Raw genomic sequence first — 246714 nt, 5'->3', positions numbered from 1 at the left:
CATCGCCCTTTTATATATCTATCCTTAAGGCAATGTTATTTAAAAAAAAGATTTGTAGTATGTTAATTGCATAACACAATGTTGCACACTAATTATATATGGGCCAAATCCTCTCCACTCCAGCGCTGTCCTACCAGACAGTCTCGTCCCTTCACCTGATGAAGGCCGCTTGTGTTGTGGCCGAAACGTCGTGAGAATATTATTGCGTTATTTTATTTTATCAATTTATTATTTTATTCTCATTCTACGTGGTGACTTTACCGAAAGAACCAAAGAAGGGCCAAATCCTGTTTATAGGGACTACCAAGCAAGTGAAAACCTTCATAAAATAAACAATTTAAGAAATAGCACAAACAAAAGCAACAAAGTTATCACAACACAGAAGGTATAATGTCAAGAAGTGCATGCTCCGACCACCTGTTTGTCAGAAAGTGCACGCAAGCGCGTGCACTTTCTGACATCCCCGCGCTTGATCGTTCGACGAGTCGGACTTGTACGCGTGCGTGGTGCGTGTGTGTGTGGTGTGTGTGTGTGTGGTGTGTGTGTGGTGCATGTGTGTGTGGTGTGTGTGTGGTGCGTGTGTGTGGTGCGTAGTGCGTGTGTGTGGTGCGTGTGTGTGAGGTGCGTGTGTGTGTGGTGCGTGTGTGTGTGTGATTAAAAAGCAGAAATTCTCTTCCCAGAAATGAGAGAGGCTCTCCTCCCACATGCGAGCGGGCGAGCCGACGTTTGTTTTCACGGCTTTCTTGGGAAAACATCTCCCACGCCCTGTCTACTACAACCCAGACACACACACATGCACCACACACAAAGCACCACACACGCACCACATACGCGTACAAGTCCGACACTGCCAACTCGGACTTGTCGAACGATCAAGCGCGGGGATAATGTCAAGAAGTGCACACGCGCTTGCGTGTGCACTTCTTGACACAGCGTGCACTTGCTGACACAGCGTGCACTTCTTGACACAGCGTGCACTTCTTGACACAGCGTGCACTTGCTGACAAACAGGTGGTCGGAGCGTGCACTTCTTGACATTATCCCCAACACAGAAAGTAGTCTCCTAAGTCTCAACATCCAAGACCAGTCCAAACTTTGCACTCAAGCCAAGAAACTCATTAAAGTGATAATTTCCATTTCGTTTTGTTTCTGTAGCGTTTGAATGTATGTACTGTGTGGAACTTCTTTCGCTCCGTACGTAGCCAACCGTGCTATTCGGAGGTGCGGGGATGATTCGTAAAAAACAATGGGGAGGAAGACCACATCGGAAGTGGAAAGGTGATGAGCATGGACGAACCAGGGTGGAGATCTGAGAGGCAGTGCGAGAGGTGTTTCCAACTGGTGAAGGGCTGATGCGGCGATGATGTCCCAGAACGGGAGCGGAGGAAGAGAACCAGAGAGGCAGAAGACCCCCACGAGTGGAGGAAGTTGCCAGAGGTCAGGCGCCCTGTGGTTTCACAGCATTGACGTCACAAGTAATATAAAACAAAACTTTTTTTTAAACACGCTTTTATGAAATGTACTAGTAATGGAAGAACTCCACGACTCCAGGAAGTGGCCCCGAAGCTTGCCATAACGTAAGGGGACCGTGGTGATTTACAGCCAACGTGAGTTTAGCGTGGACAATTAGACCCAAGCCGAAACATAACATATAAAAAATGATGTTTTAAAATATGTATTTTTTTATGATAGAATATAGTATTGCCATCAGTATACCAAGTTTGCAGTCGATACCACATTGGGAAGTGGGTACAAATTTAGTTACAAGATTTGAGGATACGACAACAGACAGTAAGTTAAATGAAAGCGTGAAATAAAAAGAGCACCAATAGAGGCACAAAGCAACAATCGCACGGGCACTTCCTACTCAACGATGCGAGATGGAATATTAGCCCCTGGTTTCCCAGCCGAGGTGTGGGATAATGAGCTTGTAGTGTATGCCGATGCACTCTGAGGGGGAGGAGGAGTACCCCTTAGGAAGGCTGCTCTTGAGGCGAGTGCGGCTCGGGGCCACCACTCCGCTCGCAGCCTCCCCCCACGCTTCGCTCCGGGAGTCGGCCGTGGAGTCGGCCGTGGAGTCGGCCGAGCTCTCTGGTGCAGAGAGGCAGCTCGAGGAAGGTCCGAGAGGGGGGTCTACCCCCCGTGTGGGGCGGGGAGCTGCTGCCAGTCAGCCTCCGGTAGTAACCGGGATAGCAGCCCCTGCGCGCTCGGGGGAAGCGTTGTCCTCCCATGCAGGGGAGACAGGACACCGGGGGAGAGAGCAAGACTTGCCGGGTTGAGCCGGCGGGCCGGCCCAGTCGAGCCGGCGGGCCGGCCCAGTCGAGCCGGCGGGCCGGCCCAGTCGAGCCGGCGGGCCGGCCCAGTCGAGCCGGCGGGCCGGCCCAGTCGAGCCGGCGGGCCGGCCCAGTCGAGCCGGCGGGCCGGCCCAGTCGAGCCGGCGGCATGGTAGAGGACCGCGCGACACGAATCCCAGAGGAGTTGCCCGCTGAGACTCGCGGTGATGGTGCACGAGGGCCTGGCAGTGGCGTGGGCTTCTCTAAATCCCCCACCCTGCTCGTGTAGACTTCACGTTGTGACAAAAGTTTGGCGAGATAACATGTACGCACACACAGCGAGATGGCGGGACAAATCTCTGAGGGTATTCAACCGCGTTATTGTATCATTCCACGTACTGTATCACTACAGCTCAGCCATACAGATCAAGAAAGTAGTTCGTCATCGACGGCTTAGAAACTGCGTTATAATGGTGCACGTTCCAAATTATAACGTGCGCATTCCGCGTAACGAGGTGTGTTCTGCATTATAATGGTGCATGTTCCACATTGTGCGGAATGGTCCCAAATGGAAAAAACACGTTATAGCGAAAATGTGTGGTGCGAACACGCGTTAAGCGAGGACTTGCTGTAATTAGCTTTGCTTTCTAATTAGATCAGCCTGTCTTCACTAGAGTTGCATTTTAACGGGTAAGGTGACATTACTGACAATCTGGAACTTAGTCCATTGGAAGTAATTTTCATTTCTAATTTCTCTGTTTGGACTCCTCCATCTCTATTTTGCAAACTAGTATTTTGAAGCAGGTGCTCAACTCTGCTGGTGACAACCCGCGAATATATTCTCCCTCGTTCAAATACCGAACCTACCCTCTCGTCTTTGTACCATTTACCCACCCTTCACATTGCAGTCGCCGGTGATGATTGTTGTAACGCTGGTTTATGTAGGAAAGCCTCGCAGAGTCTCAAGACTTTTTCAGGGGGGTCCTGGCAATTTTTTCGCAGTAGTGGGCAATGCTGCTATTTGTGACTCATTTGCATGCAGCTTTCACCATTGGGGATGTTTTTGCCATATACCAGTTACATTGTATGGGGGTTTATTTTAGCTATGGGAGGGAACTGGGGAACCTGGTGGAAACCCATGCAGAACAGGGGGAGAACATACAACCTCTACATTGAAAGGTGCCCGAGTCATGAATCGAACTCAGCGCCTTATGCCCTTATTGCTGTGTAACGTGTCAACACTGCGCCACCATGCATGATGATGGTGCACGGTGTTTTTCCCTAACAAATTCAATAATGTCATACATTATGTCTATGTCTGTATTGCATAGTCCTTATAATAAAAAAAACATGAATGATAACACAACACTTACATTACCTTATTCTGTTAAAATTAATGCTACTGGAATTGTTACATTTAGTAGGGATGTTGACAAAGACGATGAGATGTTCTACAAGATATTGTAATGAGAACATTCTGGCAGCTGTGCTGGAATAAAAATATATCTATATTTTTAGATAATTTTCTGGTGTTCTCCATTTGTATTTCCTCATGCATGAAACGTTCCGTAATTGGTGTTTATCCACAGCTGTGAATTTAATATTTATGTCAATAACACAAAACACTCAGTTCAAAACTACAGGTAACAATCTATAAAAATATGTATTGTTTACTAGGACTGTAAAACCACTTCCTTAATGTTAGCTTTAGAGAGCGACAAAATATATGGGCGCTTGCTTGTCCGGGTGTGTTTTTTTAAAGACCCTCTTTATTACAGTGCAGAGCACTAAATTGAAGGTGACAAGGTGAATCGACACAACAAAGCGTGGAGCGCTGGTACACTGAACTCGGCCATCTGAGTTAAATTCCCAACTGCGGCTAACATCAGTGGAGTTGAGTAATATCAGAACCCTTCAGTGAACCCGCACTGACCAACGTGGTGAAGTACGGGGAAAAAAACCCCCATGGGCCACGTGTCGTGGGGAGGCCTTGGACTATTGGTGCGCTGAGAATGGCTCCAATACTAACGCGAGAAACAGACGCAAAATGCACTTCACGAGAAACGAGCGCGCAATCCAAGTCTGTGCTGACCGTTCCCACTGCTTGCGTTGTGTATCCTCATGTGACATACGAGGGCAGCCATGCCACACATTGCCTTGGCTTTGTGGGGTTGGGGTCACATTAGTGACGTGCGGTGAGGCCAATGGCTGGGGAGGCACTGGCTAGTGTCAGAGCCAGATTCACACACTAAGGGGGGCGTGGCCTCACTCATTAAGGCAGATGTGATAGCTGCCTCCCCTGGTGCCTTTTCATTGCAGTTTCATGACGAGACCAGCGAGCCTAAATATCTTAATACACATACGTGAAATAAGTTACCTGGAGTATGGAAGGCGAGGACATGAAATGAAGGGGTCTACAAACATTACATTGGTGACATACTGAGATAGTAACAGGCACGCGCTTATTGCCCGCTCTCCATCGAGTTTCTGAGGGGTTGCGCAATCAAAGGGGAGGCTGAGCTCGTCGCTGCCTTACCTCTCGTCTCTTCCTGTATTTGCAGCGGAGCTCCACAAATTTGGCGATTTTGACTATAAAAATGATTCGAATCGTACAGAAATGACATTTATAATACAGATCAGTGGAAAAATCTTAATATTTATTTGATTTGATTATATTTTTTCTTTTCGTAACAGCTATTTTCATTGGAGTATGACAGGTGAGGCTCTGCCTCCCCTGCCTCCCCTGACCGCACGTCCCTGGGTCACATGAGGCTGTGTAGTTACCCAATGACAACAACACATGAATGGAATTGTTCGCCCGATTGCAGTAAACGCCAGAGAAAATATCTGGACTCATCGAGGCTTTCCTGGTTAAATAATGGCCATTGTCATTTTGATGATGACATGTTTGGTTCTGAGTGAATATGTCCGCAGTTGCAGTACAAGTCCTCTAGCATACCTACAGTGGTAAACAGTGAACATTTGAGGTATTCTGATTTTATAATAAAATAAATTAGCAGATGATATGCCTTCTTTATCATATTTGTCTCTACACATGAAAACTTATACAAAAATGACAAATCCCAATAGCTTCTGGGAATAAATTTGTATGAGTTATCTGATAAACTGAATTTAACTTCTGTATTTTCAGAAAAAGTTTTACAATTAAATAGATATGCGGTACTTTAACCATTAACAATAATGGTAATAGTTCACTTCTTCCTGTTAACTACAACTGCGGCAATATTGTGATATTGCAGTGCCAAGATCTACTGTTCTGGCCTCGATCCATGTGAATTGAGTGGACCTATCCTGACTGTGAACACAGATGCGTCCATCACAGGGTAAAACTACAACATCTAAAAATCATGACTCCACACATCTGGAAACCAGAGGTGGGAATCGATCCCATGGCAGGTGGCGGTTGTGGGTACGCTGCTGCATATGGCTGCTAACCCAGCACTGTGGAGCCAGCAGCGAGGGTTGGTGGATCATGCACAGATGTTGATAAACTCCCTTCCCATGGACGTCGAGAAGGTGCCATAATTTGGCTTGCCAGAATGTGGACTAATCTCCATCTGTCATCTAGTGTTGCCCCCTCACATGCGTGAGTTTTCTCCGAGTGCTCCGGTTTCCTTCCACACGTGTAAACATTCATTAATTGACTGAAAACATCTCGATATATATACACCTCCGTGTATTTGTGGAATGTGCCGTTTGCATGAATGATGCTGTATGTACACCATTATTATTATTATTACGACACCAACTATACAGTACGATGAACCCAAGCCCTGATTGCTGTGAAGAGACACGCGTTACCACCGCTGACCTTGTGACCGACAGCTGCACCCACCACAACTGACCCCCGGCGATGCCGTTGCAGCAGCCGGCGCCCGTGATAATCACCTTGGAGATGGCGACAGTCGTTCGGTGCTATTGGCAGAACTGTGTTCTGTTTGTGTTTCCACGTCACGTTTATGACAGAAGTATAAAAAGTGGCCTGGCGTTGTGGGAGGCCACAAGCAGCTCGTCCTGTTCTGGACGCTCGCAGCGACCGCGGCAGTTTAAGAGGGGGAATCGGTTGCCTTGGGCCTCATCGGGGGGCAAGGGAGCCACTCTGCCACTGCCACCTGAGCCTCAACCGAACCGTCGCCCTCCTTACATCCCCACGCTGCGGAGGTGAGCAGAACTCGAGCTGCCGTCCCCCTCGGGTCCGACCAAGGGGTCAGCGGTCAGCGTGCGTGAGTCGAGGCCCGGGTGGTGAGATGTGCGGGCGATGTGCAGGTTAACCGGATTGCACACAGACTCGGACGCATTCATCGACAACACGGTGTGTGGACTCAAGAGGTGACGATTTTGAAAATGGCCCTTCTTCAAAGAACAACCATTGCCCGCAACGTTACCCTAATGTAAATGCTTTGTTTTACCTTTTAAAGCCAAAGTGTTGTTGTTGTCATTGACAAATACGGTGAGGGTTTTGTGTTGTTATTTGTGCTTGTGCACCACTGCCAACGCAGTGGCGTCTTATTTTATATTTTTAGAGCACCTTAGCTAAAGGCGCTTTAAAGAGTTTAAAATCGGTAATAAAACCAGAGCGATTTAGATAGCAAGGGCAGTGCAAGGGCTGAGGAATGAGTGACCATAACAGAGGGCACGTGAGGTCATGAAAGGGCTATAGGGGAGGGACGGGACAGGGTGGTGGAGTGAGGGAAGATTAAGAGAATGGGCGATGGACAAGTGGTGGAGTATTAAGATATTAAGAGTGGAATATAAAGGGGTTAAGAAGGGGGATTGCTTAATGTACAGGGACAGTGTTGATTCCATGGTGTGGTATAGAGTCTATGGGCAGTGTTGGGTCTCTGGTCAGTGTTAGTCTATGGGCAGTGTTGAGTCTATGGGCAGTTTTAGTCTATGGGCAGTGATGAATAATGTACAGGGGAAGTTTATTCCAGTGGTGGGATGCCAGGAAAGATTTGAATCAAAAAGGGGATTGGGCACAGGGAGGAGGGCAAACAGAGAGACAGAGAGAAGATTGTGAATGAAGAGAAGGAGGGGGACATAAAGAGAGGTGAGAGAAGTGATGAAAGGCAATCACAGAGAAGTTGGAGAAACCTGGCTACGTTTTCTGAAATCGTGAAGGCAGGCCCAGTGAAAGCAACGTGGCCTTAACTGGCATGAGCTGGCAAAACTGGTGCTCGGTTTGGGTGATGTGCTACAGCAACCAGAGCTCAATGATAAAAACATAAGACTAGACTTTTACCCTTTCTGGCAATAAAACAGGTGTTAAGATGTGCAAACACAAAATAGATACCTATAGCAATCCATCAAGTCTGCATTAATCACACATACTTGTGTCAAAACTTGCAAACAAACATGCTCTTATATATGCATTAATTCTAGATTTGAAGCTTTCGTGACTGCAATATATGCGTTGTCTTTTGACACTGATTGGCCTACACCAGAGACAACTTTCTTTCTGGCCTTGACTCACCACCAGTGTTAGACCAGAGAACAACACAAAAAGGCAAACCGTACAAAAAGGCCATGCGGGAAACCCCGTGACGTCATCACTTGTAACGAGTGGGGAACACGCAGGGTTGCGGATCACCGGGTTAAAGGATTCAAATACAGCACTGCTCTAATTAAATATTCGTATATTTCTTTACAAACTTAAATAAATCAAGTGCGGTATCAAAAAAGGGAAACGGTAAAACGTATTTTATCGTTGCAATACATTTGGGACAGCGATATAGAAGATAGCAGTGCTTTAATAACCCAGAGATTTCATCACATCTAGCAAGGCGGTATCGTGAAGTCGTGGGTAGCTTAGCCGTCTCTGAAGCAGTGAGTTTTGCACAATTTCCACGTCGCGTGGAAACTGTGCGTGAGTCCGCAAAGGTCGTCGGTTGATTTCGTGGCACGTGAACGAATAAACAACACGCGACAAGCGCCGAGCGAGGGACACACGTGGAACGTTGAGGAACGTGAATATCCATGGTGGAGGAAACCAACCTCATTGAGAAACGAGGCAAAGATAGATGACACCTCATATTCCCCCTGAATAAATAATTTAAATCAAGTTTGTCAATATTTAAGTTGTTGCCGCGAGTTGTTGGACATCAAAGTCGGGGCTAAATCCAGCAATAGCGATGGAAAAGTGCGACGAAAACGCTAAAATGATAGCATCAAGCCTACGTAAATTGTCTTTTTTAAGTAAATGTTAAGGTGGCGCGCTTGCCACCTTCAAACTCCTTTTTACATTGTATACTGCATGAACTAGAACCAGGATAATGAGACAATAAGCCTCATTCACATTTATGTCCCTTCGCGCAAAAATATATTTAAAAAAATTACATCCCATCAGCCACACACAACCTTCAGTGCAGCAAACTCCGAGTCGGTTTCGACATTCAGTGGCTCATCAGTAGCCAGGTTTGCTTGAACCAATGCTGGTGAATAGCCAGATGTTTATACTGTAGGCTAGGACCCTCTCTTTAAGACATGGGTCCTAGTTTAATTCAAACCTATATAAACCATAACACAATAATCATGTGCGTCCGGCCAGAGTTAATGTGACCCTTGTAGGTCCAATAAGTCCAGAGTGGGATCACGGTACAATACGATGTGGCCAACACAGGACTATAAAAATAATATTCTCAACAGCCCTTTGTCAATCCACTGCTGGATGAAGGTCTCAACTTGGCATGTTGGTCATGGATGTTGTTTGGACACACTTCATCGTGCTGGCCAGTACAAGTTTATGATGTGCACGCCCTACACTAAATCAGATATTACTCACCACTGCCGTTATCTCTGACCAGGAATTGAACTTAGGTTCCTGGGGTCATAGTGCAACGTGCTAACCACGACTCACTCCTTTTTTAGTACAGCACTATACAAAACTTAGACCACAACTAAAATTGGCTAAACACCACATTGCATTTTAACATCACATTTAGTGTAAATTATCGATGTGAAAGTAATGTTGGAAGCTCAGTAAAGTAGTTATACACTATATTTTTTAAAATGCTCGTTTGAGTGATTGCCGAAAGTCTAGACAGTAATACCTTGCCAACTGCAGGGATTGGTAAATTCGCTGTTGGTAAAGTACATGGGCCTATGGGAAATAGTGGGTTAGGGTCAGACTTAACGAAGTTTACTGTTTATTAACTAAACACCGAATAAAATACAGTACATTGCACAACAACACAATAAACCATTAATATACATTAACTTTACATACCTTTAATATTAACTATGATGATGATGACGAGATGATGGGTAAAGGGCTGGCTAAGAGGACGGGCTCAGCCCGACCCTCCTCTTCCACCGGGCCACAGACGCAACATTCACCTTCACAACTCTCTGCGAGCATTGGGTCCATGATAAAGGGCAAAATTAACATGTACCGTATAGTATTGTACAACAAAACAGACGGGCAGCTGATCAGCTAAGCAGCACCACGGACCTGCGAAATTTGTAACAATGATGCCACGCAATACAATGAAGTCATGCAATAATGCAACGTCATACTAACAGCGTCATTTGATTTCCTTAACACCGTGCTTTGCTCGTGGATACTGACATTTCCAGGCCGCGTTTGGTGAATTTAAATACTGTACAATTATTTCGTGAGACGGAGCGTGAATCTGACCCATCGTTGAGGTAGCAATGTGGAGAAGGAAGGAAGAGGATTGGGTAGCGACAGACCCAGAGGTGCCTCGCGTCTCACCTGAGTCAGCGAGACAACATGGCGGATGCGATTGTGTTTACTTGTAGTGGAGTAAAAGATACGCATGGGTATATTGGCCATATACAGTACATACAGACATACAAACAGTGTGGGTCACATAAGGTCGAGCAGGTGGTGAAGTCACGGGTGGCGTAAACAAACCAAAGTAATTAAGGGAGTCATGGCACGAGGGCTGTGATTGGTCGAGAGGCTGTTAGCGTTAAGTGGCGGCGTCACGAAGTCTGGACCGTTGGACAGGTGCGAGCTGGCGGAAAAATGCCAGCGAGACACGTGGCAATTAATTAAGGCTGATTGGAAAGGGGATAAAACGCGAGGCGATTTGGACGGGGAGTTGAGTTGTTGTTGGGGAGTTGTTGGCGAGAGGTGGGGAGAGCAGCGAGAGATGCGAAGAGGAGAGCCGGCAAATGTTAGGGAAGAATAGATTGAGAGCCGAACCCAAAGGACAGTAAATAGCGATAGGGAGAGTTAGCGTTAGCAGAGTGGTAATTACGGGAGAGATAGGTACAGGGAGAGTTAGAGATGGACAAGTCGCTGTGTGTGAAGAGATAGACGAGTCACTGTGTGTGTGGAGATAGATAAGTCACTGCGTGTGAGGAGATAGACGAGTCACTGTGTGTGAGGAGATAGAGAGAGAACCACTGTGTGTGGGGGGAGTGAAGAAGGGACTGTGTGGGAAGACAAGGAGTATGAGCGGACGGTGCTGAGGGGAATTCGAGTGTTCGAGTTGGCGGAGCGCGGAGAGGAGAAATTATAGTGTGTGCGGAACGATGGAAATAAAAGTGACAGTGGAAGAAAGGCGGTTGTCGTCCGAGTGAATTCACGGCACTACAAACTCAAACCAAGATGCTCGTGGTTGGTAAACAGATATACAGAAGTAAATCTGGGTATACTCAAATCTCGAAATTGGTAAATTCGTTGTTGGCAAGGGATTACTGTATTGCCTACTGACAAAAAAGGTGAATTTGCTAATGGTGTTATATTTTATCTTGCAGATGGCTTTTAAAGTCAAGCTTGCCAGAAGAATGTTGATGTGCACTCCTGTGATCCTCTGTTTAATGGGTTTTATAAAAGCCTCATTGAGAGAGATGAACGATCCTGCTTCACACTGCCACATCAAAGACGAGGGTCGAACTGCAGACTGTTCACATCGTGGGCTGACACACGTGCCTCGGGGTCTCTCAGCTGATATCACTCGTCTCGACTTGTCCTACAACAACATAAAGGCTCTTGAAGTCGGGGATTTCTCCAGTACCCCAAACCTGCAAGTACTCACCTTGGCCTTTAACCACATTCAGAAGATACATCCCCAAGCAATGGCCACCCTCAAACGTTTATATTACCTGGATCTCTGCCAGAACAATCTCTCAGAGAAGCCTGGAGAGGCTCTTGGTAGCCTCCCAAACCTGCAAGTTCTCAATATCTCCATGAACAACTACACCTCATTTGCTTTGGGAGTGGACTTCTCCAGAATGTCGAACTTACGAGACCTCACCATCGGAACGTCAAAAACCACAACACTAAATGCGTCTGACTTCCAAGCACTGGAAAGCGTCCCCCTAAAATACTTGAACTTGAACACTGGTTCACCTCTTTGGGTTTACGAGACTGGGGCTCTTACCCACTTGCGATCTCTGGAAAAACTTAACACGAACGTCTCTGTTGACAAGGACCCACTCGTTTTATCAAAAATGTTGACAGACCTGAATAATACAAACATTTCTGAGCTTGAAATATTTAGAATTTTGAACAATCCTCTCAAAAACGCATCTATTGATTTCTTCAAAGGGCTTGGATCAAGTAATTTACTAAAAAATATGACGCTAATTGAAGCAAACTTTACTGATAAAGAAGTAAGTAACTTGCTCAAAAATATATATTTATCAGAGTTGACAATGCTTGTATTTAAAAATTCTTCTTACACTGACCACTATCCTGTAATATTTAACGGTGTAAAAAATGTAACAAAAAGGTCATCTCTCAAGAAAATAGTGATAGATTCAATATTTCATCTAAATATGACGTACCCTATTTTTATAGTAAATATGACACTCTTTCCAAATATATCGCAACTAAAGATATCCAACACGGGCATGAACAAAGTAGACTGCTTTTTCATGAAGATGAAAGCCATTAAGCAGCTAGATTTCTCCAGAAATCTTCTCAATGAGGGTGGCCTCTGGTGGGACTCCTGTAATTACACGGTGATCCTTCCTGAAGCCACTGAACTGATCATAAGTCACAACTATTTCAAAGACCTCAAGAAAATATCAGAAATGGTGTCCCTCATGCCTCGCATTAATTCACTGGACGTGAGTTACAATGGCATTAATTACATCGAAGAGTGTAGGTGGCCATCCTCTCTCGAGAGGTTGATCCTTCGTAACAATGAAATCAGTAAAGAGTCTGTAATCTGCACTTCTGCCAACCTCAAGTTTTTAGACCTCTCCTACACAAGATTGGAGAGCTTTCCCAATTACATCTTGACCAATGCAACATCTCTGCAGGAGCTCCATCTCACTGGGAATCTCATAAAATATATTTCTTCTGATGTAAAATCTCAATCTCTTCAGGTACTATATGTGGACTATAATGCTGTGGGCATCATTGGTCAAGGCACATTCCAGCACCTCCAGAAAATCAAGTCAATTACCCTTGGAAACAATCCGTTTTACTGCATGTGTGACCTTTACTGGTTCCGGCAACGTTTTAATAAGACACTTCTAAATGGCTGGCCAAACGATTACACATGCAGCTACCCAGAATATTTGTCTGGTAAGGAAATGGATTACTTCAACCCTAATATCTTAAACTGCGACAGAATAATTGCAATTTCTGTCAGTGTTGTTGTTACAGTGGTCGTCATAGCCCTTGTCATCGGCATTGGACATTATTTTGATGCCATATGGTACATACGCATGGGTTTTATTTGGGTGTCTGCAAAGAGAAGGAGATACAAAATAATTTCAGGAGAAGAGGATCTCCCTTTCCAGTATCACGCGTTCATCTCTTACAGCCACCTGGATTCCGAGTGGGTACAGAACACGTTGGTCCCGACACTTGAGCATTCGAACCCTGACCTGCGGCTGTGCATCCACGAGCGAGACTTCACACCTGGACATTGGATCGTAGACAACATCATTCAGTGCATCGAGAAGTCGTCCAAGACCCTGTTCGTCCTCTCCAGGAACTTTGTTAACAGCGAGTGGTGCCACTACGAACTATACTTTGCACAGCACCGCATGGTGGAGGAGAACCAAGACTCGCTCGTTCTGCTGCTGCTCGAGCCACTGCCCAAGGGCTCGCTGCCAAGCAAGTTTTGCAAACTCCGCCGCCTCCTGAGCAACAAGACCTATCTGGAGTGGCCGACGGAGGAGAGAAAACGCGCCGTCTTCTGGACCAGCCTCAACGCTGTGCTGCAGTCGAGACCACCACCACATTCCGATTTAGGCTCCTAGAAAAAGGGGGGTGGCTATATTGCTCCGATGTCACTTGAATGGGTATGATTTCCCCCAGTATATTCTCTATTTAGTTTGTAATTATATGTATACAACCAACTATTGCATAGCTTTTTAAAATTAATATTCATATATTTGTAATGATTCATAACATTTTCCATGTAAATATCTCAATATTTCTGCCATGAGGTCGGTCTGAATTTTGATACAGGCAGACCTCCCCAAACGCGGGGGTTAAATTCCTGGAAAATTGAATGTTGGGTATTATTGCGTTTATAGACCTTTTGGGGAAAATAGGGTTGCGTCTGAAATTGTTTAACTACTTCGACAAGATTACCATCCATTTTATTGTACTAAATGATGATGATTAGCTCTCCATTTCTTGTCTATGTGTGTGTAAACTTTATTTTTCAATTTCACCTCAACACAAACCGCCCATCTCCATTTATCTTTCCGTACCGCGGCACTAATGACACTGAATTGTCAGCCAAAATGCTCGCCTTTAACACTATCTCTGCCTGGTGCTTTTTCTGGTCTCAGACTCTGGATCACCTTCCGTACTTCCTAAACAAATGGCACTTCAGCCAGCCAATCACAGGGGGTGACTACTTCTTCCAATATTTGAGGCACCGCAGCCTCAGGAGGGTCATCCCACTTTGCCACATGATGTTTTCCCGGCTGAGGGATTCCCCCTCTCTCAAGATCTCACAAAAATGCTCAGCAAATCTGCAAACTTGTTCTTTGGGTTGGAGATTTGATCACCTTTCTTTTTCCTAATGATGGTGATAGTTTTAGCACTGCAAGTTACTTTTTGATGGAGTTAAAGAGTGATGTGTTATCGCGGGCTACTTAGGCAGATTCCATCTCATTAGCGACCCGCGACCACCACCCATCCTTGTAACGTTGCACGGCTCTCTGAACCTCCCGAGTATAGGCTGCTGTAAGCCTCATTCTCTGACGTGGGATGCTGTAGATTGTGAGAGTGGTCCTGTCGCTTTTTCTCAGCCAGCTGGAACACCTCCTCTGTCAGCCAGGGTCTCTGGGGAGGTTTGGACCATGCACCCAAATCAGTCATTGCAGCTGCATGAGCCACGGTCCTAAACCTCACCTTTTTTCCTCGGCATCAGGAGGAGTGGGGGAGGATGCAAACCCCAGCTGCAAGTGATGATAAAATTCTCACAACTTTCATCAGCTAGCTGAGACCAGGCCACTGTGGGTTTGAATGGCAAGCACATCTTACAGATGACAAGCCGATGGTCAGTGGGCAGATCAGCTCCATAGTAGGTCCTGGTGTCAAGGATATGGGCCCGCATCCACTATTCCATCACTATACAGTGAGGGAAAAAAGTATTTGATCCCCTGCTGATTTTGTACGTTTGCCCACTGACAAAGAAATCATCAGTCTATAATTTTAATGGTAGGTTTATTTGAACAGTGAGAGACAGAATAACAACAAAATCCAGAAAAACGCATGTCAAAAATGTTATAAATTGATTTGCATTTTAATGAGGGAAATAAGTATTTGACTCCTCTGCAAAACATGATTTATTACTTGGCAAATCCCTTGTTGGCAATCACAGAGGTCAGACGTTTCTTGTAGTTGGCCACCAGGTTTGCACACATCTCAGGAGGGATTTTGTCCCACTCCTCTTTGCAGATCTTCTCCAAGTCATTAAGGTTTCGAGGCTGACGTTTGGCAACTCGAACCTTCAGCTCCCTCCACAGATTTTCTATGGGATTAAGGTCTGGAGACTGGCTAGGCCACTCCAGGACCATAATGTGCGCCTTCTTGAGCCACTCCTTTGTTGCCTTGGCCGTGTGTTTTGGGTCATTATCATGCTGGAATACCCATCCACGACCCATTTTCAATGCCCTGGCTGAGGGAAGGAGGTTCTCACCCAAGATTTGACGGTACATGGCCCCGTCCATCGTCCCTTTGATGCGGTGAAGTTGTCCTGTCCCCTTAGCAGAAAAACACCCCCAAAGCATGTTTCCACCTCCATGTTTGACGGTGGGGATGGTGTTCTTGGTGTCATAGGCAGCATTCTTCCTCCTCCAAACACGGCGAGTTGAGTTGATGCCAAAGAGCTTCATTTTGGTCTCATCTGACCACAACACTTTCACCCAGTTGTCCTCTGAATCATTCAGATGTTCATTGGGAAACTTCAGACGGGCATGTATATGTGCTTTCTTGAGCAGGGGGACCTTGCGGGCGCTGCAGGATTTCAGTCCTTCACGGCGTAGTGTGTTACCAATTGTTTTCTTGGTGACTATGGTCCCAGCTGCCTTGAGATCATTGACAAGATCCTCCCGTGCAGTTCTGGGCTGATTCCTCACCGTTCTCATGATCATTGCAACTCCATGAGGTGAGATCTTGCATGGAGCCCCAGGCCGAGGGAGATTGAGAGTTCTTTTGTGTTTCTTCCATTTGCGAATAATCGCACCAACTGTTGTCACCTTCTCACCAAGCTGCTTGGCAATGGTCTTATAGCCCATTCCAGCCTTGTGTAGGTCTACAATCTTGTTCCTAACATCCTTGGAGAGCTCTTTGGTCTTTGCCATGGTGGAGAGTTTGGAATCTGATTGATTGATTGCTTCTGTGGACAGGTGTCTTTTATACAGGTAACAAGCTGAGATTAGGAGCACTCCCTTTAAGAGTGTGCTCCTAATCTCAGCTCGTTACCTGTCTAAAAGATACCTGGGAGCCAGAAATCTTTCTGATTGAGAGGGGGTCAAATACTTATTTCCCTAATTAAAGTGCAAATCAATTTATAACATTCTTGACATGCGTTTTTCTGATTTTTTGTTGTTGTTATTCTGTCTCTCACTGTTCAATTAAACCTACCATTAAAATTATAGACTTATCATTTCTTTGTCAGTGAGCAAACGTACAAAATCAGCAGAGGATCAAATACTTTTTTCCCTCACTGTATAGTCCAGCAGATGTTTTTGCTTGGACCCGGCCTGCGTCCATGATGTTGGTGGATGCGCCGATGCTGGAAAAGCATGTTGGAAATTACCAAGTCCATGGGCTGTACAAAAGTCTAGCAGCCTCATGCCGTTGTTATTGAGCTGATCTGGCCCATGCCTTCCAATCACTCCAAATCATGGTGCCAGCATCTTGACCCACCCGGGCATTGAAGTCACCCAACAAGATGACTCTATCCCGAGGGGCCACTGTAGCTAGCACCTGTGACAGGAGGTCATAGAAGGCATCTGACTTATTGGCCTTGCCTGCATCCCTCCATGGATGTTCTTCTTCGGTGGGGGCATAAGTAACCACGACCACCACTCCTCGCCTCTGGTTGATGGGAAGGCGAGCCAAAAGTAGCCTGGGACTTACAGCTTCCCACATCTCACCGCCATGCTCCCACACCCCCTTCATTCTTTTGTTCAGAAGACGAGCCACTCTCTGTTGTTTGGCAGTCTCCTACCCCAAGTAGAGGACTGTCCACCCCTCATGGCGGCAGGAGCCAGAGCCTGTCCATCAGACCTCCTGAATACCACAGAGATCCAGGCAGTACCGGTCCAACTCCCGACAGAGGAGTGGCAGCCTCTCCTCCGCTTTGAGCGTTCGAACATTCCACATAGCCACCCTTAGTGGTTTTTTTCTGTTTCTGGAGGAACCCCGAGGGTAAGGATTCAGTCTCCTGGCTCTGCCAGGAGACGCCTGCCCCCCTGGGGCCTATGGCACAAGTTTAGTTAGATTTTTAACACGTGTTTTAGTGGCAGTTAGTTTGAAGGCAGAGGTGTCACCAACCCCTCGCACTCATCCAGAGCCCCCATTGGCCGCTGTGGTGGCTACAAGCACCATGAGGGGAAAAGTCAAATGAAATTGGCCGTTCCCCCCATGGAATTGCTCGCGTCCACCACAGCGTTACTGTCCAGCACCACCGAAGAGGTAGGGGGTTCTTTTTGCTGGATGGTGCAAGCCCACCACACCACATACATCTCCTTTGGTGGCTCCCTTGACAGCGACGATGCATGGTCGTTCCCCACGAATTTCACAAACGAAGATTGTTACACATGGTAGCGTCAACTACATTAAATACTATGCGCTTACGATATTTTTGGTGGGGAATGACTGCTGTGGCTCAGCGGGTTGCACAATGTGAAGACTGTGCAAACCGTAAAGCGTCTCTTTGTCCAATACAATATCCACTGCAGTCAATACCAGTGTCACGTATTAATGAACTCTTTGTGCTGGGTATTATTGGATCCCTACCAAAAACACACATCGGGCAATCTCTACCTGTTGGTTGGCATGGAGTATTTTTCATGTTGGCCCATAGCTTGTCCCATGCCTGACCAGAAGGCAGAAACAATTGCAGATACATTCGTTACCGGTTATGCTTGGATAAGGGGGCACCAGAAAAATAACTCATAGACCAAGTACAACATTTTTCTTCCTTCCTCTTTGGTTCTTTCGGTAAAGTCACGTAGTTAGAAATAAAATCAAATAAAAGCAAATCGCCACGTTTCGATTGCAACACAAGCAATCATCTTTAGGTGGAAAAACCACAGCAATATATTTGTTTGCTGAAGTGGGAGAGAGATGCCGTGGTAAGAGGTTATATAGATAAGAGAGGGGCAAGGGGGGAGAGAGAAGGGGGGGGGGGCGTTGCGTGGACGCTCGGAGAGGGACGTGAAGCTGGATGGGGGGAAGTGGGCGGGGCTGCAAGTGGGAGGCCGAGAGAGCTGGGGATGCGGGGGGGACGTTAACTCGGAAACACGGGCGGTGCACGAGTGCCAATTAACTAACAATGCCAATGCACCAACAATGCCAATGCAGCAACCACGCCAATGCAGCAACAATGCCAATGAAGCAACGATGCCAATGCAGCAGCAATGCCAAACGCTGGGGATGCGGGGGGGGGGAATTAAATCGAAAAAATAGACTACTACCCAGCATCTTCTTGGTTCTTTCGGTACAGTCACCACGTAGAATGAGAATACAATAATAAAATAAAATAAGACAATAAAATTCTCACGACGTTTCGGCCACAACACAAGTGGCCTTCTTCAGGTGAAGAGACAGGTCTGTACGGAAGACAGAGCTCGAATGGGCGCCGTCATGTATGGACCGCGTCTATTAAGCTGTGTGGGCGGAGTTAAAACATGAGCCTGCACGTTACCAGCATCACCTCCGGAGAGGAGGAGGGACGGGGGCTGGAAACACAAGCAGAGAGGAATGCAAGGAACGCATCTATCAAGTTGTGTGGGCGGAGTCAGAACAGGAGCCCGAATGTCATCAGCTCCGGAGAGGAGGAGGGAGGGGGGGGGGCTGGGAACACAGACAGAGAGGGATAAAATGGGCAAGTACAACAGCCAAGGTGCGCTGTTGTGTCCTGAGCAGCTTCATGACTATGCTATAAACTGGACTACTATACACTACAATATTATATCTTCCAATCTAAACTACATGGTATAACATCATATCATAGACAAATTCCACCGTGAATTATACAATGCGTTGCTTTACACTACCCTATACTTTAGATTATAAACTATTTGACTTGTGATATTACATATTGAAGAAGGCCACTTGTGTTGTGGCCGAAACGTCGTGAGAATTTTATTGTCTTATTTTATTTTATTATTTTATTCTCATTCTACGTGGTGACTTTACCGAAAGAACCAAGAAGATGAATCCCTGCAGTCACGAAAGCTTTAAAAGCGAAATTTAGTACCCAGCAGATACGATGGAACAACCATAAACATTTTGCTTTGTTCACGTGTATATGGGGACAAAAGTTTGATTGTCTTACACTTTATGACTATACAAATTATGGGGATATGGTGTAAAGGGGAATATGTTCACGTTTTCATGATTCATGGGTTACGCGTGGGCGGGTTTTATTTTTGTAGGGGGGGGGGGTGTTGCGATCTGTGAAGATTACTGGGATCTGGATACTTTGTGTGAAATCCTGGGGGGGGATTAAATGATATATTTCATAAAATACATGTTAAATGTATTTTTCAGATCGAGTAATTTCAATAAACTGACAGTACTTGTTTAAGTAAAAATGAGTTTATATGATCTGTTTCGGTTTTATTTGGCTTAACCAGGTAAGAACTCAACAGACCAGAATGATAGTCTGAGGTAGTCTGAGGTCAAGTAGTCTGAGGTCAATGAAGTCTCTGTCCTATTTCCACGATGCAGACACGTTACTAAACATAACGGCATCTTGTGTTTAGTTGTGTCGTGTGGGAAAGACCAGCTCATGCACAGTAGCTGCACCTTGTGCTGAATGACAGCTGCGTATGTATTACTGCATGTCCAAAACCAAATTAAACAATCTGTATTCGCTCTCCAAAATCGCCAGGCCAGATATCTAGATTGCAGCTGTAAGCAAAACTGAATGACCAAGACAGGCGGAAGACATGATACATCCGCTACAGGGCCACGCTGTGGCTGTAAGCCGCCTGAAAATTTGAAAAAGCTTCCTCGCTGCATTCTATGTGTAGTGTGGGTTTTTACGAGAGTGGAGACGAACGGTTGGAGGCAACACGTTTATTAACAATGGCTACGATACAGCACGTAGCGAACCCTTAACACTTGAAGAGGTTACGGCCCCTTCACCCGCTGCCTAAGGAGGCACCGCCTCCGGACTGACGTGCCCTACTCCTGGGGCTACGGTCTCTGGGTCCTCCGGCTAGGGGTGACCTAGAGGAGGCTGTTCTGACCTGAACCAGCCAAGGTACAGGTCCCGACCACTGGCCCGCTCGGTCCTGGCCCTTACAAGGACGTCGGGCCCCGAGTGTTCTAGGGTCGCACCACTGGCGCCCACTCAGACCCGGCCCTTGCAAGGACGGCGGGTCAGGTGAGTCCCAGGGTCCTAGCTAGCTGGTCTTCAGTCTTCGACTGGCTCCCGAGCCGCCCAGAGGTCCGGCGTTTATACATGTAGCCCTATTTACAGCGCTACGTATGCACACTATTCTGCTCACTGAGCAAGGACGTTAAAAACACATCAATTTTGACAAACATCTCAGTGCAGACACAAACAAAACGACTGGTCGACCTGGAGGTGTTTAAAACGTCTTTAAATGGGAGACGGCAGATTAAAGGTCAACACGTGGAAGTGGGGATACTCTCCGGTGAAACATAGACCGTGCAACACTGATCTCTTTGCAGGTTCCTAAGAGTATGCATTCTGGAGAACTTCGTCAGGGTAACGTACCAGGCGACATCATGAGCCATGTATTCACCGTTCGAAGCGGGGAAAAACCACATGGCTGTTGGCAGGACACGATAAACATTAATATTAATTCTGGTTCTTGGAAATGCAGACTTCCTCATTTCTAACAAAGTGGTGGCAGATAAAATGTTGGGAGCAGCAGCTGCTTCTAGGAGACAGTAACATCAAGGCTGTCTTCTGAGCCTATTTTAATTGTTTCTGCCCATCACAGGCTTCCACAACATAAAGGTAATTTACTTTATGCATCGTATAATTACGGGATGAATATAGCAAACGTATGGTGTACTGTAAGTACATTTAATCTATCCCAATTGCCCGTTCCACAGCTTATAGAAAGAGTTGATGTCGTTCGCTGCTAGGAGGCTGTAATCACAGGAGCTGGATTAATGTCGACTCAAGTGCATTTCCATGAGTTATGTTGACTTGACTGCTTCGTGAAAATGTTCCATCACCATTGCATGTCAAATTAAGCTTCTTCCCCTGAGACGTGGAGATTGTGTTTGTGAAGTCAAGTCAAATTAAAAAAGCACATATGATGATGATTTCCTTTGTCTAAGTGAATTTAACATTTTATTGCTTTGTCTGAGAGTTGGTGAATTTCAGATATACCTGTACTGCCTTCAAATTTATATTTGGGGAAGTGCAAAGTTACTTGCTCCATAGGGGCCGTCCATGAATGACGTCACGCGATTTTGGACAATTTTTGAACCCACCCCCATCGTCACACGGCGTCACAAAAAGTCAGACCCCCCCTCTAATATGACGTCACAAAGCTCTGCGCCCCCCCCCCCCCCAAAACAATATGAAACATATTTTTAGCTCTTTCGGTAAAGTCACGTTGAAGGGAAACAATAAAATAATAAAATATACATAAAACAATAAACATTCTCACGACGTTTCGACCATAACACAAACGGTCGTCATCAGAGGCACCTAGTACAAATCAAACAGGATAATTTAGCATTGAAATAACTGAGGGATGAGCTTGTGAATGGTCATAGAAATAGCTATATTAAAGTCAAAAGCCTATACATCCACAGAGGCACCTAGTACAAATCAAACAGGAGAATTTAGCATTGAAATAGCTGAGTGATTAGCTTGTGAGTGGTCACAGAAATGGCTATGTTAAAGTCAAAGCCTACACATCCACAGAGGCACCTAGTACAAACCAAACAGGAGAATTTAGCATTGAAATAACTGAGGGATTAGCTTGTGACTGGTCATAGAAATAGCTATGTTAAAGTCAAAGCCTATACATCCACAGAGGCACCTAGTACAAATCAAACAGGAGAATTTAGCATTGAAATAGCTGAGTGATTAGCTTGTGACTGGTCACAGAAATGGATATGTTAAAGTCAAAGCCTACACATCCACAGAGGCACCTAGTATAAATCAAACAGGATAATTTAGCATTGAAATAACTAAGGGATTAGCTTGTGACTGGTCATAGAAATAGTTATGTTAAAGTCAAAGCCTACACATCTACAGAGGCACATAGTACATGGACGCCAAAGGGGCTGCAACAACTCGAATATCATATAGTAAACCGATGTGAAAAAACCTGTCTAAATTACATCAATATAATAAATGTACTCAATATATTCTTCAATAAGCTGAGCTATTAACAGTAACTGGGTATACACTACACTATATAATGAATACCATATAGTAAACCAATAAAACTAAAATATAAACTACCTCAATGTTATCAATAAACTCTATATATTCTCCAATCAGCTAAGCTACCAACAATAAGTCGTTATATATCACAATGCTATGTGGCGAAAAAGATGGGTGGATTCTTACCCTCAACTTCAGCACCACGGATAACTACGAGCCCCGTTCAGACGGACGCGTTCATCCATGGTCGGAACGGAGGAGGGGGAGAGAGCCAGCTGCGAGGCGCTGTTATACTCCATGTTGTAAACGATACCATTAACCGTGGTGTGAGAGGTATTCAGAGTCAATGCCAGTGAAAGAGCTGCGGTCTGAAGGTCATCGTAAAATAAGAATCGAAATGGTTTAAAACATCTTTCCAATGGTTACTAAGCCAGAATCCATCTTCTCGGTTGAAATTGTCTCTGTGCTTGTATATGTGAATGGCCTCATGAACGAATCTCTCATGGTAGCCGGTTGGTTTGCAAAGAACCTCCGTCTTGGAGAAGTCAATGTCATGTGAGCCCACTGAATTATAACAGTGATCTGCCACGGCAGAGGAGTTCGTTCTACCGTGTTTCAAGTCTGCTTTATGTTCGCGGATGCGGTCCGAGATATGTCGTTTGGTTTCTCCAATGTAGCTACTACCACAGAGGCACTTTAGTTTGTAAAGGCCCGGGTACTGTATGTCTGGAACAGCATCTTTTTAAGATGGAACCAGATCACGGATTTTATGTACTGTGTTGAATCGGACCTGGATCTTGTGTTTATTCAGGATTTTGGAGATATTTTTAGTGACCCCTGCAATGTAGGGTAAGGTGATGGTTTTGAGTGGCTCCACAAGAGGATCCTTCTTCATGACTGGAGTGATGGCTTTGCGGATTGTGTAGTCGGAGTAACCATTAGCCCTGAGAGCCTGGTGTACGTGCTTGAGTTCACTGGTAATGTGTTCCTGGTCGGAAATGCATTGGGCTCTATGGTATAGAGTCTTGATGAGGGAGTTCTTCTGAGATGGATGGTGGTGGGAATCCGGTTTAAAGTAAGCATCTGTATGGGTAGCTTTCCTGTAGATAGAGTGGCTCATTGAACCATCATGTCTCTTTTTAATTAAGACATCCAAAAGGGTAGTTTGCCATCTTTTTCGACCTCCATGGTAAATCTGATGGCTGGGTGTATGGAATTGATGTGGTCGCGGAATTGGTTTAGAGCAGGCTGGCCATGTGGCCAGATGACAAAAGTGTCATCCACGTACCTCTTCCATAAGGTCGGGCATAGATTGGCAGTCTGCATGGCGTCAGTTTCAAATTTTTCCATGAATACGTTGGCTACAACCGGAGATAGGGGGGAGCCCATTGGGGTGCCCTCAGTTTGTTTGTAGAAAGTTCTATTCCAGGTGAAGTATGTGTTGGTTAAGCAATGTCTCACCAGGGGGGGTACATCAGTATGCAGTCCTTGATGAACCAGGTCTTCAATGATAGCGATGATGTCAGGTACCGGGACTTTGGTGAACAAGGTCACCACATCAAAACTGACAAGCAGGTCGTCTGGGGACAGGGAAATGCCTTTGATTATCGATACCAGGTGAGTAAAATTTAGTACCGCAGAGGTGGTTTTCCAATGAAAGGTCGCAGTATATCAGCAAGAAAACGTACCAGTTTATAAGTGGGGGAGTTGATAGTAGAGACGATCTTAATCCGACTTACACGCACCGAACTCGATCAGTTAGACAAGACACTCTACAAATCACACTTAACACGGACAGCAATAATGTCTACATCGGATTGGGAACATATAGACAATATGATTACCTCTTCGGCTGCGACTATGTCGACCCAAAGTAGGGACAATTTGATTTCCAAATTCAATCACCTCTCCAACAAAAAATCGAATCCACACACCGAAAAGATAGACGTCAACAAAGTCGTAATTAATCGCAGTAACAGTTCCATTTCTGATAGTCTGAAATCCGTTTTAGCTAAAGGTCTAAACTTTGCTGTCACACCGACACACATACCGGTTAATGATATCATTGCCCATGTCGACGTTGCACTCAAGGGTTTGAGTCACATCTCTGCAGACGTAGCAAGATCTGAAATCGCTGCAACCCTCAAAAAACGCTAAGTTGCCACCCAGCAACATCAGCAAAGACGAACTTTTTGAATTATCTCAATTAAAAAAGAGGGATGATATTGTCGTCCTCTCAGCCGACAAGGGCAATGCCACTGTCATCATGGACAAAACAGAATATAACAACAAAATTCAAGAACTACTCATCGATGGCAGCTATACAAAAATAAAAAGAGATCCACCAGCCTGGTTACCAAAACGAACAAAATCATCTCTGATTCAACAGCATTAATTGATGAGATCAAACAGTTCTCGTTGAAACCCTCTGCTACCAGACCACCAAGATTATATTGCCTTCCAAAGATACACAAAGAAGATACACCTCAATTCTAGATTTGAAGCTTTCGTGACTGCAAGGATCCATACTCGTTGGTTCTATTCGGTAAAGTCACGTAGGTAAAAATAAAATAACAAAAAAAAACAAAGAGTATGGATCCTGGCAGTCACGAAAGCTTCAAATCTAGAATTGATAACCTCTACGGGGAGGGCTTTCACCTATCTGTTAGAGCTTTCAACAGACAACGGGACAAGAAATCAAAGCTCATCGAGACGCTGATCTTCCTCAAAAGATGCCGCGATAACAAGCTTAAAGGACGCGACCTGGGCTTGGCTATCTTCACTCCAACGCTGTCCTCTGGACAGTACGGACCCTTCACCTGATGAAGGCCACTTGTGTTGTGGCCGAAACGTCGTGATTTTTTTGTTATTTTATTTTCACCTACGTGACTTTACCGAATAGAACCAAAGAGTAAAGATACACCCCTTCGTCCCATTGTCTCTACTATCAACTCCCCCACTTATAAACTGGCACGTTTTCTTGCTGATATACTGCGACCTTTCATTGGAAAACCACCTCTGCGGTACTAAATTTTACTCACCTGGTATCGATAATCAAAGGCATTTCCCTGTCCCCAGACGACCTGCTTGTCAGTTTTGATGTGGTGACCTTGTTCACCAAAGTCCCGGTACCTGACATCATCGCTATCATTGAAGACCTGGTTCATCAAGGACTGCATACTGATGTACCCCCCCTGGTGAGACATTGCTTAACCAACACAAACTTCACCTGGAATAGAACTTTCTACAAACAAACTGAGGGCACCCCAATGGGCTCCCCCCTATCTCCGGATGTAGCCAACGTATTCATGGAAAAATTTGAAACTGACGCCATCCAGACTGCCACTCTATGACCGACCTTATGGAAGAGGTACGTGGATGACACTTTTGTCATCTGGCCACATGGCTAGCCTGCTCTAGACCAATTCCGCGACCACATCAATTCCATACACCCAGTCATCAGATTTACCATGGAGGTCGAAAAAGATGGCAAACTACCCTTTTGGATGTCTTAATTAAAAGGAGACATGATGGTGCAATGAGCCACTCTATCTACAGGAAAGCTACCCATACAGATGCTTACTTTAAACCGGATTCCCACCACCATCCATCCCAGAAGAACTCCCTCATCAAGACGCTATACCATAGAGCCCAATGCATTTCCGACCAGGAACACATTACCAGTGAACTCAAGCACGTACACCAGGCTCTCAGGGCTAATGGTTACTCTGACTACACAATCCGCAAAGCCATCACTCCAGTCATGAAGAAGGATCCTCTTGTGGAGCCACTCAAAACCATCACCTTACACTACATTGCAGGGGTCGCTAAAAAGATCTCAAAAATCCTGAATAAACACAAGATCCAGGTCCGATTCAACACAGTACATAAAATCCGTGATCTGGTTCCATCTATAAAAGATGCTATTGCTAAATATAGTTTACAAACTAAAGTGCCTCTGTGGTAGTAGCTACATTGGAGAAACCAAACGACATATCTCGGACCGCATCTGCGAACATAAAGTAGACTTGAAACACGGTAGAATGAACTCCTCTGCCGTGGCAGATCACTGTTATAATTCAGTGGGCTCACATGGCATTGACTTCTCCAAGACGGAGGTTCTTTGCAAACCAACCGGCTACCATGAGAGATTCGTTCATGAGGCCATTCACATATACAAGCACAGAGACAATTTCAACCGAGAAGATGGATTCTGGCTTAGTAACCATTGGAAAGATGTTTTAAACCATTTCGATTCTTAATTAATTGTATTTTACGATGACCTTCAGACCGCAGCTCTTTCATGGGCATTGACTCTTAATACCTCTCACACCACGGTTAATGGCATGGTTTACAACATGGAGTATAACAGCGCCTAGCAGCTGTCTCTCTCCCCCTCCTCCGTTCCGACCATGGATGAACTCGTCTGTCTGAACGGGGCTCGTAGCTATCCGTGGTGCTGAAGTTGAGGGTAAAAATCCACCCATCTTTTTCGCCATATAGCATTGTGATATATAACGACTTATTGTTGGTAGTTTAGCTGATTGGAGAATATAGAGTTTATTGATAACATTGAGGTAGTTTATATTTTAGTTTTTATTGGTTTACTATATGGTATTCATTATATAGTGTAGTGTATACCCAGTTACTGTTAATAGCTCAGCTTATTGAAGAATATATTGAGGACATTTATTATATTGATGTAATTTAGACAGGTTTTTTCACATCGGTTTACTATATGATAGTCGAGTTGTTGCAGCTCCTTTGGCGTCCATGTACTAGGTGCCTCTGTAGATGTGTAGGCTTTGACTTTAACATTCCTATGACTAGTCACAAGCTAATCCCTCAGTTATTTCAATGCTAAATTCTCCTTTTGATTTATACTAGGTGCCTCTGTGGATGTGTAGGCTTTGACTTTAACATAGCCATTTCTGTGACCAGTCACAAGCTAATCACTCAGCTATTTCAATGCTAAATTCTCCTGTTTGATTTGTACTAGGTGCCTCTGTGGATGTTGACTTTAACATAGCTATTTCTATGACCAGTCACAAGCTAATCACTCAGCTATTTCAATGCTAAATTCTCCTGTTTGATATGTAAACCCCTTTGTCAAGGTGCCTCACTTCTCTAAACCAGCTTAAAAGACACTACGAATCTTGACAACGTTCATTGAAGCTCTGTCGTCCCGACAGGTCTGTTCCTTTCACCTGAAGGCCACTTGTGTTGTGGCCGAAACGTCGTGAGAATTTTATTGTTATTTTATTAACTTATTATTTTATTCTCATTCTACGTGACTTTACCGAAAGAACCAAAGATGAATCATCCCCATAAGTCATTGAAAAAGAATCGCTCCATGCTGGAATCTGGAAAGTGATTAACTCACAAAAAAACTGGCAAATTTGTTATCCTACAGCCAACTTTCACTCCCCTTTCAAGAGCTTCATCATCAGGCAAATATGAGAATGCTTCATCAGTTTTCCTTCATCCATCACTGAATAAGAATACTCATTGTGACTTGTAGGTGACATGTTTCTTGCTTTATTAAGACCTGACAGTGTTGTGCATAATGATGTCGCATACAGTATAACGTTACAAGCACAAATAATAATAAAAAAAGGCGAATTACAAGACTGGTAACCAACGACATGAATTCAAATGTAAAAACAGCACATTTAAGACACATTATAGGGGGTATTTTTTTTTAATACCCATCGACATGCAAGCGAGCATTGCTGTGTTGGCAAAAAGCACTTAGGATACCCAATTAAGGCACTCAGTTGTCGGCGTGAACTTGCATTGCCATTTGCATGTCACATCTGCATGTCATTGTATGTGCCACTTGCCCGAACGTGAGTGGAGCAATGGCAGTAATCCAGCACCGTGGGTGCGGTGAGGGCCAGTGGATCTAAATCGTGAAACCTCAAACCTGCTGGGCTGCGAGTTCGCCATCTGCTGGCTTGCCAGGGTGTGATTGCAGCAGGATAATCTCCATCTGTATGCCATATGTATGGGGATTGGGTGATACCCCCCCACCACCACTCGCACGTGTGGGTTTTCTCCAGGTACTCCAGTCACCTCTCACGTGTATAAACAATCATGAATGGAGTTGGCTCAATATAGGACAGCAGACGTTGGGCAATTGTTGGCGCTGATTTTGGCTGCCTTCCATATTGTCTGTGGCTTTCCAATGCCTCTGAAACCAACGAAAACTGTGCAGCGTGTTACAAGTTTGCGCATTTATGTTCATCTATTTAAAAAACCCAGTGCCTTTCAATGTGAGCCTGTCATCAGTAATGATTCCCTCCCTCCTTAAAAAAATCTTTAGAAATAATAAAAACATCGTAGGGCAGCGAAGGCTACTCTTGCTTCAGTGCCTCGCGCATCTCACTCAGCAGCAGCGACAGGGAGCGCGAATGCTTCTTCACGCTTGGCTCCTCGCTCGTGAAGGGAGGCGTGTTCCTCTCGAGCTGCAGGAAGCTGTCGAGGTGCGATCGGAGGTGAGGGCTGTCGCCCATCCCAAGCCAGGACTCGCGCACACACAGGGAGATCAGGTACCACGCCGCCTCTGAAGCAGAACGCGGAACCAATTAGCAAAATGTGACGCCCAAGATTAATTTCAAACATGTTCAGGCATTCCCCCTCACAACCGCCATTCACATCTTCGCTCAAAATGCAGCGATTATTTTCAGTTACATATAAAGTGATAAAAAACACTGTAAACATAACGTGACTCTCACCCACTCGCATGCACACGTGTCATCGCTTGTGGAGGTGCCAGATTTGCCATGGGCCGGTAGTGAGATGGCCCAGGCCGGCGGTGCATTTACCACTTGTTGCGGAAGTTTCCTAATCGAATCCGGCAGGCCGCCCAGGTTAATATTTTCGGCGAATGAACCACAAATAGGCACCTGTCTGCTTCATAGTGGACGTTAAAGATCCCTTAATGCCATCGAAATTGAGTTGGCCATAGTGTGTGCTGGCGTCGTGATCAACATTTAAAAAATAACTTGCAAATCACTCATTTAAACTATTAACTAAACAAAGTTTTCTTTTACCAGGTAAGGCTCATTGAGCTATCTAGCTCTTTTTCAGAAGCGACCTGGCCACAAATGAAAGCTCAACGAAGTGGCTTATCATGTGGAACAGTTAAAGCAGCTAAATACTCTAAATACTCAATTGGGAGATGCATATAAATGATCGCCACAACCATCCCCCCCACTCCTACTGCGAAAAACTTGTCAGGTTCCTCCTAAAAAAGGAGTCCTGAGACTTGGTGAGGCTTGCCCGAGTGAACAAGCAGAAGAAACCAAATCTAATCGATTGATCTATGAAGGGTTCTTATCTCCCCAAACCTTCCCCTCAGTGAAGCAGAACAATGTTTAGCCAGAGAGAAGTACCAGCAGCAGCGAGCTCTTCAGGAGTTGAACCGATGGAAAGGGTTGGACGGCTTACCTTTGTCCGCCACAGCGTTGGCAAGCTTGGGCAGTGAGCGGGTGCACAGCGACGGAATGCTGCCCGCAGGGGATGGAGGCTTCTCTCTGCCAGTCTGCCAAGACAGTTATGAACTGAAATCAGCTGTGAATAATGAATGCAAGAGTATACATGAGGGACTGTGTGATGCCTTGCTGTGGTCCGGGATTGTTGTTGTTGTTTAGCTGAATTGCCCCAGGATTGCATTTTGTTTTTACAAATCGGCAGGGATTTCTGTACTTGTGCAATTTGTAGAAATAAACTAGCATCTGCTTACCTTTTCTCTATTTTGCACTCCTATCGTTTATTTTAATTTTTTGTTGATGTAACTCGCTGGACATCTGTGAAAAAGAGCTTCATAGCTCATCAGATTCCTCCTCCAGCCTAAAAAACAATTATTCTGATTCTGCAAGAATTCAAATCGAAGTAGGCATTCCATTTTACCTCAACAGACCGATCCAAGAAGCTCAAGAACAGCTCCGCGAACGCTTGCATGGTTTGCAGGCGACTTCCGCACATCTCTTGACAAAAGTGACCCTCAGCCAGACCGTGGTAGAGCTGCAACAATCTACGCAAAACCAAACTCTCCGACAACACGGCGTCGAGCAATGTCACTTGGGACGTGACGCCTCCTGTCAGCCATTTCAAGATGCAGAGCGCCGACCCCGGCTTTTCGGAGATCATTGCGGACAGAAAGGTTTCGTCGGAAAACAGCCAGTGCAGCGTGAGGCTCAGAGTCTCCGCGGTGCCGCCCGGGGGTTTGCGCTCCAAGCCGAGGGGAGGCGACCCGGGACGTTCGGGCACAGGGCTCCAGAACGTGATGCAGCGCGCCAGGGCCAGGCGGCTTGTCGACAACAGCGCTGCGCAGGCGGCGCTGTCTCGGCCTCCACCCTCTGCCCCCTCTACCCCCTCCTCCTCCTCCTCCCGCTGGAGCTGCTGCTCTGCTCCACGCAAGGCAGACTTTGGTGCTCGCTTCCTCATCCCCATTTCGAGGCCAATGTCTGTGGAGATAAAAACAGGTTACAGTTTTAAAATAGGCAACAACAACAACCAACAGGTGTCCATTTGGTGTTTAAACTTCTTAACACCTCTTGTATTAGTGCCTGAAAGAGTTCAATTTTTTAAATCTTGATATCGACAAAAAGGGTCCCACCGATATAATTGCTCAACATGAGCTATCAATGCTTTGATATTTGCATTGCCTTTGTGCTGTTCCTCGTTGTTCCTTGGTCCAACACCAGTGAGACAAGGCCATAATTACAACGATGATAATGGATCAAATGAACGCTACAATATCCATTTTTGTGCACATTTAAACGTTCATGTTCTTTGTTTTATTCAGAGAGTCCCACCAATTACTTATGTACCCAGGAAAGCCACACCGAGTCAAAATACTATTATTCAGGAGGGCCCTGCATCGGGATGTTTGGCCAATACACTACTTATCGTGTGCTTTTCTCACTCTAATATTTTTTAATGTTTATTGTTGTAACTCCTGCTGGACATCTGTGAAAAAGAGCTTCATAGCTCATCAGATTCCTCCGAGAGTCTAAATAAAGATTCTGTTTCTGGAACAACAGTTAACAACACACAAAGGTGTGCAGAACTGCACGTACAAAAGCTTTCAGTCTTATCCAGACCACCAGCTTAAAACAGCAGAATTTATGGACATTTTATCGTTTAGAACTACCAATTCATCCAGTTCTTTGAGCTGCTACATTCCTACAAGTGTACATTTTTAGCTATGGGAGGAAACAGGAGAACCCAGAGGAAACCCATGCAGAACAGGGGGAGAGAATACAAACTCCACGCGGAAAGACACCCGAGTCAGAAATCGAAGCCAGGCGCCTCTCGCTGCAAGGTGCAAGCGTCACCACTGCTTCAACAGTGGTAGGAGACCACAACTGACCCCTGGCTGCCGCTTGCTCGAAGGCGAAGGTGGGCAGGTGATGTGGAAGTTTTGCGCTGCTTGAAACTCGCGCCCACGCGAATAGCAGCAGCTGGATGTCATGCGAGGTCAAGGGTGAAGGGTCGTGGGTGAAGCGAGACCTGGCGACCAGCAGCGACTCCAGCGTGCACACGCAACGGGAGAACGCGAGGCAGTGGAGGTGCGAGCTGGCAGGGAGACACCAGAGGAGGACTCACACTCAATATCGTGTTCTTTCATTATCAAGACAAAAACTACAAGGAAAATGTAAATAATTATTCATGGATGAACAATAATATAATTAATTCCTTCTCGTTAATCGGCGCGTACTCCACGCTTTGACACGCGCTTCACAAACACCGTAGTAATTAAACAAAATACAGTCATACTTCGGTATAAGACCGCTTTGGAATATGTCGAATTGAGTATACGTCGTGTTTTGACCAGTCACCGTGTACCCGCGTATACCCCGTTCACGACTGAAACAAAGCGCCGCTCCTCAGTCTGCCTGTACAGTAGATCTCGTTAAGTGCACAACCCCTGCTATAACTGTGAATTTTCACGTGTTTTTGTCATTTTAATGTATATATGCATTTTAGTAATAAGTAGTGTCTACATTATGCCATATAAAATATAATTTCTTCTACTCTGGAATAGATTATTTCCATTCCCTTTATTTCTTATGGGAAAAATTCGTTTGGTATATACGCCATTTTCGGTATAAGTCCTACCTTCTGGTACGAATTAACGACGTATACCGAGGTACCACGGTATATGGAAAAAAAGTGAACAGTGTGCAAAGAAGAATGGGGAGAATTACATTGAGACACACTCAAAGACAGAAGGAGGAACACATGGTTTAGAGAACACGCATGCAGGTTGATGACATCAGCCAAACTATTGAGAGAAGTGAGTGGACAAGGGTAGTACGCGTCGTAGTTAGAAGTGATCGATGGGCGATGGTCAACAATAAGAACAGAGCGGCAGCAACGGAATGGAAGGTCACCAAGAGGGAGATGTAGCGATGTGAGATCAGTTCATGTGCCAGTGCTGGGTGGATCGTCGCATTACAGGACTGTGAGAGGTGGTGGCTGGTGGGGAGTGAGACCTTTATCCAGCAGTGGATTGATCAATGCTGACGACGTTGATGTTGAAATGAGAATTGGTTCAAATATAGGGGCACAAATGACAAGAATTGCTCCGCTCTACGGCGAGTCCTCGCTTTGCATGTAGCGTTCACACAACGTGTTTTCACTATAACGTGGCTCTTCCATGAGGGAACCATTTCACACAACGCGAAACTCACCATTATAACGCAGAACGTGCACCATTATAACGTGGAATGCGCACTGTTATAATGTGGACGCACACCGTTATATCGCGGTTTCTGAGCGGTCGACGACGAACTATTTTCTTGAGCTGCGCAGCTGAGTGGTACAGTGATACAGTACGTAGAATGATACATTAACGTGGTGGTGTACCCTCAGTTATTTGTCCCGCCATCTCAGTGGTGTGTGTAGTGCATCGTATCTTACCAAACTTCATCATTACATCATTTTTTTGTTTTTGCTTAAAGCAGCACTTTTAAGGATACGCGTCAACCAACGCCACATGAAACGAGGACTCACTAACTATTAAACACAGTGCCGCCTCTCCAGCTGTACCTGTTGTGTTGCAAAAGCGTGAGCAGGACGTGCAAGAACTCGTCGATGATTTCCAGCGAGATGGCGTGTTTGGTTTTGCCGGCGCCGCTTCGTCCCCCAGTCTCACTGCCGCCACCCTGCTGCTCCTCCTCTGCTGCTGCTCCGACGCTGAGCCACAGGCGGTGCAGCAGCTCCACCAGGGAACCCAACGCCCGGCTGCTCACGGCGCTGCCACGCCAGCAAGAAGGCGTCGTTAGATACCGCTGGCATTCGACAATCAACTACCGAAACCCTGTCGGGCTGCGAGGCGAGGTGGCCAGGTGGCAGCAAGTGGGTTCGTGAACCCATTTGTGCGGAGTTATATCCCCCCCCCTCGTTTGTGTGGGGATTCTTTTCTCTTCGGGCATTTGGTTTCATCCAACACTGAACGTAAAATTCACTGATAAGGATGAGCCAAATATCCCCAATGCAGGAGCCTTGGAAATTTTTTTTAAGATTCTGCGATGCTTTCCGAGGTAAATAAAATGCATTGTCACTGTTTTTTACATTTACCCATGAAAACCTCACTGAGTCTCAAGACTTTTTTTCAGGAGGGTCCTGCCAGGTTTTCGCAGTCGGGATAAATTTTGCTGCTGCTACGTGTGATCCCTTTTGAGTAAATTTCAGGTAATTTTTCTACACCGGAATGTTTGGCCAATGCCAGTGACATTGTAAGGGAGGAAACCGGAGAACCCAGAGCAAACCCGCATAGAACAGGGGGGAAAAACATACAAACACCACTCAAAAAGGGGCCTGAGGGAGAGGATGGTAGAGGCTGTGCGGTGGAGAGGAGGAGGTGCTGGGGGGTGAGACTCACGGGCGCGACACAAGGACAGCGAGCCATGCCAGCAGGCCGCCCTCGTGGACGAGGCTGGACGCCGCTCGCGGGACAGCAGCCGCCCGGGACAGCACTCTCACCACGTGCTCCTGGGGTTGACACACAGAGCGTGTACAAAACACAGTGCGGTCACAACTCACCCGTGAACACAACACACGCACAGCATGTACAAAACACACATCATGTTCACAACACACACACGCGGCACACACAACACACATACGCATTCACTACACATACGCAATACTACGCATTCACAACAGGCACACGCGTTGACAACCCATACGCGCATACACAACACATACATATTCACAACACACACGCAATACTACGCATTCACAACACGTATACGCGTTCACAACACACACGCGGGCGTTCATAACACACACGCGCGTTCATAACACACACGCGCGTTCATAACACGCGCGCGTTCATAACACGCGCGCGTTCATAACACACACGCGCGTTCATAACACACACGCGCGTTCATAACACGCGCGCGTTCATAACACGCACGCGTTCATAACACACACGCGCGTTCATAACACACACGCGCGTTCATAACACGCGCGCGTTCATAACACGCGCGCGTTCATAACACACACGCGCGCATTCATAACACACACGCGCGCGTTCATAACACACACGCGCGCGTTCATAACACACACGCGCGCGTTCATAACACACACGCGCGCGTTCATAACACACACACGCGCGTTCATAACATACACACGGACGCGCTCATATCATGCACACGCGTTCACAACACACACACACGCGCGTTCATAACACACATGCGTTTACAACACACACGCAATACTACGCATTCAAACCACACACAAGCGTTCACAATGCACACACAATACTATGCATTCACAACATACACTGTGGGAGAGCAACTGGGAAGTGGGTGAGTACCTGGGTGGCGAGGGAGCTCAGGGGGCTGGTGTGATGAGCCATAAGAATGCTGAGTACTCGCTGCTGGGCACAGACCATGAGGCTGGCCCGGTCACGCAGCCCTTTGGCGAGCAGGCCCAATGACCATTCGCGCTCCTGTGGGTTAAGCGGCAACACAGGACACAACACTTTGGGAGGAAAACGGAGAACCCGGAGGCAACCCATGCAGAACAGGGGGAGAACGTACAGACTCGACACAGAAAGGCACCTGAGTTGGGAGTTGAATCCAGGCCGTGCTTGCTGCTGTGAGGAGCGAGCGTCACTACCTCCCCCACTTGAGCGAAGGCGCCGCGCGTTTGTGTAAACAACGGATGATGGGTATCAAGCGGCAGCAGCGACTGCGTTTTGGGGGGTTGCGATCCCACCCTGCAAAATCTCCCGAGACAAGGCAACGCGGTGGTGGCGGCGGTGGTGTGCTGCAGGCCTGGCGGTCGTGTGCGTTTACCCACCTCCACATCTTGGCTGAAGAAGAACTTGTAAAACGCTGGAATCTTCTTCGAGTCCAGATATTGATGCGAGAGCAAGAAAATGTTGATTCGCGAGTACATGTGGTGTTCTGGAAAAACGAGAGCCGATATGGCGTCAGTCCTCGCTCACGTAACATCGACTCATGGCCAACAGCACGCACGGCCGCACGGTGGCCGCGCGGTGACCGCGCTTAATGCGGGGGTTTTGCGTTCCTGAGGACTGCCGCGTGAAGTGATTCACGTTAAGCGAGGAGAGTGATTTTCCCGTAAGGAATAATGGTAAAGGTTCGGGTGTCGTTCCAGTATGTTGTTTTATTATACTACAGTACTGGTACTACAGTGCCAGAGCACCTGCTCCTAGCATCACCTCACAGTGCTGCCAACAACCCACAGCTCTCAGAAGAGTCATCCGTCATGTGCTAGACTGGTGTTATAGTGAGTAGTCCATCATGTGCTAGACTCGCGTTATAGCGAGTAGTCCGTCAAGCGCTAGACTCACGTTATAGCGAGTAATCCGTCAAGCACTAGACTCACGTTATAGCGAGTAGTCCGTCATGCGCTTGACTCACAATATAGCGTGTAGTCCGTTAAGCGTTAGACTCACGTTATAGTGAGTAGTCCGTCAAGCGCTAGACTCACCTTATAGTGAGTAGTGCGTCAAGCGCTAGACTCACGTTATAGCGAGTAGTCCATCATGCGCTTGACTCACAATATAGCGTGTAGTCCGTCAAGCGCTAGACTCACGTTATAGTGAGTAGTCCGTCAAGCGCTAGACTCACGTTGTAGCGAGTAGTCCGTCATGTGCTAAACTCACGTTATAGTGAGTAGTCTGTCAAGCGCTAGACTCACGTTATAGCGAGTAGTCCGTCAAGCGCTAGACTCACGTTATAGCGAGTAGTCCGTCATGCGCTTGACTCACGTTATCGTGAGTAGTCCGTCAAGCGCTAGACTCACGTTATAGCGAGTAGTCTGTCATGCGCTTGACTCACGTTATAGTGAGTAGTCCGTCAAGCGCTAGACTCACGTTATAGTGAGTAGTCTGTCATGTGCTTGACTCACGTTATCGTGAGTAGTCCGTCAAGCGCTAGACTCACGTTATAGCGAGTAGTCTGTCATGCGCTTGACTCACGTTATAGTGAGTAGTCCGTCAAGCGCTAGACTCACGTTATAGTGAGTAGTCTGTCATGTGCTTGACTCACGTTATCGTGAGTAGTCCGTCAAGCGCTAGACTCACGTTATAGCGAGTAGTCCATCACGCGCTTGACTCACGTTGTAGCGAGTAGTCCGTCAAGCGCTAGACTCACGTTATAGTGAGTAGTCTGTCATGTGCTTGACTCACGTTATCGTGAGTAGTCCGTCAAGCGCTAGACTCACGTTATAGCGAGTAGTCCGTCAAGCGCTTGACTCACGTTATAGTGAGTAGTGCGTCAAGCGCTAGACTCACGTTGTAGCCAGTAGTCCGTCAAGCGCTAGACTCACGTTATAGCGAGTAGTCTGTCAAGCGCTAGACTCACGTTATAGCGAGTAGTCCGTCAAGCGCTAGACTCACATTATAGTGAGTAGTCTGTCAAGCGCTTGACTCACGTTGTAGCGAGTAGTCCATCACGCGCTTGACTCACGTTATCGTGAGTAGTCTGTCAAGCGCTAGACTCAAATTATAGCGAGTAGTCCGTCACGCGCTGCCACTGCTGTACATACAATCCGGATAAGGTTGAGCCACGTGCACAGGAGCGGCCTCCGCTCTTGGATTTCACCAAACGTGGAGGAGATTTTACTGTTCACATTTTCTCCCCCCACATGTCCGAGATATGTTTACTATCATGCTTCTTTACACCATTGAAAGTTTAACAGAATCCCAAGATTATTTTAATGGAGGGTCCTGCCAAGTTATCACGGGAGGGGGTCATGTTGCTGCTGCTGTGTAATCCCAATTGCATAACGTGTAGTCTAACGTCTCAATATTGGGTTGTTTGGCCAATGCCAGTGACGGTGTGTGTGTTTTTTTTAGCTATGGCAGAAAACTAGAGAACCTGGAGGAAACCCACGCATAACAGGGGGAAAGCTTACAGGCTACTGCACCAAGGCTGTTGAGCTTAGAAACAAGCACATAGGGCATTCTAAACAATAACACCAAAAGCGCTTTCAAAACGCAAACCCAAACCAGTTCGATCATCCATCTCCCGACTCCAAACGAATGAGAACCACCGTGCCGTGCGCGCTGTACCTGGCTTAAGCAACAGAGCTGCCGTGTCGGCCAGGAATGTAGTCGCGATGCAGCTCAGCCGCATGTTAGGCTGCGTCACGCCGTTCCGCACAAACTCAAGCAGATAGAGGAGCTGTGGGGACAGAAAAGGGGCAGAGAGGGGACACACTCACGGCTCACTCACGTCCGCGTGGCTCACTCATCTGTGGCTCACTCGCACTCACGCACTATCCTCCACTCCAGGGCCCTTGACACGTTCAACACGAAACACGTGGAGCCCACGCCACGAGCCGAGGGTGCGATGCCAATGCGACTCGGTGATGCGGGATTGCGGGTGGAGTGACGCAAATCGTGTTAGACGCTGAACGTAACGCTTACCACTCTGTTATTATAATCATCAGCATTGTGCTTGTTAACCCACGAAAGTCTAAAGACTCATTATGAGGAAGGTCCCGTCAAGTTTTCGCGGCAGAGGGGATGTCGCTGCTGTATGTGATCCCAACTGAGTGATTTGCAATATAATTTTTCAGCATTGGGATGTAATGGCTAATACTAGTACCAGTGTGTGTTTTAGTTTTGGGAAGAAACTAGAGACCCCGGAGCAAATCCATGCAGAACAGGTAGAGAACATACAGACTCCACACAGAACTGCACCTGAGTCGGGAATCGAACCCAGAAATTTGTTGCTGTGAGGCGTGAGCATCACCAATGTGCCACCGCCCTACTGCCCCGACAACTAGTTCCTTAAATTGTGTAAAGTTAACAAAAATTTAATAACGATTTTGGTACCTCTGCTAACAAAATGGATTACACGTGAAGTTACAGGTGGCACTGGGGCTACAGAGCAAATACCTGGCAAAAAACAAGTTACGAAGCCTCGTGATTTCAGAGCGAGTCCGATCACTCAACTTGAAAAGGGGAAGAGGAACCGAGGACAGAGGGAGAAGGTCAGGCATGGGGCAATGGCGCACAGAGGGTTCGGGAACCGTGCGCTCCTGTGTGCCAGTGAGTTAGCTACAAATAAGGACTTCCGCACGGGTAAAATGTGTGTATGTATGTCTGTTGAACTTCTTTTGCACCGTACGCAGCCATCCATGCTAATCGGAGGAGAGGGGGTTGGGCAACAAAATAAATGCAAAAAGCAATACGAAAGAAATTAGTTGCCCAAGTAGATTATTTAAAAGTGCATAGCTCCAGTGGCTTCCTACCATCGGAAGTGCATTCCAGACGGCCGAATAAGCGCAGATGAAAGCACGCAATGCGGTGGCCGTTGTTGTTCGATGGCAAGCCAAAAGCCACTGCGAGGATGACCGAAGTTTCCGTGATGGTTTATGCTCCTTGTTCGAGAGCAACAAGGTATTGTGGTTCATAAACGGTCACAGGACCTAAATCTAGCTATATGTGCGTTGACCCACCAAACATCACTGCTTCCCCCAGTACTGGATTGCAGGCATGTGCAGAGCCACCACACCACCCAAACCGGACTTGCCCCAAGGTTACACGAGGGGATGCAGACGCGTGCACGTGTCTCGTGCTCACGTGCCGCATTTCTCTACCAGCAAATGCATGCATGTGCGCTGCTCACAACACGTAACACACGTGACCTCTGCAAAGTTAAATTCAAGAATTTGGAGTCGACCAAAATTTGAGTTTGCATTCGAATCATTCAATAAAATGTTGACAATACAGTAAGTCCTCCTTTAACGCGGTAACTGCGTTAAACAATTTCACCATAAATGAGGCAACAACGTTTGCGAGATACGATAAACTGCTCTGTGTACGCCGCTGTTGTTACTATATCATTCCGCGCACTGTATCACTATACCTCTATTCTTTGGTTCTTTCAGTAAAGTCACGTAGAAATAAATTAAATTAAATAATATAATACGATGTTTCGATTGCAACACAAGCAACCATCATCAGGTACAAATGAATGAGAAAACAAACATAGTAAACTTGGAAATATAATGCAATACAACACAGAGTCGGCTAACAAAACAGACAACACGTTCTTCCAAAGATTGCTAAATTTGAGAGAGAGAGACAAAACATAGACACGGAGACACACAGACAGACACAGAAGCAGAGAGAGACTCACACAGAGACAAACAGAGAGACACACACACATAGGCACACAGAAAGACAACGTCTTTGTGTCGAGGCCTAAATAGATAGAGAGGGGGGGGGTTGGGGCAGTGGGGGAGTTGTGTGGAATTCCTGCCCATAGAGGCCGGAGGAGAGAATGGACCCATAAACAAGCACGGTAGAAAACAAATTTAGTAAAATTAGGAAGTGTAATGCAATGCAACATAGAGAGTCGGTTAGCACACAGTTAAATTTAAGGCCTCGACACAGAGACGTTGTCTTTCTGTGTGCCTTTGTGTGTGTGTCTCTGTATCTGTGTGAGTCTCTCTGCTTGTGTGTCTGTCTGTGTGTCTCCGTGTCTATGTTTTGTCTCTCTCTAAAATTTAGCAATCTTTGAAATAACGTAATCAACCTGACCTTGCGCTAATTGTGTTTTGACCGACCGTCTGTGTTGCGTTATATGGTTTCCAAATCTTGCTAAAACCTGTTTGATTTAGTGTGCTCCCACATTTCTTTCGCTCTGTATCCCCTGTTGTATCTGTGTCTGTATATATATCTGCTGTTATGTGTCTCCTCTCTCTCGTAAACTTAGCTCTTCAGTACCTGATGATGATTGCTTGTGTTGCAATCGAAACGTCGTACACTATTATGTTATTTTATTATTTCTACGTGACTTTACCGAAAAAAAACAAAGAATAATTCCTGCAGTCACGAAAGCTCCAAATTCAAGTTTGAAATTTATAGTAGCCAAATACTTAAAAAATGTGGAGGATGGAAGAAATCGGCGGACGCTAAGAAAAATGCATTTGACCACGCTGAGAGAAACATGCAAACTTCAAACGTGCAGCAGGCGTCAGGGTCGGGATTGAACCTGCAACTTCCTGCATACCAGGCGAGGGAGTTAACATCTCGACACCGCTGGCGACCCATTCTCACCTGAGGCTTCTCAGGGAAGTGGGAGCCCTCCAGCTGGCTGTGGAAGAGTGCGAGGACGTGGTAGCAGGCGCCGCGCAGGGCGGGGTGCAGGCTCGCCAGCCCTGCAAACACAAGGCCGAGCCCGTGCACCTCCACGAAGCGCCGACAGTCGACGGCGCACTCTGTGGGGGAGTGCGCGCACACAAACGCATGCAGCGTGGACTTTGCAGGTCGGCTCGTTGCGGTGCAACGGTAAAGCTGGTGCGTTTAATCCGAAAGTGGAAATTACGCTCGAAAAATTCCATCGTGACAGCAAAGTTAATGCAGCTGGAAACAAATAACTTGCTTACTCGTCCCTACTGGAAAAAGAGCTTCATAGCTCATTGTATTGCTCCAGTCTAAATATAGATTATGATTCTGGAATAAGAGCTAACACACACAGGTGTGCAGCACTGCACATACAAAAGCTTTCAGCCTTACCTAGACTACCAGCTCAAAAAAGATAAATGTGTGGGTATTTTATCATTTAGAACCAACAATTCATTCAGTTATTTTGAGCTGCCGCACACTTGCATGCCTTGTTAAATCTACACAGCTAGGAACACCTACGTGTGACAGCGTGTCAGGCTACCCAGCCAGGAACAACTGCGCGGGACGGCGTGAGAGTGAGGCTGTACCGGGAACCAGGATGGCACTGAAGAGAGGCAGCAGGAACGCGGGGTCGTACAAGTGGCTGCCTCCTGCTACGCAGAACTCCTCTTCCTCTTGTAGGGTCTACGACGGCACGCAGCGTCTCTCATTCACCCACCCGACCATATCCGTCCAGCACTCGCCGAGCTGCATTGGCTTATAAGGTCGCACTCATTGCACACAAGATACCTGCCACAAATGAACCACAATATCTTACTGATCTCAAGGATCATAATTCATCACGCGAACTCCGGTCATGCTCACAGGAGCGACTTTTGGCGAGTGATCGAACAAAGGCGGTCACCCGCATCGTGCACATTCAGATGCGCTTTTGCGGCCTTCTGGAACGCTACTTCCTTCTGAAATTAAGAAGCCACTAGAGCTTTGCACTTTTAAATCTAGATTTGAAAACTAATTTCTTGAGAAATGCTCTCTGCGTTTATTTTTTTTTATCCTTCCCCGCACCTCCGAATAGCACGGTTAACCATGTACGGGGCGAAAGAAGTTCAACATGGACAAATACATACACCCACCCAGCGGGGATGGACGATCTCGAAATTGTCAACATCGCCATCAACACCTCTGAACCACCGCTCGACCAACCGCGAGGTGGCGTTATGGCCCAGCGGTAGCAACAAGCGAGTCGATAAGGGAGGTCACGTGCGGTGGGGTAAATTTAGTATGGCACTCCCACCTATTTCAACAATGTTTGCCCAGCATGGAGGAGGAGGCCAAATACTCTATATAAGGGCTCTCCAGAGCTCCCTCTCATGGAGTGCCCTCTACCAGAAATGGCAGCGTGATCAAGAAATTTGAAAGGCTGCAACTTTACCTTTCCAAACTGCAATGTTACACAACCGTTAAGCCACATCACAGTTGGATTACCCAGCAGTGATTGCCCCCGACTGGCAGACTAATGCCCATGGGGGCAGGCCAGGTCATGGGTCACCTCTCGCCTACAGGGATAGCTGCCAATAGGGGTGCCACTTTTCAAATGTGTTGAGATGAGATGTGATGGAAGTAAAGGAGGGCGGCTCTCTTATCAAAAACAAATAATTATTGTAATGAAACTAGAGCCTGCATGCAGTGCGGATGCACTATTGGCCACGGGAGGTAATGACAGGGGTATTAGTTGTGAGTGCGAAGGGACGGGTGGCTACGGGAATGATCGAGAAGGGAGCGTGGTCAGGAAATGATCGAGAAGGGAGCGTGGTCAGGTGATGGAAGAGGACGGTAGAGTCTGCCGGTGGAGCGTCCAGAGTCAGCGAGAATGATCGAGAAAGGGGGCATGGCCTCGGTTGGTACATAAGGGAGATGCGCGGGAGACTCGGGGCTGTTGCAGTGGGGATCTCTGCCTGATGTCAATTGAATGTGTCTTCAATCAAGTGCCATCTCAAGAGAATTATTATTACGGTAAGTCTTCACTACAACGCGGTTCTTCCATTCGGGAAAACTTTTCATATACCACGGAACGCGCACCTTTATAACGCGGTTTCTGAGCGGTCAAAGGTGAACTACTTTCTTGAGCTGCATGGCTGAGAGGTACAATGAGACAGTACACGGACTGATACAGTAACACGGTGCTGTATCCTCAATTATTAGTCCTACGATCTCACCGCGTGTCCGTACATTGTTTCTCGCCAAACATTATCATTACTAGATTACTTATGGGGAAATTGTTTTCGCTTAAACACAGGAATGCATCGACCGAGTTAAACGAGGAGTTCCAGTACAGCCGATTGCTAAAAGCTCAACTACATGGTGATGCACTCTCATCGTAAACAGAGAAAAGTCATTGAATAAAATGTTACGTCAAAGCACCACCGTTCGTTTACTCGTCTAACTGCGGCGCGCTGGTGCAGGCGCAAGCACTTACGTCAGGCAGCAGAGTGCGGTGCAGTGGGAAGTTGACGGCCGTCTCGTACATGCGCCCTGCATCCAGTAAGCCCAGAATGCGGTCTGGGCTCGGCAGCTGCCACAGCGAGCGGCCGAGAGTGCGCCGCGTCGCGTGCAGGCTCACAGCCTCCGGGCCCCACATCAGCAGCCTTCGCACACGCACACACAAAGGTCCCCAGTATAGCCTCAGTAGACTGTTAGGGCAAGTGCTGTTAAAGAGTAGCACCTATGAAGGCCAGCACGGTACACGAGGGGATGGGTGGCCAGCACCACACCAAGCTGCTTTGTATCCCCAGTGGAGATATTTATGCACTGCAGCAGGTACTCATTTCAGGCTGAGTCGACCTAGGGGAGGCCCATGACCGGTTCAGACAATCGTCACTAGTGTTGGCCGTGAGTAGGATTCGAACTCGGGTCGCCAGGTTTGTAGCGTAATGCGCAAACCACTGCAACACCAGCCACACACACAGTGAGGTATACATAGAGATTATAGACATAGGTACAACAAATACAGACACATAACAGCCGCCATTCACAACTAAGTGGCGATGATGTCAACAACGCGCTTATGCCATGCTACGTGCACTTTAAGGCCACGTGAAGTGTCGAAAGTTCCCTAGCAGGACGTCATGGGACAGACCCAGGTGCCATGGGTTGACTGACTCAGATGACTGGCAGATGCACCACCTGTGTCACCCTACTTTGCCAACTTACTGTGTTTTAACTGCCTGGCGCTCCGCTAAGTGGTGATGACATCACCCTCGAGCTACAGTGCTTGACGATTGAACGGGGCAGTTCTTTTCATGTCCAAAGTCACTCTCAAAAGTGTGACCATCCTTGTCTCAAAACTTGTTTTTTATTAATTTATTATTACTACTACGCCTGCTCGCTCAGAAAAGCCTCCCAGCATCTCTAGAGTATGAATATATAGTCTCTAGACACTTTCAGCACGGTCTTGCCAAGTTTTTGTAGTAGGAGGTGTTGTTGCTGCTGTGTAATTTTAAGGAAATATTCAGCATCTTGATGCATGGCCAATACCAGTTACATTTTATGGGGGTGTTTTTTCAGCTATGGAAAGAAATCGGAGAACTCGAAGGAAGCCCATGCCAAACAAGGGGAGAGCACACAAACTCTACACAGAAAGGCATACGAGTCAGGAATCGAACCCAGAAGCTTCTTGCTGTGAGACACCAGGTGTTACCACTGCCCCACCAGCCCTGCCTCCCAGGATCACAATTCAATTCGAGAACAGTGGTTTTTACCATCTCGTTTCCAGTCTCACCTGAACGTAACAGCACATTTGCGAATGTATTACATAATCGGATGCTGCCGTGGGGTCAAGATGAGCCCGATGGACTCACAATCCAGAGGTCATCTTTTCAACCTCTGGGCGAAGCAGTTGAAAATGGCAAAACACGTATCTTAAATTCCTACCCCCCCCCCCGCTCTTGTGCCCACCCTGCGATGTCAAGGGGTTCACCAAAGTGAGTCGCTTGGTATGTTGCATGCGGTGCGGTAAAGTGTTGGGTGCGTGGCGGCAATCACCTGAAATCCAGCAGACTCAGGTTGTTATTTTCGTAGATTCGCATGAGCAGCAGTAAACACTGGTCTGAAAAAAACAAGGCAATACAAGTGTTATGCATAATTGTTACTGCATTACACGTTTAGTACAGCAAACTCTTGCCCATCAAGTATCTGTGTAGAGTACTGTACACTATAGGAAAAAAAATCGTGGATGGCTGAACCTCACTGCCTCCTCACTGGAGTCCGAGAACACCATGTCACCTGGGACCCGCGATGGGCCGCTTGGGAGACAAGATGGAGACAAGACGGCACCGTGTGTTCTTCCGTGGTAGCATCATCGCAAGCAGGGTAGTTATTTTATTTTATACCTACGTGACTTTACCGAAAGAACCAAAGAATACAGTTATAACACGTAAAGGAATTTCGCGGTAAACTGCGAATGGGTGAGCAATATCTATGGAACCTTTTTGCGAGTATTAAATATGATATAGCTGCTCAACTCGAGCTATTAATGCTTTGATACAGGCACTGCCTTTGTAATGTTTGCCTTTTGGCATTCTCTGGTCTAACATCAGTGAGACAAGGCCATAAAGAAGGCGCTGTCTGGTGTAGGCCAATCAGTTATTTTGTTATTTTCTTTGAACCTATCTACGTGACTTTACCGAAAGACCCAAAGAATATGATTAGGCCAATCAGTTTCAAATAAAATGCATATATATCAGAGAATGTTTGTTTGCATGTTTTGCCACACAAAAGGTATCTATTTGGCATTCGACCATCTTAATACCTCTTGTTTTAGTGCCAGAAAGGGTTAAACCTATTCTCATTTGTACCTCAATTAATTTGGTGACAAACCGCAAAACTGCAATAGCTAAACCCGCGAGAGGGAAATGTTTGCTGTACTGTGGCGCTCCGTTGGGCCGAAGCACACAAATCCTCTTGAGTACGGATGGATATCAGTGGGACAGGATTACGCGAAGCATTTTTTTTCTCAATTTGATCAAAACTCTCGAGTTGGGGCACCATCCTTGGCCAAGTTCTCCAAGTGCCGTTACAGTCCACGGAAGTTTGAAACTACGCAGGTGAGTCTGTGTGTTAAAGGGTTAACATAAACTCCACATCGATGCTGCTAAATAGCGCACAGCCATGCAGCTGTGACAGACACGGATGCAAAGGGCATTGCTGGGATTAGTATTGTCAACGCAACATAATCAGAATATGTATTTATACTGGAGGAATCTGATGAGCTATAAAGTTATTTTCACAGATGTCCAGTAAGGGCGGGTCAGAACGTTACAACAAACAATACAAAAACACGATAGGAGTGCAGAGTATAGGAAAGGTAGGAAATCACAAAAAAAAACTATTTTTTTTTTACCAGGCTAAGCCCACTGAGCTAATAGCTTATTTTTTTTCAGAAGCGACCTGGTCACAAATTATAGTTCAACAAAGTGGCTTAACAGGTTTAAATCTCTATAGCACGGGTCAGGGGCTCCTGAGTAACCGCTACCATCGGGGTCGAGATCTGCGAAGAGGACTCTGTCCGATGATGAACCATCACGAAATGCGTTCGTTAGGATTGTTTTAAGCTCGGCGGTGAGTGAGCGGAAGCAATGGGCAGTTCAGCACTTGCTAGCGTGACCATGTCGTTCGTTTGGCCTTGGTCGGGTAGCGGAGGGCTCTTACCTGCAAAAATTAGACTAAATCGTTAGGCGGCCTCGCCCAAGTCAATTCTGAGTCATAGTATTGGCTGCGAAAACCTACACTACGTGTCGAGTGAAATAACGGAGCCTCTACCTGTCTCGCTGAGAGTCGCAGTGTAGGCTCCAAGCAGCAGGGCGAAGTGATGGATGTCACAGATGTTCGGACACTTCTGGACCAAAGTAAATAGCAACTTGACCAGTGCACCTGTGAAGCAATGATGATGACCGACGTTTATTATTATCACAATACTTTAGTACAGTTGGTACAGTTGGTGTTTGTGCCATTCTTAATTGCGATATGGACATCACCGCCACTATGTGGCAAATGGCGATAACTGCTATTGTTGTTGATGTGGGTGGGTGAGAGGGAGGGAAGGAAGAGGGAAGCAGGGAGGCAGAGAGGCATGGAGGGAGGAGGCAGGGAGGGAGGCAGGGAGGGAGGCAGGGAGGGCCCCATGCTACCTCTGGCCAGCTGCTCCCCACTCAGCAGGATGGGCAGGAAGAGCGAGTGGCCCGTCACCATGGTGTGCAGCACGCCGGGAGCGAGCACCGTGGAGCAAGATTCTATCACCTTGGTAACAGTTGCCAGGGTTACAGGATCATCATAGCGATGCCTGTGCACACACGCACAAAAAAGATCCCCCTATAGCAAGTGTTTTTAGCAATTACCTATGAAGACTGGCACAGCACATGAGAGGGTGGGTGGCCAGCACAACACCTGGCAGCCTTTGTTTCCCCAGTGCTGATGTTTATGCACCACACCAGGTACTTATTTGAGGCCATGTTGAACTAGGAAAGGCCCAGGACCAGTTCAGATAATCATCACTGGTGTTGGCCGTGAGCAGGAATCGAACTCGGGGTGCCGGGTTCATAGTGAAGCACACTAACCACTGTATTACCACTCCTCACACAAACATGTGCAGCACACACATACGGCGCAGCACACACAACACAAAGATCCTCGTTGAACCTTTGGTGACCATGGAGTCAAGCTTTGTTCATGAAAGCCGATTATGGCTTATGTGGCAAACGGGAGGGTAAAGTGGTCAGCACCGTACCTGGTCACCCTTATCTACTGAGTACTGGGGCTAACGCGTTGTGTCGGGAACCCATTTTGTGCTCAGCCAACCCAGGAGAGGCCCAAGCCTGATTCAGACACCCCGTGTCACTAATGGCTGGGAAAAAAAATAATAAATTCTGCATTAAGAATAGCATTCACTCTGTCTTACTTCAGGGCTGTCTTCATAAATGTGTTCCACAGCTTTGCTGGAAGTTCCACGTCTGAGGCCTAGGGAAGGAAAAGCGACAACGCTTGAATGTGTGGAGGGTAGTGGGTAGCACGTGGGAAGCAGGCATCGCAGGTACTGTGGGCGCGGGTGCCAAAAATGATCTCACAACGTCCAGAAAGGCTACACATAGTAGTAGGCTCTTGTGACCAATATTATTCATTCGAACGTTTTTTTGGGTTAACTGAAATAAACACAAAAACACAAGCCAAACATGCTCTGCACACAACAGAAAACCACACCAGCGTGCACACTACAGCTCCTGTACACAACACAAGCACCGTTAATTGCATGCCTATTCATGTCACTATTGATTAACTGTGACAAACCCAACCAGTAACATGTGTAGTGAGTCCAACTGAGCTGCAAACGTTGTCTTGGGAACAACACTTTATTTCACCAACTCAACATAACATAACACAACCTACACTTGGGTGTTAAATGCCCATCTAGCCACACTACGGCAGAACTAAACACGGTTCGCTATCCCGGTCCGGACCACAAGCTGGGTCCCGGACCGTGTGGCTAGAGGCTTCTTTAACCCGACGTGGATCTTCTTCACCAGCAACCCGAAGAACCCCGAGCCCCTCACGGGGCCCCTCGTTATAATCGGCCTGGGCTGGGGCTGGCTCCGCCTCTCGCCCCGCCCACCTTCTACATCTCTCGGGCTCTTTCCCGAAGGCTCCCGAGAGCTTTTTTATACCACGTGACCGCCCGGCGGCTCCCGTCCACCGGTGGCCGCCCTCCAATATCATCCGGTCACGGGTCGGCAGGTCAACCAGCGTATCATGCCCCAACGTAACCCTGGCTGGCTGACACTCCCTCTCGCTCCCTCACCGGCAGCCCGCACCGCACACTGTACGTGGTGCTTCCGTGCTGACCAGCACTCACCCAAGCCCTGCTAGGGCTGGTACTATGCCCAGTAAGTGGGCTACACATAATGCCAACACATTATCCGCCGTGGCTTCGTAAGCCCGGCACCACACATTGACATTCACAGTCACTACACATGTACTGCATAATTTCACAAGAACACAATCAAGTACAGTTTACATGAATATAACCCCCTGGGATCTTTGCACTTGGTAAGGTACACAGTGATAACATGACCTTCCTCTATTTAAGACCGGAAAGACGAATAATTCTTCACATTTCTGGAAATCGCCTGCCGATGCTGTTGTTATAATCACCGGCGAAACATCATTAACTCTCAACGAAACTAAAAACGAAACTATATTATTTTACTAGGTCAGGCGCACTGAGCTATAAAGCTCTTCGTCAGAAGCGATCTGGCTAGAAATGATATACCAACGAAGTGGCCTATCACGTGAAAATTTATAGCAGTCAAATACTATAAACGCATTTTTTAAAATTTGGAGGGTAAACCTGGGGGACCAGGAAAAAAAATCCTTGGAGAGAGAGAGTGACACACAAACTCCAAATATACAGGCATCAGGGTTGTGATAGAACCCACAACCTCCTGTATACCAGGCGAGGTAGTTAACATATCGATACATAATAGAAAAAACGCATTAAAGAGAAAACGTCATGTGAAAACCGCACGTTAAATGGGTGATATTATGTAATTATGATTTTCTATTTCTACGTGACTTTACCGAAAGAACCAAAGAATAATTCCCGCAGTCACGAAAGTGCCAAATCAAGTTTGAACCACCTCTACGGGGAGGTTTTAAGTTTGTTTTTCTCTCTCTCTGTGTCTCGTTGTTGTCTCTCTCTGCTCTTGTCTGTCTTTGTGTCTCCGTGTATGTGCCTCATCTCTCTCTCAAATTTCACACTTAACTTATAATTGAGCAATCTTTGGAATAACGTAATCAACCAGGCCATGTGCTAATTGTGTGTTAACCGACTCTCTGTGTTGCATTACATTACATTTCCAAATTTTACTTAGTTTGTTTGATTTAGTGTTGCCTTCGTCTCTCTCTGTCTCCCCTCGGTTGTTGCTCTCTCCTCCAGCGGTGTCACCGGATCTCCCATTGCAGGATCTCTCATTGACATGCTAATTCCTCTAACCTCCCCCCCCCCCCTCTCTCTCTGTCCCCCCTCTCTACCTATTTAAGGCCTCGACACGGAGGCGTTGTTTCTCTGTGTCTCTGTGTTAACTCTTTCCGCTTATGTGTCTGTATATGTGTCTCCGGTTCTGTGTCTTATCTCTCTCTTAAATCTAGAAATCTTTAGAATAACGAAATCAACCAGGTAGGGTGTTGACTGTTATGTTAGCCGACTATCTGCGCTGTATTGCATTATATTTCTAAGTTTACTAGGTTTGTTTCTCTTTCATTTGTACCTGATGATGATTGCTTGCGTTGCAATCGAAGCGTCGTATGATATTATGTAATTTATTATTTTCTATTTCTACGTGACTTTACCGAAAGAACCAAAGAGTAATTCCTGCAGTCACGAAAGCGCCAAATCAAGTTTGGGGATTCACTGCTCAGTACCCACCAGGAGTTTCTGAAGGCGGTTGAGAACGTGCGTTTCAAAACATTTGTCGCGCTCTTGTTTGGCGCTGAAGGTGGTGATTAAACAGCGGACACAGGCCTCGGCCACGCGATCTTCGACACCGCGGAAAGGGCCGGGCAGCAGGACGTCCACCACCTCCCACCTGCACGCATGCAGCCACGCAGGGAGGAACGCACGCGTCCATCGCACGGAACGTGGTGCTTCAAGCTCGCCGCAACGTGGGCACATTTCACCTGCCAGACAATGACGACTAAATAACACGATGAAAACAAGAATAGGCTGCTTTACCTTTTCTGGCAATAATAGACGAGGTATTAAGATGTTCAAACACCAAATATCCACCTATCGCAAGGCATCGAGTCTGCATTAATCATGCATAATTATTCTGGTAAACATGTAAACACACATGCTTTGATAATGTAACAACACATTTAATTCTAACATTTATCAGTGAACGCAGAGAAGCTACAGATACATAATAATGATCATAAAAGTTGTTCTGTACTCGGAAAATCCCCATCGAAATTCAAGCCTCTATTGAGGGAGGTTGCGATTTGGGGCGTTTGTCCCAATTCCTCACACGCTGGAAGAGACTCGCACACCCACAGAACACCCACAGGTACGTGGGGACGTCGCTCGAAATCCTAACAGAGCATAAGCCTATTTCCTGTAATGCCTCCTCCTGTTCACATTGTAGCCCAGAAGCTGGGGAGTGTCACGCAGGGCCTGAAGGCACAGGCCTGTAGGCGAGTGGTTTCGAAGATGATCCGGTTGATTGCCTTTGGATAAGACCATCTCCGTTCTCTGAAGCCACTAGGACGTAAGTTAGTAGGCAGATGGAGGGATACAAAACTTGAGGTTCATCACCAGATCTGGAAACATCACCAATGTATTTATATGGATGCATTCAATCAGGCCAGATGATTGTTTTATTCAAATCTCATTAATAAAGGAGTTGGTAACTCTAGAACTCTATTCTCTATCCTTGAGCAGATGCTGAAACCATCAACTGGTGTTAACCACAATAGTTGCAGTGCTCAATATAATGTTTTTTTCTGGAGTCATTTGATTCAATTCAGAGTAATATTGTTTGCTCTGTTATTACTGAGCTTTAGCTGACCTCATCTTGTGTTCTCAGGCTCTGTTTTAAGTACGTTTACCCCAACAATCCCTTCTTCTTTCGCTGTCTCGATATTCCATATTATCTGTCCATTGGTTTTGTTCCTTAGTAGACACCTCTCTTATCACTGGATTAATGCCAGTGTCACTTGAACTGGCTTCTATTTCACCATTATCAAAGCCAGGTCGTGACTACAATGATGTGCTAAACTACAGGTCGATTTTACACCTCCCGTTTCTGTCAAAAAATATTGGAATGTGTGGTAGCTCAGCAATTACAGGATCATCTTACAAACTACTACATATTTGAGCCATTTCAGTCTTCATTTAGGCCACTGCACAGTACTGAGACAGCACTTGTTAAGGTGGTCAATGATATTTTAATGACCGCCAATTCGGGCTTATTTTCCATCCTGGTGCTGTTGGATCGTAGTACAGTGTTCAATACTGTTGAGCATCATGTTATGCTCAAGCGCTGCGAGACCCTGGTTGGCATCAGTGGTGCAGCTCTTGACTGGCTTAGCTCTTATCTGTCTCGTCGGAAACAGTTTTTTACATTGGGAAGCCATACATCTGAAACTCGCCCAGTTGTCACTGGTGTCCCCCAGGGGTCGATTTTAGGGCCTTTCTTATTTTCCATCTACAGTGAGGGAAGAAAGTATTTGGTCCCCTGCTGATTTTGTACGTTTGCCCACTGACAAAGAAATGATCAGTCTATAATTTTAATGGTAGGTTGATTTGAACAGTGAGAGACAGAATAACAAGAAAAAAATCAAGAAAAACGCATGTCAAAAATGTTATAAATTGATTCTCATTTTAATGAGGGAAATAAGTATTTGACCCCCTCTCAATCGGAAATATTTCTGGCTCCCAGGTGTCTTTTATACAGGTAACGAGCTGAGATTAGGAGCACACTCTTAAAGGGAGTGCTAATCTCAGCTTGTTACCTGTATAAAAGACACCTGTCCACAGAAGCAATCAATCAATCAGATTCCAAACTCTCCACCATGGCCAAGACCAAAGAGCTCTCCAAGCATGTCAGGGACAAGATTGTAGACCTACACAAGGCTGCAATGGGCTACAAGACCATTTCCAAGCAGCTTGGTGAGAAGGTGACAACAGTTGGTGCGATTATTCGCAAATGGAAGAAACACAAAAGAATTGTCAATCTCCCTCGGCCTGGGGCTCCATGCAAGATCTCACCTCGAGGAGTTGCAATGATCATGAGAACGATGAGGAATCAGCCCAGAACTACACGGGAGGATCTTGTCAATGATCTCAAGGCAGCTGGGACCATTGTCACCAAGAAAACATTTGGTAACACATTACGCCGTAAAGGACTGAAATCCTGCAGCACCCACAAGGTGCCCCTGCTCAAGAAAGCACATATACATGCCCATCTGAAGTTTGCCAATGAACATCTGAATGATTCAGAGGACAACTGGGTGACAGTGTTGTGGTCAGATGAGAACAAAATGGAACTCTTTGGCATCAACTCAACTTGCCATGTTTGGAGGAGGAGGAATGCTGCCTATGACCCCAGGAACACCATCCCAACCGTCAAACATGGAGGTGGAAACATTATGCTTTGGGGGTGTTTTTCTGCTCAGGGGACAGGACAACTTCACCGCATCAAAAGGACGATGGATGGGGCCGTGTACCGTCAAATCTTGGGTGAGAACCTCTTTCCCTCAGCCAGGGCATTGAAAATGGGTCGTGGATGAGTATTCCGGCATGACAATGACCCAAAACACACGGCCAAGGCAACAAAGGAGTGCCTCAAGAAGCACATTAAGGTCCTGGAGTGGCCTAGCCAGTCTCCAGACCTTAATCCCATAGAATATCTGTGGAGGGAGCTGAAGGTTCGAGTTGCCAAACGTCAGCATCGAAACCTTAATGACTCGGAGAAGATCTGCAAAGAGGAGTGGGACAAAATCCCTCCTGAGATGTGTGCAAACCTGGTGGCCAACTACAAGAAACGTCTGACCTCTGTGATTGCCAACAAGCGTTTTGCCACCAAGTACTAAGTCATGTTTTGCAGAGGGGTCAAATACTTATTTCCCTCATTAAAATGCAAATCAATTTATAACATTTTTGAAATGCATTTTTCTGGATTTTTGTTGTTGTTATTCTGTCTCTCACTGTTCAAATAAACCTATCATTAAAATTATAGACTGATCATTTCTTTGTCAGTGGGCAAACGTACAAAATTAGCAGGGGATCAAATACTTTTTTCCCTCACTGTATATGTTGCCACTGGGGAGCATTTTCCATCGTCATGGTTTCAATTATATTTTTTATACTAACGACATCCAAATATATCTGCAGACTAAGCCTGGTACTGATGCGCTGTTTCAGTCCTATCTCAGTGACTCTCTGAGGGCAGGGTGTGGATTTCCTGAAGCTTAACCGTGATAAAGCGAAGGTCATGGAGCTGGGTTCCCCTAGCCTGCTTCATCAGGTAAATGGTTTTATTATGATGACTGATGATCATCTATGATCCGAATCCTCGGAGTAATTTTTGATTCCACCTTGAATTTTGAGTGTCATGCAAGGAATCTAAGGTCTCCTTTTACCTGCAAAATATTTTACGCATTCGATCAATTCTCTAAATACCGGATGCTGAGAGACTGCTACGTGTTTTTATTTAATCTAGACTTGATTACTGTAATGCCCTACTCTTTGATTCTTTCGGTAAAGTCACATAGGTAGGTAATAGATCACGACGTTTCGATCGCAACACAAGCAATCGTCATCAGGTGGGACAAGCATAGCAAGAAAAAACTGCTGAAGTAGCCTCAATCTAGATTTGAAGTTTTCGTGACTGCAGGGATCCATACTCTTTGGTTCTTTCGGTAAAGTCACGTAGACTTAAAATTAAATAAATAAAATCACGACATTTCGGGCACAACACAAGCGTCCGTCATCAGGTGGGACAACCACAGCAAGAAACAATTGCTGAAGTGGGCAAAAGGGCTGCTTGAAACAAGAGGCTATATAGGTAATAGAGGGGGGAGGAGCCAGGGAGGAGAGATAGAGAGGGTGGGAGTGTGGGGTAGGGGGAGTGGAGAGCTGCAAGCTCTGATACGAGCACGACAAAATGCCGGGGCTGGGAAGTGAGCGGGGCTGGGGGTAGAAGGCTGAAGAAATGTGACATTGCTGAAAGAACCAAAAGAGTATGGCTTCCTGCAGTCACGAAAGCTTCAAATAAAGATTGTAATGCCCTGTTTCCTGGTGCAACACGGAATGTTTTAAATCAGTTGCAGCTTGTCCAAAACTCTGCTGCCCGGGTTTTGTGTGGCATGAGGAAATATGAGCACATCACGCATATTCTTCGGTCCATGCATTGGCTTCCAGTAAAATATAGGATCGAATTTAAAGTTATTGTATTGGCCTGCAAGGCACTGAAAGGGTTAGATGCATTATATCTCGGAGATATGCTGAAACTGCATGCCCCTGTTCGGCAACTTCAATCCTCCAAACCTGGGGACCTGAGTTGACCAAGGATAAATATGCGTTCAATGGGTGATAGAGCTTTTAGTAGTCAGGCGCTTCGTTTGTGGAATGTCTTGCCTCAGTCTGTGAAGTTTTTAGGTCTCGTCTTAAAACACAGTTATTTTCAATTTTGTATCTGTCTGTGTAGGGTTGTTTTCCCTGTTAGTTTTAATGTTAAAGGTTTTTACTGCCATCATGTTGTAAAGCATTGAGAGGCCTTGTGTGAATGGCGCTATATAAGTTTTACTAACACCACGCCTGGCGCTACGCGGAGGGCACCCTGACACTTATTATTGTGCTTTTAAACTAAAAAATATTTTATTTTACCAGGTAAAGTCCACTGAGCTCTATATTGCTCTTTTTCAGAAGTGACATGGCCATACAAATGATAGCTCAATGAAGTGGATTATAAGTGGAAATTTATAGCAGCATTTAAATTTCGATTTAAAGCTTTCGTGACTGCAGGGATTCATCTTCTTGGTTCTTTCGGTAAAGTCACGTAGAATGGAAATAAAATAATAAAACATAATAAAATAAAATTCTCACGACGTTTCGGCCACAACACAAGTAGCCTTCTTCAGGTGAAGGAACAGAACTGTCGGGACGACAGCGCTTCAATGAACGCTGTTAAGATTTGCAGCGTCTTTTAAGTTAGGTGGGAGAAGTAAAGCGCCTTGACAAAGGAGTTTACATATCAAACAGGAGAATTTAGCATTAAAATAGCTGTGTTAAAGTGTTGGATCAGCAGGGTGTTAAAGTCAGAAATTAGCATGTAACTGAGAGATTAGCATGATGTTAATGTGATGGATTAGCATGTGACTGGTCACGGAAAAAGCTATGTTAAAGTCAGAGTTTACATATCAACAGAGGCATTTAGTATGTGGACGCTAAAGGACTGCAACTACCCAACTATCATACAATAAATCGATGTGAAAAAACTAAGTATAAACTACATCAATATAATAAATGTACTCAATATATTCTTCAATAAGTTGAGCTATTAACATAAAGTAACTGGGTATACACTACACTATATAATGAATGCCATATAGTGAACTAATAAAAAACTAAAATATAAACTACATCAATGTTATCAATAAACTCTATATACTCTCCAATCAGCTGAGCTACTAACAGTAAGTCGTTATACATTACAATGCCATATGGCGAAAAAATGGGTGGCGGTTTTTTCTTTTCAACGTTAGCATCACGGAAAGCGACGAGCTTTGATCAGATGGACGAGTCCATCTTTGCTCGGAACGGAGGAGGGGGGAGAAACTGCCACGATGCGCTGCTCTGTCCTGTGTTGCGTTACAACTATGTTATAAACTAGACTACTATACATTGCAATGTTATACCTTCCAATCTAAACTACATTGCATAAAATCGTATACACAGCCCAATGTAAGCTCTAACATTATGCATTAGATTGATATGTCTCCAACTAAACTTTTTTCTACATTACACGACTATACACCGTAATAAACACTGCCATAGACAAACCCACCCTTGAATTATACAATGCGTTACTATACACTACCCTATACTTTAGACTGTAAAATATTAGACTTGTAATATTACACTATGGATTATTCTACCAACCCTACTGTATACCACACTGCTGTATATTCACTATACAATTACGATACTATATATTGCCTTATGAATTATGGTAAACATTACAATTCTAGATTTAAAGCTTTCGTGACTGCTAGGATCCATACTCTTTGGTTCTATTGGGTAAAGTCACGTAGGTGAAAATAAAATAACAAAATTTTTTTAACAAAAAATCACGACGTTTCGGCCACAACACAAGCGGCCTTCATCAGGTGAAGGGACGAGACTGTCAGGAGGACAGCGCTGGAGTGGAAGAAGCCACGCTCAGATCACGACCTTGATCAGCCACGGCAGAAGAATTCGGGCAGCAGAGTTTTGGACCAGCTGCAACTGATTTAAAACCCCGAAGCACGCCGTTCATTAATTAAGTTTGTTGAGCCGGTTGGCCAATATTGGGCAGAAATCTAGCCTACTTGTCCTTCCCCCGCACCCCTGATTAGTATGGTTGGCTACGTATTATTACAACTACATTTTTTTATTTTACCAGGTAAGGCCCACTGAGTTATGTAGTTATTTTTCAGAAGCAACCTGGCCACAAATGAATGCTCAATGAAGTGGCTCATCATGTGGAAATTAATATCAGCCAAATACTTTAAATGCATGTGGATTCTGAATGTGGAGGGAAAAACCGGAAAACCTGGAGAAAAATCCACACGATCATGGGCAGAACATGCAAGACTCCAAATATACAAGCGTCAGGGCCAGGATCGGACCCACGACCTGCTGTATACCAGGCAAGGAGGTAGTTAACATCTTGCCACCATGTTGCCTACAAACATACACCCCAGCAAATAAATGGAGAGCAGCACAGCTGAAGTGTTAAGAACCTAACTTTAAAACTAACAATAACATATATAATGACACTTAAGAGACACAAATTATATACTATTATAAAGAATGAAAATGTAAAAAAATGTAAACTTGTGGGTGCTGCGCGGGCATTTACCAGTCCACGTGGTTACCGCCCTGGAGCCGTGCCAGGAGCGCAGAGAGGAACGGCTCCCAGCCTCCTGCGCACGACGCCACGATGGCACGCCGGGCCGCGCCGCCACGATCATGCTCCGGCAGCAGCAGCAGGCGTGCCAGCAGCGCCGGTGAGCCAGGCGCGTCGTCGTCGCTGTCGCCCCCCCATAGCACAGGCCACGCCAGCGGCAGCAGCGCCCTCAGCGCCGCCTCACCCACGTGCGCTGGACACACGGCCACCGCATTGTTGGCATGGTCCGTCATTTCTAGATTTGAAGCTTTCGTGACTGCAAGGATCCATACTCTTTGGTTCTATTCGGTAAATACTCTTTGGTTCTATTGGGTAAAGTCACGTAGGTAAAAAATAAAACAACAAAAATCACGACGTTTCGGCCACAACAAAAGTGGCCTTCATCAGGTGAAGGGACCAGACTGTCTCGAGGACAGCGCTGGAGTGAACACAGCCACGCTCAGACCACGACCTTTAAGCTTGTGTGAGAGGAATTAAGGTGCCTTGACAAAGGAATTAGCATAAAAATTAGCATTCAATTGGCGGACTTAGCATGGTGAATGGTGTAGAGGAGGTGAACATGTGCAGACCAGAGAGGGGGGGAGGGGGAGTTTACATATTGATGGTGTGAAAAGGGAATTTAAGCAGCTGCGAAAGTTTGGGATACCACTACTTGAAAAAATATACTGTACCATTGAAAATTAGTTTCATGTTTGGTTCGATTTAGAACATCTTTCCAATGGTTGCTTAATTTGAAACCATCTTCTCGGTTGAAATTGTGTCTGTGTTTGTAAATCTGAATTGCCTCGTGCAAACCCATGGGTTTTTATCAGAGATTTGTCACGGTCTGAGCTTGGCTGTGTTCACTCCAGCGCTATCCTCGAGACAGTCTGGTCCCTTCACCTGATGAAGGCCACTTGTGTTGTGGCCAAAACGTCGTGATTTTTGTTGTTTTATTTTTTACCTACGTGACTTTACCGAATAGAACCAAAGAGTATGGTCCGTCATAATCGTGCGTTCATCAAGCCACTTTCCTTGCAGATACGTTGTGTATATGGGCAGTCCTCGACTTATTGGTTATGTTCCTGAGAGCCATTCGTAAGTCAGTTTGTTCTTATCTTAGAACTCAATGTGTTATGGTTCAACCAAAACGGGAAGCATTCTTTAAACACAGAAATAAGATAAAACGTTGTATATTTACACGTAATATTGTAATAAACTGTGGATGTTCGTAAGTCTGACGTTCATATCTCGGGGACTGGCTTTACACAGCCAACCCTCCTTGCCCATCGCCTGAGTTACGTTTGTTACAGTCTCGAAAATAGGCGCAATGGGCAAATTCGTGATCCGCAAACTCAAAGAGAACTGGGTAACATAGGGTTTGGTTTGCTGTCCGTAATACGACACCCACCCCACCTTTTATTTTATGTTCCCAATGTCAACCCAAGCATTAAAGACGAAGTGTTTTGACTGTAATTTTCTATTGTTAAATATAACTTGTACGGTAAATGTATAGAATTACATTTTTTATAGTGTACAATACTGCACATGTATCGCTGTAAAGCACTGTACACTTCCGAAAGAAAAATAGTGCGGCTGAACCTCACTGCCTCCTCACTGGAGGCTGGGAACACCGCGTGGCCTGGGACCCACAATGAGCCGCTTGGGAGACAAGATGGAGACAAGATGGCACCGCGTGTGTTCTTCCACGGCAGCATCATCGCGAGCAGTGCATTTCGACGCATACAGGAATCTCGTGGTCAACTGAGAATGAAGGCCAGAACTGTAACTTGCACGAGCGACCTGAGGTATTAGTCTGCCAATAGGGAGTGAATACTGATGCTGCTGCTGTATGTAATCTCAATTGAGTAATTTGCAGGGGAATTTTATAATTTATCAAATTTGGACTGTGACACCAGCACACAAATAGCCTACTCTTGCAATTTATGTCAAGGGATCTTTAATGTCCATTGTGAGGCAGACGGCGCATAGTGCTACTACAGTTACTAGACCCGCAAAATTAATCAGGGCGGTCACTAGATTCCAACTGTGAACCTCTCCAATGAACAGCAATCATGCTACTGCTCGGCCATGTCAACGGCCTTATCAATTAGCCAAGCTCTGTGGTCCTCCATATATATACATGTATACATGCTTTTAGCCAATTAACACATCGTCAATCCATTGCTTGATCAAGGACTCCCTACAGCTGACACGGAACTAGGAGGTCCCGACCATACTTCACCGCACTCGTCGGCGAAAGGGGCCGCCACGTCACACACGTGCACCAATGCAACAACAATAACCGCCATTCGCCACTAAGGAGCGTGACGTCACCACGGCGCTTGTGCCAGGCTATTTGCACTTTAAGGCCACGTGAAGTGTCGAATGCCTGTTGGCAGGAGGTCATGGGACAGACCCAGGTGCTGTGGGTTGACTGACTGAGATTCCTGGCCGATGCTCCACCTGTGCACCCTACTGGCATAGTGCACACATGCACGAGTGCAAACGAAGCGCGGGGAGCGAATCCGGCGGCAGGCGCCATTTATCGTCTCACCGGGGCGGCAGGGGTCTGCGAGCTCCACGTGGGTCAGGTATGCCTCCAGCAGCTCCCAGAGGCTCGCGGGGTGCTGGCGCAGAGCCTCGACACCGCCGCCACGCAGCGCCCACAGCTCGAAAGCCGCTCGGTGAGAGCGCGAGCGTGCCACCAGCCCCGCTGCCAGGTGGACCGCTTCGGTCTGACGCACGCGGACAAGCAGACGGCATGCACAGAACACTCAGCTCAGCAGCGGCTTCCGGCGGGCGACGCGAGACACAAGCGACGTGAGTGACATGAGTGATACGAGCGACATATGTATGTGTGTGTATTGAATCTTTTTCGCACCGTACGTAGCCAACCATGCTCATCAGAGGTGCGGGATGCGAGTCACGTGAGCGACACGTATGACACTGGTGACATCAACGATGCAAGTGCTGCGAGCGACATGAGCAACACGAGCAGAACGAGCAGAACGAGTGCTGTGGGTGCATCCACCGTGCGCGGGGCCGGTGGTGGAGGAAAGGCAGAGGGCTTCCCTAGTGTCAGCCGTGGCGATGCTGGTGGTACTCGTACTCAGGAAACTGTTTAAGAATTTTAGTTTTACTTGCGGGGTTGTTAAGAGTCCAGAAGATAGCAGTACACCAAGTGGATTCCTGATGTATTTTTTTCTTAGAGAACCATCTCCTCTCATACATGAGATTTCTCTGGGTACGCGGTTTATTGCCACTTGCAAACACAACACTTCGAGAGGGGTATTGAGTCTACTCTTCCAGTGTGGTAACAATTTACATCACAACAGCTGCCTTCATTCCAACTTATTTAACATAATTTTTTAACGCGGTTATCAGCAACTCGTCAGAGAACTTCGGTAAGTTCTCGCTTTGAGCGCGGTCTTCAAATAATGCGTTTTTGCTATAACAAGTACGCAGTATGATATAGTAACGCGCCAAGTGTACCCTCCGTTTTTTTCAGTGTGTACATTGTATCTCGGCAAACGTTATCGGTACACAATTTATGATTAAATGTTTTCGCTTCACGCGTTTTCGTTTAACGCGGCACTTTTCAGGAACACATCTACCAGTTGTTGCGTTTAACGTGGACTTCCTGTGCTCAACAGAACTAGTGACAACTACAACGAGTACCCGCGCGACAACACCAACAAAACAACAGCAGCAACGTACTGGCTGTGCCAGCAGGGAGCCCCGCGTGAGAAGGCCGCCCATGGTGTGGACGGGGACCGAGGCAACCGCCACGGCGACGCTGCCACCGCCACGGCTCAGCAGGGAGGATGCGAGGGGTGCCAGCAGCTCGCTGCGCCGTGACCTCACAGCCAGCGCCAGCACGAGGCGCACGTGTGCCGCGTGCAGCACGGAGAGGTCCTCGGTCCCGAGGCGCTCCAGCAGCGCCGCCAGGGTCTCCCCGAACACAGTGAGTCCCACTGCGGCGGAATCCGTGCCGCCGCTTTTCAGAGACTGCCGCCGCCGCTGTTTCCCCTTCTTCCCTGTCGCTCCTCGGCCTTCGGTGGCATCGCGCCCTCCGTCCGGCGTTCGTTCAGCGCGATCTCCCACGGCGTCGGCGTCATTGTTGTCATCCCCGCCGATCAACAGCGAGTGCGCGGGCAACCGCAGCAGTAGCTCGACGAGATTGTTGACGTCGCTCGTGGGCAGGAGGTGGCGCAAGCGGCGGAGGTTCGCGAGCACGGCGGCCGCCGCCACAGAGGAGGAGGCTGCGCTCGAAGAGACGACGGCGGCGGCCCCGGCCACAAGGCGCCGCAGGAAGGGGCCACACAGCTCGACGTGCTCGCCCACGGCTGGGGTATCGAGCAGCGTGCACATGAGGGAGACCACCGCGTTGGTGAGATGCTCCGCAGGGCACGCGGAGCCAGTGCCACGGGCGAGGCTGCCGCTGCCAACGGCGAAGAGATCGTGCAGCGTGGGGTGCTTGAGAACAGTGGCCACAACGTCGCGCAAAATCTGGAAAAGGATTTACAAAAGCAATAAATGCTGTGAATGTAAATCCACGCTTAATGAGCGACGTTCACGCTACATATTTTACTTCAATGCAGCTTTTCTGTTACGGAACGTTTTTCGCTAAATGTACACTACGCCCGCTATAATGCTAGTCTAGCGCGCGATGGACTACTCGCTATAACGCGAGTCCAGCGTGTGACAGACTTACTCACTATAACGTGAGTCGAGTGTGTCACAGACCACTTGCAATAATGCGTATGTAGCGCGTGAGGGACTGCTTTTCTGAGCAACGGGGGTATTGGCAGCATTGTTCGGTGATGCTGGGTGCTGGTGCTATAGTACTGCAGTACTGCCACTGTAGTACTTCAGTACTTGCACGGTAGAATTGTACTACCGGCACTGTAGTACTGATACTGAAGTATTAGTAATGTTGTACTGTAGTGCAGTCTGTGTTCTGGTATCTTTGTGTGTAGCATCATCTTCCTTATCCAATTCACCCTCCATCTCTCTCATTCACTTTATATTTAAATAAAAGACTGTCACACATATTTATAAATATAGAAATACTAGATAAACACAACACATTTATCATTTTTGTAAAGCTCCTTAGAATAAGGAGCTATATAAAACTATATAAGATCAAACAAATTCCATCAACAGCAGATTCTTCTTCATGAAATAACAAGCAACTTTCGTGACCTTAAAAAACACACCTCAGAATTGTCCAAATCTTTCTGTAGATTCAGTGTGGAGAAAACGTCCTCCACCAGCAGGTCCTGTTCACTCTTCTGTTCAGAGGTCCTGTCAGCCTTGGAGGCTGAGGACTGCAGTGGGACCTCGTCCTCTCCCTGCGTCTCCCCTCCGCTGCGCTCCTCCACTCTTTCAACTTCACCCCGTTCCAGGACCTCGGCCCGAGAAATAATGCCCAGCAGCAACTGCCCGTACGCAGCGATAACCTGTGGCCCTGTGTCCTGGTCATACTGACAGCAGAGGGGGTAAGGCAAACATGTGACAAACACAACCATATTAAACAGATCCCGGCAGTGTTAGAGCATATAGGTGCAGTATTAAGGCAGGTGAGAGTGTGTGTACGGGTACAGCAAGTAAGAGTGTGTGTACGGTACGGCAGGTGAGAGTATATGGGTACAGCAGGTGAGAGTGTGTGTACGGAATGGGAGGTGAGAGTGTGTATACGCTACAGCAGGTGAGAGTGTGTTTACGGTACAGCAGGCAAGTGTGTTTATGGTACAGCAGGTGAGTGTATGGGTACAGCAGGTGACAGTGTGTTTACGGTGCGGCATGTGAATGTGTGTGTACGGGACGGCAGGTACCTCTAAGAAGCGCTGAGTGACGTGCTGCAGGTACAGCAGCGTGTGTCTGGTGGCTGAAGTGAGACGCGACGCCGGGATGTGGGCGGCGGCACGCAGTAAGGCATCGTGGGAGGAGGGCAGCAGCAAGTGCTCGTGCCGTCCCCAGCAGAGGCGCTCCAGCAGCTCGCCATAGGCCTCCTCCTCCGTCGGTACGTCCGCCTCGCGTGTCTTCACGCCGACAAACTGGGCGGGTGGCGCACGCACAGCCGGGCTTAATGCAGAGTGCACGCACAAAGAAAAAGATCCCCAATATAGCCTAAACAGACCGTTGGGGCAAGTGTTGTCAGCAAGTAGCACATATGAACGTTGGCACGGCACACGAGAGGGTGGGTGGCCAACACCACGCCCGGCCACCTTTGACTCCCCCAGTGGCGATGTTTACATATCGCACCAGGTACTAATTTGAGGCTGAGTCAACCTAGGTGAGGCCCAGAACCTGTTCAGCTAATTGTCACTGGTGTTGGCCGCGAGCGGAAATCGCACTCAGGCTGCCGGGTTCATAGCGCAGCATGCTCCCCACACCTACACACACACGCACACGGCAACGGGCCCAGCGGTTGCATGATCGCTGATCATTGCTGCAGAGCTTCACAGTTGGAATCCAGAAGGTTATCCTGGTTAATACTGCGGTGGTGCGCTATTAACTGTAAATTACTATGTGCCATCCATTTCACAGTGGACATTAAATATCCCGTGACGTCGTTCGGAATGAGTAGGCCATTGTGTGCCGGCGTCGTGGTTCAGGATATGGAATTGGCATTTCAAGGAATGTGACAGGTCTACAACTCTTACGAGGAGCAAGAGGCGGAGGCTATGCAAATGGGAGTGGGAAAATGGTGGAAAATTTAGCAAAAATATTTTCCAGTGTGAAGTTGATGGGGTGTAACCAGGCGAGCGAGAGTCCTGTTTGCAAAAGTGACCCGGGTCACCAAAATGACAAAAGCGATAACATGACAGATGGGGGAAAACGGCGAGCGAGATGTTTTTTGCGCATGCGCGATTGCGAGGCCATACCAGCTCTTCCCTGACGCTCGCCGGCACGAAGGGCGCGTAGTAGCGGTGGAATTCCGCCACGGCGGACAGCGCGGCACGCGGCAGGCGCCCGTCCCCCTCGCTCCGAGCGTCGCTCAGCGGTCGCTGCAGCGCCTGCAGCGCGAGCACCAGCGTGAGGGGCTCCGTCTGAGAATGCAGCACCTCCTTGAGCGTCCTCGCCAGGTACCTGCACACCGCGCCTGCACCTGTGCACGGTGGCGCCACAACACGGGTGACCGCTAGCCAACGAGCACGGGGCAACTCAGACATAATTGCAGCTGCTGCTGTTGTGCAAGGGGGGCGGGCATGCATGTGTGTGTGACTGCTTGCTAACAGCACTTAATGTCATATGGGGGGATCTTTGTCTCTGTGTTCCTATTAATGTGTGTGTGTGTGGTGCTGGGGAGCGGGAGTGAAGCAGTTAGCACGCCGCACTTTGAACCTGGTGACCCGAGTTTAATTCCTGCTCATGGTCAACACCAGTGACAATTATAATCGTAACTGAACCAGTCCTGGGCCTCCCCGTGATCGACTCAGCCTCAAATGAGTACCTGGTGCAGTGCAAGACAAAGGTGGCCGGGCGTGGTTGCTGGCCACCCACCCCCTCGTGTGCCGTGCCAGCCTTCATAGATGCTACTTACCAACAGCACTTGCTCCAACATTCTCAAAAGGCTATATGGGGGATCTTTGTCTTTGTCCGACATGCCACTCAGTGGGAATCTGCACAACGGAGGCTATCGGCCTTCGCGTATTTTGTGCGGATCCCAGTGGCGAGATGTTAACTACCCCACCCTGACGCCTGCTGTATATTTGGAGTTTGCGTGTCTCTCCCTGAAGTCGCATGGATTTGTCTTTGAGTCCTCTGGTTTTTCCCCCTATATTTAGAATTCACATGTGTTTTTGGTTGCTATAAATTTCCACATAAGCCACTTCGTTGAGCTATCATTTGTGGCCAGGTCGCTTCTGAAAAAGAGCTATAAAAAAAATTGTTCAATGGAGTTGGCGCAACATTCCCGATATAGGACCACAGAGCTTGGGGAATTGTTTATGCTTTCCCACAGCTCAGAATCTCAGAAAAACTATAGGCGCCGTCACAAATGTTAACTTAACGACGACGCAGCGCAGAACGTGAGCAGGCAGCTGCAAACCTCGCTTCTGCAGAGGCAGCAGCGGCAGTAACAGCTGCAGGCTGCAGGGAACGAGGGCGCTGTAAGGGAAGCTGGCGGCGATCGCGTCCTGGGGGAGAGGCTGTTCCACGCCCTCGCCGCCCAGCTCTGTCAGAAGGCCGGCATCAACGTCGCTGCCTGCGGGAGGGCACGTTGCTCACTCACGTTATTGTGGTGACGATGACGCTCGTTCAGCCCAGGGAAGCCTCAGATCAGAGCAGCTCCACGAGGCATAGCACAGTAAATTCCCGTTCAATGCGTGGCATTCATGCTGCGCTTTTTCACTTTCACGTGTTTTTTTGACATTTGTGGAGCGAATGACAGACGACTCGCTATAACGCGAGTCTACCATGTGAGGGACTACTCGTCATAACGTGAGTCTATCACTTGACAGACTACTCGCTACAACGTGAGTCCAGCGCGTGATGGACTACTCACTACAAAATGAGTTAAGCGTGTGACGGTTGACTCGCTATTACCTGAGTCGAGCATGTAACAGACTACTTAATACAACGCGGACTACTCACTATCATTATGAGTGACGGACTACTTGCTATAATGCGAGTCTAGCACGTGACGGACTACTCGCTACAACGTGAGTCCAGCGCCAGACGGACTACTCGCTAAAAAGTGAGTCTAGCGTGTGACGGTCTACTCGCTATAACATGAGTCTAGCATGTGACAGACTACTCACTACAACGCGAGTCCAGCGCGTGACAGACTACTAGCTAGAATGTGAGTCTAGCGCGTGACGGTCTACTCGCTAAAATGTGAGTCTAGCGTGTGACAGACTACTAGCTACAATGTGAGTCTAGCGTGTGACAGACTACTAGCTATAACGTGAGCTTGACAGACTACTCGCTACAAAGTGAGTCTAGAGTGTGACGGTCTACACACTACAACGCGAGTCCAGCGCGTGACAGACTACTAGATACAATGTGAGTCTAGCGTGTGACAGACTACTCGCTACAACGCGAGTCCAGTGCGTCACGGACTACTCGCTACAAAGTGTGACGGTCTATTCACTATAACGTAAGTGCAGCGCGTGACAGACTATTCCTACAACGTGAGTCCAGCGCGTCACGGACTACTCCCTACAAAGTGAGTCTAGCGTGTGACGGTCTACTCACTATAACATGAGTCTAGCATGTGACAGACCACTCACTGCAACGCGAGTCCAGCGCGTGACAGACTACTAGCTACAATGTGAGTCTAGCACGTGACAGACTACTCGCTACAACGTGAGTCCAGTGCGTCACGGACTACTCGCTACAAAGTGTGACGGTCTATTTGCTATAACGTAAGTGCAGCGCGTGACAGACTCTTCCTACAACGCGAGTCCAGCGTGTCACGGACTACTCGCTACAAAGTGAGTCTAGCGCGTGACGGCCTACTCACTACAACGCGAGTCCAGCGTATGACATACTACTCTTCTGAGTGACGTGGGTGTTGTTCGGTGATGCTGGGAGCTGGTACTGTAGTACTGCAACTGTAGTACTGGAACTGTAGTACCGCAGCACTGGTACTGTATTACTGGTACTCTAGTATTGTAGTACTGGCACTCTGGCACTGTAGCACTGGTACTGTAGTACCGGCACCGTAGTAATGGTACTTTGGTACTTTATCACTGCAGTACTAGTACTGTAGTAGTGTAATGATACTGTAGTACTGTTTTTCTTCTGGCAGCATTTTTTTGTGCTTAGCGTCATCTCACTCACTCATCTCGTTTAGTCGCCATCTCTCTCTCACTGACTTTATACTAAGGGAAATGACTGTCACACATCGCGTATTTATAGAAATACTCTATAAACAAACCACAGTTAAAAATAAACATATAAAACAAAGTACTGTCAAATAAATACAACAATAAAACTACGAGCTAGAATGGCACCCCCACCTTCACCGCTATTCCTTACGGGAAAATTACTCCCATCTCACGCAAATTCAATTTACGCAGCAATTCCCAGGAATGCAACCCCCGCGTTAAGCGGGAACTTGCTGCAAACAAGTTACAGTGGTGCCACGGTGGCGAGATGTTACGTATCTCGCCTGATATACGGGAGGTCGCGGGTTCCATCGCAACCCTGACGCCTGCTGTATATCTGGAGTTTTGCATGTTCTCCCCGTGATTGCGTGGATTTTTATTTACGTCCTGCCGGTTTCTCCCTGCACAATTACAATCAACATCACGTGTTCAGAGTATTTGGATTTCATAACTTTCCACATGATAATAAGCCACTTAGTTGAGCTATAATTTGTGATAGCCAGGTCGCTTCTGAAAAAGAGCGACACAGATAAGTGGGCCTTACCTGCTAAAATAAAAACAGTTTATAGTTTAGTTTACATGCGTCTGCATTTGGCGTGTGGGAGTCGAGGTTTCGGAGCGTCGCCGCCTCTTGAACGAACTCCGACACCTTGTCCAGGTAGACATAGGGGCTTGCCAACACCTTGCACACCACCTGTACGTACAACAGCCGTGGCGTGAACTATCGAAGACGTGACTCCGTGACAACGCGACTCCAAGACAACACGACTCTGTGACTCAGTGACTCCATGACATAGTCACTCTGTGACAACATGACCCTGTGAATCAGTGACTCTGTGAATCAGTGACTCTGTAAATCAGTGACTCTGTGATTCAGTGACACTGTGACGACGTGACTCCGTGACAACACGAATCTGTGACTCAGTGACTCCATGACAACATGACTCTGACAACATGACTCTGACTCCGTGCAGACAGTGCTAATTTCTACACGTGCGCAGCGTGTTTATTAATGTTACAAAGCATATTTGGGGATTACCGTTGGTTGGGCTATTTTAATCAACAGAATAGACAGGAAGGACAAGTTCAAAGTTCTCGCATAACGCAGATGCATAATTTACGTTGGCTCAGTAATTCTTCCCCCACCCCCACTTTGCGCAAGAGTGCAGAAGAGTGGTCACCACATCTACTCCTCTATATAAGGAACGAAACAGGTGGACTTCTCCACAAATCTGGCTGTCGCCTGATGAAGCTAGTTGTAATTACTGGCGAAACGTCGTACACAGTTTGTAAATGCTGTGGCTTGGCTCTTCAACACACCGGTGTGCTGTCCTAGTGACGAATTGGCATGTTCTGTTTACGTGACAACCCTTACTAGTTGGCTGTGTCGGGTGGTGGTGGATTTTAACGACACATTTATATATTTACGTGATCTCACCCAAAAACCTCTATTATGGATGATATTGGTCGTGAAAGCCTACGTGTTAAACTGACTGTGATTGTCTTGATAGCAAAGGCAAAATGTTGTTTCAAAACTTGGGGGAAGATGATCTGAAGATCCCAGGGACCTCGTTTTAGAATATAAACATGGATCAGTCCTGGAAACATTGCGGGGCCAACCTACTGAGTACCTTGTAGATCAGCAGCAGGATCTTATAGTCTACTCGATACTGGACAGATAGCCAGTGTGAAGACAAGAGAGCAGTTGTGTGATGTGCTCACATAACACTGAGCGCGTAAGGAATCTAGCAGCTGCATTCTGAACGAGCTGGAGTCTACCCAGCACCTCACTCGGAATCTCGAAGAGTAATGCGTTGCGGTAATCAAGTCAGGCGAACACAAAAGCATGAACCGGTCTCTCAAAGTCATTCGGTGACAGGAACCAACACAGCCAGGCAATATTGCTCAGATGAAATAAAACCACTAAGAAACGTAAAACAGCATTGCCTCTTTTGCAACAGGTCCAAGGCCTGTGTGAAGTTCCATACGGTAGAGCAGCGTTTGCCACTCTGCGGTGTGTAAATGTGTGTAGGCGTGTGTAGGCATGTGTATGCGTGCGTAGACGTACCTTTTCAAGAAAAGTAAGAATTGGTTCCTGCTGCTCTCTTGAGAAGTCCAGAAGTCCTTTAAGCCATATGTCGAGTTCTCTCCACGTGAAATCAAACACTCCGCTGTCTCGCAAAATCTGTAATGCAAAAGCGAGAAATAACATTAATCAGAGGCAAGGCGTCAGGTGCCCGTTTTGTGCATTTTATGGGCAGGAATTTCCCTCAACGTTGAACATAAACACGGTCAAGTCTTCAGAGGCCAGATCGGTCAATCACTAGTGGTGAGTCACGAGTGGTGAGTCACGAGTGGTGAGTCACGAGTGGTGAGTCACGAGCGGTGAGTCACGATCGGTGAGACACGGGCGGTGAGACACGGGCGGGGAGACACGAGCGGTGAGACATGGGCGGTGAGACACGAGTGGTGAGACACGAGCGGTGAGACACGGGCGGTGAGACACGGGCGGTGAGACACGGGCGGTGAGTCACAGAGTGTACCCACTGAGCCATTCTGCCACTCTCTTTTAAACCTTCATCCTCCACTTTCACATGAAAACAAGGCGTCTTTGGGACGGCGACGCGGCCCAGCGGTCGTGCGTTTGCTGCTCGCTGCAGAGCTTCACGGTTGAAATCCGACAGGCCATCCTGGTTAATACTCATTCAGCCTCAAGTTAAATGCAAGATGGTAGGAGGGAGCTCTTCCTTAGAATCTGCAGCTCCGACGGAGTGGAATTCACTCCCGCTCCGTTTTCACCAAATTAAGTCTCTTTCACGACTTAAGACCCATTACAAAACCTTTTTGTTTATTACAGCCTTTAATTGAGTTGACCTTGGTTTGGGCACGCTATGTACAGCGTTGAGAGATGCAGTTTTACATGACCGATGCTATATAGAAATTAATTACTGTACATTTCTTCATCGATTATCCGGTGCAGGATTATCCAGCTCCAAAATGTATCTAGTGGTCCTGGGCCGATCAAGTGAAATTGGCAAAAACCGCTCCAAAGGCTGTACCAGTTCAGAAATCACCACCATGCGTGTGACAAAAAGTATATATGCTTAATTTCAGTGTCAAATATTATATACATTACATTATACACGACAAACAAAAAAATATGAAAATACTGCACGTATATACGTTCTCCAAGGCTAATAACTACAGTAATAAAAACAGCAAATACTGTGCGATCCAGAGAAAAGTATGTGTAATTCGGCATTCGCCGGAGCACCAGTCTAGAGGCTGTACCAGTCTGGTGATCGTCAAACACAAGTTGTTGAACCAAGAGCGAAGTACGTACATCACCCCATGCAGAGTCTTCGAGATTGGAGTGGTAAGTATGGTACAGTAAACAGAGTAACGTTTTACAGCAGGATGATTATTTTTGTCTTTCTATATTTATTTATGCCTATTTCATATGGTAAACAAATTTAAAATACAGACGAAACATATAACAACACCTAAAAACAATGTTATGCAAGAATGTGCAAAAATAATCTATTTTAAATAATGGTGTGATTATCTGGCGTTATTTTTAAATCGGGCGCTCCCTTCCCCCCGAAGCCGCCGGATAAATATATATAATCGATGATCTACTGTATTATTATTGATACTGCAGTGCATATTAACTGTAAAATAACATGCGCCATCTGCTTCGCAGTGGACGTTAAAGATCCCGTGCCATCGTTTGAAATCAGTGGGGCAATTGCGTGCCGATGTCATGGCCCAAAGTTATAAAGTTTGAAAAAATAATTCACGTCACAAATGACTAAAATTGGGATTACGCAAGGCACCTTTTCCCACAACGAGGAAACTACCGCAGATCGTGATTGCCTCACGCTGCAAGAATGGCACAAACACCGAAAGCACGCTCAATTATTGTTACCATTATGACTTGACCAGCAGTTGCTGTGTGCAGGGGTAGTGCTGCAAACCCGGCGACCCGAGTTTGATTTCCGCAAGTGGCCACCAAAGCCCGTGACGATTATCTGAACTGGCCCTGGGCCTCTCCAAGGTCGACTCGGCCTCAATTGAGTACCTGGTGCAGTGTGCACACATCGCCACCAGGGAGACAAAGGCGGCCGGGCGTGGTGTGGCCAACCACCCCCTCATGTGCCATGCCAGCCTTTCATAGGTGCTCTCAAACAGTACTTGACTCAAGAGTCTGTTAAGGCTATACGGGGGATCTTTGTATTTGTGCATGGGGGAGACACCTTGACTAGCAGCTGCTGCGTAGCGCTCTGCAGTTGGGGGTGGTCGCTGCACACGAACATGCGCAGGAGGAGGTAGAAGGTCGACTTGTCAGAGCCGTCGAGCGTGCCGTCCGCCGCCCCCTCCACCAGCTCCTGAACAAGAGAGGCACGAACATGGCACACGTGTCATCTGACATCATCTCACGTTCAGTGCGTGTAACCGGGGTGAGAACTCAAGAGAGCAGGAGAGGAAAGAGTCTCATTTGTAAGTACAACCCACATCACAAAGAGAACAAAAGCAAAACATTGAGGTGATCAAATCTTGACTTAAAGCTTTCATTACTGAAAGGAATTCATATTCTTTGGGTCTTTCGGTAAAGCCACGTAGATAGAAAATTAATAAAAATATCACGACGTTTCAATCGCAACACAAGCAATCATCATCAGGTGAAAAAATATCTATATAAGAGAGCTGCTGAAGCAGGATGTTATATAAGTTTGAGATGGGTTTAGCCCAAGGGTAAGTGGGCAGAGCTAGAGATGGAATATGCATGTAAATCAGAGAGCTGATATACCTCCACGAACCAACCAAGCGGCTTTCCTTAAAACCCTCTGCTGCTAGACCACCCAGATTTTATGGCTTACCAAAAATCCATAAAGAAGGTACACCCCTCCGGCCTATCGTCTCCACCATTGACCTACCCACCTACAAACTGGCCCGATTTCTGTCTGAGACCATACAACCATTCACTGGTAAGACCACCTCAGCTGTACTTAACTCAGCCCACTTGGTATCTCTAGTTAAGGACATCTCACTATCTCAAGGTGATTTGCTTGTCAGTTTTGACGTAGTATCTTTGTTTACCAAAGTTCCTGTGCCTGACACCATTGCAATCATTGACACCATTGCAATCATTGAAGACTGAATGCTGATGTACCGGCCCTGGTTAGACACTGCCTCACCAACACTTACTTCACCTGGAATGGAACATTCTACAAACAAGTTGAAGGTAACCCAATGGGTTCGCCCTTATCTCCAGTTGAAGTCAATGTTTTCATGGAAAAAATTGAGACAGATGCCATCCAGGCATCCACCCTACGTCCTTCCTCGTGTAAGAGATACGTAGATGACACGTTCGTCATCTGGCCACATGGCCAACCAGCGCTGGGCCAATTCTTCAACCACATCAATTCCATACACCCAGCCATTAAATTCACCACGGAGGTGGAAAAGGTTGACAAGTTACCATTCTTGAATGTGTTAATCGAAACACACACTCTGTCTACAGGAAAGCCACCCATACAGATGCCTACCTAAAACCTGACTCCCACCACCATCCTTCCCAGAATAATTCACTCATCAAGCCCTCAAGATGAATGGATATTCGAACTACACAACCATTACCCCAACCGTTGGGAAAGAATAATCTGAGAACCCAATCAAAACTATTACCTTGCCATACACAGCAGGGGTTACCAAAATATTTCCAACATCATGAGCAAACCCAAGATTCAGGTTCGATTCAACACAGTACATAAAATTCGTGATGTGACCCCATCTTTGAAACACAGACACAATTTCAACTGAGATGGGTACAAACTGAGATATCATTGGAAGGACGTTATTAACCAGTTTAAGTCATAACTGGCTGTGATGTTTCCATCCTACCTGCCGATGCTAGCAGTTATTTCCGACTCTCTGAGTTGCATACACGCTAAATGTCTCACTAACACAGCCACCATTGCACCTTGTCCTCGAGTTGGCGGTGTCCCTCGTTTTTTAACGAGCTGGATGTCTCACTAGCACAGCCACCGTTGCGGTGGTTCGCCTACGTAGTGACATCGGGGATGTCACTGTATGGTGCCGGCCTGAGAGGGCCATGGCACGTGATGCACCGTCATCGCATACACCCTGTGGGCGGGTGTAGTACCAGCCCTAGCGGGGCTTGGTGAGCGTTGGATAGCGCGGGCACCACGCATCGCGTGCGGTGTGGGCTCCCACGAGGGGGAGCGGGAGGGGTGTCAGCCCAAGGGCAGAGTTGCCCCGGGCCATGGCACTCTGGTTGACCCCGCAGACACATGATCTAGAGTGTTCATAGAGAGGCCCCCAGGTGGGGGGACTAGGTGGTGATCACGTGTCCAGGGAGAGCTCTCGAGAGGGATCGAGAGGGAGCTAGAAGGCTCCAGAAGGCGGGCAAGGCCAACGGCGGAGCGGCCCCGACCGCAGGGGGATATAAGGCGGGTCCCTGAGAGGGACCGGGGTCGCTGCATTCTACAAGCTTAAGCTCCACGTCCACCAGCTGAAGCCTACATCTCAAGCTGGAAGCTCTACGTCTTTGAGGCAAACACGTGGTCGCGGACCCGAGAAGGGACCCGACGCTTCGTAGCAGCAACTCCTCTGTATAGAGTAGTTAGCTGGGTGGTCACCACCCTAAGCTGTATCTGGTGAAGGGGCAGTGACCCCTTGTGTTACAAATAAATGTGTTGCCTCTAAAAGGAGCAACGTCTGCGACTCAGTTGGACTCACTACACTTTCATTGACATGCAAATCTCTCACAATACAATGGTCACCTCCACAACTGCGTTGTCGTGGAAGTATATCAGCTCTCCGATCTTACATTTACATGCAAATTCCATCTCTAGCCCCACCCACTTACCCTTGGGCTAAACCCATCTCAAACCTATATAACATCCTGCCTCAGCAGCTCTCCAGCTATATTTTTTTCACCTGATGACGATTGCTTGTGTTGCGATCGAAACGTCGTGATATTTTTATGATTTTTCTATCTACGTGGCTTTACCGAAAGACACAAAGAAAATGAGAGAATAGCTTGAGCAGACACAAATGCCCGATGCAATTAACGATCGGTCATCTGTAAACGCACGAACCAACGCGCCGCCATTTAGCGAAGCAATGCAGAGCTTTAATTGGATTATTTGTTTAACTTGACACGAGCATATTTCAACCACATTTAGCACCAGCTCTGATTAGCACAGTTAGCTACGTATGGTGCGAAAGAAGTTCAACATACAAACATACATAGACCTTGCTGCCCATTTCGGTGTTGCGATTATTGACACGATTCAGAAAGTTTCTGTTGAAGGGCATTGACTTCCGGTGCTGAGTAAGTGTGCATACCCGGCATTTAAACCACGCGTAGCGAGACACAGGCAGAGCCAGCATCAGCTGCAGGGTCCGGTACTGCAGGATAGGTGGGGTGCCCTCGCTTGTGACTCCTGCAGCAAAGACACAGACACACGTATCATTTGTGTAGCCTCTACCAGACTGCCCAGGCAAGTGCTGTTCGCGAGTAGCACGTATGAAGGCCGGCCTGGCACACAAGGGGGTGGGTGGCCAGTACCACGCATGGCCACGTTTGTCTCCTGAGTGTCGATGTTTACTACATATCTCATAAAGGTATTAATTTGAGGCTGAGTCAACCTAAGACAGACCCAGGACCGGTTCAGAGATCGTCACCAGTGTTGGCGGGAAGCTCGATTCAAACTCGGGTCACCGGGTTGATGGCACAGCGTGCTAACTACTGTGCTACTGCCCCAAAGACAAAGACACACACAGAAACACACTCACACACGTACAGCCACATAAAGTAAAACACACGACAGTAGCATGCACACAAACGGACCTGGGCAATATGTGATTATGTTAGTTTACTCAGGGTTAGGGATAGGCCTCACTGAGTCTCAATAACTGTTTTCAGGAGGGTCCTGCCAAGTTTATCACAGTAGGGGGGCAATGTTGCTGTTGCCATGTGTGATCCCAGTTGAGTAATTTGCAGGAAATCATTCAGCATTGGGATGCTTGGCCAATAACTGTTACACTGTGCGTGTTTTTTAGCAATTGGAGGGAAACTGGAGACCCTGGAAGAAACCTACCCAGAACAGGGGGAGAGAGAGAACACAAACTCCTCACGGAATGCGCCCTAGTCATGAAATGAACCCAGACCCTACTGGCCGTGAGGCGCGAGCATCGGTGCCGCGACACCGCCACCCACCGGTTGCGCGGGAAGTGTCTGTCCGTGTGGTGAACCGGTTAATCGGATTTTTATGTTTTTGTTCTTTTTTCTTCACGTGGTTACTGATAATACGACACAATCCCTTTGGGCAACCCCCCCCACAGCCCCCCCCCCGCCCCCCCCCCCCCCTGAGTCTCAACGCGCCACGCTAAATCGCTCCACGCACCGACGAGCAGCTTGCTGAAGTCAAAGGAACTCTGCGCCAGTAGGTGCGGGGCCACCTGCTGATACAAGCGCAGCACGTGCAGCAGCTCCGCCTTCAGCAGCATCTCCTGCACCTCTCCCAGCTCTGCACACCCACAGAGGCGGGACAAATTGGAGCGATCGGCGACCGGTCCGCAACGACCACAGACACACAACCGGTGCGCCACTTACAAACGTTGAGTTTTCCGCAGGACCAGCTGAGGTCCCCACGGCGGAGATGCTACTGACTGCCGGGAAGAACGCCAATGATCGGTGGGCACCTATGAATGGGCCGGCACGGCACACGAGGTCGCCTTGTTCTCCCCGATGCTGACGTTTGCACACCGCACCGGGTACTCGTTAAGGCTGAGTCCGCCTGTGGGAGGCTCAGGACCAGATCAGATATTCACCGCTGCTATTGTGAGCGGGATTCGAACTCGGGTTGTCGAGTTCATAAAGCGGTGCGCTAACCACTACACTACCGCTCCAAAGACAAAGATCCCCCGTATAGCCTTCAACAGACTGTCGGGGCAAGTGCTGTTAACGAGCACCAATGAAGGCCGACATGGCACACGAGGGCGTGGGGTGGTCAGCACCACACCCGGCCACTTGTTGTCTTTCCAGTGATGATGCTTAAACACCGCACCGGGCACTAATTTGAGGCCGAGTTGACCTAGGGGAAGCCCAGGACCGGTTCACGTTACTGGTGTTGACCATGAGAGGGAATCGAACTCAGGTCGCTGGGTTGTGGAGAGCAGCGCGCTAACCGCTTCACTACCGCTCCCCACACACACACATACACACGCCCACCCTCTTGCAAAACAGCAGCAGCAGCCGGCACTGTACGCCACTCCGCTCCGTCTCCTTGGGGCCTGTGTGCTGCGTTCCGTCTCTCACCCTTCCCCTCGTCCTTCTCACAAGCCGGCTCCTGGGCAGGCACAGCCTCTGAAGCCTTCGCCGGGCCAGAGATTTGATTCCAGGCAGAAATGAGGGACGTCACATCCGGCAGCACCTGGAACAAACAAAACACAGAGTAAACAACACACAGAGTAAACAAGAGTAAACGACACAGATGAAACAACAGAATAACCAATACATGGAGCAAAGAACAGAGTAAAACATAGAGTAAACAGAATAAGCAACTGAAAACAATTCACAGGGTAAAGACAGTGTAAATAACACACCGAGCAAATAAAAACATGGAGTAATCAACAGGTAGTAACCAACACATGGAGTAAACAACACACACGGTAAACAGAGTCAACAACACATGGAGTAAACAGTAATCAACATACGGAGTAAAACACACAGATTAAAACAACACACAGAGTAAATAATGCATGCAATAATCAACACAAAGTAAACAACAGAGTAAAACAACACAGAGTAAACAACACAAAGAGTAAAACAACACACAGAGTGAACAACACACAGAGTGAATATGGAGTGATCCACAAACCATCACAAAATGACTGCTGAGTGAGATCTCCCGGCTCAGATGAGGAAGTGCATCTCCATTGCTAATCCAGAACAAAGTGTAAAAAAAATCCACGTGCCTTTGGCAGGGACGACACCACCAGAGGGATAAATGCTCACGATCTTCCGCTCAGCAGCAACGACTTGCAGGGAGTTTTGCTTAATGCCCCTCGGCGAAGCGGATGGCGCTTGGCATCTCAGAGATGCCACACCGGTGAAAAATTTACGAGGCTCGTCGCATTCCAACCACGTGGAGCGCACCTTGCCGATGGCCTCGGACATCGCAGTGCGCAGCTCCTGCAGCTCCCGCGGAGAGTAGGGGCCACCTCCCCCACCGGCGGTGCCACCGCCGGCATCACATGCGTCACCAACGCCACCAGCACCGCAGCGCTCCATGCTGCCGAGCATCCGCGTCAGCATGAGCGAGATGAGCGAGAGGGTGGTGTGCCTCACCACGCTGTGCGGAACCTGCAGGGCACAGGGCATGGGGACACCATGATCGGGCGCATGGCCGCCAACGGACGGGTCAGGGCGCGAGAGTCACAGATGCATCCCAGCTGTTGCCGCTGTGATCAATGGGTTTTATTATTATTATTGTCACTACTATTACGACTACGCTGGTTTACCCAGGAAAGCCTCACCCAGTGCCAAGACTCTAAAACCCATCTCTTCTGCCCTAGCCCATCATCATCATCCTGCTACTCCTTGCTCCCCAGCTACGACCAGGCCTACCCCAACCCCTATCACTACCCCTATCACCACCCCAAACACTATCACTACCCCAACCGCAGTTTTTCTTCCGATTCCATTCCAATGCTGTATGTGTATATCATCAAAACAAAACTAGAAGAAAAACTAAAAATAAAATAACTTTATCGGTACTGAGGCTCTCACAAGGCAATTCGGGAGGCAGTTTGGCGTCAACCGTCATCGAGTGCAGTCGTTTCGCTATGGTTCTCTGGGGCAAGTACTGTGTCTTTAAAAACAATGGCGCTTGGCCTCTCTAAATAAAATTTACACTGAGCCGCTTGCGTATTCCAAGATTCAGAGGTGAACGGGACCCCACCCTGCAACTTGCAGATGTCTCGGAATGGGAAAGGGTTAGGAGGCCCCATCGAGGAATTTCTGTATATTTTCTCATATCGGAATGAATATAAACATTTTATTTTTCAACTAAGCAAAACTTAAAACTTCTGAATAACATTTTTCGGCGGATTAAAGGCCTCTCATAATGTGAAGCCCTAAGCTGTAGCTAACTTATCTTGTGCCTAAATCTAGGCCTGACTGCCATCTACAGCCAGAATCTCACTTTAACCGTTCTGTTGCGAGCGTTTAATCGCGGCCAATAAACGTCGCAGCCCAAAGTAAGCGGTGGACGCTGTCACGCAAACATGCAACCATGCGAGGCTCACGTTGAGGCCCTGCGTGAGCATCGCCCGGGTGGCCACCGGGGGGGTGGTCGTCACCATGACCACGGCGACAGCACGAGGCAGGGCCAAGCGCTCCGGCAAGTCGAACAGCGGTGAGACAAGCGGCTGGGCCTCGTACACCTGAAAGGAGGGGGGGGGATGGATGCGCCGGTTAGCACGCTATATGACATGCCGCTCAGTGGGGATCGACACAATGTACACGGAGGCTATTGACCTCCGTTGGGCGCTGCAGTGGCGAGATGTTAACTCCCTTGCCTGGCATGCAGGAAGTCGTGGCTTCGAACCCGATCCTGACACCTGAATATTTTGGAGTTTACATGTCTCTCTGGGTCCTCCCGTTTTCCCCTCCATATTGAGAAACATGCGTTTTAGAGTATTTTGCTGCTGCTATACATTTCCATGTGATAAGACACTTTGTTGAACTTTCATTTGTGGCCAAGTCGCTTCTGAAAAATAGCTACGTAGCTCAGTAGACTTTATCTAGAAAAACAGTTAATAGTTATCGGGATACCCGGTCGCCTAGTTTCCGCAGTCAACAGATTTGCTGCGCAAATGCTGGCGACGGACATGACCATTATAACAAAGATGTGAAGGCGGCCAATGCAGTGGGTGGAATGGTTGGACGCCAGACTCGCAACCCCCCAGAGGTCGCTGGTTCGATCCTCGGAGTGCCTCTGTCTATTCAGTGGTGTACAGAAAGTCCTCGCTTAACGTGTGATGTTCACACTATAACGTCTTTTCACAATAATTCAGTGCTACCATTAGGGTACACTTTTTGCAGAAAGCGGAAGGTGCACCATTATAACTCGGTACAAGGCAGTTAAAACAGGGAACTCGTGCCGTTATAATGCAAAATGTGCCTGTTATAACGCTAAATGCACGCTGTTATAACGTGAAACACACGCACACAACAGTCATTACCCAAAATACACACAGAACACTCACTTTGCACTCAAACTGCACGATCGCCCGCAAAGAGAACGTAGATAATCGATTTCATTCCGACGTAGCGACGCATGCCGTCACACGCGCCATCACACGGTGTCACACGGCGTCACATACGACGTCACACATGGCGTCAGGGGAGCGGGGGGTGAGCGGCGCCATCACCTGCCGCAGGAAGCGCACGTTGCGCAGCCAGGCAGAGCGCGCGCGCGGCACGAAGCTGATGTCGGTCTGCTGGAGGTAGCGGCCTAGCAGGTCGGGGCAGGCCCGTAGCAGCTCCACGGCGAGGCGTCCCGCCCAGGGCTCCTCGCACACCGAGGAGCGGAGGTCCAGCAGCAACTGCAGCAGCGTCAGGTTGCCGCTCCTGATGGGAGAATGGAAGAAGCACGCGGGGAGTCACGCGATGCTACGCACGGCAATGCTGGAGAACGCACACGACCCTGTGATGGATCCTTTGATAGAAACCACGTTGTTAGTGGTGCACAACCACAAAAAAACTCAACGTATATTCGTGCATCAACACTGTGTGGTCTTAAATGGAAAAAAATATAAAATAGGTGGCGTTTCTAACAGAGGAGTTCCTGTATTCTCAAAACAGGACGTGAGCGTGCCTGTCTGATGAGATAATGAATGTCAAAACTGGTCCAGAGTTTGCTTGAATATTAAACCAATGCCACGAATAATAGTTTCACTTTTGTGAGCGATAAGGTGTGCATAAATCCACCCCCCCGCGGCCCCTTCTCCTCCTCCTCCTCCTCACCTGGAGGAGGTCCCCAGGCTGGGGTCCCGAAAGGCGATTCCGGTCTTGACCGAGCAGCAGAGATGCAGCAAGAAGTCGTAGGCCAAGTCGCACACTAGCGCCCTCCCCGCCTCGCTCCCATCCGTCGTCTTGAGCACAAGCACAGCGCCAAGTACGCTCGCCAAGTCCTCGCTTAACGCGCGGTGTACACACTACGTGTTTTCGTAATAACGCAGTTCTTCCGTTAGGCAACACATTTTGCAGAAGGCGGACTGTGCAACGTTATAATGCTGAAAGCACTGTTATAATGCCGAACGTGCGTCGTTATAATGCAGAACGCGCTCCGGTACTGTAGTACAGTCTGTGTTCCGGCATCATCTTTGTGTGTGCGTAGCATCATCTCACTCCCTCATCTCCTGAACTCGCAATCTCTTTCTCTCTCACTTTACATTTAAATAAATGGCTGTCACACATAGCGTATCTATAGAAAAACTATGTAAATACAACACATTTATAAAAAAAACCTGTAAAACTGTTTACTGTCAAATTAAAACAATAATAAAACTACGAGCTGAAACGTCACCCTCACCATTATTTCTGACAGGAAAAATCACTCTCCCCCCCCCCACTTAACGCAAAATTACTTCACGCGGCAATTCTCAGGTACGCAACCCCCCGCGTTAAGCAGGGGACTTGCTGTACTGCAGGCCTTGTCTGTGAAACACACCAGCAGCTTCCATTGCCACAACCTTGCGCCACGAGAATGGCTGGCGCACACATACACTCAACGTGTTGGATTGTGAACCTGCTCTCGTTGCAAGGGGCTGGCATCGCCTCGCTGGACGAAGACGACACGCCGCGGAGTCTCTCACCTCGTCGCTCACGTCATCCACGCCGTCCCACTTGAACACGCCGGCGATCTGGTTGAGGATGGCTGCCGTGAAGAACCTCACTTTCTGAGTCTTGCTCACGCCCGGGTTTTCAACGACCTGAGGACACGGAGCATTCATGACGCGCGGAGAGGAGAGACGACACCCACGTGCACACGAAACACTCGCACACCACGTGGACAGCAGAGACTACACGTACACGAAACACTCCCACACCGTGCAGAGACTACACCCGCGTGTACACGAAACACTCCCACACCACGCAGAGACTACACCCGCGTTTACCTTAAACACTCGCACACCATGCAGAAACTACACCCGGTGTACGTTAGAGAGGGAGAGCGTGCTGGGTCACCTTCTGTCTCAGCGTGCACAGAAGGAGGTTCACGGTGGACACTCGGTCCTCCTTTAGCCCGGCGCGGAACACATCAATCAGGAAATCTGAAACAAAAATACGGAGCTTAAACTGCCTGCCTACACAGACACCGTGACAGACCCACACGCAGAGGTCAGACAGTCACACGCAGGCATGCAGCACGGAAAATCCTTGTTGACACTATAACGCGTTTCGCTATAATGCGGTTCTTACATTAGGGAACACTTGTATACAACGCGGAACGCGCCCATTACAATGTGGAACACGCACCGTTATTACGCAGAATCAGCACTGTTATAACGCGTTTTCTGAGTGATCGAAGACGAAATACTTTCTTGAGCTGTACGGCTGAGCGGTACAGTGATACGCAGATTGATACAGTAACACGGCGGCGTACCCTCAGTCATTTGTCCCGCCATCTCACAGCGTGGTGTGCGTCATAGTACATCGTGTCTCGCCAAACTTTATCGTTATACCAATTATGGGGAAATTGTTTTCACTTAACACGGCACTTTTGAGAAACGTATCTACTCCCGTGTTAAACGAGGACTTACTGTGCTGGATAATCATAGAGATCAGCTGAAATAAGCAAGAATGCAAATTAAATGTGATTATTCAACTCGTTTACACCCAGCAAAACTCTTTACCAGACTTAAGTTTTCGAAGAGCGGGGCGATGTTGCTGCTGCTATATGTCATCTCATTTGAGTAACTTGTATTACTGTAGTACTGGTATGGTAATACTGCTACTGTGGTACTGTAGTTCTGGCACTGGAGTAGTGGTACTGCAGTACTATAGTACTGGCACTGTCGTACTGTAGTACTGGCACTGCAGTACTATAGTACTGGCACTGTAGCACTGTAGTAATAGTACCGTAGCACAGGTACTGTAGTACAGGTACCATAGTACTGGCACTGTCGTACTGGCACTGCAGTACTATAGTACTGGCACTGTAGCACTGTAGTAATAGTACCGTAGCACAGGTACTGTAGTACAGGTACCATAGTACTGGCACTGTCGTACTGGAACTGCAGTACTATAGTACTGGAGTACTGGCACTATAGTACTATAGTACTGGCACTATAGTACTTGCTCTGTAGCACTGGCACTATAGCACCTCTCTCTCTCACTTTACATTTTAATAAATGGCTGTCACACATAGTATATTTATAGAAATATTCTATAAACACAACACATCTAAAAATAAACTTGTTAAACAGAGCACTGTCAAGAGAAAAATATATAACTATGGACTGAAAGCGTATCCCGACCTTCACCATTATTCCTTACAGGAAAAATCACTCGAGCTTAACGCAAATTCACTTCATGTGGAAATTCTCAGGAACGCGAATCCCCCGTGTTAAGCGAGGACTCACTGTAGCTACAGGCAGATGCCTCAGTGACATTTATTCATGAGCAGGCCAGGGTTCGTTGAGATTCCCCAAAGTTGAACAGCTCGGCAAGTTAAACTAATTGATTATTTTACCAGGTAAGGCACACTGAGCTATGTAGTTATCATACAAAAGCGACCTGGCCACACATGATAGCTCAACGAAGTGGCTTATCATGTGGAAACTTAGAGCAGCCAAACGATCTGAAAGCATGTTGATTCTAAATGTGGAGAGAAAACCGGAGGACCCGAAGAAAAACCCACTTGACCACGGGGAGAGAGACATGCAAACTCCAAATATATACAAGCGTCAGCTTCGGTATCGAACCCACGACCTCCTGTATTCTAAGTGAGGCAGTTAACATCTCACCCCTCCTCCAAAGTTCCCTCAGAGTGCTCGGCACGTGACTCAGGTTGCTCGCGAGCTCCTCGGCTCTTTGGATTTTCATTTCGTGCAGCTGCGCACTTTTTCAGATGCGCGCCAGCATAACGCAGGCCAGGCTCACCTTTAAGCTCCAGGACTTGGCGGACGGTGTTGGCATCGCCGCTGATGAGAAACGAGAGGGTGAAACGCACGTACGCCATGCGGATGTCTTCTTTGCGCTGGGGACCACGCATGCACAAACAGGAGTCGTGAACTTAATTATTCATTGCTACGTTGGTTTACTCAGAAAAGCCTCAATGAGTCTCAAGGCTTGTTTTTTATTGTTTCAGGAAGGTCTTGCCAGGTTTTTGCAGTTGAGGGTGGTGTTGCTGTGTTACATTCCCATGGAGTTATTTGTGGTGCGATTTTTCTAAATGTTTAACCATCAGAATAATCAAAATCTTGATTTATCCTGGAGGAGGAATCCGACGAGATATGATGAAGCTCTTTATCAGATGTCCAGTCAGGACGGGTGAGCAAGTTTATAGCATTTGGCTGCTAATACATTTCCATACTATAAGCCACTTCATTGGATTATAATTTGTGGCCAGGTCGCTTCTAAAAATATAACTATATAGCTAAGTGGGCCTTACCTGGTAAAATTTAATATTTTTAGTTTGGTTTACAACAAAACAAAAAACGATAGAATTGCAACATTGGAGTAAAGGTAAGCAAATCACAAAAAATAAGTAATGAAAATAAAGCATACAAGTGTAGAGGAGTAGTGTGAGCAACCATGAGGGGGCGAACAGAGGGATGTGTGAGCGAGTTCACAGTTAAGGATCACGTGTAAGAGGTAACTTCGGAAACAAAGGCGGGTCCGAGCTAGGGGGATGAGCTGCCAAAGGGGTACTTAAGGGGGACCCCGTGACAAAGGCAAAGTCGTTGTGGGGAGCCAGGGCAAGGATCGGCTGCAAGAAGAGAGCTAAGGGGATAGCCGAGAGTGGGGTCCGGAGTATTCAGGAGGGATCGGCTGAGAGAGGGTTTCTCTCTGCTCGTCGCCAGACGGTGATGGATGAGCCCCCGTTCCGGACAGACGAGTGAGAGAGTCCTAAAGGATAGCCAAAGGCAGGACCAGGTACTGTTCAGAGTCCAGGGTAAGGACCCAGATAGAGAGCACCTACCTCTGGTGTGAGTTAGATTGTTGAGTTCAAAAGTGTTTAATAAACAGCAACAGCCCTTACAGCATTCCTCATATCCACGTGGTTCTACTGGAGTCATAAGTGGCCGCAAAACTTCATCGCCATGTCCAAGTCGGCTACGAAGCGAAAAAACCTACCCATTGTGCAGTCGGAGGACGAAGACAGCATGAAGGAAGTTCCTACGACGTCCCCGGAGTCCGGGGCCCCGGAAATGCGCCCCGCCGACCATCTGCAGGAGGGTGCCGCACCCGGCCACTCACCATTGCCGGAGAACTGGCAGCTCTTCACCAGCCAGCTCGGCCAACTGCTGCAGTCCGCCGCGCGCCTCGTCTCCCTCATTTCGGAGGCAGGAGCCCAGCCGCGCGCGCCCATCGTGGTGTTGGAGCGGGAACGGGCGCTTCCCGCCACTTCTTCACCCGCCACGTTTGAAGTTGGCGGAAAATTTTCAACGGGTGCGACGCAGCAACCGGGCGCCACGCAGCAATCGGGCGCCATTTTGCCCTCGAGTGTGACGCAGTTACCAGGCGCCATTTTACGTGCGATGCAGCAACCGGGCGCCATTGCCTCTCCCCCAGCGATGCTGCCGAATGCTGTTTGTGCAGCGCACGCGGCGGACTTCACCTCGGGGCCGCTTAAGCTGCGCTGCCTGCCGCCCGTTTGACCTTTTACTGCTGCCGGGGGTGACTGGGCCGCTTTGAAGCGGCCTACACCTCGGTGGGATGGCCTATGGAGGAGGCGCTCAAGGCGCTTCCGACAATGTTGGACGACAACTCCTTGGCCGCCTTCATCTCCATTCCGGCAGTAGATCGGGCGACGCCTCCCCTGGCGTGCGCTCGCATGGCGGCAATTCTCGAGCCGCCCTCCAACGCTCGCCAGAGGTTCCTGCTGCGGAGGCGAGGGGAGGCCGAGACGCCTCTCGCCTTCCGCAGCGCCTTGTTGGCGTTGGGACGGACGGCCTACCCCCAGATGGACGAGGCAGCACTCGACTCCCTGGCGTTGGAGCGGCTGCTCTCGCTGGCTCTGGAGCTTGGTTTTGTGTTGTCCCATTGTGGAGGAGGTGGACATTTCCTCCTTAAAGGTTGCTCAAGGCATCCAGGCTCACCTTGGGCTACGCCAGTGGCCCACTGGGTCAAGTCGCGGTCAGCACGTCACATGAAGAGGATCGGCTCGCCGCCTTCACGGACTTCCTCCGTGGTGGGTGCCCTGACAGTCGTGTCGAAGGAGCAGGAACCCTTATTGCAGGTTTTGAACGCAGCTCCTTCACGCGTAGTTATACAGGCCGGTACCATTTTGGCGCACGCGACCCCTGCTCAGTCAGCAGTAGACGCCACGCCAGCTGATCGGTTGGTAGCTGGCGTTTTTGAGGGGGACAATTTGGACGACTCCTGGATCGACAGGCTTTGCCAGGAAAATTTGCTCTTATCCATTGAAGAGCGACAACGGCTTCGGGCACTTATTGGAACGATTTGGCGATGTTTTTAGCCATAGTAAATTCGATATCGGACGTACGTCCCTACACATTGACACGGGAAATTCCCCCCCTATTCGGTTGAACTCCCATCGCCTTAGCCCCAGAGAGAAAGATCATGTCCGCGTCGCGGTTGGTGAGATATTGGCGGCGGACATCATCTTTCCCTCTAATAGACCTTGGGGAGCCCCTATAGTGTTGGTCAGGAAATGGGATGGGGGTCTCCGATTTTGCGTTAATTTCCGTAAATTAAATAAACTTTCGATGGCAGATGCCTACCTGCTTCCCCGCATGGACGATTCTCTTGACGCCCTCTCGGGAGCGGGGTTCTTTTCGACTCGAGATTTGCTTTCGGTCTTCTGGCAGTTGCCATTGGATGAGGACTCCAAATCAAAAACTGCGTTACGCACATCCCAGGGGCTGTTCCAATTCAATCGGCTTCCTATGGGCCTCCACTCGGCCCTGGCCACTTTCCAACGCCTCATGGAAATGGTTTTGGCAGGACTACAGTGGGACTCCTGTCTCATATATCTGAACAACGTTATCGTTTTCAGCCGCATATTTGATGAACATTTGCAGCGGCTAGAATCGTTTTTTGTCAAAGTGCGTGCTGCTAACCTTAAATTCAAACCTCAAAAGAGCCATTTGGGACATGTGGTCAGCGCATCAGGAGTCGCTACAGACCCTGATAAAACGGCTTGTGTCCGTATGTGGCCGACCCCCACATCTGTCACAGAGGTGCGTAATTTTGGAGGCTTCGCATCATATTACCGTCACTTTGTACGGAATTTTGCCACTATTGCAAAGCCACTCCACGCGCTGTCCGCAAATGGCCAAAAAGGAGGAGGAAGCGTTCGTCGCGCTCTGGGATTCCCTGGCAGATGCGCCCCCCCTGGGTTACCCCGATTTCTCGCTGCCCTTCGTGTTAGACACGAATGCCAGTGACACAGGCATAGGGGGTGTGCTCACACAGGTGATTGACGGCGCCGAAAGGGTTGTAGCATATGGCAGTCGGGTGTTGTCCTCTGCAGAGCAACGCTATTGCGTGACCCATAGGGAGCTGCTGGCCATTGTGTACTTTGTGCAACTGTACAGGCCCTACTTGTATGGCAGGCGGTTCACTGTTCGGCCGGATCATGCCGCAATACAATACTCCTTGCGCATAGACCAGCCTTCGGGTCGGCTGTTCCGCTGGCTGGAGGTGCTGCAGGAGTATGCGTTCGACGTCATTCACAGGAAGGGGACACAGCACGGAAATGCGGAAGCTTTATCTAGGTTGCCACCGGACAGTGGGTGCGCAAGCACGATTGGCTCGAGTCGTTGCAGAGCTCCGGTTGACTCTGTACCCCAGTTGGTGGCGACGGCCGACGCGGCTCCTCTTCGAGGTGCGCCGCTGCCCACGGATTGTGGCCTAGGTCTCCCTCGCGATGAATGGTCTCGCCTATAGATTGAGGGTTAAATCTGGAAACCATTCCTCTACTCCGACCACCAACCCGGCCATTGCCCTGCATGACGGTCTCCATATGCGTTGGGATGCGGAGCTAGAGAGGTACAGTATTGTGGTGCCCAACAGTCCTTCAGGGGAAACTGACTCGTGTAATTCACGACAAATTGATGCACCATTGACCCACAAAATCTTGTTGACCGTTAAGCGGGACTACTACTGGCCGGGCATGGCAAGCGATGTGGCGCTATTTGTTAAAGGCTGCAAGGATTGTGCGCGTCGGAAGCCTCCGGCTGTACGTGATCGGCCCCCACTGCAGTCCATACAGGTTTCTCGCGTCAACGAACTTGTGGCCCTTGACATTTTAGGCCCATTCCCAACTTCTCAGCGAGGCCACAAGTTTCTGTTGGTCGGGGTTGAGTACCTCACAAACTGGCCCATGGCATGGCCCTTACAAGATCAGTCGGCCTCATCCATCACTTGTGCCTTTTTGCACGGCTACGTTTTAGATAAGGGTGCACCTGAGCAGCTTCTGACCGACCAGGGTCGGAATTTTTCTTCTCGATTGCTCAAGATCTGTGACCTCCTCGGTACAAAGCAAATCCGTACCTCGCCCTACGACCCTCAAACCGATGGGATGGTGGAGCGTTTAAATCGTACCCTCACGTCCATGCTGTGCCACCAAGTGAACACGACCCAGTCGGACTGGGACCTGTTTCTTCCGGGCGTTCTCGCTGCATATAGGTTGGCTCCTCATGCCTCAACAGGTTTATCGCCCTTTCATTTGATGTACGGGAGGAAGTCCGAACCCCCGATGCACGTGCAAATGGGCCTGGGCTCACCTAAAAAGGGATCTGCTGTGCCAGCTTCGATGAAGGTCACGCTCGATAGATTGCATGAAGCACGGGAAGCTGCGGTGGACAATTCAGCCAACCGACAAGCGGCTAACGAGCGCTTGCAGAAACACCAGGGTTCCAGGCTTCCATGAAAGAAGGGGGACAAAGCGTGGCTACATTGCCCCCAAGTGCCCATTGGGATGTCCCCGAAATTACATCGCCCTTGGCAGGGTCTCGTTGAGGTCGTGGAGGTCCGCCGGCCACAGTGCGTGCGCATCCGATTCGGTCGCCGGTCACTGGATTGTTCATCCATCTAGGATGAAAAGATATATGTTGCCCTGTCCTGTAGATTCATCCCCAGTTCCGGAGCGGCCGGTGCCTGATGCGTCTGATGAGCCTGGCCGTCCTGGCCGGGATGCGGGGCAGCATAAGCTCTCTGTTTGTCCACCCACAGAACCTATCCAAGTAGTTCTCGAGGAGCGGCCTGCTTCCCCGTCAGGGGTGGAACAGACATCAGCGGATGCACTGCCTGCTCACAAACTGGATGCTGCCCGTGAGAGCGAACCGGCGGCACATACACGGTCCAAAAGCGCTCTGTTCCATTGCGCACCTCCTTCTGGGCCCGTTATCGTCAGACATCCGTTGTCGCCGACGATGTGGTCGGCACCTCGGAATGAGAGATGGAGGCCTTCCTTACACTCTCCGTTCTGCCTTAAACACCCTGGTTATTCCCCCGCAAATGGCCCTGCCTCCTCTCCTGCATTGATATCGTTATTGTTGATATTGTTATGTTATTGTTACAAATGTTCTTGTTGATGTTTCTGGCTGTTTGCAGTTGACCCCGATAAGGGATGGGGCCAGTATAGTAAGTAGCAGGGACGGCTGCATTTTTTTATGGGGGTTGGTGATGTAGAGGAGTAGTGTGAGCAACGATGATTGGGGCGAACAGAGGGAGGTCTAAGCGAGTTGACAGTTAAGGATCACGTCATGTCACGGGTGGTGTAAGAGGTACCTTCGGGAACAAAGGCGGGTCCGAGCTAGGGGGAGGAGCCACCAAAGGGGTACTTAAGGGGGACCACGTGATGAAGGCGGGGTCGTTGTGGGGAGCCAGGGCAAGGATCGGTTACAGAAGAGAGCTAAGAGGATAGCCGAGAGTGGGGTCCGGAGTATTCAGTAGGGATCGGCTGAGAGAGGGTTTCTCTCTCCTCATCGCCAGACGGTGTTGGATGAGCCCCCGTTCCGGACAGACGAGTGAGTCCGGGGTAGGGACCCAGATAGAGAGCACCTACCTCTGGTGTGAGTTAGAGTGTTGAGTTCAGTGTTTAATAAACAGCAATAGCCCTTACAGCATTCCTCGTATTAGAGTGGTTCTACTGCACAACACAAGTAGAAATTGCATAAACACTTAAATTCCTGCCAGGACACGAGGCCTACTCTTGAATGAAGTCATGGCATCTTTGATGTCTGCTGTGCAGCAGACAGCGTCTATATATCTGTACACAGAAGACCCGTAGGATCATTGACGGCGGTAGTTGGATTCAAACCGCAAACCTTTGCGAAGAGTGGCGAATGCGCGCCGGGCACGTACCTTGGCGTCGCGTCGCCTCGCAAGGTATGGGAGAGACTTGTGGCTGAAATCAAAGTGTCCGAACAAATCCCGTGCAGCGTCAGCACCCTGCATCACCACGGCACACAGCAGTTTCAAGGCGGCGAGCACGCACCTGGGGCAGCACGCCACGTACACATATAAAGACAAAGACACACACACACAAAGACATACGCACAGCAGAGCGTAAACAATACGTACCCTCCACACCAGAGGCTCACAATATAATGCAGTCATCACCATCAGGCATTAGTCTGCCTGTAGAGGTTGCTACCGTAATTACAATTGGGTAATTGTCGAATTTGGAGACATACAGTAGCCACACATAAGCAAACCCAGTCACATGTTCTCATACAAAAAGATTGGCACGTTTCATAATCAACAATGGTCTATCCACTGCTGGACTGGATTAAGGCATCGGTTACACCATCGCCAATCCTCACGTCTGGGCAATGCCACAACCCGTCTCACACCCGCACCATGAGCTGACCGCATCGTTCCATCTGCTCGGCAGTTAAAAGCTTGTACGCAAGACTACTCAATGTGTTCGGCTGTGTCGGGAGGTGGAGGGTTTCACGATCATCCCACGGCCTAAGCCAAACATAATTTACAAATCCTCCCATTGGCTGTGAAACGCTATGTTCTTATGTTAAACTAAACTATGTTATTTAAACTACACTATTTTTTATTTTACCAGGTAATGCCCACAGAGCTAAATAGCTCTTTTTCAGAAGTGACCTGGCCACAAATAATAGCTCAACGAATTGGATTATCTAGTGGAAATGTATAGTAAAAAAAAACGGAGGACTCGGAAAAAATCCATGCAACCACAGGGAGACAGAGACACGAAAACTCCAAATATACAGCAGGCGTCAGGGTCGGGATCGAACCTACGACCTCCTGTCTACCAGGCGAGGCAGTTAACATCTCCTAGCCACCGTGGCACCGATGTCTCTGCTCTGGAGCGTGGCAGCTGATGTGGTGTGAGCGGTGGTGAGGCCAGCGAGGGGTCAGCCGCACCGGGCATCAGCCGACGACAAGCAGCTGTACATGAGCCTCATGTGGCCCTGCAGGAGCTTGCGCACCACCTCGGCCCCCACGCTCCAGTATCGAGCAAGGTCGCCCGCCGTGCGCAGCAGAACGGCCTCCAGCGCCTCCCACACCTTCGAGAGCTGTAACGACCACAACGCATGGTCCTGGTCACACCACATGATCCAGACACAACAAAGTGTTCTGCCACAACACAGGGTCCCACTGAAATGCAGGAAACGAACACAACACAGCTGCAGCCTCGACGCAGGGTCACCACAACGTAGGGTCCGACTATGACACAGAACGCGACGACAACGCATAGTTTGACCACAGCACAGGGTACCATCACAACACAGGGGACGACCACAACACAGGGCACCGCCACAACACAGGGTACGATCACAACACAGGGAACGACCACGACAAGGGTACCATCACAACACAGGGGATGACCACAACACAGAGAACGACCACGACAAAGGGTACGACCACAAAACAGGGTACGACCACGACACAGGGTACGACCACGACACAGGGTACCACCACAACACAGAATACCATCACGACACAGGGTACCATCAAAACACAGGGTACCACCACAACACAGGGTACGATCACAACACAGGGAACGACCACGACACAAAGGGTACGACCACAAAACAGGGTACGACCACGACACAGGGTACGACCACGACACAGGGTACCACCACAACACAGGGTACCATCACAACACAGGGTCTGTCCACACTTTGGGTCACGTCAGGGACGGGTCTTTCTCCAGGGTTTGGCCACAACCATATTAGAGACAAACCTTAATACACAAAGTGCTACAGCACGGAAGCGGGGGGGAGGGAATGAGATGGCAACACCACCAACCTCGCGGTCACGGAGCCGCTCCCCGTCGAGCAGCTTGAAGATCTCAGCGCACTCGCCCGAGATCTTCACGAAGCCCTCCACCACGTCGTGCAGCCCCTCCGCGGGCAGCTGCTTGCTCAGCGAGACGAACGTCTCCAGCGCTAAACACCACGCAGTGACAGGACGGGCAGTCGCGCTCACGACATTGGCACAGCACATCCACAGCACTGGAACAGAGACAGCACATGCACAACACTGACAGAGTACGGGGCGAGCACAACCACAGCACAGGCACAGTCACCGCACACAGTACAAGGACAGCAGAACCACAGCACTGGCAGTCACCGCACACAGTACAGGGCGAGGACAACCACAGCGCTGGCAGTCACCGCACACAGTACAAGGACGGCAGAACCACAGCACTGGCACAGGAACAGCACAGACACAGAACCACAGCACTGGCACAGGAACAGCACAGACACAGAACTACAGCACTGGCACAGTCACCACACACAGTACAAGGACAGCAGAACCACAGCACTGGCACAGGAACAGCACAGACACAGAACCACAGCACTGGCACAGGAACAGCACAGACACAGAACCACAGCACTGGCACAGTCACCACACACAGTACAAGGACAGCAGAACCACAGCACTGGCACAGGAACAGCACAGACACAGAACCACAGCACTGGCACAGGAACAGCACAGACACAGAACCACAGCACTGGCACAGTCACCACACACAGTACAAGGACAGCAGAACCACAGCACTGGCACAGGAACAGCACAGACACAGAACCACAGCACTGGCAGTCACCACACACAGTACAAGGACAGCAGAACCACAGCACTGGCACAGGAACAGCACAGACACAGAACCACAGCACTGGCACAGGAACAGCACAGACACAGAACCACAGCACTGGCACAGTCACCACACACAGTACAAGGACAGCAGAACCACAGCACTGGCACAGGAACAGCACAGACACAGAACCACAGCACTGGCAGTCACCGCACACAGTACAAGGACAGCAGAACCACACAACTGGCACAGTCACCGCACAGGGACAGTACAGATACAGCACTGGCCACGTCACCCTCCACAAAGCACGCGGGGAGGGGGGGGGGGCTCAGCTACAAACGGTGGGGGGCACGGGCTGGACCTGCGGAGGGCGTGGGGGGCGTGAGGGATATGGGGGGTTCGGCCACGTGCTGCGTCTCACCCCGCAGCGCGGTGTCCGGGTGCTGCAGCAGCTGCTTGAAGCGCGTGGCCGTGAATTCCTCCTCCTGCTGCTCCTGTTTCTGCTGCTCCCCATGCTCCTCTTGTTTTTCGTCGGCGCGTGCCACCTTGGGGGGCCTGGCCCCCTCCCCCGCGTCTCCGTTCCCCCGCTTGGCCCCCATGGTGTCTCTGGCGCGCGCGCACACCGCACACACGTCTCTCACGTGCCCCCCACACACACACACGTCTCTCACGTGCCCCCCACACATAGTCCCTCACTTGCTCCCCACACACACACAATCTCTCACGTGCCCCCCACACACGTCTCTCACGTGCCCCCCACACACACACACACGTGTCCCCCCACACACACACGTGCCCCCCCATACACACACAAACGTCTCTCACTTGCCCCACACACACACAGACGTCTCTCACGTGCCCCCCCCACACACGTCTCTCACTTTCTCCCCACACACAGTCTCTCACGTGCCCACCACACACACACGTGCCCCCCCCCACACACACGTGCCCCCCGCCACACACACACGTCTCTCACGTGCCCCCCACACACACGTCTCTCATGTGCCCCCCACACACACGTCTCTCACGTGCCCCCCACACACAGACGTCTCTCACGTGCCCCCTACACACACACACACGTCTCTCACGTGCCCCCCACACATACGTCTCTCACTTGCTCCCCACACACACACACACACAATCTCTCACGTGCCCCCCACACACGTCTCTCACGTGCCCCCCACACACACACGTGTCCCCCCACACACACACGTGCCCCCCCATACACACACAAACGTCTCTCACTTGCCCCCCACACACACAGACGTCTCTCACGTGCCCCCCCCACACACGTCTCTCACTTTCTCCCCACACACAGTCTCTCACGTGCCCACCACACACACACGTGCCCCCCCACACACACGTGCCCCCCGCCACACACACACGTCTCTCACGTGACCCCCCCCACACGTCTCTCACGCGCCCCCTCCCACACACACACGTCTCTCACGCGCCCCCCCCCCCCCCCACACACACACGTCTCTCACTTGCTCCCCACACACACACACACGTCTCTCACTTGCTCCCCACACACACACACGTCTCTCACATGCCCCCCACACACACACGTGCCCCCCCACACACACACGTCTCTCACTTGCCACCCACACACACAAACGTCTCTCACGTGCCCCCCCCACACACGTCTCTCACTTTCTCCCCACACACAGTCTCTCACGTGCCCACCACACACTCACGTGCCCACCACACACACACGTGCCCCCCCCACACATACGTGCCCCCCACACACACGTGCCCCCCACACACACACACAGACGTCTCTCACTTGCCCCCCCCACACACGTCTCTCACGTGCCCCCCACACACACAGACGTCTCTCACGTGCCCCCCACACACACACGTGCCCCCCACACACACGTGCCCCCCCCCACACACAGACGTCTCCCACTTGCTCCCCACACACACGTGCCCCCCACACACACGTGCCCCCCCCACACACACACGTGCCCCCCACACACACGTGCCCCCCCCCCACACACAGACGTCTCTCACTTGCTCCCCACACACACGTGCCCCACACACACACGTGCCCCCCCCCACACACACGTGCCCCCCACACACACGTGCCCCCCCCACACACGTGCCCCCCACACACACGTGCCCCCCACACACACGTGCCCCCCCCACACGTCTCTCACTTGCTCCACACACACACGTGCCCCACACACACACGTGCCCCCCCCCCCACGTGCCCCACACACACACGTGCCCCCCCCCACACACAGACGTCTCTCACTTGCTCCCCACACACACGTGCCCCCCACAACCACGTGCCCCCCCCACACACACACACGTCTCTCACTTGCTCCCCACGCGCCCCAGCACCACCACGTGCAGGTACGCGCCGAGTGCCGTAAAGCAAACCTCCACGTGTCGTAAACACTACTGCGAGTTGGTGTCGTGGCGTTTCTCGTAAAACAAAACAAGCACGTAGAGTGACTTCACTGAAGATCGGTGTCAAAGGTCTGTTGCACGATACGAACAAAGCGGATAGTTTCGATCAATCGTCCCATAGGTGGCAACTTCACGGCGCCCCAGCGTCCGAAAGCATCGGTGTCGTAAAGTCATTTGGGTGTCGCAAGACCGGTGTCGTAAAGGTCGTCTGCCGTAAGGGCGGTCGCTACTGTACCACGTGTTTACGAATTGTCGTAAATGTGAGTGTCGTAAAGCGTAGATGCTGTAAAGGTTGTGAGGATAGTACTGTACGGCTGTTTACGACTATCTACCGTAAAGGTCGAATAATTTACGACTGTCGTAAACACGGATGTCGTGACGCTAATTCCAAAAAGCCCGAAGACGATTCCGTGAAGCTCGCAACATCAGAATCAGAATCTTTGTTATTTACACCGGAGGAGGAATCCGACGACCTATGAAGCTCTGTGTTACAGATGTCCAGTTGGGGCGGGACAGCAAATTATATCAACAAACAGTACAAAACAGAGAAAAGGTAATCAAGCCAATAAAAAAAGTATCTACTAAGTACAGATTGCACACATTACATACATTCCGCAAAGCGTGTTCATCTAACGTAAAGCCGGCCTTTTAATTTTCGACTGTCGTAAAATTCGATGTCGTGAATCTGGGTCACGTGGACGGCAGGCGCGGGAAGATGGCGCGAGGTGGCGAGGCCGCGGAGTCTCGGGAGGAGCCGCCGCAGCCGCCGCCGCAGCTCCACGAGCTACTGCTCGGGCCGCCCGCAGAGCAGCAGCGCGCCGAGAGGCTCTGCAGCGCCATCGCGCAGGTGACGAAGCGGCGGCAGAAGCAGCAGCAGCAGGGGGCTTGGAGACGCGCGTCTGCGCCACGGCGTTAGCTGGGGCGGGCGACAGCAGCGGTGGTGGTAGCGACCCCGGGGCCGCCGCTGCTGACGGGGAGAGAGCGCAGAGGAGTCATGGGCGTTCTCACGTTGTTGTTTTGTTGTTGTTCACCCAGGAGAGCCTGCCTCGCCGAGTGCCAAGATTATTATCTCGGGAGGGTCCTGCCAAGTTTGGCGCAGCATTGGGAACGATGTTGCTTTGTATCGGGGTTGCTTTTGTGTAGCTATGGGAGTAAAGCGGAGAACCCGCAGGAAATCCATGCAGAGCAGGGGGAGAGAAAGATACAGACTCTCACACTCAAGGAGGGCACTCGCTCGCAATCCTGTAGTTTCCCATGCTACTGCGCGTATGCAGTGGTTAGGTCGACTCCACCTCAAGTGAGTACCTGGTGCGGTGTGTAGTAATCATCGCCACGAGGGAGACAAAGGCAGCCGGATGTGGTGCCGGCCATCCACCCCCTCGTGCCTGCCTTCATAGGTGCTCCCTAACAGAACTTGCCCCAACAGTCTGGTAAAGGAACAGAACTTGCCCCAACAGTCTGGTAAAGGCTACGCGGGGAGGGGGGGGATTTGTATTTGCTCCCGACTGTGGTACTGCCCGCTTGTGTCCAGCACAGCTGGTGCATCTGTCAGTCATCTCAATTGACCCGTGGCACCTGGGGTCTGACCCGTGACATCCCGTGTCAGCGAGCCTTCGACACGTGGCCTCAAAGTGCACCTAGCCTGGCACGAGCGCCGTGGTGACGTCACCGCCACTTAGTTCATAGTTTAGTTCATAGTTTATTTATTTGGTATAGCCCTGTGAGCCATTCGGCTCTTGAATCGGGTGCAACCGCAACAAACAAAAAACATGAACAAGAAAACATCTTAAAGTGATTATGTGACTGTGCAAATAGAAAATACAGGAAAAAAATATCAAAATATTCCTGAAATAGCACCGTACACCAACGCTGTGTGCAAAAAAAAATCCCAGTGGGATGCAAGTCAAATAACAACAACCACAAGACAACTAAGATTAAAGCCATCAGTCTAACTCTTGGTGAACGGCGGTTGTTGTTGTTGCTGCTGCCCGCGTGCGTTGTAGAGGGGAGTGGCGGCTCTTGGGAGCCTGAGCGGCATGGACCACGCGCAGCTGGTGGCGCTGTACCGAGCCCACGTGCTGCCGCTGCCCCAGAGGGAGCTGAGAGGAGACTCTAACTGGGCCCAGCGAGTGATCCAGAGGGGCGGCACGCGGGCGGCTCAATCGCACGCGACGGCGCCAGCAGGGTCACCAGCAGGGTACGTTTAGTGTGCACACCCCGAGTGTCACTACTTGCATCCCACTAAAATGTTTGCACACAGCGTTTGTGTACGGTGCTTTTTTGGAAGACTTTGCTGTTTTTTCCTGGATTTTTCTGTTTGCGCGCAGTCGTTTTAAGATGTTTCTTGTTCATGTTTTTGTTTGTTGCGGTTGCACCCGATTCAAGAGCCGAATGGCTCACAGGGCTATACCAAATAAATGAAACTGAAAACTGAAACACTACAGTATCACTAATACTAACTATTAAGGGCGTCACAGTGGCTAGATGCCAACTCCCTCGCCTGGTATGTAGGAAACGTGGGTTCGATCCCGACCCTGATGCTTGTTGTATATTTGAGTTTGATTGTTCCCCCCGTGGTCGCGTGGATTTTTCTCCGGGTCCGCAGTTTTCTGCCCACATTTAGAATAAACAACACGCGTTTAGAGTATTTGGCTGCAATAAATTTCCAGATGATAAGCCACTTCGTTGGGCTATCATCTGTGCCCAGGTTGGTTCTGAAAAAGAGCTACATGGCTCAGTGGGCTTTGCTTGGTAAAATAAAACATTCTTTAATTTATAGTTTAGTTTTACTAACTACGCTCGTTTATCCAGGGAAGCCTCACTGAAGATTTTTTCAGGAGGGTACTGCCAAGTTTTTGCAGTCGGGAGTGATGCTACTGTTATGTGCTTATCCCAATTGAGTAGTTTGCTGAAGTTAATTTTGAGCATTGGGATGTTGTGGTCTTTTTAGCTATGGGAGGAAATTGGAGCAGCTGGAGGAAACTCATGCAGAACAGGAGAGAATACAAACTCTCTCACACACACACACGCTTACACGCACTCTCACTCACGTATACACTCTGCAGAACAAGGAGTTGAACATACAAAGGCCACACAGAAAGGCACCCCGGTTGGGAACCTAACCAAGGCCCTTCTTGTTGTGAGGCACGAGCGTTACTTCTGAGCCACCCAGGCACGCTGGGCTGCAGCAAGAACGCAGGCCCCGTGACCCGTATGGAAATGTGAGTTATTCAGTAATCGTGCAGTGTAGATATCACAGGTGATATTGTGAGAAGGGAATGGGTTCGATTTCCAACTCTTTCTGCGCGGAGTCTGTTTGTTCTCCCCCTGTTCTGCATAGGTTTCCTCCCATAAATAAAACAGCAGTGTAAATGATATTGGCCAAACATCCCCGTGATGAAATATTCCCTGCAAATTATTAATCGACCCTACACTAATTACTGCAGACTGCCAAAAAAATAGCACATTTCGTGATAAGAATGGCGCAAATACCTAATGCACTCAATTATAAATGTTTACGCCTGTGTTGGTATTCTCACGTGTGGTATAAAACGAATCGTACACGATGTGATCCATTTCAACCGTTTTTTTTTTCACTGTTCATTTGTATTTCGTGTAAATAGAACCTTTGATTATCATTTTTTTACTCGTGAAATAACCGGCACCAAAATGCTGCTCTCCTTCCCAGATTGAAACATTGGAATGAAAACCGCAAGCGGCCTCTGATAGTTTTCGACGGAGCGTCGACAAAAACGGTGATTAAAGTGCGGCGCGTCTCGGCAGAGGGAGGAGGCACCAATCTTCCAGCCACAGAAGGAAAAGTCGCTGTCAAAAGCCCAGTGCCCAGCCTGGCCCAAGTCTCTCCCAGACTCCCGGAGCCCTCGAATGGGGCAGTGCCCACCTCCCCGAGCTGCGTACTCTCTAAGGGTGCAATTGCACCTGGCGGCGACGCCGTGAGCTCGGTCAAGGTGAAGAGAGTGCCGAGCGTGGACCCCAAACGCGAGGTGGGTACGAGTGGTGAGGGAGATAGGGTCACACTCATCCATCGTGCATGGGCTAGAGCAGAAATTAGTACGACCTCGGGTCCCATCCTGCTCTGCGCCTCCCTTGCCTATTCCCTTCTCGCTCCCCTTCACTGGAACCAACTCCCCCAGCAGCAAATAGAGCAACCATCATCACCATTATCACCTGCTTCTGTTCCTGCATAACTACACCACCACGTTTAATAACTCCACTCTTTATTATCGACTAAAATTATCTTGTGTACTGTTTTATAGTTGTAAAGCACCTTGGCTTAAGGTGCCATATACATCGATATAAGATAAGTCGTGCCCATTTATTTATATGGATGAGTTAATTATCAAATAAATTCACCATTGTTGGGCCACAGAAAACGGAAGCACTAATCTTCCGCCACCTTAGGTGGTGACAAGTGAGGGACATTTGCTCTGGGCTCACGGAGCAATCGACCCAAGCGGTCGGTCTCGCGGCCATGGGTCACACCGTGGAGCTTTCTGCGGTCTTTCAACCGTGGCTGTCTTTTTCTTGCAGGAGAAGTCGGTCGGGAGCCCCGAAGTGAAGTCAAAAATTCAGCGCATCAAGTGGCCCTGATCCCCAGGGCCTGCACTGTTCTCACACAGTAGTGTTGGGCGCTGCCGCCGCCGTGCGTACAAACCGCAAGTTTTTATTTTCCGGCGTTTTGGGTTGTTTTCACGCAAGGCTCGCACAGGTCATGTCCTTTGTTATTTGTGTTCCTTTAAGAGTCCCTCGTATGTTTTTAGCACGCAAAGGCATTGTTATGACAGTGGTGTTGTACATATATATGTAAGTTGGGAGGGGGGGGGGTACATCATGTTTTTGAAGACAAATGCTGTCCTTCAAACTCGGCCGAGCATCGAGGCTTGTTGTTAAGCTCCACCTTGTGTGCCGACCTTCTTGATGTTGGGATTGGTTAAAATTAAGCGCAAAACTCAAGGTTGTGTACTTTTCTAATCCTGTTTGGGAGATTAATTTCCGTGAAACATGGACGAATGAACGTGTGGCTTCGACAATGTCCACCTTGCTCCGTTTAATGCATACGGCGAGTCCTCGCTTCGCGCGCGACATTCACACGCAACGCGTTTTCACTAACACGGTTCTTCCATTAGGGAACACTTCTTGCACAACGCGGAATGCGTACCTTAACGCGGAGCGCTCATCGTTATTACGCAGTTTGTAAGCGGTCGACGATGAACTACTTTCTTGAGCTGCGCAGCCAAGCTGTGATAGAGTATGTGGAATGATTCAGTAGCGCTGTGGTGCACCCTCGGTTAATACCGCCATCTCACCACTTGTACGTGGTACATCGTATCTCGCCAAACTTATTATGGGGAAGTTGTTTTTTAAAAGCGTTTTTCGCTTAATGCGCCACTTTTCAGGAACGCATCTACCACTACCGTGTTAAACGAGGACTTGCTGTATAAATGCTGGCCATGAGCGACGGAGGAATCGCATTCAGCTGCAAGCACGCGAGCGTTGCGACCATGCAGGTGGACTGGTTTTAAATTGCAGCGTGGTAGGTACTTTTTTTGTTACATATCCAATGTAATAATGCATGGGTGATACGTGTACTTTGCTGTTTGGTTTCAGTGCAATTACTTGATTAAATTAATACGCTTAACAGTTTAGTCTCTCATCTCACGCTGGTTTGCTTCCAAGTTCTACTTGTGTTATTTGATCTGTCCACAGTGACTGAACATTAAACCTTTACATCTTTGGATGTCTTGTCATATACATCTTTGGGCATCAGTGGTGGCAAAGTAGTGACGCGCATCTGGGTTCCATTCCCAACTCGGGCGCCGTGGGGAGCTTGTATGTCCTCTCCCCCTGTTCTGCATGGGTTTCCTCCGGGTTCTCCAGTTTCATCCCATAGCTTTCACGCAATCTAACTGGTATTGACTAAATATCCCAATAGTGAAAAATGACTCAATTGGGATTGTACACAGCAGCAATTTTGCATAACCCCCAAATCTTTTTATGAATCATTGGCTTTTACCAAAAAAATCCCAAAAATGACCGATTTACAGGATGCTTTGAATTTGTGGTGCAACTTGTATAAATACTTAAATGTTTGTAACCATAGGCAGTCTTTAAAGTTTATCTCCGTAAGTAAAGCAGTATTGGGTTGTTGTGGGTAAACGTTGAAATCATACGTCAACATTTATCTTTAACTTAAGTTGCTCTTTAAGGGCTTACACGATGACAAATGCACGCGCTGAATTTAATAACACACAGGGAATGGGCCAGAGCATAGCTGTCCAGTATTCTGTATGTGGACTGAAATGATTTATTTTTTGCAATGTTAATGCTGCCATTAAACCTAGAACTGCACTTGTGAAAATGACTTTTCTCCTGAACTCCGCACTGTGAATGTTTTCCGTGGTCATTAACAACAAGATGGTTGAAATCGATGATTAAAAACCAGTTTATTTGGGGGGGGAAAGCATTTAAAGCCATGCACAAACACAGTGAATACAACCCTGACAACCACCAATGGGGAAGCTTAGAGCATTAGCCAGCCTCACCAAGGCCAATCCGACACTGCATGCAACTTTTGAAGCAAACACTGCTTGGCGCGCAATTAAAAACCTCCTTCAATAATTGATTTTTACCATCGTGTTACTACAGACGTTCAACTTCAGTAGGTTCCTGCACCAAGTACTAGGTACCGTTAACTCGTTAAATGGACCGCAAATTAACGTGAATTTCCTAAAACCGTTTGTGTTACCATCACCACAATACACTGCCTCATCGCACGTGGAATATGTAATGCTAAAACTACGCGTGTTGCGACACCACTATGGCCTACTGTACATGTACCCGAGCGCTGTTGATGCATCACCACGCTACTCACTACGTGCACAGACGTCAAGAACGAGCAGACAGCAAACACTGACCCCCAGCGCATCAGTCCGAGAGTGATGGCATTTCATTAACCGTTTAAAGATTACCCCAAATACACTCACCGAGATCCAAGCTACGCTTGCCATGATTATCACTGCACGGGAATAATAAACTTGATTTGTGCTCAAAAACCTAAGAGCTGGGCGTGCTGCTCCCAGACAAACTGATGTCCTGGCCAGGAGGATATTAGATGTTTTCGATTCATTTTCTGCACACCATGAAGAGAGTAACTTTGCCAATACGCTTGATTTTACAAATATGTAGGAAATGGGTTAAAAGTAGGACGCATCAGGCACTTTCTTGAATCCATCTGCCTGGCTGGTCCCTCAGCCTTCAGCATCAGCCACTGGTACACCTACAGAAGGATAACACAAGCAGCGGACCGTCAGGCCAAGCAGGAAGGTCAAATACCTAAAGGTGACATTTTCATGATGCTTGTTTACCCAGGAAAGCCTCAATGAGTCAATACTTTTTTCAGGAGTGTCCTGCCAAACGTTCACAACCTATTGCTATGTTGCTGTGTGTGTAATCCCAATGGAGTAAATTTGCAGTGTAATTTTTCAAGTATAGCAATTTGGACCAATACAGCACACAACTACTCGTTTAGAATTACAGCATGGGATCTTAAATGTCCGCTCTGAAGCAATTGGCACGTACTTTATGGTTAACAGACTGAGAGTTATGGTCTTGATAAAAGCCACAATTGTCAAATTCGCGATCCACTCAAATCAAATGGGTAACAGGGTTTTTGATTCACGGTTTGTAATACGACACCCACCCTTCCTTTTGTTTTATGTTACCCAACATCAACCCAAACATTAAACAGGAAGTATTTTTAATGTAAAATTTGATAAATATTTTATACAGTGTTAAATATAAGTTCTACGGTAAATGTATAGAAAAAAATTACGTATTGTAAATTACAGGAAGAAAAATCGCGTGTGGCAGATTCCTCACTGGAGTCTGGGAACACCGCATGACCTGGGACCCGCGGATGCGCCGCTTGGCAGACAAGATGGAGACAAGACGGCACCGCGTGTGTTCTTCCATGGCAGCATCATAAAGTGTAGTGCAGTTACAACGCGAACAGAAATCTCGCTGTCAACCGCGAATGGTGGAACCACGGGCATTATCAGCGAACTGTACCTCAATTAATTTGGCGCGAAAGCACAACACCACGATAGCTCAACCGGCCAGAGGGGGTTGCATTTGCTCTACACATCGCGGTATTAACCAGGATGGTCTGCTAGATGTAAACCGCGAACCTCTGCAACAAGCGGTGAATGTGCATTACCACTCACCACCCCCACACACATTAGGCCTCATCGTAACGGTCCCCGTATGTAATCTGAGCCTGCCACAACCTCGACTGAGCCGCCTAGCAGTGCGCACCTGTAGGGGAGGAGCCTAGAGGTCGGAGTCAAACCAGGCCATGTGGCCGTTCTCGCCGGGGTGCGGCGGCAGCCCGTTCATGTCCTGGCGGGGCAGGTCCTGGTGGGATAGGTCTCCCATCACCTCCGGGAAGTCCTGGCTTCTGTGAGGCCCTCCCAGCTCATGATCCAGCATGGGCTCCATGCCCATTGGCTCTCCAGGGTAGCCTGCACGTGCAGAGCGCCATATGCAACAGACCACACTGAACACCTGCACAGGAATTGTATTCAATATTGTAATCCACAAGTGCATTAATTAATACAATTACAGAATTGGAATAATTTATCCTGGAAGAATCTGATTAGCTATAAAGCTCTTTTTCAGACATCTGGTAGTTCACATATGTCCAAAGAAAGTGTGATGTATCCCACTTTTAACATTTCCATTCAGCTTGTTTAACCAAGAAAGCCTCACTGAGTGTCAAGACTATCTCAGGAGGGTCCCGCCAACTTTTTACAGCATGGGATGATGTTGCTTTGTGTTTTTTTAGCTATAGGGGTAAAGTGGAGAACATGGGAAAAACCCATGCAGAACAGGGGGAGAGACAACATACAAACTCTCACACAAACACAAAACAAACATCCCCCATATAGCCTTAACAGACTGTTGGGGCAAGTGCTGTTAGCAAGCACCTATACAGGCCACCACCATGCCTGGCCACCTTTGTCTCCCGAGTGGCGGTGTTTACAGGGAGGCCCAGGACCAGTACAGATAACACTATGTAACACAATTTTTGTTCCTGGGTAGTGTTATTTTGGAATTGATTATGCCTAAAAAGTATAGAAAATGGCTATTCACCACAAACTTTGCTTTTGTGACCAGGACAGTGATATTTAGAAATTTACCTATTTTCAATGAGAAAACGGGCGAATTTGTGTCTTTGTTCATGTTTTTATCAAGCAATACAAAAATGACTACTAAAAATGTAGAAGTAGTTTTTCGAGATTTATGATTATACTGTAAATCACTTTCACGAATCAGCCCCCAAATGTAGTCTCCCATCATGTTCTCGTTATACTGTCCCTTGGTAGCAGCATTTAAAGTCCAGTATATCCTGGTGGAAGCGCTCGCCTTGCTCCTCCGAGTACACTTCCATATTCTCCTTGAATTTATCAAGATGAGCATCAAGGATATGGACTTTGAGGGGCATCCAACAGCCTATTGTGCCATAGTTCTTCACCAGTCTCAACCAGTTCCACAGTTATCGACCTTGTGATTGCCCAGGAAGCCACAAACCACTGCGACAAAGCTGTTCCAAGCTGCTTTCTCATTCCTAGTGAGCTTCTTGGGGAATTCATTGCACTCCAAGATCTTCTTTATCTGTGGTCCGACAAAGACACCGGCTTTGACCTTTGCCTCAGACAGCTTAGGGAAGAAGTCTTGAAAGTACTTGAAGGCTGCCGACTCCTTATCTACAGCTCTGACATTGTTTCATAAGGCCCAATTTGATGTGCAGTGGTGGCATCAGCACCTTCCGGGGGTCCACCAGTAGCTCCCACTTGACGTTGTTCCTCCCCACAGAGAACTCGGTCTGCAGTGGCCAGTCCCGCCTGTGGTAGTGCGCCTTGGTGTCCCTGTCGTCCCAAAGGCAAAGATAGCAAGGAAACTTGGTAAAACCGCCTTGGAGCCCATCAGGAATGCCACCATTTTGAAGTCTCCGATGACCTCCGAGCCGTACTCATCATACTTCAAGGCGTCTAGCAAGGTCTTGATGCTGTTGTAATCCTCTGAGGTGCAACGAGTGAGCCAGGTTGAGGAGACGGGTACTTGTTACCATTATGGAGCAGCACAGCTTTGAGGCTCCTGGATGAACTGTCAATAAAGAGGCGCCACTCATTCTGGTTGCAGGCGATTCCGATTGCCTCGAACAGACTGGTCACATTGTGGCAGAAGCAGAGCCCATCTTGACGGGTGAAGAAGCTGCAAAAAGGTTGGTGACGCTTCCTCTGATCTGTGACTTGCACACTTTCATCCAACAAGTTCCACTGCTTGAGCCAAGATGTCAAAAGCTTAGCATTGGACTTGGTGAGACCAAGTCGCTCTGATCAAGTCGTTGAAGTCTTTTTGGTTGGGGTAGTATTGGTTTCTCTCCTCAGCTCCACCTCTGAAATTGTCATCTGGATCTATGTCTTCCTCGCTCTCTGACTTGCTGCTCTCTTCTAAAGACGGCTGCTCTCTTCTAAAAACGGCTGCTCTCTTCTAAAGACGGCTGCTCTCTCCGGAGGAGTGGGTACGGGGAGCTCATGGCAGTGTGGCACCTGGGCGATGAAGGAAGGTCCGGATACGTAATAGCAGGTGCATTCTTGTCAGTCCGACGTTTGGAAGGGTCCACCATGCAGAAGCAGCAGTTGCTTGAGTGGTCAGTGGGTTCCCGCCAAATTCGTGGGATAGCGAACTTCATGGCTCTCTTTTCCCCTCTGTACCATCCTACAAAAATAAATTTATTTCACCCATGACTAATGTGTAAGAAATTCTCGCAACATTTTTCAATGATATATATTTTTTTAATAACACTGAAAATGTAATACATTTAAGAATTATAAACTTTAACTATTTTACAAATTTTAACACATTTTATAACAAAATTCTGAGCAACAATTGTCCATCTTACCTTCCAGAGTTTTTTGCATTGCTCGCAGGTGAAATGAGGTGCCCAGGGTTTGTCTTGACCCCTGATTGGCATGCCGAAATGTCTTGTAGGCCTCGCACATCTTAGCAGATGCTTCCAAAGTACTTTTTCACTCTTGACTTGATATATTGGCCGCAGACATAGAAAAATGTGTCTGCCGGATGCTTGCAGCCTCTTGTTGCCATCTCAGAAAAATGCAGATATGTATTCACTTAGGCAGCTGGAACTAAACTGAACTCGTGGACTTAAGGCCCCTGTATTTATACTACTATTATATTACTGGAAAGTTCTAGAATGTTCTAGAAGTTACTCCAAGTTTACTCAGCACAATCTATCTGGAATGTTCTGGAAAATAGGTACATTTCAAAATATTACTATCCTGGTCATAAAAGAAAAGTGTGTGGGGAATAATAGCCATTTTCTTTACTTTGGAGGCATAAGTTAGGAAATAACACTTACTACCCAGGAATAAAAAAAAAAATTGTTACAGTGTAATCATCACCGGTGTTTACTGAGCGGGAATCAATTTTGCGTCGCTGGGTTCATAGCGCAGCACGCTAACCGCTCCACTACAGCTTCCCCTACCCACCCCACTCACATGCACTCTCTCTCATATGCACTCTGAATAACTGAGCGAGAACATACACATTTGTGCCCGAAATGGGAATTAAGCCCAGGCCATTCTTGCTGCGAGGCAAGAAAGCGTTACCACCATGCAGTCCTACCGCGACCCTGCCACCACCCTGCCGCCCCCGTGCTGTAGTGGCTGAGTGGTTTTGGGGCCCAGGCACCTGAATGCTGCATGGGGCCGCCCGGCTGCAGCAGGCTGCCGTGGCTCCCGTACATGTCACTCTGGTGGTATCCGCCGGCATCCACCGGGTGCATCACGTCTCCTCCCATCACGCCACCCTGCGGCACCATGGTCACCACCCACACATACCAGTCAGCCGTCACCATCCTCTCATCATCATGATTATCATAATTTAGTAAGTTTAGTGTTAAAGATGTCCAAACACCAAATAGACACCTATTGCAAGGCATCAGGTCTGCATGCTTTGATTAAAATGGATGCATTGTCCTTGAAACTTAACCAGAGCACCAGCCTCCGTTTTGGTCTTGCCTCGCCAGTGTTAGACCAGAGAAAGTAAAAAAGGAAAACCATACAAGAACAATGCAAACAAACATGCTTTGATATTGTATGCATTGTCCTTAAAACTGATTAGCCTACACCAGACAGCCTTCTTTATGGCATTGTCTTACTGATGTTAGACCAGAGAACACCAAAAGGCAAACAGCACAAAGGCAATGCAAGTGTAGTAGTCGTGTATGGAGATGGAGTCGTAGTAGGAAGCAACACCTTTTATTTATATCTTTAACAACACTCACTAGGACTTAACATGAAGGGGTAATGGCCCCCTCCACCCACAACCTGTGGAGGTACAGCCTCCGGGCTATCTATCCTAGCCACTGACCTACTCCTATAGCCCTCCGGTTGGCTGGAGCTAAGGAGGCTGACCCACTGCTGGCACCGGTGGGTCTCTGACCACTGGCCCGTCCAGACCCGGCCCTCAGAAGGACTTTGGGCTGAGAGAACCTCAGGGTCCTAGCCTCTCGACCTCTGGCACCGCACTGAGCCCCGGCCCTTAGAAGGACGTCGGGGCTTGGGGTCCAGGGTCTCGTCTCCAGGTGGCTCCTCGACTTCGGCTTGAGGCGAACTGAACTCTGCTCTCAGGAGCCCGCCTTTTATACAATTCCCCACTAAGGGGCGGGGTAAAGAGGGATCACAGATCCCCCACAGCCCCCTCCCCTCAGGAGGGGTTCTGGCCACAGGTAGCCCAACCGATCTGTGTTTGTTTATCCCGCTTTCTGCCTAGGGGCAGGGTTCTGGGGGATCACACACACTCCACAGCCTCTACCCCTCAGGCGGGGTCTTGGTCAGGGTTATCAATGACCCTGCTCTGGTAGGTACTGTGTAGCGTGTGTGTGTTTACAGAGTGACCACCACCCAAGTATTAAAACATTAATAGCTCAGATTGAGCAGTTAAGGGTAAAGGAATTGGAAAAACTCATTTTATATTGAAAACTCTTTTCTTTAGAACTACTTTTTGTGTTTAGTTGTCCTTCCCCTACACCTCAAATTAGCACGGTTAGCTACATAGTCAACACAAACTGCAAATCACATCACGAGATCTTAACCATTCACTGAGGATCAGATGGTGTGTAGTATGTTACGGTTAAGCCAGACACCGCAGTGATAACTGGGGGCAACATTTCAGGATTCGAACCGCGAAACTCTGCAACACCGAGCGGCAAACGCACCACCGCCGAGATGCATCAGTCCCAACAATATCTTAACTTGATGAACATACGTGACTTATCGACACATGGCCTGACGGCAGGCGACCAATCCACTAGTGACCCATCAACACGTCACCCGTCGATATGCGACCCATCGACCTACCTCATTCCAAGCAGCTGGGTCGTCCCTGAAGAGCGAGTGGGTGAGCTCCACCGACAGCCGCTTCTTGAAGTCCTGGGGCTTGTCCTCCGACATGCGGAACAGCACGGCCGCTGCGTATGTCGCTGTGAACGCATGCAGACAAACAACCGGTGTACCCTCGGCCGATTGCCAGACTCCTCCCATTCAGCCCATTCATCTGTCTGCTTGGCCCAGCAATCTCATTGGATTTAAAAAAAAAAAGTTGAAGGCTGCACTTGACACCATCGCGTTGACCATGGAGCCCTGATAATAAAAAATAATATTTAAATATCTTTCCAGGTTTAACGTTTTTCTCAAATATTTTTGGCATATTGCATCGATGGTAACCATGCTGCAGTATGGTCTGTTTAACACCTAGGCTTTCGTGACCAATATCATCCATCAGCGGTTTTTGGATTAGATCGCGTAAATATGTGTCGTGAAAACCCGCTACCACCCGACACAGCCAACTCATAAGGGTTGTCACGTAAACAGAATGTGGTCAATTCGTCACTAGTACAGCACGCCGGTGTGTTGGAGAGCCAAGCCACAACATTTACAAACCGAGTACGACGTTTTGCCAGTAATTACAACTAGCTTCATCAGGCGACAGCCAGGTTTGTGGAGAAGTCCACCTGTTTCGTTCCTTATATAGAGGCGTGATGAAGCTAGTTGTAATTACTGGCGAAACATCGTACTCGGTTTGTAAATGTTGTGGCTTGGCTCTCCAACACACCGGTGTGCTGTACTCGTGACGAATTGGCACGTTCTGTTTACGTGACAACCCTTACTAGTTGGCTGTGTCGGGTAGTGGCGGGTTTTAATGACATTTATATATTTACGCGATCTAACCCAAAAACCTCTATTATGGAGCATGGTTTGTATTTAACTACACATGTTTGTGGTAACATATGAAAATACACATTCTTTGATAACCATGTATGCATTGGCTTTGAAGCTGATGGGCCTACACCAGAGGCAGCCTCCTTTATGGCCTTGTCTCACCACCAGGGTAAGACCAGAGAATAACGGCAAAAGGCCAACAGCACAAAATCATACCACAAGCTTGTGTGGTTATAATGCAGACTTCATGCTTTGCGATAGGTGTCGATTTGGTGTTTAGTCATCTGAACACCTCCAGTATTATTTCCAGCAAGGGCAAAACTATTATTTTTCATCTTCTTGATACCAGCAAAAAAGGTCCCATAGATATAACTGCTCAACTAATTGGATCAGTCATGGGATGACAGTGATCAAATGAGTCACTGAGTAGACAATGGATCTCTCTTAATAAAGATACCACGCTGCAACATGGTTACCATCGATGCAATATGCCAAACACATTTCAGAAAAACGTTAAAACTGGAAGGATCTTTAAATACTATTTTCTATTATCAAGGCCGCATGGTCAACACGATGGTGTCAAGTGCAGCCTCCAACTGTCAGTCACTCCTAGCTCTCTGACCCATGTCCCATGAAGAAGGGGCATTGCCCAAAACGTCACTTATTGTATACGGCAAGTCCTCGCTTACCGTGTAGTGTTCACACTGTAGCGCGTTTTCGCGGTCAAGTAATTCTTGCATGCAGGAACACTTTTCGCACAATGCGGAACGTGTACCTTTAGAACGTGGAACACGCACACCGTTATAACGGTCGACGACGTACTACTTTCTTGAGCTAAGTGGCTAAGTGTTACAGTGATACAGTACGTGGAATGATACAGTAACGTGGCAGTGTACCCTCAGTTATTTGTCCTGCCATATCACTGCCTGTCTGTAGTAGTACATCGTATTTCGCTAAACTTAATCGTTACTACGTTATTTATGGGCAAATAATTTTCATTGAAAGCGTTTTTCGCTGAACACGTGTGAACACTGGCGCATTAAGCGAGGACTTATCACAGGTTTTTTTTTTGTAATGGGATAAATTTACAGACTCCAATGGGATAAATGCAGACTCCATACTCCACACAGCCAGAGAGGGAGAGAAGCACCCGGGGTAGAAATGAAACCCGAGCACTCCTCGCCACAACGCCCGAAGAGCTTTGACACTGTCCCTCCCTGACGGTGCCAACGCTCGTCAAGGAGGGGCCACGCGCACCGCCGGCTGGCTCACCCACGCCCTCGTTGCGCGAGTGCAGCAGCTCGGTGAGGGGCGCCGTGGCGCCCTCCGCTTCAACAGCCTCGGCCGCCTCCTTCTCCTGCGCCAGCTCACAGAGTACGCCAGCTGCCACGCGCTGCACGTTCTCGATGTTGGAGTAGAGCAGCTGCCGAGCCAGAGTCGCGGGGGGCAGGGGTCAGGGCACAGCCTTGTCAAAGCACTTACCTCACCAGTGCAATGGTGGTAGACACAAAGATCCCCCGCGTAGCCTATAACAGGCTGTTGGGGCTAGTGCTATAAAGCGAGTAGCGCCTATCAAGGCCGGCACGGCACATGAGAGGGTGGGTGGCCAGCACCACGTCTGGCCGCCTTTATCTCCCTTGTGGTGATGTTTGCACATCGACCTAACGGAGGCCGAGTCAATCTAGCGGAGGCCCAGGACCGGTTCAGATAATTGCCACTGGTGTTGATTGTGAGCGGGAATCGAACCCGGGCCGCCGGGTTCGTAGTGCAGCATGCCAACCGCTGCCCTACTGCTCCACATATGCAATGGTGATACTATTGTTAGCACAAACACATTGATGAATTTATTTTGTATTATTTTTACTACTACGTTTGTTATAGCTGGAAAAGCTGCTCCTTTTCAATATTGCTTTGCATAATTGCAATTGAGTAATGTGCTGGCGTCACAGACATAGACCGTCTGTGACGCCAGCACAGAGGCCTAACCGTTGCAAATAACTTTCCAGAATTTTTGACGTCCACTCAGAAGCAGATGGCGCATTAGTTAGAATTACTGTTATCAGTAATTTTACTGTTTAAAATATATAAAACGTTTCTCTTTTATTCTATTTTACCTTCATATGTTTAACAATAATTGGACTGGAATCTCTCTGTTTCAAGTTACAACACAGTTCCACGTCATATTAGAGGCAGACCTCGCTTAGCGCAACCCCGCAGAACGCTGATCTGTTATAGTACTCTTTGTCCTGAGGATTTTTTTTTACAAATATTTCAACAGTGCTTCCGAGTGAGAACACGAGTGAGAACAAACAGCAATGCTGGCTGAGGAAACGTACCTACCCCTATCATTCACTCAGGGAAGAACGCTCTCAGCCAATCAGACCCACCCCTCACAATTCGATTATCATGATATACGTTTAGCAAGGTGAGAACTCATGAGACCAGGAAAGTCTCAGGCTCCACCTAAAAGAAACCTCACCACAGACATTTATACTAAGAGCATCACTAAGACCCAGACTGGAAGCGCAGCAGCTCCAACCTTGTCTATCACTGCTGCCTTTTAGAAAGACAGTAGAATGCACTCGATACCCCAAATTAAGCATTCATATACTGCTCATATGAAAGAAATAACGCTGTCGGGAATGTATCCCCCATATATGCAATGGTATAACGACCCCTGTTAGCGCTGATCCAATTAGCGCTCACTTCTCCAGGAACGCATTGCGAGCGCTAAACAAGATCTGCCTGTGAATACATTTTTTTATGTGTTTGAAATGTGTGGCGAGACCTGCAATGTGAATTGTGCTGCTGTCATGAGTGAAGGCGCTCTCAATATACAGCGAGGGAAGAAAGTATTTGATCCCCTGCTGATTTTGTACGTTTGCCCACTGACAAAGAAATGATCAGTCTATAATTTTAATGGTAGGTTTATTTGAACAGTGAGAGACAGAATAACAATAAAATCCAGAAAAACGCATGTCAAAAATGTTATAAATTGATTTGCATTTTAATGATGGAAATAAGTATTTGACCCTTCTGCAAAACATGACTTAGTACTTGGTGGCAAAACCCTTGTTGGCAATCACAGATGTCAGACGTTTCTTGTAGTTGGCTACCAGTTTGCACACATCTGAGGAGGGATTTTGTCCCACTCCTCTTTGCAGATCTTCTCCAAGTCATTAAGGTTTCGAGGCTGACGTTTGGCAACTCGAACCTTCAGCTCCCTCCACATATTTTCTATGGGATTAAGGACTGGAGACTGGCTAGGCCACTCCAAGACCTTAATGTGCTTCTTCTTGAGCGACTCCTTTGTTGCCTTGGCCATGTGTTTTGGGTCATTGTCATGCTGGAATACCCATCCACGACCCATTTTCAATGCCCTGGCTGAGGGAAGGAGGTTCTCACCCAAGATTTGATGGTACATGGCCCCGTCCATCGTCCCTTTGATGCGGTGAAGTTGTCCTGTCCCCTTAGCAGAATAACACCCCCAAAGCATAATGATTCCACCTCCATGTTTGACGGTGGGGATGGTGTTCTTGGGGTCATAGGCAGCATTCCTCCTCCTCCAAACACGGCAAGTTGAGTTGATGCCAAAGAGCTCCATTTTGGTCTCATTTGACCACAACACTTTCACCCAGTTGCCCTCTGAATCATTCAGATGTTCATTGGCAAACTTCAGACGAGCATGTATATGTGCTTCCCTGAGCAGGGGGACCTTGCGGGCGCTGCAGGATTTCAGTCCTTCACGGCGTAGTGTGTTACCAATTGTTTTCTTGGTGACTATGGTCCCAGCTGCCTTGAGATCATTGACAAGATCCTCCCGTGTAGTTCTGGGCTGATTCCTCACCGTTCTCATGATCATTGCAACTCCACGAGGTAAGATCTTGCATGGAGCCCCAGGCCGAGGGAGATTGACAGTTCTTTTGTGTTTCTTCCATTTGCGAATAATCGCACCAACTGTTGTCACCTTCTCACCAAGCTGCTTGGCAATGGTCTTGTAGCCCATTTCAGCCTTGTGTAGGTCTACAATCTTGTCCCTGACATCCTTGGAGAGCTTTTTGGTCTTGGCTATGGTGGAGAGTTTGTAATCTGATTGATTGCTTCTGTGGACAGGTGTCTTTTATACAGGTAACAAGCTGAGATTAGGAGCACTCCCTTTAAGAGTGTGCTCCTAATCTCAGCTTTAAGAGTGTGCTCCTAATCTCAGCTCGTTACCTGTATGAGACACCTGGGAGCCAGAAATCTGATTGAGAGGGGGTCAAATACTTATTTTCCTCATTAAAATGCAAATCAATTTATAATATTTTTGAAATGCGTTTTTCTGGATTTTGTTGTTATTCTGTCTCTCACTGTTCAAATAAACCTACCATTAAAATTATAGACTGATCATTTCTTTGTCAGTGGGCAAACGTACAAAATCAGCAGGGGATCAAATACTTTTTTCCCTCACTGTACGTACGAATTAAAAATAGATTAACGTATGACAACACGAGGGCGATACGCGTCATGTGTAAATGCTGCTTCAACCTGCACGAAGAGGGGGATGGTGTTCAGTCCGCGGATGACGGTGCGATTGTGCGCATCGCGTGCCAGGATGTGAAGGGCGCCTGTGCAGCCCTCCACGATCTCCTCCATGCGGATGCCATCCTGTAGAGCACCAGGGTAGTCACGCTCCCTTAACATCTCACCACCACATTCATCGTTCGCACTGCCTTCAAGCAGACAAATATGTATTCCCGCACCTCCGATTAGCACGGTTGGCTGCGTACGGTGCAAAAGAAGTTCAACAGACATACACTGCATGTTTTTGGATATGGCCCTTCTGAGCAGAAGAGCCGGAGTACAGTTATTAAAGAACACCAATTATATTTTTATACTGTGTGATTTTACGTAAAAAACACAACTGAAATAACTTTTATTATAATGTAGTACATTTGGCATTGGCGCCATTATTATCACGCGCGGATATCACAAAGGAAAGCGCTATGTTTCAGAAACATAGTCTGCAATAGTTTCACAGTAGGGGTAATGTTGCGATGTGTAATCCCAAATGAGTAATTTGCAGATCATCTTTTTTCAATTAGATATTGGGCCAATGCCAGGTACACTGTAAGTCTATGGGACATTTTTTTTTCATACATGGTATGTTTTAGCCTTTTTAAGCTAGGAGACAAAACCAGAGAACCCAGGGGAAAACAATGCAGAACAGGGGGAGAGAATACAAACTCCACATATAAACGTGCACGAAGTCGGGATTTGGCCCTTCTTGCTGCCACGCATAAGTTATGCCACTGTGCCACCCCTGCTGCCCAATTAGTTATAAGTCGATAAAATGCCATCAACCTCAAGGTGGCTAGGTGGTTCAGTGGACTAATGCCGCATCAGAGCAATTAACTATTACAGATTCTGGGTTTGAATCCAGGCTACCACATATCAAAAACCCGGGCTCTCAAGCTCAGAAGAGTAGCCAGTTGAGCAATAATTGCAGAAAAACAACAAAAATAAACTTAGTTTTCACTTTATGAGTCTTATTTCCAGCTTTGAGGGCTTAAATCGTTTTTATTTGTATGTTGCGGACACGGTTACAGAAGGGCATGTTATCTCCCTCGCCTGATATGCAGGAGGTAGTGGGTTTAATCCTGACCCTGATGTCTGTATATTTGGCGTTTGCATATTCTCACCGTGGTCGTGTGGATTTTTCTCTTGGTTCTCCGGTTTTTCCCTCCATATTTAAAAACATGCGTTTATAATATTTGGCTGCTACAAATTTCCACATGATAAGCCATTTCATTGAGCTATCATGTGTGGCCACGTCGCTCCTGAAAAATAGCTAATAGCTCAATGGGCTTTACCTGGTAAAATAAAAGATAGTTTAGTTTCATCTATAGTTTAGGTCAACCGCCCCGTGTGTGAATTTTTGTAGCATGGCCTTCCAGAAGCCATCCCCTCTAGGGTGATGCACGGCTCTGCTAGAGTTCTGAGTGGAAACGTCTTCGTCTCACAAGTTGACAATGATAAGATGCCAAACGCAGGCCCCAGCATAACCCAAGAAATTATTTAGCTCATAATTGTTATAAGTACAAATTTTGCCAAAGTTGAAATCCTGCTGTCATTTCTGCAGTGGAGTACCAGTTCCTCACTGCACTTGATGGAATTAAATGTAGTGAAGTCAGATTGACTGATGATCTATTAGTCACTGCTCCATACCAGCCACTTACCCACCCGGCAGTCACCTCATAATTTTTCTATTGGTACCACCATGATTACTGTTGCTGTGAACTTCAGTCATCAATTCCTCTACCTATGTTGAGGACTCAAGTCTACCAGACTCTTTCATTTCATCTGCATTGTGTTCAACCACCACACTGCGTATGTGAACAACAAACTCACCCACCCACTCACTACAGTGCAGGTCTCAACAACAAACTCACCCACCCACTCACTCACCCACTTACCACACTGCAGGTCTCAACAACAAACACACCGAATATGCTGGTGTCAGGGTCGGGATCTAACCCACGACTTCCTGTATAGCGCAGAAAACAAATACCTCAACCACACATCATCTGCTTCACCACCAGCATGTGTGGGGGCGATGACGTAGCCCAACCGTGGCGCATTTGCCGCTTATTTTCAGAGGTTTACAGTTTGAATCTGGCCGGCCGCCCTGGTTATTCCTACAGGCGTATTAACCTACAACGATGACGGGGGCGGTGCAGAGCACTGACCACATACTGTGGCTGTCCCCCGGAGCCCGCGGACTGGCGCTGCGTGTCCTGGTGAGCGCGAACCAGCAGTTGCACGAGGTGGGGGATGGCACCGTGCTCGCGCAGCGGCGCATGGTTGTCTGGCAAGAGCGCCAGGTTACGGATGAGCCCCACCACAGCCTGCATGACACAAACAAAGATCGTCCGTGTACAGGCAGACCTCGGTTAGCACGACCCCGTAGAGATCTTTGTCCTGGAAAATTTTATTTACAAAAAATGTAGGATAAAAATTTCAACGGCGCTACGAGCAAGGGTACGCAGCAGCGCCCGCCAAGGAAATGTACCTGCGCCCATCATTCACTCAGCCAATGAGAGTGGCAATTCGATTATCACGATTCCTGGTTATGATCACATTTAAAGATACATATCAATAAATCTATTTTATTTTTCCAATGTTAATACAGTATGTTTAGCCAGGTGAGAACTCATGAGACTAGGCTAGTCTCAGGCTCCACCTACAATAAATTTCACCACAGACATTTTAGCTGAGGGCATCACTAAGACCTGGATTGGGAGCGCAGCAGCTCCAACCTCGTCTTCTCCCACCACTGCCTTGTAGGAGTACAATAGAATGCACTCGTGAGTACCGGACATAAAACTTACTGATGTTATAATAAATTATTATTTTTATTCACGAAATGTTTATGATCTGTATTTGTATTATTATTAGCACTATTATCGATACCCTATGGAAGCCCTCATATATTGCTCATGTGTAAGAAATAACGCTGTCAAGAACGCATAACCACATACGCACAATGGTATAACGACCCCTCTTTTAGTGCCGATTTGATTAGTGCTCACTTCTCCAGGAATGCATCTAGAGGGCTAAGTAAGATCTGGGAGTGTCTTCCCAAGTTTTCATCGTCAGGGGCAATGTTTCTACGAGTTTTCCCCATTGAGTATTTTTTTTAGCATGATCTCGGAGATGTTTGGCCATTTACATCCGGAGTAAAGTCATGCAGAGTAGGGGAAGAACACACAAACTCTGCAAAGGCAGGAATCATACCCAGGCCCTTTTTGCTGTGAGGCAAGAAGGGCCACCCACCACTTCACCATCCTACCTTGTAATTCTACACATGTTAGGGCAAGTGCTGTTCACGAGTAGCACCTATGAAGGCCTGCACGGCACACGTGGGGGTGGGTGGCTACACCCGGCTGCCTTTGTCTCTCCAGTGGTGAAGTTTACACACACACCACACCACGTACTCATTTAAGGCTGAGTCGACCTAGGAGAAGCCCAGGACCGGTTAAAATATTCACCGCTGTTATTGGTCATCAGTGAAAATTGAACTCGGGTTGCCAGGTTCGTAGCGCAGTGCGCTAATCACTGCAGCACCACTTTCCACAAATATAACAACCGTCATTCACTACTAAGTGGCGGTGATGTCACTATGGCACTTGAGCCAGGTTAACTGCACTTTGAGGCCACGTAAACTGTCGAAGGCCTGCTGGCAGGAGGTCACGGAACAGACCCAGCTGCTATGGGTTGATTTGACTGAGATGACTGGCCGTTGCACCAACTGTGCTCTCCACTGTGCCAACTTTCTGAAATTTAGCCGCCTGGCACTCCGCTCATTGTGAGCGCCGGTCCTCTGCCCTCCACTGTTGTTGGAGGGCGACTGCCTCCACCTCCTCAGTAGCATCTTTCACGGACCTCATCCACAGAGACCAAACTTGACACTGCTGGTACCAGTCGTCAGCAAGTCCACTCAGTTCCACTTATTTCTGTATCACATCAGTCCATATTTCCTCCAGCCCGTGCCGCACCCGTTTAGCTGTTTTATATTTACGCACACAAACACAACTGTAAACACTGTGCACTGTGTGTGAAGGCATCGGGACCTTGATGAGGGGCCAGCGTGACGGGGGCTGCAGCAGCTTCACAGTGATAGGCAGGCCGTAGTGCAGGCGTACAGCTTTTTGCGCCAGCTCAGCATCAGGGTGGCGGCTGGTGAGGTGGCGCAGTGCGCACACGGCCGGCTCGGTGATGTCCTCTCGGTCTCCGGCCTGCAGCACCGTCTGCACCAGTGCCTCGATCCCACCGACCTGCGCCGCGCCCATGTGACCGCCACGTGGAGGGGAAGTGGCAAACATGTCGGTGAACAGCGGGCGAGTGCATGGTGTGCAAACGCGATGCCACGCACGGCTGCGGGCATCTCAGGAGGCGACTAAAGATTTATGTGCCTTAGAAAAACTCGTCTCAGATGATGGGTGTCGCCACCCACTGACTGGGAGAGTCTTTATTTTTTAACATTAGCGATTTTCTCGTGAGTGGCGACATTAATAATAAGAGTCCAGTGGACGGAGCCACCGACAGTCAGAAAGTGAAGATGCCGGAGAAGTGCTGTGAATTGTAGCTGCAAAAGCGTAGGGCAAGTCCTCGTTTAATGCGGTAGATGCGTTCCTGAAAAGTGCCGCGTTAAGCGGAAACAATTTTCCCATAAATAATGTAACGCTAAAGTTTGGTCAGATACAAAGTAAGCACACGCAGTGAGATGGCAGGACAAAAAACCGAGGGTATCATTCCGCGTACTGTATCGTACCGCTCAACCGTGCAGCTCAAGAAAGTAGTTAATCGTGTCAACACCACGTGTTCAGGGAGGACTTGCCGCACATGTTATTAAAGAGACTTGTTGAACTACATTATCAAAATCAAGATGCATCACAAATAAACATGTGCTTCATGGTCATACATGACTTTTTAAGACTATTCTGACTTACCACATCTTATACCGATGATACTTTGACACAGTTTTAAACAAAACGTCACATTTACTTTATGTATTTGGTCGTGAAAATTGTACTTCCAATTTAACGGCGAGTTAACTTAAACAATAACTGGCGTGTTGTTAAACGCTTGTACATCATGTGAGTATTTAATTTGTCTGGCTGTGTCGGGTGGTGGAGGGCCTGTCAAGGCAGGCGCGCCGTCACCACCCTCACACGGCCAAACAAATTCATTGCCAGGTGTAGAAGCATTTTGATGCACCAATTGTTATTGTTAAAGCACACTCAATGGCGAGCCGAAAATCAATTCTCACAAGTACATTTATAAATCCGATTACACGATGTTTAATTTGAAACTGTGTGAAGCAAGATCCGGGAGGAAGTCAGATTAATAATTATTCTAACTTTGAGATTTTATTATTTTAATTTCACTTCCTGTATCTTGTCCTGATGACGCTTGTACACTTGACAATTTCATTTGTTTGGCTGCGTCAGATTGATGATACAGATTTGGTCAAATCGTTACGTAGTGGTCCAACCCAAAGTATCAATTACGAATCATAATTATTGGCTGTCATAAATGACGTTGGTACGGTCAGTCCTTGCTTAACGCGTGGTGTTCACACAACGTGTTTTCACTATCACGCAGTTCTCCCATTTGGGAACACTTTCTAACAACGGGGTACGAGCACTGTTATAACATTGGAACGCGCACCGTTATAATGCAGAACGTGCCCGATATAACACGGAACACGCACCATTACTTTCTTGAGTTGGACAGCTGAGCGGTACAGTAAAACAGTACGCAGAATGATACAGTAACGCAGCGGCGTACCCTCAGTTATTTGTCCTGCCATCTCACTGTGTGTGCGTAGTAGTACATCGTATCTCGCCAACCTTAATTGTTAATTTATTTACAGGGAAACTGTTTTCAGTTAGCGCGTTTTTTTCTCTTGACAAGGCACTTTTTAGGAATGCATCCACCACTGCGTTAAATGATAGACGCATGCATTTTGTATATTTCCTGGTTATAAAAAAAGGTCCTAGATCTATACATAACCTAATTTAAAATCTACATTAACCGGACACTGCACCTACCTGGCATACAACCATCTTGTTGCGGTAGTTGTTGCAGGTGAGGTTGGACAGGATGCCCGCTCCGCAGGTCACGACATTCACGTCGTTAGATCCCAGCAACTCCACCAGCGACTGCAGCAACCCCTCCATGTTCTCCTGCACCACACAGCAACACCGCATCCATGGGTCAACAACATCTCTTGAATGACAGTTGGTCACGTCTAAGGGCATGTGCGCAATCGGTAAAAAAAAAAAATCACAAAAGCGGTAGTGATATCAAAAGCAATGCTTCAATGGAACTACCTCTTTAATTTGGACCTGTTTCGAATATTAGGTCTCATCAGCAGGGCATGCGCTGTGAAATAATTTCTGCTGGATTGTCTGGTATGACAGCCAAAGGCCACCAGTCAGTTTTGTACCCATCAACTTTATTCATTGAGTCCGTCACTCACGTTGAGGACTCGGTCAATCACAATGATTGTTTTCGCCTCGTCAAGACTGTTCAACCATCGCAGGTCGCAAAAAGTCACTTACTCATTCAGCCTCTCATTCACCCTCTCTTGACTCACCCAGTCAACCACTTACTCACTCAAGAGCCACTCACCCACCCACTCACTACACTGCTTCTTCTGTTGCACTATGCTCAACTTTGGTATTTCCTCCCCACAGTTTCTTTTCCCCAAGCTCTTGCTTAATACTATAATCGTATCAACTCTTATCGAGTACAACTTTGATCGTGCTGTTTGTACTTGTGTAGTGTGATAGCGCCGTCTGTTGTCCAGCAACGGCAACTGCGGCGGGCGAGCAGTACACACGGCGGTGAGCATATACGCGGGTGTGTCAGCAGGGTGGAGGTACTGGGGCAAGGGTCATGGAAGACCCCATCTGGAAGCCCCTGGAACCCGCTAGTGCAGGGGTCGGGAACCTTTTTGACTAAGAGAGCCATGAAAGCAAAAAATTTGGAAATTTATTTCAGTGAGAGCCATATAATATATTTTAAAAGTGAATTCAACTAAATGTCAGTATAATAAGCCTCTGAATTTATTATTTTAAATAATGTTGTTATAACACTCACCATTAATGCGACTTCTGGTGCTGCATGGATTTGCTGATGTCTTTGTAGTCGGGTTGGTACTTGGTGAGGTTAAGCTTCATGCAAGCGTTGAGGCTTTCATCCGTTAAACGTGATCGTAGGTTGGACTTGATGTTTTTAAGATGTGAGAATGACTGCTCACATGCATACGTAGATCCAAACATGGTCAATACAGCAATACTCACACGCTGCAGTGTGTGGTATGTGACAGGAAGCGCGTTCCAAGTTTTGAGAATCAGCTGGTCTTCGGGTTGGAGTTTTTTCATTTCTGTCCACATGTGCTTGCTCGCCAACTCCGCTTTCTGTCGTGTGATTCTTTCCAAATCTTCATTCAGTGACTTGAACTTATTCACCCACATGTCTGAGGCCTTCAGGTCAGCCACTTCTGCTTCAAAATCTCTGACGGAGACACCAGGGATGTAATTCAGGTCGGCTGTGTTCAGTGAACACTCGTTTGGATGGGTGATGAACTTAAAAAGACGAGTGTGCTCACGAAATTCTCCAAAGCGTGCTTTGAAGGACTGTAGGAGACTGGATGTGCAGCCAGCTAGCTGGTGGAGATCAAGGTTTTGAATGGGCTCACTTGCTGTGCATGCATCTTTAAATTGGCTCAGTTTTTCAAAATGTAGTAAACGACCTGTTTCAAGATCCGTGATGAAAAGCTCCAGCTTGTTTTCAAAAGCAAATACAGCTTGTTGAAGGGATAACACTGTATTTCCAATGCCTTGCATTTTCACGTTGAGCTGGTTCAGATGTTCAATCAGATCTACGAGATAGTAAAACTTGAGGAGCCACTCGGTGTCGGCTAGCTCAGGATGCCCGACGCCTTTCATTTCAAGGAAAGTCCGGATTTCGTTCAGGCAAGCCGCAAAACGGCTAAGCACCTTCCCTCTTGACAACCAACGCACATTGCTGTGCAAAAGCAGACCAGGATAGTTATTTACAACTTCATCCAGCAGTGTTTTAAACTGGCGATCATTTAAGGCTCGGGCAACAATAAAGTTGATCACACGAATGACCAGCGACATCACTTCGCCAAACTGCCTGTCACACATCTGAGCACAAAGTGCCTCCTGGTGTATAATGCAATGGAAACTTAGGATGGGTCTATTTTCATGTTCACGGAGAAGCGCCACAAATCCTTTGTTTTTCCCCACCATACACGGAGCACCATCAGTACACACTGAGAGAAGTTTATCCATAGGTAGACTTTTTTCTTGAGCAAACTCCATGAAAGACTTGAATAAATCCTCACCTCTTGTGGACCCTTTTAATGGCAGAACAGCAAGACTTTCTTCGCGCAGTGTGTCACCAACAGCATATCTTGCAATCACGCTGAACTGCGACAAATGGCTCACGTCTGTTGACTCATCCAAAGCCAGAGAAAAGAACGGCGCTGCATTTATGTCCTTCACTTGCGTTTCCTCCACTTTGTTTGCCATCACGATGGTACGATCATGAACAGTTCTTGCCGACAGAGGCATGTCTTGTATCCGTTTGATTATCTTGTCTTTGTTCGGAAGATCATCAAAAAGTTCATTGGCTACATCCAGCATGAACGTTTTAGCATACTCGCCATCTGTGAATGGTTTTCCGTTCCTCACTATTGCTAAAGAACCAGCAAAGCTAGCCGAATTATAGTCACCTTGCCGGGTCCATACGCGGAGTTGCTGCTGGCTAGCTTGCACCCTGCTCAGAAGCTCTTGGCACGCTTTCTTTCTGCTGTCTCCCGCAGGGTATTTTGATGCAAAGGTAGCGTGGCGCGTGTCGAAGTGCCGCTTTACATTCGACCGTTTCAACGATGTAATTTTGTCATTGCAAATTAGACACACCGCAGAACCCGCTCTCTCCACAAAGGCGAATTCTTCGGTCCATTCGTCCTGAAATGTACGATACTCGTCGTCTTTTTTTCTTTTCGCCATCTTCTTCGTCGAAGGGTTAGCTTTGAGCTAATGACCGAGCAGACGCAGTCTCAGACTGATTCAAAAGGGGGCGTTTACCTGTTTTACCCAGCAACGGCAAACGTAGGCCAGTATCATCCAATTAAAATAATGGACAATTGCTCCTGCAGCCCTGAACAGGACATGCGCAGTGAAAAATCGATGGATGGATTAAAACAAGTGAGAATATTTTGTTTTATCTGCGAGCCATATGCAATCATCAAAAGAGCCACATCTGGCTCGCGAGCCATAGGTTCCCGACCCCTGCGCTAGTGGGTTCAAGAAGGGAGGCGCGGCCAGGGCGGAGCCAGATCGCGCCGGGTAGCATAAAAGCAGCTGAGAGCAGGAGCTCGTGACTGCCAGTTCTGGGAAGTGGACTCGTCTCGTCGTCACTGTCGTCTTCGCCGCCATCTTCGCTAGATATTGCGCGGCCGGATAGTTGTTGTCTGTCTCGGTCGGCGCCGTTGGTGTTACACGGTCAGGGTTGTGTTAAGGCTAGGCTAGATGACTAGGGAGAAGGTGAGGGCATACCTGTGAACCTGAATGTGTCAATAAAGGTTCTCCTGAATAACCTTGTCTCCCGCTCCGATGACATTACACTTGTATACTTTATACAGGCATACCTCTTTTAGCGCTGCTCTTATAACGCTGTTTCGTAATAACGCTCTTTGTCCTGGAAGAAAATTCCTGGGCGGGTTAGCCCATATATGGATGAAAGGAGTCATGGCGTTGTCCGTGGGGGTGTGTCTTTGCCCATATCTGGTCTTGTGGAACCTGAATCGAGCTGTTTATTGTATCCATTCTGCTCTTAGTTGAACCGACAGCCATATTGGAGTATCGATTCATTGAGGGTTAATCACTGCATCGATTCATTGTTGATCCATGGATCGAGTAGTGTCATTGGTTCGTATAGCTTCCTGCGGAACGTATGTTCACGGCAAACGGTCGTTAATCATACGCAAGCTCCGACTGAAAACACTGATGAGTACCTAACTTATTGGGCCTTTTTTCATTACCATTAAAAATGACTATTTTCATTTATAAAATGCTTTAAAACATTAATCATGTGTACAGTATTATTATTAAGGCTATTACCGCTACCCAAACAGAAGCCCTCATGATCCTTATGGCGGTACCCCGGGGTACCATATAATACAAAATGGCCGAGGCAATTAAATATTTTACTTCTGGGACACTTTTTGCCCAGGGTGTACTTAACTCCGCGACTGGGTTTACTATCAATCCGAAATCAGTGCCACTCCACGATGTCGAAACGCCAAACATTAGCATTAAACATCCGTTATCAAAAAATTTAACTTTGAAAAGTGCATCGCGTATCGCTCGTCAAGACGAGTAGATTGCCGCATCACCGACCATCAACAGACTAAAAATTACTGCATCACAGATATTATGCGAGAGCCGGGTTACTATGGTACCCCGGGGTACCGCCATAAGGTTAATATCACTCCTAGGTAAAAAAAGATATCGCTGTCCATACGCATATCTATTGGAACCATGTTGTCATGACCTCCTATAGCGCTGTTTCGCAAAGCACTCCGTTTACCAAGAACGCATTCCGAGTGCTATAAGAGGTATGCCTGTATACTATATGTATTTTTATTTACATTGGCTTGCTTACCTTTTATCTATTTTGCACTCCCATCGTTTTTGTATTGTTTGTTGTGAAAAAGAGCTTCATAGCTCATCGGATTCCTCCTCCTCCAGTCTAAATAAAGATTGATTCTTGTTGCTGGCCACTTGACTTTTCGGGCAATTGGGGCTATGCTCAGGAAATGAAAGTATTACCGTTTCACTGGTGTGCAGTATAAATAAGCACACTTTTTGCAATTGTTTATTTTCCTGTGATTCGCAACCCCGGTCAGAAAATCTTTCGAGGCGCGTCGAAATCAGTTCTCATGGTGTTAAAGCAGTCAGAAGACGATTGTTATGAGCGGCTGAACACGAAGCTTCACAGTCTGTTGCCGTATAGCACCGAGTCTGATGACGACTGGCTCCGTGTTCCAAAGGCAGATTCGACTCATGGCCCAGACTTGGTAAGATGGTTCCCCGATTCATTTCCGGAATCATTTCTTGGCGGACGGTGGCATCAATATATTATGACTCATGTTACACATTCGAATGGGGAAGCAGCTGCTAAATCTAAGGAAACTTCTGATGGGGGAGTCTGCAGCTCACTCAAGGGCAACAGCGACGTGGTCAGACTGTTTCAGGAGGACCGGTGTGTTATGCTGCACAGGTGTACCGCCAATGTCAAAATGTGCTTACGAAAAAAAGTTATTATGCAGGAAGCAAATAACTAAACTAGAAAAATACACACAAGGATCCTTCATCTGCTTTCACCCTAACATTCGCCGGCCAAAGGGTCAGCACCATGGGCACTTGGCAAGCTGGCCGCACTGACCTGCTTAGTGGCGGCATCGGAGAGATTGCGAAGGGTCCACAGGCAGTTCTGCATGAGCCTCTGGCTAGGGCTGACCAGGTGAAGACCCAGGGCTTGCATGCCACCTGACGCCAAGAAACACATGACATTATGGTGCTGTTATGGAACATGTACGTATATATGTATGTACGTCACCTATATTTAAACACTCGCTTTACTACCCGGCTTCGCCCGAGACTTGGATTCTTGTCTTGGATTAATACACGGTCTACGCGGAGGGTGGGGGGGGATGCGTGACGTCAGCGGGCACACTGTGTAACGCTGCCGCATGCGGGTGACATCACATATGTGACGTCACCGCTCACTTGCCGTGCAAAATATATCCATTATTGCGCCCCCCCCCAAAATACATAGTCTATTTTTATACTTTTTGCATTGTGTACAGTCTGGAAGCTGCCCACATGCCAAATTTCAAGTTTGTTGCATGTCAGGAAGTATGCTAAACGTTCTGAACAAACACACATTCACAAATTTCTCTTTTATATACAGTAAAACCTTAGATTGCGAATAACTTGGTCTGCGAGTGTTTTGCAAGACGAGCAATTTTTTTAAATAAAATTTCATTTGATAAACGAGCAAGGTCTTGCAATACGAGTAGTATGTATATGCTTTGTCTGCCGAGCGTCACGTGATCACAACTGAGCCGATGGTTCTTCTCTCTCTTGCTGCGGAATTGTGGGTAATCGTTTCCCATGTGCGGTCTCAGTCGGCGTGCCTCACTCGTATAGTCAATATCCATTTGAGCGTATACTGTTTACTACAGTGTTGTGACCACGTGTGTGCGTAAAGCATTTTTTTTATTTTGTGTCCAAGTGTAGTGACTGTTCTTTAGAAAAGCACCACCCGAATAAGGCTGTAGCAGTGCGAGCGATGAATCTGTTTAACAACAATGTAATGTCACATTTCCGCGAAATCCTCAAAAGGAGGCAAAAGCAAGTGTCATTGGATAGGTTCCTTGTTAAAGTCGCACAAAAAGAAAAAGATTCCAGTGAGCCAACAGATAGCAGTGATTCTGTTAGTGACAGTGAAAGTCATCCTACACAATAACCCTCCTCCTCCTCTCCTCTCTCGTCTCCCTCACACCAGCCACGATTAAATTTAATTAATAAATTTGATTACTTTATATTAAATTTAAATTATAAAAATCTAAAAAGGTATTTTGTATTAATAATTTTTATATGAATATTTTTGGGTTGTGGAACGAATCATCTGAGTTTCCATTATTTCTAATGGGGGAAATTCGCTTTGATATACGAGTGCTTTGGATTACAAACACGTTTCCGGAACGAATAATGCTCGCAATCCAAGGTTTTACTGTATATAGATTACCAGAAAAACCACCACAGGTTGCATTCAAAATGTACGGTAAGCTCTCGCTTAACACGCTTTGTTCACACAACACGTTTTCACGAGAACACGGTTGTTCCATGAGGGAATACTTTTCGCATGATGTGGAACACCCCCTTAATAACGCGGAATGTGCACCTATTATAGTGCAGAATGCGCACCATTATAACGCGGTTTCTGGGCGGTCGACAATTAACTACTTTCTTGAGCTGTGTCTGAGCGGTAGTGATACAGCATGCAGATACAGTAAAGCGGCGACATAACCTCAGTTATTTGTCCCACCATCTCACTGTGTTTGCGTACATTGTATCTTGCCAAACTTTTTGGTTACATTATTTATGGGGAAAGAGTTGTCGCTTAACACCTTTTTTGCTTAACGCGACACTTTGCAGAGACGCATCCACCATGTTAAAAGACTTACTGTACTATGAACATTCAGAACGTATTATACATATTATTATTCTACTGTTGACGCTTCAACTACCACACACAATGCTCAACACTATCCTGGATTAACAAAAAACAATCCAGACAAGTGTAGTGACACGGCGTTGACTGTTGTACAGTAGCTGCATCTGCCGGTGAACACTTAGCGCACACTCTGTTGAGCATATACACGGGTGTGCCGGCAGGGTGGAGGAACTGGGGCAAGGGTCACGGTAGACCTCGTGGGGAGGCCCCTGGAACCCTCTGGTGGGTTCGAGAAGGGAGGTGCGGCTAGGGCGGAGCCAAGCTGCGCCGAGGGGAATATAAGCAGCGAAGAGCGAGAGCTCCGGGCTGCCGGTTCTGGGAGTGGACTCGTCTCGTCGTGGCTGTCGCCGTTGCCGCCTTCATCACTGCCCCCTTCACCCGATCATTGCGCGGCCGAACAGTAGTTGGCTGTCTCAGCCGACGCTGTCGGTGCAACGCGGACGGGGTCGTGTCTGGACCGGGACGTACCGCAGCGTGGTCGTGAGAGAGGGAGCCGGAGTTGGTAGGTGAACATAATAAAGGAAAGACGGTGCCTCCTGCGACAACCTCGTCTCCGACTGAGTGTGTGTGTGACACACGCCACCCGCACACACACACAAGCCTCGGGAAGAAGGAAGAAGATACCTGCGAGACTACACAAGTAGAGTTGGGTGCAGTTGGGAGTGTATTTGGGAGTGTGGTTGGGTTGTCATCAGAGCATAGTTTGTGTGTAGTTGGGAGTGTAGTCGGGGGTGTTGTTGGGGTGTGGCTGGGGATGCTGGCTTACCGGCCTCGACGATGGCGGGCTTGTTGCTGGGGCACACGGAGAGCACCTTGAGTACACGACTCGTGGTCCATAGCAGCTTCTCGTAGGTGTACGTCCTCATGATGTGCACCAGCCCAGCCGGACCCCCACTTGCCAGGATTATCAACTGAGAGCCAAAGCCAAATACACAGCTTTGTCACGAATATTTTTTATTACAGGCAGAGGTCGCTCAGCGCTCGCGATGCGTTCGCTGGAGAAGTGAGCGCTAATCAAATCGGCGATGCGTTCCCGACATATACTGCTCATATTTCATATGAGCAGTATATGAGGGCTTCATTGGGGTATCGGTAATAGTGCTAATAATACAGATGGTAAACATTCTATCGTAAGTAAAAATGTCTTACGATAACATCATTAAGTATCATGTACTGTACTCGCAAGTGCATTCTACTGTGAAGGGAGACAAGGTTGGAGCTGCTGCGCTCCCAATCCAGGTCTTCGTGATGCCCTCAGGCGAAATGTCTGTGGCTAGGTTTCTTTTAGGTGGTGCCTGAGACTACCCCCTGGTCTCTTTTCCCAATGTGGCAGCATTGCAAAAAAATAAATGGTGAGCATGAAATTGTAATAATTAAATTGCGGGGGGTACGTTTCCTTGGTCGGTGCTGCTGTGTGTTCTCACTCGGAAGTGATATGTAGATATTTTCATTTCAGTTTTTTTCGTAAAAATTTTGCCATGAGAAAGAGCACTATAACAAATCGGCGTTCTACGGGGTCACGCTAAACAAGGTCTGCTTGTTCTATGTTAGTTTACCCGGGAAAGCCTCACTGACTCTCACGAGTTAATTTAAGGAGGATCCTGCCATGTAAAAAAAAAACTATTTTTATTTTATCCGATAAGGCCCACTGAGCTACATAGCTGTTTTTCATAAGTCACCTGGTCACACATGATAGCTCAACGAAGTGGCTTATCTTGATTTAAAGCTTTCGTAACTGCAGGAATTCATATTCTTTGGGTCTTTCGGTAAAATCACAACACAAGCGATCGTCATCAGGAGGAAAAAAGAGCAAAGCAGCTGAGGCAGACTGTTTTAAAGGTTTAAAATGGGTGTAGCCCAAGGGTCATAAACAAGTGGGCAGGGCTAGTGATGTTAATGTGAGAAATTAGCATTTTAATGTAAGATCAGAGGGCGACATCTACGGCGAGGGCGCGGAGGTGGCTATGTTAATATGAGAGATTAGCATGTTAATGTAAGATCACAGAGCTTCCGCCACGTCGGCGCGAGAGGTGGCTGTGTTAGTGTGAGAAATTTAACCTGTTAATGTAAAATCAGACAGCCGAAAATAACAACTAATATCGGAAGGTAGGATGGAATCATCACAGTCAGTTAAGACTTTACCTAGTTAATAACGTCCTTCCAATGATTGCTCAGTTTGTACCCATCTTCTCGGTTGAAATTGTGTCTGTGTCTATATATATGGATGGCTTCATGAACAAATCTTTGTTGATAGCTAGTGGGTTTGCCAACTACCTTCGTCTTTGAGAAATCAATTTCGTGTGAGCCCACCACAATAACACAATGATCAGCGACAGCCGAGGTATTGGTCCTACCGTGTTTCAGATCTGCCTCATGTTCACGAACACGGTCTGAGATATGTCGCTTAGTTTCCGCAATGTAACTACTGCTACAGACACAGCTTAGTTTGTAGACGCCGGGGTATTGCATGTCAGGGATCACATCCTTCACAGATGGGATCAGATCACGAATTTTACGTACTGTGTTAAATCTAACCTGTATCTTGTTTGCTCGTGATTTTGGAAATATTTCTGGTGACCCCTGCTATGTATGGCAAGGTGATGACTTTGATTGGGTCCTCAGATGGTTCTTTCTCAACGGTTGGAGTGATAAAATCGGTTCTAGCTAAAGGGTTGAATTTCGCAGTCACCCCTAAACACATCCCAGTTGATGATATCATTGCCCAGGTCGACATAGCGCTGGAGGGTTTGGGACACATTACTGCAGACATGGCAAGATCGGAAATCGCTGCAATCCTCAAAAATGCTAAGACACCTATTAGCAACATCGGTAAGGATGAGCGCTTTGAGCTTTCTCAATTATTAGAGAGAAGACATCGTGATCCTCTCAGCCGACAAGGGCAATGCCACAGTCATCATGAACAAAACCACATACAAGAACAAAATTCAGGACCTACTTAATGATGGTAGCTATACCAAAATTAAAAGAGATCCCACCAACCGCCTCGTTACGAAAAACAACAATATCACTCATTCGACATATTTAATCGATTCTAGATTTGAAGCTTTCGTGACTGCAAGGATCCATACTCTTTGGTTCTATTCGGTAAAGTCACGTAGGTAAAAAACGTCGTGATTTTTTGTTATTTTATTTTTACCTACGTGACTTTACCGAATAGAACCAAAGAGTATATTTAATCGAACCAACCAAGCGGTTATCCTTAAAACCCTCTGTTGCTAGACCAGCCAGATTGTATGGCTTACCAAAAATCCATAAAGAAGCTACACCCCTTCGTACTATCGTCTCCACCATATGACTCCCCCCCCCTACAAACTGGTCTGATTTCTGTCTGAGATCTTACAACCATTCACTGGTAAGACCACCTCAGCTGTACTTAACTCAGCTCACTTGGTATCGTTAATTAAGGACATCTCACTATCTCCAGGTGATTTGCTCGTTAGTTTTGATGTAGTCTCTTTGCTTCCCAAAGTTCCTGTGCCTGACACCATTGCAATCATTGAAGATTTGGTCCAACAAGGAATGAATGCTTATGTACCGGCCCTGGTGAGACACTGCCTCACCAACACATACTTCACCTGGAATGGAACATTTTACAAACAGGTTGAAGGTACCCCAATGGGTTCTCCTTTATCTCCAGTTGTAGCCAATGTTTTCATGGAAAAAATTGAGACAGATGCCATCCAGGCATCCACTCTACGTCCGTCCTTGTGAAAGAGGTATGTAGATGACACGTTCGTCATCTGGCCACATGGCCGACCAGCTCTGAACCAATTCCTCAACCACATCAATATCATACACCAAGCCATCAAATTCACCATGGAGGTGGAAAAGGATTGCAAGTTACCATTATTGGATGTTATAATCGAAAAGAGACCAGATGGCTCAATGGGACACTGTCTACAGGAAAGCCACCCATACGGACGCATATCTAAAACCTGACTCTCACCACCATCCATCCCAGAAGAATTCCCTCATCAAATCTCTACACCATAGAGCTCCTCTCCAGTGTTGCCGCTTGTTCGAAGTGGAGAGACCAAGTGCTACGAAAGCACTTGCAAATGGCAACATCACCCCTCACACTTTCCTGTTTTTCGCCAGCCAGCCCAGGCCTCCCAGCATACTGGAGCTGGCTTATTATTATTGCTGGGGATGTCGAAATGAATCCAGGGCAGTTTTTCCCTTGTGGCAGCTGCGGCAAGAACGTCACTGCAAATTATATCCAATGCAACGGTTGTAAAGCTTGGTACCACAAACGTTGCACTACTTTAGCCCGCATCCCCAGTTCAAATTCCGGCTGGTTCTGCAAATATTGTAAATAATCCACTCCAACAACTCCACCTTGCACAACTACACTAACACCATCACCTCATCTATCGCAAGCACCGTTTCAACCACAACAAAACGTCCACAACAAAAACAACCTAAAAATCCTTCAACTAAACATCAACGGCATCAACAACAAATCCCTTGAACTAAGTACCGTTGTACAACAAAACTCCATTAAAATAGCCGCCATGCAAGAAACAAAATTAAAATCAACTTCTTGACCGCCCAACTTTCAAAATTTTCACTTTCCTCCGTCGAGACCGACCAACAGCTGGTGGCGGTTTAGCTTTTCTCATCCATAACAGCATTCAATTTATATTCTTGGTTCTTTCGGTAAAGTCACGTAGAAGACACTCTACAAATCACACTTATCATTGACGGCAACAATGTCCACATCGGATTGGGAACATGTAGAAAATATTACTGCCTCTTCAGCTGCCACTATGTCGACCAAATGTACATAAAATCCGTGATCTGGTTCGGTTTGTAAAAGATGTGATTCCGGACATACAGTACCCTGGTGTCTACAAACTAAGTTGCCTCTGTGGTAGTAGTTACATTGAAGAAACCAAACGCCATGTCTCGGACCGCATTCGTGAACACAAAGCAGACCTTAAACACGGTAGGACCAACACCTCGGCCGTGGCAGATCATTGTTATAATTCAGTAGGCTCACATGACATTGACTTTTCCAAGACAGACGTTCTTTGTAAGCCATCTGGCTACCATGAGAGATTCGTTCATGAGGCTATCCACATATACAAGCACAGAGACAATTTCAACCGAGAAGATGGATTCTGGCTTAGCAATCATTGGAAAGATTTGATAAACCATTTCAGGTCTTAATTGATTGTTCATGCTTACAGTGGCTTTCAGACAGCATACATTAATTTTTCGTCTCCCCCTTCCTCTTTTCAGAACATAGATGGACTAGTCCTTCTAAATAAACTGCCAAATCGCTGCGCGTGGCGCTGTCGTTTTTTTAAATAAATAAATACACCGTTTAAAAATAAATAAATTAATGCAAACCGACACCTGATGACGACCGTTTGTGTTATGGTTGAAACGTCGTGAGAATTTTTATTGTTATATATATTTTATTATTGTATTGTTTCCCTTCAACGTGACTTTACCGAAAGAGCTAAGAATATGAATTACTGCAGTCACGAAAGCTTTAAATCAAAACAGTACATAATATTTGTGTTCTGATCCCATCTGTAAAGGATTTGATCCCTGACATGCAATACCCCGGCGTCTACAAACTAAGCTTTGTCTGCGGCAGTAGTTACATTGGGGAAACTAAGCGACATGTCTCGGACCGTGTTCGTGAACATAAGGCAGATCTCAAATACGGTAGGACCAATACCTCGACCGTGGCTGATCATTGTTTTAATGCGTTGGGCTCACACGAAATCTATTTCTCCAAGATGAAGGTGCTTGGTAAACCTTCTGGCTATCAACAAAGATTAGTTCACGAAGCCATCCATATAGACAGACACAATTTCAACCGAGAAGATGGGTACAAACTGATAAATCATTGGAAGGACGTTATTAACCAGTCTAAGTCAAAACTGGCTGTGATATTTCCATCCTACCTTCCAATGTTAGTTATTTTCGGCTCTCTGATTTTACATTAACAGGTTACATTTCTTACACTAACACAGCCACCTTGCGCGCCAACGTGGCGAAAGCTCTGCGATCTTACATTAACATGACTAGCCCTGCCCACTTCATTTATGACCATTGGCCTACACTAATTTTAAACCTTTAAAACAGTCTGCCTCAGCAGCTTTCCTCTTTTTCCTCCTGATGACGATCGCTTGTGTTGTGATCGAAACGTCGTAGTTTATTTTTCTTTGAACCGATCTACGTGACTTTACCGAAAGACCCAAAGAATATGAAGTGGCTTATCATGTGCAAATGTATATCAGCCAAATACTCTGCACGCATACTGATTTTAAATATGGAGGGAAAATACAAAAGACCTAGAGAAAAATCCATGCGACCACAGGGAGAACACGCAATCTCCAAATATACAGGCGTCAGTGTCAGAAATTCAATCCACGACATCCTGTATACCAAGCGAGAGAGATAACATCTCGCCACCTTGCCGTTTTCATTAAAATCTCTCAAATTTTAGACCACGACGCCAGAACACGTCACGGGATCTTTTACGTCGGTTCGCTGTGAAGCAGACGATGCGCAGTAGTAGTAATGTTACGCTCAATATGTGCCGCAGTGACCTGCAACGGGCAGCGATCACACTCCCGCTGGGCCACGTCATCTCCACGGCACCGGCTTCGGCACGGTGCTTCACAAGCCTGACTCGCTCACCTTGCTCTCTTGGTTGCCGTAAGCCAGCAGCTGCAGGCAGTCGGTGGTGATGGCGAGGAACTTGACGTTGTTCTTGTTCAGCAGGGCCACCATCTTCTGCAGGCCGCCCGCCAGGCGCACGGCCATCTTGCTGCCCTCCTGATGCAGCAGCAGGTTGTGCAGCGTGGTGATGGCGTAGAAAAGCACTGACTCCACCGGGCAGCTGCCATCGCACAGGAAAAATCACATTCACTTTAGCCGGGGCAGTGGCGGTAGTGGCAGCTACTCAAGTGTCCTGTATATCAGCACTGTGGAGGCAAGAGTTGGTGGATCACCACAAGGATGTCGTGAAACTCCCTTCCCGTGGGTGTCAATGTTGCCATACCCTGACTCACCAGGAGGTGGCGGTACAGTAAATGGATTAATCTCCATTTGTTTCCATCCATATGTGGACACAGCATTGCCACCCTTGCATGCGAGGGTTTTCTATAGCTACTCCGGTTTCCTCCCACAAGTATAAACACCCATGAAAAGAGTAGAGCGACCATTGCAATGTAGGGTAATAGAACTTGGGCAATTGTTGGCACTGGTACGAGCTGCCTTCGCACTTGTGTGTGGTTTCCCTTGCTGAACTAATGAACTGTCCACGGCATTAACATTTATAACTCAACCATACCAAATACTTCATTTGATTTATCATGAAACCATCATTTTCAATATTATTATTACTACTACGCTTAAATTTAGATTTAAAGCTTTCGTGACTACAAGGATTAATCTTCTTTGGTTCTTTCGGTAAAGTCACGTAGAATGAGAATAAAGTAATAAAATAAAATAACACAATAAAATTCTCACGACGTTTCGGCCACAACACAAGTGGCCTTCACCAGGTGAAAGGAACAAACCTATCGGGACGACAGAGCGTCAATGAACGTTGTTAAGATTCGTAGCGTCTTTTAAGCTGGTTTAGAGAAGTGACAAAGGGTTTACATATCAAACAGGAGAATTTTGCATTGAAATAGCTGAGGGATTAGCTTGTGACTGGTCACAGAAATGGGAAGCTAATCCCTCAGTTATTTCAATGCTAAATTCTCCTGTTTGATTTGTACTAGGTGCCTCTGTGGATATGTAGGCTTTGACTTTAACATAGCCATTTCTGTGACCAGTCACAAGCTAATCCCTCAGCTATTTCAATGCTAAATTCTCCTGTTTGATATGTAAAACCCTTTGTCAAGGTGCCTCACTTCTCTAAACCAGCTTACAAGACGCTACGAATCTTAACGTTCATTGAAGCTCTGTCGTCGCGACAGGTTTGTTCCTTTCACCTGAAGAAGGCCACTTGTGTTGTGGCCGAAACGTCGTGAGAATTTTATTGTGTAATTTTATTTTATTATTTTACTACTAGGCTTGTTTACCCAGAAAAGCCTCACAGTCTTAACTCTTTATCAGGAGGGTCGTGCTTTATATTGCCAATTAAGTAATTTGCAGATAATTTTACACACTCACCCACAGAATGGGGGGAAGAACATATAAAATCCACACTCATACACACTCTGCAGAACAGAGAGAACATACAAACTCCACACTCACATGCACACTTACAATCTGCAGAATGAGCGGAAAACATGCAAATTCCAACAGAAAGTCACTCGACTTGGGAATCGAACGCAGGCCCTTCTTGCTGGGAGGCACAAGTGTTACCGATGTGCCACCACCCTGTTTAACTGGAAGACCATCTCGACTTCAGAAGAACTTGAACTGTGGACCTAAACTTCTCCATCAATCTCCCGTTCGTCAAAGGCTGCACGATGCTGTTTGTTAAATCGGCCGCCCCTTGCGAGTTTTGCGTTCGCCGCCGCGCTGCACCTGAGCAGCTTCACGAGGGCTGGGATGCCTCCTGACTTGAAGATGGCCAGCAGGCCCTGGCGGTGGTGCGACAGGTTGTGGAGGGCTCCAGCGGCGCAGCGAGCCGTCTCCATGTCGTTGGTGTTCTGGGCTGCGCGCACCAATGCCGCCACCATCTGGGGGGAATCCATGATGGCGTGGCGAGCCGCCTCCTTCTTCGACAGCTGATGCACCATCATGGCGGCGTTACCCATCACGACCTGCAGCGCGCACACGCACCCGCGGCAGATGAGCACAACTCGGTTGGGACACAGAGTTATAATTCTCAAAATTATTGAGTATATATGGTATTTGCGCCATTCCAACAGTGAAAGGCTATCAGATAGAGTCTGTAGTAGTTTCACAAACGGAACGATGTTCCTGGGTGTCATTACAATTTAGTCACGGTGTATGTAGGAAGCCTGTGTGAGTGTATGGACCCTAAATTTTGATTTGAAGCTTTCGTGACTGCAGGGATTCATATTCTTGGTTCTTTCGGTAAAGTCACGTAGAAGGGAAACAATAAAATAAAAAAAAAATAAAAAAAAAATAAAAAAATTTGTTGTGGTTTTCACACCTGATGATGATTGCTTGTGTTGCAGTCGAAACGTCGTGATAATTTTATTGTTTAATATTTTTATTATTTTATTGTTTCCCTTCTACGTGACTTTACCGAAAGAACCAAGAATATGTATGGACCCTGTTTGAGTGTATGGAGCCTGTGTGAGTGTATGGAGCCTGTGCGTGTAGTCTATGTGTGTAGGAATTCTATGTCTGTAGGGAGTCTACGTGTGTGTAGTCTGTGTGTGTTGTCTGTAGTCTGTGTGTGTAGGGAGTCTGTGTAGTGTGTGTAGTATGTGTGTGTGTGCGTGTAATGAGTCTGTGCACATGTGGAGGTTGCCACATTGCCTAGTCACCCACGCACCGGGTCATCATCGTTGAGCAGCTTGGTAAGCTCGGGGATGGCGCGCGTCGCCACCTCGGCGTCATCCTGGTAGTTGATGAGGTTCACCACGGCCTGCTTCAGCATCTGCGACGGCTCAGCCAGGCGCTGCACGTTGGTCGGCTGCTCGGCATCGAACTGCGTGGACGGCGCCTGCGCACCCTCCTCCAGCGTCTCGGGGAACATGGCCGCTCGGATGCGCTGGGCGCGCGTCGACGCAAAGTGGCTCTCGGCGTCTGTGGGCATGGAAAAGTGCGCGGCGTAAGGACCGCCGCGCCACCACTCGCCCACCCGTTGTGAGAATGACTTTTATCCTTGCGGCAACCAATTAGCACAGTTGGCTACGCACGGTGCGAAAGAAGTTAAACTAACCTATTTTTTATTTTACCAAGGCCCACTGAGCTACATAGCTCTTTTTTAGAAGTGACCTGGTCACAAATTATAGCTCAACGAAGTGGCTCATGTGGAAATTTATAGCAGCCAAATTCTGTAAACGCACGTTGATTCAACATGTGTAGGTAAAAACCGGAGGACTCAGAAAAAAATATCCACGCAACCATGGGGAGAGAGACACGCAAACTCCAAATATAATTACGTCAGGGTCGGGATTGAAACCACAGCTGCGTGCATACCAGGCGAGAGAGATGACATCTCAGCCTGGTCACTCAACGACCGTACAATGAATAACATCGTTAAGTTTGGCTATATATTTTATTTGGCCAAATTCCAGCTCTGAGAATTACAAAAGAAAACAAATATTTAGGTTTGGGATATCCATGCCAAGATGATTGCTGAGTGGTACAACAGGCAGATTGGTGCTGACATCTGTTGTGAATAGCAAAGATCACTTGAGAAACACCTCACCACCGTGGCACTCCACGGTGTGCATGGACAGAAGTTCAACTTACATACATACCAAGTCCCCGCTTAATGCGCGGTGCGCACATCACGCGTTTTTGCTGTGACGCAGTTGGTTCTTCCGTCCTGGGAACACTTTTCGCGCAACGCAGAACGCGTCACTATGATAACCTTTATCTAATCTTACCTATATGTATAAAGCGCCTTACTCCAAGGCGCTTTACAACAATTATAAAATTGTGCATACGATGATAGTGGTTAAAATAAAGAATATGGGTTATTCAAAGTGGTGGTATAGTTATGGTGACAGGACGGGCGGGAGAGGTGGAGGGGCTGGGGTAGTGACAGGGGTAATGATAGGGGTGATAGCTGTATTAGGGGTTGGAGTCGGCCTGGTTTTAGATGGGGGAAGGAGTCTTCCAATTTTGCCAATTTTTTACAGTAGGGGGCGATGTTCCTCAAGTAAACTTTTTTCATTTTACCAGGAAAGGCCCACTGAGCTATACAGTTATTTCTCAGAAGCGACCTGGCCACAAATGATAGCTCAATGAAGTGGCTTATCATGTGGACATTTATAGCAGCCACATACTCTAAACACATGTCGATTCTCAATGTGTAAGAAAAAACCAGAGGACTTGGAGAAAAAGCCACGTGACCATGGAGAGAACATGAAAACTCCCAATAAGCAGGCATCAGGGTCGGGATCGAAGTGGATCACATCATGAACACTGCAAGCCTATGGGTCTCTGTGGGTCTGTAGCAACCGTTTGAGCCTATGGGGCCTGTGTGAGCCTATGGGCTTCTTTGCAAGCCTACGGGCCTCTGTGCGAGCCTACGGGCCTCTGAATGAGCCTACGGGCCATTGAACCTTTTGGCGGGATCCCGGGGGCCCGATAAATGAAAGTGAAAATCGTAATTACCTTATTTATTTTTGACGACTACGTCCCACCGCGCACATAAACCCCGCGACCCACCTGGCGCGGATCATTCTGTCATGATGTCCAAGCGCAGCGAGGACGAATGCGCGCAAAAAAATAAACGTTTAAACTTTGATTAGCGCATCGTGTAGAGTTTGTTGAGAGGAATAGATTGCCGTATCGTTTGCCTTCAACAGACATAAAATAACGTCGCAACGCAGTTTATGCGAGAGCCAGGGGCTTATGGGACCCTGGAGTCCCGCCATAAGGTTCCTTTGTGCACTTAATTCATATATCCAAATGAAACAAGAAAGCTAAATCGAAAGTGGTGCATACCCGGGGTGTGGTCGTGCGACAGGTTCGCGTTGAAGGTCCGTTCCCACTCATATACAACGCGCGTTTCCTCTCCATCCTCGGGGTTGCCCTTGCCGCTGAGCGATGGCGCCGTGGTGTTCACCCCGGACTGGATGCCCGAGTCCAGATAGGACTGCTGCTGCCACTGGGTCACCTGCACCTTGCGGTCAGGTTCCAGCTGCATGTCCAGCTCCATGAAGTCAGCTGCAAGTGACAAACACCAAGCCCCCACCTCTCCCACTTAGCTTTTCAAAAGTCAGCTTTTGTTTTTTTCAAGAATAAAATAAATAGACAAGTTAAAAATCGTGCAAAATAAGCACGGAGAATTACACATTGGGAATTACACTGAGAAACGGGAAGAGCAATGCGTGGATGAAGTATCCCACAGGCAGGTTACAGGCACCGCATGGATTGTTAAGAAAAAGTGGGCTTGGGGCATGACACTCACACAGAATGGACGACACCTGCGCGTTGAGACTGGCGTCGGAATCGCAGCTAAAGGATGGAATGCGCTCATAGGGAAATAGGGCCACGTGCAAGAGCTAAATGGATTCATCACGAGACTAAGGGATGGCATTGCCTTGGGGCAGCCTTCATCTGGCAGTTGATATAGCACAACCAACAATGAATGGAAACTTTAATTGCGTCCCGCTGTGTACACGTACAGCCCAGGTGTAAGTCCACTGCTGGCTAAGGGCCTCATATTTCACCATGCTGGTCAGTGCAAGTTGGCGATGGTGGGGAACATATATGTTGGAGCAAAGTGTAGCAAAACAAAGGATTTTGCTGCACTGTGCTCTGCTGATAATGTAGCCCGACAACCAGCATATAACACCTGTTTCATTCATGCATGACACTCACTCTTCCTTTCCAAATCTGATGAGACTGGGTGCAATTCGGGTGTTTTGGTCAAAGATGCATTCATCTAAATAGATCATGAATTGGACATCCTGACCTCCCCTGCATTTTTTGTCCCACTTTATGAACCCTAGTCTGAAGATGCGTGACGCAGTTTAAAATGACACGTCGCATATCTAAATGCAGAATTTTGTAGACAGAATCGTTCTTTAACTTACCGGTGTTAAACGCTTGTACACAACAGGTGGTGAAGGGTCTTAACGATACAGATTTGGTCAGATCATCATGAACCGTATAACTTGTCTGTGCAGTTAGAGACTAAGGGGATTTAGGTAAGTGCCATTATAAATAAATAAAAATACAAGCAAAATGCCCTTTGATCAAATGGACAGAGAGCTCAAGACTTTTTCTACTATTAACTATTTTAATTACCAATTTTTATTTCACCAGGTAAGACCCAATGAGCTATATAGGTATTTTTCAGAAGTGACTTAGCCACAAATATTAGCTCAATGAAGTGCCTCATCATATTGAAATTAATAGCAGCCAAATAATCTAAACGCATGTTTATAATAGTGGAGGGAAAAACCGGAGAACCCGCAAAATAATCCTAGCGACAACAGGGAGAATATGCAAATTCCAAATACACAGGCGTCAGGGTAGGGATCCAGATGTTCTGGTCATACCAGTTACATTGTGTGCAGTGTTAGCTATGGGAGGAAACCGGAAAACCCAGAGGAAACCCATGCAGAATAAAACTCCACACAGAAATCCATCCGAGTCGGGATTCTAACCCAGAATTTCTTACTGTGAGGCATGAGTGTTGACACTACGCCACCCTGCCGCCCACAGTTACTTCACCTGATTGTAAAGCCACTTCACCCTTTTGCAAACAAGGAAATTCTGAGAATAAAGATGTTGTTTCTGCTTCGGCAAACACTTTCATGGCATCAAAGTCCAGTAACGGCCAGACGAAAACCAGTGTAATCTTCGAGTCCATACACCGTCAAATGGCTTGTGGTGGATTCTAAGACATCTGACATTGCCGTGCAGTGGCGGCACACGCCTATAATCCATCCCTGAGAGCGTTGGCAGTGAAACTCCCTTCCTGTGGACATCATAATACCATATCCTGTCTTTCAAGAGAAGGTGGGAGAAGAATACGTGGAGCAACCACCATCTGTTACACCTGCATGGAAAGCATTGCCCCTTCGCATGCGTGGGTTTTCTGCAGGTGCTCCAGTTTCCTACCATATATATAAACACTAATGAATTAGCCTGCTGGCAGAGCTTGGGCAATTTGTTTGCACCGGCTCACCTTCTGGCCGCTGCCTTCCCGCTCGTCTGTGGTTCCTCGCGCCTCAAGAGTTGTTTCCCTCTCGTAGACAGCGAACGAGCAAGCGAGTGAGTGAACGAGCGTGAACTGTGCTCATCATGAACCTAAATCCCAGTTCTATATATGTATCCTACTGATCAGGACTGTGGAAAGCTGGCTTCTTTGCATTAAAATCTTTTTTGAAAAGAAAAGTTATTTTTAAATTGATGCCATGGGAAAAGTTTCACACCAAGAAATTTAAGCTCTCCGCATAACAGCTGCAAACATTCTGCATTGTGATGCGTTCTTGGGTCTGCTGTGCAGCGTCAAATTCCTGCCACCGATTTCTATCCCGATCACATTCCCCAGTTGTGAATTTTCCTGGGGCGGTAACAGGGCCCAATGGGGTTGCGCTCGCAGCTTGTTGTAGAGGTTCGTGGTTCGAAACTCGCAGGCCACCCTGGTTAAAACTGCAGGTGTACTGACCGTGAAATACACGTTGTGTGGTTGGAAAAGAGTAGGCCATTGTGTGCCAGCGTCATGGTCAAATCTGAAAAATTACACTACAAATTACTAAAGTGGCACTACACATAGCAGCATTGCCCCCTGACTGTTAAACTACTGCAGTCTATGTCTGTGAAACATGGTGTCTTCCTTCGCGATGATAGCCTTGCACTGTAGGAATGGCGTGAACACTAAATGTTATATATTAATGGTTGGTATTTTAATCCTTGAGATTCTGGCATTATATATTTTTACAACATCTCCTCTTTGTCACTCTTTTAGCACAAGAAACATTTTCCGCCATTTAAGACGTCAATTATCCAGATATAAATAGCCAGCAGCAAGCATCAAACGACAACTCGCTACACTTGATAACCTCGTTTACGTGCGGACAGCTATCCAGATTCAAACCCAGCATATACGTGGTGCCAGCCAAGCGCTCTGAAGACAACACAAGTACTACAATTTTTAGTTTACCAAATAAGGCCCACTGAGCGACATAACTGTTTTTTCGAAGCGACCTGGCCACAAATGATAAGTCAATCAAGCGGCTTATCATTTGGAAATGTATAGCAGCCAAATACTCTAAACGCAATTTTAAATGGAGGGAAAAACCGGAGAAAAACGGAGGACCCGGAGAAAAATTAACGCGACCAAGGGGAGAGAGGGATTAAACCCACGACCTCCTGCATATCAGGCGAGGTATATAAAATCTTGCCACCGTGTCGCCCCTAAGCCTCCTATTATTATTGTTGTGCTTGAATACCAAGGAAAGACTCATTGAGCATTGGGAATCTTCTTCAGGGGGGATCGTGCCAGTTTTCAAGCAGGAGACGAGGTTGCTTTTGTGTGTAATACCGAGTAACATGCAGATGATTTTGCAGCATTGGATTTTCGGCCAATACCAGTAAACATTGTACGATTGTTTTTAGCTATGGGAGGAAATCAGAAAACCCATAGGAAAACTCATGCAGAACAGGGAGAGAGCAAACATACAGACTCCAAATAGATAGGCACCAAAGTCAGGAATAGAACCCAGATGATTCTTGCTGTGATGGAAGTATTACCATTGAATCACCCTGTTGGCCGAATAATAAAAAAACTTACAATGCACGCATGAGAGGATGAACATTAATCCTTTGCTTTACTTCAAGAGGGAAATGAATGTACACGTTACCTTGGCTAGCCATGGTCTCTTAGGTGTTGTGGTCGGTACTGCTCAGAACCAACGTATACTTTTCTCTTGGCGCAAAAGTAAAGTCCACCTGAAAGTTCAGATACACAAAACCACGTGAAATTATGTACATGTATGAAAACACGGACATCTACACACTGCACCAGGTACTCATTTAAGGCTGAATAGACCTCGGGAAAGCTCGGGACAGGTTTAGATATTAATAGCCACTGATGTTGGCTGTGACCAGGAATCACTCAAGTCACCGGGTTCATAGTGAATTGCATTTACCACTAGCGACTGTGAATTTGTGTTGGACCAAAGACAGAGATCCCCCATTTAGCCTTCACAGACTGTTGGGGCAAGTGCTGTTTGCGAGTTGCACCTATAAAGGCCAGAACACCACACAAGGGGGTTGGTGGACAGCATCACACCCGGCTGCCTTTGTCTCCGCACCAAGTACTCAAGTGAGGCTAAATTGACCGAGGGGAGGCCTGGGACTGGTTCAAATAATCGCCACTGGTGTGGACCGTGAGCGGGAACAGAACTTGTGTTGCCGGATTCATAGCGAGGTGTGCTAACCGCTGCACTACCACTTCAAAAAAACACACACACCGCAAAACCATATTTTGGGAAGCAGGGTGGCACAGTGATAATACTTGTGCCTCACAGCAAGAAGGGGGTTCCTCTGGGTCCTTCAGTATCCTCCCAAAGTTAAAATAAACCCCTCCAATTTGGACCTAGTATTGGCCAAATATCCTAATGTTGAAATATTACCCGCAAATTACTTCAATGGGATTACACACACCAGCACTATTGCCCCCTACTGTGAAAACCAGACACAACCCTGCTCCTGAAAATGTCCTTGCTTTTTTGGGTAAGCCAGCATAAATAACAAAATAAATGTGTCACCAGACAAAGACAGCCTGTAGTGGAGGTTTACCAGTGCAGGCAAACAATCATTAAATGTAGTCCAATGTTCCACTCTTTCTTTAATGAATGGCGAATTACTAATTACATCTTCAGAATATTGTGACTTCTCCATCATAGTCATACACGTGCCGGTCTGTGTAGCCTAGGTGCTGAAAAACAGAGACAAATGACAGCCCATTTGGGACTTGGCTTACACAATGGAATATCAAAAGCTTAAATTATGGATGATTATTATTATGCTTGTTTACCCAGAAAAGAATAACTTAGTGTCGAGACTTTTTCAGGAGGGTTTTGCTAAGTTTTCGCAGTGGGATGTTTGGTCAATACCAGTTTCATATTATTTTGTAAGCTATGGGAGGAAAACTGGAAAACCTAGAGGAAACCCATGCAGATCAGGGGGAGTACATACAAACACCACTCAGAAAGGCACCTGAGTTTGGAGTTGAATCTAGGCCCTTCTTGCTGAAGCTATTTAAACTATGAAATATTTTTGTTTTACCAGGTAAGGCCCACTAAGCTACATAGCTCTTTTTCAGAAGCGACCTAGGAAAAAAATGAGAATTCAACTAAGTAGCTTATAATGTGAAAATGTATAGCAACCAAATACTCCAAACGCATGTTTCTAAATGTGGAGGGAAAACCCGGAGGACCCGGAGACAAATCCATGCGACCACGGGGAGAACATGCAAACTACAAATATACAGGCGTCAGGGTTAGAATCGAACCCACAACCTCCTGTATGCCAGGCGAAGGAGTTAACATTTCGCCACCACGGCGGGTGGCCTCCCTTCTACCATAATGACCTGGTGTTGCAGACGTGTATAGAGGACCCACGCCACACAGATCTCGAGCATCCAGTTAATTATAATTATGAGCACCCCAGAGCACAACGCTTGACTGACTGCCGCCATCTCTATGTGAATATTCCCCATGCTCACCCTGCAAGTGCTTCTCAGGTTACTTAGCCCATACCAGTCTCCACCATTATATGGGGCATAACAAGTCTGTGCTCTTTACTACAGGCTCTTTGTGGACGGCCGGGTGGCTCAGTGGTAACACTTGTGCCTCTTGATAAAAATGGAGTGGGTTCGCTTCCCAAGTTAGGCACTTTTCTGTGCAGAGTTTGTATGTTCTCCCCCTATTCTGCATTAGTTTCCTCTGTGATCCCCACACACTGTAAGTGGTATTGGCCAAACATTCCAAATCAAATGGGACCCTGTAGGCTGTGTTCTGGAAAAGGGTCTTGAGGCTTTCCTGGGTTAACAAGCAAAAATATAATAAAGATTAAATCTATCCTGAACAGCTGACTTGGTTCTTACATCCAAAGCAATAGCAATCCCTACCACGGTGCAATGCACAAGGGGATATTGTAGAGTTAAAATCATCTTGCATCTCGTCATGCGATACCCTACATTATGTACCTTTCTTCATGTACAATGCTATTATTGTCCAACAATGTGCCAGGCTGCTGAATCTGATATTGTGTAGGGAGCAGGGTGTGGTGCAGCGTGTAAGTGTAGGTGTAATGCGTGGAATGTTGTGCAGGGCACTGTACGTTTTTTTCTGAGGGTAATGTTGCTCAAGAGAGGCTGCTCCGTCTACTTTACGTAAAAGTGTTGTATGATATTTTACAGGCCAACAACATCACACGCAGACCCACGCACATGAAACTGTACAACATAAATCTCACTCTGTGCTGGTCAGTATGCTCCGATTTGGAATTACCTTCGTATTTGACGCTCCATGAAACATGTAATCAATACGGTATTGTGTACGATAGTTCCAAGCCTCGGCCATTAAATGGTAACCCCAATAAATCTGAAAGGTGCTCAAGTGTTGTTGTTTGTCAGAGCCTTTAACATTAACATCGATTTCTCTCAATCCTGGGGGATGTTACGGGCTGGCTCTATGCATTATGATCCTCGATTATGATTGCTATGATGGCTGGTGCATTGGTAACGCTTGTGCCTCACAGCATTAAGATCCTGGGTTCAACTCCCGACCAAGGCGCCTTTGTGCATGGCGTTTTGACGTGCTCCTCCTGTTCTGCATGGGTTTCCTCAATATTCGCCAGTTTCCTTCCATAGCTAAATAATACCATGCGATGTAACTCGTGCCTCAGGTGAGCTTTACTGGTTAGAATTTGAATAATACATTGGCAAGTATAAATTATATATCTGTAAACGTGACAATCTTGTCGGGTGGTGGAAGGTTGATGACAAACATTTTGGCATAAAACTAATGCGTGGACTGACCCATAAACAAATACGGCTCATTGTATTGGCTACGAAAATCTATGTATTAAGTTAATTTAACTTGCATTGGGCAAATCATCCCAATGATGAAAATATTTACTAATTAGTCAACAGGGATTACACACAATAGTGAAATTGCCCCCTTCAGTGAAAACTTTACATAATCCTCTTGAAAGAGTCGTTGAGACCCAATGAGGCTTTTCTGGGTAAACACGCATAAATAACATTCATTTAAAACTAAAATTGCTGTAGCTTCATGTCCTTCTTCTTGTGCATGGCCCAAGACAGACAACAGGCCACATCAATAATCCTAATCAAATAACTTTGCCTCCTGTGAATTAGTACAGTGTTTCCCACAAATTAACTAAACAAAAACATTTTTTGTATTTTACCAGGTAAGGCCAACTGAGCTATACAGCTCTTTTTCAGAAGAAACCTGGCTACAAATGAAAGCTCAACGAAGTGGTTTACGTGGAAATGTATAGCAGCCACATAATCTAAATACAGTCATACCTCGGTATACGACTGCTTTGGAGTACGTCGAAATTGGTATACGTCGTGTTTTGACGAAAACAATGTCTTGGGATACGACGTCTTGCTTGGTCGGGATGAGTCACTGCGTACAGTACCCGCGTACACAATACTGTTACGACTCTAACAAGCCGTAACAGTATTGTGTGGAATGACTAGACAATGTCACACTTCAGGAACATTCTTAGAAGGCAAAAACAAACCTCAATGGACAGGTTTTTAGTAAAACTCAAACCTGGTGATCTTCAACCAGGTCCAAGTCAAGAAAAAAGACAGAAAAGAGAAGGATAAAAAATCCCAGAATTTCAGCTTCCTGAAGTTTTAATGGAAGGGGACTCTCCTTCCAAAAAATTACATCTCCTCCTCCTCCCCTTCCTCACCACCATCCTCGTAGGCTATCAACTCCTCCCAGCAAGGTAAAGTGATGTAAAATATTATTTTTATTTCAATTTATTGTAATTTATTTAGGCATTTATTTTAATTTATGTATGCATTTTAGTAATAAGTAGTGTCTACATTATACAACCCCATTAATGTATAATATGCCATATAAAATATAATTTCTTATACTCTGGAATGGATTATTTCCATTCCCTTTATTTCTTATGGGAAAATTAGTTTGGTATATACGTCACTTTCGGTATAAGTCCTACCTTCTGTAACGAATTAACGACTTATACCGAGGTACCACTGTAATCTAATGCATGTTTCTAAATGTGGTGCGAAAAACCCAGAGAAAATCCACACGAAAAATCCAACTCCACTACGTGGATCAGAGCTGAGTCTTTGCCAGAACCTTCACTCACAACTGTACCCAGCTACATTCCCATGGACTGCAGAGCCCATCCCAGCCCATTCCCTCCCTGCTGGCCCACCCTCCCCATACTGCCACCCACACTGCACCGCCTATGCCCTAAGGCCTAGCGACCAAGCCAGGGAGGGTGGACCTTTGCTGGGCAGGAATCTAGGTGAGCTCAAGCGTTAGGCAGGAAGTGGGTAAAAGCGGAGTTTCTACGCTGAATGTATGTTGTCAGATTGATGATAATAAATGTAACGTGTTTTTTGGTTATTAATTTGTCTCCATGTTGTTTACAAACATGGTTTGGTGATTGATTGAATGAAGGCATGAGTGTGTACTGACAAGCAAATAATCCTGAGTGAGTCTCAGGAATGTGTTGAAACTGAAGAATAATCTTGCAGTTGCCTTAGACTGGATATTTAAGGCTCAAAAATTAAGATATAAATCCAAAGAGAAGACGAAGATAATTAACATCAACAATCTAGATCAGGATGTGAGGGGATTTAGACTGGTTATAAGCAACAGCTTCAAATCCCCATGGAAGCAACATGATTGAATGGAAATCATTCTTTAAATAGAGTACAGTACTAACATTGTAATAGGCAGTCCATTGCAATCGGGAGGAGGTGGGGGGGGCAAGGTGAAGAGACATCAATTAAAACCACACGGTGAACAGGAGGAGAAAATATGGAACATGAAAATGGCAAATGAAATATTCAGGATGCAGCACCCCCAAATTATGCCTCACTGCGCTCTACCGTATAGAGTTCAATGTAAAGCAGTCAAGATGATGGATGATCCAGTGCTGATGAGCTCCTGTCACTCACTTACCGGCAGTCAGTTGCCTCCTTATCACTCTTCTATTGCTACTACCGCCATGGTTACTCTTCCCGTGAACTTCACGCATTCATTTCTCCACCCATTTTGAGGAATTGGTCTCCCACAAGACTTACCGTTTTGTCTCATCAATATTGTCTTATATCGCCACACTGCAGGTCAAAACAACAGACTTGCCCACTCATCACAATTCAGCTCACAATACACTCACCACACTTCAGCTCACACCACACCGACCCACTCACCACTACACTGCAGGTCACCTCATCTTCTTTCTGCTCTTCCTTCGCACTGATCCACTTCAGAATTCCTTTAATCATCCTTTCAAGCGACGTATCCTCCCCTATGTCCCCCCCCCCTTCATTGTATGAATTATGTCATTAAACTGCGTGTGTGTTTTCTGATCCACGTGTTCCTCGTTCTGTCTCTCAATGTAATTGCAAGGTGTGCATCTATCTCTCCAAGCTTATTTGCGCACTTTTAAGTTGTTGTTCTGCCTTTTGTCAACGACCATGGTGTTTTTAAACCATGTGTCAGAGCGAGGAGTGCACACGGTTTAAAACGTGAGCTCATGCGGAACAGCGATGACTACGGTGCCTGTGTGCAGGAACCGATGCTATAACTCCGCAATGTTACCTCATCAGCACACATGTTATTACAGTATTGCGACATGCGCAGTATTATACGTATGCAATTATGATTATATTCGGGGGGATTATTGTGACATAAGGCATATCCACTGTACTACGTCCATTTGACTGTACATCTGTGAAAAAAAGACCTTCATAGCTCATCGGATTTCTCGAGTCTAAATACAGATTCTGATTCTGACATGACCACAGCCCCATGAGCCCCACACGGATGTCCTCATACGAGTGCTGTCTCTCCACTGTTGGATGATACCCACAACTATCTCCACTGCTGGATGATAACATATCTCCACGATCATCTCTTCTGAATCTCCACTGCTGGATGACACACATCGTTACCTCTCTGACATCTCCACTGATGCATAACCATTATCTCTATTCATCATCTCTTACCTGTCTAGTCATTACAAGTGTACAATTGTAATGGTTATATTCGGGTAACATTATGGTTAAAATGCCCTCATGATTACGTGGGGCATATGTATTGTAATCCATAACCACGGTCGCATTTGCTCCTACACCTCTGTCTTTCTTTAGCCTTCGCTGTTATTGCAGTGCTGTACTGTATCCATGCTATTATAGCGTGCTCATAACATATTACGATTTTCACTAGATGAGTGATACGATTATAAATCATTACTATCATGACAGGCGCGAATATGTAATGCATTATGGTTATTAATACCATATGTTGACGAACAAGTGGCTATAATCCAGCAGTGGACATCAGAATGACAGTAACAATACAGCATGGAGATATATTGAAGATGGCTATGAATCCAGTGGAGACGAGAGATGGTTGTAATCCAGTAAGAGATGTAATATATATGATTTTGAACAGAGATAAATACCTGCATTATGATCCAATAGTAGAGATGGTTATATTTCAACATTGTAGATGCAATTGATATTATGGTGATGATGGTGGTGACCATGATGGTTGATGATGGTTCATGATGATAGTGGTTGATGGTGTTGATAATGGTAATAGCTATAATCCAGCTGTGGAGACACCATCGAAGAGGTGACTGTGAAGAAGTAGTAGTAGTCGTAGTCACGATAACGCAGTGAACCATCCAGCAGTGGAGTGTCCAGGAGGAGGCCTCACCTGCAGCAGGAAGCCCGCGCCACCTTACTCAGTCCGTGTCGCTCCGCGCGCGGCCGACGCCTCGTTCCTCGCCTCTGCCTTCACCAATGGGACCCTGTAGGCTGTGTATAACTGTTGATTATAATTGGTATTGTTATTGTTGTTATAATTCTTGGTACCGTCGCGAAAGGTCGCTGCTGTTGTTGTTTAAGGCGGAACGAGCGCCTGGGATGGGTGGGGGGCGGGTCACTCAGCTCCGCGAGAAACCCCTCCGCAAGCCGCCTCACCGCCCCTACCAGCAGTAGCAGAGCGCCAATCCCTCCGCGGACGCGCCCTCACTTCCACCCCTCACGCGAAGTAGTGCGTGCCATTACTACCCCCTCCCTATCCCCTTTACCCACGTGCTGCTGTTCCTTGAGCCAAGGAACAGCAGCAGTCAGAGCGATAGCGATGTCCCGCTCAAATGAGCATCGAATAGTTCGTTGCTCATCATCTCCTGTGTACAGCCCTGCAGAGAGCCAGTGGTGGAAATTCCACGTTCTCGATCGCGGACCGGGGCGGGTCCATCCGTAGGGGACAATCACCAGCTGACTTCCAACCCGAATTGGTAGTGCACTGCAATTTATATATTTTATCGACCCCGGAGGGGGTGATGGGCTGAGTCAACCCTCGAACCCCGCCACCAGGATTTTAACTCGCGACCTTGCGCATATTTAACACTGGTGGTACATGTTGTTGATGTCGTTTATTGTGAAATTTCGGTCACAGTTCCTATGATCGCTATTACATTGCTTTAATGGCTTTATTTTGGTGATTTCGAAAAGTTTTTTTGGTTTGGCCATGTTTTTTTTGTTGTAGTACGGAGTTAGAATCATGGCTTTAATCTAAGTTATCTTGAGGTTGTTGTTGTTTGACTTGCATCCCACTGGGATTTTTGCAGAGCGTTGGTGTACGGTGCTTTTTCTGGAAGATTTTTGCTGTTTTTTCCTGGATTTTTCTGTTTGCGCATAGTCACTTTAAGATGTTTTCTTGTTCCGTTTTTTTGTTTGTCGCGGTTGCACCATGATTCAAGAGCCGAATGGCTCACAGGGCTATACCAAAATAAATGAAACTGAAAACTGAAAAACTGTGTGTCAGCCTCTTGCTGAAAACGAGTCTCGAGGACTCGGCGAGGCTCTCACGGGTAAAACTCGCGTCATCCCGTCGACAATGACAATAACACACCGCCGTCCTAGTGGGCCATTTGCGGAGGACGCGAGGCCCAAAAAAAAGGTTTCGTTTGCTCGAACGTTGAACTTCTTTCCCACCGTACGTAGACAACCGCGCTACTCGGAGGCGAGGGGGGAGGACAACCGAACTAAATACAACAATACGCAGTCCTAAATAAATTAGTTTTCAATCTGAATGACTTAAAAGTGCATTGCTCCAGTGGCTTTCTAATATCGGAAGGAAGAGCGCTCCAGACGGCCGCGAAAGCGCAACCGAAAGCACGCGACGCGGTGACAGTCTACGTCCGATGGCTATGTACGTAGCTGACGGTGCTAATCAGAGGTGCAAAATCACTCAAAACAGGACACACGGGTCCGGTGCGATGCAGCAATCCACCCAGCACCAGCACACGAGCTTATTTCAGAATCTTTATGATTTAGACTGGAGGAATCCGATGAGCTTCGAAGCTTTTTTTCACAGATGTCCAGTCGGGGCACGGGGGTCAGAAAGTTAGAACAAACCACGATAGGAGTGAAAAATGGAGAAGAGGTAAGCAACTTACAATAACTAAATATAAAGTATATACTGGAAGTACAAATTACATACATTCCTGCTGATTTGTAAACACTAAATGCAAGCTTATGAAAATGCAGCAAAAACACAGCAGTTTCAGACCACAACAAGACAACACACATTCCCTTAATAAAATTGCATATTAAAATGTAACTATCGGTGGTACACGGGTAAGAGTCAAAATTACAAATCACATGTTGCAAAAGCAGTTGTATCCAGCACCTTTCTTCTGCATCAGGATATGTTTTGGAAGGAAGATTTACGATGCTAAAGGGAGGAAACGAGGTTGTTCCAAAATGTTGGTGCAACGGCAAAGGCTTTGTCACCTATTCCTATTCTCAGAACCGTCCCTAGGAGTACGGCAAATCGGGGAATTTGCCCCGGGCCCCGTGCTTTGGGGAGGGGGGGGAGGCACGCTTTGACGTCACACTGTCAGATGTAATACTTCCGGGTTTGTTTGGGGGCCCACACACCGGGGTTTTCCCCGGGTCCTGCACCCCACCCCATGGACGGCCCTGCCAATTCTTGCTCTAGAGAGGATTAAGAGGCAACTAGATGGACATCTTAGGTTTATTGGGTTTGACAATGAGCTGATTGAAACGCTCCCATCGCCTGGTGGACACGTTCCGTTTCGTTGCTTGGCTGCCACTCCCGGATGACATGCCCTGCCCATACCCACTTCTCTTAATAGTTGAAATCAGTGTTCTACATTGCAAGGCCCGTGGGCCACTGGAAGCCCCTGGTGGCATTTAGTGTGGCCCCTGATGTGTGGCCTCCGATATTACACAAATGTGAAAACATCCCTTGCAGCCGGTGTGGCAGCCCTCAAAATGATGTCTTATCAGCAAAAGTGGCCCCCCTATGAAAACTAATGAAGAACATATTCTTTGGATCTTTCGGTAAAGTCACGTAGATAGTAGAGGCCGACCGAAATTCGGTTTCGGCGCCGAAAGTTGTCAAATGACCTCTTTCGACATACTTTCGGTTTCGGCCGAAAGTCAATTTTTAACTTTCGGTCTGGTTTCAGTTTCGGCCGAAACTGATATTGACTTTCGGTCGCCAACCGAAGATCTATTTTTATTACTCGCTTTTATTTAACTCACTGTTGTTGTCGTATCCTCAAATCTTGTAACTCAATTTTAACCCACTTCCCAATGTGGTATCGACTGCAAACTTTGTATACTTATGTCTTACTGATGACAATACTATATTCTATCATAAAAATGAAAAAATAAACAATATTTTTAGACATTTTCTATTAACTCACTCTGTCTGTTGTCGTATCCTCAAATCTTGTAACTCAATTTTAACCCACTTCCCAATGTGCTATCGACTGCAAACTTGGTATACTTTTGTCATACTGATGACAATACTATATTCTATCATTAAAATAAAAAAAACGTAACCATCTTTTTTATATGTTACGTTTCGGCTTGGGTCTAATTGTCCACGCTCAACTGACGTTGGCTGTAAATCACCATGGTCCCTTATGTTATGGCAAGCTTCGGGGCCACTTCCTGGAGTCGTATTTTAAAAAAAGTATTTTTATATATTATTTATTAGAATATAACGCTAGTGCTACGTCTTTCACTCTGCCTATTGGCTGGTCAGTCGGCGCTAGGCAATCCTATGCGATAGGCTGCAAACACACATACACGTCAGCAGCAGCAGCTTGGGAGCGAGGTTACATCCGCAACCAATGTATATATGTCTGGTCAACAAACGGCAGCCTGCATCTCCATCCGTGGGTGGAGTCTCTTTGGCAGGACGACAACAAAGTGCCTCTGTTGTCTGTTCCCAGCCGCCTGCCCACCTTGGCTTATGTGTTGCGTTCGCTTAAGTCTACACGCGTGTTGATACCGAGATTCAAAGTCTGGCAATATTGATATTCAGTTAGTTAATAGTTCTGTAGCGAATTAGTGATAACGAAATTACGAATCTGAGTGAAGTAGAAAATTGAAGTTAATAAACGGAGCAGTTAATCACCATGGAGAATATAGGAATAGGTTTTACCCTTTTAACTGGCACAAAAAACTGACATTTATTCAAGGCATCATGTCTGCAATAACCGCACCACAAGCAGTCAAAATGCAAACAAAAAGACAACTCTGATAATATGCACTGTCCTTGAATTTGATTGGTCCACACCCGAGACAGCTTTCTTTAGAGCCTAGTCTCCATTGGTGTTGGACCAGAAGACGCCAAAAGGCGTACAGCTCAAAAACAGCGCACTATCAAAGTATTGAGGGCTCGGGGTGAGCATTTACATTATGAGACCTCCTTTGCCAGTAACAAGATATAGGAATATGTTTTACCCTTTTAACTGGCACAAAAAACTGACACATTTATTCAAGGCATCATGTCTGCAATAACCGCAACACAAGCAGTCAAAATTCAAACAAAAAGACAACTAAATTTTGATTTAAGGGCTTTCGTGACTGCAGTAATTCATATTCTTAGTTCTTTCGGTAAAGTCACGTTGAAGGGAAACAAAATAATCAAATATATATAAAACAATAAAAATTCTCACGACGTTTCGACCATAACACAAACGGTCGTCATCAGGTGTGTCGGTTTGCATAAATTTATTTATTTTTAAACGGTGTGGAACAGAGCTGTCGGACGCTCTCTTTCCGACAGCTCTGTTCTTCACCTGAGGACGGCTGCTTGCGTTGTGGCCGAAACGTCATTTTATTGTGTTATTTTTATTATTTTATTATTTCCCTTCTACGTGACTTTACCGAAAGAACCAAGAATACGTATATTCCTCTATCTACCTCTCTCAATGTAATTTCAAGGATTCATATTGCGTGTGTTGTTTTTTTAAATAAAAAATAAAATGTCTTATTAATGGGAGAGAGAGCATGTGTGGGCAGCTACATTTGCTAATGTGATTTGTAACTTTCATCTTAACCAGTGTATCGATAGTTACATTTTAATTTTATGGACTGTCTTGGGACTATTGTTGTTTCGCTGCCTTGCCCAAGCTTGCATTTAGTGTTGACACATTTCCATGAATTAATGTACTTGTATAATTTTTACTCATATTTATTATAGTGACTTGATTACTATTTGTCTATTTTGCACTCCTATCTTTGTTTGTATTGTTTGTTGTTGTAACTTTCTGACACCCAGTGCTCGTGGACATCTGTGAAAAAGAGCTTCAAAGCTCACCAGGTTTCTTCTCCAGTCTCAAAAAAGATTTTGATTTTGTCCAAGAGCATGGGTTCCAGACTCCATACAACAGATAAGCATAGAGCGTTAGAATTCCCACACTAATCGGGAAGCCCCCACCATGTCTGGACGTGGACCCCACTCACTCTCCCAGGTTGGAGTCTTGTTAGGAGGGTCCTGCCAGGTTTTCGCAGTACTGTAGGGAGCAATGTTGCTGCTGCTGTGTAATCCCCAATTGAGTAATTTGCAGGTAACCTTTCAGTAATGGGATGTTTTTAGCCAATACCAGTTATATTGTGAGATGTTGTTTTAGCTATAGGATGAAACTGGAGAAATCAGAGGAAACCTATGCAGAACAGGGGGAGAGAATGGCAACTTCACACCAAATGGCGTCCGAGTTGGGAATAAAACTTCATGTTGTGAGGCGCGAGTTTTACCAGTTGGGCTATGTTTTTGGGCTGTGTTATTGAGTTGTGTTATTGGGCTGTGTTGTTGGACTCCAATGCCTGGAAAAACTGAATACCAAAAGCATAAAAATCAGATGTATCCCAAAAGCATGGCAGGAGGTGATAATGCCATACCCAAACCAGGCAAGCCAACCGATGCCCCGGGAAGTTATAAGCCGATATCACTCCTTTGTATTACCTCTGAATTCCTGGAATGCATCATCCTCCTGAGAATCGCTCCCCTCATCGAGTCCGTAATCCCTGAAAAACAAGCAGGGTTCCAGCCTGGACGCAGCTGCTGTGACCAAGTTTTGGCCCTTGCAGCATACATTTGAGGCCGGGTTCCAGAAGAAATCCAAGACCAGCGCAGCTTTTTTTGGACTTGTTATCGGCCTACGACACAGTCTTAATTAAGGGCTTGATGTTGAAGGTCGCAAGGACCATTTCCTGCCTCGAAAGAATATGTCTGATATGGACGATACTGAGCAATAGGTGACTGTGTGTCTATATGTGTGACAAACCCAGCTCACCCCGGTTCCTCAATGAATTGCCACAAGGTTCAATACTTGTGCAAATGCTCTTCAATGTCTACAGTGACATTCCGCCAACCAGGTTACGCATATGTTTATATGTAGATGACCTTGCCCTGGAAACGAAAGCAGCCACTTTCAACGATATCGAATGCACTCTGAACAAAGACCTAAACACCATGCGGGAATATTTCTGGAAACGGAGGCTCAAGCCAAATCTCCACAAAACAACAGTCACTGCATCTTGTCTTGATAATAGCACACTTCATATAGGTGCTTGTTAACAGCACTTGTTCCAAAAGTCCGTTAAAGGCTACACAGGAGATTTTTGTATGTGCTGTTGCATGAGTATTGTAGTGGCCCCAACCCCGGCCATAATTCCCCTGATGCTCCACCACTTCCTCCCCCCTCCCCTCCTCGCCGCTGGAGAGGAGGAGTGGGGCAGGAGTCTTGTGGAGGAAGTCACCTAGTTTTCTCCACGGCTTTGAATAATCTAGGGAGACATCAAAAATAAGTTAACATTCCTGACCAGGTGGGGCAGGTGCCTCTTAGAGAGCTCTGGAAAAACTGGCGAGAGGGTGGGGGGTGAGTAGATCCTCACGGCCGACCAAGGAGAATGCTGGGCCATTTGTCCGAGCTCCCCAGGAAATCGTTGATCGTGCTGTTTTGCGGCCTGTACACCACGTGGCCAGCCTGTCCTTGCCTGGACACCCTGCCCTGGAGATTTCTCCTCAATGTTTCTCTCAATGTCTCCTCAACATCCAAGAACTGCTACCTCTCAATTTCCGACTCAACACCTATTCCATTCAAAGCAGTTTGCGCTAAGTTTAATGTGAAGGAGATTGTGACTTTTTAGGTAGAATTTTATTCGTGATTTGAGTATTTTTTCGAATATTTTAGTCACTGCTGAAAGAATAGAGATTGGTTTATAATTATGATGGTCTTCTTCTGAGCCACTTTAAAATACTTAATGCATAAGAGCAGATTTTCACTCTAGCGGAGATGCATCATAGGTAAGTGAGAGGTTGAAAATGTGTGTGAGGAATTTATAGATGAGGTCTGGCACAGCCTCAAGAACAAATGCAGGCAAGGGGCCGTCCATAAATGACGTCACGCTTTTTTCGACGATTTTTGACCCCCCCCCCCCCGTCGTCACACGGCGTCACAGAAAGTCAGACACCCCCTCAAGTATGACGTCACAAAGCTCTGCCCCCCCAAATAAAGCATGCTTCAAATCGCTTTAAACTATTGTCATTGTAGTGCGTATTTAATGTGACCCCCCCCCCCCAGGTGCATGACGTCATTTATGGACGGCCCCCAACTCGTCTTCTCCCGTGGATGACGATGTCTCAATTGATGCTAGTTTATGCAATATGTCCAGTTCAAATATAGGACTAGACAAAAATTATGAAGGATGACTTTCAGTCACATTTTTAGGGTTGGGATTGTCAAGAAGTGATGTGAACAGTGGTGTTTAGGATAAACTTTACTCTGGTGTGATTTGTCAAAGATATGCTCTTCTGATCAAAAACGATTACATCCACTGACTGTCTTGTTTTTTGAACAGTTCTTAGCCATCCAATAAGAGTTTTTTTTGGAGACTATTTAACTTACCTTTCCTTTCAACTGAATTGAATGTTTGACAGAACGTTTGCAAGTCTTGGTTTGTTTTGTGAATTGAGAATGGTTTGGTGGTCGTAAGAAAATGCAGCGTTTCTTATTTGGTGAGGACATCTATTTTTTGTTCTATAGTTAATTCAATCAAGGTTATTTGATGTGTTTTGCATTATTCCAGCGTATATCTGTAGCGTGAGTGGGTGAGTGGATGGGTGCGAGAGTGGTTGAGCGGGTGGGTGAGTGAATGAGCGGATGAGTGTGTGTGGATGTATGATTACTGTGAATCAGTGCGTCTGATTCGTATTATTCATGTAGCGTCAGTATAACTGCTCAGAACGCTGGTTGAGTTCCTGCGGCATGACAAGGCTGCCCTCTGGTGGTTGTTTTAAGACAACAATAACAGTACAGGTATCCCTCGATTTACGTGTAAAACGAAATTTGGTTAATCGGAGATGGCTTTTCCCATTAATTTACTACTTAAAATTAAGGATGTGTTCAAACAGTCACACCAACTCTACTCCTAACCCTAATATATACACCACCTATATAACTTTTCACAATACCTAAAGAATTAAGAAATATTTAAACAAATGAATAAAATTAATTTAAAACCAAACTAATTAATCTTTCCAGGGAATTTACCAAAAGATATGACTTTTGGAATGACTGGAATGGTGATGTGGAGGCGTAATGTTGCATTGAAGGGGTACCGTGATACCATCGCGGATCAGAATCAGAATATTGATTTAGACTGGAGGAGGAATATAAAGAGCTATGGAGCTCTTTTTCACAGATGTTTGTTAGCAGATGGATGATGCAGCCTCTTGGGTAGCTCTTATTTAAACTTATGGCGCGGACAGTGTGAAATTTCATTCCATAATTCATCAATTGAACAATTTCGTAAACCGAAGGTTCATAAATCGAGGAATACCTGTCATGGGAAAAACAATCCTCTGTGTCCTGAATTTTGGGCCATGCTGTATGTATAATAATAACCATATATGTCCTAACTTTTGGCCACCCATCATAACCCTATGTTTTCTGACTTTTGTGCCACCCTGTATAATAACAACCATATGTGCCCTAACTTTTGGGTCACCCTGTATAACAACGCTATGTGTCCTGATATGTTGGCCACCCTGTATAATAATAATCCTATGTGTCCTGACTTTTCGGCCACCCTGTATAATAAAAACCCGATGTGTCCTGACTTTTGGGGCACCCTCTATCACAACAACTCTATGTGTTCTAACTTTTGGACAACCCCGTATAACAACAACAACCCTGTGTCCTGACTTTTTGGGCACACTGTATAGCAACCCAATGTGCCCTGAATTTTTGGACACTGTATGATACTGATAACCTTATGTGTCCTGACTTTTGGCTTTCCCTATATAATAGCCCTATGTGTCCTGACTTTTGGGCCACCCTGTAGAATAACCATATTTGTCTTGACATTTGGGCCACCCTGCATAATAACCCTGTGCCCTGAATTTTGAGCAACCCTGCTATATAAATCTCCGTGTCCTGACTTTAGGGCCACCCTGTATAATAACCATATGTGCCCTAACTTTTGGGCCACTCTGCATAATAACAACGCTATGTGTCCTGATATTTTGGCAACCCTGTATAATAATACTCCTATGTGTCCTGACTTTTCAGCCACCCCGTATAATAAAAACCCTATGTGACCTTTTGGGCACACTGTAGAATAACCATATTTGTCCTGATATTTGGGCCATCCTGCATAATAACCCTGTGCCCTGAATTTTGAGCAACCCTGCAATATAAATCTCCGTGTCCTGACTTTTGGGCCACCCTGTATAATAACCCAATGTGTCCTGAGTTTTGGGCTACGCTGTATAATAATAACTCTGTGTTCTGACTTTTGGGAAACCCTGTATAATAATGATAACCCTATGTGTCCTGACTTTTGGCCCACCCTATATAACAACCCAATTTTTTCTGACTTTTGGGCCATCCTGTATAACAACCCAATGTGTCCTGAATTTTGGGCCACCCTGTATAATAATAACAACCCTATGTTATAACTTTTGGACCACCCTGTATAATAACGCTATGTGTCATGAATTTCGGGGCACCCTATATAATAACCCTATGCATCCTAACTTTTTGGCCACCCTATATGCTATTCCCTTTGCGTCCTCACTTTTTGGCCACCCTGCATAATAATAACCGAATGTGTCCTGAATTTTGGGCCACCCTGTATGTTAATAATAACCCTCTGTGTCCTGATCTTTGGACTACCCTGGATAATAATGACAATCTTATGTGTGCTGAATTTTGGCCCACCCTATATACAGTGAGGGAAAAAAGTATTTGGTCCCCTGCTGATTTTGTACGTTTGCCCACTGACAAGGAAATGATCAGTCTATAATTTTAATGGTAGGTTTATTTGAACAGTGAGAGACAGAATCACAACCAAATCCAGAAAAACGCATGTCAAAAATGTCATAAATTGATTTGCATTTTAATCAGGGAAATAAGTATTTGACCCCTCTGCAAAACGTGACTTAGTACTTGGTGGCAAAACCCTTGTTGGCAATCACAGAGGTCAGACGTTTCTTGTAGTTGGCCACCAGGTTTGCACACATCTCAGGAGGGATTTTGTCCCACTCCTCTTTGCAGATCTTCTCCAAGTCATTAAGGTTTCGAGGCTGACGTTTGGCAATTCGAACCTTCAGCTCCCTCCACAGATGTTCTATGGGATTAAGGTCTGGAGACTGGCTAGACCACTCCAGGACCTTAATGTGCTTCTTCTTGAGCCACTCCTTTGTTGCCTTGGCCGTGTGTTTTGGGTCATTGTCATGCTGGAATACCCATCCACGGCCCATTTTCAATGCCCTGGCTGAGGGAAGGAGGTTCTCACCCAAGATTTGACGGTACATGGCCCCGTCCATCGTCCCTTTGATGCGGTGAAGTTGTCCTGTCCCCTTAGCAGAAAAACACCCCCAAAGCATAATGTTTCTACCTCCATGTTTGACGGTGGGGATGGTGTTCTTGGGGTCAGCATTCCTCCTCCTCCAAACACGGCGAGTTGAGTTGATGCCAAAGCGCTCCATTTTGGTCTCATTTGACCACAACACTTTCACCCAGTTTTCCTCTGAATCATTAAGATGTTCATTGGCAAACTTCAGACGGGCATGTATATGTGCTTTCTTGAGCAGGGGGACCTTGCGGGCGCTGCAGGATTTCAGTCCTTCACGGTGTAGTGTGTTACCAATTGTTTTCTTGGTGACTATGGTCCCAGCTGCCTTGAGATCATTGACAAGATTCTCCCGTATAGTTATGGGCTGATTCTTCACCGTTCTCATGATCATTGCAACTTCACGAGGTGAGATCTTGCATGGAGCCCCAGGCCGAGGGAGATTGACAGTTCTTTTGCGTTTCTTACATTTGCGAACAATCGCACCAACTCTTGTCACCTCCTCACAAGCTGCTTGGCAATTGTCTTGTAGCCCATTCCAGCCTTGTGTAGGTCTACAATCTTGTCCCTGACATCCTTGGAGAGCTCTTTGGTCTTGGCCATGATGGAGAGTTTGGAATCTGATTGATTGATTGCTTCTGTGGACAAGCTGAGATTAGGAGCACTCCCTTTAAGAGTGTGCTCCTAATCTCAGCTCGTTACCTGTATAAAAGACACATGGGAGCCAGAAATCTTTCTGATTGAGAGGGGGTTAAATACTTATTTCCCTCATTAAAATGCAAACCAATTTATAACATTTTTGACATGCGTTTTTCTGGATTTTTGTTGTTATTCTGTCTCTCACTGTTCAAATAAACCTACCATTAAAATTATAGACTGATCATTTCTTTGTCAGTGGGCAAACGTACAAAATCAGCAGGGGATCAAATACTTTTTTCCCTCATTGTAATATTCCATATGTGTTTTGATTTTTGGGCCACCCTGTATAATAACCCTATGTGTTCTGACTTTTGGGCCACCCTGTATAACAACCCAATGTGTCCTGAATTTTGTGCCACCCTATATAATAACCCTATGTATCCTGAATTTTGGGGCACCCTGCATAATAACCCTGTCTCGTAAAATTTGAGGAACCCTGCTAAATAATCCTCCATGTCCTGACTTTTACACCACCCTGTATAATAATAACCCTACGTGTTCTGACTTTTGGATCACAATGTAAAATAACCGTATGTGTCATGACTTTCGGGCCACCCTATATAATAACCCTGTGCATCCTGATTTTTTGGCCACCCTATATAATATTATCCATAATAGAGGTCTTTTGGGTTAGATCGTGTAAATATATAAATGTGTCGTTAAAACTCACCACCACCCGACACAGCCAACTAGTAAGGGTTGTCACGTAAACAGAACATGCCAATTCGTCACTAGTACCGCACACCGGTGTGTTGGAGAGCCAAGCCACAACATTTACAATCTGAGTACGACGTTTCGCCAGTAATTACAACCAGCTTCATCAGGCAACAGCCAGATTTGTGGAGAAGTCCACCTGTTTCGTTCCTTATATAGAGGCGTAGATGTGGTGACCACGCTTCTGCGCTCTTGGGCCAAGTGGAGAGGTGGGGGGATTAATGAGTCAACGTACATTATGCATGCGTATTATGCGAGTTCTTTAATTTTGTCCTTTCTGTCTATTAAAATATCCGGACCAACGGTAATCCTTATTGAAGTATGGTTGCCTGTATAAGCGTGCATTTAAAAATGTATTATTTTATTATTCGCTTCCACGCAGCACTAAGTCGGTAGCTATCCGAACGGTTAAAAATACTTTTATTTCTTTCAATTTCGATAGATTCTCTAATTAGTCTTGGCCAGTAGTAGCTAGTTTTGCACAGAACTTCAACATTACCAAAATCAATTGAGTGTCCTTGTTGGCGTGTTCTGCTACTGCTGACAGTTGTATTTGGGAGTATTTAACATTTCTCTGATGTTCTTTTAGTCTCGTTCTGTTTGCCCAACATAGCATTTGCCACAAGTGCAGTTAATCCTGTACACAACTTCTGTTGAAAGATTCGGTAATACATCTTTTATACCAGATATTCATTTCTGTATTCTATGTACCGTACCAAATCTCACTCGGATGTTTTATTTTTCCAAACACCTGGCTAATTTATCAGTTACTTTCGCAATGTATGGTTTTTTGATCGTTTTAATTACTTGAGCAGTTTCAATGGTCGTGTTATTTGATTTGGTTTTGGCATTCAATGCCCTGTTGATTTGTCCATCATGTAACCGTTCATTTGCAGCACTTCTTTAACATGTTTAATTTCACTTCTCAGACTGTCACCACCTGACACTTTCTTAGCTCGATGAATGAGAGTCTTGATAAGAGCAGATTTCTGCATGGGGTGATGGCGTGACTGAATTCAGATAGGTGTCAGTATGCTTTTTGTTTCGGTAAACGCTGTGTTATTTTACCATTTCGACCCCGTACGAGCAGAATATCCATAAATGGTAGAGTTCTGTCCACTTCTATGGTAAACTGGATGAATGGGTTTTGCAAGTTGAGATGATTTAGAAATTCGTTAAGTGTGTATTTACTGTGTGGCCAGACCACCAATGTGTTATCCACATATCTAAACCAAGCTATTGCCTTTGTTTCAAATTCTTCCATATACAAATTCGCTATCACAAGAGACAAAGGAGGGCCCATTGCTGCTCCTTCCTTTTGTTTATAGAAGTCACCTTTCCACAAGAAATAGGTGTTCTTTAGACAGTGTTCAGTTAGTCTTGGGATATCTTTTGCTAAACCTTTGTTCGTTACCAGAGTGTCGAGTAATTTAATTGACCCATTGATTGGAACCCTCGTGAACAGAGTAGTCACATCAAAACTTACGAGACTTTTCCTAAAAAAAACAATGAGTATTTTATGCAGTCATGAAAGCTTTAATTCTTTATTAATATAATTTGGGTTCAGCTTAATATCTTTAATTATATTTACGATATGTTCAGAGTTTTTGATGAACGAAGAGGTTGTGGGGGCCGATGTCCACCCCACCACCCTCGCCAGGCAGGTGGGGTGCGACGCCCGCCCACTCCGCTCCCTCCTCCACTGCATCGGTCGGCTCCTGCCGGGCCCCCGCCGACCGAGTGATCGGGCCCCCCGGTAGCGCCCTCTCTGAGGGACATACTCATACTGCTGGCTCACTGCCGCACGGAGTTAACCCAGACACCCGCGCACACCGCAGCTATTGCTAACAAAGAGGGTCGTGAACACGCCCGCACCTGCGATCCATTACCTTGTAACGTGCCCCCCGTGCACACCGCAGCTATCGCTAACATAGGGGCTTGTGAATACGCCTGCACCTGCGGGCAATTATCTCCTAATGCGCACTCACACCACCGCTAATGCTCACACAGTGCCACGCTTGCACCCACACCTGCGAGCGTTTACCGCAACGCGCGCCCGTGCCGTGGCTCCGCATTCACTCTCGCAGAGCATTTCCCCACGCAGTTGCTCCACACATAAAACACAGACACCACACCGATGCTCTGTGCTCACTTTTATTTTATACACACTACCTGTGGGAATATCTTGCGAGAAGAGCCTAGCCTACTGCAGCCTAAGTGCCCAGTCACTCAAAAGTCCTACCACGTACCTCGAAGCTGTACTCATGGCATCGCATGGACGCTGTGAGAGTCGGAGGGAGAAGGACGAGAGAACACTTTACCTCTCACTGTCTCGTAGCAGCACTCGTTGGCATCACACGGATGCTGCGAGCGGCTCAAGGAGGCAGGATGGCAGGGAGTGGGTCTTGGCGGCCCAGAGGTTGAAGACAAGAGAACGCGATACGTCCCAGGCTCCCCTTTTTATTCCCCTAACTTCAAAAAGCCCGGGGTCGTGTTGTCCCGCCCGGCCAATCGTGCGCCTACCCTGGGTAATCTCAAGGACGGTCGCCCGGCCAATCATATGCCTACCCTGGGTAACTTCAAGGATGGCCGCCCGGCTGGTGAATCACACACCTGCGAGTGTGTATTCGCTATGGGAGTCGGGGGGGGTGGGGGGGTCGTGGTGCTGAGATCCTCCGACCTCGTTTTCTGGTCTTCTCGTTTTCTATACCCCCAGCCCCTCCCGATGTCGTGTATGACTCATTGTGGCTGGCCCGGTGAACCTTTTTGGGCCCATACAATTTTAAGCCAACTCAGGGGCACCGAAATATTGCCTCTCCTGCGAGGCTCGGCCAATCTCCCGGCACCAGGAAACCGTGGGACATTCCTCCTAGGGATCCTTCGGATGAAATCCCCCACCAGGACACTACGTGTGTATGTTGATCAGTGTGGGGGCCAGGGGGGAGTCATGGTGCTTGCGGAGTTGCTCCGTGGCCATGGCACCACATAGCCCCCGGAAGTGCCGGTCCCTGTCCCGGGCTGACTGGAGCACCTCGCCTGGGTCACTCCAACCAGGTAGCGCCGTGGAATCCATGGGATCCGCCCGGCTCTCGTTACTGGTTTCGTGGGTGGTGGCTCAGCTTTCCGAGGCCCCTGCGGTGGTTTCCGTCTCCAGTCCAGAGGATCCTCCTGCTCTCCGGCATCCACTGGCTGGGGAACCAACTCAGGGGCAGAGGGGTTTAGGTGCCGCCGCGCCCGTCGCCGCTTTGCCGGGCTGGGGTCCGCTGGGAACTCGGGCCCAGCGGGGCCCATGTATGGCGTGAAGCCATTGGGTATGGGGGGCATGGGGGTGCAGGAGTTTTGGGATTTCGGGGCACCCGCGCGGCGGGTGCCTCCCCTGCCGGGGCCGCCCTCCAGGGTTTTAATCGGTGGATGTTAACCGTCTCTCGTCCAGGGTCCACGCCAGTAGGTGGTCATGTTCCCCACCTGTCCGGCCCCTACGCGCAGGGTATGCAGCCATACCTTAGAGCCCGCCGAGTAGAAGGGACACTCCACACGGGGATGGGCTCCCTGCTCTTGCCGCTGATAGGCAGCCTCCCCCTGCTGGTAGGCCCGGCCACGGGCCGCTCGCAGGGTACCCATTAGGTGCTCCACGGGCTGGCTCCCTTCCTCCGGTTGTGGTGGGGGAATGCCGAACAACAGGTCTGCCGGTAGGCGAGACTCACGACCAAACATCATTAGGAACGGAGTCTGTCCAGTAGATGTGTGCACCGTGGTGGTGTAGGAGAACAGGGCGTATGGGAGGTTTCGTCCAAATCCTGCTGATTGGTGGCCGCCATACATTTGAGCTTTCTGGCCAAGTTCTGGTTCATGTGCTCCACCATATCATTTGCTTGGGGGTGGTATGACGTGGTTTGGTCCTTCTGGATTCCGAATACCCGGCACAGCGCCTGAAATAGCTCTGCCTCGAACTCACTACCCTGGTCATTAATGACTCGTTCTGGAATCCCATGTTTGAGCACGTAATGCTCCACAAATGCTCGGGCGACCACAAGTGCCGTCTTATCGGGGATGGCCACTGCCACTGGATAGCACGTAAAATAACCCACCGCTACGATAATGTATCAGTTGCCTTGGTGGGATCGCGGGAATGGCCCCTGCAGGTCAACCCCAACCAACTGGTTCGCCCGACTGACGTGGAACGGCCTCAGGAACACCTGATACCATGCCGGCTTCTGCCCACACTGTTGACACGCGCAGCAGCCCTGTACCCGGGCAGCCACGTCTTGCGTCAGTTTGGACCAGAGATACTGGTGACGCAAGGTCTTCCGGGTGTGCCGTTCCCCATCATGGCCCCCGAGTGGGTGGTCGTGCACCAGTCGTAGCAGCTGGGGCCGCACCTGGGCGGGAATACAGATGCACCCTGGCTGCCCGGCTTTGGCTAGTTCCCGCACCACCCCATCCTTCACACACAACCAGGAGTACAACCCACTCCAGGGTCCCTGTACGGTGGCCTTTTCCTCTCGTAGGGCAGCCTCCACCGCCGCCAGGTCTGGGTCCCACTGCTGGGCCTGTCGCAGCTGTTCGTTGTCCAAGCTAGGGAACGCACAGCCGACGTCCTCTTGGATCCGACCGGGTTGGTCAGAGCATCCCGTCGGGCCCCTGGGTGCGGGCTCCGTGCCCGCCGGGCGGCCCCCGGGCCCCCGGCCCCTTCAGCAGGGACCTCTGTGACACACGGCACTCTCTCTCAACAGAGGGGGGTTGGACTCAGGGCGTGTCGGCAGCGCCCCCCGTGAAATACAGGCAGACCTCCTCAGCCCGTGTCTCGGAGCACACCGCGGATCGCCTTGACAACACATCCGCGTTTGCATGCGTCCGTCCAAACATGTACTCGATCTGCAGGTTATATTCCTGCAGCTGCATCAGCCACCGGGCCATCTGCCCCCGTGGTTCCTTGAAAGTGAGGTGGAACTGCAGAGCATAATGGTCAGTGTGCACGCGACATTTCTGGCCATACATATACGGCCGGAACAGCTTGCACGCGAAAATCACGGCATACAGTTCCTGAGGGGTCACACAATAGTTCAGTTCGGCCCTGCTCAGGGTCCTGCTGGCGTATGCGATGACCCGCTCCGGACCATCCTGCACCTGTGACAACACAGCGCCCAACCCACTGATGCAGGCATCGGTGTCCAGGATAAAATCTGCGGAAAAGTCAGGGAAAGCCAGGGTGGGGGTTTGGTTGAGGTGGTCCTTGAGGGTGGTGAAGGCCATCTGGCAGGCCTCCGTCCAATGGTAAGGGTTCTTAAGGGAAGTGAGTTGGGTTAAGGGACGTGCAATCTCGCTGAATCCCTTCACAAATCGACGATAATAAGTGACTAGCCCCAAAAATGACCTGATCTCCGTCAGGTTCCTTGTTCGTGGCCATTCCACTACGGCACATACCTTTTCCGGGTCGGTACATATCCATGCCTCGCTGATGCGGTATCCGAGGTACTCCACCATGTGCTGCGCAATATAACACTTACGTGGTTTGAGCTTGAGATGGGCTGCTCACAGTCGTTGGAACACTTCTCGTAACCTGGACCAGTGTTCAGACAGGGACCTACTAAACACTATCAAGTCATCCAGGTAAATCAGCCACTGTTCCCACTGCAAGCCCCGCATCACCAACTCCATCAACCGCTGGAACGTTGCAGGCACGTTAGTGAGTCCGAACGGAAGCACTCGGAACTCGAACAGTCCCATCGGGGTGGTAAATGCGGGCTTCGGCCGATCCTCCTCCGTCATCTCCACCTGCCAGTACCCGGATGCTCGATCTAGGGTGGAGAAATACCGTCGCCGAGGGTAACCGCGTTCAGCTTCCAATAATCAACACAGAACCGTGTCGACCCATCCTTTTTCATCACCAGCACAACCGGGGGCAGACCAGGGGCTCACTGAGGGCTGGATTATGTTATCGCAGAGCATATCCGTAACCGCCTCTTTAATCTGGGCCCGTTAAGGTGCACCCACTCGGTATGCAGGGAGTTTAATGGGTAGGGCTGCACCTGTGTCAATGTGGTGCTTGACGAGGTCTGTCCGGCCAACATCCGAATCGTGCTCAGTAAACACATCGGCATACTCCCGTAGTAACCCCCACAGCTGATTAGCTTCCACCTCAGTTAAATCTGCCCAGGGTATCCATAGCGGGTCAAGCAGGCGGACGACCTCAGCTCGGGGGGTCGGGCCGACCCGCCACGCCAGGTCTTGGTTGTCCTCGGGGCGGCAGGGGTCCTCAGTCCAGAGGGCACACACCGAGCTGCTAGAGTGGCACGTGTGCAGAGGATACACGGTGGCCACTGTGGTGCGCTGTCGCAGCGTCGCAGCGTTGCTGGGGCACTGTGGGGGTTAAAAACAGCGTTTACCAACATGGTTGACCCTACAACCCTGTACTGAGCCGCCAACTCCAGGTGAGGAGTCAACATTACCTCACCCGATGGTCGGTGAGAGGGGTCGGTGGGGAGCGTTGCTACCGGCAACAGCATCTCCGCGAGGGGGCTGACGGTGATGGCCGACGCCAGGAAAGCGGCCACGGGCTCGAAGCGGGGGCAATCCAACTCCTCTCCCAAGATCAGAATCCGCTCCCCGCTGCCCTCCATGGTGGCGCATCCTTAGCGGGGCTGCACGTTGAGCCCCAACTTTTCCAGGAGGTCGGTACCTGCAATACACTCGTGGCATAACACGCAAGACACATAGAACTCCTGGTTACACACCTGGTGTCCGAGGCGGACCTCAAGGGTGATCCTCCCCAGCAGTCCCATCCCAGCTCCACTTGCAGTGTGCAGCGCGCGATCCGGGTAGTGTGTTGCGCTCACAAGTGAGACTACCGCCCCTGTGTCCAGCAGAATCCGGGTATGCTGCCCGTTCACCTGCCCTTCCACCGGTGACCTGGCCCCCATGATTCCTGCCACTAGCTCCCGCAGCCAGTCGCCCGCAGTCGCCTCGTTCTTGGGTGTTGTTGCCGGCATCGGCGTGGGGGTCACTCGCTCACCATTATCATTATCGTCTATTTGTGTTGGGACCACGTCGATTCCACTCCTTAGTGGTCCCCTCTCTAGGGAGGCATTGTTGTTTAACCCTGGCGCTTGTCTAGCGCGGGCAATCTGGAAACAGTCTCTCACGAGATGCCCCCATTGGTCGCATAGATAGCATGCACGGGAAAGGGCGTTGGCTCCATTAGAGGCCCCTTGCTCACTCTCTCTTCCCCTCCCAGTGCGCATTTGTTCGAGCTCTGCCTCTAATTGAGACACTCGCCCGGTTAGCCCCCCTACTGTGGAGCATAGCCCTCCCACCTCAGACTGGACTACCTCCACTGTGGACTGCAGCTTGTTCACATTCCCGTGTACTTGGGTCACCTCCCCACGTACTTGGGTCACCTCTCCACGTAAATGTGTCACATTGCCCGCGATATCTCGTATGCCTGTCTGTATCCCTGCCACCCATCCTGGGGTGGCCTCACTGGGTCCCAGGGGCTCCCTCGTCCCCCTCCTCCCCATCCTGGCGAGTTCCTCCTCTTCTGGATGGAGGCTTGTGATGGTGCACACCCCGTTCCAACCCTCGGAACCGCGAGCGCTCGTGAGCAAATCTCTCACACACGCGTGCACTCGACAAGGGTGTTAAATGGGGAATACGGGCAGTTCACATCTGGCTGACACCACGCGGTGCTAATCAGATACTGCTGAACTTTCTCGGCGGCGAGGTCATCAATGATCTTGGCATCGTACCCCGGGCATGCGCTCTGCGTTAGCAAGCACACACTCACGGGGTATCACAACAGTTGATCGGCCGTTGTCACCAGCAAGAATTTGGATATCTTTATTTGCTCTCAATTCTCTTAAGACTTTTGTTTCACTGAAGCATCATTGTGCATCATTGTAATCGTTCATTTGCAACGCTTCTTTAACATGTTTAATTTCACCTTCGAACAACGGCAATCATTGCCAAGACATCAATTCCCAAGGAAGAGCAATACCTGATCAAATCAAGGGCATCAAAACCACCAAGACTTTATGGGCTACCAAAAATTCACAAACCTGATGTCCCATGAAGACCCATAGTTAGTACAATAGGCTCTGCCACATACAAATTAGCAAAATACGTAACGAAACAAATACAGCCCTACATCGGTAGGACCTCTACGTTCATCAAAAAATCTGAACATGTCGCAAATATAATTAAAGATATTAAGCTTAACCCGAATGATGTTGATGTGACTACTCTGTTCACTAGGGTTCCGGTCAATGAGTCAATTAAATTACTCTACACTCTGGTAACGAACAAAGGTTTAGCCAAAGATATCCCAAGACTAGCTGAACACTGTCTAAAGAACACCTATTTCTTGTGGAAAGGTGACGTCTATATAAAAAAGGAAGGAGCAGCAATGGGTTCTCCTTTGTCTCCTGTGATAGCGAATTTGTACATGGAAGAATTTGAAACAAAGGCAATATCTTCAAGCACACTAAAAACCCTCTGCTTGGTTTAGATATGTGGATTACACATTGGTGGTCTGGCCAAATGGCAAAGATACACTTAACAAATTTCTAAATCATCTGAACTTGAAAAAACCCATCCATCCAGTTCACCATGTAAGTGGAAGCTGACAGAACTCTACCATTTCTGGATATTCTGCTCGTACGGGGTCAAAATGGTAAAATAACACAGCGTTTACCAAAAGAAAATGCATGCTGACGCCTATCTGAATGCAGTTACACCATCACCCCGCACATAAATCTGCTCTAATCAAGACTCTCATTCATCGAGCTAAGAAAGTGTCAGATGGTGACAGTCTGAGAAGTGAAATGAAACATGTTAAAGAAGCGCTGCAAATGAACGGTTACAGTGATGCACAAATCAACAGGGCATTGAATGTCAAAACCAAATCAAAATACCGTACATTGTGGGAGTAACTGATAAACTAGCCAGGTGTTTGGAAAAATAAAACATCCAAGTCAGATTTGGCACGGTACATAAAATACAGATATTAATATCTGGTATAAAAGATGTATTATCGAAGCTATCAACAGAAGTTGTGTACAGGATTAACTGCACTTGTGGCAAATGCTATGTTGGGCAAACAGGAGGAGACTTAAAGAACATCAGTGAAATATTAAATACTCCCGAGTACAGCTGTCAGTAGTAGCAGAACACACCAACAAGGACACTGAATTGATTTTGATAATGTTGAAGTTCTGTGCAAAACTAGCTTCTACTGGCCAAGACTAATTAAATAATCTATCGAAATTGAAAGAAATACAAAACATTTTAACCGTTCGGATAGCTACCGACTTAGTGCTGCGTGGAAGCGAATAATAAAATAATACATTGTTTAAATGCATGCTTATACAGGCAACCATACTTCAATAGGGATTACCATTGGTACGGCTATTTTAATACACATGTAGTGACGTTAATGGTGTCACTACGGTGTTAGTGCCAGCCACTGTCACAAGAGTGCTACGGTGTGTCTGGAACTTCTCTCGGGGGCCAGAGTAAGTACGGTATGCGAGCAGACCCTAGGGGGCATAGTCCTGGTGACGGCCTGAGAGAGGACAAGTGAGGACGGGGTAGTCTGGGTGAACCCGAGAGGGCACTTGACCCGGACAGGGAAGCGAAGGGGGCTTGAGGGACACGGGATGCTCGGTTGGGATCCTTCGGGAAAGATCCCGAAGGGGGCGTGGCCGAGGGCAGAGTGAGGCCCCGCTCAGGCGCATAAAGGGGCAGTCCCATGAGCGATCGTGGCTGTTCTCTGGAATCAATCCTCGGCGCCACGTCTCTTGGAACTTCGGTCTTCGCTCTGCATCGTGGGTCAGTCAGGATGTTACTGACTGACCCGGTTATGTAATTACCCTGTTGGGGTCTAGTTAGCGTGTGTACGTTTATGTAGTAGCCCTGTTGGGGCTGTGTAATAAACGTGTTGCCTCCAAGTGAAAGTGTGTGCCTCTGTGAAGAATACTACACACACAATAGACAGAAAGGAAAAGCCTACGTGTTAAACTATATAATATTATCTATGTATCCTGACTTTTGGTCCACCATGTATAATAACCCAATGTGTCCTACCTTTTGGGCCACCCTGTAAAATAACCCTATGTGTCCTGACTTTTGGGCCACCCTATTTAATAACCCTATGCAACATTACTTTTGGGCCACCCTTTACAATAATAAACATCTGTGTATATAATATTCCCTATGTATCCTGACTTTTGGTCCACCCTATATAACAACCCAATGTTTGCTGACTTTTATGCCACCCTGTATAATAATAACCATAAGTATTATTGGTTCTTTCGGTAAAGTCATGTAGAAGGGAAACAAAATAAAAATATAAAACAATACAATTCTCACGACGTTTCGACTGCAACACAAGCAATCATCATCAGGTGTGAAAACCACAGCAAGAAAATTTGAAAAAAAGTGGCGTTTTTTTTTAACCGTTCAGATGGACGAGTCCATCTATGTTCGGAAAAGAGGAGGGGGGAGACGAAAAATAATGGATGCGGTCTGAAAGCCACCTTAAGCGTGATCAATCAATTAAGACCCGAAATGGTTTATCAAATCCTTCCAATGATTTCTAAGCCAGAATCCATCTTCTCGGTTGGAATTGTCTCTGTGTTTGTATATGTGGATAGCCTCATGAACGAATCTCTCATTGTAGCCTGATGGCTTGCAAAGAACCTCTGTCTTGGAGAAGTCAATGTCATGTGAGCCTACTGAATTATAACAGTGATCTGCCACGGCCAAGGTGTTGAAGATGGATTCTGGGAAGAAAAAAAATATCCCCTCATTCGTCAGAAAATTTCTACCTTACGAGAGGTATGGTCAGACACCCCCCTTTATTTTTCGAATAGGGAATGTTTAATGGAGATGGTCTTGTTGAAGCTCCTATACCACCTGCGTATGGTCCCCACCCGCATCCCAAAGGCTTTCTTTAAAATGCTACACTCGCATTTTGCCTCATTCACATGAAACCGCAAATGGCACAAATTCATTACCATTCTTTTACCTTATCCAGGAGTGAGGGGGCATGGCCCTCTTTGATTTCTTGGCACTGGATTAACGCGCAAAGGGAAAGTATAGGAAAGATAAGGAAGAAGGCCTCTGTGAGCCCCTGGTCACTTGCTGGGATTGCCTTTGCCCCTGATAAAGACCGTGCAGTTTGCCGTTCTCTGTGTGCTCTGTGTGTGATGTCCCTCTGTGTATTCCCTCTCTGTGTGGTTTACGCCATTTTCACCTGAGAACGAGTGCTTGTGTTGCGTTTGATACGTCATTTATTTTAATTTTATTTGTATTTTATTTCTACATATGTGACTTTACCGAAAGAACCAATGAGTATAGTAATGCCTGCAGTCACGAAAGCTTTAATCCCAGACCACATCTTCTGTTCTGAACTCAGCTCACCTGGTACCGTTAATTAAAGACATCTCACTGTCCCCAGGTGATTTGCTCTTTAGTTTCGATGTAGTTTCTCTGTTCACCAAAGTTCCTGTGCCCGATACATTGCAATAATTGAAGATTTGGTCCAACAAGGACTGAATGCTGATGTACCAGCCCTGGTGAGACACTGCCTCACCAATACATACTTCACTTGGAATGGAATATTCTACAAACTGGACCACCGCAGCGCCAAGCAGAAAGGGCTCCTGGTCCCCCCTTACTATTGTTGGGGCCCCCGCCAACACGAGACCCTGAATCGCCCTGCTTGAAGGGGTTAAATAGACACCTCCAATGGTGTCTGCGTGATCAAGCTGCTTCCGCAGCCACAAGGGCACCAACATCTGAGCCCCTGGAGGAACCATGGCGGTCTCCTTCACTAGGGCCTGAACCGTGGCGTTTGGCCGCTTCAATCGAGTTGGGGACTTAAAAAATTGCAAACGCCGCCCCGACGGCAGTTCAATATACCCTTGATCCACGAGGTTCTTAAGGGGCATCCTTCCGAGGAAATCGGTGCCCAAAAAACAGGGCAGAGCCAATGTCTTATAAATTAATACTGGCCCCATCAATTCAATGTCCCCAATGCGTACTTTCGCCAATATCTGACCTATAATACCCAAACTCCTGCCATTTGCTGCAAAACATGCGCTTTTCACCGGATTAAGACAACGTAAGTTCCAAAATTATACTAGCCGATGCTCCCGTATCAATGAGCACCCTTAGCTCGACACCGTGCATGAACCCGACCCAATCCCGTCGCTACGACACGTTGCACCAACGCGGTCCACTGCCACGCCCCCCGCGGCCACCCGTTACATGCCGAAGTCCGGCGTTCACGCACGATAACACGATGCGGGATGGTGGTGTGCAACCCTGACGTGCTCAAAGAGGGAGATGCATGAAGTGACTGTGGTGGCTGGGTGTCTGATGCATCGCGACTTGTCTGTGGGCCTGGGGAAGTGGAGATCGGCGGGGCGGAGGAAGACGAAGGCATGGAGAACGATCCAGGGCCATCATGGCATCCCTTGGCGATGTAGCCCAGCTGGCCGTACTTAAAACAAGTGACCGGGGATCTCCACGTTGGAAGGGGGGTCCCACCTCGCTGCTCTCACTCCCGCCGTCGTCCCACGCCATTCCTCCCGAGCGGGCTCTGGACGAATGAAGCACAGGCTCACTCCGGCTCCTGACGCTCCAGCTCATCCTCGTCCTCCGGGAATGCCGCACAGGTGGCCACCGCGGGCCACCGCTGCAAGCTGACATGGGCCTGGATGCTTTGGGCAACCTTTAGAGATGATAAGACGCCCAGCTCTTGGGCCAGCAACAGCAATCTCTCCCGTGCCAGAGAGTCCAGTGCCATTTGCTCCATCCGCGGATATGCAGCATGGCCCAATGACAGCAACGCACTGCGGAAGGCAAGAGGCATATTGGTCTCCCCCCGCCTTCGCAGCACAAATTTTCGACGAGCGTTGGACAGCGAATCGAAAATAGCGGCCATCTGGGCGCATGCTTGAGGCAGCGTCACTCGGTCCACTGCGGGGATGGCCTCGAATGCCACCAAGGAGTTGTCATCCAATGTGGTGGGCAAAGTCCGCAGCGCCTCCTCGTCGGACCATCTCGCGAGGATGCAAGCAGTGGCAAAATGGTGCTGGAAAGCTGTCCAGTCGTCCCCCACAGCCACAACTTATTTGACAATAGGCAGCCGCTTTTTAAAAGAAGGCACCTCCGGACGAGGCGCCGATGGTAACTCAAATTTGGCGGGAAGCGTTTCCTGCGATTTTGGTGCCCTGCTCGTGGCAGGCAAAATGGCGGCCGCCTGCTGCAGCATCCTCGATAGGCGTTGCAGACCCGAGCTGGACAACCAGCTCCACTGCGATAGAAAGCAAGCCCGCAAGACGTGCGGTGAGCTCGCGCCACCCCTCTCAGGCCGCAGGCAGCGAGGTGTCGACGTCCCTGCCTTGCTGCTCTTCAGGGATTTCCGCTTCAAGACTTATCTCTAGAATCCTCGATTACGGGGATGTCGGGGGGGATCACGTCCCTGTTGTCCTCGTCACCAAAGGACAGAATTGACGGAATCTTCCTCTTGGCCGACTTGGACATGATGACTAAATTTCTTTAACACTTCTGATGCCAAATGCAGTGACTGACTCAGAGACACTAAGAGTAGGAGGCACTTTGTTTATTAACACGGCCTGACAGTAACACTTAGTAACTACAGTTCCCAGTCAGGACAGCTGGTAGACTGCCTGACTGGCGACACCGATATGAAGATGGCGACTCCAGCAGAACGACGGGATCCCACTCCAAACGACAGCCCCGAGGTCCCCTCCCGGGGCCCCTCTTATACTGTCAGCCTGGCCTGGTTCCGCCCCCGACCACGCACCCTTCTGGAGCCTACTAGCGGGTTCTCGATGTGCCCTTCCGTAACCTTTCCCCTAGATACATCTCTGGTCTATCACGTGGCCTGCTGTTAGTCAGGGCTGCTGTAAGCTGCAGATCCCCTTCCCTGCCAACAGCCAGCGCTATGCTGCTATGTGACCAATTCTATGTCACTACACCAGTACTGAAACAAGGCCATAAAGGTGGAAGCTGTAGCTCTGGTGAAGGCCAATCATTTTCAAGGGCAACGCATACATTATTATCAAAGCATGTTTGTTTGCATTGTCCTTGTACTGTTCGCCTTTTGGCATTGTTCTCTGGCCTAACACTGGTGCAGAGACACGGCCATAAAAGAGGTTGTAGCTTGGGTGCAGGCCAATTAGTTTCAAGGACAATTCATACATTATTATCAGAATGTTTGTATGTTTTACCATAAGCATGATGTGGGGTTAATGCAGACTCGGTGATGATAATAGGTGTCTCGTTGCTGTTAAACAGCTTAACGCCTGTATTGTTATTAAAAGGGTAAATAAAGCCTATGATGGCAGCCTCGGCCGGTTGGTGCGCCCTGTTTTGTCCAGTTTTGTCTTGTTTTGCTTGATCACCCGTGCTGGTGAGGGGGGCCTGCTGTTCAACACACCCGTGCTGGTGAGAGAGGCCTGCTGTTCAGCACACCCGTGCTGGTGAGAGGGGCCTGCTGTTCAGCACACCCTTGCTGGTGAGAGGGGCCTGCTGTTCAGCACACCCGTGCTGGTGAGAGAGGCCTGCTGTTCAGCACACCCGTGTTGGTGAGAGAGGCCTGCTGTTCAGCACACCTGTGCTGGTGAGAGGGGCCTGCTGTTCATCACACCCGTGTTGGTGAGAGAGGCCTGCTGTTCAGCACACCCGTGCTGGTGAGAGGGGCCTGCTGTTCAACACACCCGTGCTGGTGAGAGGGGCCTGCTGTTCATCACACCCGTGCTGGTGAGAGGGGCCTGCTGTTCATCACACCCGTGCTGGTGAGAGGAGCCTGCTGTTCAGCACACCCGTGCTGATGAGAGAGGCCTACTGTACAGCACACCTGTGCTGGTGAGAGGGGCCTGCTGTTCATCACACCCGTGCTGGTGAGAGAGGCCTGCTGTTCAGCACACCCGTGCTGGTGAGAAGATGGCGCCGATGATGGTAGCCTCAGCCGGTCGGTGCGCCCTGTTTTGTCTTGTTTTGTCTGTTAATTCAGTGTTTTGCCAAGATTTTCGGAGTTCTCTAACAAGAGACGAACTTTTAAATATCAGGGAAACAACTCCTGTGGATTTAATTCCTACTTTTCTGCTTCCAGCAGCAGAATTAGTAGGCATTCGAGTCAATGCCGCGCTAGGCTTTGCTCAAGCAGCGAAACGCCGCCCAAGGGGTAAACGGTCGGGGGCTCTTGTACGGCTACGCAGACACGGGATCTGAACAGTGCTTCCGAGCTTTTTCCTCTCCAACGTACGATCACTGTACAACAAAATGGATGAACTTCAGCTACTGATGGTAGAAAACAAAGACTTTCTTTCATCTTCTGTTTTGTGCTTCACCGAGACATGGCTGTGTGATTTGATTCCGGACACTTCGCTACAACTAGCAGGATTCCATCTTGTAAGATCGGATCGTGACATAGCACTCTCCGGCAAGACGAAAGGCGGTGGTATTTGTTTTTACATTAACAGTGGCTGGTGTGTAGATGTCACAGTGATTGTGCAACATTGTTCTCCACTCCTTGAATCAATTTTTATAACCTGTAAACCGTTTTACTCGCCTCGCGAGTTCACGTCGTTAATTTTGGTCGGAGTTTATTTGCCGCCGTGTCCTTAGGTTAAAGAGGCCCAACGCATGCTCGCCGATCAGATTCTGAGTGTGGAGCGAGCAAATCCAGATTCGTTGGTTATCGTACTTTGCGACTTTAACAAAGGTAATCTCAGCCACGAACTCCCCAAATACATACAATTCATTAAATGCCCAACCAGAGAAGGGAACACTCTGGATCACTGCTACACTACAGTCAGTAGAGCCTACCACGCCGTCCCCCGAGCAGCACTAGGACACCCTGACCATGCCATGGTCCACCTGATTCCTGCATACAGGCAGAAACTAAAACTCTGTAAACCTGCTGTGAGGACATCTAAACAGTGGACCAGTGGGCTGTGGAAGATTTGCGGGAGTGCTTAGACTGTACTGACTGGGATATGTTCACGACTGCTACCAATAGTCTGGATGAACTCACAGAGGCTGTGACGTTCTACATTCAGCTTCTGTGAGGACTGCTGTATCCCAACACGTACCAGGGTGAACATTAACAACAACAAGCCCTGGTTCTCAGTAAAGCTCAGAAGGTTGAGGTTGGAGAAGGAGGAAGCATTTAGGAGTGGGGATAGAGACAGATTCAAGGAGTTGAAGAACTGGTTTAGCAAAGCGGTGAGAGAGGCTAAACGGCTGTACTCAGAGAGACTAAAACATCAGTTCTCTACTAACGACTCTGCTTCTGTCTGGAGAGGGCTCAGGCAGATCACCAACTACAAACCCAGAGCCCCCTACACCACTAACGACTCCGCCTAGCCAACGACCTGAACGAGTTCTACTGCAGATTTGAAAGACAATTGGACTGTCCTGAACTACCCCTTCCCACCCAAGAGGCCCCATCCCCCACCCATACTACAGAGACGACTCTCTCCTTTCAGGAGGGAGAAGTTAATAGACTTTTCAAGAGGCAGAATCCACGCAAAGCAGCCGGGCCGGACTCTGTCTCTCCAGCCACCCTCAGGCACTGCGCTGACCAGCTGTCTCCGGTGTTCACCAACATCTTTAACACCTCCCTGGAGACATGCCATATACCAGCCTGTCTCAAGTCCTCCACCATCATCCCTGTGCCCAAAAAGCTAAGGCCAACAGGACTAAATGATTACAGACCGGTCGCCCTTACATCTGTGGTAATGAAGTCTTTTGAGCGCCTGGTCCTGGCACACCTCAAAGCCATCACAGACCCTCTCCTGGACCCCCTTCAGTTTGCCTACAGAGCCAACAGGTCTGTGGACGACGCAGTTAACATGGCCCTCCACTTCACCCTACAGCATCTGGACGCCCCAGCATCCTACGCTAGGATCCTGTTTGTGGACTTCAGCTCTGCCTTCAACACCATCATCCCTGCCCTGCTTCAGGACAAGCTCTTCCAGCTGAATGTGCCCTACTTCACCTGCAGGTGGTTCACAGACTTCCTATCTGACAGGAAGCAGTGCGTTAAGCTGGGAACACAAGTCTCTGACTCCAGGTCCATCAGCACCGGAACTCCTCAGGGCTGCGTCCTTTCCCCACTACTCTTCTCCCTGTATACCAACAGCTGCACCTCCAATCATCTGTCCGTCAAACTCTTGAAGTTTGCAGACGACACCACCCTAATTGGGATGATATCTGGTGGGGATGAGTCTGACTATAGGTGGGAAGCTGACAACCTGGTGACCTGGTGTAGCCAGAACAACTTAAAGCTAAATGCTCTAAAGACAGTTGAGATGGTTGTGGACTTCAGGAAGAATACAGCCCCACTCACCCCCATCACCCTCTTAGACTCCCCAGTCAAAATTGTAGAGTCCTTCCGCTTCCTGGGCACTATTCTCTCCTGGGACCTCAAGTGGGAACTGAACATCAGCTCCCTCACCAAGAGAGCTCAACAGAGGATGTACTTTCTACGGCAGCTGAAGAAATTCAACCTGCCAAAGACAATGATGGTGCAATTCTATACAGCAATTATTGAATCCATCCTCACCTCCTCCATACCCGTCTGGTACGCTGCTGCCACTGCCAAGGACAAGAGCAGACTGCAGTGTATCATCCACACTGCTGAGAAGGTAATTGCCTGCAATCTACCAACCCTCGAGGACCTGCACACGACAAGGACCATGAGGCGAGCGAGGAAGATTATGGCCGATTCCTCCCACCCTGGACACTCTCTGTTTCAGCTACTCCCCTCCGGCAGAAGGCTTCGGTCCATCAGGACCAAAACCTCACGCCATAAAAACAGTTTCTTCCCATCTGCTGCTGGCCTGTTAAACAAGGCCAAGGGCTTACACTGATTTTAATATTTTATCTACATAATGACACCTTGCCGATATTAACTATGTTAACCTATTTGTATTTTTTATTTTTTAATTATATCTTACAGCTATTTTATATTCGATATTTATTCAATTGTATATACTTCAGCCCCTTGGTATTAGTTAGACTTCTAACCCGTATTATAGTAAGACTTGTTTTAAACTTATTTAAGATTTTAGATTCCTATATGTTGAATGTATGCACCATCCTGCCAAAGTAAATTCCGTGTCGGTGTGAACTTTCATGGCGAATAAAACCCTTTCTGATTTTATTTTTTATCTTGGCAAAATATTGTTCCAAATACCTTTTTATTTGCATACCATAGTTCAGTTGTTTCCCTAAAGCTGTCAGAAAAAAGGACATGCATTGCCCCAGGCAGACTGCTTTGTTAAGCAAATTCCTCAAAGACTAGGCAAGCCGGTTTGCAAGCAATTTCCCTGTTGCTATAACGTTGAGGGCCAACGTTCCTCGCAAGTTATTTACTGCATGATCCGTACCACAAAAGACAAAGATCCCCCCGTGTAACCTTAACAGGCTGTTGGGGCAAGTGCTGTTAGTAGTGAGGAGCAGCAGCGCCTATCAAGGCCAGCACTGTGGCACAGAACCACGCCTGCCCGGCCACCTTTGTCTGCCTCATGGTGATATTAAACACTGAACCAGGTACTGTACTCATTTGAGGCCGAGTTTAAACTCAGAAAACTAAACTATTTTTAACTTACCAGGTAAGGCCCATTGAGCTATATAGCTCTTTTCAGAAGCGACCTAGCCAAAAATTATATCTCAACGAAATAGCTTATCATGTAGACATTTACACACAGTCATCGACTTACGAACACACGCACTTACGAACTAGCTTCCATGAAATATATATTTTAACATTGACTTAAAACACGGACGCGAACTTGCAGTTGCATACTGTTCAATGAAGTGATCCTCCGCGAGATGTAAAGAGTCAGCCTCGTGTTGGGAGTGAGTGTTTGTGTGTGTGTGAAAGTGATCGGCAAACAACCCCTACCTCCTTGTTCGTGCCAGACAATAATGATGAGGTGAGCAACAGTGCCATGGAGGGAGGGCAAATTCCAATTGGCCATTCCCCTCATGGTGTTTGTAGCCACCACAGCGGCCAACCGGGGCTCTGGACGGGTGCAGGGGGCTGGTAACCCCTCCACCTTCAATCCAAGTGTAGTGATACACTCAGAGACACTAGGAATAGGAGGCACTCTATTTATTATAGCCTTCACAGGGTACAAGGGGTAACTACACTTCAGTCAGGACAGCTAACAGACTGCCTGACTGACAATGCCGAGAAGGTGAAGATGGTGATGAAGGTTCCAGCAGCCCGACGGGATTCCACTCCAAACAACAGCCCCGAACCTTCGCTCGGGTCCCCTTTTATCCTCCTGGCGTGGACTCGCTCCGCCCCTGGCCACGCCCGCCTTCTGGAACCTACGAGTGAGTTCCCGGGCTTACCTCACGTGCCCCCTCTATCACCTTCGCCCTACATCCCTCTTTTTGCTTATCACGTGACCTGCTGACAGACAGGGCTGCTGCAACCGCAGATCCCTTCCTCTGCCAGCAACCAGTGCTATGCTCCATAGTGACCCATTCCATGTCACTACACAAGTTCCACAAAGCCACAAAATACAAATCTAATTAAGCGCGTGCCCCGGGGGGAAAGCGTCCATGACATCTCCTGGCCAAACCCCATTTAGTCGAGCCAGGATACTTAATCCTTACTCTCTTCGTTCCTATAGAAACAGCAAAAAGCCAGTGCGGTTGGCCACATGGAATGTTAAAATGCTCACTGCGGAGGAGAGGCTGCCATTCCACTGTCGGGAGCTGGACCGGTACTGCCTGGATCTCTGTGGTATTCAGGAGGTCTGGTCGACCGGCTCTGGCTCCTGCCACCATGAGGGGTGGACAGTCCTCTACTCGGGGCAGGAGCCTGCAAAACAACAGGGAGTGGCTCTTCTTCTGAACAAAAATATGAAGGGGGCGTGGGACGTGGTGGTGAGGTGTGGGAAGCTACGTATAAGCCCCAGGCTACTTTGGGCTCATCTTTCCATCAACCAGAGGCGAGGGGTGGTAGTCGTGGTTACTTATGCCCCCTCCGAAAACAAACATCCAAGGAGGGATGCAGGCAAGGCTGATGAGTTAGATCCCTTCTATGACCTCCTGTCACAGGTGCTAGCTAAAGTGGCCCCTCGGGATTGAGTCATCATGTTGAGTGACTTTAATGCCCGAGTTGGTCATGATGCTGCAACCTGGTCTGGAGTGATTGGAAGGCATGGGCCAGATCAGCTCAAAAACAACGGTAAGAGGCTGCTAAATTTTTGTGCAGCCCATGGGCTTGTAATTACCAACACGGTGTTCCGGCATCGACACATCCACGCAAAATTATGGATGCATGCCGAGTCCAACCAAGAACATCTGCTGGACTATATTGTGACGGAATAGTGGATGCGGCCCATGTCCTTGACACCAGGACCTACTGTGGAGCTGATCTGCCCACTGACCATCGACTTGTCATCTGCAAGATGCGCCTGCCATTCTTCCACTCCGGTCGTGGGTGTAAACCCAGGACCCCATTCAAACCCATAGTGGCCTGGTCTCAGCTAAATTATGAAAGTTGCAAGCGAGAATTTCATCATCGCTTGCGGCTGGGGTTGGCATTGTCCCCCACTTATACTGATGTCGAAGGGAAATGGGTGAGATTTAGGACTCATGCGGCTGCAATGGCTGCTTTGGGTACACGGTCCAGACCTCCCCAGAGACCCTGGCTGATGGAGGTCTTTCGGCTGGCTGAGAAAAAGCGACAGGCCCACTCTCATCATCTACAGCATCCCATGTCAGAGAATGAGGAGGTTTGCAACCTTCTTTGCTCGGAGGTTCGGAGAGCCATGAGGCGGTGGTGGTCGTGGGTTGCTGAGGAGATGGAATCTGCCTCAGTGGCCTGCGATCACAAATCGCTCTTTAATTCCATCAAAAAAGTTACTTGCATCGCCACACCTATTACCATCATTAGGGGAAAGAACGGTGATCCCATCTCCGACCCCCAGGAACAGGTTTGCAGATTTGCTGAGCAGTTCTGAGGTCCTGGGGGAGGGGAAATCCCTCATTCCGAAAACATCGTGGGACATAGTGGGGGTTGACCCTCCTGAGGCTGCTGTGCGTTAAATATTGGAAGAAGTTACCCCCTGTGAGTGGCTGGCTGAGGTGCCATCTGTTGAGGAAGTACTGAAGGCAATCCAGAGTCTGAGACCAGGCAAGGCACTGGGCAAAGATGATCTCCCAAGCGAAATGCTGAGGGAGGGTGGCGTTTGTGCAAGACTACCCTACATGACATAACAGTCTGGACCAGTGGACGGGTTCTGCAGGATTGGAAGGATGCCCTGGTGGTCCCCCTCTTTAAGAAGGGGGACCGCACAGACTGTAACAACTACAGGGGCATCTCACTCCTCAGTGTGCCGGGAAAAGTCCTGGCAAGATTATTCAACATCACCTTGCCAGGCACGCTGAGAAGAGGCTTGCAGAGCCCCAATGCGGTTTCCAGAAAGGGCGGTCCTGCACAGATGCCATATTTTCTGTCCATCTGCTACAGCAGAGGTGTAGGGAATTCCAACAAGACCTACATCTCTGCTTTATTGACCTGGTCAAGGCCTATGATACCATCAGTACGCATGGGCTTTGGGTTGTTCATCGTGCTTTCGGAGTCCCTGACTCTCTGCTCATGATCAGTATGGACCTTCATGATGGTGAGCGGTCCCGGGTAAAACTGTGTGCCTGGGAGTCAGAGCCATTTCCTGTTCACCTTGGGGTGCAACAGGGATGTCCTCTGCCTCCCACATTATTTAATATCTAATTAGATCATGTAGTTGATGAAGCCTTCGATGGCTATACCGGAGGAATTTCCATCTGGTACAGATACAATGGGAGGCTGATCGATGCCCGGGTGCGGTCAAGAGATGCCTCCCTATTGGTCAACCATGTTATGTATGCCGATGATCTGGTAATTGCTGCTCACTCAGAGGAGGAGTTGACGGTGCTGCTGGTGCTGCTGCTGAACCTGGAGCTTGCCACTAATAGGTGAGGCCTTACCTTCAGCCCCACCAAAACTAAGCACCTGCATGGGTATATTGTATCATCGGAAACTCCACCCCCACAACCCTCAATTGATAATGGAGCAATTGTAGAGAGAGTCAAGAGTTTCCGATACCTGAGCAGTGTGCTCATTACCGGCTCCGGTTTGACACCCGAGGTCTCACTTCGAATCAGTTGAGCGGCATTATCTTTTCATTGGCTGCGTAATGCTGTGTGGAAGCTACCTGGTCTGTTGCTCCGCACGAAGCTTCAGGTCTTCTCAGCCACAGTCATGCCCTCCCTTCTCTATGCTTGCAAAACGTCGACCCCCCCTAATGGAACATCTTCACCAGTTAGAAACATTTAGGCTGGCCTGCCTACGATCTATCCTGGGCATAACCAGGCTGGATTGTGTGAGGAGCTCACAAATCCTTGAAAGATCTGGACAAAGTCCCATTGGTGAGATCCTCCGGCAGGCGCAGCTGTTGGCTGGGTCATGTAGCCCACATGTCCAGCCACCACATACCTAAACAGCTTTTGTTCGGCCGGATAGAGGGTGCTAAAAAGACGCAGCATGGGCTAGAGAAGAGATGGAGTGATGTGGGACAGGAGGATGTGGAGTTGAGTGGACTTTCCGATGACTGGTACCAGCGGTGTCAAGACCAGACTCTGTGAAGGAGGCTCGTGAAGGATGCTACTGGGCATTTGGAGGCAGTCGCCCTCCAACAACAACGGAGTGCGGAAGAGCAACGCTCACAACAACGAGTGGAGCGCCGGGTGGATAAAGCACAGCAAGTTGGCACAGTAGGGGGCACAGATGGTGCATCAGCCAGTCATCTCAGTCAGTCGACCCGTGGCACCTGGGTCTGCCCCATGACCTGCTGCCAGTGGGTGTTCGACACTTCACGTGGCCTCAAAGTGCACATAGCCTGGCACAAGCGCCATGGTGACGTCACCGCCACTTAGTGGCAAATGGCGGTTGGTGTTCTAGATTTGAAGCTTTCGTGACTGCAAGGATCCATACTCTTTGGTTCTATTCGGTAAAGTCACGTAGGTAAAAAATAAAACTACAAAAATCATGACGTTTCGGCCACAACACAAGCGGCCTTCATCAGGTGAAGGGACCAGACTGTCTCGAGGACAGCGCTGGAGTGAAACACAGCCAAGCTCAGACCGCGACCTTTAAGCTGTGTGAGAGTAATTAAGGTGCATTGACAAAGGAATTAGCATAAAAATTTGCATTTAATATGCGGACTTAGCATGATGAAAGGTACGGAGGGGGTCGACCTGTGCAGGCTGGCGAGGGGGCAAGGTAGCGTCCACATGCTGGTGGTGTGAAAAGGGGATTTTAAGAAGCTGCGAAAGTTTGGGGTACCACTACTTGAAAAATATACTGTACCATTGAAAATTAGTTTAATGTTTGGTTCGATTTAGAACATCTTTCCAATGGTTGCTTAATTTGAAACCATCTTCTCGGTTGAAATTGTGTCAGTGTTTGTAGATCTGAATTGCCTCGTGAACAAATCTCTGATAAAAACCCGTGGGTTTGCAAAGAACCTTGGTATCGGAGAAAATTATATCGTGATCACCCACAGCGTTGTAACAGTGATAAGCTACGGCAGAAGAATTCGTTCTGCCATGTTTCAAATCTGATTTGTGCTCGCGAATTCGGTCAGAAACATGTCGCTTCGTCTCCCTGATATAACAATCACTGCAGGTACAACTCAATTTGTAAACCCCGGGGTACTGTAAGTCAGGAATGACATCCTTCACGGATGAGATCAGATCACGAATTTTGTGTACTGTATTGAACCGGACCTGGATCTTGTGTTTGTTTAGAATTTTGGAAATCTTTTTAGTAACGCCTGCTATATATGGTAGTGTGATGGTTTTGACCAGAGTATCAAGTGGTTGTTTCTGTATGGAGGGAGAAACAGCTTGGCGGATGGTACGGTCAGAGTATCCATTCCTTTTGAGGGCCAGGTGTACATGTTTTAATTCACTGGTCAGGTGGTGTTGGTCCGAAATGCAATGAGCCCTATGGTATAAAGTTTTGATAAGATAATTCTTCTGAGCTGGAGAAGGATGGCAGGCTACCATCTTGGATGTTCTGTTTGAGAGGAGACCTGATGGCTCGTTGGGGCATTCTGTCTACAGGAAACCCACCCACACGGATTCCTACTTGAAGCCTGATTCCCACCACCACCCAGCTCAGAGAATTCTTCTACCTACGTGACTTTACTGAATAGAACCAGAGTGCGGTTGGTATTGTGTGCGGTTGGTTGGTTCAATTCCCGCTCACAGCCAACAGCAGTGACGATTATCTGACCCGGTCATGGGCTTCCCCTATGTTGACTCAGCCTCCAATGAGTGTCTGGTGTGGTGTGTAAACATCGCCACTGGGGAGACAAAGGCGGCCGGTCGTGGTGTTGGCTACCCACCCCCACGTGTGCCGTGCCGGCCTTCATCGGTGCTGCTCGATAACAGCACTTGCCTCAACTGCCTGTTAAGGCCATATGGGGGATCGTTGTCATTGGTGTGTGTGTGTGCATGTGCGCGTGCCCCCGTGTTTGTGTGTGTGTACAATTGTGATGACTCATTGCCCCCCTTCCGACAAGCAAACCCGGATCAGGACTATTTTATTCCTATTAACGTTACTTTATTTTATGTTGTATTTACTATACTATATATATTCTTGGTTCTTTCAGTAAAACAATATCCTTTTTATTATTGTATTGTTTCCCTTCTACGTGACTTTACCGAAAGAACCAAGAATATGAATCCCTGCAGTCACGAAAGCTTTAAATCAAAATTTATACTATATGTTTACAGTGTTGCGTGAAAATGTACATTATTTATTCTTATTTATGAGTTTAACAATGCTTCCCTTTGTTGTTGAACCATGACACACTTGATAACTGACCGTATTGGGAATTTAAATAGAGTTCATTACAATGTTTCTACTTACGAACCGGTCTCTGGGACTAATTATGTTCGTAAGTCTATTACTGCCCGTTTCACAGCCAAACACCCTAAACGGATGTTGCTGAATGTTGAGGGAAAAACCGGAGGACCTGGAAACTCCAAATATACAGGCGTCAGGGTCGGGATCGAACCAACGACCTCCTATATAACAGGCGAGGTAGTTAACACCACGAGTCAACCTAGTGGAGTTCGATTCCTGCTCACGGCCAACATCAGTGACGAAGTTATCTGAAGGGGTCCTTGGGCTCGAACCCCACAATCTCAGCACTCACCCAAGCAGAGCTCCAGGCATAAACAAACTGAGCAGAGACTCGGCGCCATAAGAAGTCTCGGGGTGGGGGAGGGCTGCCCCGGATTCATGCAAATATCCGATCCACCAAACATTACTTTGAACTCATAGGCGCCTCAATAGAGGTATTTTGGGTTAGATCGCGTAAATATATAAATGTGTCGTTAAAACCCACCACCACCCGACACTGCCAACTAGTAAGGGTTGTCACGTAAACAGAACATACCAATTCGTCACTAGTACAGCACACTGGTGTGTTGGAGAACCAAGCCACAACATTTGCAATCTGAGTACGACGTTTTGCCAGTAATTACAACTAGCTTCATCAGGCGACAGCCAGATTTGTGAAGTCCACCCGTTTCGTTCCTTATATAGAGCGTAGATGTGGTAACCACACTGCGCTCTTGCGCAAAGTGATGGGGGGGGGGGATTAATGAGCCAACATACATTATGCATGCGCATTATGCGAGCCCTTTTATCTTGTCTTTTTTGTCCATTGTGTGTATTAAAATATCCGTACCAACGGTAATCCCTATTGAAGTATGGTGGCCTGTATAGGCGTGCATTTAAACAATGTAGTATTCGATGATTTGCTTCCACTCAGCACTAAGTCGGTAGCTATTGGAGTCCCCTAGGGTCTAAATGATGTAGGAATTCTGTGGAGATATCATCTCTGCCAGCAGCCTTGCCTTTCTTAATTTCAGCCAGACTCTCCTGCACTTCCTCCGTGCTGATGGCAGTGGGGTCTTATGAAGAAATCGAGGTCATTGTCTAGTGGTGTAATTGCCAATGGATCTCTCGCTTGATGTTTTTGTCAAGCAGTTATTTAGTGTTTACCACAAGTTTGGCAGCTATAAAGTTGGGTAGGAGCCTTGCGGTATTGTATTATGTTGGGTTATCAGCACCCATATGTCATAGGCATGGCAGCTTGAGATTTTGAAGTCCAGGTCTTCAATGCACTCAATCCGCCGATGACTGAAGACGAGCAGAGCCTTTCATTTCTCCAGCAGGGAGCCTCGGGGGTGCTATTTTTGGCAGCTGCAGTATGGAGGCCAACAAAACGGTTATAACATTCTGGTATCACAGGAATTTGTCTCACTACTTCTTTCTACAGCCTACTTATAGTGGTCCCAATAGGCTTTGACCAGGTTCCACCTTGATCATTGTTTTGACGGAATCACAGGGATTCCGATGCTAATGTGGGTGATGATGGGCCTATGTTGACTTTTGAGGAAGCTTGGGAGTATTTTGTGGGATGCATGAAGTGTGCTCATACATTGATCTTTGGAAAGAATGGTGAAGTCCTGGTTGTAGTCACGTTGTCAGTGAGCAGAGTGGAAAGTTGCTGCTTGCGATCAAAAAGCAGGTGCAGATCTTCAAAATACATCCAATGAGTTGCTTGTTTATTAACTAAACAGTGAATAATACACATTACACTACAGAATAACATAACGAACATAAATAGACATGACATCAACTTCACGTAGATTTAACGATGATGGTGACAATAAGATGGGAGAAGGGCTGGTTAAAATGAGTAGGGGCTCAGCCCACCCTCCCCCTCTTCCTCAGATCACAGATGCTACACTCTCACCTTCACCACTCGCTACACACTTCAGGTCCATGATTAAGGGCAAAATTAATATGTACCGTACAGTATGTACAACAAAACAGATGGCCACCTGATCAGCTAAGCACCTCGACGGCTCCGCAAAAAAATATTTATAATGACGTCACACAATGCAACAATGTTTCCTTAACACCGTGCTTACCTGTGGATACTGTACAATTGTTTTGGGAGACGGAGCGTGAATCTGTACGCTCATGCGAGTGGCAATGTGGAGAGGAAAGAGGATTGGGTAGCTACAGACCAAGAAGTGCCTCGCGTCTCACAGGAGTCTGCGAGGCAACATGGCGGATGCGACGTGGCAGTGCAAATTTTGATGTCACGACTCGGCGTAACTCGCGTTTCGCGTATCCTCAAACCGAGATGCTGTTGGTAAACAGGTATACAGAAGTAAACCCGCGTACACTCAAATCTCGCGGTTGGTAAATTCGCTATAAATTGTTGACAAGTTGGCAGCAGAATGGTAAAGGTTATAATTTCAAGTTCAGGATCCACGAACGAACTCAGCAATATTTTAACCTTATGGCGGGACCCCGGGGTCCCATAAGGCCCCCGGCTCTCGCACAAACTGCATTGCGACGTCATTTTATGTCTGTTGAAGGCGAACGACACGGCGATCTGTTCCTCTCGACAAAGCTCTACACGATGCGCTGATCAAAGTTTCAAAGTTTTGTTTCTTCTGCGCGTTCGTCCTCGCCGCTGCGCTTGGACAACACGACAACAGAATGATCCGCGCCAGGCGGGTCGCGGGGTTTAATGTGCGCGGTGGGACGGAGTCGCCACAAATAAACGAATTCATTACGATTTTGACTTCGGTTTATTCGGGACCCCGGGGTCCCGCCATGAGGTTCATTTGGCCTTTTACAAAAAAAAATACATTTCCCCTACCAAAATTTTACTAAGTGAAAAATGTCACCGTATAGATCATATTTTTTTGCGTTTGTCAGCATACCAGGCATAGGTGAAGTCAGGACTGGGTGGGTGTAGTGACACCTGTAAAAAATAATGCTTAAATGTTTCCTTCTAGAATGCTTGATCTAAACTCTAAAACTAAACTATATTTTTTTATCATATAAAGCCCACTGATCTATTAGCTATTTTTCAAAAGCGACTTGGCAACTAGTGAAAGCTCAACGAAATGTCTTATCACGTGGAAATGTATAGCATCAGCCAATACTCTCAAAAGTGTTTCTAAATCTCGCCATTACGGCACTCCAACTCTGCAGGGTGAATGCGACCCATCTAAGGTATTATTGTGCAACCTTAACAAACGTCAGTCACGTGAACTCACTCTAAACTGATTCTGTGCAGGGCATAAAGGATACCAGCGTTGAACAGTTCCCTAAAGCTCGCTCCTGTAAATATAGAGTTGCGAATACCTTCTTGGGTAACGTTATGACAATGATAAAGGGACAAACCAAGTACAGGTGGTCCCCACTTTTACAACGTTTTAATGCGTTCCTGAAAACCCTGTCATCTTAAACCGGAGACCATCTGTTCGCTACTACACTATACACTACATCACTGTACACGACACTGTGCATTATACCACTATAAAATACACTAATATATACTACACTATAGACTACACTACTACACACTACGCTTTTTTACTCCACTATACACCACTACTAAACAATATTCTAAACACAATACTGTACACTAATCTAGAAACTAAACCATACACTACACTATACTGTACATCTCAAAAATATACAGAAGAATGGATACGAGAACCCAACATACAAGTACTTTGAACAGATGCACATCTAGTACTGAGACTACGCTACACTATACACTCCACAGGCAGTCCCACTTTTACAACATTACAATGTGTTCCTGGAAACCCCGTCATAAATCGGATCATCGGACCCTATTTTCCCATAGACAGTACAAACAGTAGAATACTCACTTGCCAATGTGTTTTTTTCCCATTTTATTGGCCATATTTAACAGGGTTTAATAGGTAAAAATCCACAAAAACACTCGACAATAACAAAAGCTCCATGCCAAGCCACATCTGAAACCAGACCTACTCTGTTCGAAAGTGTTCAGAATAGTGTCGTAAGATGTGTCGTAAATCACGTTTCTGCATCATAAATTGATCCAAGGTAGCATAATATAAACGTCGTGAATGTGGATTGTCACAAGCTGGACCTTTGTAAACCCAAGACCACCTGTATACGAAATCCTCGTCTAACGCGTGGCATTCATACTACACATTTGTATTTTATACTGTAATTACAACTAACTATATGTGACCAACGAGGGCATCTCGTGAGAGATTGTCCCCAGATCGCCCGCACTCGACAAGCCCCCAGGTTAGACACCAAGGCCTCCCTAGAGAGAGGACCACCGAGGGGTGCAATCGACGTGGTCCCAACAGAAATTAACTGTAATGATAATGGTGAGCAAGTGAACCCCACGCAGATGCCGACAACACCACCCAAGGACGCGGCGACTGCGGGCGACTGGCTGCGGGAGCTAGTGGCGGGAATCACGGGGGCCACGTCGCATGTTGCTGTTGGACGGGCGGCATACCTGGATTCTGTTGGACACGGGGGCGGTAGCCTCGCTCATGAGCGCAGCACACTGCAACGCGGTCGGAGTTGACGTGGGCCGCCTACAGGCCCCGGATCGCGTGCTGCACACTGCGAGTGGAGCTGGGATGGGACTGCTGGGGAGGGTCACCCTGGAGGTCCGCCTTGGACACCAGGTGTGTGACCAAGAGTTATTTGTGTCGAGCATGTTGTGCCACGAGTGTATTGCAAGTACCGGCCTCCTGGAAAAGCTAGGGCTCAACGTGCAGCCACGCCAGCGATGCGCCACCATGGAGAGCAGTGGGGAGCGGATTCCTTTTCTGGGCCGGGAGCCAGATCGCCCCTGCTTTGAACCCGTGGCCGCTACCCTGGTGTCGGCCGTCACCATCGGGCCCCTCGCGGAGATGCTGGTGCCAGTAACAACGTCCTCTGTACCAACCCCTCCCACCGACCGTCGAGTGAGGTAATGTTGATTCCTCACCCGGAGTTAGCGGCATGGTACAGGGTTGTGGGGTCGGCCACGCTGGTAAACGCTGATGGGGGTCGACTGTTTATGCGAGTGTTTAATCCCCACAGTACCCCAGCAACACTGCGACGGCGCACCATGGTAGCCACAGTATACCCCCTGCACACATGCCACTCTAGCAGCTCGGTGATTGCCCTCTGGGCTGAGGACCCCTGCCACTCCGAGGACAACCAGGACCTGGCGTGGAGGGTTGGTCCGACCCCAAAAGCAGAGGTCGTCCCCCTGCTTGACGCGCTGCATGCACCCTGGACAGATCTAACCAAGGTGGAGGCCGATCAGCTGCGAGGGTTACTGCGGGAGTGCGCCAAAGTGTTCAGCAAGCACGATTCAGATATGGGCTGGACAGACCTTATTAACCACTAAATTGACACAGGTGCAGCCCGACCCATTAAACTCGCATACCCAGTGGGCACACCCGAACGGGCCCCGATAAAAGAGGCGGTCACCGATATGCTCCACGATAACATAATCCAGCCCTCAGCGAGCCCCTGGTCTGCCCCGGTTGTACTGGTGTTGAAAGATGATGGGTTGACCTGAGTTTGTGTCGATTATCGAAAGCTGAACGCGGTTACCCTCGGCGACGCCTTCCCCATCCCCCGCATTGATGGCACCTTTGATAGCCTCGTGGGGGCGCGGTATTTTTCCACCCTCGATCTAGCGTCCGGGTACTGGCAGGTAGAGATGGCGGAGGAGGATCGGCCAAAGACTGTTCGAGTTCTGAGTGCTTCCGTTCGGACTCACTAACGTGCCTGCGACGTTCCAGTGGTTGATGGAGTTGGTGATATGGGGTTTGCAATGGGAACAGTGCCTAATTTACCTGGATGATGTGATAGTGTTCAGTAGGTCCCTGTCTCAGCACTGGTCTAGGTTACGGGAGGTGTTCCAACGACTGCGAGCAGCCCATCTCAAGCTCAAGCCGCATAAGTGTTATATTGCACAGCGTGAGGTTGAGTACCTCGGACACCGCGTCAGTGAGGCAGCGGTGTGCACCGACCCGGAAAAGGTATGCACCGTAGTGGAATGGCCACGGCCCAGGAACCTGACAGAGATCAGGTCATTTTTGGGGCTAGCCACTTATTATCGTCGATTTGTGAAGGGATTCAGCGAGATTGCACGTCCCCTCACCCAACTCACTTCCCCTAAAAACCCTTACCATTGGACGGAAGACTGCCAGACGGCCTTCACCACCCTCAAGGACCACGTCCCCCATACCCCCACGGACGCACGCAAACGCAGACGCATTGTCAAGGCGACCCGCAGTGTGTTCCGAGACACAGACTGAGGAGGCCTGTCCGTGCTTCACGGGATGAGGCTGCTGACAGGCAACAGCCCCCCTGGAACGCCCTGAGACTAACCCCCCTCCGTTGAGAGAGAGTGCCGTATGTGCCACAGAGGTCCCTACTGAGTGGTTTGTACCCCTGGTTGTGTGTGCAAGATGGGGTGGTGCAGGAACTAACCGAAGTCGGGCAGCCAGGGTGCATCTGTGTTCCTGCACAGGTGTGACCCCAGTTGCTACAGTTGGTGCATGACCACCTGCTCGGGGGGCATGATGGGGAACGGCGTACTCGGGAGACCCTGTGTCACCAGTATCTTTGGCCCAAACTGACGCAAGACGTGGCCGCCTGGGTACAGGACTGCCGCGCTTGTCAACAGTGTGGGCAGAACCCGGCACAGTATTAGGTGCCCCTGACGCCGTTCCGCGTCAGCAGGGCAAACCAGTTGGTTAGGGTGGACCTACAAGGGCCATTCCCGCGGTCCTACCGAGGCAACTGGTACATCCTTGTAGCGGAAGAGTACTTTATGTGCTACCCAGTGGCAGTGGCCATCCCCGATAAGACGGCCTTTGTGGTTGTCCAGTCATTTGTGGAACATTATGTGCTCAAACACGGGATCACCAAGCGAGTCATTACCGACCAAGGTAGTGAGTTCGAGGCGGAGCTATTTCAGGCACTGTGCTGGGAGTTCGGGATCCAGAAGGACCGAACCACCGCATACTACCCCCAGGCAAATGGTATGGTAGAACGCATGAACCAGCTCAAACGTATGGCGGCCACCAATCAACAGGATTAGGACAAACACCTCCCCTATGCTCTGTTCACCTACACCACCACGGTACACACATCCACTGGACAGACCCCCTTCCTAATGATGTTTGGTCGTGAGTCTCGCCTACCGGCAGATCTGTTGTTTGGCTTTTCCCCGCCACAACCGGAGGAAGGGAGCCAACCTGTGGAGCACATAATGGGGACCCTGCGAGAGGCCCGTGGCCGGACTTACCAACAGGGGGAGGCCGCCCATCAGCGGCAAGAGCAGGGCGCCCGCCCCCGTGTGGAGCCCTCATTCTACTCAGCGGGCTCTAAGGTATGGCTGCACACCCCACGTTTAGGGGCCGGACAGGTGGGAAAGCTGCCCACCTATTAGCGTGGGCCCTGGACCGTAGTGTGGCAGATCTCCCCCTGGACAGTGCTGATCCAGGGCAGAGAGAGGAGACGAGAGACGGTGGTTAATGGCTGCCGATTAAAACGCTGGAGGGCAGCGCCGGCGGGAGAGGCGCCCGCCCTCCGGGTACCCCGAAAGCCCGGGATCTCCGCACCCCCCCATGCCCCCCATACCCAATGGCTTCACACCATACATGGGCCCCGCTGGGCCCCAGTTCCCCGCGGACTCCGGCCCGACAAGGAGGCGACGGGTGCGGCGGCACCTAAACCCCTCAGCAGACGCCGGAGGGTGGGAGGAGCCTCTGGAATGGAGATGGAGACCGACGCAGGAGCCTCGGACAGCTGAGTCACCGCCCACGAAACAAGGGCCGGGCGAGTCCCATGGATTCCGCGGCGCTACCTGGTTGGAGCGACCCAGACGAGGTACTCCAGTCAGCCTGGGACAGGGACGAGCACCTCAGGGGGCTATGTGGTGCCACGATCGCGGAGCAACTCCGCAAGCACCGCGACTCCCTCCCAGCCCCTGCACTGAACACACACCGACATGCAGCGCACACACGTAGTGCCCTGGCGGTGGATTGCCTGGCACATCGGGTTTTAATCTGAAGGGCCTCTTGAGGGGAAGTCCCATGGTTTGGAATATTAAGCAAGAAAAGCATAAGCTCAGGAAAATCGCCGCACTGTGTTTGCCAACCAGGCGCCCTTCCAGAAAATGGGCAACGAGGGACAATGGGTGGCCGGCGCCGCCAACGTGGCACTCGAGGAAGGACGCGATAACAAGGAGGCAGTAACCATTGGTAGGCACATGATTGATCGCGCGGGACAAACGCCAAACGCCATCCCGGCCCTTTGAAATGAGGGGATTAGGCCACGTTAGAGGAGAAAAAGGCACAACGGCGCAGGTAAGCGTATGATTGGCTGTACGGTGCAATGTCACCCTGGGCCTTTGAAGTTTAAGGAACAAAAAGGGTGGCCCAGGATGATTTTTGCGCTCTATGTCTTCAACCTCTGGGCCGTCAAGACCCACTCCCTGCCATCCTGCCTCCTCAAGCCGCTCGCAGCATCCGTGTGATGCCAGCGAGTGCTGCTACGGGGCAGTGATAGGTAATTTTCTCTCTCATCCTTCTGCCTCTGACTCTCACAGTGTCTGTGCGACGCCGTGAGTACAGCTTCGAGGTACGTGGTAGAACGTTTGAGTGACTGGGTACGTAGGCAGAGTTAGGCTAAGCTCTTCTCGCAAGATATTCCCCCCAGGTAGTATGTATTTGTGCCACGATCACCCCATCGACAGGGGCCCCGCAACGCGGTGGAGGAGGGAGTGGAGGAGGCAGTGGAGGGGGCAAATGTTGCGCCCCACCTGCCCGGCGAGGGCAGTGGGGCGGACGTCGGCCCCCACACATGACGGACTACTCGCTATAATGCGAGTTTAGTACCTGATGAACTACTCACTACAATGCGAGTCTAGTACTTGATCGATTACTCACTAGAAACGCGAATTTAGTGTGTGATGGTCTACTCGCTATAACGTGAGTCTTGTGCATGACAGACTACTCACTACAACGTGAGTCTAGCGCGTGATGGAATATTTACTAAAACGCGATTCTCACGAGTGATGGACTACTCGCTTACAACACGAGTCTAGTGCGTGACGGACTACCCATCTGAGCGGTATGGGTGTTGGCAGCATTGATCGGTGATACAAGGAGCTGGTACTGGTATTGTGGTACTGGTACTTTAGTAATAATGTGTGCTGTAATACACGGCGTGCCTTCCTCTTCCGCCTCAACCTTGGTTCCAGCATCTTTGTGTGCGTAGCGTCATCTCACTCCCTTGTCTTTTTCACTTGCCATACATTTCTCTCTCTCACTCACTTTATACTTAAAGGAAATAATATATAAACACAACACATTTCAAAAAATAAATATGTAAAACAGTATACTGTAAAATATAAACAACAAGAAAAAACATTATGGCTGGAATGGCACCCCTCCCTTTAACGTTTTGCTGATAGGAAAATTACTCCTTTGCTTAACGTGAATTCGCTTTGTGCGAATGTCCAGGGACTTATTCAATAGTTAGGTCGAGGCTCACTTAATCATAAATCGTGCATTGGCAGCAGTATTTGTAATTTCACACAAAAAAGGCAAACTTTGAAGCGAAGACGAATGTATAAGCTATACTCTTTGGTTCTGTCGGTAAAGTCACGTAGGTATAAAATAAACTAAATCACAAAGTTTCGGGCGCAACACAAGCGTCCATTATCAGGTGGGAAAGCATGGTCTGCTGCTGAGGCAGACTGTTTAAAAAGGTTTGAAATGGGTATGACCCTTGGGCAGCAGACCCTGCTTTCCCACCTGATGACGGACGCTTGTGTTGCGCCCGAAACGTCGTGATTTAGTTTATTTTATACTTCCGTGACTTTACTGAAAGAAACAAAGAGTATGGATTCCTGCAGTCACGAAAGCTTCAAATCAAGATTGTATAAGCTATATTTGGATTAGTTAACATACCAGGCGTATGACAACTGTAGATTGTAGAACAATTCTATTTCGGCTTCATGTTGCAATGAGCTGTCTAAATGGACCCACCCAACAGTACCCAGCCCATGTTATTTATGCCGATCTGTGGGCGTCTCTGGTGAAAGTTGTTGTCGCTCTCTGATTGGACTGTGGGGAGGTTGAGGGGGCAATAAGTAGAGGGTCCAGAGAATAGAGTCAGTGTGCCCAGGTATGGGCCACTGAAGGCTTGGCTTTAGAGGTTGAATTCAGAGCCACAGCATTGCCTCGTTTTTCAAGATGGAAGGTGGCTGTAAGAGAAAACTAAAGGGTGCGTGGTTAACTGTACATATATATGTAAATGTGTATATCGTGATGAAAAAATAAAAGGCTGCTTTACCCTTTCCTGGAAATAATTCAGGATGTGTTAAGATGTTTAAACACGAAATAGACACCTTTTGCGAGGTATCATTGAGTCTGCATGAATCACACATCATGCTTTTTGTAAAACATGGAAAAAAAATATTTTGATAAGAATGTAGCATTGTCCTTGGAACTGGTTGGCCTACACCAGGTGTCTAGGTGTTTAATTCTATCATAGCACTTTCTGTATATTGGCAAAAAAGGTTCTTAGAAATTCATATATCATTAAATGTGTAATATATATGTATTGGAAGGTATTAATTGGGATGTTGTCAGTGCAGCTCCCAAGTTTTGTAACGCTTTGCCTTTGGTAATAAAAAAAGTAGTTAGAGCTATTTAAGTATTTTTTTTGGATGAGTGGGTGAGTGGATGAATTAGTGGATGGATGAGTGCGTGGGTGAGTGATTGGGCTGTTGCCACTGTACAGCTCTGCCTTTGCTAATAAGGCAATCATAGTCGTTATAGATGTTTAAGTCTGTCTTGAAAACTCACCTCTTTAAATTACCATTTACCCCCTGCCTAGTTCTGGCCGGTTGTTTCTTTTTTCCTGATTTCCACACACGGCACGTATTGGGATCTATGATTGAAATGCTCCCCTTTTACAAATGTTAATTATTACTAATGACTAATTTTACGCTGATTCGATTAAGTGACCTCTGCCTGAATGTGGTTCCAATACAGATGGTGCCAACGCACAGGAGACAAAACCACACAGTCCCAGCCCTGGAAGGGACAAAGACTCAGCGGATATCAGAAGGCCACTACCAAGGAGGTAACGCCGTGCAAAACACTCTGTATACAGGCACCTCTATAAACATGATTAAGCGATGCTTAGAAGCGGAGGGTACTGTATGTTCTAGAGCAGGGGTGGGGAACCTTTTTTCTGCCAAGGGCCATTTGGATATTTATAACATCATTCGCGGGCCATACAAAATTATCAACTTAAAAATTAGCCTGTTATATTTGGTCAAACATTTAATTAACTCACCCCTAATGTGATGGCTGGAACTGCTTCTCTTTGGTGAGGCGTGTGATGTTAGCTGGTATAGATGATGTTGCTACTCGCAACTGCTTTTCCAGGTTTGCTCCTAGATTTATTGAATTTCGAGTCCCGCCTGCGGTTGCCTTGGCAGGGCCAGACCAAATGATTTCACGGGCCTTATACGGCCCGTGGGCCGGACGTTCCCCATCCCTGTTCTAGAGCTATGATGGTATATTTTCACATTACAATATATCAATTAAAATGTTCACTACATTACGATTATTGCGATTCCAAAACTAAACAATTTTATTGTATTTACCAGGTAAAACCCACTGAGTTATTATCTCTTTTTCAGAAGTGACCTGGCCACATATGATAGCTCAACAAAGTGGTTTATCATGTGGAAATGTATAGTAGCAGCCAAATAATACAAACGCATGTTTCTAAATGTGTATGGAAAAAAACGGAGTACCTGGAGAAAAATCCACGCGGAGAACATGCAAACTCCAAATATATAGGCCTCACGGTCAGGATCGAAACCACAACCTCTTGTATACCAGGCAATGGGAATAATGGACTTGTACACTGTGTTCAGTGTCTCCAATCAGAATAAACATCTTTATTTAGACGAAATGAATCTGATGATCTATGAAGCTCTTTTTCACAGATTTATAGTTAAGGTCTGGAGACTGGCTAGGCCACTCCAGGACCTTAATGTGCTTCTTCTTGAGCCACTCCGTTGTTGCCTTGGCCGTGCATTTTGGGTCATTGTCATGCTGGAATACCCATCCACGACCCATTTTCAATGCCCTGGCTGAGGGAAGGAGGTTCTCACCCAAGATTTGATGGTACATGGCCTCGTCCATCGTCTCTTTGATGTGGTGAAGTTGTCCTGTCCCCTTAGCAGAAAAACACCCCCAAAGCATAATGTTTCCACCTCCATGTTTGACGGTGGGGATGGTCTTCTTGGGGTCATAGGCAGCATTCCTCCTCCAAACACGGCGAGTTGAGTTGATGCCAAAGAGCTCCATTTTGGTCTCATCTGACCAAAACACTTTCACCCAGTTGTCCTCTGAATCATTCAGATGTTCATTGGCAAACTTCAGACGGGCAAGTATATGTGCTTTCTTGAGCAGGGGAACCTTGCGGGCACTGCAGGATTTCAGTCCTTCACGGCGTAGTGTGTTACCAATTGTTTTCTTGGTGACTATGGTCCCAGCTGCCTTGAATTCATTGACAAGATCCCCCCGTGTAGTTCTGGGATGATTCCTCACCGTTCTCATGATCATTGCAACTCCATGTGGTGAGATCTTGGATGGAGCCCCAAGCCGAGGGAGATTGACACTTCTTTTGTGTTTCTTCCATTTGCGAATAATCGCACCAACTGTTGTCACCTTCTCACCGAGCTGCTTGGCAATGGTCTTGTAGCCCATTCGAGCCTTGTGTAGGTCTACAATCTTGTCCCTGACATCCTTGGAGAGCTCTTTGGTCTTGGCCATGGTGGAGAGTTTGGAATCTGATTGATTGATTGCTTCTGTGGACAGGTGTCTTTTATACAGGTAACAAGCTGAGATTAGGAGCACTCCCTTTAAGAGTGTGTTCCTAATCTCAGCTCGTTACCTGTATAAAAGACACCTGGGAGCCAGAAATCTTTCTGATTGAGAGGGGGTTGAATACTTATTTCCCTCATTAAAATGCAAATCAATTTATAAAATTTTTGACATGCATTTTTCTGGATTTTCTTGTTGTTATTCTGTCTCTCACTGTTCAAATAAACCTACCATTAAAATTATAGACTGATCATTTGTCAGTGGGCAAACGTACAACATCAGCAGGGGATCAAATACTTTTTTCCCTCACTGTACGTATGCAATGTGTACTTACATGGGGGAATAGTCTGTTGTAAATTATTCGGTAGTTGCGTTCCTGACGAACACCGCTTTATGGAAAAAAAGCGTAATAATAACTATTGATTTTATGGTAATGAAGGGGTTAGGGATTACGGTAATAGGTTGCAAAACCACTAACATGACTGACTTTTTATGATAATGTGAATTTTCCGTGTTCTTATATAATTACTGTGTTTTAGTTTGATAATATAATTAATTGCAAAATATATATCTTCTTGGTTCTTTTGGTAAAGTCACGTAGAATGAAAATAAAATAATACAAATAAAACATAATAAAAAATAAAATTCTCACGAAGTTTCGGCCACAATACAAGTAGCCTTCTTCAGGTGAAGGAACAGAACTGTCGGGACGACAGCACTTCAATGAACGCTGCTAAGATTCGCATCGTCTTTTAAGCTAGGTGGGAGAAGTAAAGCGCCTTGACAAAGGAGTTTACATATCAAACAGGAGAATTTAGCATTGAAATAGCTGTGTTAAAGTGTTGGATCAGCAGGGTGCTAAAGTCAGAAATTAGCATGTGACTGGGAGATTATCATGATGCTAATGTGAGGGATTAGCATGTGACTGGTCATGGAAATAGCTATGTTAAAGTCAAAGTTTACATATCAACAGAGGCATTTAGTATATGGACGCTAAAGGACTGCAACTACCCAACTATCACACAATAAACCGATGTGAAAAAACTAAGTATAAACTACATCAATATAATAAATATACTCAATATATTCTTCAATAAGATGAGCTATAAACGTAAAGTAACTGGGTATACACTACACTATATAATGGATACCATATAGTAAACTAATAAAAAACGAAAGTATAAACTACATCAATGTTAAATTTTGATTTAAAGCTTTCGTGACTGCAGTAATTCATATTTTTAGTTCTTTCGGTAAAGTTAATTAAAGTAATATTATTTTGTTGTTTCCATTCAACGTGACTTTACCGAAAGAACTATGAATACATCAATGTTATCAATAAACTCTATATACTCTCCAATCAGCTGAGCGCTTCAATGAACGCTGCTAAGATTCGCAGCGTCTTTTAGGCTAGGTGGGAGAGGTAAAGCGCCTTGACAAAGGAGTTTACATATCAGTGAACTCAAACACGTACACCAAGCTCTCAAGGCTAATGGTTACTCCGACTACACAATCCGCAAAGCCATCACTCCAGCCATGAAGAAGGATCCTCTTGAAGAGCCATTCAAAACCATCACCTTACCCTATATTGCGGGGGTCGCAAAAAAGATCTCCAAAATCCTGAATAAACACAAGATCCAGGTCCGATTCAACACAGTACATAAAATCCGTGATCTGGTTCCGTCTGTAAAAGATGTGGTTCCAGACATACAGTACCCGGGCGTCTACAAACTAAGTTGCCTCTGTGGTAGCAGTTACATTGGAGAAACCAAACGACATATCTCGGACCGCATCCGCGAACATAAAGCAGACTTGAAACACGGTAGGATGAACTCCTCTGCCATGGCAGATCACTGTTAGAATTCAGTGGGCTCACATGACATTGACTTCTCCAAGACGGAGGTTCTTTGCAAGCCAACCGGCTACCATGAGAGATTCGTTCATGAGGCCATCCACATATACAAGCACAGAGACAATTTCAACCAAGATGGATTCTGGCTTAGTAACCATTGGAAATATGTTTTAAACCATTTCGGTTCTTAATTAATTGTATTTTACGGTGACCTTCAGACCGCAGCCCTTTCGCTGGCATTGCTTCTTAATACCTCTCACACTACGGTTAATGGTATGGTTTATAACATGGAGTATAACAGCGCATCGTGGCTGTTTCTCCCCCCTCCTCCGTTCCAAGCATAGATGGACACGTCCGTCTGAACAAAGCTCGTCGCTGTCCATGGTGCTAACGTTGAAAAGAAAAAAACGCCACCCATTTTTTCGCCATATGGCATTGTAATGTATAACGACTTATTGTTAGTATATCAGCTGATTGGAGAGTATATAGAGTTTATTGATAACATTGATGTAGTTTATATTTTAGTTTTTTATTAGTTTACTATATGGTATTCAATATCTAGTGCAGTGTATACCCAGTTACTTTATGTTAATAGCTCAACTTATTGAAGAATATATTGAGTACATTTATTATATTGATGTAGTTTATACTTTAGTTTTTTTATTAGTTTACTATATGGTATCCATTATATAGTGTAGTGTATACCCAGTTACTTTACGTTTATAGCTCATCTTATTGAAGAATATATTGAGTATATTTATTATATTGATGTAGTTTATACTTAGTTTTTTCACATCGGTTTATTGTATGATAGTTGGGTAGTTGCAGACCTTTAGCGTCCATATACTAAATGCCTCTGTTGATATGTAAACTTTGACTTTAACATAGCTATTTCCATGACCAGTCCCATGCTAATCCCTCACATTAACATCATGCTGATCTCCCAGTTACATGCTAATTTCTGACTTTAACACCCTGCTGATCCAACACTTTAACACAGCTATTTCAATGCTAAAGTCTCCTGTTTGATATGTAAACTCCTTTGTCAAGGCGCTTTACCTCTCCCACCTAGCCTAAAAGACGCTGCGAATCTTAGTAGCGTTCATTGAAGCGCTCAGCTGATTGGAGAGTATATAGAGTTTATTGATAACATTGATGTAGTTTATATTTTAGTTTTTTATTAGTTTACTATATGGTATTCATTATATAGTGTAGTGTATACCTAGTTACTTTATGTTAATAGCTCAACTTATTGAAGAATATATTGAGTATATTTATTATATTGATGTAGTTTATACTTAGTTTTTTCACATTGGTTTATTGTATGACAGTTGGTTAGTTGCAGTCCTTTAGCGTCCATAGACTAAACGCCTCTGTTGATATGTAAACTTTGACTTTAACATAGCTATTTCCATGACCAGTCACATGCTAATCCCTCACACTAACATCATGCTAATCTCCCAGTTACATGCTAATTTCTGACTTTAACACCCTGCTGATCCAACACTTTAACACAGCTACTTCAATGCTAAATTCTCCTGTTGATATGTAAACTCCTTTGTCAAGGCGCGCTGCTCCTCCCACCCAGCTTAAAAGACGCTGCGAATCTTAGCAGTGTTCATTGAAGCGCTGTCGTCCCGGCAGTTCTGTTCCTTCACCTGAAGAAGGCTACTTGTGTTGTGGCCGAAACGTCGTGAGAATTTTATTTTTTATTGTTTTATTTTCATTATTTTATTTCCATTCTACGTGACTTTACCGAAAGAACCAAGAAGATGAATCCCTGCAGTCACGAAAGCTTTAAATCGAAATTTAAAATATATATGAGTGAAAAATGCATATACAGTATTATTCGCGCAGCCATACATTGTCATGAAAACCAAAGACTTTGTATGCAAAGCGAAACAAATAAGATATGGTAAAGCACAGTCTGCGATATCACGTTAGATATGCACTCTGTGTGATAGTGTGGTGATGTGCACTCGTGTGTGTGTGTGATGGTGTGGTGATGTGCGCTCGTGTGTGTGTGATAGTGTGGTGATGTGCACGCGTGTGTGTGTGTGATGGTGTGCTGGTGTACACTCATGTGTGTGATGGTGTGGTGATGTGCGCTCGTGTGTGTACCTGGCGTAGCCTGAGTGAGGCCTGGCTGGTCGCACACGTGGCGCAACCTGAGTGAGGCCTAGTTAGATCGTGCGCCTGGCGCAGCCTGAGTGAGGCCTAGCTAATAGTGCACCTGGAGCAGCGTGAGTGAGGCCTAGTTAATCATGCACCTGACGCAGCCTGAGTGAGACCCTGGTAATACTGCACATGACAGCCTGAGTGAGGCCGAGTAAATCGTGCACCTGGCGCAGCCTGAGTGAGGCCTAGTTAATAGTGCACGTGGCACAGCCTGAGTGAGGCCTAGCTAATTGTGCACCTAGCGCAGCCTGAGTGAGGCCTAGGTAGTACTGCACATGACACAGCCTGAGGCCGAGTAAATCGTGCACCTGGCGCAGCCTGAGTGAGGCCTGGTTAATCGTGCACCTGGCACAGCCTGAATGAGGCCTAGTTAATAGTGCATGTCGCACAGCCTGAGTGAGGCCTAGTTAGTCATACACGTGGTGCAGCCTGAGGCCTAGTTAATCGCGCACATGGCACAGCCTGAGTGAGGCCTAGTAAATTGTGCACGTGACACTGCCTGAGTGAGGCCTAGCTAATCGTGCACCTGGCGCAGCCTGAGTGAGGCCTAGTAAATCATGCACAAGGCGCAGCCTGAGTGAGGCTTAGTTGGTCATACATGTGGCGTGGCCTGATTGAGGCCTGGTTGTGCACAGGACACTGCCTGGGTGAGGCCTGGCGGATCGTGCACCTGGCACAGCCTGAGAAAGGCCTGGTTAATCATGCACAAGGCGCAGCCTGAGTGAGGCCTGGTTGACAGTGCACCTGGTGCAGCCTGAGTGAGGCCTAGTAAATCGTGCACCTGGCCCAGCCTGAGTGAGGCCTGGTTGACAGTGCACCTGGCGCAGCCTGAGTGAGGCCTGGTTGATCGTGCCCATGGCGCAGCCTGAGTGAGGCCTAGTTAATAGTGCGACGGACCACAAGCTGTGTTCCTGCCAAGGCAACATTGCCACGGACCCCAGGCTGTGTTCCTGCCAGGGCAGCATTGCCACGGACCCCAAGCTGTGTAAATGCCAAGGCAACATTGCTACGGACGCCAAGCTGTGTTCCTGCCAAGGCAACATTGCCACGGACCCCAAGCTATGTTCCTGGAAAACTTCACGGAGATTGTCAAGACGGCCTAGGGTCGTGAATGAAGAGTCCCCTGTGTGGGCTTCAGTGGGGCCGTCTGGTTGGGCAGCAGAGACACGAGAGGCCAAGAAACGACATTCCAGTCATGGGCTGAGCTCAAGGAGGGCTAGCTCGAGCACCATCCTGCGGTGGGGAAAGGAGGTGGTGCAAGCGGTTCAGCCGAGCCCACAAGAGCCAAAAATCTGCTGTCCCTGTCTGGGGGGGCGCTGTTCAACCCTAGCACATGGGCGAGCAGCCGTGCATGTGTGACGAGTGTGGCAAGACGTTTTCTCGCGCTCGGCCTACAAGTATATATTTTTTCTTTTCCGCTTGTGTGTGAATCTGTGTTTACCCCGGATATTTTAGAGATGGCAATTCTCCTGCTGTGTATCCTACTGCTGTCCCTCCCGGCCATATCAAGTGCCACACTCAACTCTACAAACAGCTACCGTCATCACTTGCGTCCATACTTGTTAGTCGATTTACCACTACACCTAATGAAACAGCTCATAGACACTTCTACACTCCATCATTGTATCCTTTTAAACCCTATCTTTGTCCTATTACTTCACCAGCACTCCTTCCAAACTTCATTCTGCTCTTAAAAATAACACCATCTGCGAGCTACTGCTATTCGTCCAAGGTTCCCCGCTCTTCATCCTTTCACGGAAAATACTTGTGCAAACTATTAATTCTACTTTCTTATTTCTGGGTGGTATTGAGCTTCATCCTGGCCCAAATGAAAAGAACTCGTATAATTCTGTAGATTTTTCTGGCAAGAAAGGTGTTGGTGTTCTACATGTCAACATCAGAGGGCTTGTGATTAAATTAAGTCAACTAAAACTAGAAGTGGCAAATCTTGACCCAGACATTTTTTGCCTAACAGAAACATTTCTCACTCCTGCCGTCAATGACTTGCAGATTGCGATTGACAACAACCTTTTCAGCTTGACCGAGGATCTAAAGGAGATGGAATTGCCATCAATGTTCGTAATACTATGGCATGTTTACTAGCTCGCTCCTTGTTTAAAAAATGTTGCTTTGAAGGTCTGGCTCTCAAAATATCTCTCCAAAATAATCAACAGATATTGGTAGTGTGCTGCTATCGACTGCCTATTGGGAAGGATGTTGAAGCTGCATCTGCACTGAGAGAGCTTTTTGTGGGCCTCCCTAAAGGTGAAATAGTTTTAGTTGGAATTGGCTAAACCCGCTGGCTGTGGCCACAAATTTTGCAGATGAATTTAATCTGTTTCAATTAATAAATGTCCCCACAAGACCCAACCTAAAAAATCCGGGACAGTCATTTCTGCTCAATGTCCTATTGACAAATGCCCCTCACAATTTCGCACTGACTGGTGTTCTGGGTAATAACCTTAGTGATCACTCCTTCATTTTTGGGGTGAGATCATCAGCCAGACCCAAAGCCCCCCCTAAATTGGTTGAGAAGCACTCTATGATACACTTCAGCACTCAGGCATTTACTAATGATGTGCTTCACTCGGATATTGACAAGGTCTGTGATATCCCCAACCTGACTACGGTTTGGGAGACCTTCAGGTACACGTTTCTCCAAATTCTTAACAAACATGCTCCGTTGGTTAGATTTAAAACTAAAGGCAACCGCCCACCATAGTTTGATCCTTTGATTACAAAGCTCATGAAAACTAGGGACAAGGCTTGGGCATGTGCTCAGAAAAGTAATTTGGTCAATGACTGGCTAGAATACAGGATTTTAAGGAATAAATGTGTCAAAAAAAGTACGGCATGGAAAAAAATGCCTACTTTTCCTCCACTCTCCTGGAATCACATGGAAATGCCAGGATTTTCTGGAAAACAATCAAATGTATCGAAAAGGCATCCAAAACAGACAATCTGCCCGTTGAGCTTAACCGGAATGGGGAATATTTTTCAGATCCCAAAAAAATAGTTAACAATTTTAACCTTCATTTTTCTGAAGCTAGTAATCGTTTTGATAATCTTCTTTGGTTCTTTCGGTAAAGTCACGTAGAATGATACTAAAATAATAAATTGATAAAATAAAATAACAATAAAATTCTCACGATGTTTCGGCCACAACACAAGCGGCTGTCCTCCAGACAGTCTCGTCCCTTCACCTGATGAAGGCCGCTTGTGTTGTGGCCAAAACGTCGTGAGAATTTTATTGTGTTATTTTATTTTATCAATTTATTATTTTATTCTCATTCTACGTGACTTTACCGAAATAACCAAAGAAGATGAATCCTTGCAGTCACGAAAGCTTTAAATCGTTTTGATAATGTATTGGGAGTCACCCCTGCTCATGCAAATTCCTACACCCCTGTCCAAACATTAAACGAATTTAGTTTCCAGCCAATCCACGAAAGTAATGTTCTGAAACAACTGTCCTACCTCAAAGGGTCCTCCTCTACCGGAGCAGATAGTATTCCCGTCTTTGCTCTACTAACTGTTGGTCACCTAATATACAAACCTATAGCCCATATTTTCAACCTGTCCATCAAAGAAGCATCAGTTCCTCTAGAATGGAAACATTCCTATGTCTGTCCACTTCACAAAATTTTTGAAAAATTATTGACCTACCAAATTAGCCGTTTCCTGTCCACCAACAATCTACTACATCTAAAACAATCTGGGTTCTGAAAAAAATACAGCACCACATCTGCTGCATTAGACTCTCTGAATTACATTTACAGCAGCCTTGATAATAATCAGTACTGTGCCTGTCTTTTTCTAGACCTGTCCAAAGCGTTTGATACAGTAGACCACAACACCCTGCTTAGTAAATTAAGATGCCTCGGTTTTTCTGAAAACGCAGTAAAATGGTTACAAAATTACCTCTTTTCTCGCACCCAAACTGTATTCACAGATGGTTGGAGGTCAAACAGTGTTAAGATAACAAAAGGGGTTCCACAGGGTTCCATCCTCGGCCCTCTATTGTTCTTTCTTTATGTAAATGACTTGGGCACTGACCTGGATCATTCCAGGGTAAATCTTTTTGCAGATGACACGATACTGATTACTGCTGGCCGCTCTCCGGATGACGTGATTGCTAAGCTACAGGGTGATTTCAACAAACTACAGCATCAGCTAGTTGCTCTTAAACTAGTCCTGATTACCTCCAAAACCAAGGTGCTATGCTTCTCACCAGGACTAAAGCAGGAAGTTATATTACTCAAATTACATTCCTTAAATCATTATCAAATAGAGCAAGTCAAGATCTACAAGTATCTTGGGGTCATCCTGGATTCAAAACTGAATTTTTAAGATCACATTATGTTGGTAAAAAGACAAAATGAAAATTGGTTTTCTGTATCGACACAAGCACTTCTTCCCCCCAATGTTCCGTTTGGAATTGATAAAAGCTACCATACTGCCTCTAATTGACTACTGTGACATCGTGTATAAATCAGCCCCAAGTACTGTACTAAAGAAGCTTGATTCCATCTATCACTCGGCCTTAAGATTTACATTGAACTGCCAATATAGGACTCACCACTGTGATCTCTACATTGGGTCAAACTTAACATCTCTTAATATTCGACGACTTGTGCACCAGATCTTATTTATTCACGATGTACTTACAAAAAAATCCGCAGACTACCTGCTGGATTTCCTCTCTGTTTCAAAGATGAAATTTGACCTTAGGTCTTCGCTCATTTACCAGCTTCACATTCCCTATTGCCGTACAAAAACTGGAGGAAGGGCCTTTGCTATTAATGCCCCCCGGGTCTGGAATGCTATTGCCAATAAACTGCAACTTGAATCGCTACCAATGAGATCTTCTCTCAAAACTGCTCTAGAGGAGTTGTACACCCCTAGCTGCCACTGCAATTCATTGGCGTAAAATAAAATAAAATGTTTCGTTCCGGATGACGCTGCAAAGTATTATCTGTATTTTGATTTAGCGTGCTGATCTTAAAGGTGCATTGAAAAATTTAATACTCCGACTGATGCTTTTGTTGTTGTGGAGAAACTCATGCAGCCAGCTATGGCTCTAGGATTTGGTGTTACATGTTATTTATGTAGTTTATTGTAAAAATTCGGTCACAGTCCCTATGATCACTGTTACGTTGCAATTATGGCTTTATTTTTTGGTGATTTTTGAAAACGTTTTTCGGTTTGGACATGTTTGTTTTGTTGTAGTACGGAGTTAGACTGATGGCCTTAATCTAAGTTTTCTTGTGGTTGTTGTTGTTTGACTTGCATCCCACTGGGATTTTTTGCACACAGCTTTGGTGTACGGTGCTTTTTTCAGGAATATTTTGCTTGTTTTTTTCATGGATTTTCTGTTTTCACAGTCACATAGTCACTTTAAGATGTTTTCTTGTTCGTGTTTTTTTGTTTGTTTGTTGTGGTTGCACCCGATTCAAGAGCCGAATGGCTCACAGGGCTATACCAAAATAAATAAACTGAAACTGAAGATGCATATACAAGCTGAATAAAGACTGAGGCGTGTGGGTAGCATCTAGAAGCATCCAGCATCCCGCCATGTGTGATGCTATGCTGTAGCAGTTGTAAAACCGCTTATTCCTACTTGCATGACATAGTTCTGTTCACTTAATCGTATTATACTGGTAGGAACCTCCTGGTTCCACCAGCCCGCAGGGGATTATTGTGTCCGTCCGTCCGTCGTGCATCCAAAAACAGGAGGGGTGGGGCTGGGTGGAGAGGGGAGGGTGGGGAGGGGCTGGGTGGGGAGGTTAGGGGCTGGGTGGGGAAGGCGGCCGCGGCACACACGAGGGGGTGGGTGGCCACCAACCACGTCCGGCCATCTTCACGACATTTTTCCCTCCACGTGGAGAATGAACAACACGCGTTTGGAGTATGCGGCTGCTCTCAATCTCTACATTGTAAGCCGCCAATTCGTGGGTATTGTACTCTTTTTTTTGGGGAACAGCTTTTTTTTCCTCCACCATCCCAGGTCCCCACTCGGTCCCCACCCTTCACGCCGGCTTGTGCCCGCCCTCACAGTCGGGCATATTTGCGGAATACACCACGTGGTGCCGCCGTTGACCCTGGCCATTGACCGAGCAACCCAACGTTCCTACCAGCTCCCTCCGCAGGAATGTGTTATCAAATTCGCATCTGCGTTATAAAAAATGTGTTAAACTATCAAACTATAAACTATTTTTATTTTCCAGGTAAGGCCCACCGAGCTATATAGCTCTTTATCAGAAGTGACCTAGTCACAAATGTATACCAGATGAGAGTGTTAACATCTCGCCACCACAGCGCCGTTTCCTCATACATTTTGCCTTTTGAAAACATGTGCTGTAGGCATAACTGACTGTACCTTGTTTAACCGATGCTCTGGGAACAAAGCATCTTCGTAACGAAGTCGGACAGGGAAGGCCCCTTCACGCCCCTCTATTTTTGCTAAAAATTTGTTTAAATAAAGTTAAATAATCTTCAGAAATTATGCACATCGGTTCAAAAAAGTCAAGTTTTAAACGCTTTGGTTGTGTCCTGTAAACGCAACCGAGTGGAGTTTGTTTACGGAACACTTTCAGCAGCCAATTAGCGACGAGCTTTGCGAGTCTCCTTCACTTGGCACCAATCAGCGGCGCGCTTCACCAGTCCCTCTCCCACCCACCATTGCCTGAACTCGTCGTCTTGGTAGTGGTAAAGCAATTTTACTACCCCCATTGTTATCCAAATTGATTGTCTAGTGCTCATAGCCTTACTCGGCAAGGAGTTCAGCGTGAATGCATCTCTTTGGAAATGAAATCCAGATCATGAGGTGGGAGAGAGGAAAAGTGAAGTGGCGTGTTTGTTAGGGTTGGCACAGTAACTATATAACACGTGCGAAACCTAAATAAACAGAAATTAAAGAAAAATAAACAAGAATAAATAATAAAATATATATAAAACAATAAAAAATTGTCACGACGTTTCGACCATAACTCAAACGGTCGTCTTCAGGTGTGTTGGTTTGCATAAATTTATTTTTAAACGGCGCATTTATTTATATAAAAAAAACGTTAGCGCCACGCGCAGCGATTTGGCAGTTTATTTAGGACTAGTCCATCTATATTCTGAAAAGAGGAGGGGGGAGACGACATTTTATAATGTATGCTGTCTGAAAGCCACTGTAAGCATGAACAATCAATTAAGACCTGAAATGGTTTATCAAATCTTTCCAATGTTTGCTAAGATAGAATCCATCTTCTCGGTTGAAATTGTCTCTGTGCTTGTATATGTGGATAGCCTCATGAACGAATCTCTCATGGAAGCCAGATGGCTTACAAAGAACCTCTGTCTTGGAAAAGTCAATGGCATGTGAGCCTACAACCGTTTGAGTTATGGTCGAAACGTCGTGAGAATTTTTTATTGTTATATATATTATTATTTTGTTGTTTCCCTTCAACGTGACTTTACCGAAAAAGCTAAGAATATGAATTACTGCAGTCACGAAAGCTTTAAATCAAAATTTAATCGCCTCTACGGGGAGGGTTTTCACATAACTTTAAGATCCTTCAACAAACTCCGGGATAAGAAAGCTCAGCTGATCGAGTCTCTCACCTTCCTGAAGAGATGCTGCGACTCTGGGGTAATACCAATCGCATTTACACTGACCTCTGCTGCTGTAACTTCTTCTAATGCGAAACGAATTCTTTTCAAAACTAGCTTAGCTCTTATCTCAGAATAAACCAGACTTATACGCACCGAACTAGATCAGTTAGACAAGACACTCTACAAATCACACTTATCATTGACGGCAACAATGTCCACATCGGATTGGGAACATGTAGACAATATGACTGCCTCTTCAGCTGCTACTATGTCGACCAAATGTAAGGAAAGCCTGATTTCCAAAATTAACCTCCTCTTCAACAAAAGACCGGACCCACACACCAAAAAGTTAGACGTTAATAAAGTCGTAATTAATCGCAGTAACAGTTTTATTTCCGATGGTCTGAAATCCGTTTTAGCTAAAGGTCTAAACTTTGCAGTCACACCTAAACACATACCAGTTAATGATATAATTGCCCAAGTAGACGTTGCTCTCAGGGGCCTGGGTCACATCGCTGCAGACGTAGCAAGATCTGAAATCGCTGCAACCCTCAAAAACGCTAAGATGCCAGCTAGCAACCTCAGCAAAGATGAGCGTTTTGAATTATATAAATTAAAAAAGAGGAATGATATTGTAGTCCTCTCAGCTGACAAAGGCAATGCTACTGTCATCATGGATAAAATAGAATACAACAACAAAATTAAAGAATTACTCGACGATGGTAGTTATACAAAAATAAAAAGAGATCCCACCAACAGCCTCGTCACACAAACCAACAAAATAATTTCTGATTCAACCGCATTAATTGATCAATCTAAACAGTTTTCGTTGAAACCTTCTGCTGCCAGGCCACCAAGATTATACGGCTTACCAAAAATACATAAAGTAGATACACCCTTTCGTCCCATAGTCTCTACTATCGGCTCCCCCACCTACAAACTAGCTCGTTTTTTGTCTGAAATCCTGCGTCCTTTCACTGGAAAGACCACCTCTGCGGTACAAAATTCTACTCACCTGGTATCGACAATCAAGGGTATTTCCCTGTCCCCAGACGACCTGCTTGTCAGTTTTGATGTAGTTTCCTTATTCACCAAGGTTCCTGTACCTGACACCATTGCAATCATTGAAGACTTGGTTCATCAAGGACTAAACACTGAGGTATCCCCCCTGGTGAGACACTGTTTAACCAATACATACTTCACTTGGAATGGAACTTTCTACAAACAAACTGAGGGCACCCCAATGGGCTCCCCCCTTTCTCCAGTTATAGCTAACATTTTCATGGAGAAATTTGAGACTGACGCCATCCAGACTGCCACTCTGCGCCCAACCTTATGGAAGAGGTACGTGGATGACACTTTTGTCATCTGGCCACATGGCCGGCCTGCTCTAGACCAATTCTTCGACCACATCAATTCCATACACCCAGCCATCAGATTTACCATGGAAGTCGAAATAGATGGCAAGATACCTTTTTTGGATGTCCTAATTAAAAAGAGACCTGATGGTTCAATGAGCCACTCTGTCTACAGGAAAGCTACCCATACGGATGCTTATCTGAAACCGGATTCCCACCACCATCCATCACAGAAGAATTCTCTCATCAAGACTCTGTATCATAGAGCCCAATGCATATCCGACCAGGAACACATAAGCAGTGAACTCAAGCACATACACCAAGCTCTTAGGGCTAATGGTTACTCCGACTATACAATCCGCAAAGCTATCACTCAAACCATGAAGAAGAACCCTCTTGAGGAGCCTTTCAAAACCATCACTTTACCCTACATTGCGGGGATCACAAAAAAGATCTCCAAAATCTTGAATAAACACAAGATCCAGGTCCGTTTCAACACATTACATAAAATCCGTGATCTGGTTCCATCTGTAAAAGATGTCATTCCGGACATACAATACCCTGGTGTCTACAAACTAAGTTGCCTCTGTGGTAGTAGTTACATTGGAGAAACCAAATGCCATGTCTCGGACCGCATTCGTGAACACAAAGCAGACCTTAAACACGGTAGGACCAACACCTCGGCCGTGGAAGATCATTGTTCTAATTCAGTAGGCTCACATGCCATTGACTTTTCCAAGACAGAGGTTCTTTGTAAGCCATCTGGCTTCCATGAGAGATTCGTTCATGAGGCTATCCACATATACAAGCACAGAGACAATTTCAACCGAGAAGATGGATTCTATCTTAGCAATCATTGGAAAGATTTGATAAACCATTTCAGGTCTTAATTGATTGTTCACGCTTACAGTGGCTTTCAGACAGCATACATTATAAAATTTCGTCTCCCCCCTCCTCTTTTCAGAATATAGATGGACTAGTCCTAAATAAACTGCCAAATCGCTGCGCGTGGCGCTAACGTTTTTTTAAAATAAATAAATGCGCCGTTTAAAAATAAATTTATGCAAACCAACACACCTGAAGACGACCGTTTGAGTTATGGTCGAAACGTCGTGAGAATTTTTATTGTTTTATATATATTTTATTATTTTGTTGTTTCCCTTCAACGTGACTTTACCGAAAAAACTAAGAATATGAATTACTGCAGTCACGAAAGCTTTAAATCAAAATTTAAGAATAAATAAACTATTAAATAAACAGAATTATACCTTGAAATATTTTTTTATTCTTGCATAAATAAACACTGCAGTATTATACTGTTGTCACAAAAATAACTATGAATTGTTTACAGTACAATCACAGAAATAAGTACAGTATTAATAATATATGAATAAACACAAATATAAGAGATGCTCACTGAACAACTTCTATTCAAAGTCTGAACGAAAAATATGGCGCGTGGTGCAAACGTGGAAGGTTGGATGAAATCGGACGAAAGAGGAAAACACTTGGACGAAATCTGAAATGTGGTTATAATTTAAAATGGACAAAAGAGTGAAAAGATGAAAGTCAAGTGGACAAAAGTCAAGGTATCGCTGTATACAAAGGCTGGTAGCGTTAGGGGTAGTGGTGGAGGTAGAAGTAGTGATAGTGATAAAGGTTGGGGTAGGGCTAGGAATCGCAAGAGGGCTTGGGGTAGTGATAGGGGTTGTAATAGGGCAGGTGATAGGGGTTGGGGTAGTTATAGGGGTAATCATGGGGGTAGGAGTAGTGATAAGGGTTGAAGTAGTGATAGGGGTTGGGGTAGTAATAGAGGTTGGGGTAGTGATAGGAGTTGGGGTCAGATAATAACATAATAAACTCAAGTTATCTACAGCGCAATTTGCACAAGGCCTCAAGTGCTTTAGCTGAAGCTTGTTAATTGATGGAGCAAGCCTGTCTAGGCCTTGCTGTGCGCTGTGTTGCACCACTATCCGAGTAGTTAACCTCGCATTAAATAAACATTCAGAGCCAGGGTGAACATCCGACTCCAACGTATTTCATGAATGAAACGAGGTAAAACTGATGGAAAAACACAAAATACAGCATCCATTAATACTTGCAATATCAATACAATGAATGAATATTGCAGCATCATACATTGTCTTAGATAACATGAATCTCAAAAATAGGTCCTGGATAGACCAGGCACCTACATTAGCACTGAATAGCTATACACCAAGAGAATAAGCTATGCATTAAAGTTACATGGGCACAAGTCTGGCTCGACTTATCCAACTACAAATAACATTTGCAATAATGCAATTGGCAGGCTTCGTTGTTAACTAGGCCCCATATTCATCAAATTTAACAGCATTATAAAGGCATTTACAGCATTATAACAGCAATCCCAACATTATAACAGCATGCCCAGTCTTATGAGAACATAAACGAACTTTTGATTTAAAGCTTTTGTGACTGCAGGGATTCATATTCTTGGTTCTTTCGGTAAAGTCACGTAGAAGGGAAACAATAAAATAATAAAAATATAAAACAATAAAATTCTCACGATGTTTCGACTGCAACAAACGTTAAGAAAAAAAACTCCACTTTTTTCAAATTTTCTTGCTGTGGTTTTCACACCTGATGATGATTGCTTGTGTTGCAGTCGAAACGTCGTGAGAATTGTATTGTTTCATATTTTTATTATTTTATTGTTTCCCTTCTACGTAACTTTACCGAAAGAACCAAGAATATAAACGAACTTACAGACAATGTTTCTTAAAGTCCCACAATGAACAGATGCACCCATCTTCACTGAGACACTAATTGTGCCACCATTTTGTACTCTGTGTAATGCCTGACACTCTCCGCCTGGCCTCGTGACTTAGAGATCCTTAACCCGGAACTTCCTGGTCACGTGACCAAACTCAGCACCATCATATCAGGAAGTTCCTATATGAACGCACCCCCATATCTGCTTGGGGCAGAACAACGCCTATATTATATGAGGACAGGGGAGTTTTAAAATATGCGTATTTAAATAACGATTTCATTGACAATCACTGAGGCATAGCTGGAACAACAAACAAAACAACTATTGTCTCCCATAGACCGAATTGTCGTCTTTATTGGAATAGCGATGACTTAGAGCAGAATCAGCAGGTAATATATGAAAAAAACTTCAGCATTTCGGTGGTGAGATGTTTATTACAGGAGTCAACTCATTCAAACACTTAAATATTAGGAGAATAATAGTCGTAAGGTCGGTTCTGTATTCTACAGGGAGCTGGTGCCAGTCTTAAGTCTGTAGATTAGTGGGAGTTTACCAGTGGCAAGCTTGGTGGGAGAAGGGTGTGGGGCTAGGTTTAAGTTAGCTGGTTAGTGTTTGTTAATTGTTTTTTGGTTGTTAGCATTGGGGGGCCACCCTGTAAAATAACAACCTGATGTGTCCTGAATTTTGGCCCATCCTATGTAATAACCCTATGTCCTGACTTTTCAGCCAGCCTGTATAATAACCCTATGTCCCCTGACTTTTGGGCTACCTTATATACTAGCCCTATATGTCCAGACTTTTGGGCCACAATCCATAATAACCTTATGTGTCCTGACTTGAGCGAGCGTGTAAAAAAAACACGTCCTGAAGTTTGGGAAGCCCTGCATATTAAACCCTATTTGTCCTAAATTTGGGCCACCCTGTATAATAACCATTTGTCCAGACTTTTGGTTGACCCTGTATGATGACCCTATGTGTTTTAACTTTTGGGATAACCTGCGTCATATCCCTTTGTATCCTGAGTTTGGAGTGCCCATATATAACCCCATGTTTCTTGAATTTTGGGCCACCCTGGAATGACCACGCTATGTGTCCTGACTTTCAGGCCACCCTATATAATAACCCTATGTATCCTGTATTTTTCGATACCCTGTAAAACTACCCGATGTGTCCTGACTTTGGGCCACCCTATATAGTAACCTTATGTATCATAACTTTTGGACCATGCTGCGTAATAACCATTTGTGTTTTGACTTTTGGGCGACCCTTTATAATTAACGTATGTATCATGACTTTTGGGCGATCACGTACAATCACAACCCTATGTGTCATGACTTTTGGGCGACCCTGTATAATAATAACCCAATGGGTTATGACTTTTGGGTAATCTTGCATAATAACCCTATGTCTCGTGACTTTTGGGTGACCCTGTATAACAACCATGTATCCTGACTTTGGGGCACCCACATAACCCTATGTGTCCTGACTTTTGGGCCACCCTGTAATGACCACCCTAGTGTCCTGACTTTCAAGCCACCCTACATAATAAACCTATGTATCCTGATATTTTCGATACCCTGTAAAACCACGCAATGTGTCCTGATTTTTGGGCCACCCTGTATAACTAACCATAAGTGTCATTACTTTTCGGCGACCCTGCCTAATAATCCTGTGTCCTGAATTTTGAGCAACCCTGCAAACTAACCCGTCGTGTTTTGACGTTTGAGCGACCCTGTATTTTAATAATAACTCTCTGTGTCCTAATTGTTGGGCCACCCTGTATAATAACAACCATATTCTATGGTTCTTTCGGTAAAGTAACGTAGATAGAAAATAAATAAAAATATATATTTAAAAAACAAAAAACTCACGTATTTTCGATCTCCCTATCTCTATCCCCCCATCGCTACCCCCTCTCTTTCCCCCTATCATTACCCCCTATCTCTCCCCCCCCTCTCTCTCCCCTATCTCTACCCTCTCTCTCCCCCCCATCTCTTCCCCCTACTCTCTCCCCCTATCTCTCCCCCCTTTCTACTATCTCTCCCCCCTCTCTCTCCCCTACCTCTGTCCCTTCTCTCTCCCTTCTCTCTCCCCCTTTGTCTTCTCCTACATTAACATTAGCTGGCCCGCCCATGCTGCTGACACACTTGGACTATGGTACAACGACTCTTGTGCCCCGCCCACTCACAACTTTAACTCGTCCATTCATGCTGCTCCACTGCTCTTGTACCCATTTTAGGCCTTTATAAGCAGTTGCAGTTAGAGGCTTGCCCCCCTTTTTTTCTCTCCGCCTGATGACAACCGCTTGTGCTGCGATCAAAACGTGAGTTTTTTGTTTTTAAAATATTTTTTATTATTTGTACTCTTTGGTTCTATTCGGTAAAGGCACATAGGTAAAAAATAAAACAACAAAAATCACGACGTTTCGGCCACAACACAAGTGGCCTTCATCAGGTGAAGGGACCGTACTGTCCAGAGGACAGCGTTGGAGTAAAGACAGCCAAGCCCAGATCGCGTCCTTTAAGCTTGTGGTCGCGACCTGGGCTTGGCTGTCTTCACTCCAACGCTGTCCTCTGGACAGTACGGTCCCTTCACCTGATGAAGGCCACTTGTGTTGTGGCCGAAACGTTGTGATTTTTGTTTTATTTTTTATCTACGTGACTTTACCGAATAGAACCAAAGAGTATGGATCCTTGCAGTCACGAAATCTTCAAATCTAAAATTTATTATTTGTATTTTATTTTCTATCTACGTGACTTTACCGAAAGAACCATAGAATATGAATTCCTGCAGTCACGAAAGTTTTAAGTCAAAGCAACCCTATGTTTGGGACATCCTGCATAATAACCCCATGTGTCCTGACTTTTGGGCGATCACGTATAATCACAACCCTGTGTCCTGACTTTTGGGCCACCCTGTCTTTACTTTTGGGCGACCCTATAAAATAACCCTATAATTCTTAAATTTTGGGCAACCCTGCATAATAACCATGTGTGTCATTGCTTTTTGGCCACTCTATACAATAAACCTATGTGTCCTGACTTTTGGACCACCCTAGCAATAACCCTATGTCTTGACTTTTAGGCCACCCTGTATAATAATTAACTTCATGTGTTTTGACTTTTGGGCCACCCTGTAGAAGTATAATGCTTCGTGTTTGTTGTATGTTACAGCTGTGAAGACCAAGGAGGAGATGGCTCATTCCGTCCACGCCGTGCAAATGCTGATTCACAAGCATCAAAAACCATTGATGCTGAAAGAAAGAAGGATTTCAATGCCATGTTAAGTGATTTGGGTTTAAAAAAGTTCTACCCACATAAAATGACACTAAACTCAGTTTTAAAAATAACTAGCGCTGCTCTTATTAACAAAAAACCCACATCTTTGAAAGAAATCCCCATGCATTTCCTATACAATGTAATGAGGGCAAACATTAAATCTAGAAACACTGAATTTAGTTCAAGTGAAGAAACCACACCTGTAGATCCTTCCAATACAGATGATAAAGATCAGTTTAGTCTGGTTAGCATGCTTGATCCAGTTGTGCACTCTATTAGCATTCTGGACTTGATAACTGCAGTGTTCCTCTGCTCAGACAGCCTCTTGCAGCAAATGCTCATGGTCAATATGTCTTTGTGTAAGTTCTCGTTGCCTCTCTTGCTGCCCGATGTAAGTCAAGGTAGCATCACATTCCTGCTCTGGGCCATGAGGATGGTGGTTCACAAATGGAGACCGCACTCTAAAATGGAAAGTAAAGGCTACACGGAGGAGCCGATGGTCACTACAGCAGTGCCCATGATCTCATTCGTGCGCATTGGGGAGTGCAGGTTCTCCAAATCATCGATCATCAACTCTATCATCAGTGATGAGAAACATGATTTCTTTGTTCATCGAGACATGGAATGTGGAAACTTTCCCCGAAGGATTTCCAATGGCCTTGTGGAGGTTTTATTTCACCTTCCATGCGGGAAAACAAATGTGGATGTATTCCCAGAAATATTTGCGGTGTCAAATCTACGTGGCGATGTGCACGATAGCCCGGCTCAGTTCCAGTTTCTTAAATCGGACTCAGCTGCGGTGTTCGTTGTTGTGGAAAACATTGGGGAAAGAGAATGTGACTTTATAACCTCGAGCTTCGATCCACAATCGAACGTCTTTCTTGTGATTCACCCCGATGAGCAACATCGCAGCCAAACCGAAGAGAGTGTGAGGTTTCTTTTAACCGAATTGAAATTAAAAAAGGAAAACGTACATGTCTTTGGAAATCAGAATCAAATAGTATTTCTCAAAAGTATCAAAAGCAGCATCAGAAATTTACTGAACAACAGCCAGCCATTGAAAACTTTAGAAAACCTGTCTCAACCGGCTAAACAATTAGGCATTGAGATTGATGGAGATAACAATGGCTCTGGGATAATCACAAATAGGGCCGACTTGATTATCAATGAGATTAAAACGACAGATATGGAATCAATTAAAGCGATGCTACCTGCTCAAGGAATTTTTTGGCAGGATTGGTCAAGAAACGACAAAGAGATGAATCGCCTGAAGCACAGGGGAGATAAGGATATCAATGAGTATATTGCACAACTGAAAGAAGATAAAATACACATACGAAAACGACAGTCAGAAAGTCATATTTCTGAGATTGTTCACTCATTCATCTCAGCATGCCTTGAACTTCCTATAGAAAGATTCACGGTGTTCCTGTATTGGATGAAGGCGAAACTGGATGCATTGTCATACGAAATCCTCACGCCTTTAGAAGACACATTCAAGCAGCTCTGCCTTGATCCAAACCATGACAAAGAAGAGCTCAAACAAACCAGCAAAAAGATCGCTTGCTCCTCATTGGGTCTGGAGCACTTCATGCGCGAGCTTGGCCAGATCTACGAGGCTTCCAAAGCGAGCAGAAGCAATCCTCAATTCCTGAAGTTTCCATCGGTCATGGCTCAGTTGCTCATAAATGGCTTTCCCATGGAGCTCCTGGATGGAGACACTGGCTGCATTCCCATCGACTGGGTGACGGACGTACTTACTGAAGTGCGGACCCAGCTGGGCGGCGACCCCCGTGTCTTCGTCCTGTCAGTGCTGGGGGTGCAGAGCTCGGGGAAGTCCACGCTCCTCAACATCATGTTCGGCCTGCAGTTTGCTGTGAGCAGTGGTCGATGCACACGTGGTGCTTTCATGCAGCTCATCCACATTGACGACAAATTAAAGCGAGAGCTCGGTTTCGACTTCCTTCTGGTGATCGACACGGAAGGGCTGAAAGCTCAGCAGCTTGCGACTCTCGATGACAGCTGTGAGCATGATAATGAGCTGGCCACGGTGGTGATTGCTCTGAGCGACGTTGCTATTATTAACTTGGCCATGGAAAACGCGGCACCAATTAATGACACATTGTACGTTGTTGTTCATTCTTTAATAAGAATGAGAGAGGCTGGCAAAAAGCCAAACTGTCTCTTCATTCATCAAAATGCTGGATGCGTGTCTGCACGAGACAAAAATATGAACGATCAGAAACATCTCCTGGATCAACTGGATAGGATCACGAAAGCAGCAGGGAAGATGGAGCACAAAGCCATGTACTACAAAAAATTTACTGACGTCATAGCACACGATATGAACAAGGACATCTGGTTCATTCCTGGACTTTGGAATGGCTGTTCTGCTATGGCCCCTGTTAGTTACGGATATACCGAACACGTGTTGGAACTTAAGGCATACATCTTTGAGAAATTAAAAGAGAGAAAAGGGTTGCTGAAACCTTGCAGCTTACCTGAGTTTGGCCAGTGGATATCAACGGTATGGGACTCGGTGAAAAAGGAAACGCTAATTTTTAGCTTCAGAAACATCTTGGTCATAGAGGCCTACACCAAACTGTGTATAACGTATGCAGATTGGGAGTGGAAATTTCGTAGCAAGTTCATTGCCTGGACACAGTGTGCACAGAATACCATAATGAATGCAGCACCAGACAAGCTCCATGATGTGCATGAGAGGTTACAAGAGAAAGGAAAGGAAGAAGTCGACGTCCACGAATCTCTGCTATTACAGAACATAGAGGATTTGTTTTCAAAACAATCTGAAGATGCTCACCTCATCGTGAAGTACAAAGAAGACTATAAAGCTAGTGCTCAGCATCTTGCTAAAGAAATATTAAAGGAAATGCTTGAAAAGTGTAAAGAGACTGTCTGCAAAAAAGAATGTTTCCGAGCTCTGGACACTTTGCAGATTCAAGACAGTAAAAATATATCCCAACGTGTGAATGATCTGCTGGAGAGGTGCAAGCGTAGTGGAACTCATTTGTCCAAAAAAGAAATTGACAAGGAATTTCAAGATATGTGGTCCCAAACGGTCTCAGATATTCCACAAATACCAGATACAAAGCGCAATGTGAAAAATGATATGGAAAAAAAACTCCGCCAAAATACACATCTGAACGAAGGATTGGTCAATGAAAAGTTACGTGATTCGTCCATCTTCAGTGCACCAAAGCATTCATTCAATGTGAAACATGAGCACATAGCAGGGTGGTTTTATAAAAGTAAAGTATCTCAACTAATCCCCAATGCACCAGTGGTATTAACCAATTTGTCACAGGACATCATTAATGAATGTAGAAAATTAATAGACAGCCAAACAAGATCCGATAATGATTACTTTCCAACTTATTGGGATGAACTTTTTGCAACCATAGATTGTTTGCTGAAGAAAGCAACTGATCATAAAATACCTTATGGTAAACACTTCGAAATTGACATTAAGGTGCATATTTGTGCCATTGCCATTGGTCGATTTACGCAACAACATGACCGTTTTATTGACCAAAACAATACAAGGAAACGTATTGATTCAATGAAAGATGACTGTTTCCGTATATTTGCGGAATTGTATAACATTAGAGATGGAGCACAAAAAAGTGCGACGGTCTTTTGCAATCAATGCCTCAAGCCAGCTTTAATGCAAGTTATATACCAACGACTAGGTCCAAAAATTGTCGAAGACATGAAAAGAACATGTACAATTTTTTTTAGTCGTAAAAACCTGCAAAAGTTTCTGCTTTCCGATCTACTGGAAAAAGATGAATTCAACTTATATACCCAATTTCTAGATGACTATAAATCCTTTACAACACTCTGGATAAAGAAACTTGTAATCAACCACTGCAAAGAAAATATTATATCTCTGTTAAATTATATATTTAAGGAAATTGTAGAAAAGGCAAAGAAAGCTGTTTCATCTCTTTTACACAAACCTAGTCCTGTAAAAGTGTCCGATCTTTTGGAGAAGCTGCAAGAATCCCTGGCGGGGGATATTGTGATGCAAAAGTACGCGATTGGCATCATCGGCACAAGTAAGCTACACGACTCAAACAGTATCAAACTTTTTTGCAACGAAATGAATTCAGGGATTGACCGAGTGAGTTTAGAAGTTATTGAATTTGCAAAGTTTTTTGATGTTGAGAGCTTGTTGGATAAACTGACCGTGCGGCCACATGAAGAGCTTTTTAAGTTGTTGGCTGGATGCGGTAACACCTGCCCCCTGTGCAAGGCACCATGCGACCAGGGTGGTCGCGACCACAGAGAACATCAGGCGATATTGCACTACCCTCAAGGACTCTGTGGCCAAACGTGGAACCCGCCCGACAAGCTGTCAGTTGATGTGTGCACCACCTCTGTGTCAAAGAGAGTCTTATTCTTTTTCAAAGTAAATCGATTTGCTAATATGGACACAAAGGGTAAATATGTTCGTTACACAGACTACCGCACTGTGAATAAATACTATGCCTCTTGGAACATTCCTGAAGACCTCAAATTGGAGGCCCCACTATTCTGGAAGTTCGTGTTCAACAGATTCAATGAAGAGTTCGCTAAGCGTGGAAATGCCCAACCGGCAGAAATACCAAGAAAATGGAAATGTATTACCAAGCAGCAAGTGGAACTCGATTTGCAACAAATGTACGGCTTCATAGAAATCAGTGAATGAAAGAAATATCGACTGTGATATGCAGCATAATTTATGAACACATAATGTCACATCAAGGATACTCGTCTTTCAAAATCAAAATAATGTCATTCACAATAGTATGAATGGCTTTGTGTAGCTTAGGCAGTTTATTTTATCAAACGCATCTAATTTGGAGAGGAAAAAACTCCTACTTGAGTAAAGATATATTTCTCACATCTCATCGTATTGCTCCTTGAACCATGGCATGTATTTGATTCAGTGGTTCGCGTAAATAAACACGTGGTGTAGAAAACATCATAAACACAGACATCTACACAAAGGATTTGCAATAAATGGATTAACTGGATTCAAATCGAAATCCACACTATCTACATGCATCAGATCTAGAGCGTGGAAACAAAGTCCCTTTGCAACATGCACCCTGCAGCGAGATGGTTCTCTAGTGCATTATGCCCTCGCAATTTGAATCATGAACTCGGAGGATCGATTTGTGGTCTGATCTGATGTGGCTATCCCTGAAGCCCAGACCTGCCAATAACATGGAGAACACAGGCAGACCTCGCCTAACACGTGGTAACTTTCATGGGAAATTCCATATTGGGCAAACCGTGTTCGACAAAAAATAGACCTATCGGAAATATAGGGTTGCGTTCTTGGGTCCGAAATGATCATTCCCTTTTTTTACGAATTCTACATGATTTCCCCCATCTCTATTCCTCTTCCTGCACCGCGAAACTCACGCCCAAAAGTCGCCCCGGTCACAGAATTTCCAGCCCAACGCTTGCCCCTAAAGGTTTCTCAATCGTTAATAATTCACCATCTAGGCATCCTCAACGAGTGGACAGCTAGATGCATGCGGCACAAAAACAAACAAATACATGGTAAATACATCGTTTCAGTCGATGTATTCACACCTTCCAATGGATGTAGCACTCTCATGGCACTACTTTTCCACGCGGAGATGAGAATATTAGCAGCGTCAAACCTCAAAATGTCAATACATCACCCCCGCGTTCTGGAAAACAGACTCATGAGATAAACCGTGTAGAGCCGAAACATGCGTTTGATAAAGTTGCTTTGATTAAGGTTGTCCTGTATTATTAATCTTGCTTTTAAAGTCTCAGGAGGGGTCATCCCTCACATGGATTACTGCATGGATTGTGGAGCGGCAGACGGAGAGAGTCTAACGATGAAATCTAACGATGAGCAAGATTGTCTTGTATCTCACACTTAGATTGACAAATATTGAATTCAAAACGGCAGCTGTGTAGAACTGCCCTTACAGTCTGCAGCCATCATCCCTGTGGAAGTATTGGACATTGTGGGCACAAATCCAGCTGTGTCCTGAGAAAGGAGGGCAACACATCACGCAAATTGATTTAATGGCCACACTGTAGAAGCTCAAGGCTCATAAACTTCTGCTAGTCCATGGCCTAGATAGGCCTCTCATAAGTCTGCATTGAAAACTTACCTCCTTAAATTGGTTTTTACCCATCGCTTTGTTCTGGCCATTTACCCTGCAGGTTCTGTTTATTTTTTCCTGCTTTCCATCCAAGGTTCCACATTGGGATCTGTGGATGAAATGTACCAATTTACAGGTATAAATTATTATTACCATCCACCACCAGAACTATCTCTGTCGAATTTGTTTATGTTTTACGCTGTGCCAAACAAAAAAAGATTTGAACATATATTCTGGGATGCATTTGGTCTGCTGGCCATATATTTCACAGTACCCTAAACAGCTTATGTAGGGTACACAAAGAGATGTGACATTTCCCCAACTAGAATACTTCGTTGTTGAAGCCATGAGTGGCTTTAATTACACATAAGCAACACACATGGACATGTCCTCTGTCCCATATCAACAAACAGTATCCCACTATCTCAACCTGTTGGGCCACATGCAAGTAAAACAAAATATCCAGGAAATTCGCGCATGACATGAGTTGGTATTTTTACCCAAAATTATATTTTGTTTTCAAAACAACATCCTCTATGCGTTCAGTGTGCGATGTTTCACATTAAACTTCAAAATAAGTCTCTTGGAATTAATTTCATAACTTTTTGTGAAGCTTATAGTAAATTGAAAATGAATCGCAAAAGAGAATAATATTTTCTAAGAAAGTGGCCAGTTATGGAATGCATGTCTCTTTATTGTTCGATTTTTAATGTACTCACATATATTTCGTGTTTAGTAGATTTAGTATGAGCACGAGTGTTCTGTGTTCGATAATTTGTTGCTTTACAGCCTGTGGAAAGGTAGTGTAAACACAGATAATCTGTCACTTGCCGACATGAGATGTCATAACTGTTATATGCCATGTCAGAGCAATGTCCAGATGAAGATAATATTCCCACAATGGTGGCATTAAACTATATTCATTTTCATGAAACGGTTCAGCCTTCACCTGCTGTCATTTACTTTTATAGCCATGCACTTCAAAGCCGTTTCAGCCATTTGAAGCATTCCAAGCGATTTGCACGTTTTGATAATTGCATAAATCAGTGCATTACCGAGTCGCAAGAACTGCCTTCTGATACTTTTATGAACTATTTTCCAGCAGGCAAGTGATGTTGTTTCAACATTGAATTGAGGCTGAGATAACGTCAACAAGAATGCAACATCTATGCAACGTCGGTCTGGCAACGTTGGCAGCATAGTTGAAATAGGACATTGATTTAATGCTGATTAATAATTATGACTATAAAATATATGGCCGCAGTGCGAATAAAGTACGTACATGTGTAGTACATAAAAAATATATGCATTTAATAGGTTATCATTAAAATACAATTTAGCTTTTTAGTGACCGGTTCAGTGAATGCAGGAAATCGGGAATTATAGTGATATAATTCAATATATTTTAAATTATATTGCAGAGGGATAATTTAGTATGGCAATTCTAGGCCACAATAGTTCCATATTCTGCTCCCCAACTGATTGACTCAAAATCTCAAATTGAAAACTGAAGAAAAAAAGAAAATTTTGAATCATATGATTATTATATTTATTTATTTTGTATCCAGGCATCCCTTGAAATACGGAAAATTGTCTGTAAAGCAAAATTATCCCTTATATCTAACCCTATTTTCCGTTTCCATAATGGGAAATGCGTTCATATGTAAACGAATGTTGGCCCCGAGACATGTGGGCATCTGTGTAGCTCATCGGATTCCTGGAAAAATAAAGATTCTGAAATCACACTTTCAAATGCAGTAAACTTTTTTTAAACGCACATTTAATGGCACATGTATAATGTTATGATAAAATATAAATCACAATTTTCCAAATAAGGTCGTGGGAATCAGCCCCCAGTACTGTACTGAAGAAGCTTGGCTCAATTTATCACTCGGCCTTAAGATTTGCATTGAACTGCCCATATAGGACCCACCACTGCGATCTCTACATTGGGTCAAACTTAACATCTCTTAATGTTCGACGGCTTGTGCATCAGATCTTATTTATTCACGATGTACTTACAAAAAAATCCGCAGACTACCTGCTGGATCTCCTCTCTGTTTCGAAGAACAAATGTGACTTAAGGTCTTCGCTCATTTACAAGCTTAACATTCCTTATTGCCGTACAAATACTAGAAGAAGGGCCTTTGCTATTGATGCCCCCAGGGTCTGGAATGCTATCGCCAATAAACTGCAACTTGGCTCACTACCTGTGAGATCTTCACTCAAAACTGCTATATAAGAGTTGTACACCCCTAGCTGCCACTGCTATTCATTGGCGTAAAATAAAATGTTTTCGCTCCGGATGACGCTGCAAAGTATTATCTGTATTTTGATTAAGCGTGCTGATCTTAGAGGTGCATTGAAAAGTGTGATGCTCCGACTGATGCTTCTGTTGTTGTGGAGTAGCTCATGCAGCCAGCTGTGGCTCTAGGATTTGGTGTTTCATGTTATTTATGTAGTTTATTGAAAAGGTTCGGTCGCAGTCCCTATAATCACTGTTACGTTGCAGTTGTGGCTTTGTTTTTTGGTGATTTCGAAGACGTTTTTTGGTTTGGACATGTTTGTTTTGTTGTAGTGCGGAGTTAGACTGATGGCCTTGGTCTAAGTTTTCTTGTGGTTGTTGTTATTTGACTTGCTTTCCACTGGGATTTTTTGCACACAGCGTTGGTGTGCGGTGCTTTTTTCAGGAATATTTTGCTGTTTTTTTTCCATGGATTTTCTGTTTGCACAGTCACATAGTCACTTTAAGGTGTTTTCTTGTTCGTGTTTTTGTTTTTTTGTTTGTTGTGGTTCCACCCGATTCAAGAGCCAAATAGCTCACAGGGCTATACCAAAATAAAGAAACTGAAACTGAAAGTCACTTTAAGATGTTTCTTGTTCATGTTTTTGTTTGTCGCGGTTGCACCCGATTCAAGAGCCGAATGGCTCACAAGGCTATACCTAATAAATGAAACTGAAACATTACGAAATGCGAATTTCACGTGACATATCGAATTCCTTTCATTAACGTATAATCTAGATTTAAAGTTTTCGTGACTGCAGGGATCCATACTATTTGGTTCTTTCGGTAAAGTCACGTAGGTATAAAATAAAATAAATTAAATCACGACGTTTCGATTGCAACACAAGCAATCATCATCAGGTGGGAAAACCACAGCAATAATTTTTTTGCTGAAGTGGGAGAGAGTTGCCGTGGTAAGAGGTTATATAGGTGTAGTGGAGTAGATAATGCGCATAGGAATTGGCCATGTACAGTACATACAGACAAGGAGAACGGGTCACACGAGGTCGAGTCGCAAGTGCCGTAAACGAACCCAAGTAATTAAGGGAGTCGTGGCACGAGGGCTGTGATTGGTCGAGAGGCTGTTAGCGTTAAGTGGTGGCGTCGGAATGTCTGATGAGGGGGACAGGTGCGGGCTGGCGGGAAACGGCCAGCGAGCCACGTGGCAATTAATTAAGGCTAATGCGAGAGGGGATAAAACGCGAGGTGGTTTGAACGGAGGGGGAGTTGCTGTTGGTGGTTGCTGTTGGAGAGTTGCTGCTGGGAAGTTGTTGCTGGGCAGTTGTTGGCGAGAGGTGAAGAGATACGGAGAAGACAGCTGGAAATGTTAGGGAAGAATAGATAGAGAGCCGGACCCCAAAGACAGTAAATAGCGATAGGGAGAGTCAGCGTTAGCGGAGATAGATATAGTCACTGTGTGTGAATAGATGGAAGATACTGTGTGTGAGGAGATAGATGACGAACCACTGTGTGTGGAAGAGATAGAAGACGAACCACTGTGTGTGGAAGGGGATGCACGGACGATGCTGAAGTAAATCGGAGTGTCCGAGTTGGCGGAGCACGGAGAGAATTACTGTGTGTACGGAACGATGGAATAAAAGTGACGGCGGAAAAAGAGACGGTTGTCGTCCGAGTGAATTCACGGCACTACATAGGTAAGAAAGGGGGAGGAGCAAGGGGGGAGGAGGGGTGGGGATGTGGGGTAAGGCGAGCGCTGCGTGGACGCGAGGAGGACGTGATGCTGGGGGGGGAAGTGGGCGGGGCTGGGAGTGGGAGGCCGAGAGCTGGGGATGCGGGGGGGGTAACGCGGATAAATAGAGTAGTAGTACCCGGCAGATATGATGGATGACAACCACTACAAAGCAGTTAGGGTTTTACCTGGTTAATAACATCCTTCCAATGATTGCTCAATTTGTGTCCAACTTCTCGGTTGACGTTATGTCTATGTTATATATCTGGATCGCTTCATGAACAAACTTTTGATAGTAGCCCGAAGGTTTTCCGAGTATCTTGGTCTCGGAAAAAACAATATCATACGAGCCCACAGTGTTATAACAATGGTCAGCCATGGCAGAGGTATTGGTTCTGCCGTGTTTCAGATCTGCCTTGTCTTCGCGAACATGGTCCGAGATATGTCGTTTCGTTTCCCCAATGTAACAGCCGCCACAGGTGTAACTTAGTTTGTAGACTCCAGGCTATTGCATGTCAGAAATGACATTCTTCACAGATGGGATTAGATCACGGATTTTGTGTACTGTATTGAATCGGCCATGGATCTTGTGTTTGTTTAAGATGTTGGAAATCTTTTTGATAACACCTATGTATGATAACGTGATGGTTTTTGATTGCTTGTGTTGCAATCGAAACGTCGTGATTAAATTTATTCAATTTTATACCAACGTGACTTTACCGAAAGAACCAAAGTATTAATGTATAAGTTACATAATAGCAACATTTTGTATATTTAGTCACCGTATAATGAGGAACGACCATAGTTGTTGATGCATTGACGTAGAAATAGGTACGTTGATTAAGCTAACGGAGGGAGGAATGGTTTGGTGAGATAAAGAAAAAGCAGTGATACTGTAAAACATGTACAAATCAAGCTATGGAACATATTTAATGCTTGCTTATGTATAAATGGGGGGGGGGGGGGGGGCGGGGGGGTATTGATGTGGAGTGTTCATTTGTGTAGCGAGATGTTGGTGGTCAATTGAACCTCATGGCGGGACCCCGGGGTCCCGAATAAACGGAAGTAAAACGCGCTATTTATTTATTTTTTGCGACTCCGTCCCACCGCGCACATAAACGCTTTGACCCACCTGGCGCGGATCATTCTATTGTCATGTCGTCCAAGCGCAGCGATGACGAATGCGCAGAAGAGCTGAACAAGCGAATGCACTCTATGCTCGGGTATGGGCACCATCATAAGTCTTATCCAAAGCTGCTACAATTGCCTAGACGACTTAAGGTCCTGTATTTGTCATAACGGTATGTATAATACAATGAAAACTGCTCTCTTATCTTCATTATTTATGACCTACCAATATCTGCAGCCAGGATCAATCGATGACAATCATATTACCTGCAGATATTTATAAAATGAGATGGGTTGCACCGTGAATTCCTCCTGTTTGATAATACTTATCTTGTCCGTATGCATCTGTGCAGATAGGTTTCTTTTGCGGTTAAGCCATAGTCCCCACATACTGCTCATATCAATGCGGATAAGAGGAGCGGCGACCCACTATTCTGTAGAGTAACATTGGTATAAACGCTTGTTGGAATATGAATGGCGCATTGAAAACGCGTACAAAGTGCGTTCACAAATCCAAAGGGGTGTAAATTATTTTTTCGATAGTGTATTTAAATAGAGGTACTGTAGGTAAGTAGTTTTCAAGACAACACTTGCCACCATCCTTCAAACCGATTGGTGGAAAAGAGCAGTATTTGTTTACATTATAATGTTTATGCGAGAGCCGGAGGCTTATGGAACCCCGGAGTCCCCCACCATAAGGTTCAATTGTGCAATGAGCGAGAAGCGGCTCGCACCGAGTTCTTACTGTGTATGTGTAGTGTTGTGGATTCTGGAGACGTCGGACGCAAGTCTTGGAGGCAACACTATTTATTCAACACAATGTCCGGCAGTACAACCCGGCACACTCAGGGCAACGGCCCTTCTATTACCCTTGCCTAGGGAGGTACTGCCTCCGGGCTAACTCACCCGATACGGGACTGCTACTCTAGGTCCTCCGGCTACGGGTGCCTAGGGAAGGCTAATCTAACCCGACCTAGCCAGAGTGCGGGTTCCAACCACTGGCCCGCTCAGACCCAGCCCTTACAAGGACATTGGGCCGGGGGTTCCCAGGGTCTCACCACTGAGCCACACAGTCCCGGCCTGACAAAGGCAGCGGAGCTAGGAGTCCCAGGGTCCAGGCTGACCAGTCTTCTTGCTTCTGTCTTCAACTGTCCCTGAGCCTGTTGAGAGGTCCGGCTTTTATACACCTCCCAACCAAGGGGCGGGGTCCCGAGGGATCCGAGGACACCCCGCAGCCCCCCACCCATTGGGAGGGGCCCCGGGGGATCCCAGGACATCCCCCCCCCTGCTCCGGGGCTAGGGATATTGCGACTGCCCCTGCTGGACTGTCATCCCCTACAGGTAAGTATACACAGTCCGTTTACGTCGCTGCACGTAGCCCATACACGCCCCTACATATGTATTGTGTCCTAGAACTATACACACGGAGACGGCTGCTGGAGGCAACGCGTTTATTATAACGACTCTTAACACCCTCGTTACACACTACTGCGCACGCCGGCTACGCTACACGCTGGCTACGCTTGCGACGGTGGAAGCCTGGACCGACCCACCCAGGGTATGGGACTCGCCCTGGACCGCTTCAACCCGTGCTGCACGAGAGCCACAGTTGAGGGTCCCCAGGTCACTTGGTGCAGTCTCTAGATCTCCAGATGTCTCCAGGCTTGAGTTGGCGGGTACCGCCTCGATCGTCCTGAGGGTTGCCCTTTTATCCCCAGTTCGGGGTCACCCTTCCCCTCATGCTCCCCCCCCCCCCCCTAGAACCTTCTGGAATGTCTTATCTAAAGGGGTCTTAGGAAGTGGTGGGGGGGTCCCCTTCCCCCTCAGCCCCCACCCCTGTCGGCCCGTGAGCGTGGTGGGCCAGCTGTCCACAGCGCGTTATTACGGCGCAACATATATTTTAATCACAATTATGGTTAACTTGCAAGTTTCATTATCCACCGACAAACAATCGAGTTAACTGTAGGTGTTTGTTTTCTTTGTATTATAGTATAGTTTTACTGTTAGGTTATAAAAACTGAATCTGTGCTCTCCAGTTTCCAGAGTGAAAAGTGGGTTAAGTTTTGCCCCATCTTGGCCAGCTGACTCGACAAACTTAATCAACAAATTTGTTGGAACATTTTGGACATTTGCATGTCATAAACATAGTTGTGTTTGACCAAACATCATGTAAATATTATTTTTGTTTGACATTACTATGACTAATATTCTAATATCAATGTACTCGGAGAAAATTAAACAATACCCTAAGGACAATTGTGTTAAATGTTTTTTGTATTTTAGTACTTGGTCATGTTAAAAGTACAAGCAGACTTTGCCGAATACGGGGGTTACGTTCCCAGAAAATGTTGCGTTGAGTAAAACCGCCTTGAAACATATAAAACACATCATTTGAAAATAGGGTTGCATTTTCGGATTCTGAAATTAACACTAACTCCCTCCATATTTTTTTTATTCTACCCTTGTTATTGTACTAAACTAAAGGATGCTGAGTGGCTCTCAATTTCTTGTGTGTATATACCCCTTATTATTAAATTTTACCGCGACACAAAACCTCCATTTCCATTCTTCTTTCCCGCACAGCGGAACTCGCATCCAACGGTCACCCCTGACATTGAATTCCCAGCCCAACGTTCGCCACTCACTAACACTGTCACTTGAACATAACGGTTCGCTATCAAGAGGTCCATATGACGTCAACAACATGGACACCTATATGCATGTGTAGTGACAGAGGACGTCACTACTATATCGGGACTGTACGGGCATAGGGACATATGACATCACTACCGTGTCGGCTCAGTATGGGGGCTGTAGGCGGGTGTCACGGGGGTCGTGTCAGGCCGTGGCACTCCGCATGAACCCAACAGGACACGTGATCGGATAAAGGGGGGGGCAGGGGCCCCAGGGGGAAGCTTGGGGGTCACGTGATTGGGGGCCTGGACCTTTCCGAAAGATCGAAGGGGGCGTGGCCTGGGGCGGTGCCGGCCACGCCGGAGCAGTTATAAGCGGGGTGTGAACGGGGAGCGGGGCTGTTCTACTCTGGGATGAAGACGCCATAAGAAGTCCTCAAGTCTCCGATCGTCGTTCGTGACCAAACAGACGTCCCCTTGCCTTGGTCACACTATGTAATGCTCCCGAGTGTTAGTGAGAGTAGGAACGGTGGTCACCACCTGATGTATAGTGTCCGTGTTAATGTTATGTGTTAATAAATAGGGTTGCCTCCAAGTTGAGTGTGCGCCTCAATGCATTACACATGCATAAATGTGAACATTTGTATTGTGCATGGCATCGGAGGGTTCAACGTTGGCAGAAATGTCACTATTCCATTTGCGACCGGTCTCCTTGCGATCAAGAGTTTAATTCGATGGAGATGCGGCTGTCACTTTATGGACACGTCGCCCGTCTTAATGCGCAAACTTCAGAAAATTGCACTGTTGTATGTCTGAGCCTTTTTCAAAATTAATAATAATATTTACCGATAATTTTTTTTAACTGGAATAATGAATGCAACACAAACCAGACTCTGAGAAAAACAGATGTAGATTGTAAAGAGGACAATTATAAATGAACAAATAATAAAAAACCCGAGGCGAAGGAAGGATGGTGGTTATCTGGGAAATCTCCAGATGGACAAGCTGTCCGAGGTGCCACTGGGTTGGGGTCCCCAAGGGGGGAGTTCTGATTCCAAGCCCCAACCTCGCCCCCCTTTTGTCAGCCGCAGACAGAATGGCGCCACAAGTTAGACAATTTGCCTCGTATTTTGCTATTAAACCACGATTAAAGTCCAAATTCCACAACAAAAATAAACTAACATTATCTACCATCGCACACCCACTCCAATTAAACCAGGCCATAATCTACATCAGTGAATGATTACCCATTTTATTAATTCGATATCAAATGATTTTCACCTTTAATACTCTTACTGTTAAATCACCAATCTTGGGGACAGGAAATAGTCACCTCAAAAGTTATCGAACGGGCAAACTTAAGAAACGAGTTTAAACAATATCCCAGAGACTCCCGACCGTCTTTGTCTCTCCCGCAGCGCGAGAGAGAAATGAATTTCACACCAGAGCAAGAAGATCATTATTGTGGGGCCATCTGTGAATGGGGGATGCGGGGTGGGCTTGGTGGATGACATACACGCACGGACACACACACCGACCACGCCCTCCACGGCGCAGAGCGGAGAATGTCTTTGAATATAACGGCTGAGCATCTTTTAAAAAGTTCAGTTCAACAAGGCACAGGAGTTCAGGAAGTTGTCAGCCGGCGAGCTGCAGAAGATCGACAAGGGATGGCGAGGCTCGTAGGGTGGCGAGACGCCACCGAGTGTGGGTTCAGAGCCGACACGCAAAGTATCGTTTAAAGACCTTTATTTTCTACATTGAGTCCAGCTGAAGCGCGACCGACGCACCAAGCAAGAGTTTCTGCAACCAGCGGCCAAGCATTGCCGACTTGAGTCATCCAGCAGCGGAAAGAGCCTGTATCTGCCAGCACGAGCAGCCAAGCTGACGCCTCGAATGAGAACATACAGCAGTGGAGAGAACCTGCTTTCAGCAAACCAGCGACCAAGCGTGTGCCGACTTGAGTCATCCAGCAGTGGAGAGAATCTGCTGCCAGCAAACCAGCGACCAAGCGTGTGCCGACTTGAGCCATCCAGCAGTGGAGAGAATCTGCTGCCAGCAAACCAGCGGCCAAGCTCGTGCGACTTGAGTAATCCAGCAGTGGAGAGAAACTGCTGTCAGCGAACCAGCACGGGCGCGTTCGCGCATCTTCAAGGAGAGGGAGCGTGCTGGTGCAGCTCCATCCAGCAGTGAGAGCGTTCGGGCGGTCAACAGGGGGAGCGTTCAGCGCTGGAGAGCGCTCAGCCAGTAAGCGCCATCTACCGACGAAATATCGCAACTACAACAACGCGTCAACTCGTCAACTACGTCAGCCGAACCCGAATCGCTGTCCGTGTGATACACACACACCCTCACACCCTCACCGCTCTGCAGGGAACAAACACATTTTTGATACAAGGGATGCCCAACCTTGGCGTCTGCTTTACGCAAAGAATTAACGCCAGGAGATCAACAACGCTCACGCATTAACACATACAAGAAGACTCATGATAAGTTCGTCAACTATTAGCTGATAAAGGAAAACATTGCGGCCATTGAGTTACATGGATACGGTCACTTAGAAGTATTTGAGTCGTTCGTTGTTTTAATTGCATAATCTTGCTGATGTATCCATGAATGAACATGACGATTCTATGAACGCATATGTCTGCCTTTAGGAATAATAATTGTTTGATGGCTTTTCGTATGACTATCGTCGCATAATATTAAGGACTATTCATATTTTCCATTAGCTCGTGTTACATTGCATAAGAATGAATTGCCGATACCCAAAGTGAAACAACGTGATAAGAATTGACTTGAAGGTCTATGAATGGATGTGGTACTGTGTGGGCAATTTTCAAATACGAATTTGCATATTATAAGGTTAAGGTTTTTGTTTAGAATAGCGAATGCATATGTTTAGCTTTTCTCTCGCCGACAACACTCGCGTTACGCGGGGGAAATGAATCAAAGTGAAACCACGCATTCATTGATGATACTGTGTTGATACTGTGTTGAAATTCCAAGATTGAGAGTTCACATACTATAGTAAAGGTTTAATTAGAAAATAAATTGATTAATGCAGAAGTGGTCGTGTGATTCTTTCCATGATTCTGCATAATAACTGAATTCTGCGATTGAGATTTGAACCTGGTGACCTAAGCACACTAATACATTCAGTACATGTTAAAGTGAGAATAATCGTATCCTTATTGATAATACAGAGTTAAACAACAAAGCCGAGTTGACTCTCATTCACGCTCACAACACCTGCATAACTGCATACGATTAATTGTCTTATCCCGATTGGATACGACCCTAATTATCATAACGACCTGCATTATCATAACCACACCCACTCGCATAAATTAATACAATTATCTCTCGAATTAGCATACTTTATATGCATGATTGCACAAATTAACATAAATTCGGATAATTATACAACTTCCAAAATTTCATTTTATTTTTATTATTTTCATCAAATTTTCATAACCCACATATACAACAGCACACTTCAGTTCGCGGTTGACATTTGAAGTGGACTGCGACCCTCAAAGCAATGGCGCCCCCACCGTGGTCACCCCCCGTTAATGCTCCCTGTGATCCATGGATCAAAACAAATTACTCGAGACAGCAACAGCAGTTTATGCGAAACAAGAGGTCACACTTTTGGCACAACGGTCTTATGCGATGCATAATGAATGAATTGTGCAAGTTCAGTATTGTGTTACAATTCACTTAAAAAAACACACACGCAAAACCTACATGGTAAACAAATAACTCAGTCAATTCATTCACACCTTCCAAGGGATGCAGCACTCTCACGGCACTTTTTCCATGTGAAGACTGGAATTCTAGCAGCATCAAACCGTGTTGAGGTTTGACATAATTCTCGTGTTCCGGAAAACGCCACCACTCCCCACATGCATGCGTAGCCAGCACCACCCAGCAACGTTCCCAATCTTCTCCCGGCCTCTGTCCCTCCTTTTTCCCCTATGCTCAACCCCGTTTTCAGTCCTTCTCCCTCCTTGCACCCCTCCACTGGAATCAGTCCCTTGTACATTGAGCACTAACCAGATTCAACACTGCCCAAAGACAACACTGCCCATAAACTCACTGCCCATAGACTCAACAATATCTGTAGAACCTTTTTGCCAGAACCAAACTAATGAAAAGAATAGGCTTTACCTTTTTTGGTAATAACACAGGTGTCAACATGTTCAAACACATTACAAGGCATCAAGTCTGCATTGACCACACATACTTGTGGTAAAATATGCAAACAAACGTGCACTGATAATTCAGAATTTTTCTTCCTGGGTAGTAAGTGGTATTTCGTAATTGATTATGCCTAAAAAGTATAGAAAATGGCTATTATTCCCCACAAATTTTGCTTTTGTGACCAGGACAGTGATATTTTGAAATTTACCTATATTCAATGAGAAAACGGGCGCATTTGTGTGTTTTCGTTCACATAAAGTCAGAAAAAAACATGAATCAAAATGAACATGTTTTCATACTAAAGTAATACAAAAATTACTACAAAGATTAGAAGTGAATAGTTTTTCGAGATTTAAGATTATACTGTAAATCACTTTCACGAATCAGCCCCAAATGCAGTCTCCCATCATGTTCTCGTTATACTGTCCTTGGTAGCGGCGTTCAAAGTCCAGTATATCCTGGTGGAAGCGCTCACCGTGCTCTTCTGAGTACGCTCCCATGTTCTCCTTGAATTTATCAAGATGAGCATCAAGGATATGGACTTTGAGGGAAATCCTACAGCCCATTGTGCTGTAGTTCTTCACCAGAGTCTCAACCAGCTCCACATAGTTTTCAACCTTGTGATTGCCCAGGAAGCCACGAACCACTGCGACAAAGCTGTTCCAAGCCGCTTTCTTCTAATTAGTGGGCTTCTTGGGTAATTCATTGCACTCCAGGATTATCTTTATCTGTGGTCCAACGAAGACACCAGCTATGACCTTTGCCTCGTACAGCTTCGGGAAGAAGTCTTGAAGATACTTGAAGGCTGCTGACTCCTTATCTATAGCTTCGACAAATTGTTTCATAAGGCCCAATTTGATGTGCAGTGGTGGCATCAGCACCTTCCGGGGATCCACCAGTGGCTCCTACTTGACGTTGTTCCTCCTCACAGAGAACTCGGTCCGCTGTGGCCAGTCCTGCCTGTGGTAGTGCGACTTGGTGTCCCTGCTGTCCCAAAGGCAAAGCTAGCAGGGAAACTTGGTAAAACCGCCTTGGAGACCCATCAGAAATTCCACCATTTTGAAGTCGCTGATGACCTCCCAGCCATACTCATCATACTTCAAAGCGTCCAGCAAGGTCTTGATGCTGTTGTAATCCTCTTTGAGGTGCACCGAGTGAGTCAGGGGAAGAGATGGGTACTTGTTACCATTATTGAGCAGAACGGCTTTGAGGCTTCTGGATGAGCTGTCGATGAAGAGGTGCCACTCATTCTGGTTACAGGCGATTCCGATTGCCTCGAATAGACTGGTCATATTGGGGCAGAAGCAGAGCTTATCATGACGAGTGAAGAAGCTGCAAAAAGGATGGTGACACTTCCTCTGATCTGCGACTTGCACACTTTCATCCAACAAGTTCCACTGCTTGAGCCTAGATGTCAAAAGCTTGGCATTGGACTTGGTGAGACCAAGATCTCTGATCAAGTCTTTGAGGTCTTTTTGGTTGGGGTAGTATGGGTTTCTCTCCTCAGCTCCACCTCTGAAATTGTCATCTGGATCTTCAACGTCTTCTTTGCTCTCTGACTTGCTACTCTCTTCTAAAGACGGCTGCTCTCTCTCCGGACGATTGGGTATAGGGAGCTCATGGCAGTGTGGCATCGGGCGATGGATGAAGGATGGTCCGAATACGTGATATCAGGTGCATTCTTGCCAGTCCGACGTTTGGAAGGGTCCACCATGCAGAATTAGCAGTTGCTTGAGTGGTCAGTGGGTTCCCGCCAAATTCTTGGGATAGTGAACTTTATGGCTCTCTTTTCCCCTCTCTTCCATCCTACAAAAATACATCTATTTCACCCATGACTAACGTGTAAGAGATTCTCACAACATTTTCCATACATGATATTTTTTCAATAACATTGAAAATTGTAAAACATTTTAAAATTGAAAACTTTTACAATTAAAAAATTTGTAACAAATTTTATAACATAAAATTCCGAGCAACAATTGTACCTCTTACCTTACAGATTTTTTTTTTGCTCGCAGGTGAAATGAGGTGCCCAGGGTTTGTCTTGATCCCCGACAGGCATGCCGAAATATGCCTTGTAGGCTTCACACATCTTAGCAGATGCTTCCACAGAGGTTTCGCTCTTGTCTTGATAAATTGGCCACAGACATAGCAAAATGCATCTGCCCGATGCTTGCAGCTTCTTAATGCAATCTCAGAAAAATGCAGATATGTATCCACTTAGGCAGCTGGAACTAAACTGAACTGGTGGGCTTAAGGCCCCTGTATTTATACTACTATTTATATTACTATAAAGTTCTAGAATGTTTTAGAAGTTACTCCAAGTTTACTCAGCACTGAATCTATCTGTAATGTTCTGGAAAATAGGTACATTTCAAAATATTAATGTCCTGGTCACAAATGCAAAGTTTGTGGGGAATAATAGCCATTTTCTGTACTTTTGAGGCATAAGCAATTAGGAAATAACACTTGCTACCCAGGACCAACAATAATTGTTACACAGTGTAATATATGCCTTGTCCTAGAAACCGATTGGCCTATTAGAGACAAGGCTCTACATCGCATTGTCTCGGTTTTCTAATCTTTCTGATCAGCATTCCTTTATTTTCCATAAAAAGTTCTTCTTCACGTAAACCTTCACACTATGGTGTTCCCCAAGCCTCTATGTGTGGTCGTCTATTGTTCGTTATATTCCTTCTCCCACTCGCCAGCATAATTTCCTCTTTTGCATAAATCATAATTTGAACAATTATTATTCACAAATATACATTTCTTTCCATCAGGCTAATACATATCCCTTCTCCACCCTCTATACCGGTTTCATTGTTGTATCCGATTGGCTCGCATCTAATTTTATCCTGTTCACTAGCAAGAAAATCGATATCCTCATCTATCTATATATGTCAAAAATTGTGTGTGGGTTTGTGGCGAGGCATGTTTGTGGGTTTGTGTGTGGATTTGTGTGTGATCGCGTGCTTGGCTCTCGAATGGTGGGGTTCACGTAAAATAAAATAGCCAGGTACCACGCCGTAAGCCCCACTGTGAGCAAGCGCTATTCCTTTTTCACATCCGTCAACTTTTAATTAGTGATTTTGTGCGCTTTCATTTATTTATTTATGACGCGTGCACGACCATATCAACTCACGCCTTTGGTGGGGGGGACGGCCCATGCCAAATTCTATAAAAATACACTAAACGCTCAGGTAAATTCTTCACTGTGTTGATGTCCCCCCTCACCCCGATGCGTGCAGTTATTACTACTAAGTGGCTCGCTACTTTCTATCCCTAGGCATGACACAATCCTGATCCTGAGGATATTTAAATGCCGTTACAGGTACCAACCACAGTGGCTTCGAATCTGTCATCGGGCCTTTTGGCTCCGGAATTCCCAACGACAACATTGTCAGACTTCTGTGCTTCCACTCATCTGAGGGCCGCACTGTTATCAGCTCATGGTATCCTAGACTGAACATCCACAAACGATAGTCACACAACTAAAGAAACATCATATCCTACTCTTTGGTTATTTCGGTAAAGTCACGTAGGTAAAAATAAAAAAAAGTTAATCAAATCACGACGTTTCGGGTGCAACACAAGCGTCCATCATCAGGTGTGTACAACCACAGCAAGAAACAACTGCTGAAGTAGGAAGTTGTTTCAAATCTAGAACATCATATCCTGACCAAGGACAGAACCATATTTAAGTTACTGAGTTTTTTATTGAGTGGAGGTACTTGTTGACGCAGACTACCGCCTGGTTGCTACAAGAATTGTCCCCCACTTCCCAATACCTAGAAAATATTCAGCCATTAAGCAGTATGATGTCCAGAGACTCAAGAAGAATTATGATACTGCTGATAAATTATCCAGGGCAGTAGAGTTTTACTTGGGAGCCTCCAGCATCTTGCCAGAAGATGTTGATGTCGAATGTACCTGGTTCCCTCTACGAAATTTAATTACACTGGCTACTGAAGCTATGTTAGGGGCCGTCCATAAATTACGTCACGCAGCTAGGGGGGACGGTCAGACATTTGTGACGATATAGACAACACGTTATACTTAGTTAAATAGACTTTTTAATAAATGTTTTCTCCTACAACATCAGAGTACAGCGCCTCATTAAATACACACTACAATGACAATAGTTGAAAGCGATTTGAAGCATGTTTTATTTTTTGGTGACGTCATATTTGAGGGGGCGTCTGACTTTTTGTGACGCCGTGTGACGAGGGGGGGGGGGGGTAAATAATCGTACAAAATCGCGTGACGTCATTTATGGACGGCCCCTTAGGCCTCCGAATGGCTGTCCATAAACCGTGACCCTGTGATTCCACCTTCAAGGTTTTGGAACAAAGAAGCTGCACAGCAGACTGGTAACACAGCAGTCTGAAGCACAGCTGGTCGATCTACGATGGATGCTGTCCTTGCAATCCGCCTATTGCATAACTGCACCTTGAGTTCAACCGCCCATTGCATGTGGATTACACTTATTTAAAGGTAGCTTTTGACTCTGGAACGATCGGCTCCCTAGTCTGCCTTGTAAAAAATTAAACTTAACTATACAAAATCCACATTTTATTTACCAATTAAGGACATACTGCCATGTCTATGTCTACTGGGCTACATAGCTCTTTTTCAGAAGCAACCTGGCCACATATGATAGCTCAACGCAGTACCTTATTACGTGGAAATGAATAGCAGCCAAATAAATTTAGATTTAAAGCTTTCGTGACTGCAGTAATTAATATTCTTAGCTCTTTCGGTAAAGTCACGTTGAAAGGAAACAATAAAATAATAAAATGTATATAAAACAATAAAAATTCTCACGACGTTTCGACCATAACGCAAACGGCCATCATCAGGTGTGAAAAACCAACAGCAAGAAACATTACATTTCTTTACCGAAAGAGCTAAGAATATAGCAGCCAAATACTCTAAACGCATGTGTAATGACAGTGCGGAGCGATATTGGGACAGTACGGTTCTCCTGGGACCATGGTTACTAATGGACAAGCTAATGATGATTAATGAGACAAGCATTGACAGGGTCACGTGAGGAGGAGCACGGGATCCAATGGCGGGAAAGTGTAATAAGGGCAGTGATCGGCAGGGCCAGGTGCGGTGAGGAGAATTCGGGAATAAGGGCATGGCCAGACCGGGCGAGGGTGAGTAGCAGCGCGAGTGGGGGCTTAGGGCTGCTTGGTGTGGGGAACTGCCATCGTCGTCGCCTTGGATCGGGTCGTCTCCATCGTCTGCGAGTTGTCCTGAGATTGGACGTTATGTTGTCTCAGAATAGAGTTGTGTCACTACCCAAGTGTACAGAGTCACTTGCGGTTACGTGTTGAGTGGAGACAAGACGGCATCTCTGAGAGCTACATTATGGTGGTGTCAGAAGTGGCTATTGTAAAGTGCTGAAGAAAGCAACGCCAGTGACGGAGGTGATGGTCGCCTCGCCGCCTCGGCCACAAGCTCCGGTGAAGTTGCCATCGCCGCCGCCGAGGGGGGAGGCGGGGGCCGTTTCTCCCCAGAGCGGCTCGATGGAAGAATGGCAGGAGCTGCGGGCGGAGGTGGATCGGCTCCGCTCGACGGTCGCTCATTTGGTGGTGTCGGTGGGCGCGGCGACATCGAGGACGGAGGTGGGCGTAGATGAGTTTCTCACTCGAGCAGGGAGGACTGAGCGGCCGCCTGTGGTCGGGGTTCCCGCGCTGGAGACCATGCGGTCGGTGGCCGCCATTTCGTGGGATGCAGCGCGACCGACGGCCGCCATTTTGGAACCGGCGGGAGAGGCTGCAGAGACAGCGCCAACTCCTGCGGCAAAGCGTGGTGCCATCGATCGACCACGAAGGCTTCCCCCGGTGAAGGATGTCACAGCAGCAGGGGGAGATTGGAGTGCCTTAACCCGCCGGTTCAAGGCGGTGTACCAATCTATCGACTGGACGGAGGTCTTGCGGGCCTTGCCGTTGGCTCTGCACGATGATGGCCTTGCAGCATTTTGGGTCATCCCTGCAGAGAAAAGAGCTACGCTGCAGGATGCGTTCAGAGAAATGGCCGCTGTATACGACCCACCATCGGCCAAGCGAGGAAAGTTTCTCCAGCATTGTCGAGGGGACGCTGAGACACCACTCGCCTACCGCGGCACGCTGATGGCATTGGGACTGGCGGCCTACCCGCGATTGGATCAAGTGGTGCTCGACTCCCTCGTTATGGAGAAGATGTTGGAGTTGGCTTCAGAGATGGGTGTCGTGCTGCCGGTGATCGACGAGGAGGCTCAGACATTCTTGTGGGCTGCCCGGTGCCTGCAAGCGCATGAAATGTTGCGGAAGCGGGCCAGAGTGGCCGCGTGGACGGGAAAGCCATGGCTGGGAGACGGGTCACTTGACCGACCATCACGGGGTGTGGAGGAGCCAACGGAGGATGGCGCCGAATCTACGGGAGAGGTGTCGGCGGCGGTTCGCGAATGGGAGCGGCCGTGAAGAGACATGCCGTGATTGAACCGAGAGTGGCAATCCCGGGACGGGGCGACACCATAATCGCGAACGGCCCGGGCTGCCTGCTTCCGTTGCGGCCAACTTAGCCACTTCGTGCTGGGATGCCAAAACGCTGCTCGTACATCGATGGGGTCCTGCACCTCCACCACCTCGTCGACCACTGCGTCCCAGCCCCCCCAGGCAAGTCACGACGCACCAGACACTCGGCCGCTAGAATAATATCACGCATCGGGAAACCGGGGTCTTCGGGAAAGCAAATCCACCCCCTTTCCTCTAGTCGGGAGTGACAGTCAGCTGGTACAGGCGACGCAGGGGTGGCCAAACTTGAGCACGCAATGGCGACAGCTGTCACGCCGAGTGGCAGCAGCGGCGGCGGGCTCGTCGGTGATCGTCGGGCGCGTACAAGGAGTGGAAGTCCGTGTTTTGGTTGACACAGGTGCCTCGGCTACTATCATATCAGAGGTCATTTTAGGAACCTTGCCCTTTAAAAATCGTCGTGTAACGCCGGTGATTAATGTGTGCGTGGCGGCGAACGGGAGTAGTATGGGGATCGTTGGTCAAATAGATTGAGGGAGATCGCAGTATGAGGGCCGGTATTGATTTCGAAGACATTGGCTGTGCCCTGCCTTTTGAGTATGGATTTTTTTTATCAGGATGCCCCTGCTGATTTTGACCGACCAGGGCTGTCTTCAAATGCCGTCACGATAGCAGGAGTTGTCGGTCCAGGCTCTGGTCAAGGAAACTCTAGAGATTCCGCCTAGTACACAAATCTTGGTCCCGTTGTGTTACCGAAAACAGTTGGACCTATCAGACCTGGAGGCAGGTGTCCTCCTTACCCTGGCTAAGGCAGTGACCCAGGGGCTTACATTGATGGGTGCGCTGACACTGTTGTGGGGTGGCCAGGAACCGTTCTTGCAAGTCCTCAATGTTGAGGTGGAACCGGTGGTGGTTCAGGCGGGATCGGTGCTAGCCCATGCAGTGTTGACGGGGAGAGACTCACTCGGTGCCACCGGGAGGACGGTGGTAGGTGGTGTGGTGCAGGCAGCGGAAGCTGACGAAGCATGGATAGACAAGGTGTGCGGAGAAAACCCTAAGTTGTCCGAGGGGAAACGGGCCTTAATGCGATCCCTCTTACGAAAATATTCAGAGGTGTTCGGGTAAGGGCAAGTTCGATATCGGGTGTACTTCCCTTCTGCAACACCACATTAACACAGGCACAGCCGCCCCTATTCGACAGAATCCTTACAAATTAAGCCCAAGGGAAAAGGAAAGTGTGCAACTGGCGGTGAAGGAAATGTTGGCGGCAGGCATTATTTCCCACTCCACCAGCCCTTGGGGTTGCCCCCGTGGTGTTAGTGAAAAAAACGGATGGCACGCTGCAGTTCTGTGTGGACTTCCGCAAATTGAATAAAGTGTCAGTCGTGGATGCGTATCCGCTCCCCCGTATGGACGACTTCTTGGATGCGCTGTCGGGTGCCAGATTTTTCTCCACCTTGGACCTGTTATCGGGATTTTGGCAACTTCCCCTGGATGAGTCGTCAAAACCGAAAATGGCATTCAGAACGCCATATGAGTTTTACCATGGGCTTACACTCGGCCGCGGCTACCTTCCAGAGATTGATGGAATTAGTCCTGGCGGGGTTGCAGTGGGACTCATGTCTCATTTATCTCGATGATATTATTGTGTTTGGCCGCACTTTTGAGGAACACTTGCAACGGTTGCATTCTGTGTTGTCGAGGATATGGTCGGCCAATCTTAAATTGAAGTCAGCGAAGTGCCACCTGTTGCAAACCTGTGTGGTATTTGGGCCACATCGTGAGTGATTCCGGGATAGCAATGAACCTTGACAAAATGGTGTGTGTGCACGACTGGCCAACTCCTCAGTCTGTGGGGAAGGTGCACAGTTTTGTCAGTTTCGCGTCCTATTACCGAAGGTTCGTTCCGCAGTTGGCGACGATCGCTAAGCCTCTCCATGCTTTGACGGCTAAAAGGCAGACATTTAGGTGGGGAGAGGGGGAGGAGGCCACTTTTGTCACACTGCATGAGAGCCTTACCAACGTGCCTCCCCTGGAGTATCCAGATTTTTCCCTACCGTTCATTTTGGATACAGATGCCAGTGACACAGGCATAGGGGCTGTCCTGTCACAGGTTAAGAATGGCATTGAAAGGGCAGTAGCAGATGGAGTAGCGTCCTTTCATTTGAGGAACAGCGTTACTGTGTAACCAAGAGGGAACTCTTGGCCATGGTGCACTTCATGCAACAATACAGGCCCTACCTGTATGGGAGGGACTTCGTGGTCCATACGGACCACGTGGCCCTCCAATACTCCTTGCGAGTGGATCAACCCTCCGGCCAACTTTCCCGTTGGTTGGAAATATTGCAGGAATATTATTTTTCAGGTGGTTTACCGGAAAGGGTTACGGCACAGTAATGCGGATGCACTATCCCGACTGCCATGGGGGGAGCGTTGTGCTTGCTCGACGGGCGCGGGGCAATGTAGGCCACAAAACGCGAAGCCACCCGGTGTGGTGGCATTGGTGGAAAGCGTGTCACCGTTTGGTGACATTGCGCCGGTAGATGGAATGCTGGGTCACACGTTTGCCCAATGGGGTCAGTTGCAAATGGAAGACATGTCCTTGTTACATGTTCGGCAGCGTGCGGAACGAGAACAGATGAACCTTAGCCCGGCGAATGTCTCGAAAATCGTGCTGAGGGACGGACTGCTCATGAGATGGGATGAGGGGTTGTAACGCTATGGCCTGGTGGTTCCCACAGCTCTGCAGGGTGCATTGACTCGGGCGGTACATGAAACCAAATTGTTACACCTTGGCGTTCGTAAAACATGACTAACGCTGCAAAGGGATTTTTTTCTGGCCGGTCATGTCTGACGATGTATACCACCTCGTTCAGGGCTGCACCGCTTGCGTGCATCAGAAACCGCCAGCCAGAAAGTTGCAATTCCCCTTGCAGTCCATCACGGTGTCATAGATTAACGAGCTATTCGCGCCTGACATTTTGGGGCCCTTTCCCCCTGTCAAAGGGGTAATACGTTTCTTATAGTCGGGGTAGAGTACTTCTCCCAGTGGCCGGTGGCTTGGCCCCTACCCGACCAGACGGCGGCATCTATAGCGGACGCCTTTTTGCACGGGTACGTGTTGGATAAGGGGGCTCCCAAGCAGCTCCTTACAGACCAGGGTAATAACTTTTCATCGAAATTTTTATGCGAGGTGTGTGATGTGCTGGGCACGAAGAAGATCTGGACGTCGCCTTACCACCCTCAGACGGATGGCATGGTGGAACGCCTTCACAAAACCTGACGTCGATGCTTTGCCAAGCTGTCGACGGGGTGCAGACGAATTGGGA

General features: G+C 46.9%; 5 protein-coding genes across 8 annotated transcripts; 3 read left to right on the top strand and 2 right to left on the bottom strand.

Annotated features, from left to right (window-relative positions):
- Positions 1 to 6285: 6285 nt before the first annotated feature.
- LOC116938853 (toll-like receptor 2) lies at positions 6286 to 16337 on the top strand. The gene is made up of 2 exons (XM_032946572.2): positions 6286 to 6455; positions 11022 to 16337. Exon 2 carries the CDS (start codon positions 11022 to 11024, stop codon positions 13482 to 13484), a length of 2463 nt encoding a protein of 820 aa, XP_032802463.2. The 5' UTR covers positions 6286 to 6455; the 3' UTR covers positions 13485 to 16337.
- An 11488-nt stretch (positions 16338 to 27825) lies between these two features.
- URB1 (URB1 ribosome biogenesis factor) lies at positions 27826 to 95411 on the bottom strand. Of its 3 annotated transcripts, none has more exons than XM_032946575.2 (42): positions 95113 to 95411; positions 93211 to 93395; positions 92000 to 92139; positions 91112 to 91263; positions 90074 to 90206; positions 83678 to 83774; positions 81761 to 81846; positions 81388 to 81504; positions 80537 to 80664; positions 79942 to 80140; positions 78814 to 78951; positions 77663 to 77869; positions 76823 to 76937; positions 75909 to 76031; positions 74848 to 74945; positions 71730 to 71861; positions 69542 to 69658; positions 68053 to 68167; positions 65691 to 65846; positions 64525 to 64748; positions 63472 to 63693; positions 62854 to 63120; positions 61352 to 62143; positions 60189 to 60369; positions 57605 to 57845; positions 50410 to 50569; positions 47890 to 47948; positions 47123 to 47274; positions 46755 to 46865; positions 44979 to 45042; positions 43414 to 43582; positions 41525 to 41621; positions 40869 to 40969; positions 37869 to 37980; positions 35627 to 35733; positions 35139 to 35273; positions 34200 to 34309; positions 33365 to 33571; positions 31683 to 31888; positions 30218 to 30774; positions 29756 to 29849; positions 27826 to 28868 (listed from the first exon to the last, which is right to left on the bottom strand). In XM_032946575.2, exons 2-42 carry the CDS (start codon positions 93386 to 93388, stop codon positions 28660 to 28662), a joined length of 7008 nt encoding a protein of 2335 aa, XP_032802466.2. In that variant the 5' UTR covers positions 93389 to 93395; positions 95113 to 95411; the 3' UTR covers positions 27826 to 28659. The 3 variants fall into 3 exon arrangements, with proteins under 3 accessions (XP_032802466.2, XP_032802464.2, XP_032802465.2); XM_032946573.2 differs by having other exon boundaries at positions 40869 to 41029; positions 95113 to 95410; XM_032946574.2 differs by having other exon boundaries at positions 40869 to 41029; positions 95175 to 95410.
- A 508-nt stretch (positions 95412 to 95919) lies between these two features.
- C4H2orf49 (chromosome 4 C2orf49 homolog) lies at positions 95920 to 100960 on the top strand. The gene is made up of 4 exons (XM_032946579.2): positions 95920 to 96051; positions 97208 to 97401; positions 98893 to 99208; positions 99756 to 100960. Exons 1-4 carry the CDS (start codon positions 95920 to 95922, stop codon positions 99813 to 99815), a joined length of 702 nt encoding a protein of 233 aa, XP_032802470.2. The 3' UTR covers positions 99816 to 100960.
- A 691-nt stretch (positions 100961 to 101651) lies between these two features.
- LOC116938855 (catenin beta-1-like) lies at positions 101652 to 150263 on the bottom strand. Of its 2 annotated transcripts, XM_032946576.2 has the most exons (17): positions 149995 to 150263; positions 142885 to 142972; positions 139013 to 139234; positions 136884 to 137137; positions 135941 to 136179; positions 134096 to 134297; positions 128181 to 128325; positions 125558 to 125661; positions 120124 to 120258; positions 118141 to 118344; positions 116257 to 116415; positions 114056 to 114175; positions 110801 to 110951; positions 108668 to 108789; positions 106998 to 107115; positions 103539 to 103744; positions 101652 to 102501 (listed from the first exon to the last, which is right to left on the bottom strand). In XM_032946576.2, the coding sequence occupies exons 2-16, from the start codon at positions 142895 to 142897 to the stop codon at positions 103554 to 103556; spliced, it is 2379 nt and encodes a 792-aa protein (XP_032802467.1). In that variant the 5' UTR covers positions 142898 to 142972; positions 149995 to 150263; the 3' UTR covers positions 101652 to 102501; positions 103539 to 103553. The 2 variants fall into 2 exon arrangements, with proteins under 2 accessions (XP_032802467.1, XP_032802469.1); XM_032946578.2 differs by lacking the exon at positions 142885 to 142972.
- A 46693-nt stretch (positions 150264 to 196956) lies between these two features.
- LOC116938857 (interferon-induced very large GTPase 1-like) lies at positions 196957 to 227789 on the top strand. Its single transcript, XM_032946580.2, has 3 exons — positions 196957 to 197121; positions 197895 to 197985; positions 218661 to 227789. Exons 1-3 carry the CDS (start codon positions 197091 to 197093, stop codon positions 223474 to 223476), a joined length of 4938 nt encoding a protein of 1645 aa, XP_032802471.2. The 5' UTR covers positions 196957 to 197090; the 3' UTR covers positions 223477 to 227789.
- Positions 227790 to 246714: the final 18925 nt, after the last annotated feature.

The sequence above is a fragment of the Petromyzon marinus genome, chromosome 4 (assembly GCF_048934315.1).
Source record: "Petromyzon marinus isolate PM22_M1 ecotype Great Lakes invasive population chromosome 4, UKy_Petmar_22M1.pri1.0, whole genome shotgun sequence".
NCBI lineage: Eukaryota > Metazoa > Chordata > Hyperoartia > Petromyzontiformes > Petromyzontidae > Petromyzon > Petromyzon marinus.
Note: the sequence above shows the minus strand (reverse complement) of the source record. Positions and strands in the feature narration are given on the sequence as shown.

Coding starts and splice junctions, on each gene's coding strand:
- LOC116938853 (XM_032946572.2), top strand. CDS start 11,022: ATGGCTTTTAAAGTCAAGCTTGCCAGAAGAATGTTGATGTGCACTCCT.
- URB1 (XM_032946573.2), bottom strand. CDS start 93,388: ATGGGGGCCAAGCGGGGGAACGGAGACGCGGGGGAGGGGGCCAGGCCC. Junction 50,570..57,604: donor GGCGGTAACCACGTGGACTG/GTAAATGCCCGC, acceptor GCATGCGTGCAG/GTGGGAGGTGGTGGACGTCC. Junction 31,889..33,364: donor ACGCTTTTGCAACACAACAG/GTACAGCTGGAG, acceptor TCTCCCTGCCAG/CTCGCACCTCCACTGCCTCG.
- C4H2orf49 (XM_032946579.2), top strand. CDS start 95,920: ATGGCGCGAGGTGGCGAGGCCGCGGAGTCTCGGGAGGAGCCGCCGCAG. Junction 96,052..97,207: donor TCTGCAGCGCCATCGCGCAG/GTGACGAAGCGG, acceptor CGTGCGTTGTAG/AGGGGAGTGGCGGCTCTTGG. Junction 99,209..99,755: donor GCGTGGACCCCAAACGCGAG/GTGGGTACGAGT, acceptor TTTTTCTTGCAG/GAGAAGTCGGTCGGGAGCCC.
- LOC116938855 (XM_032946576.2), bottom strand. Junction 134,298..135,940: donor GCCCTCGTGAAGCTGCTCAG/GTGCAGCGCGGC, acceptor GTGCGATGGCAG/CTGCCCGGTGGAGTCAGTGC. Junction 118,345..120,123: donor ACAAGATGGTTGTATGCCAG/GTAGGTGCAGTG, acceptor GGCGCGGCGCAG/GTCGGTGGGATCGAGGCACT.
- LOC116938857 (XM_032946580.2), top strand. CDS start 197,091: ATGGAAGGTGGCTGTAAGAGAAAACTAAAGG. Junction 197,122..197,894: donor CTGTAAGAGAAAACTAAAGG/GTGCGTGGTTAA, acceptor GTTCCAATACAG/ATGGTGCCAACGCACAGGAG. Junction 197,986..218,660: donor AGAAGGCCACTACCAAGGAG/GTAACGCCGTGC, acceptor TGTATGTTACAG/CTGTGAAGACCAAGGAGGAG.